At 42.3% G+C, this 225,104-nt stretch overlaps 1 protein-coding gene and 1 long non-coding RNA gene across 2 annotated transcripts; one reads left to right on the top strand and one right to left on the bottom strand.

Annotated features, from left to right (window-relative positions):
* Nucleotides 1–4,542: 4,542 nt before the first annotated feature.
* plpp4 (phospholipid phosphatase 4) lies at nucleotides 4,543–104,320 on the top strand. Its single transcript, XM_034101445.2, is given in 9 exon segments — nucleotides 4,543–4,999; nucleotides 69,073–69,115; nucleotides 69,117–69,140; nucleotides 69,142–69,183; nucleotides 79,676–79,766; nucleotides 85,480–85,543; nucleotides 85,689–85,813; nucleotides 98,700–98,870; nucleotides 101,163–104,320. Coding segments are annotated over 9 exon segments (858 nt in total). The 5' UTR covers nucleotides 4,543–4,910; the 3' UTR covers nucleotides 101,372–104,320.
* A 26,186-nt stretch (nucleotides 104,321–130,506) lies between these two features.
* LOC139435223 (uncharacterized) lies at nucleotides 130,507–131,460 on the bottom strand. Its single transcript, XR_011644503.1, has 3 exons — nucleotides 131,211–131,460; nucleotides 131,000–131,114; nucleotides 130,507–130,805 (listed from the first exon to the last, which is right to left on the bottom strand). It is a non-coding gene; the product is annotated as an uncharacterized lncRNA (long non-coding RNA).
* Nucleotides 131,461–225,104: the final 93,644 nt, after the last annotated feature.

A 225,104-nucleotide genomic window follows, 5' to 3' on the forward strand; every position in this document is an offset into this window, starting at 1 on the left:
TTTTATGATGAGGCAAAGGGGGAGTTTGTTGAAGATGTGTTGGGCCTGACGAACCTCAGTGGACACACAAGGGGCAAGACATTTATAAAGCAATAATGGGAATGCTGAATGAAAAAGAGTGCAGCTGCCTTTATTCATAACTGTGCAGCTCTTACACTGCGACTCTGAGGGATCAAGCACAGACACAATAACAATGAAAACTTCTGCATACAGATTATTTTTGTTTTTGCAACCTCGTGTTAAGAATCTTGTTGCAATTGTTTAAACGTTTGAATGGCCGTAATAAATGGACCTTTGTCTTATTGAAACATTTATTTTGGACCTTTAAGATTTGTATTTGAATACCCCTGGTTTAGACTGAGTAGCTTTGTTCAACAGGAATGACACAAAAAAAGAAGTGTTGATAGTTTGTCACCTCAAAATGTAATAAAATGTCTTTTAATATTAGTGTCACCTATTTATGTCTACAGTTTGAAAAGAAAAGTTACATACTGTATAGAAGAAGTCCTGAAGATGCAGAAATTGAAGACGTGATCCAGACAATTGGTAAATAGTACAGAAGTTCAAACATCCCTGAGAGGATATCCGGAAAACACCTCGCTGATTCACTCCCTGATTCATTTTTTTTCCTGACAGCTGAAAGCCAACAAAAATTGGTCCATCGTGAACTGAGTAGGAACCAATCAGGGCCAAGATGACTTAAATGTCAAGACCTCTCCTGGCTTTGTTGTCTTATTCCTGCCAATCATTCAGCTTGAGTGTTGGATCCAGAGAAAAATCTTTCCACTGATTTTTTCACAATTGATAAGAACTCCATTTAAAATTTGACAGCTGACATTTTAATCTCAACACGATCAGTCCGCTGTTCTATTCCTCATCATGAATGAAACCACCTTGTCTTAATACAGGCTATCAAGGTTGTGGTGAGACTAAAGGAAGAATGATTATATTTTAGCAGAACAGGCATCTTTCATTCTTTCTTTTTATAGATGTTGTTAGAGTCTAACCTTTTCTGTGTGTTGACGTTTATGACCAACCCTGAGTCTGTTATCTGTCTTTAGGAATGGGAGGCTTCAGCTATTGTTGATATTACCAGTTTTATGACCGGGCAACTATCGGTCACAGAGGGTTCTATGACTGTGAGAACGCTGGCTTCTAAGCACCACAGACAGGTGATTCAGTGTCTCCAGATGTTGGGGCTATCTCCAGTGCCCCAATATGTTGATTAACTCTCTGTTTACTGGTGTTTACAAGGTCTATCGAGAGAGAGACTGGGCAGAATTGATGTGGCAACCCACCCGTGCAGTCAGAACCTCTGGCTGCTTTGACTTGTGATGTGAAATTCTCCGGCCGATACATGTAATAAAACACCAGTGTTTGACATCAAAGCTCCAACTCTCCTCGTGTCTCTCCGAGTCCTGACTCTACATTGCTGCAGAAGTTTCCCTTACAGATGTGACATGAAAGTTTGGAGATATAAGTGTCAAAATATGTTACTGCATCAGCATTTGTAAGCAAGCTCAAAACCTGTTGAGAGCCACAGTACCTGTGTGCGCTATAGATCAGTTTGAAAAAAGTGCAGGGATTCTGAGGTAATTATTCAGCCAAAAATAACAATTCTGCCCAGAATTATTTTTAATACCAATGGTCATCAGGAAGTTAACCTAGGTCTAAAGCAGTGCAATTCCAGTGAAATGGTCTATTGATTTCTCATTACTCTTTTCTTTGGGTGCAGGAATTTTACTCACAGACAATGTTTATAATAGAGATTATGCCAAACTAAATGGTATTGAACACTGGCTGTTGTGCAGCTCAATATGAGCCTACTTTAAAGCTTCAGTGGCTCACAGCATTATTCTTTTAGCTGTGATTCCCAACCTTTTAAATTGTAATGACTGAATGTAAAGCAATGTAGATGTAATGTTTCTGAAAGCCTCTAGGGATAAAACCATACACTGTTTAAAACAAGTGAGAAATATATTTCATAAAAAATACGTTTTAACCCTACTTTGTGACTTTGTTATTTATTTTACCTATCATTTTAGGTGGGTGATAAAAATGTAGTTGAGTGGTAAGCATTGTACCATATAGTCATTTAGCTGCCTGCAGAAGCAAATGCTTAGCAAAAGCTATGCTTATGTCTTTTTTGCAGACATTAAAACAAGAATAACAATGTTAAAGGTGCAGCTGTTTGGAAAGAATTACATTTAAAATTCACAATTAATCAAATCAAACTTTATTTATATATCCCAATAACACAAAACATGTCTGACTCAGTGGGCTTTACAAATTCACAAACATGAATCACAGTGCTAAAATATCAATACATTTATAGGAAAAGAATGAAAAGACAATAGTGTAAAATACAAATAGAAATAAGATGTTCTTGCACTAATCTGTGATATTGGGCTATATAAATAAACATTGATTGATTGATTGATTGATTGATTGATTGATTGATTGATTGATAATCTGCAGCTCCAAAAAAACACAAAAAAGCAAGTTCAAGAAGGTTACAGAATAACAAATGTGACAAAAAGCAGGATGACTAATTCTATTCCTGGTGGAATGCCAGATTGTCATTGATACAGGATGCCAACTTTTGTGAGAGGAAAAATATGCCCCAGTCCACTTTGGGGAGAAGCTGGAGCGACTCACACAGTTGGCAATTCTAGACTTTTTAGAGACTAATTATAGAAGTCCAAGAATAACACATTCAATTGGTTGCTTTACCCCACATGCCACTCAAATGTACTACAATACCTTTTTTACACATTCCAGCAGATCATTTTTTTCAGATACACGTCTTAGCAACAGATACTGTACAGCAAAGGAGTTATGTTTTCACATAGCATTACACAACAGCATCACACTTTACACCCCCTGCAGGATGTAGAAATGCTGCCCACATACTGATATAACTGTACATAAACCATGACTGAGGGATGTGTTCCAATAAAACCTAACCTAAACTGTAATAAGGAGAGATGCCCAGTGATGCCTAGAACTCAGGGAGAAATGAACCAATCCCATACATAGCATGATGAGTCACTCTGTCACAAAGAATATTCTCAACAGTAGACAATGCAAGCACCCATACCCATAAGGTGATTAAGAGCACTATATTATGAAGCAGTGAACTTTGATTTATGAGAGCACGATCTATTTTAGAGTTCACCAGTATGTCCTAACCTTACAGTAACTACAACCTCTGGAAATGTGACTCACAGTCTACACTGTGAAGTAGAAAACAACTCAAGGAGTAGTTCAAGGAAATAGAATATTAAAATTATACAAAAAACTAAATATAAGAGATGAAAAGGTAAAGCAGCACTTTCAACAACAAAGAACATATCAGCATGACATTAGCCGGAGAGAGCTAAGTCATATTTTTGATGTCCTATAATTGAGTGTTTATGTGGACTCTGGTGCAGGTAAAGCCTCTCTGACCAAAGTGAATCATCTGAATCACGAGTGCTCTGATGCTGCGAGCGAGGTAAAGCATGTTGATAGCTTGTAATAAACACGCCACACTCTCTAAAAGGTCTGATGGCTGCCAGAAAGCTTTGATGTAAGATCTCACCTCCTAACCACCATTTCACATCTCCTGTTGTTTTGTTTTGTTCTTATTAGGGAGCCGGCAAACACTTCAGGCGCATCACCCACAACAACTCTGCCGTAATAAACACAATACATCAAAAACCTCTGTGTACGTGCATGCCATGTATACATTCATTTATCTTTGTCATAGGTGTGGGATGCCTTGTTAACCAGAAAGACTGCACACCTTCTAAATTGCATCTGCAGAGTGAGCTTCTAGCTTGTCAAGCATGTGACCTATAAAGGCGGCAAACAAGAGGTTCTCTCTCACGTTCATACATACTTACATACACATAGTTGCACATATTGGACAGGCAGGTAGAGCACGAGGGCCAGTTTTAGAAAGCATCAAATATTCATGTGGGTCTGTGAAGTGCCTGCCAGGTTTCTTGGCCCCTCAGGTATGCTCCTGCCTGTACTCCTTTATCACTGTCTGACTGCATAGAGTCATAGACCCTGGATTCTTCATGATTGGGCCGTATGGTGGTGCCAAAGGTTTGAAGCCCCCCCCCTTGAACTGGCGATCTTTCAGCACAGCAATGTAATATTATATGACAGTTTGGCGTAATGCCTCCCACCTGCCATTGGCACGGCGAACCGGACTGACGAGTGTTTCTCTGCTTTGTGTATGTCACATTTACTATGGGTGCTTCATTCATTATTTATGAGATGTTTATTCAGGAGGTCTCTTGGCCTTAAACCAGAGAAGAAGAAATTCAGTTCATCACAATTTATTGCATAACTAGACAGGAACTCATTCATTCCTGTGTCCTCCTGTGAGGTCCTGAGTGGTGTTCAATAGACTTCTAGTGTATTATGAATCTGATGCTCCAAAGATCAACGGGAGGAGTGAGAGAGAAAAAGAGAAAGAGAGAGAGAGACTCGACACACACTCAGACTCTCTCCTCATCACTTTCCACCCTACACTGCTGCTAACCCACACCTCCGATCTTCTCCCGCATCAACTTCAAACTCTAACCCAGTTTAAGTAATTGATGGAGTGGAGGAAGGAGACTTTCACTCGGTAGAGGAGCAGCTGTCAGCCACAGAGTTGCAATAAAGACAACCGCCCGAGGGGATAGAAGCAGACGGAGAGCAGCAGGAGACAGGCGAAGCCGAAAAATAAAAGGAGAAGACTGCTTGAGGTGACCAAGTGGCGATGGAAGCGCTCGGCATGCGTGATTATCAGCATTAGGGAGCACCGCTTCTGGAAAGCGCTCGCTTTGTGAAGGTGGATTTACAAAGTGACCAGAAACTGACCGCCCTTTTCTAGCTGTTTTGTTTTAATTTGACGGATTATCACCAGAACCATGAACGTGTCGCCACCAGACCGGAGGAAAAACGTGCGAGAGCTGGTTTTGGAGATTGGCATCCGGGTGCTGCTTTTCGGAGTTTTTGTGTAAGTAAAATCTTCGAACAGCTGATTTAACAAAAAAGCTAATGCCATTATGGACCCTGAGGCTGATATCCAGTTTCATGACTGATGTTATCCATGTGCATACATGCTTGAACTGCTGTATTTAGCGTTTATTTGTCGCGGTGTGTGGTGCTGCATGGTCACTGTAAGGCGCAGTTAATGGTCACATCAGTGCTAAAAGACTAGACAGATGCTGCGTTAGGTTGCAAAAAACAAGTTGTATACTGTACAGCAGCATTTAACTTCAAGTCATGTTGTCACCATTCTTTGATTGCACTTATATTAAGTAGCATTTCATAGTGGACATTTTGTCTGATTTGAGATGGTAAAAGAGACACCGTTTATTTCCCACTACAAGAAACAGACAGTGATCCAAAGGGAAGGCAGTGATGAATGTGCTCAATACTTTCTTTGCAGCATGACTCCAAACTAACCCTAAATATGAATTATGAAATGTTTGTCTAGCCTGGAGGCATTAATCTTTGTTTGCATCATGGTTGTGTCTCTGCTTTCCTATGATCTGATAAAAGCTCCAGGTCTTATCTGAAATGACTCACCTTTCTGCTGCTTTCATTCTATCTGTGGGGGGAAAACTCAAAATTGTTTGGCTGCATAGACTGCATAGCCAGTGTTCATTATGTTAACATGTCCTGTGGCTAAGGTGTCCAGCTGTGCATGTGCTGTCACCCTACAATTATCATACAGCCTGATGATGCATGCTCACAGTGTGTGCCATGCGGGAAACTCAACAGGAGGCATAAGACTAAAGCATGAAACATGTCAGGAGTGGATGAAATTGACTGTTGCAGTGAAGCCCTTTGTGTGAGTCTGCTGGATTCACATTAGTGGCTGATTTCTTATTGCATCAGTACTCAAGGCCATATAAAAAGCAATTTCACACAATATCATCATCATCATCATCAACTAATTGCTGCATGCTGTCACAGAAGCCCCCGTCGATCACAAAGTCCTTGATCGCCGTAATGTTTTGAGTTTTACTCCCCAAATTCCCTCTACGATCACAGAAAGCAAGTTAAGAGCCAGTAAACCGTGCTTGTAATGGGGCCCCCCCATTAGTAAACTGCTCACATGTCGACTTTTTCAGTTCCCATAATAATACTTGGGCTTTGGATATTTGTAGAGCTGTTCCTACCTTACTGTGTTGGAGGATCATTGTTTTATGTGTATGGCAAAATCAGGCTTGAGTAAAACATTGCTTTACTAACTTTTTTTTAAAGAGAACTGAACAAATACAGGCATAGAAATACATAAAATACAAAAAGATGTAACACACACATTAACTTGCATAAAAGTGATGTTGTTTCGTCCAGCTTTGGCAGTGTGGTTATATTTGATTGCATAGGGAATCACAGAGCTGCTACAGCCTAATTCCATTCTTTTATTAATTATATTTTATCTGGATTAAAGTTGTAAAGAAAAGAAACACATTAATACACCTTTTGGCTTTATCCTTTAGATTAAGAGTCTTAATATTTCATAGGAAAATAACAATCATGACAGGAAGCATTTCATCTGATTTGGTCTTTTCTTTGGGACTCACAGTAAGTGTTGCATTGCATTTCTTAGCAGATCTGAGAGAGCTGCTCTCTGGCTCTGTGGGGCAGCAGTGCCCTGTTCTTGTCACACCTCCAAGCCTGAGGTAAGAGAAGAATAATTGGGGTCACCTAAAATCTGTTGTTATCTTGAGTTAAGGTGTAAAGGACATTGTGTAAGCCTTTGTGTCTGCTGTTCAGAATAGATGTAATGTGCTGTAGTTTTATCTTAGAAAGAAATGGCATTCTTATCTGTGTATGTCTACCAATTTGCTTTAGCAATCATCCTTTCTTCTAAAATGCTGCTGCTCTTAATATATTTTCATTTTATTGCAATCTGCCTCTGCAGCTCACAATTACATTTTGATAAGAAGAAAGTCCCTTTTTTCAATGTGTTGTTTATACTCCTTCATAATTGTGACTATACAGTACCAAGGGATGCTGAAATTGAATCCATTAATCCTTTAGTTTGGGCTCATAGGCAGATATGAATGCATCTGAGAGGCGTCTTTAATCAGAGATCACACATTTGAGTTCTGTCATTGTTTTTGTCTTTGATTCTGATTAAATAATTCTCACTTTGACTGTTCACCCAAACAAACTGTTGTTTGTCTCAACCACACATTAAAACATGTCTCTGAGGACTGATTTAGTTTGGGAGGACATTTTAAATCAAAGTGCCCCAATCCCTTCGTTATGCCCTCAAATTTGACTTGAACATTACTTTTAATTTGCCTTTTCTTGCCAAGCTGCCTGTCTGATCCATTCCTCAAGAGATGCATCGACCCAGCCAAGTCACGGGCCAAGTTTGTGCCATAAGGTCAACCCTGGGCTATCAAACAGCTAATTCTATTCAGTCATCATAGCTTGGTGAGCACAGCAAAAAGTTCAATCTAAATGGAAATAGATCTTTGACATTTATAAAAATGGGGAAAAAACTAAAGCGGAGAGCTTCATCAGAAAACAATACTGTTATTTTTCTTCCGTGGCTAGCTACTCAACACATAAAGGAAGGATAATGACATGGGCGCTATTTCACTTTACTTGTAATCCGGTGCGAAACAAGAAGAGCTTAGACGAATACCCAGGAAGTCATTTCTTCCTTGAGTGGTGGTGCAGCACAGCTTTTTTCCTCAACCGACACACAAGCTCAGCGTTGACGTTTCTACGTGTTTGTTCATAGTTACACACTTCAATAAGATTCAAATAAATATAAAATGACTGTCTCAAGAGAGAACAGGGGACAAAGCAAGGACGAAAGAGACACAGACGTGGAAGATAAGAAGGAGGCCATGGAGTTATAAGGATCTAGATTGTTTTGAGATTTTACAGATTAAATCCTAAAGCACAGTGGAATAAAAATATCCTTTTTTTTATCAATGCAATCTAAAAGTTGTGCGATGGAGCCATTGGCTAGAGAAGAGGGCAGATGTTTTTTGGTCTGATGTACAAAACAAAAAAGAATAGATCTGTTTATGCCGGGGCTAATAATTTGGATTTAAACTGAATTGACTCTTTTATTGCAGAGTGACTGAGTCAGAGTCTTGATTGTTACTTTGAAAAATGACAGAATATCCAATACAAGACAAGCTTAATACCATTGACACAGTTTTGGAATTGTAGGGATCACAACGTAGTTATCGTCATCTGAGGTCAACAGCTTGCACTCTAAAATATCACTAGAGTTGGGCTCACTGCATATCATCCTCTCCACTTATAGGAGGGCTTAGAAGCAGTGCTGGGATTCAGCCCAGAGCCTTGGCAAGAGTCAGTAAGCTTTGTGAGATGTTAGGAAAGGGCAGAATGTCAGGCTCTCGACTGTTTAAGAATAAGCGGATTGTTTAGCTTGTATGATGAGAATGTAGGCTCTTGGGCTCTCGTTGTAAAGGATCGGTTACCGTGTCATCAGGACACATTGTCTCTGTAGTATGAACCAAAAAAGAGCATTTCTAATCTCTGAGAATGTTACGGCTATTTATGTTATGGTAATTGGATTAATCATAAAATCCTTAAGATTTAAGTCTCGGCTGATTTTCCAAGACCCCTGGCTATCGTTAAAACAGCAAATGTTGTTTTATAATGCAATAAACATTCTGACTAATTTTCACAGAAAAACAACAGAGGAGCAACTGGTGTATGCGTTCACAGTCTAGTCAAATCATATATTTTTTTTTATGAATATGCCAAAAAGGATCTGATTGTGATTTCATGCTTCACATGTTACAAATAGGTTTCCACACAACAGGGCATGGTGGAGTTATTCATCTAACAGTTCTAATCCAGTTTAGACTGAAGAATCTTTGGCATTTAGACCCCTCATTGTAATGGGGGTTGTGATGCCATGAGTAGCACAGGCACAGTCCCCCTGATAGAGTCCTAGAACTATGGGCTTAGATATGTCTCATAATTATTTGTGTGAACATAACAATTATTTGTGTGTAAATGTAAAACACTATCCACAAATGCTTTTAAAAGATTTGCAAACTCACAAATACATTTGCAAATGTAAAACGGATCTGCAAATGCGCTAAATATATTTACAAATAAAAAAAAAGATCTTTGAATATCTCTTTAACATTTACAACTTTCGATCAGGCATTTGTGAATCCATTTTGTATTTGTCGACCAAATTCGCTTGTGGATCTCACATTTCTGCTTGTGGACCGTCTTTTTACACAAACAGAGTTTTGAGACAAACGTTCCGCCGGTCTCGGCTAAAATCTATTCGTGTCACTCGGTTATTTTCGGAAACCACGTGATAGCCGGCTGATGACGACATTTCCGCATGATTTCAAAGTAAGAGCATGATGGTTTGTTTAATGCTCTGTTGTTGTATTATAATGAACAGCGGAACGTTAGATGCATTCTTTATCGTCGTCGTCGTCGTCGTCGTCGTCGTCATCGTCGTCAGTTTGTGTTAGTTTATTGGTTCAATACAGCATATATCAAGCACATTCGTATGCATTGATGTTGAAGTACAGGCTATACGACACTTTCAGGTACCGGGGGGAGCAGCTGGCAGCGAATCAGCCCAGAGATAACTCTTTCTTGTTAAAGAGATATTCGAAGATATTTTTTGTACTTGTAAAAATATTTTGCGTATTTGCAGATCCGTTTTACATTTGCAAATGTATTTGTGAGTTTGCAAATCTATTAAATGCATTTGTGGATGGTGTTTTACATTTAAAAATCACATATTACACACAAATAATTGTTATGTTCACACAAATAATTATGAGACCTATCTAAGCCCATCTAGAATGTATGGTGATGGTGAAGATTTGGATGGACAGGATGTGGAAACGGGTTGAATGGGGTGTAGGGAGTTCCATCGATTTTCCACTAAGAAGACAACTGATAGAGGCAGTGATGCAGTATGATTGGCTCAGGGAGATTGCGGCAAATAGCCTCTCAGATTACATTTCAGCGAAAGGGTTTTGCCTCTTTTCTCTCCATTCCATACCTGCGTTCAACCAAAGCCTGCTCAATCATACACGGACTACAAACCAGAATCTTTGCAATACCAAACTCTTGTCTACAGTTTCATTTGCATCTGTCTTAAGAGAGCTGAGTTCTGCATTTAAATGGCAATACCAATACGAACCTTAAATTATCAAACATGCATTACAGAATGTTAAAAAATTACTTCCACAAGAATATTCTTATACATTCTTCCAAAACTCTACTGAGAAATTAGAATGAGTACCACTTTGAAGATGTTTCAATATTAATTCCCCTTAATCCCCTAAAAATCGGTGCTCCTCCATTCAGCCCTGAAGCTTTAAGCTTTTTATTTTATCTCACGGGTTTAGTCCCAACTGCGTTTCCCATGGGCAAAATCTCCATGCAAACAAGCTCACTCAAGCTGATTTCATGATAGCTGTGCAGTGAGCAGTGACAAAGGGCAAAAGGAATAGAGTTGAACATTTAGCATTTAGAAAAATACGTTTTTCTCAGAAACTGCTTAGCCAAAAAAGGCATGTAAATAATGGAATTATATTCATTAGGTAATGAGAAAGAGGATTCTGATGACTGTGTTGCTCTAATTCTGACATGCAGTAATCAAACACTCTTGTTAAATTGACCTTGTTTTTGTGTATCGGGTTTAGAAATGACTTTTCCACTCACTAGCTATGGTAATCGGCTGTTTGTTTACTTTTCACTGCCTGCCTTATTGGTACAGTTTATTCTCTTGCTGTGTTTTTATATTTTGGCAGCCAACATCTGAAGCACTAAATCACTGGTTATTCTCTCATTACCTTGAAGATGAAGGAAAGGTTCACGACAACAGCAGGGTGGACTTACGTGGAAACACTTAGCGACTGGATGCCTTTGACACAAATTGACCAGAGGCCGAGGGAAAACGAGAACTGAAAGCAGTATGACCCCCAGGAATGTTCAATCATTGACCTTTGAAACGCTGCAGAAAGAGAGAGAGAACACCCACTGTTACTTGATTATGTAAAATATACCTCCTGGTTAATTACGGACTTAGTTCTTTAAGGAGCAGCTTTTGAGAAGTCACAGTCTATTCAGGGACATCCAATTAAACCAAACAAAAGAAAGGTCATTCGACAAGTAAAGGTGAAAGCACTAGCAGAACATACAAAAGATGGGGAAATAAACCAGAAGACCAACGTTTTAAAAGGACTTGAATTAGTGAACAACGCAAATTCAGAATCTGAGACGTCTGTGATAAAAGAATAATGGAGGATAGATGGATGCAACAGAAAAGGCCAAGGTATTGTGAAAGAGAATTGATGAACGGAATGGAGCTGTTTGGGTTAAGCAGAAGGATAATGTGGATCAGCAAACTCTGCAGGTGTTTCGGCAGAACTAACCATTATTCCAATGAAAGGCAGCTGACTGTCACAGCAAGACCAGCCATTCCCCAGCAGCCGGTCTGTCACTGCTCTGAACTACTGTGGCATTTCATTCTCCACTATCGTTTGATCAGCTCATTATGTCTCACTGTCCGCGTTGTAATTTATCCAACCCCATCTCCTTATCCGTCCGTGGGCATCACATCACTCAGTTTCTCTCCATGTGTCCTTTTTCTCCTTAAAGGAAAACGGATTATCAAAAATCGCCGCCTCGGGTTAAATTATCCATTAGATGATTAACATTTGCTGGAGGCAGACAAACGATGGGAGAGAAGTGTGTTATCTTTTAACGTTTCATCTTTACTACTTATTGCTAATGAGCATTTGTTATCATGCTAAACTAAGATCACTTAGTTTACGCAACCTTCCGATCATCAGCCATCCATCCATTAGACCACCAAAAAAAAAAACAATGTATGGGAAACACTGGTAGGTAAATACAGTATCTTTTAGGTCATTACTTATCTCTAAATGAGCTAGCAAAATGGTGATTTAGGCCACATTTACACGGAGAGGAAACGGGTTATATCCGCTACAGTTCTCTATCGTATGGACGGTTCGCCGTAATGGAACCGCGGAAACGGAGCCCTCAAACGATAAAGGCTCCCAAGGTGGATAGATCTGCGGACGAAACGCTCTGGGGGGCAAAACGGCTCCGTGTGTACGTTCTATACGATAATTTCCTGATAACGATGACGCCTCTCCCCACCACTGCTGCTCACCCCCGCGTCACCCGCGTCATTGCTGATGTGTTTTGCCAACAATAACAACAATGGCGGATCACAGGGTTGCTTTCGTGCTCCAGACGCTACTGACCATGCTACAGATGTTAGTGCAAAATCTACAGCTCCTCTACCACAACCATCAGCAACAAGTGGACATGGAGAACTACATGAACTACATGTTGCTAAACCCACCGCGGAGAATAAACCGGCAACCAGGCAACCATGCTCGGGGGGTCTTCTTCGCTGCTTTCGGTGTATTTTGTGGCGGAAGTACAGTCACTTACAGGCCCGCTATATGTACTACAGTGTCTCCAGCGGGTCGAGCGGTCTCATGTGGACGGACACGTTTCTTGAGCCGATTCCGTGTGGACGGAAGACTTTTTTGATATCGACATCGGTTAGTTTTTGTTTTCGTCTCCGTGTAAACGTGGCCTTCGGCTGTGGTCAAGTAATGAATGCCTCCCATTTGCAAAACTGACGCTTTGGTTTGGAAAGTTGCAAAAGAAATATAGCTACAATAATAGTTTGTAGCCAAAAATGCCACCAAATAAAGACAAACAGATTTCTTCAAAATACCTTTGAATTCCCTAATGTCCCAATGCAGAATCATTTATTAAATCATGAGTAAATAACATCACTTACTGTATATGTTGCAGTTGGTGCATAACACATTTATATATTGCTTATTTAGAACTCGGGTGATAACTACAAGTTGTTTTTTTATTTGAAAATGCAAAATCACTTGTTACTATGTCTATTAAATACATTTTATGAAGTAAAAAGTACAACTTATCCTTCAGAAATGTACTGTAGTGCAGTAGAAGAATAGCGAGGCATGAAACAGAAAAAAAAAACTACTATCACCATGGCATGCCTTGCTGCAACTACACTTAGTTGATAGTACATAACCATATTATTGGTACAGCTGATGTAGACCGCATTTGTTTGGGTGTATCTGGGTGTAACAAAGTGTATATTCTCAGAGAAAACAACACGTTTGGTCAATAGACAGATTCAGGTCAAGATGAAATAAATCAAAGCAGACACTATAGCTCAGAGCATGGGTGGACTGGCCATTGGGAATACCGGGAGTTTCCCCGGGCCGGTGCTGTGTGTGCCTTGCCTAAATCCTACCGGCCCACATTTGTAAGTGTTCCGGCCACTCCCTTTTTTTTTTTTGCTTACCTAAATCCTACCGGCCCACATTTGTAAGTGTTCCAGCCCATCACAACGGCCAAGCCCAGCTCAGCCCAGCCCAGTGGGCCACACCCCACTGGGCTGGGCTGGGCTGGGCCGTTGTGATGGGCTACCTTTGTTCTATCTATCAGTTTCAATGGGTTGGCAGGGAAACGGGGTTCAGGGGGAGTGGCTGTACCCGTAGGATAGAAAAAGGGGAAGTGACGTCTGACTCAGAGAAGAACGTGTTGCCCACATTCTGTTACTGAGTTTAGGCTAGTTAGCTAGCAGGTTTATTGTTTTGGGTGCAGTCACTTTTGCCTCTACTTGCTGTTCAAATATATGTAATATATATATATATATATATAAGTAAATCTGTTTACAGTTCTGTTTTATATGGGTGTTGAAGAAGAAGAAGACTTTTTTTTTTTTTTACTTCGCTTTACATCGCTTTTGCCTCTTCCCCTTTCTTATTTTCAACCCTGTTTTTCCAACTTAAATAAATGGCCATTTTTGCTTCGCCAGAGAGGTAATTCAGGAGCTGCCACTTTTCCTTGTTTGTCTTTTTATATGGAGCCCCCATGATAAAAACACTCTCGGTAAAAGCTATACTAAAAAGACTAAAAAACACTGTTAAAAGAGAGAAGAAACCCGTGAGTCTCTTGCACTCTGTAAAAACATGGAAAACAGTCTCTCTAAAACCACAAAACAGCAGGATTAATAATGGAGATAAAAGAATTACAGGCGATGGCACCGTGTAAAGGTCGGCAGTACGTTTTTTTTAAGGGAGGTTTGTATAAAATCCTCCACTGTGGGCCTGGTCCGCTTCCTGCACCCAGTCTGGTGCTCCACACAGTGGAGGCCCTGTCCTTCAGTGCATTTTTGTTGGTCGTCTTTACAATGTTCATGTATATTGTTTTTTTGTCAACTGTGTGGATGGTCATTTGTCCTTGGTTTGCGACCTTGAGCAGGGGGCCGGTCAGTTCTCCGAGCCCTGGGCTCAGGTAGATCTCCGGGAAAGGGTCTGCTGGGTCCGGCTTGGCTCTTCCCTGTCCATAGCTCCTTAAAAGTCTTTTGTCATCAGGGAAGAGGATCTGGCTCCATAGTTGCAGGATCCTCTCGGCCACCCGGACAGAGTGCAGACCCAGCAGAGAGCCCAAGGCCCGGGCATCGCTCAGCTCCGGCCCCACTGCATCCACCAGCTGCTGAAGGCACAGGGTCTTGGATCGGCACAGCGCCACCGTCAGGCCGTGTGTTTCGCTTCTGCTGACGTCCAACCTGGCTTTGTGAATGAGAGGCTCCCTCAACAACCAGTACCGAGAGTCAGTCTTTGGACACCTTTTATGGTTAAAAAGGGCCCAAGATTTAAACACACCCTGATAAAAAGGAGGTAGCCCACTTAACTTTAAAATGTTTAAATCAGTTAAAAACAGAGCAGCATCCAGCCCCAGGTTACTCACGCGTCGGAGAATGCAGCTGCTCACATCTCTCCACACCAAATCAGCCGGGCCGGTCAGATACCTCTGTAAAAACTGTATCCTAAAAGTGGCTGTTCGGCTTGCCAGGTGGATAAGGCCCTGTCCCCCCTCCTCTCTAGATAAAAACAGCACCCCCTGTGGCACCCAGTGTAGACCCTCCCAAAAGAAATCCACCAACTTCTTTTGTATTTGGGCTAGTAAGCCAGAGGGAGGGTCCACACAGGTAAGACGGTGCCACAGTTGGGATGCCACAAGGTTGTTTAAAACCAACACTCTACCTTTAAAAGACATCTGAGGGAGCAGCCACTTCCACTTGGACAGCTTTCCCTCTATCTTTCCTATGACGTCCTCCCAGTTCCTCAGGACTATGCTTTTATTACCCAGGAACACACCCAGGTACTTTAGCCCATCTTTCTTCCATATCATGTTCTGGGGAAGAACTGGGAGACCGCCACTCCACTCACCGACAGCGAGGGCCTCACTTTTCCTCCAATTCACCCTCGCTGTCGATGCTGAACTAAAATCCCTCACGATGTTAACTAAAATGTCTGTATCTTTTTGGTCTCTAATAAAAACAATGATATCATCCGCATATGCTGATAAAACCATGCCTCCACTAAAACCAGGTAAAAACAGCCCTTGCAGTTTGGAGCGTATTTTGTTGAGAAGGGGTTCTAGGGAGAGTGCATAGAGCATGCCAGACAGAGCACAGCCCTGTCGGACCCCTCTACACACTCTAAACGGAGCACACAGCGCACCGTTGAACTTCAGCACACTCTCAATCTCATTGTACAACACCTTGATCTTGGCTATGAAACCAGCGCTGAACCCAAACTTCTCCATTACTTTCCAGAGGAAGTTGTGCTCAACGCGGTCGAAAGCCTTTTCCTGATCTAGAGAAATCAGACCAGTATCAATGCCCAATGAGCTGGAGACCTCCAAAACATCTCAAATTAGGTGGACATTGTCCACCATGGACCTGCCGGGCACACAGTAGGTCTGGTCCCGGTGGATGACCTGCTCCACAGCCCTCCCCAGCCTGGTGGCCAAAGCCTTGGACAGAAGTTTGCAATCCACACACAGCAGAGACACAGGGCGCCCGTTTTTGATGTCCTGCAGGTTTCCTTTTTTTGGTAGCAGCGTGATCACCGCTCTCCTGCAGGACATCGGCATAGAGCCAGAGGCCAGACTTTCATTAAAAACGTCTAAAATGTCATGTGACGAGACGTCCCAGTAGGCTTTATAAAACTCTACGGAGAGGCCATCGATACCAGGAGCCCGCCGTCCCTGCATGCCTTGCAGGGCGGTCTGCAGCTCCTGGATCGTTAACGGCCCTTCGAGCTGTGAGTTGGTCTCCTCGGAGACCTGAGGTAGTTCTTTGCAGAACCCCTCGGACAGAGTTTCCCCCTCCTCATACTCGCTTGTGTAGAGGGTGGAATAAAAGCCCACAGCTCGCCTCCTGATCTGGCTTGGCTCTGTTATTTCCTGCCCTGCGTCTGACAGCAGTGAGTGGATCACTCGCCTCTGCCCATTCTTTTTCTCCAGGCCGAAGAAGAAGCTAGTGGGAGCATCCATCTCATTGGTGTTGAGGAACCGGGACCTGACTAGTGCACCCTGAACTTTAACGTCCAGCAGGTTGGCTAAAGCCATTTTTTTCTCTTTGAGGATTTCAATATATCCTCGATCTCCTGTGGTTTCACTTATTGTTTCTAGTTCCACGATATCACTCTCCAGGTCTTTCATAGATCTAATGATGTCTTGTGTGACATTGAGGGTGTGCTGTTGGCAGAGCAATCTTATCTCAGTCTTACCATGGTCCCACCACTGCCTAAGACTGCTAAAATCTCCCTTTCTCTGCCTAAAAACACTCCAGAAATAAATAAGGGCCTCTTTAAAATGTTTATCAAATGTTAAAATGCCAATATGCACTTCTGGGTAAAACATTTCTAATAAAAACATTACATAAAAGCAAAGAGTGATCCGTAAAACCAGCAGGTGATATGCTGCACATTTTAAAAATATTAAAATGATGCTTAAAACAATAAAAACGATCTAGTCTAGCTGATGAGATTCTATTCTCTCTGATGTGGGACCAGGTGTACTGCCTGTTGTCTGCGTGCATCCTTCTCCATACATCCACCAGCTGCCTCAGAGCATGCTGGGATGCTGGATGCAGCTCTGCATGGTTGCGATCCAAAGATGCATTTTCTGTACAATTAAAATCCCCACCCAAGAATAAAAAATCCTCCGTGGCACAACCGTTTAAAACATCATTAACTTTGAGTAAAAACAGCTTCCTCTCTGTACCGTTTGTTGGAGCATACACATTTACAAAAACAGCTGTAAAAAGGTCAAACCGTGCTTTTATTAAAAGCAACCTCCCATTGATAAAATGCTCGACCTCCAGAGAGACAGGATTAAAAGACTTGAGAGGCTTCTCAATACTCAAATTTCCCCTCCTCGACTCCTCGACTCCTCGGTCCTCCGGTAGTGACCCGGAAATGAATTTCAGCGCGCCATTTTGAAGGACGTCTCATTTCTCTAAATGCACACCGAGGACCGAGGATCGAGCATCGAGGAGGCTCTCTGGAGGAGCTATAACCGAGGATACACTGATGGTTCCTCCACGGCTCCTCCGCGGATGCATTTCCGGGAACGGTGGAGGCGTGACGCACGGCCGGACTTATCTCAGCCAATGACAGCTCTGCATGCATCCCCTGGATATTATTTGAGAACCTGCTCTCATCGCAACGCGATGTTTACAGTGAGAACAGCTGTGAGGTCCTGCAGAAAGCAGAGCAGTGTGTAAAATATATATCACTCAGTATAACAGGCCTACTCTCTTTATTTGCTTTAGTTTAGTAGATATCTACAAAGAGTCCATATTTTTCTAAAACCATTTAGTGCTTCACATAATAAAATACACAACGGCTGTAGCCTGATTATGCTTTAGCAGCTGTAGGTGTGTGTGGTACAGTATGTAGGTGTGTGTTGTACAGTGTGCAGGTGTGTGTTGTACAGTGTGTAGGTGCGTGTGTTGTACAGTGTGTTGTACAGTGTGTAGGTGCGTGTGTTGTACAGTGTGTAGGTGCGTGTGTTGTACAGTGTGTAGGTGTGTGTGTTGTACAGTGTGTAGGTGTGTGTTGTACAGTGCGCAGATGCCGCGGACAGACGGGTCTCAGTTGGTTTGATGTCCTTACTTTTAATACTTGCAAATACAACTTTTGGCCCGTAATTTCAATTCCCCATTTCAGCGACCAGAGAGAGAGGGGGGGGGGGGGGGTATATCCAGTCTCTGACTGTGTTACGTTATTATGAGAGTGCTCTCATACTTTAAATTGTATATATTTATATAAATATATTTGTGTGTGTGTGTCCGCATCTGTAGCCTGTTATTGTCTCATTATACCGCACTCTCAATGAATTCAAATAAAATATGTGGGGGAACAATGTTCAGCTGATCTAACAGAGATTATAAAATATGACAAAACACTCGACAGCTGATGCAGCTGTTGCCACGTCATAATGAACGGACGTCGCTTTAATATGACCGCTCAGAGGAGAGGAGTTCTCATTTCTTTAAACGTCTGCTGCTTCCCCTCCTCTCTCCTCGGTTCCCCTCCTCGGTCCTCCGCTCGCATCTCCTGTGGGCGGGTCTAAGTCTCGAGGAGGGGAGTCGAGGAGGGGAGTCGAGGAGGGGAAATTTGAGTATTGAGAAGCCTCTCCGGAGAGGAGGAAGCCCACCTCCCCACTAATAGAGGTGTTGTGGCTTAAAATGACTTCCCCCTCCCACTCCCTTTTCCAGTCTGTCTCATTAAAAACGTCGCTGTGCGTCTCTTGTAAAAGGAGGACATCGATATGTTTTATTTTTGCAGTCTGAAATATTAAAGCCCTCTTTCTTTCCTCTCTGGCTCCATTACATTTAAACTTCCCACTCTAAAAGTATCCATTTCGAGTGAGATGTTAAAAGCAAAAATAAAAACAAATAAATTAAACACAGACATCGAGGTTTTTAAAATCAACGCTGCCCATTTGCTTCCTCACTTTTGTAACAATTCTTTTTAGTCTGTATATTTCCAGCTCATCCAGGACAGACTGCTCTTTCAGGCTTATGTGGAGTCTTGCTGAGGCACAGAAAATGGACAAATCTGCGAAATATTCTTCTATGATTACATTATGTTGTTTTTTTTGTCTGCACCAGGTAATTTTTTTATCATTTCAGCCGAGTACATTTTTTTTTGTTGGCTACTGCTCAAAAAACCTGGCACATCACTGCTGTCAGACACACAATCATCCCAACTCTCATCTGCCTGTTCTTGCTCTCTTTCTTCCTTTCCCTCACTCACTACTTTACTGCTTTTTGCAACGGTTGGTACATCCTTTTTATTTCTCCTGCGTTTAGTAGCAGTCTTTTTTTTATTTATCTTTTCTGTTGCGACCTCCTCTTCCTCCATTTCAGCAACCTCCACCTGCTCACCCCATGTTTTCTTCTCCTCTCTTGTTTTGTCCAAATGTGTTTCCCTATCTATATCTTCCTCCTGTGCTTTACTGACTTCACCTGTCCCTACATTTTCTTTTGCCAAATCACCTTGTGGTTCATTGATTATTCCAGTTTTTTTTTCACCATTTGTATTTGTTTTTTTATCTTTTTTTCTCCCACCCCCCTTTTCCTCTGCTCAAAAATCACATAGTCATAATCATCTACTTTAACGTAAAAATGGAGGTTAAGCTCCGCATTCCGATTGTTCAGTATCATATACACTTGTCTGCGGTGAGACACTACGTGTTTCAGTAACTGAGACTTACATCCAGACAGCATCTTTTTTACGGGAGAAACAAGTTTCCCGTGTCTGGACAGTTCTCTACTGAGGAACTCATCAGTTATGAAGGGAGGGACATTAGACAGTATAACTTTGGTTGCGGGAAGCATCAGCGGCTGTACTTGTACAAACATTTCTCTCACCACGATGCCCGTCTCGATGACGCGGTTCGCCTTCTCCACCTGTTCCAGAAAGATCATCACCGCGCTGTTCATCCGCGCCAGGGACTTAATGCTGCTGTGCCCGACCTTCTCGCCCACAGCCAGCCCGATCTCCTCCACAGTGCATGGGAAGCTGGCTGAGATTTTAATGCCGTGCTTCCTCGTGAGTTTGGCAAACTCTCCATTTACCATGGCGTCAGACGCCGGCCGGCGAGACACGGCAGGAGAAGCCCACAAAACACCCCAAAAACACCACCAAAAAGCACGAAAAGTAAAGAAAATCAAAACCACCACCGATAAACTATATTAAATGAACACCCATTACACACAAATAAACGGAAAATATAACGAAAAAGTCTCGCTATTCTCTTTCCAAAAACTCCCAGCATGCACCAGAAGAAGAAGAAGGAATGAAACCCTCTTTAATGGTCTCACATGCAGAGCACACAGCACACACAGTGAAATGTGTTCTCTGTTTTTAACCCATCCTAGTACCAGGAGTCTAGTACTAGGAGCAGTGGGCAGCTATTGTACAGCGCCCGGGGAGCAATGGGAGTGAGGGGGGAAGGGGGATGTCCGGTGCCTTGCTCAAGGGCACCAAGGCAGGGCAGGAGGTGAACTGGGACCTCTCCGAGTAGAAGTCCACACTCCAAATGTAGGACTGGTTGGGGACTTGAACCGGCGACCCTACGGCTCACAGTCCAAGCCCCTACTGACTGCCATAGATTTAGTCCCTAATTTTGCTCTCAAAGTGCACCAGATTGATGCATTTAACTTCAACATTTAAAAACAAATCTTCCCGGGGGAGCTTGCCCCCGGACCCCCCTAGAGGAGGTGAGGTCCACCACCTGCCCACACCCCCTGTTAAATTGTCTCACCCACATTGAGGATGCTTCCTACGCCCATGTTTTATTCCATGTGTCAAGTCAGACAAATTGGGTCAAAATGTTAGTGCATCAATGATCTGTTAACATTAAAATCACTAAATATATGCTGTAACTCAGGGATGGGCAAATGGCGGCGCGCGGGCCGCATGTGGCCCCCACCTCCTCTTTTTGCGGCCCTCAGATAAATTTATAAACAACGTAATTAATAAAAAAAAATTAAAAGATTTTTTTTACTTGTAGTACTGATACCATCCACTAGACTCCTAGTTACGTCGCGAGCTGCGTAGATGATTTCAAATACCGCGAAATAATCTGACGCATTTGTGTGTATTGTGTTTGTTTCCTGGAGAAACCCTCACAAGAAACTCCAGCTGTTGTTATGCCTGCTGTGATGTTAAGTTGCCTCTTGTAATTATGCCTTTACAAGCTTAAAAGTTGTTTTTATCATCTGAATTTGGCAAAACAAGTTTAATATTCTTAAAACCAAGACTTTGTTTATTTGAAATCAGATGAAAACAAACTGTCACGGACCCTGCCGTGTTATCTATGATTACTACGCTTTTCATTCATAATTTCAGCGGGAGGGAGGGGGAGTGGTGCTGAGGAACAGCAGAGTGCGGGCTGACGGGTGTCTGTGTTGACATTCCCCTTATTGTGGAATAAGGGGAATGCAGAGACTGGCTACAAGTGTTTTAGGTTCAAGTTAGACAACTAATGTCTAGGTTAGTGTTCATGACTTCATGTGTATGTCATCTAATGGTTAATCTCAATACACACACATTTTCCGTGCTTTCCAATAGTTTAAAATAGTTTTATTCCACTGTTTAATAACCTGTTCAATACAAACATGCCACTTGTAAAAATGAAATAACATTTCTGTGAACTGATATTTGTTTAGTGAGCTTATTAGAGGATGTTCGCATTTTTTGGGGATGTTCCCTTTGATTGTAAAATGTCAATGAAGATGTCAGACTTAGTATATTTGTTAATAATTACATACAACACATGGAATTTGTGTGTGTGTGTGTGTGTGTTCCAAGTGAATCTGCGGTCCCCTGGTGGCCAGTACATCAATGATGTGGCCCCCACCACCATCAAAGTTGCCCATCCCTGCTGTAACTATTTTGCTCTAGGCAACTCAAGGGCTCAGGTAATGTGATTACTATATGAATTGTCCAAAATAACACTAAATGCATAGGGTTTTTTGTAAAGTAACATACTTTCGTCGGCGGCCGGCCGATACATGCTGCGCATTAAGTGGGCCTGTCTGTCAATTAATCCCCGGGCCACTTTTTCCTCCCAGTCTGCCCCTGGCTCAGAGTTTATAATATTCTATCTGAACATTTTAGTGTCTCATCCAGTATGCTCTCAGTTTTAACAGTAATCACAGCTCGTTTTCTCAACTTAATGGTGTAGTCATTAGTGACACAAAGGATGAATAGTTTCTCACATTTTGTTGCAGCCTCCATCCCCAATCTGACTGAATTCTCAGCTCTCATTACAAAGTGAAATCAAGAAAAAAAAGAAGCTACCGTGTTTACAGGGGGGCATTTAATGAAGGAAATCCAGTCATTAAGACCACAGTCACAGTGAGGATTCTGCTTATGCTGGTAGGCATTTCCTAATTGACATTTTTAGCTGCAACATTATATGCTGGAATTGAACTGCTAGTTATATTTTACACTGCTGATCCTTTAGAAGAATGTCTTACTGCTGTGCGGTGTTCTGTTAAATGCCACTTTAATAACCCTTGGCAAGTGCAAATTCTTGATGTTAAAAATGAAAATCTTGTCAGAAACGATTAAGACGATGTAGATAACACTTAACCAACTCCAAGACAATGTTGAAAATCTCCCTATTAGTATTGTAGATGATGAAATATTTGAACCCCGGCTGGTGCTCAGCAGGTGGAGGCTGCGCTGAGGGAGCCTGTCAACCTCAGAGGTGTGGACGGAGTGTTGGAAGTGACACTTCCTTTCAGGGGTGAGAGAAAGATCCCCGTACTCTTCTAACACTTCTTCCCATTGTGATATTTCTATTCATATCCCTTCTCCATCTCACTCACCTTCTCTCTTTGTCACTTCCTCCCTCTGTTTCTCCTTTGCTCAGGTATTTTCTTAGATCTGCTCCATTACTGTTATTTTCAGATTCATTTTCTTATGTGTACAAAGACAGAAGAGGGGCTGAGGAGATGAAAGAGTCTTTCTCCAACACACTCATACATGCAGCGGTCCCTAGGCCTAAGTCTCATAGCAAAAAGCCCCTCTTCTATATATGTGTGTGTGTGAGTGTATGTGTGTTTTTGTCCCTCTTAGGCCCCTGGGTTTTGCTGTCAGATCAGTCTCTTTCCTTGATGTGTACTCTGTGGTTTCCTTCAGACGATGCGCTGCAGAGTGACAGGTTCTTTTTAGCCACAGCAAGGTGAATCGCACACAGCCCATGTGGGTCATAGCCCACTGTAGGAGAGAAGTTGAGACATGTCTCGTAAACTTTTATAACTTTAAAGGTCTCCTATTATACTATTGTTAGGCATATATTATAGCTCTCAGATATATAAAAAATATATTTATGAAGTGTTTTGCTCAAAATACCAAACACATCACCGATTCTAGCCATGCCTCATACCCATCTATTTCAGCCCTGTTAGAGAAGTGCTGATTCTGGGTCCGTAGCTTTAAAAAAAAAAAAAAAAAGGAGGAGGGGGAGCTCACGCAGGATAATTCTACCGAGAGATTCTCAGCTAAATGCTGCTGTGATTAAACGCCATATTATGTTCAAATCCACATCAAGGATTATTTCTGAAACGGTATGGAGCTCAAATGCTTTTTTACACATACTCTCCAGTGCAGCGTTATTTCTGTGTTAGCGATGCTTGCTAATGTAAACAAAGACCATATTATGTCCAAAACACGTCGTGCATTGTTTCTGATAGCAACGTTTCTGATAGGGCCGTGTGTGTAAAGCCAAATCACATTTCTGATATTACGTCATATCAGACACAAATCTGGATCAGCTCCGTTGTAGCCCCGTTTTTAGAGATTTGGGTACGGAGGAAAAGAGAGAGGGTTCTATTTGCCGACGCTGCGTGGGTTCCCTGACACTACAGGGACACATATTTATGTATAAAAGACATCAAAAGGTGCATTTAGCATGATGGGAGACCTTTAAGGTAAACAGCCGCTGTGTTTTGTGTCCATCTCATTTATATCCACTTTAAAAGTCTTTTTAAAGCTCCGAACAGACATACAGTGTTATTGACTAGTTTAAAGACGAGACCCTCCACATGCATCAGCTCATTATATTTACACCCACACAGAGTTTTGGTCTTGACAGCAGGAGGAATAACATAGCTGAAACCAAACTAAATAACAGCTCTGATATAAGTTGGCAAACCCCAAATTCTTATAATGACTCCATCCCTTTCATATTGAGGCAGTGTATCAAATACAATATGATGAGCAAGGAGCCATTTACAGTCGATTTATTTAATTTATTTTGTATTGACATTTGGCAGCAAACAATTACACATTGTTTTTTCAAGACACAATAATTGTACATTTTAAGTTTGTCTGTCCGAAATGCCTTTTTCTTTTTTTACACAAAGATAAAATAAAGACAGTAAAAAGTACGAACAATAGTGTTACGGCCTATATAATCTTGGACCCCAAAGCAAAAGACTGGAGAGAGATGGTAAAAAAACAAAAAGCTTTATTCAAGCAGAAAACAGAAAAAAGACGGCAGTGGAGTCAGGAAGTTGGCTGGTACTGAGTCGTCAGGGACAGGAGGCAAAAATCCAAACAAAGAATCCAAAAGACGAGGAGAGCAGCGAGACACACCGGAGGGTCGAAACACAGAGGAATTATCTGGCAGGGAAGTGGCATGAGGACCGGGCTTTTATATCTACAGGTGAAGAGGTGAGTGGAAACAGGTGTGCCTCGTCTGCTCCTGGGAGGAGCCAGCCAACTCCCTGTCACACACCAGCCCTGCAGAGGAACACAGAGAAGGGAGAGGTGAGACAGGAGAGGCTTCTCAATACTCAAATTTCCCCTCCTCAACTCCTCGACTCCTCGGTCCTCCGGTAGTGACCCGGAAATGAATTTCAGCGCGCCATTTTGAAGGACGTCTCATTTCTCTAAATGCACACCGAGGACCGAGGATCGAGCGTCGAGGAGGCTCTCTGGAGGAGCTCTAACCGAGGATACACTGATGGTTCCTCCACGGATGCATTTCCGGGAACGGTGGAGGCGTGACGCACGGCCGGATTTATCTCAGCCAATGACAGCTCTGCATGCATCCCCTGGATATTATTTTAGAAACGGCTCTCATCGCAACGCGATGTTTACAGTGAGAACAGCTGTGAGGCCTGTGCAGAAAGCAAAGCAGTGTGTAAAATATATATCACTCAGCAGTGGCGGCTGGTGGAAAATATTTTTGGTGGGGCTATTGATGGAGTGAGTACAATTTTTTATTTATTTTTATTTTTTTTTTTTTTGGGACAAATGACCCCTTAAATTAGTACTTCTGGTGATGTAATGGCGCGTTTCCAGTGCAGCGTGGAGCTCGCTTTAATGCTGCGTTCAGACCGGACGCGATGCGAATATTCGCTTCGCTCTAAACGCTCCTATCGCATCGCTCTAGTCGCTCGAGTTTCACCGCAGCTGTCAGCTGTGTTTACTCGCATCATTCAAACAAGACGCGCTGGCTCGGGAGCTACAACAACATGAACATATTTTACCGTGATTAAATTGTAATACACGTTTCTAAATGATGCCGACGTAACAACATACTGATACCGGTTAGTAAAAACCATGAATTAATGCTTTGACAAGTCTGCAGACAGACGGCAGGCGAAAAACCTTTTAGAATGCTTGTTCCCTGAATGGAGCTTGGCTAAGCTAACGCTATATATGCTCCGACCGTACACACTCAAAACAACGGCCTACAGACATAAATAAACCAGCGACTGTATTCTCCATGACACAGACAGTCTGTGGTTTGTACTTGTTTAACTTTTGTCTAGTTTCTGAACAGATCGTATCTGTCCCCGGCTGTTTGAAGAGCAAGCATGTGAAACAAAAGATAGCATTTACCTGTTTGCATCCAGCTAGCCATGTGAGAAGCCTTGTTGATACGTTGTATTTTTCACGAGCCTGCTGTGATATATACAAATCGGGTTGGTCTGGTCCAAGGTCTTTAAGTATCAATTTATCTCCCAAACTTCTCCTTTCAAAAGGATTGGAGAGTAGCTCTTGGGCGGACCGAGGCTCCGGCGACTCCACCTGCACACCATTCTCATCCAAATACTGCGTCACCTTGGTTACTCACGAGTCTAAAAAACAAATCACGTCAACGCACGTAAGCAACATGGGCGCCAACGTGAGCGCCCATGTGACCAACATATTTGACGGCGCTGATTGGCTGAAATTATGTTTCGGCGGCACAGTTTACTATTGAGACTTTTGCAACCTGCTGGTTGCTGCTGTTTCGCTCGGGGGCTCTGCCCCATAATGATAAACTAATGCCATGGGCAAGGCCAGGCAGGAAACAGGTGACTTATCAGTAACTTTAGACATCGTAACACCATTTTAAACGAGATTGTATTGTAGATTATATATTTTTGTGATACTAATTGTATGATATTTACCTTGTTCATTAAAAATTAAAATATAAAATACACATATACACACATGCATTTCCAAACATTTGGACTACCTATGTTGCAAATGTATTATCTTTTCAATTTACACACGGCATCTATTGCACGTCTGTCCGTCCTGGGAGAGGGATCCCTCCTCTGTTGCTCTCCCTGAGGTTTCTCCCATTTTTCCCTTTAAACTGGGTTTTCTTCGGAAGTTTTTCCTTGTACGATGTGAGGGTCTAAGGACAGAGGGTGTCGTATTGTCATACTGATATTCTGTACACACTGTGAAGACCACTGAGACAAATGTAACATTTGTGATATTGGGCTATATAAATAAACATTGATTGATTGATTGATAAAATATATATATTTTTTAAATATATATTTTTTTTATTTAATATTTATTTTTATTTTGTATCTGGCAAGAGGTGGGGCGGCGCCCCTAGCGCCCCTATGGGCCGGCCGCCACTGTCACTCAGTATAACAGACCTACTCTCTTTATTTGCTTTAGTTTAGTAGATATCTACAAAGAGTCGATATTTTTCTAAGACCATTTAGTGCTTCACATAATAAAATACACAACGGCTGTAGCCTGATTATGCGTTAGGAGCTGTAGGTGTGTGTGGTACAGTGTGCAGGTGCGTGTTGTACAGTGTGTAGGTGTGTGTTGTACAGTGCGCAGATGCGGCGGACAGACAGGTCTCAGTTGGTTTGGTGTCCTCTGCTTACTTTTAATACTTGCAAATACAACTTTTGGCCCGTAATTTCAATTCCCCATTTCAGCGACCAGAGAGAGGGGGGGGATATATCCAGTCTCTGATTGTGTTACGTTATTATGAGAGTGCTCTCATACTTTAAATTGCATATATTTATATAAATATATTTGTGTGTGTGTGTCCGCATCTGTAGCCTGTTATTGTCTCATTATACCGCACTCTCAATGAATTCAAAGTAAATATGTGGGGGAACAATGTTCAGCTGATCTATCAGAGATTATAAAATATGAGAAAACACTCAACAGCTGATGCAGCTGTTGCCACGAACGGACGTCGCTTTAATATGACCGCTCAGAGGAGAGGAGTTCTCATTTCTTTAAACGTCTGCTGCTTCCCCTCCTCTTTCCTCGGTTCCCCTCCTCGGTCCTCCGCTCGCATCTCCTGTGGGCGGGACTAAGTCTCGAGGAGGGGAGTCGAGGAGGGGACATTTAAGAATTGAGAAGCCTCTAGAGAAAAGCACACAAAAGCACACAACAAAAACAAAACTAAACAGAATCATAACAATTAGGGAGTGATCAGGGGGGTATACTACGAAGCAGGATTTTCGCTTAGCCGGCTAAATTCAGGGAAAACTCCGGCTTTCCGGTCCTACGAAGCTGGTTCTCTTTTTAGCAGGCTAGATCTCCATGGTAACTTATGCTTAGCGGCTAACCTGGTCGGGACCAGGTTAGGTTGCAGGCTAAGAGCTCAACTCAGTGAAAGCACCGCCTGCTGACCAATCAGAGCTCAGTGTGCGGAGTTTAAAGCGATCAAGTCATATTACAGGAGAAAGGAAATACAGAAAAGCTGCCGTTGCAGGAAAGACGGCCGGCAGAAATCACCGACTGTGTGAACGTGAACATTAATAGAATATCACCTCCCATCTTCAGAGCAATCTGACTATTATAACATTAGCGTTAAGAAAGCACTTAAATAGCTGCCACAACATAAGTACACTGAGTGCAGACGTCGATGTGTCCCATTATCATTCATATCACATCATATCACATCATAATGTATCATATCTCCTTATCTGAGTCAGCTTCTTGAGCCGTATCTGGCCGTGCAACACTCACAGTGTCACATAGGGCCTACTGTATGCAGAAGTATTATTTTAAGCAACACATTAAGTTGACGAAACACTCGAGACAAATGTAATTAAAGTCAGATCGTGTTTTAGACGGGGCAGTGATATCATAAACCTGTTATTATACACACATACACACATGCATTTCCAAAAATTTGGACTACCTATGTTGCAAATGTATTATCTTTTCAATTTACACACGGCATCTATTGCACGTCTGTCCGTCCTGGGAGAGGGATCCCTCCTCTGTTGCTCTCCCTGAGGTTTCTCCCATTTTTCCCTTTAAACTGGGTTTTCTTCGGAAGTTTTTCCTTGTACGATGTGAGAGTCTAAGGACAGAGGGTGTCGTATTGTCATACTGATATTCTGTACACACTGTGAAGACCACTGAGACAAATGTAACATTTGTGATATTGGGCTATATAAATAAACATTGATTGATTGATTGATTGATTGTTAATGTACGCATTCAAACACTTTTTCTTTTGCCAGCTGTATTCACCTTGCAGGTGCAGCTATGTGGCTTTTATCCTGGATAAAGTGTTTAAGTCATGGATGTTTAAAGTTTAACTTCTTCATATTTGACTTGTATTAAAGTTCACTTTTCATTCAGGAAGTATGACGCTGCGCTGTCAGTGCGCTTCTCCATGTTTGTGATTGGTCGAATGCTCCAAATACCACCCCTTTCATGTGAACGCGCACCTAACTAGATAGGACACGGCTGGCTTGAGCGATCCACTTGATAACCCGCGTCGTAGTACAGTTTAGCGACAGCGCGTATGCTTTGGATTAGGCCAACCAGCTAACTCAAACATATCCAGGTTAGGTTGAACCAGCTTCGTAGTATAGGCCCCAGGACTTCACAGTAAAATCATACGTTTGTAAAAATAAAATCTGGCCTATGAGGTTTTACGAAATCAGTCCACTGTCTCCATCGTGACACAAATAGTTCCAGTTTGTGATTGACAGATGATGTTATCCTCTCCATTTTGTAAATGTCCATGTAATATCCATCCACGTGTTTAAAGTTGGGCTATCAGGTGATAACCACTTCTTTGTAAGAGCTTTTTTACTCGCCACCAGCAACAGATTTAATAAATATTTGTGTTTTTTAGTACATTCTTGAGGTATTAGTCCAAAGAACAAAGTCTTGCTCTCCATGGGCACATGACATTTGAAAATATATTGTAAGGCTTTATGTATCTCTCTCCAAAAGACCTCAATAACAGGGCACTCCCAGAAAATGTGATAATGATTGCATTTGAATTTCAACATTTTCCCCAGCAGTCTGGGGAGTTACCACCATAGTGAGACTTCTGAGAGGGTGTTGTAAAATATCTTATCAGGCTTTTCCAACCAAACTCCCTCTAGTTATGTGAACTGGTACATTTCCACTGATATTTCCATATTGTTGTCCATTCCTCCTCAGATATGATAACCCCTCCTTCCTTCTCCCACTTGAATTTCACATATATGGTTGAGTGTATTTTAAGATTCAACCGCCCTTTATACATACATGAAATAACTTTGCTATCTGTTTTTGATTTGTATGCTTTTTTCAATAGTTCTATCACACCTGTACTTGACTCTGTTATAGTTTTAACCTTTGTGTTAACATAATGCCGCATCTGTAAGTTTCGATATAAGTCTTGTTTTTTTATATTGGAATTTCTCTTTAAGCATTTCAAAACTAAACAGCGTTTCCTCTTTAATTATGTTGCAAAGAGCAGTTATTCCTTTGGCTGTCCAATCCTTAAATCTAGTGTCTACCCAGCTAGAAATATTTGGTTCTAAAAACATTCTGAGAATGTTAGTCATTGTTCTAGGAAGGTTTTCAGCGGGAAGTTTTTGTTTGGTTCCCAGAACGTTCTTCTGAAAGGTAGGATAACGTTCTCTAAAAACATTCTTAAAATGTTTGGTGATAATAGTGTTAGAACATTATGCCCTCCTATTCTTAAAACGTTTTCAGCTGGAAGTTTTTGTTTGGTTCCCAGAACGTTCTTCTGAAAGGTAGGATAACGTTCTCTAAAAACATTCTTAAAATGTTTGGTGATAACCTTCTTCAAATGTTTTTGATAACATTGTTAGAACATTATGCCCTTCTATAATTAAAACGTTTTCAGCGGGAGGTTTTCTTTTGGTTCCCAGAATGTTCTTCTGAAAGGTAGGACAACGTTTTCTAAAAACATTCTTAAAATGTTTTTGCTAACATTGTTAGAACATTATGCCCTACTGTTCTTAAAACATTTTCAGCTGCAAGTTAGATTTTTTATGTTGCCAGAATGTTATTATTTTAGAGAAGGATAATATGGTTTATGTTAAAAAAAAGTATGCAAATGTTCTGTGGTAACAATTTACTAAAATATGTTTACATTATTAGAACATAAAGATATCATATTCCTGTAATTGTTCAACTAAAAATTCCTGGGTAAGTGGACTGACCACTGTGGTCATTAGGATGATTTTGATAGTTTACTTAACTATTGGAATTTGACTATTAACACATGTAAAAGGATGACTCGGAATCAGCTGGTGAAAGTAACATTTGTTTATTAGAAAAGGGGAGCTGGGAGTGGAGGTTGGTTATGGCGGCAGTGGGAAACAGTTGTTCCAGGGTGGAGATGCATGTCTGGTCTTGGGAGTGTGGAAGGCCTTGGATTCCTCCTGGGAGAGCCACACAAATGAGTTTGAGGCAAAAGCAGGCAAAGTTGTCAAAGAATATGCTGGTAAAAAGCTAGAGCGGCACGCAACAAACCGTTCACGGCAACAATCCGGCAGGGAATGAGTGCAGGCTGCAGGTTTTCATAGTGTGGCTGATGAGTAGGTTGCAGGTGTGGTTGATTGGAGATTGCACCCAGCCGTGTAGAGCAGACCAGCAGGCAGGTGGGGGGGGGGGGTCTAACCCACTAACAGGGGTTTCTGGGACGGGCAGTGATAGTCGGTCCATTCTTCTATATGTCTGTCTTTGGTTTTCTAAGTGTTATTCGATCCATTTGACTATAGAGATATGTGCATAAACAACAAAAACACTTGGGGTATAATGTTCGAACAATGTTATCACCAAACATTTTAAGAATGTTTTTAGGGAACGTTATCCTACCTTTCAGAAGTACATTCAAGGAACCAAAATAAAACTTCTCGATGAAACCATTCCTAGAACAATGAATGGTAACATTCTCAGAATGTTTTTAGAGCCAACAATGTCTAGCTGGGAACTCAGACATGCCTACGCAAACGTGCAATATCATGAATTACGTGCTTGTTTTTTTCTAAAAACGAAAATGTGGTGACATCAGATTTCTTTCAAACATCCTTTTCAAACAAATGCAGCAAGCTTTTTTTTACTTGTAGTACTGATACCATCCACTAGACTCAGTTACGTCGCGAGCTGCGTAGATGATTTCAAATACCGCGAAATAATCTGTGACGCATTTGTGTGTATTGTGTTTGTTTCCCGGGGAAACCCTCACAAGAAACACCGGCTGTTGTTATGCCTGCTGTGACGTTAAGTTGCCTCTTGTAATTATGCCTTTACAAGCTTAAAAGTTGTTTTTATCATCTGAATTTGGCGAAACAAGTTTAATATTCTTAAAACCAAGACTTTGTTTATTTGAAATCAGATGAAAACAAGCTGTCATGGATCCTGCCGTGTTATCTATGATTACTACGCTTTTCATTCATAATTTCACATTCCCCTTATTGTGGAATAAGGGGAATGCAGAGACTGGCTACAAGTGTTTTAGGTTCAAGTTAGACAACTAATGTCTGGGTTAGTGTTCATGACTTCATGTGTATGTCATCTAATGGTTAATCTCAATACACACATTTTCCGTGCTTTACAATAGTTTAAAATAGTTGTATTCCACTGTTTAATAACGTGTTCAATACAAACATGCCACTTGTAAAAATGAAATAACATTTCTGTGAATCAATCAATCAATGTTTATTTATATAGCCCAATATCACAAATGTTACATTTGTGTCAGTGGTCTTCACAGTGTGTACAGAATATCAGTATGACAATACGACACCCTCTGTCCTTAGACCCTCACATCGTACAAGGAAAAACTTCCGGAGAAAACCCAGTTTAAAGGGAACATGGGAGAAACCTCAGGGAGAGCAACAGAGGAGGGATCCCTCTCCCAGGACGGACAGACGTGCAATAGATGCCGTGTGTAAATTGAAAAGATAATGCATTTGCAACATAGGTAGTCCAAATGTTTGGAAATGCATGTGTGTGTATAATAGGAAGATGAATGCACGAGGATATCCATCCATGACCGATGATCCAGGACCACAGCCACGACTCGCGATCCAGGGCTCACGATCCAGGACACAGGACCGCAGGATCATCCATGACTCCGGATCCCGGCGTATATAGACACCAAAAAGAACGAAATTTGGGGAAGCTGAGTTAATCGGAACATGAGAGTACACGGGTATAGACAGAGAGAAGGAAGAAGTAAGATGTCCCCCAACAAACTAAGCCTATAGATTGTGAACTGATATTTGTTTAGTGAGCTTATTAGAGGATGTTCCCATTTTTTGGGGATGTTCCCTTTGATTGTAAAATGTCAATGAAGATGTCAGACTTAGTATATTTGTTAATAATTACATACAACACATGGAATTTGTGTGTGTGTGTGTTCCAAGTGAATCTGCAGCCCCCTGGTGGCCAGTACATCAATGATGTGGCCCCCACCACCATCAAAGTTGCCCATCCCTGCGTCTAATTTATACTCAGTTATGACTGTGTTCCATATTTTAAGAGTCAGTTTTACCCATGGATTTGCAATGTTATTTATGTAGCCCTGTAGGTCCCTGTCAGCTATGATTGCTTGTATGGGAATGGATTATATTTTCTCTTCCATGGTTTTCCATTGGGCATCATACGATGGCACCAGCATACCATGGGCCTCAACTGTGCTGCCCGGTAATACTCTTTAAGGGAAGGTAGAGCCCACCCCCCCTTTTCTTTTGCTAATTGTAACGTTTTAAAACAAATTCTAGGTCTTTTAGCCTGCCATATATACCTTGATATTATTCTGTCCCACTCGTTAAATTGTTTTTGGTTCATCTCTATTGGTAAGGTCTGGAACAAATAAAGTAGTCTTGGCAGGTATGCTCATTTTGATGGATTCAATTCTTGAGCTGAGACTAAAGAAAGGAATTAGGTTCCATCTAGCTATGTCCTCCTTAATCTTTTTATTTAAAGCTGAGTAACGCCTACATATTTGAAATGCTCTGTGTGCCATGCCAAAGGGTATCTATTTCTAATTTCACCTGGTGGGCTATAGTTGTAAGTAAGCAATTGTGTTTTAGCAATATTGACCTTGTATCCTGACAATCGACCATATTGTTCAAGTGATTGCATCAATTTAGGGAGAGAGTTTGTTGGTTGAGCCAAAAAACCAAAATGTCGTCCGCGTAGCAAGCCAGCTTGTGTTCTGATTTACCGAGTCAAAAGCCTTTTCAGCATCCACGCTTATCACCATTGCCTCAATTTTACTTATTTGAATGTGGTGTATGACATGTAGTGTCCTTTGTATGTTGTCTTGTGTTAGACGTTGTCAAATAAAACCTGTCTGGTCATTGTGTATCAATTTAGGCAGGAATTGTTCTAAACGTCTGGCCATGATGGAAGTAAAACGCCTGTAATCCACATTTAGAACAGATATTGGTCGAATGATCCACACTGCATTTTATCCTTTCCTTCTTTTGGTGTTGCAGATATCAGGGCTCAATATTAAAGTTCCCATGTCATGCTTTTCCGGTTATTACCCGTCCCCTTGTGTTATGAAGGTTTTTATGCATGTAAACGGTGTGCAGAGTCAAAACCCTCAAAGTACACCCTGTTGCGAGTAAAACTCTAACACAGAAAATACCTCCCCAAAACGCCTCGTTGGAGATACGTCATTGTCCATTTGATTCTTCCGGGTACGTATGATGTCATCCGTACCCGGAACTTAATGGACCAATCCGTGGAGCCGTTACGTTAAGCCCCCGCTGATTGGTCCAAATTGACCAATCCACGGACTTCCTCACACACTCAGTGCAGGCAGCTCTGCTGATTTCTCCTCCCTGGCTGCAGGCTGATAACAGACAGTTGGGATTGTGGCGAAATTCTCTCTGCAGACCCATTCTCACAGCGTTTATCAACCTTTTTCTTACTCAATATGAAGCCACACTTATTGTTTTTACTTCGGCTGTGACTTTGTGTGTGCTCAGGATGAGTTTGGCTGTGTATCGTTAAACAAGGAAATCACACCTCCACGGAGCTCAGCACGATTCACAACGTCCCGACTGGTCCCGACCAATCGGAGCACACTGGGCTCACAGGGCGGGGGGGGGCAAGAGCTGCAACGAGCCGTTTAGTGGAGAGAGTGAATACTGCTGAATACACATACTTTACAGAGATGCTGTATGCAAAACCAATGTGAGTTTGGAAAATTGCACAGTATAAATCTATTCTAGTAGACCTCAACAATGGAATTATGATCAGTGGAAATGGCCATGACATGGGACCTTTAAGGACTGCCCGATGGCCCGGGCCATCTGGTATTTAGCTCGGGCAATGAAGCCTCACCTGCTGGTTGCCAATCTATTATGCCAGTATCATGCAGCTCGCGGATCCAGTAATGAGTGACCCGACAGTAAAACTAAACATATCTATAACTATTTTAGGTAGTTTGAGAGGTAATTAAAATAGCTACGTGTGATATTCTAACCCAGGGGTGCCCAACCTTTTTTGAACCGAGAGCTACTTTTAAAGTTGCCAGTCTGCCGAGATCTACCAGTCCAAATAGAGAGCCATTACTGACAGCCTACTACCAGGTAAATACACATTTCTACTTGTATAAAACTGACCTTTGTACGATTAATACTTCATAAAATACTGTAGATCCTTTATCTTACCTCTTTCTAATCTACACAGATACAAGTATTTAACTGAAGTTACACAACAGTGTTGTTGATACAGAGTTGGAGTTTATTCACACGTCACACGACAGTGGGTAATGTTTTCAAGAAACATTGAACAGTGCTGCCACATATGACACAGGAAAAAAAGAAAATACTCTGAACCCTTTCTTTGCCATTATATAAAAATAGTGTTTCTACAAAAGTATAAATTAGGCTTACTAATAAGACAACTCAGATCTGAAGCTACACAGGAATCTGCTGCCAAAGTGCAATAAAAAAGACCAAATTAATAGATTCAAACCCTTTTTTTGTGGCATTTTAGTAGATTATAAAAAGAAATGCCTTTAAAATATGATGCAAGCAACACTAGTTTCTTAACCTGAATTGATAATAGACTATAATCAATTTAAGTTAGCATTCTTATACCATTTTGTACACTAATTATAATGAATAAGTTCAAACAAACTCAAACTTACAGCTGATTAATAACGGAATCTAACTTGAGTTTTTATCATATCAAAAACCTGTTGAAATGCTACTGTTATTTTTATTACGCATCGACAGCCTCCAGGAATGCTTCTTTCACAACTTCACCGTCTTTGAAAGACTTCATGTGTTTCGCAAGAACGTGACTGACACGATAAGATGCTATGGTAGCAGCCTTGCTCTTGTTGTTGGGCCTGGTGAAAATGGACTGCTGTGCATTTAGCGGTCCTTTCAGGCCCCTCCCCTTTTGGGAGCGTAGGGCAGAATTAGGAGGGAATTCCGTCTCGTAGCGTTTGTGCACTGTTTTGAAATGCTGCTCCTAAATTACCCTTCTTCGATAAAGCCACGCTCGCATTGCAGATGAGACAGATGGACTTTGAATTGGAATAGATACAAAAATAATCATCCTCCCACTCGGAGTGAAAATTATATATGTTTTGCTTCTGCCATAATTGCGGTCTTGTGTGTGTGCGGACTGTCACTCCTGTTGACACGGACAACGTTGGCGAACTAGTGCACTGCCCACCAGCCACGCCCCGACACATGGGGTCACGCCGGCCAATCACAAAGCTTTGATGCGTTCAAGTGCATTATTCTGGCACAGGAAGATTATGTTACAGGACATTAACGATAAAACAGAATATTGTTGTTCTATTTTTAGACACATCTCACGATCGACTGGGAATCTCCCCGCGATCGACCGGTCGATCGCAATCGACTGGTTGGGCACCCCTGTTCTAACCTGAAGTGTGTGTTTTGTCCACTCACCGCTGCAGGTGATTATGCAGAGCTGGGGGGTATACTACGAAGCAGGATTTTCGCTTAGCCGGCTAAATTCAGGGAAAACTCCGGCTTTCCGGTCCTACGAAGCTGGTTCTCTTTTTAGCAGGCTAGATCTCCATGGTAACTTATGCTTAGCGGCTAACCTGGTCGGGACCAGGTTAGGTTGCAGGCTAAGAGCTCAACTCAGTGAAAGCACTGCCTGCTGACCAATCAGAGCTCAGTGTGCGGAGTTTAAAGCGATCAAGTCATATTACAGGAGAAAGGAAATACAGAAAAGCTGCCTTTGCAGGAAAGACGGCCGGCAAAAATCACCAACTGTGTGAACGTGAACATTAATAGACAACCCAGTCTCACGGCATTTCGTGTACACCAACACGATTTTTAATCTATTGATTCGTGTTCACCAACACGATTTGCCCCTTTTTTTCGTGTTGCACAGCACGATTTTAAAAGCAATGTATTTCTACTGCCTGCAGCACGTCTTTTTCTCCGGTCGGGTCGAGGAAGACCGGAAGCAGTGTGGTTCATAAAAACATGTTCTTACTCAATATCAAGCCACAGTTATTGCTTTTATTTGAAATCGTATAATTTCGGACTTTTGTTGCCGTCTGTGAGGAAAATAAATGGGGCTCAGAGCCTCAGGATACTGAAATCTGTATTTTTTAAATCTTTTTTTCCTTCTAATTTGTTATTCTTTTCAAAATAACACACTGTTATTTACTCACCAATAACACTCAATTATCCTTGCTTTTATTTATTGGTTTAATTCCATAATCTCGGGCTTTTTTGGCGTCCGTCAGGAACTGAATTTCAAAATAAAAATAACCGGAAACAGACGTAGGCATTTCGAGCGATTACCCAAGATCCTCAGCTATGGTTTTAAGCTCGTTTATTGCATGTTTTAGCCGCAATGCATGCTGGGATTTGGTGTTTATATGATATGAAATCCGGAAAACATTTTTAAAAGAATAAAATACTTAATTCCGAGTGTTCTTGCTTTTCTCTTTGAAAGTCATCACATAACGGCATTGTAATACACGGTTCAGCTGCATTGTATATTACAGATCTGTCGTAGTTCTTTATTTATAGAGCCCTGTTGAGAAGACCTTTGGAAAAACTGAGAAAATGCCGCCGAAACTGAATACTTGACGTGGATCATAAATATATTCAACAATTAAACAACATCTTCAATTTCTCTTCACACAATACGTCTCCTTGCAGTATCAACACTAATTCGGCTGACTTTTACATTTGATCTAATTCACAGATAGGTTATATTTACACCATAACGGTGATATAAAAGGACTGTAGTTTTTAAAGATATTACTGATTTTCTTTGAATGTAAGAATGTAAATACTGAGTCTGAAATAGTATAGCAATATGCTGTAAAATTATGTGAAAGCATGAATAAAACGTGTCCTACACTAATAATACAAAGTTATTATGGCTGTGTGTACCTTGTGTGCACCGCCTAGTGGTTAAAGCACGTGATTTAATTATTGTTTTTATGTGTTATAATTAGTGCTGTCAAAATTATCGCGTTAACGGCGGTAATTAATTGCGTTAAAATATTTAACGCATTTAACGCATGTGCAGAATGGCCCGCCCCATACGTGCCACCACCAGTGGCAGCGCCAGGATATGGCTGGCGTAGGTTACACCCATACCAAGAAATGGCTTAGCCCCACCATGAAAAATGATGTTAAAGTAAGCAAAATAAAGTCTGCCAACTCGGAGTAAATTGCACAGACAGCAGTTAGTAAGATTGATTTCAGTATACACGGTTTTGAAAGCTTTTGTCACGTAGTGATCGTCTTCTCAATAGAACATCTTTGATAACGGCGTGGTGTTGTTGCAGGAAGTCCCGACGGAGAATACTTTTGCTGTAGTACAGGGCAGAGCCATATAATAGTAATAATAGGGCTCTGGTACAGGGGTGCACATAACTGGTACGCAGGTTATGGCGTAATCTGAAATGCGTACCGTCACTTGTGTCACAAAGCGCATTTGCGTACCGACGTACTTGTGAAGCTTTTCCAGAAGGCGGTTAGATCACCGGACGACAGAGTCGGTCTCGGTGTGCACAGACAGGGCTGCTGTTAACGTCGGTCTGTACAACGGAACTGTGCCAAAACTACGCCAACCGGCTGCGGAGGGAGACTCCCCCCTTCACTGGAGAACTGCGCTAAAACAGCTGATCACAACGTTCACACTCTGTGGTCACGAAGTACTCCACTAGCCGCCCCCCCCCCGTCGACTTTCCTGAAGTACTCCCCCATTGATAGAAATCAACACGTAATGAATTAAGACCCCACGGTTTGATGATTGATAGGTGTGTGGGTTGTCTTTCATTTTGACATGCAGAAAAATGTTATAATAAACATAGATACTGTATGTTAAATGGATATATCCGCCTTCTTTCATTTATCTTTCCATTCCCACAACAATATACATAAATAAATGGCATATTTTGGACATAGTTCGAATGGTGATTAATCATGATTAATTATTTTTTAAGCTGTGATTAATCTGATTAAAAATGTTAATCGTTTGACAGCCCTAGTTATAATATAACACATAAAAACAATAATGTAGCCTACTCTTAATATTTTTTTCATCAAATATTATTTGAATACAAATATGAAGAGTACATACTTTCATAGGGGGAAAGTAGAAGGTCTGTGATAGAAATATAGAATATAAAAAAATCAAGAAGATACTATAAGTGATCTCTACAATAAAACAGTTTAGTGCAGGATGTACAAAGATAGGAGGAGGTGCAAAACAGAAAAACGAATTAACCTTTATTTAAACATTAAATAACAGATTAAGGTCTTCTTTTAAATAAGAAAAACACTTTGGGGGTATCTATCTACAGATAAATATTAAGCCTGACAAAGTACTTAACGTCTAAAATATTGCTTTCCTGCAATGTTAACTATGTTGAAGCACTTATTTTAACTGATATTATGCACATTAATTATACTCTTATGTATGTAGATAGAATAAGAAATGTGCAGAATATGACAGTTTAATGGTGGAGGTACACACATATTGATAGATGTCTTGTAATGCACTGTTGAGGAACCTGTGACCCAAGTGTTTCATTCATTTCATTTCAAACCTTTATTTATTCAGATTGGTCCCATTGAGATCATAGATCTCTTTTTCAAGGGAGACCTGCAGCATATAGATTCCACATGAAACATAAAACAATAAAGGACATTATACATTATATTTACAGGATACATAGTTATAGACATTTACAAGTGCCCATAGTATCAGCAAGCATTTCATTTTGCCTAGCTTTAAAAACATGCAGAGGAATGAGATTGCTCAGTTTCAATTCTTGCTGAAGATTGTTCCAAGCAAGTGGAGCTGCGCACATAAAAGCTGTCTTACCGAAGACAGTCCTTGCTCTTGGCACATCTAACAAGACTACATCATGTGACCTCAGACAATAGCCGCTTGCAACTCTCTGTGTGATCAGAGAGCAGATATAATACGGGAGTTTACCCAACAAAGCTTTATAGATAAACGTGTACCAATGACTGAGCCTCCGTACAGAGAGTGATGGTAAACCTGCCTTGGTATACAGTGTACAGTGATGTGTAAGCGCTTTACAGTTTGTGACAAATCTCAGAGCACTGTGATACGCAGCATCCAATTTGCTCAGGTAATTGGCAGGTGCATTCATATACAACAAATCCCCATAGTCCAGCACAGGTAAAAAGGTCACAGTGACTAGCCTTTTCCTGGCCTCAAGCGAGAAACAGGACTTGTTTCTGAAAAAGAAACCTAGCCTAACCCTCAGTTTTTTAAGCAGGTTATTGACATGAAGTTTAAAAGAGAGACAATCATCAAGCCAGATACCAAGGTATTTGTAACAGGCAACAACTTCAAGTTTTGTTCCTTGCGTAGTTACAATATCTAAAACAGGCTCTGGTGTCTTTTTAGCTTTTGAAAAGAGCATTACCTTGGTTTTATCCACATTTAAAAGAAGCTTTAGTTCAGAGAGCTGAGTCTGAATAGTGTTAAAAACAGCCTGTAATTTAACACCAGCCTCCTGAATGGAGGGACCTGCACAGTACATCACAGTATCATCCGCATAAAAATGTAAAGTAGCTTCATCCACATTATCACCTACACTGTTAATATATATGGAGAATAAAAGTGGTCCTAAAACAGAACCTTGTGGTACACCATTAGAAATGTTTAACCATTCAGAAGACAGTCCATCAAAATGAACACATTGGGACCTTTCAGAGAGGCAGTTCACAAACCACCCCACTGCAAGGCTGGATAGGCCAATACTGAGTAGCCTCTGCTTTAAAATGCGATGATCAACGGTGTCAAACGCTTTGGAAAGGTCAATAAACAGAGCTGCACAACTCTGCTTATTATCTAAAATAGTAGTAATGTCATTTACCACTTTCATCGTGGCAGTGATGGTGCTGTGTTTCTTTCTGAATCCTGACTGATGTTTAGACAGGATATCATTTATACATAAAAACTCCTTTACTTGTTCACTCACTAAGCGTTCAAGAACCTTAGCCAGAACTGACAACTTAGAGATTGGCCTATAGTTATTTAAAATAGTTGCCTCCCCTCCTTTCAGTAAAGGCAAGACATAAGCAGACTTCCATACTTTTGGAATTGTATTCGTGCTGAGGGAGAGGTTAAAAAGAGAAGTAAGAGGTGGAGCAATAAAATCTGCAGCTATCTTTAAAAAGAAAGGTTCTACGTTGTCCGGGCCAGCCGGTTTCCTAGGATCTAACTTGGATAATGCTTCATGAACAATACCAACAGTTAAAGGAGTAAAACTGAAAGGGTTTTCCAGACCACATTGTTCAGAGTCAAGGATTGGAGCGTTCACAGGAGCCACAGAGCCAAACGGAGAGCCACAAGACACAAAATGCTCATTAAAGCAATTTAGCATAGTGGCCCTGTCTGATATAGTGCCAGATGCTGTGGTAAGGCACGGAGGTAGCTCATTTGGGATATCACCAGTGGAAATCGATTTTATGGCTTTCCAAAATTTCCTAGGATTATTCAGGTTTTCTGTGGTAACCGACAAATAGTACTTTGATTTAGCACTTTTTATTTGAGATGTGAAGCTATTTCTTAGCTGCCTAAAACGTAGCCATTCTACCTCTGAGCCTGATTTCCTAGCCTTAGCCCAAGTATTATTTCTCTCATGAAGGAGACTGGACAGCTCAGCAGAAAACCAGGGATTGTTTCGTCCCTTCACTCTAAATTTACGCAGAGGTGCATGTCTATCTATAATTTTCATAAAACCAAGATAAAAATAAGACCATGCAGTTTCTACATCAGCACACAAATTGATTCTACCCCAATCAAAATCAAACAGATCATGTAAAAAACCCTGCTCCACAAAGTGTTTTTTGTCTCTCTTTGTGATGATACGTGGTTTAACCTTTTGGACCTTAGTGTCCCTAATTGTGGCCACAACACAGTGGTCACTCACATCATTAGCAAATACTCCCACAGATGAGTATTTATGTGGAACATTTGTTAAAATTAGATCAATTAAGGAGGATTTATTTGGGGACTTAATATTTGGGCGAGTAGGACTGTCTATAATCTGGGTAAAATTCAAAGAGGTACACAGGTTTTTAAAATCCTCTGACACAGAAGTTAACCAGTCCCAATTAAAATCACCAAGCAGCACTATTTCCTTGTAGGAAAGTTGCGATAACAGTTTTGCCAAAGACGATAAAGAGTCCTTGACAGCCGAAGGGGCCCTGTAGCAGCCCACCACCATGAGCTGTTGACCCTTTGTTACCTCAATATTCACGGCTAAAAATTCTAGCTGTTTACTAACAGATTTGGAAACCATATTAGTTACACAAAACTTATTTTTCACATAAATGGCAACGCCACCACCTTTTTTAGGCCGGTCAGTACGATATACACTGTAACCATTTATGTAAATGTCAGAGGCCAAAATGGATTTATCTAGCCACGTTTCTGATAAGACAATGACATCAGCATCAGTCGAACTCGCCCAAATACGGACAAAATCTAATTTAGGTAACAGACTACGCACATTTAAATGAATTAAACCTAGCCCAGATCTAGATATAAAATCAGCAGGAGTAGCTATTTGACTAATACTGCTCGGTGGACCTGGATTTGGCTGTACATTTCCTGATAGTAACAACAATAAAAATACCAAGCACCTTTTCCTCTTAATCAACACACATACATTGTCAGCTGTTCTAGAGTCACCAGCAAACTTCGCGAAAGTGAGATTAGAGTTTAAAAAACAATTCTGAAGGACCATCGTGGCAGGCATGTGAGAAAGACAAACATTTTCCGAAATGAATGTCCGCGACAGTGCAATCAGCAATTGTTTGTGCAACACCTCCGAAACTGTACAGGGGATGTCCACAGCGGGCGGCAGAACATACCCGAATCCAGTAGATTGTTCAGGACGACTAGCGATCTTCTCCTTGTCCAGCACAGCCAAGAAAAGGCACAGCAGAAACACGACACCCGCCATTCTCCCAGTCCAGCACAACAGTATCCACGCTGTTCCCGGAGCAAGGTGGAACCAGGCCTCAGCTACAGCAGCACAGCAGAGTAGAGCAGGTGGAACCAGGCCTCAGCTACAGCAGCACAGCAGAGCAGGTGGAACCAGGCCTCAGCTATAGCAGCACAGCAGAGCAGAGCAGGTGGAACCAGGCCTCAGCTATAGCAGCACAGCAGAGTAGAGAAGGTAATCCCACCGCGTTACACCGGCTATTTAATCCACTTTACATCTCCGCCGGTAGCACAGGCACGGAGAGGAGCAGCGATACGCGGTGTGAGGAGCGGCAAGAGGAGCGGCGATACGCGGTGTGAGGAGCGGCGAGAAGGGCGGCGACTCTTTATCTCTGCAAGAGTTGCTCCCTCTCGTGCTAAATCCACTCGGCGGGCAAAAGTAGGATCCCAGAAGTGATTCGCCCAGTGTGCATAACTACACCGTAGTTGTGTATATGATATGTCAATAAACCTTTGAAAATCTTGAAAGGGATGTGCAAAATAGCCATAGCATCCGGCCCATCCCCAAAATAAACTAATTTTGCAGACCCTATCCCTCCGTGGTCTTTCAAGTAGGAGGAGAAATGCCAGCGTTCTCCTCCGGTTTACAGGTACTGTGTAAATTATATATATATATAGAATAATTATGCCTTTTTTTACCTCTAAAATGCAGCAACACATCTTTGATTCATGTCGTTTATAACTAGGATATTACAATTATTATTAACTTTATCTGTACAAAGTAGCCTGTCCAGGAAATATGCCCAAATCAACAAAAACTGCGAGCCGGTAGGGTATGATGCCGGAGGAGGCCGGACCAAAACCGCGGCGCAGCCGTGACGCGACGCAGATGGACCCGGTGGAATCGAGGGGTTAGGCTGACATTCAGGGCGATGACGTCACCGGAACCTTATAGTTGATTTTAATGTTTTATTTTACTGTAATGCAGCTTTTAGACCAAGTAAGACAGCAGTGACATACTGTTACTGCCATGCAGACCCAAGTTAAGCCTCACACTTCTATTTATTATGTTTGATTCAAGCACTCCTTAACACTGTTTGTGTACAGGGAGGTGTGATTGACAGCTCCCTCTCTGTTGGTTGGCTTGTTGTTTATCGTCCTTATTAGTGCTTGAAGTTCAGTGACCTAATATCACTTCTGGGTAGTTCTGCCCCTGCAACCTGAGCCGAGGTCTACTCAGAAAGAATATCTGAATAACCTATGTGGCTGTACATGGCCTTTAAGATATACACTAGACGGTATACTATAGAAAAAGTTGAACTAAAAAGTTCCAGATTGAAGAGTTACACAGATTTGCATAGCCCTTGGTTATTTGATACTTGTGAAAAAGTTAAACTGATGGTGATTCTCAAGCAGGTTCTGGGTTAGTGAGGACCGTCTTTTTCTGATTTCCAACTGCAGTTTATTTGAGCTGATAATAATATTGCTTACAGGTCTTAACTCTCTAATCTTTTTATCAAAACATCCTTGTCCGTGCTTGTGCACAAACATTTGGGTATGCCCCTCCCAATTGAGTATTTCAAGACATGGCTTAAGTATTATCTTTGCAACATTTTGCCACTTTTTTCATGCCACTTTGGTCTTTTTCATCGGGGGCTGACAGGTGCTGTAACACAGTGTTCCAGACAAAGGGTGAATGTAGGTGTGTTCAGACAGGCAGCATCAGCATGAGATAAATTAAGTGTTATTTGAAAAATAAAGCATGTCATGTTCATGCAGTTGGATGCCCAGAAGGCGGGTTCGACTCCGGCTCGCTGAACTATCAGCCCCCCCCCCCCCTTTCAATCCTGCGTCTCTCAATAAAGGCACTCCCAGGACGCACAAATATCAAAAAGAAAATAACAATTAAAGCCAACATATGGGCATGATATTTCCCCCTTTAAAATATGTGTTTAATGTATGTTAAGATTTGAGGGACTAAGGACTCTGAGAAGGAGTTTCGATAAAGTGTTGGTTCAAATTGGGGCAATCAGGCGCTAAGGATTACCTCACCTGCCTCTGTGTGCGGTGTGCGGCAATCACTGCTGACTTTAGCGAGTGAATTAGCGAGCTAAGGTACGATAACTTAATTGTAATTGTTTCTAGAAAACTAGCATGCTGTGTCTTTGACCACACGCATCTTTATCTAATTTCCTCTCTCTGCATCCATTCTGCAACCCCCTCGCAATTTCAAAACCCCTAAACTGATTTCCAACAGATCGTTGAAAGCCAAGGATATAAGGTCAATCCTTTTTTCTATTTAGCCATCAATCATTTCCAGCACATGTTTTTCCACTAGGAGACAATATTCTGCGTCATGTGATTGACATAAGAGGCAATTAAAAGGGGGCTACAAACCCCACAGGGCTTCACCCAGCCAGAGTAAAAGTAAACACCTGCAGTGTTAAAGGCTTTAACTGGGATGTATCCCTACATCCTTGTATGTTATTGTCATGTGCAATGGGAGTATTTGTATTTGGTCATGTGGTTTAAAGAAAAACAAAAAAAGGAAGTCATTACATTTTCTTGCAGGTGAAACCAACACATCCCTTAAGGTTTCTAAATAATATCAGTCTTCTCAAAACAACAAATCAAGTTGACAAAGTGTCATTTCTTGCCAAATACTATTCACTCATCCCAGATAAAAATGATCGACAACACACAACAAAAATAACAAGGAATACATAATAATGAAACGTAAATGTTGTAGTCGTAGCAATGATACTTTTCTAAGTGGCAAAAAATGTGACTCATGAAGAGATGTGTCAACATATGTTTTTTAAGTGAATATAGATCCATACAAGCATTACATCACTATCTGTTTGTGTTTTTTGTTCATGTTTGTTAGTAAAAGAAGAGTATGATGCTTAAATGGTTGTGTGTTGGTTTTTGTGTCTGTGGGTATCTATTAGTGCACTCTGGCTCCTGATGCTGCTAAAGACCAGCTTCAGCACTCTGCAGATGCTGTTGACGAAAGCATATACGTTAACCCTGGTTTCAAAGAAAAATAAAAGCACAAGGCTGAAACCTCTCCCCCGCTTCTGTCAACTTTGACATTTGTTCGGATAAAAAACAAGCATGTCAACTGTGATAAATGTCAGGCTTGTGTCCCGGTCGCATATCTGTTTCCGACATCACTGCCAGCGTGAGTGATCAGGCTGTCTGTGTGTTATTCTTCGTCCCTTCCTCTGTCTTTATATCTGATACTCCAAACACAGTTACCCTCATGCCTAACTTAATAAACCCGTTGCAAAAGCACCAACCCACTCTCGCCCCAAGTGCTGGGATTTGAAACACGAGGTGCTTGCTCTTGAGACATATTCCTTAACCTTTGAGGCAACAACAGAGACAGTCAGTTATTCAGTTTTCCAGCGCGCTTGCCCGTTTTATGTTTTGATCATCAATGTCAAAGCAAGGGAATGCAGTGAAACTCAGATTTGACCTGTAGTTTTAAGCATTTTGTGGTAAACTGATAAATACATAACTTCCATGTGTATTCACCCTTCAGAAAGTGTGGATTATATAAAGATTGCAGCAGAGCCCTGAGGTTAGTATAGCTGAAATAAACAAAATAATCTTCTCTTTAATAGAAGGAATACAAAAGTTTTTTTTAAGGAATAATCAATAATATAACATCAATTTGGAAGGGTCATGTAAGGTGGTTTTATGTATACAGTATGATGGGTGGGCATCACTCTGCTCTGCCCGAGTGTCGAAATAAACATCAATGAGAGAAATCAAGAATTGCTGCCTGTTTGTCAAACTTAGCCTTCGTTCTAGAGGAGTCCCTTTTCAATCACTCCAATAGAATGGTGTTACGTCCCCACTAAGGTCTAGGGGACCTGGAGACAATAACGTACAACCAATAATTATGAGAGAGTCAGAGTAAAGGTTGACAAAAGGTTTATTCCTTGTAACCTATCATAACATACAATTAAACAGAAACACTCTGTTGGTGGTGGTGAGGAGGAGGAGGAGGAGGAGGAGGAGGAGGAGGAGGAGGAGGAGGAGGAGGAGGAGGAGGAGGAGGAGGAGGAGGAGGAGGAGGAGGGAGGAGGAGGAGTCAAAGGATTGTGCCAAACAAAAGAAACAAGCATAACAAAACCAGGCCTATCTCTACAACTATCCTTTGAAACCAAACTCAAACAAAGACCCTCACTAACTAACTAACTACAAAGAATTTGACAAAACAATATACAGGGGTGGCAACAATCCGCTTACCTAGTGTGTCTAAACAATAGTTAGCTAGGTGGTGAGAAATGTACAGGGTACCCCAGACTTACCTAACTCCTCCACCTCTCAACACACACACATTAACAAAGGTCAGAGTATTCAAAGATCTTTAGTTGCTAAACACAGCCGTGTTCCTTCCTCAGCAACAGGCCCAGAGTGAGAGAGAGAAGACTTCCTGGGTGCCTCCTTTATGGTCGGCCCTGGTTGCTGATAGGCCAGCTGAGGGTGAGAGGATCCAATCAGCCATCAGACTCAGGTGCACAGGCAGATACCGATCAGCTGCTGATCAGCTGTGCAGAAGACAGGGAGAAGAGAGAAACACAGGAGGGAAGGAAAACCACACATGTACAGCCTGCCTGGCACGTAACACCCCCACACATATAAATCCAAACAGTATGTTTGGCCCTTACAATGAACATTATATTTACAAGAACATTATCGGACCCCTTTTTGTGGCTTATGTCAAGGTTGTAGTTCTGGACAATCAACGACCAACGCATAAGGCGTTGATTGTGGTTGTACATCCTTGAAAGAAAAACCAGCGGATTGTGATCAGTGTATACCTTAATAGGTTTTACACTGGAGCCAAGATACACCTCAAAGTGCTGCAAGGCAAACAATAGAGCTAAAGCTTCTTTCTCAATAGTTGAGTACTTCAACTGATGTTTGTTGAACTTTCGGGAGAAGTAGCTCACGGGGTGATCGATAGCCTGTGCATCTTCTTGTAGAAGAACAGCCCCTGTCCCAACTCCACTGGCATCGACCTCGAGCTTGAATGGCTTCGAAAAGTCTGGTGCAGAAAGAACAGGAGTACAACACAGAATACCTTTTAGGCTCTCAAATGACTGCTGACACTCACCGGACCAAACGAAAGACTTTGAGGGACTGGTCAACGTAGTTGACCAGTGGGGCCGCCACCGATGAGAAGTGTCTGCAGAAACGGCGATAGTACCCTGCCATTCCTAGGAAGCGGCGAAGTTCCCTCCTGGTGGATGGCACTGGGAGGGAGGCATTTGCCCTGATCTTTGCATCAGCAGGGCACACCTTCCCCCGACCAACCTGCTGACCAAGGTAGAGAACGGTACCTTTTCCAAACTCACATTTGGCAAGGTTAAGCGTTAGGGATGCGGCCGACAAGCACTTAAAAACTTCTCTTAAGGTAGACATGTGGCTAGACCAGTCCTTAGAATAGACAACAATGTCGTCCAGATATGCCTTACAGTCTGGAACATGTCCTAATACAAGATTTACAAGCCTCTGAAAGGTGGCAGGTGCGTTACACATACCGAAAGGCATCACAGTATACTGAAGGAAACTGTCGGGTGTCACAAAGGCCGAGATGTCAGAAGCACGCTGTGTTAAAGGAACTTGCCAGTATCCCTTTAACATGTCCAGTTTACTGACAAATTGTGCAGGACCAATTTCATCGATGCAGTCATCAATGAGCGGTAATGGGTGTGCATCGGGGACAGTGACAGCATTAACCTTACGAAAGTCAGTGCAGAATCTGGGACTGCCATCTGACTTTGTGTCTAGCACACAAGGGGAACTCCAGGGACTGGAACTAGGCCTTGCAAATCCGTTTTTAAGTAGATACTCAACTTCCCTTTTCATAACCTCTCTCTTAACTGGGTTAACTCTGTACGCCCGCTGTTTGATGGGCGAGGGGTTGTTCAAAACCACATCATGAGCTAGGACAGAAGTTTGTGAGGGAGTGTCATTAAAAAGACATGCAAAGTCAAATATCAGTTTCTGTATATCACTTCCTTGGATATCAGGAAGATGAGACAAGTAATTGGGCAAATCAGCCAATACCTCAGTATTGCTTAGTCTTGCCCCCTGTGGTGTTGCACTGCGCATCACCAACTCATCCTCATCCTCATTTGAGCTCACCTTTGAAACTGAAGCCATAGGAGAGACGGTTGTCTCCACCTGGTGAGCTTTAGAAGACTCACTTTGGTCTTCCCTGGTGCAGTACTTCTTTAGCATGTTGATATGACACACTCTGGTAGGACGTCTGCAGTCAGGTGTTTGAATGACGTAGTTTGTTTCACCGAGCTTCTTATCTACAACATAAGGACCAGCAAATGTAGTAGACAGAGCAGAACCAGGTACAGGCAATAGAACCAACACCTTGTCACCTGGCTGAAACAAGCGCGCTACCGCCTTCTGGTCGTAGCGTTTCTTCATGTTCCCCTGGGTAGAGGTCAAAGCTTCCCTAGCCAAGGAGCAAGCACGATGTAGACGATCCTTAAGTTTGGCGACATACTCCGGGATACTGCAAACTGTTTTCGTGGGCATGATCAAATGCTCTGCCTGGCACGTAACAAATGGGAATCCAATTTCCCAATAATTGGTAGCTTCGATAGAAACGTTCCCAAAACCAGAGGTGGGGACTCGAGTCACATGACTTGACGCGAGTCAAACTCGAGTTGCATATTTTTTGAGTTGAGACTTGCTTGACTAACAATGATAAAAGACTTGACTTGACTTTGACTTGGTATTCATGACTTGAGACTTGACTTAAGCTTGAGATAGATAACTTGAAAGGACTTGACTGTTTAAAATTAAATATTGGGGTTTTTTTTTGTAGTGAGATATTACGTTTAGTTTTTTTCGAAAAACGTGATTATAGCGCCATGCCCGCAAACCTGGCAACCCACTAGAAGGCAGGAGTCTCAGTTAACATGGCAGCGGCTAGCTTTACTCCAAAAATAGTGAAGTTTGGATTCAAGGATTATGTTGTCGATGACGGTAATAAGAAGAGAACAGCGGTATGCAGGGTCTGCAGCATAAAGATCAGTGACACGACCATCACAACATCCAACTTCATTCGTCACTACAAAAAAAACCACAGAGAAAGGTGCGTGCATGTGTTGTGTTAGCTAGAATGCTAACGTTAAGTTTAAGCTACGTTAGACTTGGTGTAATTCCCTCGAAGCACAGGCAGACACAAGTGGCTTTCTCATTACGGGTTTATTCCTCCGAATCCACCGTGAAAACTACACAAACAAACAGTATAAATGACAAACATAGTTTCGTGTTAGACACACAATAAGATGCACAGCATGTGAGATAACTAGCAAGGTAATAAACATAAAAGTGATACATGCACAACAACATACCTCGTTGGGCTGCATGCTCTGTAAACAGAGGGAAGTATTCTTCAGTTCTCTTCACAATTTATATGTATAAGAATACAAAACTAACGGAGCTGTAAGTATCAGTGCATCTTACTCTGAGGGTGCTTCTTATGTTCTCGCTCTCTAACTCACGCGAGAACAGCATAACGAGACGTGAGCTTGGACTTCAAAATAAAAGATGAAATATTGCACGCATGAAACATTACAACAATAATAATTAGTACACTTAGAAAATACACATTACAGTTAAATTATGAACATGTAAAGGCTGCACTTACACTTGGTTTCAAATCGATTAGGCATTGCAAAGAGAAGACAACGGTAAATGAACACTAGAACCTCCAAGGGATTCATTTTTACTAACCCTGATAGTGACGGACTGTCAGGAGAGGGAGAGAGAGGAAAAGAGATGCCTCGTTTATTTCCCCTGTGTTATTATCAGAAGTTACTGTCAACTTTTGAATAATGTAGTTCATCTACTTTTAGTAGTTTGTTTAAATGTTTTAATTATGTTGTTTTTGTTTGTAGAAGTGCATCATTCCTTGATTTATTGTAAAATGAATCTGAACTTTTTGATCTGTTATGATCATCCACACTCTGCAGCTTTGGGGACAGAGCCTTTTCAGTGGCAGCTCGTAGGCTCTGGAATTCCCTCCCCCCAAGATCTTCGTGACTCTGAGTCCCTCACAGTCTTTCAGTCCCGCCTCAAAACACATCTTTTCAACTCTGTCTACCCATAAGCCCCCCCCCCCCTCTCAATCAACTTCCTCTTGACTGCCTTTTTATTTATTTTTTATTTATTTTACTATACTTGTTTGCCTGTCCTTGTTTGTCTACCCTCCCTCATACTGTAAAGCGTCTTTGAGTTGTGAAAAGCGATATATAAATAAAATGCATTATTATTATTATTATTATTATTATTATTATTATGATGATAAACTGAAGCAATTTCTAAATTAACACAATTAAGTGAGTTTTAAATATCGTCCTACTTAGTTTATAAGGAAATTATGAAGAGGAACAAATTAAATGATTTGAAAATGATATATATGTAGGTGCTGACGCTGTTGGCGGTTCTAGTGTTAACAGAAATTTAAATTAAATATGTGTAATGGCAAATGCCATATATGATTTTCTTACCTGGAACGGCCCCTACACACGGCGGCGTGCGTTGCCGCTTCAACGCTTCTGCCCATTCACTTTGAATTGTAGGAGCAAAGCGTAGCTTCTCTCGAGGTGCTCGCTGCAAAAGTAGAGCAATGTTCTACTTTTGCCGCCTCGACGGAGGCGTCAGCCAATCAAATCCCTCGTATGTAAATCTGACAGTACAAGCACTAGCCAATCAAACCGGGTGTATGTTGGGAGAGCCAGACCGCAGTTATTTCCCATATGTCAACAAAAGGAGGAGAAAATGATCGTGGCGGTAGGGAATCACCCGGTACTCTATGACCAGTCCCTCTTTACATACAGGGATACAAACCGGTTGGGGAGTTTATATCCAGTGTATTTCGTTTGAATGGACAGCTAGCAAGCATAGACAGTATATTTAGCCAGCACGGATGCAGCATGAATGCTTTGCTTTGTATGTCCGGGGCGGGACATTCATGTGGTTGGTTGTTGGTCGGGCTGCTCGCGTTGACTCCCCAAGCTCAAGACACGCCCACCGCCAAGCGGCAACGCACGCCGCCGTGTGTAGGGGCCGGGATTCTGCCTTTTTGAACAGACTTTTTGAGTCCTAGCTATATTGTCTGCAGTTCTAGGGTTAATATGAATCTAATATGATTGTCATCGGTCTAAATTAGATTGTAAATGATTAACTGTGTATGTAATGAAGATCATAGTGTGGGTTAAATCCATTTTCAAAACCACTGTCTTTTAACTGATTTAAATGCAGAAACTGAGCTTATTCATCAGAATTTCGTATGACTTGACTTGACTTGCTTGACCTGAGCAATGACTTGACTTGACTTGCTTGACTCTCATCACAGTGACTTGGGACTTGCTTGATACTTGTAGGTCAAGAGTTGAGACTTGCTCATGACTTGCACATGTAGGACTTACTCTCACCTCTGCCCAAAACACAAGGCATATGCTGTGGAAACCACGTTCCTACTGACACTTCAATTAATAGTAGAAGGAGTTTTATTTGAAATTGATTGAAAACTAAATAATTGTGCATACTTCCAAATGTTTTATGTAAACAGTGAAAATCTGTAAACAGCATTTGTTTCTAATGACGCCACAGACACCCAGTTTGTAAAATTGCAAATATAAAAAATATTGCAATACTTTAACTGGGCCATAGGTTCAATGAATAGTGTGTTACTTAAATTAGATCCTTGATATTTCAACTCTAAGGCAATAGTTCCTCATTTTGGAAATAGATTTTCTTCTCTTTTTTGTCAGAAAGTTAAATGATGAACATTGATCATATTAATGGATTTCATCAGTCATAGTGTAAAAAAATGGGAAACGAATGGTTCAAGTTCATGTAGATGCGAACGGAGAGTCCATTACACCAGAACATTTAACTACAACACTTGCAAGGCAAGTTTATTTATATAGCACCTTTCAGCACCAGGCAATTCAAGGTGCTTTACAAAAATGAAAGACATTCAGACAAAGGCATTTAAAAACAGTAAAAGATAATAAAAGAAACATTAAAAGAAAAACAAAAAATTAAAGACATTAAGAAAATGGCATTTAAAATCAGTCATTAAAAAGAAAAGCTAATAAAATAAACATTAAAAGATAAAAGTTACAGTGCAGTCTAAGATATGAATAGTTCAATTATTTCGGTTCTTGATTTTTAATTTATTCACAGAACCTCCCTTTGGAAATCCGAACATTTCCGTCCCGATTGTTAATTTAGACTGATTGTTTTCACCATGTTATGCTCTCATGACATCCACAATCGGAGCCTCAGGAGGGTGTACTAGCCCCCTACTCCCCTAAATTAGAGAATAACTCCTGCGCACTACAGTACTACATAGGAACATCAGAGGGTGACAGTTCATTTTACAAAAGAGATACAGAAAGCTCTCCCAAATCTGATGAGCCGGCTCCAATGGGCCGATAAAGTCATGCATTAACTCAGCAAAGTCCATGAATATAAGCCTTTGGACCTGTGGAGCATTTGCGAAGGCTACTGGCAAATCATCTCGGTGTGGTGGATCGGCTGCTTTCTCCCCCTGCTGTGGGGTAGAGACTTATCTCTCCGCCACCACCATGCTTCCCTGATTCCCCAATCCCCCTGTGTCCCTGTGGCCATGTTCTGCCAGCTTCACACCGCTGCATTTCCTAATACCTGTCTCCAAATCGTGCTCCTGAGTCCTGACCAGTGTGTCCTGGGCTCGGATCGAGTCAGCCGTCGTTTGCTTTCTCATTATATTTGTGCCTCTTTAACAAACCGTCTTGAATCATCCAGTGTGCATGGGTCATTAAAATTAAAATGACCCTACGTTTCTTTGGCCAGGAGCATATTTTTTGCTTGACAAGTGGAGGATGGTGTTTTCTTTAGTCAACTGGAGAAGTGATAACTCCAGGGAAACTGGAGCTATCTGAGTGTCACTCAGCATCTCCCCTCTCCCCTACATGTGACAGCACTGTGACTGTGCATTCCTGACACGTTCGACAGAGGCCCTGACTGTAAACACTAACACAAACAGAAAGGAGAGAGTTGACATTTACTGCACTCACAGAATTCTGACTTGCCGAGCAGAGTGAAGCATAAGAAACCTCCAGGAAATATTGTGTTTTCTAGATGAACACGTCCCAGTAATTATGCTAATCGAATATGGTTATCTAGGCAGTTTGTTGTGTGGGGAATTCAGATGAGGATATTAAATGATGAGGGTAGTTGTTTGACTTGTTTCAATAGCTAACAATTTAATTTACTCATCTGTTTCTTTTTTTGTTATAGGCTGTAAAAAAAAAGTGATATGCTTCTTCTTAGAGGAACAATACTGCAGCAGCCCCAAAAGATCTCACTTCTGTCTCCAAATGTCAGTCTTTACACCTATTGCCATACCCAGCCAAAAAACCTCACCTCCAGGCTTAATGACTTCTGTTTCTACATATTCCACTGAAGGGTGGCAACCTTCAAACCAAAAGAAGCTGCCTCTAATGTCCTGTTTTTGTGGAATTAATGTGAATCTAACATATTGTTGCTAGCATGATTAGCACTATAGATTCTACACATAAGCACACATTTGTTGTCAAAGTAGCAGCAGTGGCGTCTACGCGTCAAATAATGAATAGAATAAAGCGTCATCATTAAATTAAGGATGTAACCTCGGTCTTTCAGTGGGCTCCCCTCTATCTCCACTGCGACCCACCTCTAATCGAATTGCAACCGCAGCAGCGTTTTATTAAATCACTGACACCTGGTTGTATTTATCTTAAGCCAGACGTGCCGGAGGAGTTTAATTTTGATTGAATAGCAAATGCAGGATTAAAAAATATATTTTGTGTAGTAAGAAACTGAAGGTTTAATGAAAACCTGTGCTCTACTTTTCCCTCCCAGCAGCGTTCAAAGTGTAAGCCGTGGATATGTCATAAACCACTGCTCACATACTGGGACACTAATCATTAAGATTATCTCTTTTGCTGTTTACAACATTGTGGCAGCATATTTTCTTGGATGCACAAATCTGAAAAAGATGAAGGGCATTGTGAAAAGGTATCCATTTATATATGCCTAATATACTTGGTCAAGATTTATTTGTCACACATCAGGTACATTCATAATGTAGCTATTCATTTTCTGTTACTGAAATTTCCAAAATGCACATGGGAGAAACTGTATTTAAAGGAATACCGGATTATTTGGGATCATGGATTATGTTTATATGCTTTCTTGTTAGTTAAGAAGATCAATACCACGCCACTGTATTTAAAATGTTCGTTAGTGAGCTTTATTGTTGCCTTTGGATCAAAGTGTCTGGTTCCCCCTGTGCCTTTTTTAAACTAGCTAGCCTTAAATTGAACAAACACATTTGAGATTAGCTCTCAGGAAGAACCAGAACAAAAAATGTACCTAAATCTCAGAAAACACCTTTTACTAATTACGTTATTTTTCTCAGTTTTTCTCCTAATGGCAATCCTGGTTCTCTGGTTCTTCTTCAAAGGTCACTTTTCTTGAAAAAGCTAAAAGCCTTTAATCAGATGGCTAGAACCCACGCCTATAGCACAAACAGCCATTCTGTTTGTTTGTGTCGCCATGTGTGGGTTGTTACCCATCTTTATCTTAACATGCACAAGCATTGTCAGTGTTTTGAGGAATTCACAATGAAATATCCTTCTGGTAATGCCTTTTAAGTCTTTGACAGTAGTGTGCCTTGGTCCTTTCTTCTTTTTTGAGCTTTTATGTTCCCTAAAGACCAAAGACCTTAATTAAACTTTTAAATGTATATCAGGTCATGATCAGATTTATATAGCACATCTGACACCAGATATTTGTATTTTTCCCTGATTCAAAAATAGATGATGAAAATAAATCTCAGCTAAACTGACTACAAACATACTCTTTGAAAAAGCACATCAATTACTGAACAACTTGAAAGCAAAAACCAAACGCCTCTGCTAGGATGTGTTGTGTCGTCGTCCAGTATGGGGCTTATTTGTCCAAAGAGACAGGCTGTTACCCACCACCGGGAAAACACTAAGCCAGGAATCAGAGAGCCAGAAAACAGTCTGCTCCATCATTCTCTCTCTTTACTATTTCTAATTGAAACCCTCCTCACATTTAAACCAATACTCCTTTCTTTTCTTTTTTTTATATAGACTTTAGCATTTCAACGCCCTACCTCTCAAACATTCACCACTGTCCATTTAGCTTTAATAGCTGGCTTAATTATCCAGTTGGATCGGGTAACGTGTAAGTGAAGAAATGGAAATGTACTAGTGGTAAATCAACCAGAGGATGCACAGAACAGATAGATTGTAAATCTCATTGGTCACTTTTTTTCTTTTAGCTCCATGCCATATGATTAAATGACTAGAGTAATGTGGGCCCAATCAGATTGAGAAAGGTAGTGATGATAGCTCAGCTCTGATGTGGAGGGGGAAGTCATTTCATATTATGTCCCAGATTTGGCAGATGGTCAGCTCGAATTCCTTTCTCTCCTCAGCACCTTCACAAAACACCTACCTCCTAGATTTCAAAGTTTGCAGCTCAGAGTGCAATTGCAATCAAATGTGAATGGAAACATGGATCCCGGGGTGCAAAACGCAGTTTTTGACCGGTCTGCTTCTGCAACTGGCACCTGGTTATACCCACTGGCTAAATCCATAGTGGAAAACCAGCGGGCACCGGTCAGCGCATCAAGGGACTCTTTATTCACCAAGGGATCCTACTCTCTTTATTTGCTTTAGTTTAGTAGATAACTACAAACAAAGAGTCAATATTTTTCTAAGACCATCTAGTGCTTCACATAATAAAATACACAACGGCTGTAGCCTGAGTATGCTTTAGGAGCTGTGTGTGTGTGTGTGTGTGTGTGTGTGGTGTGTGTGTGTGTGTGTGTGTGTGTGTGTGTGTGTGTGTGTGTGTGTGTGTGTGTGTGTGTGTGTGTGGTGTGTGTGTGTGTGTGTGTGTGTGTGTGTGGTGTGTGTGTGTGTGTGTGTGTGTTGTGTGTGTGTGTGTGTGTGGTGTGTGTGTGTGTGTGTGTGTGGTGTGTGTGTGTGTGTGTGTGTGTGTGTTGTGTGTGTGTGTGTGTGTGGTTTGGTGTCCTCTGCTTACTTTTAATACTTGTAAATACAACTTTTGGCACGTAATTTCATTTCCCCATTTCAGCGACCAGAGAGAGAGGGGGGGGGGGGGGGGGGTATATCCAGTCTCTGATTGTGTTACGTTATTATGAGAGTGCTCTCATACTTAAATTGTATATATTTATCTAAATATATGTGTATGTGTCCGCATCTTTAGCCTGTTATTTTCTCATTATACCGCACTGTCAATGAATTTAAAGTAAATATATAAGTCATCATGAACACATCTGTCCATCAGACAGAGGGCTGCTGTGCCTCCTGTCATCATTAATGGACGTCTCTTTAAAATGACCTCTCAGAGGAGAGGAGTTCTCATTTCTCGAACTGCCTGCTGCTTCCCCTCCTCTCTCCTCGGTTCCCTCCTCGGCTCCTCCGCTCGCATCTCCTGTGGGCGGGACTAAGTCTCGAGGATAGGAGTCGAGGAGGGGAAATTTAAGAATTGAGAAGCCTCTAGGGAGAACAGAATTGCAAAATAAAACCATGACAAGACAGACCAAACAAAACCGTGACCTAAAACTAAGATCGTGACAAATGGTTTAATTCACTTCGGATAAAAGCTTGGGACTAACAGATACATACAATATTATAGCGTAATAACAAACAAACATCAGAGGACCTCACCACCTAAGCTAAAGGCGGACTAATGTTTGCGGTGATGACGTTTAGCAGTGTCATTTAGCTACGTGTTAGCAACTGCATTTCTTACAGTGTAAAAGCTTAAAAATAAATGTCTTCAGCTTGTTTAAACAGCTTACTAACAATCCATTCCAACTCAAACTCATTGAACATTGACATGAAGAAGCAGGAAGTGCAATAAAAACGTTTTTGGGGTGTACGACTCTTTCCTGCAGCACTCTATTCTCTGCATGGTTCTGGCCTCCTGCACCTAGAACATTCTCTGTGTGAGTGCAGCTTAATACTAGCTCTCGCTGTTTGGTCAGCCCCGCTAGGAGATATAATGAAGTCAATATAAACAAAAAACAGCTTCTGCTGGAGTTTAGATTACTTTCAAACTTTCGATGAAAATGGGGTCATGCCTAAGGTTATTCCCACTAAGCTTTTCGACTCTTCTATGCATCGTTGATTCACAGCGTTTCTAACTAATTAAGGAGGAATTTTCGACTTGTAAATATGTCATTGTTTTGCTTTCTGTCACGGTGGCACAGCAAAGGATGTGTATTCCCAATAGTCAAAGATTTGGCTCACAGAATTAAGAGTTTTCAAATAGCTGCTCTTAGTGTTGCTTTGTGCTAAATCTCAAATGTGTTTCACAGCTATTTCGTTTTGTGTCCTTGGCCATGGCTGTGCAGAGTTGGATAGGAATTGGTGAAGATAAATTCAGTTTTAATGAAGAGAAACAGGGAAAAGACAAAGTTTCTGACTGAAGAGAAGTTTGAGTATTGTCCATACAATTGATGAGAATGCATGTGATATGGCCTACTGAGCATGAATATCACATACGATGAAATCATCTTCAAAAATAATGAAGCTTTCCAAAACTCGAAATCTTGAGTTTTGCCATTAGCGGTTATCTTGAAAACTTTCTATAATCACCCTCAGACCCACTACGTTGTATCTATAATGTGTGCCTTTGTTCAGCAATGTCTTGTTTAATCGAAGATAACAAAATGAGTTGCTCCCCAGGCAGCCGGCAGGCAGTGCTGAGTTTCAGGGCTTTTTGGTGCGCCCTGTGTTTATGGGCACTTAGAGAACTCATCCATTGAGGCCAGAGATTGTGTCAGAGGGCCTTGGGTCTCATTAGAACAATGATGAGAGTCAGCTTTTGTAGAAGAAACGTCTGCTTTTTTGTACATTTCTTTATGCCCTTTGGAAAGACTTTCAACATGGTTGGATCTCTCTACTTCTTTATTTCCCTCTTTGTCTGTTCTCTATAGCTCCTGCTCGCACGGTCATCTACAGAAAGTGTTGAAAGGCTTGTAAGCTTTGAAATAAAATGGAAAATATGTGCAAATGTAATGAGAGATTAGCCCCTAAATGACACTTACGTTGTTATGACATTTTGTCTGTCTAAATCTGCCAATTCTGAGTTTCAGCCCACCAGCACTTTCCAACCTCTCCGTCTCTCTCATTAAACCATGCTAACAATTATTTCCCGCAAGATTAATCGAGACACATGCTGTTACTGTCATTACCCCTCCAAGTGCTGACATTAGCTCCAACAATGTGACTGTAATTCTTATCATCCTTGCTCACTCAAATAAAAGGCATCCTCAGTCACCAGCCTGTAAATAAAGTGCGCAGTAAAATTCATTTTTTTAAGATCTTCAATTCAATACATGCTTCGAGGATGAAGCCTTGATTAATTCTAACTGTGTTTGACACTTACGTAGAACCTTGGGTCCTTAAAGTGCACCTAAAACATATTGGAGTCTTTCTTTTAATAAAGTTTACGGTTAGAAAAGAGAAAATGAGGCAAGACAATCTTGAGCCAAGGGAAATCCTTCGAGGGCAGTTTTGATTTGTTGGAGAAGATTGGATACTCAATTCTGTAAATGTAGGAGGAATATTATTGCATGTAGAAAAGAAATTTCAATTTTGTGCCTATGAAAGTAATCATCCCCAGCGAACACAGATATTTGAAAATAGAGTGCCTCAAGTGAAATTTGACGTGTTCCTTTGATTCTAAGAATAAAAAAAAAAAATGAAACAGTTATGAATTATAATTACAACTGCTTACAGTCTCCTCCCAGCTGGACGTACCTGGAACACCCCTGAGGGTGGTGGCCAGGTGGCATCCTTACCAGAGTTCAGAAACACATACATTGGCTCCTTTCTACGGCAAGGAGCAGCACCTCTACTCCGAGTCCCTCATGATGACTGATGTTCTCACCTGATCCCTTACCCTGGATTCCACCGGGGTCCGTCTGCACCGCGTTACGGCTGCGCCGCGGCATTCCCATGTTCACGGCGATCACGGCCACTCTAGTCAATGGGTGTTATTCCACCAGACGCGCCACGTTACGGCTCAGAAGCGTCCCAGAAGCGCCTCGGCGCGAGACGCGGGGCGTTGCATGGCGCCGGGCAGGAAGTGGAATGGTCAGAGCATCCAGTCAATCCCCAAAATAAACAAATTTGCAGACCCTATCCCTCTGTAGTCTTTCAAGTAGGAGGAATGCCAGCGTTCTCCTCCGTTTACAGGCACTGTGTTTTTACCACTAAAATACAGCAACACATCTTTGATTCATGTCATTTATAACTGGGACTATTACACTTCTTCCAGCACAAGCTCTTTCCTCCCCATAGAGTTGAAGTTCCACGTCCCACAAGCTAGTTTCTGCTGCTAGGGTCAGATCAATCGAGAGTTGAGACCCTCTACCCCTATTGCAACCCATCTGGCAGCGCACCCAACTGCATTGGTCTCTCCCTTGGGTGGTGGGCCCACAGGACCAAGAAGTAGGTGTTGTCCATGTGGCTTTTTCAGGCTGTGCTCCGGCCAGCCTCCACATAGCCCGGCCACTAGACGCTCGCTGATGGGTCCTCCTTCTGGGCCTGGCTCCAAAAGGAGAACCCAGGCTTCTTCTGGGCGGGGTAACCTTCCTTCTTCCTCTATCTTCCATGAGGTGTTTTCTCAAACCATTCTTCTGGACCATCACCTGAGACTAATTTGCCATGGGAGACCGAGGATTGAAATGTTCCTTGACACAATATACAATGACTGTTCCAGATTATATAAATAATATAACCAAGATTATATAAATAATTTCAAAATAGGGTTGGATTTCAGATTTGTAAAGTAGTCTGGGTTTCAACCTTATATAATGGCCCCTTTTTTAATATATAACTGTTCATTTTCCCACAGCAGCAAGTTGTGTGCAAGCTTTCCACGTTTTAATGAGAGAAAATATTGTGCCGAAGAATCTTATCTCTGTAGTTACCTTGGGGCAGAGTGTCTCAAACTCATTAAGACATCAGGGGTTGAATACATGATAAGCCTCGCAGAGTGACAGTTAAACTGCTGCTGTATGTAATGACTTGAGAACACTGTGTGTGTCCAGAAGAGTTGGAGGGGTGTGGGGGGCGGATGGCTAGCTGCCAAAGCCCTACTGTATCTCTACCTTTTTTTTTTTTTTTATCCCTGGGGCCCAAAATAACATTCCCTGTTGAAAAAAGGACAAGCTGGGAAAATGGGAGTAATTCAGGAAGCATATTGTGTGTCATTAGTAGGGATCGACCGATATGGCTTTTTCAAGGCCGATACCGATACCGATTATTAGTAATCAAGGAGACCGATAACCGATATTTGGAACCGATATACATTTGCAGTAAAATCAGAAAATCTTGGTGTCAAAATGTAGAATAACACAAACTCCAACACAACTTCTTTGAAATGCATTTAAGCATAGCCTATATTATGTTTAATGAACTTTTAAAACATCTTACAACTGGTTTCCTCTCTGTGCCCTTTTCTTTAGTGCAGCCATCTGCAATGAGTTAGAGAGACAAGAAGTGGGGCAGCAGGCTGACATGTTTAACTAACAATAATGCTTAATTTATTATATCAAACCAATGCCTGTCTGTCTAGCATAAAATCCCAATAAACTGCTAGCAACTGCAAAACACTATGCTAGCTAATGTTTTGCAAACTATTAAAAGTGAGGCTATTGCAGTAGACCTAACGTTAGACTAGTAGCCTCACTTCTAATATTTTGCTAAACATTTGCTAAATACATGTTGGCTAGCTAATAAGCTTCACATATCAGCCTGAAAAACTGCGAGGCTTCACTCGCAGCCCCCCCTCCGCAGTCCCCACCACAGTTCCGCTGTGAGACGCTGCACGCTGACTGACTTCCCGCGTCCCTGTGTAACTGGGTAGCGGATAGAATTGGATCAATAGATCGTGCTGTTTTTGCAACTTCAGCATAGGGGATTGGGATGTTTATTGAACTTCGGCTTTCAACTGATTTACCTTCGAAACACATGTATGGCTCTGCCGCTCAGCGCTGCTGCTTGCCTCTGTCTGTGGCTGAAGTCGAATAGTCCATTTATCTTAGGAACCTTCCTAAAGGAGTGAAATGACCCGGAAGTCCCTCAGTGGCAGCCATGATAAATGCCGTTCGAATTCTCTAGAATGATGAGAATGAAAGGAAAGGAGGTTTCAAACTTCCTTTATCACCTCCTTTAGCTTAGGGACCACTGGACCTCCCTCACCAAGAGGAGAGGAGAAAATGCTGCCCCACAATGCATTGCAGCCGCAGCATTTGCCGTCACTCAACAGCCGGCCGTTCACGGAAACAACCGATTATGACCGAGAAATTATATCATGAAAGTTACGGTGCTTATTAAGCATTTTAAAACATAGGTGGTAAGTTACAAAGTGCTTTGTTCTGAACGTTCATCAGTATTATAATAAAGAGAGAAATATGAACGTTAGTTTTTACTGAAATGATCAAATAAAGTCAACATCTCTCAGTCTTCACTGAGCTGTGTGGGGTTTGTTCAGCTTCTAAAGATGTTTGAATGGTGATATACACAGTGATAGATGTTAAGAGTCCTAACGTTTATAATAAATACATCTGGATTGATTTTAAGATCTTTAGTTCATACAATCATACGTATTGGGATCATTTGTATTAATGTGGACCGGAGGGAGAGGGTGACGAGCATAAGTTTCACTTTCCTTTTTTATTTCAATTCCAGCTTTGGTCCTGAAGAATCTGTTTCTCTGTTGTCCACGTTCACAAAGCAAAGCAACAGCATCAGAGCACGGAGCAGAGTCTCCAGATGAGTTCACAGCAGTCCCTCGTTCTTATTGAACATCCATGTTGTAGTCTGCTGTATAGAAAACTGTGGTTGCCATGGTTTCCCCACAGCAGCAGACGCACATTCAGGACGTCCGCTGGCGCATCATAAACACGTCGGATAGTGAAAGTGCATTCGATTCTCTAAAGTACCGCAGTCTCTTCTCCTAAGTCCTTTTGGATTCTCCTATCCACTATCCCTTAACCCCGTGACGTTTCACTCAGAGGTCAAGGAATAGACGATAGGGTTAGAATTTAGGAGCTGATTTTTAAACTATCCGACTGCAGCCCGGGTCTGCGTTCTTCGCACCTGCCTGTAATCTGAGAAGGTCCCGCCTCTATGGCTGGCTCCCGCCCGGAAAATCTTCAGTGTTGATTGACACTTCAGTAATAGCCTATCAGATAGCGCTGTGGGCGGGACATTGCTCGTGTACAGAGAGTGGTGACTGCAGACAGAGAAACGGCCGCATCAGAGCCAAAGTGTTATCGGCAATTTTATTAAAAAAAAGGCCGATACCGATAATCGGTCAAATGATGAATATCGGCCCCGATAATCGGCCTGGCAGATAATAGTCATTAGCACTTTAATTGTTGTGCCCCACATAGCAGAAAATGTAATAAGGCTGAAGTGAATCATGCACACGGGCTCAGCAAGGTGTAAAATGAGCAAGTACTGATTAGTTTACTGTTCTCTCGCAAAAACATAATGACACGCAGTTATCAGACCAACAAATAGACTTTCCACACTGCGTAATAAGCTGCTTGTCTTTCAGAGAGATTAAAAACGTATAATTGATTTCCTGAAGAGAGGAAGAATAAGACAATTTGCTCTACAGGAATCCGTTTTTATCTAGAAAATGGTTTGCAGAAGATGCAAGTGCCTTTTAGTCAAAGGCATCCTTCTCATTTCCACTGTTACATTCACACTGAGAAGACGCGCAGCAGCCAGCATTTCCTCACACTTCTACCGCCAGCCACTGAGCAGCTCTACTGGAGCAGATGAGAGATAAATGCCTTGCATGTCGTTTTGTAGAGAACTACTTAATCTCTATTTCCAATAAAGTGATGCAGTATATCTGACAAATGCACTGCTGGACCCAATAATTCTTCAACAAACTTAAAGGCAGAGAGAGAATGTGTGGGACAAAACCCTAATAACACACTTCAGGAAAGGGAAAACCCCAAAGCATAACACTTACTTTTAACTCTGTAACTTTTAGCTATTTCAACTCTTTATCCATTACTCTACTCCCTCTATATTAACCATATATGTATTAGATTGATCTTGCTATTTAAACTGTGCCATTACTCTTAATGAATAGAATTACTGATTCAAGCTGTACGTTTTTTCATTAATGTACCGCGTTCTGGAGGGGAAAATGGACTGCATTTACCGAGCACTTTCTCAGTCTTTGCTCAAAGCACTTTTACTTGTACAAGTCAGCATTCTCCCACACACACATTCATACAAAGGCAGAGGCAGCCATTGAAGATAACACCTGCTCAGGGAGACTCACATTCACACACATTCACACACCGTTGGCCATGACATGGAATCAATCAATCAATGTTTATTTATATAGCCCAATATCACAAATGTTACATTTGTCTCAGTGGACTTCACAGTTTGTACAGAATATCACAGTGTTTCCCACAGATCTGAAATATACTTGGGGGGGTGGTGGTAGCGGGGGGGGGGGTTGAGGTGACGTGCAACAACATTAACCTTTCTGTTGGTCGCTTGTTAGCAGACCCTTCACGCGATGGCAGAGCGAACAGGTACAGGCAGGGCCCATAATGATAGCCCTATAGTTTAAATATACTAGTACCCACACATGAACATATGGAAATGGGTTACTATTTAAAAAAATAAATGTATTTAGGAACCTATCCATGTGATTCTTAGTGGGGGTCAACTTCAAATCACAGCCCATTCATTTCTTCTTTCTTTCATGCTGTGCAAAGAAAAAGCAACCTCTTAATCCAGATATCTTACCATGACTCGCGCATGCATGCACGTGCACGGTTGTGGCATGACCACCAAAATAGAAAGATATGGACACAAGATGTGTGCCAATGTGTTTAGTTTCCTCTCCATGTGAACATGATTTAAGTTTTTTTTTTTAAATATTGAAGTTAAAAGCATCAATCTGGTGCACTTTGAGAGCAACATTAAGAGATCTATGGATACATCTCTCAACATCCATATGAAACAGAACTGTAAGCAGATTTATTTTTCTTTCTGGATATTTTACAAAATCACTCCCCTTTCAAACTGTATTCTTGTTTATTAATAACAACTTTTTTTTTTACTGTAATATAGTATTTTATACCTGTTTACTTTATTCTCTTATTTTTTTATAACTATAATGATCATATAAAGATGTGCCTTTACCTCACTGGTTGTAGAAAAAGCTTCTTATATTCGTTAGCATAGCTAGCTAACCAGATGCTAATAACAACAAAGTTTGACTGTATGATCAGTATGACAGATGAACAGATCACCACTGGCCTTACAACTAAAGACACAGCCATGTAAAAACTGCGGCAAGTGTATGGCTCCTTATGGGTACTGCATGTGTGAGGTCCCGCCCAGGAGCGCGTTCTGGTGCTCTCCTCAGAACTGCACCCCTGTCAGACGAGACATATACCACGTGATGACACGTTAGGCTCGTGTTGTGTTCAAGGACCCTAACCTTGGCCAGGAAAAACAGGCACTGGCTTATTTAATTATTTTGCGGTCTAGATTTCTTAATTGCTTGTGTTACCTCGAGGGCTGTATCAAATTGTCTCGCAGGCCGTATACGGCCCGGGGGCCGGAGGTTCCCCACCCCTGCATTAGACCAATCACTACCCTCTCAAATGGAAATACTGTATGTGTTTACATAAATGGTGACCACACCGTTTGAGACCCACTGAGAACTTAGACTAAGTTAACTATCTAAACACTCAGAGAGTCCTTTACCTCACCTGAGCTGAGGTTATCCCGAGCTTGAATGACACACAGAGACCAATCAAGGGCTTTGATTTATGATCTGTATGACAGTGGACATGTCGGCAGGCCACATCATGTGGACAGCCAGTCACCCTGTGTTAGGCAGGCCACTTAACACGCCAGAAGGAGGCGAGATCAGAGCAAGGGAGCGAGGGATCATTGTCCACAAGTTAATCGATCGCAGATGGCGTCGTGGTCACGGACGAATAAAAAAAAAGTTAGAAAAAAAAACAAAAAAAACTAAATGGGTCGCGAAATATACTTGGGCGGCCGTTAATATACCTGGGCGGCCCGCCCAAGTATAGTCTATGTGTGGGAAACCCTGTAGTATGACAATACGACACCCTCTGTCCTTAGACCCTCACATCGTACAAGGAAAAACTTCCGGAGAAAACCCACAGTTTAAAGGGAAAAATGGGAGAAACCTCAGGGAGAGCAACAGAGGAGGGATCCCTCTCCCAGGACGGACAGACATACAATAGATGCCGTGTGTACATTGAAAAGATAATACATTTACAACATAGGTAGTCCAAATGTTTGGAAATGCATGTGTGTATAATAGGAAGATGAATCCACGAGGATATCCATCCAGGACCTATGATCCAGGACCACAGCCACGACTCAAGATCCAGGGCTTGCGATGCAGGACACAGGACCGCAGGATCATCCATGGCTCCGGATCCCGGCGTATATAGAAGAAATTTGGGGAAGCTGGGTTAATCGGAACATGAGAGTACACAGGTATAGACAGAGAGAAGGAAGAACTAAGATGTCCCCCGACAAACTAAGCTTATATCAGCAAAAACTAGGGGCTGAATCTAATCAGCCCTAACTATAAGCTTTATCAAAAAGGAAGGTCTTAAGCGCACTCTTAAAAACGGATAGGGTGTCTGCCACCCGAACACAAACTGGAAGCTGATTCCACAAATGTGGAGCTTGATAAGAAAAGGCTCTGGCTCCCATTGTACTTTTAGAGATTCTAGGAACAACCAACAACCCTGCATTCTTGGAACGCAATGCCCTAGTAGGACAGTAGGGTATAATGAGTTCTTTAAGGTAAGATGGCGCCTGCCCATTAAGGGCTTTGTAGGCGAGAAGAAGAATTTTAAATGATATCCTGTGTTCTATAGGGAGCCAGTGTAAGGCAGCCAGAACAGGAGTAATGTGGTCCCTTTTCCTAACTCTGGTTAGTACACGAGCCGCAGCATTTTGAAAACAGCTGAAGCGACTTGACTGACTTCTTGGTACACCCTGATAATAAGGAGTTACAATAATCCAGCCTTGAAGTAACAAATGCATGGACTAGTTTCTCTGCATCGTTTTGTGGCAAGATATGCCTGATTTTTGTATTTTTGTTACAGTACGTAGATGGAAGTAGGCGGTCCTTGAAAATTGATTTTATGTGGGCGTTAAAGGATAATCCTGATCAAATATAACACCAAGATTCCTTACAGTCTCACTGGAGGCCAAATTAAAGGTGGGGTAGGTAATTTTGGAGAAACCAGCTCGAGTTGTGCTACAATTTGAAAATACACAGCCGGAAAAAATCTGCCACTTCCTTACAGAGCCCCTCCTCCAACCACACAAATGCGCACATGACCAATGAGGGCACGAGATAAGTTTGTGCACAGATGGAAGGCTGACAGGCAGGTAGGCCATCCAGTTATTTTAGCCGGGCCGGCTCAGATGATTGGTCGTGCTTTTTACAGTACTACTGGGGCTTCCACAGATGACATTTTTTTATGGATTTTTTGTCAAAGCACTAAAGATATTCATTGCTATCGGGATGTTAAGAGCATTCCATGGAATATAACAAAAAGTGTATCTCGAGCCGGTTTCTCAAACGTATTTACCCCACCTTAATGCCATCCATAGTTAGTATATCTTTAGATAATTTGTTTCGTAGATTCTTCGGGCCAAGTACAATAACTTCAGTTTTGGTCGTGTTTAACATAAAAAAGTTTAAGGTCATCCACGTTTTTAAGTCCTTGAGGCAGTCTTGAATTTTATTTAGATGATTAATTTCATCAGGCTTGATTGATAAATATAGTTGAGTATCATCCGCATAACAATGAAAATGTACAGAATGATTTCTTATAATATTGCCTAACGGAAGCATATATAATGTGAACAAAATAGGTCAGAGCACTGAGCCCTGTGGCACTCCATGGACTAACTTTGGTTTGCGTGGAAGATTCATCGTGACACGTACAAACTGAGAGCGCTCATGGAAGAGACTTAAGAATAGGTCTCTTGCTTAATAAGGACACATTGACATGTTGGGCACGTACAATAATAACACGTACAAACTGAGGGCGCTCATGGAAGAGACTTAAGAATAGGTCTCTTGCTTAATAAGGACACATTGACATGTTGTGCCTGGGAATCTAACAACCGACCTTTTCGATTGGTAGATAAACAATCTACCTCAGAGCCCGAGCATTATTTTAATTTAAATCCAAAAATCTATTTACGTAACAAACATACTTATTTTAAGTCTATCATGGTGCCTTTTTCTTGCCTAAACTTAAACCAATAAGTCGTTTTTGTTATGTGTTTCTTTCAATTTTCAACACATCCCCGCATGTTTAAAACTATGACAGAGAGAAAATGTATCCCCTAAATGGTAATTGAGATGAAGTTGAAACTAAATGTTTGTAGGAGACAGGGTTGGTGAGGTATATAAATCTTCATAATTCTTCTATAACCTTTGAAATACCTTCCTAATTCCCTTATTTGAATACCAAAATTCCCCAATGATGGATATATTAAAAAAAAATGTTTTTAAAGGAGACAATATCCCTACACTTTGGTTTGAATAATCCGTTTCTGCTTTGCTTATAGCCTTTCAAATATGTAGAGCTCTCTATGGCCCTATAGGAGGTACATCATCTCACAACCCAACAGCCTATTGAAGTGTTTTAGAAAAGCGGAGAGAAAAATACTTTGTTGAGATGACGGAGAACAAGGTCGTGTCTGACAGATCACCGGGTGGCTTGGGGGGGGGAAGCTGGAGCATGCTAATTTCGTATCCAAAGTGTGAGACAGAGCTCTTCAGTGGAGGTGATCTCGGGTGAAGTCCCCGTACTTTCATAGCCTCAGATATGTTTATCCTTGGGAAGAAACATTCCTCCTCTCCACATAATCAGAACGTGATATCTCAATAGGGTACATGACATGCTGCTCTGTGTAAAAGCATAAATGCCAAAAAAAACGAGATACTGATCTGGTACTTTTGTTCCCTGCTACAGATTTACAGAGTTTCTGGAGCCCTTTGAGAGAGTGATTCAACCAAGAGGAGCTTTGGCTCTACAAGAATCCCCCTCGTTGAGTCAGACCACATTCCCAAGAGGGTCATGTTCGTAAGTACCTGCTGTCCAATTTTGCATTCCTCCTGTTCCAGACTTGATTGCCAAAAAATATGAACATTTTGGTCTACATGACGTGCATCCTCTGGTTTATTCTTAGTGATCTTTGCGCTGCAAAAAATCCTTCTATTAGGATGATCAATGCTGCAAAGCCTCTTGTTTCCGCACTTCGAGTTCAGGCCTCTGAATCTCGTTTATACAGATACAAAAAGGGCTTTACTGAGCTGTGCCGATTAACACTTCCAACATATATATATATATACAATCAACTTGGACAGAAGTGGGCGAGGAAAAAGGTTCAGATGAATTTCTTCTGCTGCGCGAAATGAATTGGAATTTTTATTCTGCTGTTAATTACTGAGAAAATAACCTAAAAAAATCTCTTGGAAAACACATTCCCTTTGTCAACACAGTTCTCAGTTGCTTCATCCCTGGCTTCAATGCAGTTGACAGCTTACTGAGCATCACAGGAATCATTCCAATATTGTTGTGAGTCATACATTGTTTATAGACTTGGAAGGCGGACGCTAGATGGTCCTATTTTCAAAGAGTGATAATGGTGAAATATGACAACACATACAATGCCAAAACAAAAAGCTGTGGCTAAACCTGTGATTAATAAACAAAATGTGCCACCAACATACACCATAACTGACATGAAACGTTTGGGAGAAAATTGGTGTTCGATTTGCTTCCTTGCTGTGAATTTGATACTAAGATTCATACCACTGTCATTTCTGTAAAAAAGCATGGTGAAGTGTAGCTTAGCATGAAGATTGGAGGCGGTGGGAGCATATAGCATCTGTCGGAAGTATAACAAGAATTTCCTTAGTGGTTGCGCAAAACCTGCAACCACTTACATTACGCCTCCATGTAATCACCTCCATGGTCAAATTAGATAAACTTGAACGTTTAGAAACTATTGGCAGACTGTTTAAAGTTTGTTAAACCTGAATGTGTTTTCACATTAGCACTCAATGACAGACATTGAGTCCTGAAAATGATTGCATTCTGTTCCCTGTTTGCTCGTATAATTAAAAAAATTCCATTTCACTTATCATTTGGCTGAAAGACAGAATGTTTTGAATGCTGTGCAGTTGGACATCAGACTGTTAAATCAAACAATCAAACCTACTTACAGGCAAAGGCAGGCCTGTCCATCGCTTGTTTAGCCTCCTCTTTGCCAACTGACAGCTCTGACTGAGTAGCTCGCAATCTGTCATATGCTTGCCCACAACACATCAATCTTTTATTTGGACAGAAATAGCTGCAGAGTAAGTGTTGAGCACTACACCAGTCGTTTCAAGCTAGAAGTAATCCGCTTCTGTAAATGTAAACTTTATGGAGCAGTTCTCTCCTACATAAATAAGTAACAAAATAGGTACAATCAACTGTAGATAGTGATTTAAGGCTTAGCTTGACTCCGCTTAAAGGGGCTCTATTATGCCCTGCTTATGCTTGGGTTTTTTCCTTTGAATCTTTGTTTACTTTACCATAACATAATGACATCACTATGCAACACCCACGCTTCTATTGGCTCGCACGCCAACACATTGCACTTGATACTGTAGGTTAAGAGGCAGGGCATCTTAAAAAAGTTGACAAATCATAACAGAGCCGGCCTGCTAATCTGGTTTCAGACACAGGGTGAATGAGGCAGTATGAGAAAATTATAGAGCATTTTGAACATTAAAGCATGGAGACACAGTAGAGGCACAAAATACGAATACAAAACCTGAAAATGAGCATAATAGCTCCACTTTAATGAAGTTAAGAAGCTTGCATGCATTTAGCCAATGGTAAACATAAAATTGGTAAAACATCAATGGAGGCAGATTTGTTCATAGATAAAACACTGAGCTTTAAATTGTTCATCAACAAATCATTTGTTATAGACGCTTATAGGTGCATTGAGTGACTCCACTAATCAAGTAGAAAACAAATGAACGCCTATTAGCCTTTTATGGCGCATTTCCACTGCAACGGGGTAGCCCCGTTTAAGCGTCCCTAAGCGTCCTCGCTCAGGCCTCGGGCTGCCTCGCTGGCCGGCCGAGGCCGTGGCGCATTTCCATTACAGTTTAGGACCTGGGGTAGCAACGCAGTGTAGGCGGGGCGATCAGCTTTTGGTCGGAGCGACGCTGGGTAAAACTGCAGTGGCGTCATCTTCAATGCGACACAACTCACAAAACACACACAAACAATGGAGGATGTGGAAGCGATCGTTTACTTGTTTCTTGGTGTGTGGCTTGTTATCACAGCAAGAAGGAAAGTGATCACAGCAAGCATTGTATTGTATTCATTGTATTGAACATAAATAAATCCTTTTTTTTTTCAATATACATGTGTTTGTCAAATGTTTTAAACAAATATTATCTGAATTGAATATTTGAATTTCAAGCACCAGTAAGTACTGCCCCATAATGACATTTGAGGAAATATCAGATCATGAAAAGAAAATCTTTCTAATCAATTAAGCAAATATCAAAGCTAACTATAAACATAAATACTAAAGTGTAAAACACAGCAAAACTATATTCATAAATGCAAGTGTAAAAATAGTGTGGACAATTGTAAACATGGATGGAGACTAAAGTATCCACAACATAAAATAATATTAAATATAACCGCAATCTTTCTTCTAGACATGTTAAAAGCTTGCTTGAATGGGTTATAGGTTTATTTTGTTCTCTCGTCTTTTAAATATATAAGGAATGTGTTGTTTGAGTCTAGTAGAACGAGGGTATTACAATTGAGCAATTTCTACATGTATTATGTATTTATCATGTATTCTTAATACTATTACAAAATAAACATGTAATAATGTTTTAGAGGAGGACCTCAAGCTAGCAAACTCAATTTCTTGCTTTAAATCTCTTAAAAGTATGGGGCTTTTTCTTAACTGATGGTGTTTGTTATTGCTTTAAAAATTCATGTATGTTTATGATTTTTTTCTGTTGGGTGCCATTCATTATCAACAAGAGATAAGATAAGTCAAAGAAGTACTTTATTGATGGCAGTATACAAATACAAATGTTGTATCAAAAAGGCATGCCATTAAACAATACAAATAAAAATGTAAAACTGTATTGCAGCCAGCATAAATATACATGGAATTGTAAATATAAAATGAACATTTTAAAGAAAATAAATAAACAAGGAAGTACAAATGTTGCATTTAAAAATTAACTAGATAACAAATATATAATATGTACAATAACTATTAAGGTTTTTGAAGTATCAGGGAGGAGACGGGCCACGTCGGCTGCCCAGTCATGGTGCCGTTCCTGCTGGGCCCGATCCTCTCCTCCTCGTTTCCTCTTTCCTGGGTGACAATAAGATAATAATTAGCAATAAGGAAAACACACAGTACAGGTACAGGTCACACAAGGATATAAGAATAACATGTATAAACAGAACAACAGTAAGGTGAACTAAAGAAAGTTCTGGCCCTAGATGTTTACAATGATTGTGAAAGTGAATTACATTATGTCCAGCCTGTTGATAATGAATATAAATATATGTATATGATAGGATGTCACACACAACTGTACTAGCTGCTTACTAGCTAAGACTTTACTTGTAACAGAGCATTTCCACACAGTGATATAGCTTATTTTAATTACTGACGATGGATGATCAAAAAAAACAAAAACACAATTCCAGTCGTTTTGCCATTTCTATTTCTTACCTAGAACCACACGCTGCGGTGTCGTGATGGCACTCGGTGTTGGTGGTTGAGTCGGTGTCGATTCTTCGGCTAGGGTCCGTTCTGGATTCGATGACGATGTGGACGGAACACTGCCGGAACACTGCCGTTGTTCGGGAATGTTCCTCCTCACGAGTCCCAATGTAATCATCTAGAACAGCAAAATGACTTGTTAATTCCACAAACTACTGCAGCACAATACTAAATAGCAACAACAACTATAGAAAAGAAAAACTGAACGTAAACAATGGCACATATGGTGTTAGCAAACAATAGCTCTAGCTAAGGCTATCTGCCTAGGCTATCTGCCTTAGCTAGCTATGTAGCTCTTCGGGGCTCCATAAAAGCATGGGTTGTCGAATATTAATGTAAGGATAAAATAGACTTCTTTGTTAGAAGTGAGCGTACCTTGCAGGGACTCCAGTAAAGCCGTTCCGTTTTCCCTACATCACAGGAAAGTCCTCGAAAATCCGCGCTCGGACATCTGTGCAGAGACATCCTGGAACACTTTCACATTTCGCGTTGTTCCGTCGAGCTCCCGCTGGATTTTATCATCCCCAATGAGATGTAGGAACGTCGTCACCTTCCTCGGTCGACCACGGTGTGCTTTTCTTCGACGTTGCCATTTTTGTAGCTCCTCCGTTTACAAAATGCTGCAAGCTTGCTTCTTGATATATATGTGACGCGAGGGATGATCTCGCGCGCGATCTTGTGACGATTCTCTCTGACCAATCAGCAGTCCGAGTGTTGACGTCACAGCCCTGGCCTGGTCTGATAGAACCACGATTTTATGGGGCCGGAAAAAGAGAGAAAAAGTACCCGCTAGCCGGTACTAGGCTATATGGAAATGCCACCAAAAACTGGCCTGGCCGCTTGAGGACGGTCCAGGACGCTTAAACGGGGCTACCCGCTGCAGTGGAAATGCGCCATTAGACACCATAATGCTGAGCAGATGAACCTTGAGCTTAAACACAGGGTATCTGAACTTTTTTATTTTCTTATTTCTGTTTTTATCATGCTATATTAAAAAAAAATGACCGTTTATATTAACTTCAATGTCCATGGATCTTTTGCTAGTGACAGGCCACTACTGTAAATAGTGAAAGATACCCTCTTCTCCTCAACCCACTGACCTTTAGGGAAAATGCTCCCAGTGCTGAGACCTAAGAGGAAGAATGCCTTCTTCAATGTCACCGCGCTGACAGTAGCCCTGAAGCTGGGGGGAATTTATCTGGCCATTTAAAAATAGTCCTATGGAAGGGACTTACATTATGAAGCTACATTATGAATCACTGCATCCTTCATTAAGATATATGCTGGATTAGTTTGCATAGCCTCAAGAGTCTCTCTCATTATGTGAGGGGAAGTAATTTCTTCAGTGTTTTGGTTTATTGTAGGACCCAATGATCAGTGTAGCCGAAGTTCTGGTTTCTGTCTGTACATTATGTAAGCAGGCTGATACTAGTGTACAGACCTCAAATCAGTGGATACAATCAAACCTAATCTTTGAGGAAATCTCAAAATTCCCATTTTCTGCAGAGTTCATGAAACTCACAGGAAAACAAATACTGAGCATTTCCAGAGGAGATAATTAGAATGCAACAAAATGTGAAAATAACAGAAAATTATACTAAAAGATTTGTACTTAACGATACAGGACCTTGGGAATGTCCCTGACAGCTGCAAATGCGAGTCACCGCTCTAGGCAGTTATTCACATACCGAGATAAATCTGACCTTTAAAATCTTGTTTGACAGTAGGGCTGTACTGAATGTAATTTTTCCCATGAACACTTTGAATAAAGTGATTTCTCTGAATTAAATGAGTTAACCTTTTTTGATTAATCCAACCTATTATATTAAAAGAACTCGTCAGTGCTTGCCTTTCTTTGTGAATAGAGGGAGAGCAGTCAAAACACAAATATTGATTGAAGCTGAGTGTAATGCTGAAAGCAAGTTGTGAATTTTGGGAATGATTGCATTTATATTCTTTCAATGAGTTTACTTTTAGACTTCCTTTGGAATTGTCTTTTTTTTTATCACACCAGTCCAAAACAATCCTACGCAGCCAACACTGGAATCTAATTCTGCAAATAGTATTATACTATATTACTGTAGCATAATCTTTATCTGCAACTGTTCAAAAATACCACAATCGATAAACATGCAGGCTGCACAGCATTATAATTTTGATTTATCATTTAAATGTCAAGGTTATGAATCAAATGTCAAACCATTTGTTACAGCCCTACATTTAAAGGGGCCCAATAATGCTCATTTCCAGGTTCATAGTTAGCCTATCACGTACAATGTGTTGGAGTGCTAGCCAATAGGAACGTTTTACATAGTGATGTCACCATGTCACACAAGTAAAGAAAGGAGTCCAATGGAGGCATTTAAGGCGGGGGGCTGTCTGGGAGAGAAACTCCCTCTGTAGGGAACTGTGGAATTTGAGCCTTTGCAGACCATTTACATGCACTGAAACCTATATAACACACTAAGGAAAGTGAAAACAAAAAGGGCCTCTTTAAGTTACACTTTTTTCCGATTTATAAAAGGATTTCTATAAATGTGAAAAAAATGATGAACATTAATAAAAATGATGTGCTAAATATATCTCTTTAATAGACATGAATGTTAATTTTAAGTATATTTAAGAGACAATATAATGTAAGTTGTCAAACCTTTAAGCAACTCAAACCTTCACAAATCATCCTTTCATCATGACTCTAAACATCTTTGATCAGTGGTTTATACTCCCAGGGGTGCCAATGTTTAATGTTAGGTTATGAAGAGCTTCTGTAAATAAAGTACTGCAAGAGAGTGTAAATCTAAAAATGGCCGTTTCAGCGGGCATATTCTAAGACTTCAGTGGATTCCCTCACAGTGACAAAGTGATGGCAGCCACTGTGACTGAAATGCCACTCAGACTCAGGATGCACTTCTGGCAAACATGACGGATGCCACCAGCTGCTGAGTCACCACAGCTTAGTTGCTTCAATCCATTTACGAGTAAATATTTCCAGTATCTAAATCTGTGTGTGTCTGTCTTTTTTTAAGATGTGAACAGGGATTATGAAGCGTGACCATACAAGCTCATTCTAATCACTGTGCAGTATACATAACATAGGATTTCATAAAGTATTTTTAAAATAGTTTATACATTATTCAAATATAGGAATAGTAGATAGGATTACTTAAAATATAGTACCTTATATTTCATATTTTTTCCCTTTAGACCCTTGCGGTTTATTCTTAAAAATCCTTACCCTTACATACCCCCCATTTTCCCTCTGCTGGTCTATGCCCTTGTAGAGGGTAACGGGGTACAGAGTCGCTTAGATAAGCGGGGGAGTGCATCTGACGAAGAGATAGGTTGTTGTGCTCCCTATCTCTGTTTCTTATCCTATATCTAATAGAACTGCTCGGGTCTTGATAGATTGAGTGGGGAAGTTCATGAGATCTTTCTAGAGGGTTATCAAGAATAACTTTTATCCAATGACCTTTTCCCCCTCTGTCTGTGTCTGTGTATTCTCTTGTTCCGATTAACCCTAACATTCGGTCTATATGCTGTAAAATGTTATTATCTCTTCGATTTACACACGGCATCTATTGCACGTCTGTCCGTCCTGGGAGAGGGATCCCTCCTCTGTTGCTCTCCCTGAGGTTTCTCCCATGTTCCCCTTTAAACTGTGGGTTTTCTCTGGAAGTTTTTCCTTGTACGATGTGAGGGTCTAAGGCAGGGGTGTCAAACTCAAGGCCCGGGGGCCAAACCGGCCCGCAACTTCATTTGATGTGGCCCCGCAAGAGCTTGCAAAGAATATAATACGTTTATTATACGGGTACATGCTACTTTACAGAAGTACGTTGCCCATAAACTACATTTCCCACAATGCATCTCGTTTGTGACATGCTCACTGAAGAGACTTGCAATTATTTGCCCTGGACTTCTGCTTTCAGACGTAGTGAATTACCAAGTTATTATCCTATCCGATAATAATCCAAATCAGAGGCAATCATGTAATATAATACATTATTTTATCTATATATTAATATAGTTACAACCGGCCCTTTGAGTGCAACCTTTATACGAATGTGGCCCGCGATGAAATTGAGTTTGACACCCCTGGTCTAAGGATAGAGGGTGTCGTTTTTCTCATACTGATATTCTGAACAATCTGTGCTGTTGTATTTGCTGTAAAGTGTCTCGACTGTAGGCTATTTTTATTTTATGTACAGCACTTTGGCTCGACCAAAATCGTTTATAAATGTGCTATATAAATAAAACTTGATTTGATTTGATACAGTAAATGCCTCATTGGAGCAAGCCATTGTTAAAATAGTTTCAATCTGCAGGGGCAACCACAATGTGTCCCACTGAATATAATGTGATACTGTCTATTATAGAACACCTTGTATGGTTTTACACTCATGGTAACTCCAAGTTTTAGCACTATGTGGTCCCAACTACAGAATGTGAAGGAGGACATCAGTCAAAATCTGAAGTTACATTTTGACATACAATGACATTCAAAAGGTTGCCTGCCAATTGAATGGTGTTTTATGCTTTTAAGTTGTAGAAATTATTTCAACCAGAGGGGCAGAAAGAGATAACGATAGCTCTGAGCAAAAATTAAAAGAATAAAAGAGATCAGAAATCCTTTGTTAAAGAAACTGGAAGCATAACATCAAAATGTGTGCAGATTTAAATAGATACAGGTTTCAGTGTCAAGTGCACATCATTCCTCTAAAAGGCTTCAATTAGAAGCATTAGCAAAGCTGTGTCTCAAACTTCACAATACAAATTAAAGATAAATCTAGGGCATAGAAATAGAATAAGAGTAGATGCCTAGTTGTGTGCCTAGCCATTGCAAAGAACTGGTGCAGTTCAACAAAGTTTTGTATATGTTCAGTGTTTCCCCTAGAATGGAGTCATAGCAGCGGTGCTAAGGCACCGGCTAAGGCCCAGCAAAATGTGAGCGTGGAGCGTGTGGAATCTTTTAATGTGAGCGTGGTGCGAAGTGCGCCCCGCCAATATGTTTCTATGTGTCTGCCAGCACAAGAAAGGCTCTTGAGGCCTAGTACATATGGCAATATCTCAAGATTTAGCAAAATACCCCTTTATTGAACATACAGTCACACAAATACTACAAATCCACATAACAAACAATCAAAAAGGGTCGCCACTTATTATTATTTTAATTTAAAAACAAAAATACAAAAAATAGCGCTGCCGCTATTTGTATATAGGGGAAACACTGAGGTTAGAGTTAGCACTTTGAGAATGGATCAGGAAATAACAGCTACAGTTCTTACAATTCAGAAAAAGATCTAGGGTTCCCCAGAGCAGGGACTGCTAAAAACATAAAACAAATACCTCCTGGTATTTTGGCCATAGTGGTTGTGTAACGTGCCACCACTGTCAAAAGGCATCTATGTGTAAGTGCAAACTGTTAAAAGAGGGCTAAAGTATGTGTTGCTGTTTGATTTGATCATCTATGGAACACAAGGAATTTGAAAAGATATCTTAGCTATCTATTTTGTGATTTACCATGTAAATGTCCTTTTTGTTGGACGAATAAATTGGATTTCTGATTTCATTCCTTGTTGACCTATTCAATATAACCACTGATCAGACTGCAGAGGAGCAAAGCAAAACAGTTTTCCAATATATTTGTATCCCCAATTGCACTGTTGGAGAATAGAAAACTAAATTGAAAGGTGTGTAGGGGAATAAATAGTTACATCAATATGTGTCACTGTCATGCAACACTGTAGGGAAATCAACTAAATGAATGTTTTAATAATTCAAAGGTTCTTCTTTTTGGGGAAAATGATCTCAAATATGAGATAGAAGGGCATTCTAAGGTATTTTACAAAATGGAAAAAGATTGCGTGTATCCGCCACCTGTTTCAGATCCATTGAAAATATGTAATGGGTTTGTTGTTCGTACGTGCTACACTCTTAAGGTTCATTAAAATCAAGTTAGTCGTTTTTCTTTAATCCTTCTGAATAACAGACAAACAAACCAACAACCAGGACTGAAAACAAAATCTCCTTGTCTGAGGCATGATACATTTTGTGTCTTCATTAGATCCTACTGTTTAACATACCTCTGTATGTTAAAATAGCCATTATTGAAGTAAAGATGAAATGCATCAATATAACATGGTGGTGATTCCAATTTGTTAACAGCAGTTAAGTCTCTGCATATGTGAGAACACATCAAATAAATGTTGGCTGATTGTATTTCCACTTACAGATAGTAACGGTTATTGCACTTTGATCCAAGTGCCATTTATAGTTTGAATCTAGCCACTTCAAAGAGGATAGTGAGGAACAAAATGAGTTCAAAATTGGCAGGGACTGATGAACAGCACTCCAGGGAAATTCAGAATGCGTGTTTTAATAATGGAACAGAAACCCTGTCTTTGTTTTACTACCTCTGTTGCTTAAGGCAAAGAACATATATTGAATGTGGCCAAAATGTAATTAATCTATTCTGAGTCATGAATAATTACAGAGGTGCTGAGGAAGCCCAAATCTCTTCTCAAGTAGAGGGCGAAATTCTTCTCTGAGACCCTACTGAGCAATAAAGAGGCTTGTTTGGCCCTGCAGTTTGCCTTGTTAGAAATTAACTCTGAATAATGGATAGGTTCATGTCATTCCCGGAGGCAGAAGCCATTTTACCATTAACCTGCAAAACAGACCCCGTGGAGAGCTGCGGCACGTCTCTAATGTCACAATAACGGTACTTTTTTCCTTTTTATTTCCCCCCAGGCTATTTCATTTCTTGCCCCATTGGCGGTGATATTTGTGGTGAAGATCATTCAGAGGACGGACAGGACGGAGCTGAAAGAGGCATGCTTTGGTATGTGGAGCAAATTAGTTGAAGTGTAAAAAATGTGTTGTTGGTCTTATTTTACAGTTGCCGCATATATTGGAGTTTTTAATAACCTGTTCTACCTGGAGGGCTATAGAATAAGAGTAGTTGCCTAGTTGTGTGCCTAGCCATTGCAAAGAACTGGTGCAGTTCAACAAAGTTTTGTATAGGTTCAGTGTTTCCCCTAGGATGGAGTCATAGCAGCGAAGGCCCAGCAAAATGTGAGCGCGGGGCGTGTGGAATATTTTTTGTGTGAGCGTGTGCGAAGTGCGCCCCACCAATATGTTTCTATGTGTCTGCCAGCACAAGAAAGGCTCTTGAGGCCTAGTACATATGGCAATGTCTCAAGATTTAGCAAAATACACCTTTATTGAACATACAGTCACACAAATACTACAAATCCACATAACAAACAATCAAAAATCAAAAATGGTGAAGATCATTCAGAGGACGGACAGGACGGAGCTGAAAGAGGCATGCTTTGGTGTGGAGCAAATTAGTTGAAGTGTAAAAAGTGTTGTTGGTCTTATTTTACAGTTGCCGCATATATTGGAGTTTTTAATAACCTGTTCTACCTGGAGGGCGTGTGCTAATTGGTCACCTGAAAGTCATTTATTGTGTTCAGTGGTGCAGATATTTCAACTGTGTTACCTACTGTTACAGTCGTTATGGCAACACACAAGTTCATCTTAATTGACATTATATTTAAAACTCATACAAAGTCTTGCTGGTTTCATTCTCAGAGCATTTGGCCATTTATTTCACTCTCTTTCTCCGGTTTCCATTTCCCGCTGGGTCAACAGGCCTGCAGAGGCTTTGGCACATCAGAGAGCATTAAATAACATTACCACAAATCCAATTAAAGAGTCACGCAGAGATGCATCTGGTGGAGAAATGGTGACTATGCATCAGATTAGGGTGCCATGTAACAGCCCAATTACAGCCTGCAGAGAAGCACTTCCAAAAGGTTTTATAGGTTTAACAGAAAATGACGTCCCTCAGAAGAATTTAATTAAAGTGAGCCAGATTTTCTGAGGATTGTCTACTGAATCAAAGTTTTGAACATGTATTTTAAATATATATACTTTCGCATTGGGTGTGTCATAAAAAAAACTAGAATGTGTTTGTATCTACTGTAACTACAGATTGTATGATCTTCAGCTAAAAACCCTAAATGATGTATTCATGCAAATCTATCGTGTTCAAAGTTGCCCCTAATGGTCATCTAATCCAGAATTAACTCATCAAAATGTTAAACAGGTGTGGTTGGAGTGTGGTTTTTTAAGTTGCATGCTGCTCTAGTCCTTCCAGTGGAACTCAATGAGTGCACTCTGCTTTAACACCAAATCCTTTATTGTTCCGTTGAGTGCAAAGAACACAATGCACCCATTTGTAGAGTAGCATAATAACATTTTATGATTCCCAAACTCCTGAAGCTTTATTGTGTGATTATCCATCAGTCATGAAACAATGGGACCTTTTTTCTGAAGTTTGATTAGTCTTTCCAAAGAAAGACTCCATTCTGCTGAGAATGATGCAGAGATGATTCTGCAGTGATTATTTTTAATTTGGGTCAAACAGCATAAAGGATATTATTCATCATTTAGAAGGGAGTTTCATAGCGACACCGCATTGTTTGTATGCGTGTAGAGGGAGTTATCTCCCAGTGAGACAATAAGAATGCTTTCAATACTAGGAGATTATGTGGTGTCTGCAAATGTAGTATAATGTGTTAAAACTTCAAACACCGATTTGATTATGTTTATCAAAATCAGGACAATACTGAGAATATTTAGACCAATTATTTTACTGGCATTTGTTTTGACATACAGAGATTTTATTCCAGTCATCAACAGCAGGTCAGATTAGCTGTCAATAAAATATGAGCTAACACATTAGGGACTTTGGTAGGGTGGCAGAAACGCTGTCTTAACTCAATGTGACTCTGAGTTCCTGAGATTGTTCAGAGATGGCAAAAGTACATGTGGAGCACATTTAAAAATGATTTTGGTCGAGCCAAAGTGATGTACATGTAATTTAAACGCATAAAAAACACATTACATCACAATAAAAGACAATAAATCACAACAGATAAAGCAACACATGGAACAGTCAGGAGTCGTGACCCCACTCTAACTAGAAGGCCAGAGAGAAGTAGTGTGTCTTCAGTGTGGATTTAAAAGCCCCTAGGGTCTGGGCCGACCTCACATGGAAGGGAAGAGTGTTCCAGAGCCTGGGGCCAGCTGCTGCGAAGGCTCGGTGCCCTCGGGTTTTGAGCCTGGTCTTAGGCACTACCAGCAGCAGCAGCAGATCTTAAGGCTCTGCCTGGGGTGTAGCGCTGGAGGAGTTCAGCTATATAGGCCGGAGCCAGCCCATTTAGTGCTTTAAAAACAAATAAAAGGATTTTAAAATAAATTCTGAACCGGACTGGAAGCCAGTTTAGTGAGGCCAGAATTGGGGCGATGTGGTCACGCTTCTTGTGACCAGTCAGGAGACGTGCAGCTGCGTTTTGGACTAGCTGCAGGCGTTTAATTGAAGCCTGGTCCATACCCACATACAGAGCGTTACAATAGTCCAGTCTTGAGGTCACAAAGGCTTTACTCAAGTAGAAGTACAGATATTCGTGTTTAAAAATACTCTGGTAAAAGTAGAAGTACTGACTAAACCTCTTCACTCAATTAAAAGTAAAGAAGTATGGGCTTCGAAATGTACTTGAGTAAAAAGTACCGTTAACTTTGTGTCCTTGGGCAAGACACTTCACCCTAATGTGCTGTATTCACTGTTACATGTCTGATATGTGTAATATGTAATGTAAAGCGCTTTGAGCATTCGGAAGAGTGCTCTTTTAAATGTAATGAAACACAGATTAAAACTAAAGTAACAAACCTGTTTTGAAAATGTAAGAGGTAGAAAGTACAGGTATTCATGTTTAAAAATGTAAAAAGTACAAGTAAAGAGTTGTCAGTAAGTAGTGGAGTAAAGTACTGATACCAGCACAATTTACTTAAGTACAGTAACAAAGTATTTGTACTCCACTACTTCCCACCTCTGCCCATGGCATTCAATAATGCAAACTCTGTGGTAGGGTTAATGTGACCAAATGAGTTTCCTTATACCATTCAAAATGAGTGAGGCTTGTGAGAAAGTCATGCATTTAATCTTACTCAGAAAAAAGTGCAAACGTCTTCATAAAAGTTCCAACATTGAAGAGAACTCGTCATGTGTAAAATTGAGAATCATTCCATTAAATTGTTGGATTATTGATGTATTAATGTGTTTATCACCGCTAGTAATGGTGGAGCGTATTTTAATACCTTACCTGCAGTATACTGTATCTATAATTATAAGTCAGTGTTTCTCTTTTATTATCTATTATTCTCTACTAAATAAATATGTTGTGCTTGTTAATAACTAAATCTATAGTAGGTAAATCTGTCAGATAGATGTAGTAGAGTAACATACAATATTGCCTCCAGAATGTATTTGAGTAGAAGTATAACATATATCAATAATAAAATCATAAAATGAAAATACAAGTACCTCAGAATTGGACATGAGTAAATGTACTGTGTTCCATTCCACCAGTGCAAGGCAGAATATACTTTACACCCACAATAATACATTACTAAAATATGCCACAAGGTTAGAGGAAGTCTCCTTTATGAGCTGTGCTACTCTAGCTAACGCTCTTTTGATGTCATAAGTGTCACAACGGCATAAGTGCAGTACAAACTGAACTGCCAAAGCTGTGTTAGTGCTACTGTTGCTGTTGGCCATCCAAAATGAATGTATACTTTAATGATCATAATAAGAAAACGCTCAGAGGCTATACTTTATATGAGCTGAGTTTATTACAATAATGCCTCCTCACACCAAGAGCGATCTGGTCAAAGGGAACTCATTGCAAGTTAATGTTCTATTTTTCAACCGGTCAACTGGATCATTTTCATTTCATCTGCAGAGTTTGCCCCAATTAACAAGCTGTTAAATAATATTGAGTTTGCCCCTGCAGCTCAGCAGGATAATGGGTTTGCGCTCTTGCGACATGGGGTGCATTCAATTGAACCTCAGGCCACTGGGATTAACCTGTGAGGGCAGGTATCAGCTAATGAGCCCCAGTGGCTTGGCTCAGAGCTAATTAAATGAATGTACAGTGCAATGCCTACCTGACAACCAAAGGCAGTCCTTCCGTTTCCCATTACCACAAGTTGAGCAGAGGCAGTAATTGCTTTACAGTTAGATTGGCTCTAAGTGGGTGAAATTGTAGACTGTAGAGACACTTTTCTCATAATGAAATATCTGATTGATACTTACCAGCATGAAACCAAACAGTTTGGAGCATTTCTCATTCATTTGGGACCAAGCACTGAGTCAAATGAAACAGGAGTTAAACTGTTTTTTTTTTTTATTTACCCAAAATATGTATGACGACAATGATGCAAAATGGAACATATATAGTGGATTGGCTAAACCAAATATAAAACAAGGGGTAATAAAGATAAACACAATACAAACTGACACTGACAAAACCCAAATCCCCCCCTCTGACATTGAAGTACATGGTTTGTCCCAATTTGGCCCAATTGGCTGCTTGCACTACTTGAGTCCTCAGCCCTCAGCCATGCCTTTTGCTGAACCAGGAAGGAACCTCCCCTAACAACCATGTAACGCAAATATAGTTAGTAATACAAAAAATCCCTGTGTTAACTATGCAAAAATGTGGGCAAATATACTAAATAATGTCAGGTTTAAAATCAATAAAGGGTTTACCATTTAAATCTAATGTGTTGCTGTTAATTATTGATGTGGTTGACTTCAACTGAAATGAGGTAAAACTAGTGGAGGTTAGGGGTTCAGTGTTATTGCTTTACCATGTGTGGCTGTGGGCCATCACACCACACAATCATGTTGCCCATACTGTAGGTTAGATACTATATCATTGTCACCATGGCTTTGAATAAAATGTATTGCATGGATTGTCAAGAAGAAGAAAAAAAGGGTTAAACATGCAATTCCTTTTTTTATGCTTAGGTTAGTGATTTAATGTATACCGTATTGAAATCTGCATATAGATGCATAATCTATAGGCAATGGACGTGATTTGCTGTTTTGTTTTAAATCAGATTAGCACTAACAATTACATTCTAGCAGAGCTCCGTTGAATGACGCTGAAAAGCAAAAGAGGCAGAATACATAGGCCAACATGTGTTCTTGAACCTATGGTCTATATATTTATATAACCTCTAAAAACAGATATCTGCATATGAAATGTTATACAATGTGTTTCATTCAGATGCACAGGGATTACATTATTCTCTCAATTAAACAATCTATGGGAGAAATGTCAATGCATTAAAATAGAGATGTGTCTATTTCTATGTATGTGTAAAGGTTTAGTTGTGTTTATATTTGTTTTTTAAGCTTGCACTGTGTTAAAACATTATTTCTACTGTTGCTGCATATACATTATAAGCACATTAATCCTGACAACCATCTGTCCAGCTGCAAGAAAGAACTCCAGTCAACCTAATTGGCTGTTTAATTTGAAAATGTTGTCAGAAGAGCTGCACTGCACTGATAAAACATATCAATCATTTTACTACAGCATCACTGTTTCTATGAATGCTACCACATTGCTAATGTGTCAACCTTGTCTGTGTAATCCAAAACGCTTATTTGGCTGTCAATCTGCTTATTCCAGCTGTGTCCCTGGCCCTCGCATTGAATGGAGTCTTCACAAACACTATCAAGTTGATTGTTGGCAGGTATGCTTAACAAACAAACAAGATCTGTCACTGATGATACATTTTGCAGCATACGCTTACTAGATTTATGAGTAATACATTGTTTGACAGGAATTATCTTCATCAAAGACACGCAAACCATCTTTTGGGTTTTATTTTCTTTCAGACCCAGACCCGATTACTTCCACCGTTGTTTCCCGGATGGACAGATAAATGCAAAGATGCTTTGCACCGGTGAGCCAGATATAGTCTCCGAGGGACGCAAGAGCTTCCCCAGCAGCCATTCCTCCTGTGAGTACCAGCTCTCAGCCGAAGTAGATCCCCTGTCAGCACTCGTGAAACAAATACAAAACATATCTGACTCATTAAAACTGCACGCAACCTCAACTCCAGTCTTCACTCAGTTTAATCTCGATGCTCTGAGTATGGGGTTAGATTTGTCTCAATAATATTTGTGTGAGCATAAAAATTATTTGTGTAAATGTGTGTTTTGTAAAAGTAAAACACCTTCCACAAATGCATTCAAAAGATTTGCAAACTCAAAAAAAATGCAAATGTGAACGGATCTGCAATTACGCTAAATATTTTCACAAATAAAAGAAAGATCTGTGAATACTTTAATTATTTACAAATAAACAAAAGGAATTCGTGAATCTCTCTATAACATTGACAACTTTCAATCAGGATTTGTGAATCCATTTTGTATTTGTCAACCAAAAATGCGCTTGTGGATCTCAAATCTCTGCTTGTGGATCGAGACAAACTTCGCGCCGGTCTCTACTAAAATCTGCTTGTGTCACTCGGTTATTTTCAGAAACCACGTGATGGCCTGCTAATGACGACATTTCCGCATTTCAAGGTTTAAAGATCCACAAGCAGAGATTTGAGATCCACAAGCGCATTTTTGGTTGACAAATACAAAATGGATTCACAAATGCCTGATCGAAAGTTGTAAATGTTATAGAGAGATTCACAAATTCCTTTTCTTTATTTGTAAAATAATTACAGTATTCATAGATCTTTTTTTTATTTGTGAAAATATTTTGCTTATTTGCAGGTCCGCTTTGCATTTGCAATATTTTTTTGAGAGTTTTCAAATCTTTTGAATGCATTTGAGGAAGGTGTTTTACTTTTACAAAGCACACATTTACACACACATTTTTTTTATGTTCACACAAATATTATTGAGACAAATCTAACCCCGCATATGAAAAACATTTCGCCAAGTAGTACATGTGCTGACTGATAGTGTAGCTACAAGGTGTTCTCTTCCCATTTCAAAGTGATGATCCCTTTGCTGCCTCTCATCGAAGTTAATTACAACATGTAGAGATGAGATATCATTCAATTTATGCACCCGCAGGCAGGCAGCCTGTCGAGATGCGCGGCAGCACGGGGGTTAGCTTGATTGAGTCAAGCGCGTTCAGTCTTTTTCACCTGGCACACCTACTGTTTCCGCTTCATCTCACTTCCTGCTGCGTTTAGCTGTGCAAACCAATGTAGGACTGTGGACATCTTATTCCACTATATTGCATTCCAAGCTGTTTCCAATCTAGCAGTGTGTTGAATAATTCACATGCTTTCCTGTTGTCCAGCAGATGCATGTAAAGTAGAGCGCTGGCTGTGGGCCCTGCAGATGTGGAATCACAAAACAACTGGCATGTAAAGACTGCATTACAAAAATATAAATATTTGATGAAACACACTGATGTGACTGCATTATTTGAAGATTATTTTCCGTCTTGCTCTAGCGACGCAGAAAAATCAACAGTAAAATGCTTAGCCTGGAGTTACACTGAACCTCCTTCTATCTATTATGCAACATGTAAAAAAAGATATCATATCTTCCAGTGAACTGTGCCTGGACTGTTGCATGTTTGATATTTATGTTTGTTTTAGTTCCACTCCAGATGCATATTCACATTACAAGGTAATTATGCAGATCTTTCTAAGTACTGCAGGAATATGTAAACACACCAATGTTTGCATCCATCTGAAGTTAAAAGAAATGAAAATCCTTGAACACTTTGAGCCCTTTAATTACATATTCTAATTAAACTACATATGTTACCTGTGAGTTCAGAAATAACTGTTTCTGCCTAGAATATAACAAGGTTAGGTTTGATTGGAATCAAACATGGGATTAATTGTTCTCTTTGAGTTACAATAATGCGGCGAGATGGATACGATTTCCCTGCCGCTGTAATTTCATGGTCCAGTCTGATTTCAAATTGATGCTTTAAAGTCGCGTTCTTACGCAGGTCGGCGCAGTGGTTAGAGTGCTGATCATCAGATCAAGGGGCGTTGGTGAGCTCCAGTTCGAAACCCGCCTCGGCCGCCACTGCGTCAGGTCGTTATGTCCTTGGGCAAGACACTTGGCAAGCTCCTGTGGGTAATGTCCGCAGTAATGACTCTTACATGTCTAATATGTGTAATTGTAAAGCGCGTTGAGCACCTGTAAAAGCGCTCTAATTAAAAATGTAATGCATTATTATTATTACATCTTCTCAGACACCTGCTTTAAATAGAAATCATTTGAAGTGCTGGCTGTGTCCCATTAGAAAAAGCAGAGTGGGACATGTCGTCTCTGTGATTCACCGCACCACTGTGTATGGATTACATCCATCTGCATGGCAGCTCTAATAGCCTTATGTTGGAGCTCTGCGAGTGAGAAAGTGTTTGAGAGAGCCGTGCCATGGGGACGCAGGGAGCACCCGTGTGCCAGCGCGACTAGAAAGCAGAAGAAATCCAATTTCCTGTCTGTGTCCCCTTTCACCAGGAAAACACTTGCTGGACCACACATACGTTACAGAGCTTTTACTCAGACAAATTAGTAACCCTTATATTATATTATATATGTACTAAAGGTAAAATAAATCTATTTGTATTCCTTGTGCCTCACAAGATAATCTTCATGGTAAAATGAAACCCTAACTATTCCATCAGAATCAGCCTGGATCAAAATGTAAACACACACAAGGATTCAGAGTTTGATGAAAGCTATTTTCTCAAGCAAACAAACCATTATTGCGTTTCCAATTTTTTTTAAAGCCACTCCGGTTCTGCTTGATTTGATTTGTTTTCCTCACCGCGTAGCAAAGTGATAGAAATTGGACGAGACAAGTCCCAGAAAGAGCAAACATCAACAGATAAACACAAACTCTCCCGAAACACTGCTTGGATACACACAGCTGTAAATCAAACACAACCTGTAGCATTAGCTGTAGGTTATCTCTTTATTCATATTCATCGCACCATTTCCCCCCTGTGCAAATTAAGCCTTTAAATATGATCAATTATTACGCACTTAAGAAAAAAAGGAAATGAATCCTGAGAGACGGACCTAATCACATCTTTGAATCTCCACATGTCTTCTTTCCTTTGCAAATAAATGACGTTATTAAATGAACCAAAGCTTGGACTGTCCATCGAATTATTCAGTATCTGGAGAGAATTACACCTCTGCTCTCATGTGTTTGCTATAATTCACTCATGAACACTTCACGCTGTTAGGAGTGTCCAAAGAGCTTGTGTAGGAGTTCTACAGCAATTATGCAGGGTTAATAATGACTTCCTGTTGGGCTTCTGTATGTTAATGGGCATAAGAGAGTCAGAGCCCAAGTGGTTGGTTAATATTCATCGCTTCTGGTAAGAGGCAGAGGGATGTCCCACCGGTTCTTGAGGGGGTCAAAGGTCCAAACAGAAAGAGGGAAGGGAGATGGGAAACAGAAGCGCTGCAGTTTGACAGTTAGGCCGTTTGTGTGCAGTTCCAGGATAGCTATTTCAGCAGAAATACAGGGCAGGAAGGAAAAGAGACTGATATTACCACAATTATTAGATTTAGCTGAGGGTTTGACTGGAGCATGACTCCACTTTTTAAATCCACAGCCAAACCCGTTGCTTTGAAAGAGCACTTATCTACTTTAAAATGTCTCCTCACTTGTCAAAATCCATAACGGGTTCAAGAGAACGCCTGCAAATGTACTGCGGCATCCATAAAAACTCCTCTTCCCACTGATTTCTCTCTGCTTTTTACCTCATTGCATTTATACCTGCCTCACCTTTGACACCTGCCACCCCCACCATTCTAGAAACAATGTGAGCATGGATTTGTAAACCATGCCTCTGGTTAAGTAATCCATTGTATATTTATGACACAGAGTACATTTCATGCGACCTTACTGTGCTTTGTGGCATCTTACTCGCTCTTTGTATCACCATAATATTTCTAAAGGGAACTTTTAATGAGTCTGTGGCACTGTGGCATACATTCAAAGTGACAATTTTTATGCAGTACTATAATATTCCTGCAGGGAGTTATATCAAATCATGCAGTGAAGTGAGTTTCAAGTGTATATTAATCATACTGTCCCCAAAAAGAACATTTAGTTTTCTATGCTACATTTTAGAACGGTTTAATATATCCCGTACACCTTGAACTACTGAGTTTATTCATCAAATGTTGTACTGCAGTATATACAGTATAGCTATGATTGCAAAAATCCCCCCTAGTGATCCTAAAAAGTGCATTCAGACTTTTTTCATTTGTATCCTCTGAACAAACCTTTGAAAAAAAATCTCACTGCACTCATTAGGCATCTTTGTTTTGTCTCGCGGGAATTGCTTGTCAACGCTTTCGATTCACGAAGCGGATTCACGACCAGAACGCTTTTCCCTTGGTTGCCTTCTCATTGGCCTTTCACAATCCATTGCTGCCTCTCGAGGAGCCTCCTTCAGTGGCTGTTTAGTACCCCTAGTATTCATTGTGTCACCCTACCAATGTTCTGGCTTAGTTAATTATGTAAATCTCAAATGTAGAAATTTGTTTTTGTGCACGTTTAGATGATTGCGAGGGACAGACACTTGCTTTTCACCCTCATGTATAATGCATGGCCCAGCAAATAATTATATTATTGTATTCCTCAAGGTGATGACTCAGTGTGCAAATATGTTGTTTGTATGCAGTGTGGTTTCATGCTACAGTAAACCACCTAATGATAGCTTAACTATTTAAAATGCAATTACCACTGGTCTAATGACTATATCTATTTATATCTGTGTTACCATCGGAGAGGCCAACAGAATATTGTGCACTTTCTGATCACCTCTTATTGAGCCATGAAAACCCTATTCTAAAAAAATAAGAAGAGATGTGGGTTTAAATGGACCATCAGCCTGAAACCAGCAATGTCTAAAACACCCTTTGAGAGTTTGATGATCTGTCCGCACTGCCTTCTTCTTTAAGATTATTGGATAGGCTCCAGCCTTCATCAATCTGAATGAAATAATGATAACAAGTAATAGCGGTAAACCTGCTGGATTCCCTGTGTACTAAACTCACAAATAAATTGTATTAGGGAGATGAATTTTCTTTTTTTATTACTGTCGAATTTAATTCCATATAATTCCATTTTATTCCATTCTATTTCTATGTAAATACTGCTATATTTTACTATATTTGTTGTTATGTTTACTTTTTTTGTTATGTTATGCACCATGACATAAAGTCAAATTCCTCGTACGTGTCAACCTACCTGGTAATAAACCTGCTTCTGATTCTGATAAACCTGTTCCTGAATTTGATTAAGAATACAGAACAAGATAAAAAAAACAATAAGTAAGGTCTTATTATTCATATAAGGCAGATAATGATACCATTTATAAATAAACATCTTTAACTTTGTCATGAAATTGCAGTTTGCAGAAACTATAAGACGAGAGGAGAGGTGTTTTGGAAATGTGTGATTTTCTCATGTGAAACTGCTGCAAATATATTAACAGCTATTGGAAAGACTCCCATTCAAATTGTGTACAGACATTCATAGTCACTTGAGATTTACATTTACTGACTCCTTGACATTTTGGATTTTGAGTAAAATACATTAGCAACAATTAAATGGATTTCCTTGAGATTTGCTAGAGATATTCGAGAACCGCTAGAGGATTAATTTAAATAATGCCATAACTTTTGATATCATTTTCTAATGAATCAAAACTTTGCTTTATGACAAAACACAAAAAATGTCTTTATGAATAAAGACATTACCATCAAGCCCAGTTGCACATGGTTTTTGGGTTTAAATCTGTCTAGTGCCTCCCTTGGTTTTTTGTTGTTTCTCTTTTTGGATTTTGGACCATCGAATGACAATGTATGCAGTGTTTCTTTCAATTGGTCAGTATGCTTCAGAGCTGGACAACACATCATCTTTGGGTTCCTCTCTGAGCCTCTACAATCTAATGAAAAACAACCCAAAATACAATTCTCTCCATAGATAAGCAGAAATATTTCCGTTGTCCTCCCAGAAACATTTATGGGGCCAACAAAAGTGGCCAGAGCTTACTTTTCAACATCCCCTTGTTTGCCCATGTTGCCCTCATTACATTCTAACACGAGCTTACTTGGATATGGCTGCTGGATGGCAGCAAAAATAAAACATGTAGTATAAAACACAAACAGACCTTTCCATCCATCCATCTTCTCCCGCTTATCCGTGGTCGGGTAGCGGGGGCAGCAGTTCCAGCAGAGAGCCCCAAACTTTCTTTTCCCTGGCGACATCAACCAGCTCTGACTGGGGGATCCCAAGGCGCTCCCAGGCCAGCGAAGAGATATAATCCCTCCACCTGGTCCTAGGTCTACCCCTTGGTCTCTTCCCAGCTGGACGTGCCTGGAACACCTCCCTAGGGAGGCGCCCAGGTGGCATCCTAACTAGGTGCCCGAACCACCTCAACTGGCTTCTTTCGACGCGAAGGAGGAGCGGCTCAACTCCGAGTCCCTCCCTGATGACCGAACTTCTCACCTTATCTCTAAGGGAGACACCAGCCACCCGGCGGAGGAAACCCATCTCGGCCGCTTGTATCCGCGATCTCGTTCTTTCGGTCATGACCCATCCTTCATGACCATAGGTGAGGGTAGGAACGAAAATGGCCCGGTAGACAGAGAGCTTTGCCTTCCGGCTCAGCTCCCTTTTCGTCACAACGGTGCGGTAAAGCGACTGCAATACCGCTCCCGCTGCTCCGATTCTCCGGCCCATCTCACGCTCCATTGATCCCTCACTCGAGAACAAGACCCCGAGATACTTGAACTCCTTCACTTGGGGTAAGGACTCATTCCCTACTTGGAGTGGACAGTCCATCGGTTTCCTGCTGAGAACCATGGCCTCAGATTTGGAGGTGCTGATCCTCATCCCAGCCGCTTCACACTCGGTTGCGAACCGATCCAGTGAGTGCTGAAGGTCGCAGACCGATGAAGCCATCAGAACCACATCATCTGCAAAAAGCAGTGGTGCAATCCTTAGTCCACCGAACTGCAGACCCCCCCCCCCACGACTACGCCTCGAAATCCGATCCATGTATATTACAAACAGGATTGGTGACAAAGCGCAGCCCTGGCGGAGGCCAACCCTCACCGGAAATGGGTCCGACTTACTGCCGAGGACCCGGACACAGCTCTCGCTTTGGGAGTACAGAGATTGGATGGCCCTGAGTAGAGACCCCCTCACCCCATACTCCCGCAGCACCTCCCACAGTAACTCCCTGGGAACCCGGTCATACGCCTTCTCCAAGTCTACAAAACACATGTAGACCGGATAAGCGTACTCCCAGGCCCCCTCCAGGATCCTTGCGAGAGTAAAAAGCTGATCCGTCATTCCACGACCAGGACGGAATCCGCATTGTTCCTCCTCAATCTGAGGTTCGACAATCGGCCTGACCCTCCTTTCGAGTACCTTGGCGTAAACTTTCCCGGGGAGGCTGAGTAGTGTGATGCCTCTGTAATTGGCACACACCCTCTGATCCCCCTTTTTGAAAAGGGGGACCACCACCCCGGTCTGCCACTCCTTCGGTACCGTTTCCGACTTCCACGCAACGTTGATGAGACGTGTCAACCATGACAGTCCCTCAACACCCAGAGCCTTCAGCATTTCCGGGCGGATCTCATCCACCCCCGGGGCTTTGCCACTGTGGAGTTGTTTGACGACCTCAGTGACCTCCCCCCGGGAGATTGGCGTTGATCCCCCGTCATACTCCAGCTCTGCCTCTAACATAGAGGGCGGAGTTGTCGGGTTCAGGAGTTCCTCAAAGTGTTCCTTCCAACGTCCCAACACTCCATCAGTTGAGGTCAACAACGTCCCATCCTTACTGTACACAGCTTGGATGGTTCCCTGCTTCCCCCTCCTGAGGTGTCGGACAGTTTTCCAGAACAACTTTGGTGCCGCCCGAAAGTCCTTCTCCATGTCTTCTCCGAACTTCTCCCACACCCGCTGCTTTGCCTCGGCCACGGATGAGGCTGCTGCCCTTCGGGCCTGTCGGTACCTTGCAACTGCTTCGGGAGTCCCCCGGGATAACAAATCCCTGAAGGCCTCCTTCTTCAGTCGGACGGCTTCCCTGACCACCGGTGTCCACCAGGAGGTTCGAGGGTTACCGCCCCTTGAGGCACCTAAGACCTTGAGACCACAGCTCCCCACCGCGGCTTCGGCAATAGAGGCTTTGAACACCGACCACTCTGGTTCAATGTCCCCAACCTCCACAGGAATGCCCGAAAAGCTCCGCCGGAGGTGTGAGTTGAAGGCCTCCTGAACTTGGGCCTCCTCCAGACGTTCCCAGTTCACCCGAACTACACGTTTGGGCTTACCAGGTCTATCCAGAGGCTTCCCCCGCCACTCGACCCAACTCACCACCAGATGGTGATCAGTTGACAACTCCGCCCCTCTCTTTACCCGAGTGTCCAAAACATACGGCCTCAGGTCCGATGATACGATAACGAAATCGATCATGGACCTTCTGCCTAGGGTGCTCTGGTACCACGTACACTTATGAGCATCCTTATGTTCGAACATGGTGTTTGTTATGGCCAATCCATGACTAGCACAGAAGTCCAGTAACAAACCACCACTCCGGTTCAGATCAGGGGGGCCGTTCCTCCCAATCACGCCCCTCCAAGTGTCTCCATCATTGCCCACATGTGCGTTGAAGTCTCCCAGCAAGACTAAGGAGTCCCCTTCAGGAGCCCCATACAGGACTCTTTCCAGGGTCTCCAAGAAGGCCGAATACTCTGAACTGCTGTTGGGTGCATAAGCACACACAACAGTCAGAGTTTTCCCCCCCATAACCCGCAGGCGTAGGGAGGCGACCCTCTCGTCCACTGGGGTAAACTCCAACAACGAAGCACCTAACCGGGGACTTGTGAGTATCCCCACACCCGCCCGGCGCCTCACACCTTGAGCAACTCCGGAGAAGAATAGAGTCCAACCCCTATCCAGAAGTAAGGTTCCAGAGCCGACGCTGTGCGTAGAGGTGAGCCCAACCAGATCCAACTGGTACCGCTCCACCTCCCGCACAAGCTCCGGCTCCTTCCCCCCCAGAGAGGTGACGTTCCACGTCCCCAAAGCCAGCTTCTGCCGCCCGGGTCTGGTCCGTCGAGACCCTCCGCTTTCACTGCCACCCGTCTGGCAGCGCACCCGACCCCATCGATGTTTCCCGTAGGTGGTGGGCCCGCGGGACAGAGAAGCGGAGGTGTTGCCCACGTTGCCTTTTCGGGCTGGGCCCGGCCGGGCTCCGTGGCAAGCCCGGCCACCAGACGCTCGCCGACGAGTCCTCCTTCTGGGCCTGGCTCCAGAAGGGGACCCCGGGCTTCCTCCGGGCCGGGTATCCTCACTTCTTGTTTTTCCTTTCATGAGGTCTTTTGAACCAATCTTAGTCTGGCCCCTTGCCTGAGACCAATTTGCCATGGGAGACCCTACCAGGAACACAAGGTTCCAGACAACACAGCCCCCAGGTTCATCAGGGCACACAAACCTCTCTACCACGGTAAGGTGCTGGTTCTTCAGAGAGGACAAACAGACCTTTATGAAATCTAATCAGAATTTCCCATTAGACAGTCTTGTAAAAGCGTTCATTCAATTTAACATTTATATGCAATAACGCAAACTACATTATACCCATAATTTCCGAAATGGGTGACGCCGTATTACCACTCTTTATTAAAAACCCAATATCAGCCTATACCAGCCATCCAATATACTACCTAATGAAAAATGCTGAGTTAATGGAGCCAACTCCTGCTCCATGACAGCAGGGCGGCTACTCAGACAGCTGGACTTTCTGTCCTTTCTTCCCACCATCCTTTCTCTCTCTCTGCAGGCTGCACACATGTACTGGCGTCTTTAGTATTCTTGGCCAGTTTGTGGGCTAGGCAACAAATGGGCTGCTGATGGGTGTTGTTTGGTCTGCTGCAGCATTAAACTAATGACCCTGTCTCAGCTCCACCTTTTACGGCTCTATCACACAACTTTTTAATTCACACAATTAGACCCTTGCACTCACCTCCATCAACTAAGATGCACAGTTTATTTAGCACAGCCAGTAGCTCATTTGTTTTCCATACAGGGGTTTCGCTTTCATTGTGACCTCAGACCATTTATTAATGGGCCTCTGCAGAGGGAAGCGCCTGAACAGGAATATATTGTTGCATCAACTATGCATACATGCATTAGCTCTATACTAATCTGATGTGAGATTTGGTTCAATTTGGGACAGTCTCCCCTCTTATCTCAGTCCGGCAGTATTTGCATAGAAACCAGTCATTAAGGATCACATTTTGTACTGCATGTGTATTGGCTCAGGAAAGCACATCCATGCTGGATGTCCATGAGATCAGGCCAAGAGCTTCTCCACTAAACTGGCTGCTTAAGCGCGGACGTTCCTGTCTTGGAAGGCACCTGATTGTTCACCCTGATCTTTGCTAGCCGTTTGAAGCAAGAATCAACGTCATTGGCCTTCTTTTACATTCTGTCTAAACAATCCACCAAAGTCTTATGGTAAAACATTTAAGGTGAGAAATGGTCTATACCGAAATATGATGCTTTTTAGATTGCCAAGATTGACAGCTTGATCAAAGTTGTATCAAGTTAGATTGTATATTTGTTAACATTATGCAAATTAGGACCACCCAAGAATTGCAGCAAGTCTCCCACCATGCATTCAACAACTGCTTTTTCTGTTCTCCATAGGACATTAATAAAAAGCATTGAGACGCCCTCCGTTACTGGATCCAGTAGATGTAGCTGGATGAAGCTTTAATGCCTAAAATGACAGCTGACAGTGAGATAAAGAGCACATTTAAAATTGACATTAGCTATGAGACTATGCTTGGCTTTTGGAGATCTTGGCCAAATGTTGTTGGTTTACTTAAAGAGTGGACTCTCAATATTGCATTCTAGCCAAACAAATTCACTGCCATCTCCAAACCAACCAGCTTTACGAACCCCTTCAGTCTGGATTTCGTCCTCACCACAGTACAGAAACTGCACTCGTCAAAGTCCTCAAGACCTCCTCACCTCTGCTGACACTGGTTCCCTCAATATTCTCATCCTCCTCGACCTGAGTGCAGCCTTCGATACCGTGAGCCAAAACATCCTGCTCATCCGACTCAGGGACATTGGTATTGAAGGTATTGCACTAAGATGGCTCCAGTCCTACCTCACTGAACGATCCCACTTCATCTCCCTCCCCAACCACTCCTCTGCCACAGCTTCAGTCACCCAAGGCATTCCTCAAGGATCAGTACTTGGCCCCCTCCTCTTCATCATTTACATCCTCCCCCTCGGTCAGATACTCCGCCGCTTCAACCTGGACTTCCACTGCTCTGCTGATGACACTCAGATCTACCTCAGCACCAAATCCTTCCATAACCCACCCCTTACCCACATTGATTCCTGTCTGACAGCTATTAAAACTTGGATGCAACATAACCTCCTCTGAGGTAACTGAACAGCAACAAAACAGAACTCCTCCTAATCGGCTCCAAATCCACCCTCAGCAAGGTCACTAACATAACACTCACCATCGATGGCACCATTGTTTCCCCCTCCAATCAGGCACGCAACCTTGGTGTAATCTTTGACCCCACCCTCTCCCTCAAACCTCACATCCGCCAAACAGTCAAAACCTCATTTTTCCACCTCCGCAATATTGCAAAAATCCTACCCTCTCTCACCCGCCCCGCAGCCGAACGACTAATCCATGCCTTCATTTCCTCCCGCCTCCACTACTGCAACTCACTTCTTTACGGCATCAGAACTACATCCCTCAACAGACTCAAACGGGTTCAAAATGCAGCTGCACGTCTCCTTACGCATACCAAATCATGGCATCACATCACCCCAGTCCTCAAAGACCTCCACTGGCTTCCTGTCTCCCATCGCATCAACTACAAAATGCTGGTCCTCACGTACAAAGCACTCCACCATCTGGCCCCCCCTTATCTCACACACCTTCTCACTCCTTATCAACCCCCACGGTCCCTCAGATCCACCACAGCCGGACTCCTATCCATTCCCACATCCACACTCTGCAGCTTTGGGGACAGAGCCTTCTCAATGGCAGCTCCTAGGCTCTGGAATTCCCTCCCCCAAGATCTCCGTGACTCTGAGTCCCTCAGTCTTTCAGTCCCGTCTCAAAACACATCTTTTCAACTCTGTCTACCCATAAGCCCCCCCCCCCTCTCAATCAACTTCCTCTTGACTGCCTTTTTGTTGTTGTTTATTTTATCTTACTATATTTATTTGTTTGCCTGTCCTTGTTTTTCTACCCTCCCTCATACTGTAAAGCATCTTTGAGTTGTGAAAAGCGCTATATAAATAAAATGTATTATTATTATTATTATCAGCTGATCAGAGGCCTCTGAGTGACAAAGAATCGAGAATGAATAAACATAAAGTAAAGTAATAGTCTTCCTGACTGAAATCACACCTTAGCTTCATAAGTCTTCCTCAGTGTTTAGGTTGTGCTGATGTGTTTACCTCTGCCTGCTCTCAGGCACCTGTCACACACTGATTGACTTCAGTGCAGAGGTATTTTCTCATGAATGTTCTCCTCAGACAGGAAACCTATGAGTGGGTGGCAGTGGACAAGCTGCACATTTCTCATCCGCCTTCTTCATTACCTTCTAAAGTCTAAAATACTTGGTCTTCACACTTTAGCTGTCTGTTTCTTTTCTGATTTTATATTTGCTTTGCACTGTTACTGTTGCACACTTGTCCATTATGCATTGTTATTGACTTTGCTGGACAGGAAAGTCCCTTGAAACATGGTCAAAGTTTATGTTTTCACTGGTATACTAGTACAAATGCTGTATTTAATTTTCGATCTTGACCAACGTTTTTCTTTCTCTGCCTGCTAGTTGCGTTCTCCGGACTTGGCTTCACCTCCTTCTACCTGGCGGGGAAGCTGCAGTGTTTTACGGATAAAGGTCGAGGGCGTAGCTGGCGTCTCTGTGCTATGGTGCTGCCTCTCTACAGTGCCATGATGATTGCATTATCCCGGACCTGCGACTACAAACACCACTGGCAAGGTACGCAAAGCAGCTAAAATATGGGACACAAGAAAATGATTACGATGCTAAGATTTAAATGATTATCAAAAAAAAAGTTACGTGTTCAAATATCTGCTTGTGTCAGCCGATTGCTGTTCGGAAAACTGTTTCAATCACTCCTGGCTCAAGGCACTTTAGGAATTATTATACAGATAATGTAAAAAGCATTCTCGGGGTGATGCTGATTTTAGAAAAGCTTTACCACTGTAAAAAACACTTAAAAAAGAAGGGTAAAAGGAACAGTTTATCCGGTCAGGCAGCTTGGTTATTCACACAACTCACTGAAATATTTGTCCTATGAACCTGTTTTCTGTCGCCTATAGCATAATTTTTGATATCCTTAAAAGTGCCTCAGATTGCAGTGAAGTGGCATTTCATTCAGCAGCCTGGAATAACCTTCTAATTACACACTTCAGTTTTGCATATCTGGTCTGAAAGGAGTGGAAGGAGAGTTGGGGGGGACAGAGGGAAGGCGCTGCATATGTGTGTGATGAGTGGGTGAGAAGATATGGTAATATGATGGCAGCTCTGTCATATGGTTTTAATTAGTTTTAGAGAGCCATATGTTCCCAGAGAGTATGGCAGCTCAAACAGACAACTATTTTAACAACCAGTATTTATTCACATCAACACAAACCGCAGTTACAGTCAAGACAGGTCTTCCAATTTCTTAGCGTGACAAATAGTTTCCGTCTTCCCTCAACACTGTAAGTAGGCAGCAATGGTGCATCCCATTAAACATGAGGGGCCCACAATCTGCACTCAGTGTCAACACAAGATTGGAGCCCCCATTATCCTGGCCATGCTTGGTGGATTCCTCTATTCTCCCCATTCTTTCGCACTTTGGAGGTGGGCTTTGTCCTCCGGGGGGGGATGGGGGGGATGGGGGGGGGGAATGCTGGTCTACCAATCACTGTCTCTGTCTGAATGAGGCCACCAAACTAATACATTGAATCAAGTCACAGTCTATTAAATCCAGTTGACAGTAGTCGATTAAACATTCTCAGAGCGTGCTCATGCATTGTATAGTTTATGGATGGTGGAAATCAATGTTTCATTTCACCCAGAAGGGGAAAATAAAGGAAGTGCTGTGGGCCCCATGGAAAAGTAGAATTTTGATATAATGGAATCGTCTACTATAGCTGTCCAAGCCACCAGCTGGCTGTGTCATTATGATCTATACCTGGCAATATAGGCTTACTATTCACCATGGCAGCATGATATTATATGATGTATTATAGCTTAGAGGGGGGTTGGTATAATACGAAACTGTTCAGCGGAAATGACAAAATGACAGAGACAGCCTGTCCGGAGGCAAGTGGGCCCAGTGCTCGGTAAAACAGAGTCATCGCGTTGCCTTTCAGTTTACTTCCATCACGCTGTAAACATGCCTGTTGCACATACAGTACAGCAGGCATGAGCAGAGGATGTTAGAGGGGCATGGGGTCATATTTAGACAATTCGACGCCAGCGATTTTTGTGTCTTTTACATTCATCTTTTCCAACAACTTTTTGGATGGTTCTTAGGGATAATAAAATGTATGTATTTAAAACAAACCCATGAGAGGGGTTGGTTCAAACTCTGCTTGCTACAGGACACTTCATTAATGCTTCATGCAAATGAATAAGGTGTACAATTTTCTCAATTCAGATAATGCTTCAGTAATAAGAAGATGCTGATTTTGTACGGCTAAGATATATACTATTACTATGTGCCAATTGATTAATTTAATATAATTCACATAAATTTACACACGGCATCTATTGCACGTCTGTCCGTCCTGGGAGAGGGATCCCTCCTCTGTTGCTCTCCCTGAGGTTTCTCCCATTTTTCCCTTTAAACTGGGTTTTCTTTGGAAGTTTTTCCTTGTACGATGTGAGGGTCTAAGGACAGAGGGTGTCGTATTGTCATACTGATATTCTGTACACACTGTGAAGACCACTGAGACAAATGTAACATTTGTGATATTGGGCTATATAAATAAACATTGATTGATTGATTGATAAATGTCATAATGTCATAAATCTTTCCAAATGCAGAGTATCAGTCAATGTTGTTATCCAAGCTTTAAATCTGGGCACATATTTTGATTTCCATAATAGGAGAATATGTTTCTTTGCACACAGGAGACCATAGTTTGTTGCATTGTTCAGATGTGCCCAGTCAGTAATGGATTGTTCTCGACAAGGTGTTGTTTTTCTTCCTCCACATGGGCTAAATTTAACTATACATGCATACGTTAAAATATACGTGTTTTTGCGACTTTGCAGACGCCGTTGTTGGAGGAGTGATCGGGTTGCTGTTTGCCTATATCTGCTACCGCCAGCACTACCCACCCTTTCTGCACACGGACTGCCACCTGCCTTACGCCAGTCTGGCTGCTGCTGCCCACCTGCCCTCGCACCCCCAGGACGACCCGCAGCCCACGGACAATGCCACCAGCCTTCCCCTGGAGGGCCTGACTGAAGGCCCAGTATGACTAGTGGCCACCACCGAGACGTCCCCCAACACCCTCACTAAGCCAGCGAGCCTTTCTCCCCATTCCAAGTGACTGGCTGGCTCTTGAATACATTCCAGTGGACTTTAATACGACACACCAATCTACAGTACATACCCCCGTCTCGGTGACACCCACATGTTTATTTTTTTGGGTTGTAAAAAATCTAGATTTAGATGTGATGTATGAGAGGAGTTTATGAAAAATAGGACAACACCTCTGAGAGGGAAGAGAGAAAAACAGGCTGAAAACCCGAGGAATCACGTCCTACTAATGGCGGTGAAGGAAGAGGAAAATATCTCCAGTTGTTGCTGTATTTTTTGGCTTAATGAGAAATGTGGTTGACAGGTTGACAGGTATGTTGGAGTACATTTAATGTTTTGCTGTGAAGTATTGGGAAAGCAAGTTGGAGATACCCAGAAACATCCCATGAAATGTCACAGCAATCAGTCATTAAATCGAACCAGTTAAGAAGAGTATATGTCCCCATAAATCAAAGCTAATGGGATTTAATAGCATGAAATCTGATGACATTGTGTTTCAGTCATACTTTAAAATGCACATTGCGTTTTCCTTTAAACATCCAAGGATTTGGAACAATGATTTTTAAAATATCCAATTGTCAATTGTGACATAAAGCTAGATATAGAACCAATTTGCTTTTGCACAAAATCACTGCTCCATATCAAGGACAGTATTCAATGTTCCCCAACTTTACTATTCTACATTCACCCATTTTTGACATTATATTTCTCCCCATTGTCTTTGGGCTTGGATAGGCTTCAGCAGTCCTGCATATTGTCCCTTCCCAATTTCTTTCCTTCTCCTTGTCTCCTTGTGTTTTAAAAGCCCTGCATTTGTTCCCAGTGGTTGCACAGGGACATGAACCTAAATTGTAGCTCAATGAGTTCAATCTATAACAGGGAGGTGCCAGTGGCAGGGTGCAAGTGTGTCTGGAGTTGACAGACAAAAACTCCAATCTGATCCTGCATTAGTTCTCATTGAGAGGGGTCAGCTACGGCTGCTTGTGCGCACATTAGGACTATATGAGTTGGCCAATAGATGGCCCACGCATTTCAAATTGCTTTCAGCACATTGTAGCCCCACAAATGGATCATCTAGCATTCAGGAGATGGCAGCCCTGAACCCAGGGCAGCGATTCTGATGTTTTATTCATTTGTAAATGTTCCATTATTTATTAATATTTCCAGTCTTAATTTAGGGTAGTTATGTCGAAAGAAACACCAAAGATTTGTAGCTCTTTTCCTTTTTAGGAAGTTCTGTCAGAAAGGACGAATCATTTTGTTGCCCTGGTTACTGTGTATGTTAAGCCATTGCTGTGACATTAATGGGAAGGTGCAATCTCAGTTTACCTCGAAACCAACCAAGCTACTGAAAAGGCAATGATTATATATATTTGCACTGAAACGTTAAGGGTGAAAAACTGGAGGTAGCACATGAAAACAGTATGATACAAAATGAGCAGCTAGCCAAATGTACAGTAGACGGTTATTTTGTCTTTTTATTATCTTGTCATATCAGTCAAGACACATATTTATGTAGAAAGCAACACTTGAAATGGCCACCGTAATTTGCATCGTATAGAATAGAAAAAGTAAGCTTCTCTGTTCAAAGTAATTTTAAACGCCATTTACTGAAATCAGCCACAATTCAGCTTCTATCATTACGGAAACCCATTGGCAGCTTTTTAAATCTGTTTATGAATGTGTGTGCAGGTTTTTGGCAAAGCCTATCCTGCACAGATGCAATACAAAACCTTTTGCAAGAGAGGAGAAAAAGGTGCTCGACTACACATAAGACTCTGTGACGAGACTTGACGAGACTCTGAGAGTTGCCTGGAGAGCAACTTGTGACCTCCTTGCTGGTCTTTCAGCACGAGACTGCAGAACGGTGTAATATTTTTACATCTTGAAGCAGATTTTCTGATTAAGTGACACAAATGTATTATGTTCTATAGACCTGCATTCGCCTGACCTGGCAACTTGATGTTTGTATTTTGTCATTTTAGTATTACCTATTAGATGGTGCAGTGTATATTGGAAAAAATGTTCAGAAGTCATGTCTGTTGCAGTATTTTTGCTTTATTAGCAGAGGATTTATGTTTCTCATTCCCTGACTTTTAATCATCTTCCTTTTTGTTTTTGTGCTATAGATACTTTTGTAGCGTCACTTTTATGTTCAAATTGTCATTCTGAAATGAAAATAAATAATATTACAGTAAATATTCATTTTTTTCAAATTGGATGCACAATGATAAACAGTGCATGTTATTCTGTATATTTTTCTTTTCATTCATTTCACCTTCTCATGGACTAAAGGAATCAAAGTGAAAAAATAAGAATAAAGAGATTATAATCAATCATTATGAATAGATGTCTGAAGAAAAAAGAGTGTAAGACTTAAGAAACTTTCTTGGCATGCCAGTTTCATTTGTGAGAAAATACTTTCTATGAATACGCATGTCTGGCCTTGAGAACTCTTTGAGCTGTGTTTTACCGTTTATATATTTTGTGTTAAATAAAAGCAGCTGTGTGACATTTGTCCAAGAAAACAGATGAGCCTAATGTATCTTGTCAACTTGTTGGAGCCTACCTTTGTTGCCGTGATGGGAACTCTTCACTTGAACACATAATTCAGAAACCAATTTTGGATGTTTATATGAAAAATCTCCGTCCTGTTATCAGAACATGGTTATCACTAAGTTATAATATGCAAATGAACAATCGGACGTTATGCATCCACAGACGTTTGCTGTATCCCAAGTTCAGTTCAATGAATGTATGCTTCAACGGACCTGCTGTCGGATTGCACTGTGCTACTGAGGCAGTCGAGTGTGTGTGTGAATGTAACTCTGTGCTTAGTGTGTGTTGTGTTCTTCTGCATCAGTTGTGCTGCACTTTGAGAGTTTAAATAAACGTGTGTATGCTTAAGTCTGCCTGTTGCTTTTCATATCAGTGTTAGAGATGGGCCACTCTTGATAGCCTTCATTTGTTCCAGTTAAAAGTTTTTAGCTAGCATTTTTCTGAAATGCATTCCCATGAAACCTTTCTTTGAATAAGAAAATAATGTGTTTAGTGCTAAAAAGAAAATGTTAACAGGCTAAAACGAAACTTTAATGATGAACATGCCTTTAGCAAAAAAATCTATAACATCCTATAGAATCCTATAGAATCTTGTAGAAATCTATAGCATGTTATAGAACATAGTCGTATTTGTAAGCCATGCTAAAGAATTCTATAGAATACTATAGAAATCTCTAGATCATTCTGTAGAATACTATAAATGTGTACTTTTCTAAAAACTTATAATAATTAAAACTATAACAATCTAAAGAATTCTATAGGACAGAACCGACTCATGACATATCTGTAGAAATCTATAGAAATCTATAGAAATGTGTAGAAATCTATAGCATTCAAAGAAAACATGCATGACATTTTCTCTCTGATGCAACCTATACTAAATTCTATAGAATTATATAAAACTCGTCTTGAAAATGAATGAAAATCATAGTAATCTACATCATTTTGTGGAACTGAGCTGCTTTGCAAAAGCTGTATGGGTCCCTTTGAAATCTTTACAACTGTATACTGGATTATGTGCCCAATTAAATTATGTAACCTATACATAACCATATACAACCATACAACATATTGGAATGGAACTCTAAACTGAATGAATGTCACTGTCCTTGTATTCTGATGTAAATGCTCCAGAATTTCTGTGACTGCATCTGTATCAGGGTTTCCGTTAGCCGGTAATTACCGGTTTTTAGCTGGTAAAATTTATAAAAAACCGGTAAATTCAAAACCTGACGGTCAAGATGTCTGGTAATAATTAGGGAGGCTCCGATCGATCGGCCGCCGGTCATTATCGGCCGATATTCACTCTTAATAGTTTGATCGGTGCTCTCTATAAAGGCCGATCAGGAGAGCTGGATCTGATCGATATGGACATAAACGCGAGTGAAGTGTAACCGGACGCGAGAGAGAGATCAGATCAGCTGCTGAGTCTGACCAAGATGGCTGATGGTGTGTGTCGTGGCTCGGTAGCTCCTGATTCAAACCACTGGCCTCGATTAAAACCTACAATATACAAGACTGTTGACGGCCTAGTTATTGTAGAGGATGAGTTACTCAACTTCCTGGCGGTTAAAATTAAAACTATGACCCAGGACGAGATAGTCCTTGTAGCCTCTAACACCTTTGAATCCGAATGGATCGAGACTTCTAAAAAGACGTTGTTTGAACTCTGTCCTGAAACCAAGCAGCGGTGTGTGACCTTTAAAGGCAACCATAAGGATGTAAACAATATCAAAAGCTGTCTAAAAGTACTAAATGAATGCGGTGAAAACATCCCCCGTTTTGTCTCCCACTACCTGGATGAGCTGCCGCCGGTTACGTTTAACAACCTGGATGTGTCCAACCTGCTGAGCAAGATGGAGCGACTGCACAGCGAGGTTTGCGCATTAAGACACGTAGTGGAAGTTCAGGCAGATATCGGTCAGAACCTGCGTGCTGTGGCTGCGACCATGGACAGCAGAGTTGCTGCCGTAGAACGTCAGTTGGAGCCGAGTCATGGTGGAGGACTGGCTGTACCAAGTGACACTGAAATTACCTGTGGGAGCGCTCAGGGTGATGGCCAGGATGGTGCGGTGTCGGTGAAGGATGCGAGCCCCCCCGGCTCTTCTACTGATGTACATCCCAACTGTGTTGACCCGCTCGCTGCGTCAGGGACCGTGAGTGCCTGTGTGAGCCCTGGAGGAACTGCGGTAAATTCGCAGGTATGGAGTCAAGTTGTGAAACAGGGCCGAGGTCGGAGGAATAGGGCCGAGGGCCAGTCTGCCTTATCTAAACAGCTTGTTGGGAAACCTGAACGGAGGATGCCTAAGCCTATTGTTGGCACTGCTGCACAAGGGAATATAAAAGTGATCCGTACGAAGTTGGTGAGTGTTTTTGCTACCAAATTCTCGCCAGACCTTGACGCTGAGACACTGTCCGAATATCTAACTGAACAACTCGGCCGTGATGTTAACTGTCACCGTATTGACACTGCGAGCAGCAGATATAGCTCGTTTAAAGTGTGTGCTGAGTGCAATGAAGTTGCGGAGATGTTTAACCCAGAACTCTGGCCTGAAGGCTCAGTTGTGAGGCGATACTATGAACCACGTAAAGCGGAGGTGATAGGGGCTAGCAGAGCTAGACCTTTTGCTGGTGCGAGGGTACTGAATGGGGCTACGGCTGAGCTGCTTAGCTAAAGGTTATGCGGGTTGGATCATTTAACTGTCGCGGGCTGCGCCTGGGCAACAGCGCTGCTGATAGGATCCGACGTGTAGTGGTGGACAACTTGCTACAAAAATGTGACATTTTATGCTTGCAAGAAACTTTCTTACCTAAGCAGGACTTGGGAAAGTTGAACTCTCTTAATGACAATTTTCACGGGGCTGGTGAGTCCACTACGGACCTATCTCTGGGAATAGTGAGAGGAAGGATAGCAGGGGGCGTGGCTATCCTGTGGCACAAAAGCTGGACGCTGTCATTAATGTCATCAGGCTTGAAGTTGACTGGTGTATTGCTGTACAGATCAAAATGAATAACAAGGAGTTTAGCATTCTCAATGTATATACACCATATGAGTCACAGCATAATGAAGATGAATACCTGAACAGACTTGCTTTTATACATTCTTTTATTGTTGATAATCATTCCTCCAGTGTTTATGTAGTGGGTGATATGAATGCTGACATATCAGACAAAAGGTCCTTGTTTGCTAAGCATATGCTACAGTTTTGTGATGATAACAATCTTATATTATCAAGCCAAATACTTCTGCCTACAGATAGCTATTCATATATAAGCGAGGCCTGGCATACAACTTCATGGCTTGACCATTGCATAAGCACCGCTAATGCCCATGACATTGTAAGATCAATTGAGATTGTGTATGAGGCATCAATGTCAGATCACATTCCTTTTATAATGTCACTAGATTGTGATAGTCTCCCTGAGATGTCTCAGGAGGCTAAACATGCCTGTACCACTAAAGTGGACTGGTCCAAGCTCACAAATGAGGATAGGCTATTGTACTATGGGAGAACTGATGTCCTATTAAGTGATGTATATCTACCCAAAGTGGCAACTCTGTGTGTTGATGTGGGTTGTAATGAAAGCTCTCACCGTGAAGACCTCTGTAACATGTATGATTGTATTGTGGGAGCTGTATGGGAGGCCAGTATACCGTGCTGTACCTACTCTAGGAAGAGACACAACGTCAAGCCAGGGTGGAATACACATGTGGCTGATCAATACGCTGAAGCCAAGAATGCTTTTGGGGCCTGGGTCCAGGCAGGAAGGCCCAGAGAGGGGCCTGTCCTGGATCTCAAAAAGCGTACACATGCTAGATATAAATATGCAGTTCGTTATGTCAACAAACACACAGAAACATTGAGAGCGGACTCGATGGCTGAAAAGCTCCTTCATAATGATGTGACTGGCTTCTGGAAGGAGGTGAGAGCTCTGAACAGGGCCAGTACGTCATTACCGTGTACCATAGAGGGAGTATCTGGAGCCGATAACATAGCCGAGTTGTGGAGGCAACATTACTCTACTATACTTAATTGTGTTAAAAGTGACCCCTACAAAGTTGGTAGTGTTGTGAAAAGTGACACAGTGGGAATCACAGCTAAAGAGGTTTATCGAGCAATTGAACAGCTAGCTGATAACAAAGCATGCGGCTCTGACCGAATCACTGCAGAGCACCTTAAACTGGCAAGCCCGAAGGTTGCAGTTCTTCTTGCCATTTGTTTTACCGGCCTCATGACTCATGGTATGTTGCCAGACTCCATGTTGACGGTTACCTTGGTCCCTGTCATTAAGGACAAAGCGGGCAAGGTAGGGAGCTTGGATAACTATAGACCAATTGCTCTGGCCAGTGTGTTATCCAAAGTCCTGGAAAGAATTTTGTTGGATAGACTATGTTCTTATTTATGTACCTCAGATAACCAGTTTGGCTTCAAGGCTAAGCATGGTACTGAGCTATGCATCTATGCTTTGAAGGAAATGGTAGAAACATATAGAAGACAGAATTCCACTGTTCTGATTGGTTTCATTGATGCCTCGAAGGCTTTTGACCGAGTTAACCATCATAAACTGTTTTTAAAATTGAGACAAAGAGGTGTGCCTAACAGTATAATTAGGATCCTGGCTTATTGGTATGCCAACCAGAGCATGCGGATCAAATGGGGGAATGCAGTCTCGGCGCCATTTGGTGTTGGTAATGGAGTCCGCCAGGGGGGGCTCCTCTCACCGAGCCTTTTTAATATCTATATGAATGATCTATCAGATGATTTAAGTGTCCGTAAAACAGGGTGTGTGATTGGTAATGTGATTGTAAACCATCTTATGTATGCCGATGATCTGGCAATTGTTTCTCCTAGCAGTGCTTGTTTTCAACAGTTGCTAAATGTTTGTTCTGATTACGGAGTCAAATTTGACGTTAAATACAATGCTAAGAAGAGCGCTGTAATGATCTGTAGAGCAACAGGGGATAAGAACCTTTGTTTTCCAACATTCTATCTGTCAGGACAGGTGCTGTCTGTTTGCTGTAACACGAAGTATCTGGGACACATCATCACAGATGAAATGGCTGATGATGATGACATGTATAGACAGCGGCGTGTCTTATATATACAAGCCAACATGTTGGCTAGAAAATTCTCTTGGTGTTCAGATAAGGTTAAGGTGAACCTCTTTAGAGCGTATTGCACTCCTCTCTATACTGCCCCCTTGTGGGTCAAGTATAAGAAGGCGAGCCTCCGGAAGCTCCAGGTTGCATATAATGACTGTTTGCGTATACTGCTTAGAAAACCAAGGTGGTGCAGTGCAAGTGAAATGTTCTGTAATGCACGAGTCAACACGTTCCATGCTCTTTTGAGAGGTCTGATGTACAAATTCATCTGTCGATTGAATGTTTCTCATAACTCTGTCATTATGCTGCTTTCAAATCCGTGTCTCAGTGCTGTACGATACCAGTCACCTCTGTGGAAACATTGGTATGGCTGCCTTTTTTTAGTTTGTATTTGAGTGTTGTATGTATTTGAGTGTTGTCTGGACCAAGAGTCTCTTTAAATAAAGATGATGCTGATGATGACCGAGACACGCAGCTCTGCAGAATCACCTGAAGCCCCGCCCTCTGTTTAGCGCGCTGCAGGAGCTGTTTAAGAAACTGACTGCTGTCAGGAGAGAGGGGGAGGGAGAGGGGAAAAGAGAGGCTCCGTTTCTCCCGTGTTATTATTCAAAGTTGATGTAAACTTCTGAATAATGTACGTTATCTACTACAAGTAGTTTGTTTGAATGTAATAATTATGTTGTTTGTTGTTTGTGGAATCATTTATTGAAAAATTAATCTGAATTTTTTTCGATCTGTTACGATTATAAACTGAAGCAATATCAAAATGAGCCCCGTGAACTGAGTTTTAAACATCAGCATATCTGCTCATAGTCCGGTAATTACCTGCTAACGGAAACTCTGCTACACAACTATTATTATTATTATTGAAATATGACCGGTAAGTTTCAAATTTGTCCGGTAAAATAAAATCTGCCCGGACATTTGACCGTCGAGAAAAAATCCTAGCGGAAACCCTGATCTGTATGTATACATTGATCACTTATATTATGTAACTAATTATCTGTTACAACTGGAGATTAAAGCTAAGTGACATAACAATATCTATTGTTAGTGTGAGTCTGTTATAAACAACTCATTGGAGTCTGCAGTACTCTACTCTGTTTTGCAGTCTATTATACATTGTAAAAAAAGATCGTAATTTTACAGGAAATAACTGTAAATGTTTATAGTAATTATCATGTTTTTTTAAATAACTTGCAAAATCCTGTAAAATGGCGGATATTAAAGGTGGGGTAGGTAAGTTTCAGAAACCGGCTCGAGATACACTTTTTGTTATATTCCATGGAATGCTCTTAACATCCCGATAGCAATGAATATCTGAAGTGCTTTGACAAAAAATCCATAAAAAGATTTCATCTGTAGAAGCCGTAATACTGTAAAAAGTACAACCAATCCGTTTAGCCGGGCCGGCTGGCCTACCTGCCTGTCAGCCTTCCATCGGGGCACAAACTTATCTCGTGCCCTCATTGGTCATGTGCGCGTTCGTGTGTGTTGGAGGAGGGGCTCTATAAGGAAGTGGCAGATTTTCTCCGGTTGTGTATTTTCAAATTCTAGCGATCTCGAGCCGGTTTCTCAAACTTAATGGCCCGGGGCCATTAGTATTTAGCTCGGGCAATGAAGCCTCACCTGCTGGTTGCCCGATCGGGCAATCTTTTTTGCCAGTATCATGCAGCTCGCGGATCCAGTAATGAGTGACCCGACAGTAAAAGTAAACATATCTATAACTAGTTTAGGTAGTTTGAGAGGTAATTAAAATAGCTACGTGTGATATTCCAACCTGAAGTGTGTGTTTTGTTCTGCTCACCGCTGCATGTGCTTATGCAGAGCTGCGTGTCGAGTCTCGACTCGTCAGCAGCAGCTGATCTCTCTCCCGTCAGATTAGACTTTATGTCCATATCGATCAGATCCAGCTAGTTCTAGCTAATGATATGACTACCTGCTTATTAAAAGACAACTACACAATAAGTGTCGCTATGCAACTGGATGAGGCCACAAAGTATAGCGCAGCATTATGCATTTGTTTACATGCCCACCGGAACCCCGAGGCATTACCAACAGATCAACACACAATCAACCCATACAGGACATCTCTTTCTCCACATTAAGTGTTAGACATTAGAGTTGACTATTCTTGTCTGTCACATACTCTTCTTGTCTGTCACATAAGTGGCGCAACTGAAGCGGTATTGCTCTAAAGGGAAATTATTTTGACCGAAGATATTTAGATTTGCCGGCTAACGGGAACTCTGACGTGTGCTTCGCGGATGCGCTCGGCTCCTCTCGACTGCTGCTCGGTCAGCTTCCGGATGAGGAGGCATTCGTTCGACCAACTTACAGTAGTTAACATTACAAACATTTTTAACAGGGGCCATAATAGTGTAAATAATGTTTGTTTTGGCAGTTATAACTGAATGTAATGTTTTCTACTTTTTTCCATCTAATGAAGGCAAATGCCTTCCCAGATGGAAAAAAGTAGAAAACATTACAAAGTGTTTTGACCAACAACTTAAGTATGTCTTATAGCTATGCAGGGCATGCAAGCGAGCAAACACAAACAAGAACAAACAAACAAGTGAAATGAAGAATAAAATTGAAATTGTACAATATAATATTGTGGTGGTTCATCTTATAATTCAGTCTAGAGAATGCACCAGACAGCATCTAAGACCTGCAAAAATCAAAACTTTCTAGGCCCCCCAAACCCTTCGTGCCATTTCGTCCGCGTGCATTTTTCAGGGCAATCTCTATTGGGCTCAGGGCCATCTTTAAATTAGCTTAGATGGCCCACAGGGCCATCTCCCAAAATCCTTAATGTCATGCACTTGGACTGTAGACCACTTGCAGTAAAATCCATGTGAAAATTGCTTCTCACTGTTCTCAGGTCAAATATGTATATTTGATTAAAAATGCGATTAATTTCGATTAATTAATTACAAAGCCTCTAATTAATTAGATTAATTTTTTTAATCGAGTCCCGGCTCTAAAAAAAAACGTAAAATGTAATTAAAACCTTTTTACATAAATCATTTTCTCAATATTCGATTGAATCCACCACAAACACAAAATATCCAATGTTGAAACAAAAGTAAATAAATATGTTCTCATTAAATTCCTAACAATATCATTAAAAAAAATTAAAATTATAGAAAGTGGAGACATTTCTGCAGGGAGGACTAAGGTTTAAAACACACACTGTTATTTACTCAACAAGTCACAGTTATCCTTGTTTTATTTATGTTGCTGTTTTTTTCCTCCCATTGGTCAATATACAGTAATAAGCCTTAGTTTTACAGTATAATGTATGGTTTTCGGATTCTGGCCGACAGCCAGAGCTACGGCACTTGAAATAGAATTCAGCCAAAACACGGCAGACAAGTCAGGCATGTTTGGAATGAGTCCACAACACTCCTGATTGGTTAATATAAACGTAATCGAAGAAACCTGCCAATGAGAACTGTCCGCGCCTGTCGTTCACATTTGAAACATCCACGTCAGTTTGAGTGGGTCTCCTCCTGCGAGCTACAGCTGTCTGTATGTCTGCTGCAGGAGTTTATGGATTAATATTGGGATCGTTTTACACGTTAAATATGAGCATCGGGACGTCAACAAAGAACAGAAGACTTGAGATCTGGTGAGTCCTGCAACTGTAATGGAGTTAAATATGTATTTAGATAATCCTTAGTTTGTGAATGTTTTATTTTTTATTTAAGGTTACGTTTCTTCTTCTAGTTAGCTGAGTTTCTTTCCGTTAAGTTGGTATTCATCATTAATAGGTTGTTAAATGTTAAGAAGCCCTGAGATGCTGTTTCTTGCAAGATGTTGCGCCCGGGAAACCTGGCTTAACAGGTGGCTGCTAACGTTAGCTTACAGCTTATTGCAGTGCTGCCACGCCACCCTCTCGTCTCCAACACGGGAGAATTACACATAAACATGCAGCGGGGTGTCACAATGTTGTCGCCAAGTTTAATGTAAAGTTTCACAGCTTTCTTATAGCGGAATCTAATTTGTTAATGTTCAGTAACAGCTAGCATAGCATTAACCGCTAACGTTTGGCTAACTTGCTAGTTAGCTCTGCTCTATATATTACAAGCTAACATGACTAGCTAATGTCACACTGTGTGAACTAAAATACTTGTTGTATTACTACATCATACATGCTTGGTCCAAATCACTGCTAACATTTATTATTTTTGAAAATGTATAGTAAAGAAACACTCAAAAATAATACGGGTAATGTTTGACCCATGTTGTGCCTTAGAAGTGTAGTGATACAAACATGATTTTTATTAAAAAAGTAAGAAAGGGAAAAATACAAATTGGTGTTGATCCAAAACAGGTTAATTGAGGAATACCTGGAATCCTGAATGGTTAAAGTAATTTATTGCAAAGATATTTACAATTAACACTAATTCGGGTCACTTTTGACACATGTTGGTTGTATGTTGTGTAACAAAGGGTTAACATGACGGCTGTGATGTTCACTCTTTTGACAGAGCACCAGTGGACAGTGAGGACTATGGAAGAGAAGATGTGATGGCTTTGTGTGGAAAGCTGCTGAAGCCAGCCTGTGTCCCTCATCAGTCTCTCCAGGCAGCATCCAGCTATTCTTCCATCTTGCAGATGAAAATACTTTGATATGTGAGTAATAACTAACTTGTGTCTAACGTAGTATTGAATGTGGTTTAGTAAAGTATTTAAAAATACCCCACATTGTACATGTACAGGAAAATCAGACCTTGTTCAACAAAGATCATAAGACAATTGTTTTGTCTTTGAGGTACAGCCGCAGCAGAGAGTCTGAGTTTGAAGAAAGCACTAACATTTTATTTAGTGTTGTTTAATCAATCAATATTTACTGGTCTTGAATTTCCTCACTGGATTACAAAATGCTCGAATCTTATTGTACAGGGACATTATGCAGATTTAATCACCTGAAGATGAAAATATAGATTCATCGATATGTACCATTTTAAGGAAATAGACTGTTGGTGGTATTGACCGAAGCTCCGCAGCTGTAGCTAGGCACTGCTAATGAAGACTCAAGTGCTCAATTTGTTGGTTTTTCTTTATTATTAAGAATTGAGCAAGCATATCTTCCTCTTCGAAATCCCAGTTTTTACTTCGCTAACACGTAGTGCCTGGGAGGGTGTGTTTGATTGTTCCCACCCTTACCTCACTTATGGACTAGGTCATGTTAGACAAGCAATCCAGTGGTTAGTTTTAGGGTCACCTCCATTGTTTTATGTTTTATTTATTCACTTTAAGAGAAAGGGATTTCAGAAACAAGTATCAGAAGTTTGGCTCGAGGTAAAATTAACAAAAGCTAACTTGTTAGACTATGTTCCCCCCTTCTAAACTTATGAAATAATTAATGCCCTGATAATAACATCCATCATTATGGTTTACTAATAGTTATCACTTCACTTCCTCCTCCAGCACCTGGACACAGCAGGAACCTATGCCAGGATCCTGTTTGTGGACTTCAGCTCTGCCTTCAACACAACCCTCTGGCTGGAGGCTGCGCACCATCAGGACCAAAACCTCTCTCCATCAGGACCAGAACCTCTCTCCATCAGGACCAAAACCTCTCTCCATCAGGACCAGAACCTCTCTCCATCAGGACCAGAACCTCTCGGCACCTCAACAAGGCCCGCCCCCCCCACTGACACTTTACCTCAGCCACAACGCAGACTCTGCATGGAGATCACAGGATGGTAAATAATGCAATGTTTAAATATTGCTTACTGCCCATATTTTATATTCTATAATTTATTGCATTCTATTTCTTAATATAGTTCGCTATCTGTGTAGTTTTTACATTTTTTTATTGTATGTACGACACCTCCTCATACGTGTGAACATACCTGGCAATAAACCCGTTTCTGATTCTGATCTTTTTGTCCTCTAGGTTGCACTGCCACGTCTACAGTAGTGCAGAATGGACAGAGGAAACATGATTGGGCCTCAAGTTTTTTGCAGCCAATATACATTATCCTACAAACTTGGGATAGGAGGGTGAGTGAACAAGTTATCCATTGGTTGGAACCTACATACATCCCCATTGTTAGACGTACTAAATCCTGCACACTGCTCCTTCAAATTGACAATGTGAACATATGTCGCCATTTTGCAATTTCTGTTATTTTCAGTTGAGAATGTTTCAAAGTAATCTTACTTTTTGTTTCTACTGTTTATAAGTATGATGTTTAAATATGAAATGCTGTAATCATTAGTTGTACTATAATTCTACAAATATTTTTATATTTTAAGTTTTCAGAGTAATTGTTTCCTACAGAACATTTTGTGAACCTGTTTGATTGGAAAATGTTAGAAAGCTGTAAAATAACAGTATTCTCCCTGTAGAACTTTAGTTTCTGTATTTATTTTAGTGTTTGATCATACAAATCTAATAAAAGAAAATGTAAAAAACTGTGTTTCTCATCAGAACTTTATTTAAGGTATTTTAATGTAACATTTTAAGACAATGGATTTTGAAAAGAGAGGAAAGTTTCCTCTAAAATCTTTAAGGACAATTTCTGTATACCAATTGCTTTTGCACTTTATTTCAGTTAAAGTATTTTTACTTTAATTTTATGGTTTTTGTTTGGCAGCCTGCTGCCAGTCATTTTTTACGGGTTTTTTGCCCGTAGAAGTTTTAGTGCTGTACTTTTATTAAAGGTTAAATTCTGTAAAACCTTTAAGGACAATTCCCGTAAATTAATGTTATAAGTTCTGCAGAACAATTGTATAGAAAACAATAGCAATTTTCTATAGGATTCTATAAATTATTTGGTGGAATCTATAGTAAAATTCATAGGTGAATTATATAGAATATTTGCCTATATTCTACAGAAATTCTATACAGGGTGTCCGCGGGGTCTTAAAAAGTATTAAAAGTTGATAAATCAATTTAGCGAAAATTAAGGCTATTAAAAAGTATTAAACGGCATTTTCCAAGGTATTAAGAAGGTCCACAGCAACGACAACATGAAACACCCTTTAATTTACTGAAACAACATGTCGGCAAACCCCCTCAAGGTGGTCCCATGCATAGCGTGCCATAAAATGCTGCTTCTTATTTTAAGTTTTGTTGCCTTGCCTCTGTGGGGGGGGGGGGGGGGTTTATCTGCTGGTGGACTACCTCAGAGATATACAGCAGGAGAACACGCCGTCCACCGCGGAGAATAAACAGAAGGGCAACCATGCACCAGGGTCTTCTTCGCTGCTTTTGGTGTACTTTGTGGCGGCAGCAGCGCCACTTACAGGCCTGGCATATGTACTACAGCATTTCCAGCGGTCTAGTGTGAACGGACACGTTAATGCATCGAATGCGTGTGAACGGAAGACTTTTTTGCGTATGCGTTTTACTGTATGCGTCCTCGTGGGGTGCAATCCTTAGTCTAAGCCCAGGGCCGCCCCTTGCCAACTTGGGGCCCCAAGCGACATTGTGAGATGAGGCCCCCCACCCCAACCGACAGGAGTGAAAAAAAATGTGCAAATATAATTCCTGTTTATTATTATTATTATTATTATTATTATCAACAGTTACTTTTTTATACAGTGAGGTAAATGGTAAATGTGCATGTATGTCGTTCAGTATGCGTTTACAGGTGAATACGTCTGCATTTCCTGCCAAATACTAGCCTCAAAAAGATTAAAATATAATTAATGCAATTAAACTTCTACTAATAATAATAATCATAATCAATTCAATAATATAAATACTATATTGTTTTATTATAATATAGTCAAGACAAAACATGCTTATGACATGCTCAAAAACTGATATTTCTTCAATCTGTATTCAAATGTAGTTCCCTCTGTCAGCAATGTATCAACAACTAGACACATATTTCTATCAGTATTTCTCTGTGTTGTGGTTGACATGATGATGACTGTTAGGAGTTAAGGGGAGAGGCTGAGCATCACCATGACATGTGCAAATTGACATAAAAATGAATAAAAGGGGAAAAAAATGCTCCATGTCTTTTAGGCTGCAAACTGTAACTGTTATGTAAGCCAACTAGACAGACAGTGTATCACTCTTCCTCCTGTACATTAGCAGATAAAAGGCATCACATACTTGAATGAATGTTAAATAAAGAATGCTGGAAATAACTGCATCTCCATTAGCCTATATGCTCTGCAGAGACTGCCTTCTTCATGTCCTGAATTGCAGCTGATGTTTTAATATGGCAATTGGCAATTTGACTTATCCAACATTCGCAAGTTGTACATTTGACTCATACAATAACCCACCTTCGAGTGACGCTCTAGTTTCTTCATGTTTTGTTTTTTGCGCCGGACTGAAACTGTATTTTCACCGACATCTCTTTACCTGCACTAGTGGCCGTATCAAAGCCGTGATTGGTCAGATGTCGATACATTACAACGGTGTCGGGTTACAGACATGCTCCCCTTGTCATCTCTCACTCTTGCGGGGGGTGCGCGGAGAACTGAGCGGAGAACTGCGCACAGCAGCTGAGGCCCTCTGAGCGGGGCCCCCTGCGCAAGGCGGGGCCCCATGCAGCCTGCGTGATTGGCCTGTAGGGAGGGGCGGCCCTGTCTAAGCCAAACTATATCCGGTCACAGAGATCTGCTATTTTAAAGTAAGGTCAACACATATATATATATATATATATATATATATACAGTCTATGGTCAACACATATCAACCCTAAATATAGTCTATATTAAGAACGAGAAAAGTCTTAACATATATATCCATCCATCCATCCATCCATCTTCTCCCGCTTATCCGTGGTCGGGTCACGGGGGTAGCAGTTCCAGCAGAGAGCCCCAAACTTTCTTTTCCCTGGCGACATCAACCAGCTCTGACTGGGGGATCCCAAGGCGCTCCCAGGCCAGCGAAGAGATATAATCCCTCCACCTGGTCCTAGGTCTACCCCTTGGTCTCTTCCCAGCTGGACGTGCCTGGAACACCTCCCTAGGGAGGCGCCCAGGTGGCATCCTAACTAGGTGCCCAAACCACCTCAACTGGCTCCTTTCGACGCGAAGGAGGAGCGGCTCAACTCCGAGTCCCTCCCTGATGACCGAACTTCTCACCTTATCCCTAAGGGAGACACCAGCCACCCGGCGGAGGAAACCCATCTCGGCCGATTGTATCCGCGATCTCGTTCTTTCGGTCATGAACGAAAATGGCCCGGTAGACAGAGAGCTTTGCCTTCTGGCTCAGCTCCCTTTTCGTCACAACGGTGCGGTAAAGCGACTGCAGTACCGCTCCCGCTGCTCCGATTCTCCGGCCCATCTCACGCTCCATTGTTCCCTCATTCGAGAACAAGACCCAGAGATACTTGAACTCCTTCACTTGGGGTAAGGACTCATTCCCTACTTGGAGTGGACAGTCCATCGGTTTCCTGCTGAGAACCATGGCCTCAGATTTGGAGGTGCTGATCCTCATCCCAGCCGCTTCACACTCGGTTGCGAACCGATCCAGTGAGTGCTGAAGGTCGCAGACCGATGAAGCCATTAGAACCACATCATCTTCAAAAAGCAGTGGTGCAATCCTTAGTCCACCGAACTGCAGACCCCCTCCCCCACGACTACGCCTCGAAATCCGATCCATGTATATTACAAACAGGATTGGTGAAAAAGCGCAGCCCTGGCGGAGGCCAACCCTCACCGGAAATGGGTCCGACTTACTGCCGAGGACCCGGACACAGCTCTCGCTTTGGGAGTACAGAGATTGGATGGCCCTGAGTAGAGACCCCCTCACCCCATACTCCTTCGGTACCGTTTCCGACTTCCACGCAACGTTGATGAGACGTGTCAACCATGACAGTCCCTCAACACCCAGAGCCTTCAGCATTTCCGGGCGGATCTCATCCACCCCCGGGGCTTTGCCACTGTGGAGTTGTTTGACGACCTCAGTGACCTCCCCCCGGGAGATTGGTGTTGATCCCCCGTCATACTCCAGCTCTGCCTCTAACATAGAGGGCGGAGTTGTCGGGTTCAGGAGTTCCTCAAAGTGTTCCTTCCAACGCCCTAACACTCCATCAGTTGAGGTCAACAACGTCCCATCCTTACTGTACACAGCTTGGATGGTTCCCTGCTTCCCCCTCCTGAGGTGTCGGACAGTTTTCCAGAACAACTTTGGTGCCGCCCGAAAGTCCTTCTCCATGTCTTCTCCGAACTTCTCCCACACCCGCTGCTTTGCCTCGGCCACGGATGAGGCTGCTGCCCTTTGGGCCTGTCGGTACCTTGTAACTGCCTCGGGAGTCCCCCGGGATAACAAATCCCTGAAGGCCTCCTTCTTCAGTCGGACGGCTTCCCTGACCACCGGTGTCCACCAGGAGGTTCGAGGGTTACCGCCCCTTGAGGCACCTAGGACCTTGAGACCACAGCTCCCCGCCGCGGCTTCGGCAATAGAGGCTTTGAACACCGACCACTCTGGTTCAATGTCCCCAACCTCCACAGGAATGCCCGAAAAGCTCCGCCGGAGGTGCGAGTTGAAGGCCTCCTGAACTTGGGCCTCCTCCAGACGTTCCCAGTTCACCCGAACTACACGTTTGGGCTTACCAGATCTATCCAGAGGCTTCCCCCGCCACTCGACCCAACTCACCACCAGATGGTGATCAGTTGACAACTCCGCCCCTCTCTTTCCCGAGTGTCCAAAACATACGGCCTCAGGTCCGATGATACGATAACGAAATCGATCATGGACCTTCTGCCTAGGGTGCTCTGGTACCACGTACACTTATGAGCATCCTTATGTTCGAACATGGTATTTGTTATGGCCAATCCATGACTAGCACAGAAGTCCAGTAACAAACCACCACTCCGGTTCAGATCAGGGGGGCCGTTCCTCCCAATCACGCCCCTCCAAGTGTCTCCATCATTGCCCACATGTGCGTTGAAGTCTCCCAGCAAGATTAAAGAGTCCCCTTCAGGAGCCCCATACAGGACTCTTTCCAGGGTCTCCAAGAAGGCCGTATACTCTGAACTGCTGTTGGGTGCATAAGCACACACAACAGTCAGAGTTTTCCCCCCCATAACCCGCAGGCGTAGGGAGGCGACCCTCTCGTCCACTGGGGTAAACTCCAACAACGAAGCACCTAACCGGGGACTTGTGAGTATCCCCACACCCGCCCGGCGCCTCACACCTTGAGCAACTCCGGAGAAGAATAGAGTCCAACCCCTATCCAGAAGTAAGGTTCCAGAGCAATTTCTATAGTATGTCTGCAAAAATCCTGTAGTATTCTACAGACATTTTCTATAGAATTCGTCCATAGATTTTTCTATAGTATTCTATAGATTTGTTGCTATGGGTGTCATTACACAAACATAAGCATGTTAGCATTGTCAGTGGGAGCATGTTAGCCAACCCAGTCTCATGGCATTTCGTGTTCACCAACACGATTTTTAATCTATTGATTCGTGTTCACCAACACGATTTCCCCCTTTTTTTCGTGTTGCACAGCACGATGTAGCACGATGTATTTCTACTGGTAATGTGTTTCGTGCCTGCAGCACGTCTTTTTCTTCCGTCGGGTCGTGGAAGACCGGAAGCTGTGTGGTTCATAAAAACATGTTCTTACTCAATATCAAGCCACAATTATTGCTTTTATTTTAAATCGTATAATTTCGGACTTTTGTTGGAAAATAAATGGGGCTCAGAGCCTCAGAATACTGAAATCTGTATTTTTTTAAATCTTTTTTTCCTTCTAATTTATTATTCTTTTCAAAATAACACACTGTTATTTACTCACCAATAACACACAATTATCCTTGCTTTTATTTATTGGTTTAATTCCATAATCTCGGGCTTTTTTGGCGTCCGTCCGGAACTGAATTTAAAAAAAACAGAAACAGATGTAGGCATTTCGAGCGATTACCCAAGATCCTCAGCTATGGTTTAAGCTCGCTGATTGGATGTTTTAGCCGCAATGTATGCTGGGATTTGGTGTTTATATGATATGAAATCCGGAAAACATTTTAAAAGAATAAAAGAATACTTAATTCCGAGTGTTCTTGCTTTTATCTTTGAAAGTCATCACATAATGGCATTGTAATACACGGTTCGGCTGCATTACATATTACAGATCTGCCGTAGTTCTTTATTTATAGAGCCCTGATGAGAAGACCTTTGGAAAAACTGGAAGAAATGCCGCTGAAACTGAATACTTGACGTGAATCATAAATATATCAACAATTAAACAACATCTTCAATTTCTCTTCACACAATACGTCTCCTTGCAGTATCAACACTAATTCGGCTGACTTTCACATTTGATCTAATTCATAGATAGGTTATATAATTTACACCATAATTGTGCACAGCTGATATAAAAGGACTTGTAGTTTTTAAAGATATTACTGATTTTCTTTGAATATAAGAATGTAAATACTGAGTCTGAAATAGTATAGCAATATGCTGCAAATGTATGTGAAAGCATGAATTAAAACTACACATCTTCAGATGTTGTACATACATAAGTGTCCTACACTAATAATACAAAGTTATTATGGCTGTGTGTACCTTGTGTGCACCACCTAGTGGTTAAAGCACGTTATTGAATTATTGTTTTTATGTGTTATATTTGATTAAAAAAATATTAAGAGTACATACTTTCATAGGGGGAAAGTAGAAGGTCTGTGATAGAAATATAGAATATAAAAAATCAAGACGATAATATAAGTGATCTCTACAATAAAACAGTTTAGTGCAGGATGTACAAAGATATTAATAGGAGGAGGTGCAAAACAGAAAAACGAATTAACCTTTATTTAAACATGAAATAATACTTTAGATTAAGGTCTTCTTTTAAATAAGAAAAAAACTTTGGGGGTATCTACTGTATCTACAGATAAATATTAAGCCTGACAAAGTACTTAACGTCTAATATATTGCTTTCCTGCAATGTTAACTATATTGAAGCACTTATTTTAACTGATATTATACATATTAATTATACTCTATGTATGTAGATAGTATAAGACATGTGCAGAATATGACAGTTTAATGGTGGAGGTACACACATATTGATATATGTCTTGTAATGTGCTGTTGAGGAACCTGTGACCCAAGATTTTCATTCATTGCATACACCGTAGTTGTGTATATGATATGTCAATAAACCTTTGAAAATCTTGAAATCTTGAAAGGGATGTGCAAAATAGCCATAATATACAGTCTTTAAGTAACTATTAGTAGAGAATAACGAGTAATGAATATACTTTATTACTTGTTTCCATTCATGTCAATTGCAGATAAATGTTTAGTCTTCTCAAGCATCCATCCATCCATCTTCTCCCGCTTATCCGTGGTCGGGTCGCGGGGGTAGCAGTTCCAGCAGAGAGCGCCAAACTTTCTTTTCCCTGGCCACATCAACCAGCTTTGACTGGGGGATCCCAAGGCGCTCCCAGGCCAGCGAAGAGATATAATCTCTCCACCTGGTCCTAGGTCTACCCCTTGGTCTCTTCCCAGCTGGACGTGCCTGAAACACCTCCCTAGGGAGGCGCCCAGGTGGCATCCTAACTAGGTGCCCGAACCACCTCAACTGGCTCCTTTCGACGCGCCAACTATCAAATATCACTCCTGATTGTTGGCACTTGACAATCACCTTACCTGAATTTTACTCAGGTGTAACTAAAGTCTGATTTAAGGGTTGTTTATATTTCACATCATTAATCAGAATCTGCAAAGTAACTCAAATAAGTGTAGTGGAGTAAAAATACCAGGTTAACCTCTGAATTGTAGTGGAGTAGAATTACAAAGTAACAATGAGCTGTCATGTGGGTATATTAATGCTGCGCATTATGGACACAAGCGATTTTCACCCATTTATTAATTATATGTTTTACATTTGATAACACCAATGTGTTTAATACTGGCAACTTCTATTTGTGGGAAAAACGAAAACGTTCAGTAGAGACGTCCCATAAAACATTTTGCGAAACACAATAGCCAGCATGTGTAGTTCTGGGGGGGGCGTTCGATTCCAGTTTTGGATAGTCTGGTATGGTTTCGTTCCATTTCAAACAGCTGTTTGACGCTTGGCGTAACCTTGGCGCACTGCCACTCCAACATCCAATCCCAGAGCTAGAAGATTAATCACGGGGACTGTAGTCCTAAACGATAGCTGGGGATTATGGGTAGTGTAGTGTCTACTCTTCGGCCATCCTAAACTCCTAGAGGCCTACGTCTGTTTCCGGTTATTTTTATTTTGAAATTCAGTTCCTGACGGATGCCAAAAAAGCCCGAGATTATGGAATCAAACCAATAAATAAAAGCAAAGATAATTGTGTGCTATTGGTGAGTAAATAACAGTGTGTTATTTTGAAAAGAATAACAAATTAGAAGGAAAAAAAGATTTAAAAAATACAGATTTCAGTATTCTGAGGCTCTGAGCCCCATTTATTTTCCTCACAGACGGCAACAAAAGTCCAAAATTATACGATTTAAAATAAAAGCAATGATTGTGGCTTGATATTGAGTAAGAACATGTTTTTATGAACCACACAGCTTCCGGTCTTCCACGACCCGACCGGAGAAAAAGACGTGCTGCAGGCACGAAACACATTACCAGTAGAAATACATTGCTTTTAAAATCGTGCTGTGCAACATGAAAAAAGGGGGAAATCGTGTTGGTGAACACGAATCAATAGATTAAAAATCGTGTTGGTGAACACGAAATGCCATGAGACTGGGTTGTGTTAGCATGCCAACGTTAGCATTTAGCTCAAGGCACCACTGTGTCTACTAAGTACAGCATCACAGAGCTCCCAACATGATTGTAGACTCAAGTCTTGTTAGTTAGAATTATCAGTGTCAAGAATCTTTTTTAATTAATAACTAATCAAGAGAACTTTTGTTGGTAATAGAGTGGTGCAGTGATGATTTGTGTAGGCCGACCCTGAAGTTAGCATCGCAAAGGCGTCCCTCGAAAAAATAAGTTGGATTTTTCCATAGGATTTTTGTAAACTGCTGAAAATAAGGTCTGTGGCAAACACACATTTATAGTGTTGGGTACCGAGAACCGGTTTCGGTTCGGAACCGGTTCCAACATTTCGATTCCAACGGCATCATTTAGAAATGTGAATTTCGGTTCCGCTTTTCGATGCGTGAGGAAATGTTTCTCGCCGCTCTCCGTAGCCTACTGTATGACTGCGGCGGGGCGGGAAATGTAGCGTTGTACCTACACTTCCTACAGCGTAACCTGAGACCAGGGCCCTTTCTCATTTCTCTAACTCCCCTCCTCGACTCCTATCCTCGATACTTAGTCCCGCCCACAGGAGATGCGAGCGGAGGAGCCGAGGAGGGGAACCGAGGAGAGAGGAGGGGAAGCAGCAGGCGGTTAGAGAAATGAGAACTCCTCTCCTCTGAGCGGTCATTTTAAAGAGATATCCATTAATGATGACATGAGGCACAGCAGCACTCTGTCTGATGGACAGATGTGTTCATGACCACTTATATATTTACTTTGATTCATTCACAGTGCGGTATAATGAGACAATAACAGGCTACAGATGCGGACACACACACACACACACACACACACACACACACACACACACACACACACACACACACACACACACACACATTACATTGCATTTAGCTGACGCTTTTATCCAAAGCGACTTACAATAAGTGCGTTCGACCAACAAAATACAAACTTGAAGAAAACAGAATCATATAAGTACATCAGGTTTCATAGAGCAAAAAAATGTCAAGTGCTACTCAACTGGCTTTAGGTAAGCCAGTCCTTTATTAGTATATAAGTGCTTTGTTAATAGTTATATTGCTCGAAGTGGAGTCGAAAGAGATGAGTTTTCAGTCTGCGCCGGAAGGTGTGTAAGCTATCTGCTGTCCAGATGTCAATGGGGAGCTCATTCCACCATTTTGGAGCCAGGATAGCAAACCCATGTGTTTTTGCTGATGGGAACTTGGGTCCCCTTCACAGCAAGAGTGCAGCGAGCCGTTTGGTTGATGCAGAGCGGAGTGCACGTGCTGGGGTGTACGGTTTAACCATGTCCTGGATGTAGGAAGGGCCAGATCCATTCGCAGCATGGTACGCAAGTACCATTGTCTTGAAGTGGATTCTAGCAGTTACCGGAAGCCAGTGGAGGGAGCGGAGGAGCGGCGTGGTGTGGGAGAATTTAGGAAGGTTGGAGACCAGACGAGCCGCTGCATTCTGGATGAGCTGCAGAGGTCGGATGGCAGATGCAGGTAGACCAGCCAGGAGGGAGTTGCAGTAGTCTAGGCGTGAGATGACGAGAGCCTGGACCAGAACCTGCGTCGCTTTCTGGGTCAGCTGGGGACTTATCCTCCTGATGTTGTAAAGCGTGTATCTGCAGCAGCGGGTTGTAGTAGCTATGTTTGCAGTGAAGGACAGGTTGTTATCTAGGATCACACCCAGATTCCTTGCAGTCTGAGTCGGGGAAACAACAGAGGTGCCGATGTTGATTGTTAGGTCAAGAGTGGAACAATCTTTTCCTGGAAGGAAAAGCAGTACAGTCTTGTCAAGGTTGAGCTTGAGGTGATGAGCAGACATCCACTGAGAGATGTCAGCTAGACAAGCAGAGATGGGTGCGACGACCTGGGTCTCTGAGCGGGGAAAGGACAGGATTAATTGGGTGTCGTCAGCGTAGCAGTGGTATGAAAAACCATGCGGGCTAATGACAGATCCGAGCAAGTTTGTGTACAAGGAGAAGAGGAGGGGACCAAGAACAGAGCTCTGAGGGACCCCTGTAGTTAATTGACAAGGGTCGGACTCCGACCCTCTCCAAGTAACCCTGTAGGTGCGGTCTTTGAGGTATGAGGTGATGAGGGAAAGTGCAGAGCCTGAAACTCAAAGTTCTTGGAGAGTGCGAAGGAGGATCTGATGATTCACTGTGTCGAATGCAGCAGACAGGTCCAAAAGGGTGATGACAGAGCAGAGGGAGGCTGCTTTAGCAGTGTGCAGTTCCTCAGTGACAGCAAGGAGGGCAGTTTCTGTGGAGTGACCTGCCTTGAAACCAGACTGGTGCGGATCCAGAAGGTTGTTCTGATGGAGATAACAGAAGAGTTGTTTAAAGACAGCGCGTTCAAGTGTTTTAGACAGGAACGGGAGGAGAGAGACAGGCCTGTAGTTTATAACATCAGACGGGTTGAGAGTGGGTTTCTTTAGGAGAGGGTTTACTCTCGCCTCCTTGAGACTGTTTGGAAAGTGACCAGAAGTTAGAGAAGTGTTGATGAAATGGGTGAGAAACGGTAGAATATCAGGAGCGATAGTCTGAAGGAGGTTTGAAGGGATAGGGTCCAGAGGACAGGTGGTAGGGCGGGCAGAGGTAATGAGGGTAAGAACCTCACTTGGAGAGAGAGGGGAAAAGGAGGTCAGTGTGTGTGTGAAAGTAGGGTCTGGTGACCCAGTGGTGAGTAAAGGTGAGTCAGAAAAAGTAGAACAAATATCATCAACCTTTTTTTCAAAGTGGTTAACAAAGTCGCTTGACAGAAGGGAGGAGGGGGAAGGGGCTTTGGGAGGGTCCAAGAGGGTGGAGAAGATGGAAAATAGTTTTTTGGGATTGAATAGGAAGATTGGATCTTATCTTGAAAGAAAGTGCTTTTTGCCTGAGAGATCGAAGCAGAGAAAGAGGAGAGGAGAGCCTGATAGGTTAGGAGGTCGTCATGGTGTTTGGATTTCCACCGTTTCCGCTCTGCTGCCCGAAAGACGGTTCTATTAGCACGCAGTGCGTCATTTAGCCAGGGAGCAGGAGGGGACTGACGAGACTGACGAGCCTGCCGAGATGTGAGAGGACAGAGAGAGTCCAGAGAGGATGAGAGAGTAGAGAGGAGAGTTTCTGCAGCAGAGTTTGGAGGTAGGAGTTGGAACGAGTCAGAGGAAGGGAGGGCTGAGAGCTCCGATGAGGCAAAGGTAGAGGGGGAGAGGGAACGAAGGTTACGGCGGACAGGTGCAGGATGAGAAGAGATTAGTTTGTTATGTTTGGAAAGGGGTAGAGAAAATGAAATGAAGAAATTATCGGATGTGTGGAGCGGGTTTACAGAGAGGTTAGAAGTAGCGCAGTTCCTTGAGAATATGAGATCAAGGACATTGCCAGCTTTATGAGTTGGTGGGGATGGAGACAGTGAGAAAGCAAAGGCGGTTAACAGAGATGTTAGTTCGTCCATCTTCCCTGTCTGGAGGTTGAAGTCTCCGAGAAGTACAGCGGGAGGACCAGTTTCAGGGATGTGTGAGAGGAGATTATCTAATTCCTCCAAGAAGTCCCCCAAGGCGCCTGGTGGACGGTAGAGAACAACAATGGTTAATTGTATAGGATGGGTTACTGTGACAGCATGGAATTCAAAGGTGGAAGGAGTGAAGTTAGGTAGCTTGAAGAGAGAAAAGCTCCATTTGGGAGAGAGCAGGAGACCAGTGCCACCTCCTCTGCCAGTGGGTCTGGGTGTATGGGAGAAGGAATATGCTGTGGAGAGAGCTGCTGGGGTGGATGTTTTGAATGGAGTAATCCACGTCTCAGTGAGAGCAAGGAAATCCAGAGACTGCAGGGAAGCGTAGCCAGAGATGAAGTCAGCCTTAGGAACAGCTGACTGGCAGTTCCACAGGCCGCCTGAAACTAGATGTTGGATGTCAGTGGAGCATGTGGGATAGACGAGAGCAGGCCGGTTATATCGATTACGAGATACACGGGGCCAGTGATAATTGCGAGAAGACACATAAACAGGAATGGAGAAAATACACATGATTATAGCATGAGGGGCTAAACAACCAAATCAAATAAAACGATAGTTACGGCTATAACTACGGTTCTATGAGTCCCGGATGACCGCCAGAGGCGGTGCTTTAAGCACTGGATATGTCCATCGCGCGCATGCGCAGCTCGAGTACCAATAACAACAAAGTCACCTGTGACCCACGTGACACCGGCTAAATCAGCCGGTGTCGTCAGAGGATCTGTTCCCAGAATCTTCTCGCGAGCACACAAGAATTCTGAGTGACAGGGAACTCTGGCGGTCATCCGGGACTCATATCGTTCTATTTCGTCCCTACTGACCACCAGAGGCGGTGCTTTAAAGAGCTTACGAAATGAAGGACAATACTGTTCTTATTACGATAATATATATACTATTATTAATGGGAAATCATGTCATTCATGACAATATGCCCGCAGTATTTATAAATCGTGGTTTATTACAACTTTCCATGCTCACTTCCGATGTTACACGACCGCTCCGATCAAAACAGCTTTCGCCGGTTAGTGACGTCACGCACGTCACGAGTAGAACACCTGTTGAATAATACACTACCTCTGTGGCTGATGTCGGACTCTGGAGACAGAATCGAGTGACAGACAAGACTCATTTGGCGGAGATCCGATGCGGCAACAGAACACAGACTGGTATACATTTGACTTTAATTCATAGAGATTCTCAATAAATAGTAAATCAATAATAATACATCGTAATGTAGCAGGCAAACTTGGCTCAGGCAACAGAACAGAGACTGGTATATACATTTGACTAAAATTCATAGAGATTCTCAAAAAATAGTAAATAAATAATAATGACTCTGCTGAAATAACCAGTTTAGATACATATAGCTGGTCAGGCTGTTGTAAATTGACCAGCCAGTATATATTAGGCTGGAATGGTTGGCTGGAGAGGGGTTTTGGACACTTCAGCTGGCCAGGAGGGCTGGTTTATCCATCTATCACCAGCTTATGTTTAATAATAGTATTGAATATACCCTGCTGGGAGCTTACCAGGATTCCAGGTGACCAGCATACATTAAATACTGGTATGATTATTTAAACAAGAGAACATAAATATATTACAAAGATTCATTGTGTCATGTATTCTGGTATCTACAAAATAAAGACATTGTATAGTGTTCACAATAGTATTTTAATTTAATAAATAGCTAGTTAATATAATAAAATACACAGTAACAATACAATAATTATACAAATAACAACCAACCTGCAAATCAACCTACACATCAAAATAAATATATTATCTAAAACCGGTGCATTTGATTTAAAATAAAAGTAATACATAGAATTCAATATTTAAATGGTAACAAAAACCATAACACTATGTATGATAAGAACAAGGCAACAAAGAAAGTGTTTGTTGTTTTTCCTTGTTCATGTCTATAATGTTTCCCGTTGTGTAGCGTCCAGCCTTTCCCAATCTGGCCTGCACTTCTATCTGTTGAAGCCACTTCTTGAAGCAAACTGAAAAGAAATGTACAGATATAAGTACACTGTAAAAAGAAAACTTAATATTTACATAGAGTCTAGACGTTACAGTCAACAATTGCTTATGGTGAATTACAATGGCAAAAACAAATAGAGCTAGTGTACACGGTGCAGCTGTATTATCTGGGAAATAGAAGAATCGGATCAGGATTCGGTATTGGCAGACAATCAATATCAAATGAATCGGATCATTATTAGCATCTGATCACCTTTGTCGACTTTCAGCCTAAATACAAAGATAACTCCACTCCTCTCCTACCACTCTTACCTCTAATAAGCCTTGGTAGAACTAGTGTCCGAGTCATAGGGTCCAGAGGCCTGTACTACGAAGCCGGTTCAACCTAACCTGGATATGTTTGAGTTAGCCGGTTGGCCTAATCCAAAACATACGTGCTCTCGCTAAACGGTCCTACGACGCGGGTTATCAAGTGGATCGCTCAAGCCAGCCGTGTCCTATCTAGTTATGTGCGCGTTCACATGAAAGGGGTGGTATCTGGAGTATTCGACCAATCACAAACATGGAGAAGCGTACTGACAGTGCAGCGTCATACTTCCTGAATGAAAAGTGCACTTTAATACTAGTCAAATATGAAGAAGTTAAACATCCATGACTTAAACACTGTATCCAGGATCAAAGCCTCAGAGCTGCATCTGCAAGGTGAATACAGCGGGCAAAAGAAAAAGTGTTTGAATGCGTACATCAACAGGTTCATGATATCACTGCCCCGTCTAACACACCATCTGACTTTCATTACATTTGACTCGAGTGTTTCCTCAACTTAATGTGTTGCTTAAAATAATACTTCTGCATACAGTATGTGACACTGTGAGTGTTGCACGGCCAGATACGGCTCAGCTGACTCAGATCAGGAGATATGTGATACATTATGAAGTGATGTGCCGCGGACTGTACTTAATGTACTCTGATCCGGTTACTTATGTTGTGGCAGATATTTAAGTAAGCTTTCTTAACGCTAATGTTATAATAGTCAGATTGCTCTGAAGATGGAGGTGATATTCTATTCATGTTCACGTTCACACAGTCAGTGATTTTTGCCGGCCGTCTTTCCTGCAACGGCAGCTTTTCTGTGTTTCCTTTCTCCTGTGACTTGATCGCTTTAAACTCCGCACACTGAGCTCTGATTGGTCAGCAGGCAGTGCTTTCACTGAGTTGAGCTCTTGGCCTGCAACCTAACCTGCTCCGGGGCAGTTTAGCCGTTCAGCATAAGTTACCATGGAGATCTAGCCCGCTAAAAAGAGAACCAGCTTCGTAGGACCGGAAAGCCGGAGTTTTCCCTGAAGTTAGCCGCGAAGAGAACATCCTGCTTCGTAGTACAGGCCTCAGGACTGACTGAAGACATGTGGAACAGAGGACAGGCATGGTTCCATGTACAGGAAACTGGAACTTTGAACAGGTGTTTTCATCTTTTCTGCCTGAAGATTCACAAGTTCTTGATCAGGTGTTTGATGTGGGCTGGCATGATCCTTTCTGCAGCGATAAATAAAGAAAACAAAGAACAAAACAATATCAACAATAAAAAAACAAATTATTACAGGAATGTTGAGACAAATAAATGTTTTTTCAGTCTTTACAATGCGGAAATGTCGGAATGTCGGAAATGACCTTCCAAAGGCTAAATTCAAACTCAATACCATAAATAACTGGGTACCAAAGTGCTTTACCTGATAGAACACGCTCCACACGGAGCAGCAACCATCCGGCTCGGCCTTTTGCTGCATATCATCTCCTCCCTCTATCTCTCTCTCTCTCTCTCTGGTGTTAGGTTCCAGTAGATCTCTACTATCCAATAAAACAGAAATTCCCCAAAAAATCATATTAAAAAAGTTAAAAACAAGGACTGGCTGTTGGCATTGAAATGGATTAGAATCTCACCTTTTTCCTGGATGTCAGGAAGGCCATGGAGTCGTTCCCTTCAAGTCCGCAACCAGTCATAGGAGTTCAAATGCAAAGCCTGAATGATGACAAGAGCGAGAGACATACATTTTACAATTATATTTTTAATTCATACCAGAGCAGTGTGTACAGGCCCTGTACGACATGCAAAGAACAGATCAAATCCCCTGACAGACTCACACACTTTGGTGATGTCCTCATCTGATAATGTTTCATTTTTTAGCAGCAAAGTAACATTACTCAAAGTATATCTCAGACCCAACTCATTTACAGTATGTTTTGCATCTCCTCAACAATGGTCTGTATAGTTGAGTAGAAAAAAACTGTCCCTACAATTTCAGGTAGATTAACACACATTTGTAAGAAAAGTTTACAATGAAGCACAAAATCCCTCTTTGTATTAAGCGAGCTGCCACAGAAAGTGCAGCTTAACATGCTAACCTTTGGTGAGCTACAGTAAAGCTAACTTCATGCTCAACACAAAACCTTTAACGTGCATTACATTGACGATTTTAAACACAACTTAACTTTCTCTACTTGTAAGATAACGTTTAGTTAACTTACCCTTAAATAACTACATCACGTTTTTCAGTGGAAACACAAACTGCAGAAAACGTTAGCTGCTAACTGTTGTTAGCTAAGACAGCTAGCTCTTAAGGGAAGTAACATAGCCTCATGGCAAACGTAAGGTTGAGTTAACGTAACGTTGTAAGAAAGCAAAACGAACCTTCGAGAAAGCGTTTACTCTCTCTCCTTAGCGGGTATTGTTGATTGTTCGAAACACGATCTCTTGATGTGCTGCCCCACACATCGTCGGTTTCATCGACCCCGGGTTACCTGGTCTAGCAAACATCCGCCTCATACGACGCACTTGTTTTGTCCATATACGCACCATTTGATCATTTTTTGGCCACAAAAACATCCCATAACCAGATGTTGAGATGGCCCCACATCCCCATACAACATATCGCTTGCCAATTATTCTTGGCGTCTTATTGCTGTGCATCCTTTGTCGTAATATTTGGCCCTTCAATGCATTCAAACGGGACTGAGCTCAGCTGTGTTCCACTCATGACGTCACCGCCGGAAATGGCCGAAGTTGATGTTTCCGGCGCAACGAACGATTGTTACTAACTGACAACTTTTGTATGCTGTTATAATCGTGATTTATTAAAAATAGATCAATAATAAAAAAATCATATGGCACATTCCACAATACAAATGCAACCTCTATCATATACTAAGCCCACTAACCGGTGCTAAAAGCATTTCGTAAGCTCTTTAAGCACTGGATGACTTATACCAACAATGTCATGAAGAATCATGATGGCGGTGGTGGCGAAGTCGATAGGGACTTGGCTTGGGAACTGGAAGGTCACCAGTTCAAGTCCCCGAAAGACCAAGTGCTACCGAGGTGTCCCTGAGCAAGGCACTGTTCCCCACATTGCTCCCCGGGCGCCGTTCAAAATGGCAGCACACTGCTCCTAACACTAGGATGGGTCAAATGCAGAGAAATAATTTCCCCATGAGGGATTAATAAAAATTCATCTTAATCTTAATCCAAGCCCTTGCTCACCACTGGAAGCAGCGGAGCTCGGCAAAAGGACCACGCCCAAAGAATGGGGAGTGGCGACATTGACCTGATGACAACTGGAGAATGTGCCAGAAGACGCCAGAAGACGCCCACGACGCCGCGGCGCAGATGGTCTCCAGGGGCACCCCTCTCAGGGCAGCCCAATATGTTGAGATGCTCCTTGTAGAGTGGCATCTCAGCCTGATGACAGGGGGGCGGCCACTGGCCCCGTAAGCCTGTGAGATGGTATCGACAACCCAGTGGGGCAGCCACTGGTTAGAGGGCATAACCTCCTTTAGTGCCGCCAGGGCAAAATCAGAGTTGCTCCTACTGCCGTATACAGGCCGTAGCCTTGATATACGCCCTTTGGGCACCCCCAGGGCACAGCAACTTCGACGTGCCGTACTCCTGAATGTCAAAGCGTGCCAGCTGGGCAGGCTGATTGAAGTGGGTTTGTGGAAGGACCCCGGGCGGGAATGCCACATTTGTCCAAAGGGCAACGCCTGAGAGTCTCACCTCGGGCATGTATTGTTTATGGAGAGGACATGCAACTCCCCGACTCGCTTCCCTGAGGCTATGGCCTCCCAGATCAGCTGAGATCTGCCCCTTCCACCGAGGTCTTCAAAACCGGCCTTAAGACCCTCTTCTTTCGGCAGGCCTTCCAATAAACTTTGAGCATGGTACACCTGGAGTACTGCCATTTTTATCGCTATCTCCGACTTTTATTTTTGTACTCTATTTTATATTTTATTTTTTGATTTATTATTATTATTATTACTACAATTGTTTGTTTAATCTCTCAAAGTGTATCAGTATCCCTTGTTGTGAAGCACTTCGAGATTTGTCTTGGCAGATGAGAAGCGCTATATAAATTAAATATATTATTATTATGGCAAGCAGAAATGCTGCCTTCGTAGGCAGCCACCTAAGCCCCACCTGGGCCAGGGGCTCGAAGGGAGGAGATGATAGGGCATCCGGCAGCAGGGGCAGGTCCCAAGCCGGAGCCCTCAGGGTGCTAGGGGGACACTGCCGTAAAGTCCCTCTCATAAAGAGGGACACCGACCTGTGGCACCCCGCCGTGGCGCCGTCGACCCGAACATGTCGGGCAGAAATCGCAGCCACATAAATTCAGAGTGGAGTGAGAACGTCCACTATCTAGAAGGGACTGTTGTCTAAGCAACGACGTACATGCTGTTCCCAAGAAACACACACATTCTTGCCCCCCAGTTGGGGTAGAAAGTGCGTGAGTGCAAGCTGCACAGCCCAAAGCTCTAGCACGTTGACCTGGCGCGCACTCTCCTGGGCAGACCGCTGACCCTGAACGGTCCTGCCCTGCCGCACTGCACCCCACCCTGAGAGACATGCACCTATAGTGATGGTCTCCTGGCGGGATGAGATGGCGCCCATGGGCACGCCTACCAGGAGATAGGCCCTGCCCCTCCAGCGTGACAGAGAGTGGAGGCAATGCTGCGACACCCTGACTTCCCTGTGCCTGTGCCACTTGGCGTCCAAGTGAAGGCTGTTCAGCCACATCTGCATGGGGCGCAACGACAGCGGGCCTAAGGGCCCAGCGGCCGAGGCAGCTGCCAGTCTGCCCAAGGGCCGGAGGAACTGAATATAAGGCACCCTCTTGCCCGGCCCACGTGGAAGTAGGCATCCCTCAAGTCCACGGTTGAGAACCACTCCACCTGTGTATATGCAATGGTCAGCATATAGAATGGCAGCACCTTCAGGAATCTGTTGATTCCTCTGAGGTCCAAGATCGGGCGAAATCCGTCGACTTTTTTGCTCACGAGAAAGTACGCCGAGTAGAACCCCCTGGGCTAAGCAGAGGGTCTTACTGGCTTGATTGCATCCTTGGACAGAAGGACAGACAACTCTTGGCCCAGAGCTAGGGCCCCTGCCGGATCGCCGACAACTGTCAATTAGACCCAGCCGAAGGCTAGGGGCCGGAGCTGCGGTCCGTACCCCTGGGTTAAGGTGAAAACCACCCAAGGGACGGAAGTACAGACCACCCAGTAACTGAGCTGCTGCTGGGAAAGCAGCCGACAACCCCCCCCGGGATTTCAGGGCCCAGCCCCCCGGACCCTGGAGCCTCTTGGGGGGCTCCGGTAAGGCTCTGGGCCGCCTGGAAGGTCATTGGGAGGCGGTTGAGTGGGCCGCTAAGACCTCTGCAGAACACCCCTGTAATCCGGCGGCTGAGTGCGGCTGCTAGAGCGGCCCCTGGGCCTGCTGGGAGTGGACACAGGTCTGCAAAGACCCGAGTGCTGCTGCCTGGTCTGCCTAGCTTGGGCGGCACGCTCCAGTGCCTCCAGGGCAGCTGACCTAAACAGCTCGACTGGTACGCTACGGAGGACTCTCCTACATGCCTCAGTTAGTGGTGACTGGGCCAGCGAAACCTGGCAACGAGTCTGTACCAGCGACGAGGCGTCCTCATACAGAGGTGCGTCAACCGAAGGAGGTGCGTCAACCGAAGGAGGGGCGCCAACCGAAGGAGGGGGGGGGGGACGGGGGCGGACAGGCGGCCCGCTAGCAGCCCCTATACCGGGCCCAGGCTGAAGGGCCAAGAGGCGACTTCATCATGCCCCTATCGGCAGCTAGCCGATCCACTTTAGAGGACAGCCTGTTTCTAGTCCTTCTATTGGGGGGAGCACACATAGCCATCGCTCCCTCAAGTCGCCGGGAACGACCGAATTGATCTGGAGGAGGACGTGACAAGGAGAGGTGTCTGTTGGCTGCTGCCAGACGTTCCACCTCAGTGATTCTAGCCACTCTGAGCGCCCGAGGCATGCAGCTACAGCTCATGCAGGCGTTTACCGTGAGAACCTCCCTCAGATGCTCGAATTTCGTCCCCACTGACCGCCAGAGGCGGCCGAGTCAGGAGGGGCAGCGGTCATGGCCATCCTCGGGCTCAAGAGAAGCCATACAGGCGCTACATGAATGAACCATTCTTTAGGTAGCCAGATGCAGCGTAGCCGGGAGCGGGTGCGGGAACACAGCCTTCACCAGCTACCTGCTTAATGGAAAGAGTAGAGCGTTGCTGCTACTCGCCGAACAGAAAGAGGGATGTAATTACACCCACGTTACCGGCAGAGGGAGCGGGAGCGAGAGCACTGCCTTCACCTGGCTGGATTAATAAACACGGCAGTTCAGCGTCTACCAGGAGCGGGGGCGAGAACACTGCCGACTGAGTTAGAGACGAATGCCAGATGCAGCATAACCGGGAGCGGGTGCGGGAACACAGCCTGCACCAGCTACCTGCTTAACGGAAAAACAGGGCAGTTCCGCGTCTACCAGGAGCGGGGGCGAGAACACTACCTTCACTGGTTGAGTTAGAGACGAATGCCAGATGCAGCAGGTGCGGGAACACAGCCTTCACCAGCTACCCGCTTAACGGAAAAACGAGGTCGTTTAGCGTCTACCAGGAGTGGGGGCCAGAACTGCCTTCACTGGTTGAGTTAGAGACGAACGCCAGATGCAGCGTAACCGGGAGCAGGTGTGGGAACACAGCCTTCACCGGCTACCTGCTTGACGGAAAAACGAGGCAGTTCAGCGTCTACCAGGAGCGGGGGCGAGAACACTGCCTTCACTGGTTGAGTTAGAGACGAATGCCAGATGCAGCGTAACCGGGAGCGGGTGCGGGAACACAGCCTTCACCAGCTACCTGCTGAACGGGAAGAGTAGAGCGGTGCTACTACTCGCCGAACAGAAAAAGGGATGTAGCTACATCCGCAATACCGGTAGAGGGAGCGGGAGCGAGAGCACTGCCTTCACCTCGATGGGTAAAATAAAGAAGCTTAACAGTATACGCAAGACGTTAGCCGAGCGGCTGCTGCTAACGATCAAGCGAGATCAAGTCAAATAACACACATGTTTAAGACCAGATAACTAGCTTCTAAAGAAGAGAACAGCACAGAGCCGTAGTTAGAGCAGTAACCATGGCCAGGGCTCACACGGCATATAACCGTAGTTACAGTAGTAACTATGGCCAGTACTTACACGGCTGAGAACCGTAGTTACAGTCGTAACTATGGCCAGTACTTACACAGCATAGAGCCGTAGTTACAGTAGTAACTCTGGCCAGTACTTGCACTGCTTGGACCGTAGTTACAGTAGTAACTATGGCCAGTACTTACATGGCTTAGAACCGTAGTTACAGTAGTAACTATGGCCAGTACTTACACAGCATAGAGCCGTAGTTACGGTATTGACTATGGCCAGTACTTGCACGGCTTGGAACCGTAGTTACAGTAGTAACTATGGCCAGTACTTACAGCTTAAACCCGTAGTTACAGTAGTAACTACGGCCAGTACTTACACAGCCTAGAGCCGTAGTTACGGTATTGACTATGGCCAGTACTTACACTGCTTGGAACCGTAGTTACAGTAGTAATTATGGCCAGTACTTACGGCTTAGAACCTTAGTTACAGTAGTAACTGTGGCCGGTGCCTAAAAGTGTCAGCCAAACGGCTGCCCACTAGACAATATAATATTGGGAGGATAAAATCCTACTTAATGGCCATACATGCAGACCACACAGCACACACAGTGAAGATTGTTCTCTGCATATCGTCCTAGTGCTAGGAGTCTAGTACTAGGAGCAGTAAATACAACGATATAGCGCTACTGCAACCATACCATGCGTTTACCGGGAGTGGGAGCGAGTTAAATAATGAAACTTAACAGTATATGCAAGGTGTTGCAAGTATATGCAAGGCTGCTGCTAACAATCAAGCAACCAAGTCAGAACACAATGTTAAGACCAGATAATTAGCTTCTAAGAAAGAGAACAGCCCGCATAGAACCGTAGGCCATGGTTACAGTAGTAACCGCACATGCAGAGCACACAGCACCCGCAGTGAAGATGTTCTCTGCATATCATCCTAGTGCTAGGAGTCTAGTACTAGGAGCAGTAATACAACGATCTAGCGCTACTGCAATCAAACCCTACGTTACCGGGAGCGGGAGCACTGCCCTGAGTTAATAGTTAAGCTCAACAGCAAGGTGTTAGCCAAGCGGCTGCTGCTAACAATCAAGCAACCAAGTCAGAACACAAATGTTAAGACCAGATAATAGCTTCTAAGAAATAGAAAGGACTTACCTTACTCTCTGCATCTAAACGAAAAACGGGTTTAAAGTATGACACTAGTAAATTGAATGAGGGACACAGCCAAAGCTGGGACTCAAATGCCAATGATAGCTCGGGCACAACGCCACAAGCAGAACTTTCAAAAGAGCATAAGGGCAACTTTATGGGAGAGGAAGCGGGAACACTGTCGTCACCAGAAAGTCTAAGCCAAACAAAAAATAAGACAGCAATCAGGACAACTTGGCTGGGAGAGGGTGCGGGAACACAGCCATCACCAGCAACACGCGGACACAAACCTGTCTGTCGAGGCTCTGCACAGCGCACAGCCGGCCACAGCTCCTGGAGGACGCGTTTACGACCCGTAGCTCCGACTGTCAGTCGCGAAGCTGCACGCGGCCAGCTGCTTGCAGAGAAATCCCTCAGATCAAACGTTCAAACCTGAACGCTGTAGGCTACAAAAATGTAGCCACGGTACCCTCGCGCAGCGAGAAGATGAAAGGAACGGATCCTCTGACGACACCGGCTGATATAGCCGGTGTCACGTGGGTCACAGGTGACTTTGTTGTTATTGGTACTCGAGCTGCGCATGCGCGCGATGGACATATCCAGTGCTTAAAGCACTGCCTCTGGCGGTCAGTAATAGAACACCAGCGATACTTAGCTCACAGTGCCTCCTCTTTGCCACCCTCGTGACTCCAGCAGGACTCTATTGTCTTTGTCAGTCTTCGTCTGTCTGACGCTCCAGGAAAGTGCTACCTAAAATGGACACCTGATTGCTGAGTTCTCACAGCTGTGGGGCCATGTCCCTTTAATTAGTTAACTCTCTGCAGCTGGTGGCCCTCAAAAGGAAATCTGAACTGGCTCCCTCCTGAGTTGTTATTGTGTCTTTTCAGTGGCCCAATGGTTTTACAATTACATTAAACCCTAAGTTATAAAGATATGAGTTGAACCCTTAATACAGTTACACCTACTCAATAAAGCTCTTAGTATTCTACAAATGTTTAAATCAAAGTTAACCCTAGCAGTCAGTTAGTTCAGTTTTAAGGTTTCAGTCAAATTACTTGTCCCAAGTTTCTGCCTGACAGATACTGTAGCGGTTTTGAGATTTAAAATCACAATTTCAGTCAGATCAACTACAGAGCATTTATACAGAGTACACACACTGAAACAGAGAAGTCTAAAAACAGAATGTTACTCACACAATTCTAGAAGTCACCAGTTGTTATCCTGTCAAAATCGAGGTGCCACTGTATATTTATATATATATATTTATATACATATATACAATTTCAGAATCAAATAGAGCACTCTCATAATAACGTAACACTATCGGAGACTGGATATATCCCCCCCCCCTCTCTCTGGTCGCTACAATGAGGAAAATAAATTACGAGCCAAAAGTTTTATTTACTATTAGCTATTAAAAGTAAGCAGAGGACACCAAACCAACTGAGACCTGTCTGTCCGCTGCATCTACGCACTGTATACACACACACCTATACACTGTACCACACACCTACACCACACACACACACACACACACACACACACACACACACACACACACACACACACACACACACACACACACGCACATACAGTTCCTAAACAGGCTACAGCCGTTGTGTATTTTATTATGTGAAGCACTAAATGGTTTTAGAAATTTTAAAAATATCGACTCTTTGTAGATATCTACTAAAGCAAATAAAAAGAGTATAGGCCTGTTATACTGAGTGATATATATTATACACACTGCTCTGCTTTCTGCACGGACCTCACAGCTGTACTCACTGTAAACATCGCGTCGCTATGAAAGCAGTTAATACAATAATATCCAGGGGATGCATGCAGAGCTGTCATTGGCTGAGATAAGTCCGGCCGTGCGTCACATCTCTGTTGCCAGAAATGCATCCACGAAGGAGCCGTGGAGGACCCATCAGTGTATCCTCAGTTATAGCTCCTTCAGAGAGCCTCCTCGACGCTCGATCCTCGGTCCTCGAAGTGCATTTAGAGAAATGAGGGTTGCGTTCCGATAATCCAAAAATTAGCTCCTAAGTTCTAACCCTATCTCCTATTCCTTGACCTCTGAGTGAAACGTCACGGGGTTAAGGGATAGTGGATAGGAGAATTCAAAAGGACTTAGGAGAAGAGACTGCGGTACTTTAGATAATCCAAATGCACTTTCACTATCCGACGTGTTTATGATGCGCCAGCGGACCATTGTGTGTGTCTGCTGCTGTGGGGAAACTATGGAAACTACAGTTTTCTATACAGCGGACTACAACATGGATGGATACACATTTCCAGATTTCAACATGATTTCTGTTTTCTCAACAACAGGAATTCAGAAAATTGCTAGCATTTCCCCTGTGTGTGCTTCCTTAATGTCCCTTATGCGGCCTGTGTTGAATTGTCACTGCACAGCTGCTTTTAACCCATCAGATGACTATGTGCTATCAGTAAGAGGTTTTTGCAACAGCTCAGATCAGTTGGAATGTGAGCAGTTTCTATTTTTAGGACCCCAGGGGTGCGCATTGCCCCTGAGGCTCACAACCACACAGCAGGCTCTTTATGCTGCAGACACGATCCCTCACCTCACACTAGCGGTCACTTTAGGAAGTGAACCTGAGGAAGTGGGGGCCATGACAGCCCACTGCCATGCTCTGCTGGAAGCTGCAAAAGCTTCTCTCCCTCACACACATCATCTAATTAACCTCGGAGAAGAACATTACATGCTGCATCTCTCTGAGCAACTTTCTCTCCCTCAAAGCACATTTCTTCATTTACAGCCACCTGCACTCACACAATATGGACCCCCATCAGATTTTTCTGAGGTTCCGGCCACATTATGGGCTAAACACAAGAATCATGTGGGGTTTGTTTGCTCAGCCCCTCCACACAGTGTCACACTTAAGGCCAATGCCAGATTGCCAGCTATCAGACAGTACAATTTACCCCATAGAGCCATTTTGGGAATTGAAGGAGTCATCCAATCTCTGCTCGATCAGGGCGTATTAATCTACACGACCAGCCCGTGTAATACCCCAATTCTGCCCATACCAAAACACAATCGCCCTGATGAGTGGCGTTTTGTCCAAGATTTGCAAGCTATTAACGCTATTGTCATTCCGACCGCTCCTATAGTGCCTGACACTAATTCGATTCTTGCATCATTGCCGCCAGATTCAAAATATTATACAGTTATTGATTTGTGTTCAGCATTTTTCTCTGTTCCTCTGCATCCAGACAGCCAGTATCTGTTTGCATTTACTTTTAAAGGTAAACAAATCACATACACGCGCCTCCCACAGGGGTATGTTGAATCGCCTACTGTGTACGCAGCAGCGGTTAAGAGAGATCTGGACACTTTGGTCCTTACAGGAGGTAGTACCTTGCTTCAGTACGCAGATGACCTGTTGTTAGCTTCTCCCAACATGGACGCATGTCGCATCGACTCCATTCTGCTCATGAAAAGACTTTCTGAATGTGGACACAGAGCATCCCTGGCTAAGTTGCAGTACTGCCAGACTGAGGTCACATACCTGGGTCACATTCTAAGGGATGGACACCGACTCCTCTCGCCAGCAAGGATTTGTCTTTTGAACAAAGTGGCACCACCCCGCACAAAGAAAGACATGCTGTCTTTTTTGGGCATGGCAAATTATTGCAGACATTGGATATACGAGTACGCTGCTATGGACTCTGTCCTGCGTGCTGCCACTCTGCAGGCTGCTCCTAACATTGTTCAATGGTCTGAGGACATGCACACAGCTTTTCAGGACTTAAAGCGAGCCCTGACATCAGCTCCTGCCCTGGGGCTCCCTGATTACCATCAGCCGTTTCACCTGCACGTCCATGAAAAGGGGGGCTTTGCAACGGGCATCTTGGTACAGAAGCATGGCTCTAATTTCCAGCCTGTTGCATACTACTCATCTCGACTCTCCCCTGTGGTGCTCGGTATGCCTTCTTGCCTGCGGGCAGTGGCCGCAGTTGCAATTGTTATCAAACAATCCTCTCCTATTGTACTGGCCAGTGACTGTGTAGTACATGTCCCACATGCAGTTTTGCATATTCTGAACACCTCTGCTACTCAGCATATGACAGCAGCAAGGCGATCTGGTTATGAAGCAGGTTCTGGTCCAGGCTCTCGTCACCTCACGCCTAGACTACTGCAACTCCCTCCTGGCTGGTCTGCCTGCATGTGCCATCCGACCTCTGCAGCTCATTCAGAATGCAGCGGCTCGTCTGGTCTTCAACCTTCCTAAATATTCCCACACCACTCCGCTCCTCCGCTCCCTTCACTGGCTTCCGGTAACTGCTAGAATTCAATTCAAGACACTGGTACTTGCGTACCATGCTGCGAATGGATCTGGCCCTTCCTCCATCCAGGACATGGTTAAACCGTACACCCCAGCGAGTGCACTTCGCTCTGCATCAGCCAAACGACTCGCTGCACCCTCGCTGCGAGGGGGACCCAAGTTCCCATCAGCAAAAACACGTGGGTTTGCTATCCTGGCTCCAAAATGGTGGAATGAGCTCCCCATTGAAATCAGGACAGCAGAAAGCTTACACAGTACACCTTCCAACGCAGACTGAAAACTCATCTCTTTCGACTCCACTTCGAGCGATAGAATGACTAACAAAGAACTGATAACAGAGCACTTATATACTAATAAAGGTGGCTTATCTAAAGCCAGTTGAGCAGCACTTGAAATGATTGGCTCTATGAAACCTGATGTACTTATATGATTCTGTTTTCCTCAAGGTTGTGTCTTCCTGGTCGAATGTACTTATTGTAAGTCGCTTTGGATAAAAGCGTCAGCTAAATGCAATGTAATGTAATGTAATGAAGCAATAATTCTTTCAATCCCACACATCACACTTAAACGCTCCCCCCCTCTAAACCCAGCTACGCTGGTGCCAATTCCAGATTTTGAAATAACACATGACTGCGTCACAACGATTGACATGTCTTCTTCCCCCAGAACTGATATGTTGCAAACTCCTATCCCTAATTCAGATATGATTCTATACACAGACGGGTCTGCAAGCAGGCCGTCTGACACATTACACTTAGCAGGCTATGCTGTTGTGAACGACTGGGAGGTTTTAGAAAGCCGGGCCTTGCCAAATGCCATGTCGGCTCAGGCCGCAGAGTTGTATGCTCTGCTGAGGGCGTGTATTCTGGCTAAAGATAGAGTTGCAACCATTTTCACAGACTCCAGGTATGCATTTGGTGTGTGCCATGATTTTGGTGTCTTGTGGAAAATGCGCGGTTTCTTAACATCGGCCGGTAAGCCTATTCAACATCATGCGTTAGTAGCTCAGCTATTAGACGCTATCATGCTCCCTACACAGCTAGCAGTAGTTAAGTGTGCTGCTCACACAAATTCTGATGATCCTATTTCGCGTGGAAATGCGTTAGCCGACACCGCGGCTAAACAAGCAGCAGTTTCCTGCTCTTCTATGGTGCTCCAATGCCCCTCGACACAATCCGCAGAACCCATTTGTTTGCCTTCCTTTAATGATGTCGCGGACATGCAAGCCCGCGCTGATGTTAGGGAGAAAGATTTATGGCTAAGACGAGGTTGTACACTTGACGCTGAGTCCAGCTTGTGGCTCCACCCAGACGGACGGATGGTCTGTCCACGTTCGTTCCTCCATGTTTTGGCACATGTTGCACATGGCAAATCACATGTAGGAAAAGGAGGGATGAATGGGATTATAAAGTCACAATGATTTTCTCCAAGCATTACACTAGCTACACAGACCCTGGTAGATAGATGCATGATATGCCAGCAGACAAGAAGAAGAAGTGGTCAAGTTCAGCATAAACACTTACCGCCCCCCTCGGGGCCCTTTGCAAATATGCAAATTGACTTTTCACATATGCCACCATGCCAAGGATTGAAATATCTTTTGGTAATAGTGTGCCAGTTCTCCAAATGGGTAGAGGCCTACCCTACCAGAAAAGAAGACGCTAGAACAGTTGTAAAGTGTCTTCTCAAAGATGTTATTCCTAGATTTGGTGTGCCCACAGGAATTAACAGTGACAGAGGTCCAGCATTCATTTCTAAGATAACCCAGAGTCTAGCTACAGTGTTAGGGTTCAAATGGCAATTACATGTTCCCTATCACCCACAGAGCTCAGGCCAGGTTGAGAGAATGAACTTGACTATAAAGGAGAAACTCACTAAAACAATGTTGACCACAGGACTAAAATGGGTAGACGCACTGCCGCTAGTTCTGTGCTCCATTAGAAGTTCACCAAATGCAACGACAGGGCTTAGCCCACACGAAGTTTTGATGGGAAGGGTAATGTTCGCAGGATCTAGCCCCCCAGTAACACCCCACAAACTCACTCTTTTGTGGACAGATGATTACATGACTAACTATGTCAAATATCTAACTGACATGTTGAGAAAGTTTCACAGGCAAGTGGCTGACAGGCTCCCCCAGCCTGGAGAGGAGCCCACCCACGCCTTTCAGATTGGTGATAATGTACTAATTGTTAGAACAGGGTACAAAAATACTGGACTCAAATGCGACGGCTCAGATTTTAATGAAAAAATAAAACAAAGTTTTAACAAAAAAATCACTCAAGCGAGGACAAAACAAAACTTCTCGATTTTAAACAAAACTCTTCTCTCTGGTTTTAACGCTGGGTCTCGGGACATGGAAGCACACTGAAACAAGACGAACTGGCACAAGACAAAGGGAGACAAGGACTATTTATACATGAGGGAATAGGGACCAGGTGGGAACAATCAGGGGCGGGGCAGACACTGACGAGGACGGAAAATCACCCAAAGTGAGGAATTAAAAGGACCTGAAAGGAAAGACAAGAGGTAAGTACAAAATAAAACAGGAAATGGGAAAACGAGACCTGACATGAAATAGACAGACAAGACATGAAGTAACAAGAAAACGTGACTCTACATAGAAACCTTACTAGACTTGGAATTACATACCTGACTAAACATGAAGTGACAGACATAAAACAAACACGACTAACACAATTGACGAGACACCACACTAATCAAATCTCTTGAAAAAGATGCTCTGTCTCCCAGGTGGAAAGGTCCTTTCCAGGTGTTAATAGTGACCAGAACAGCCCTGAGAGTACAAGGGAGACCAGATGTCATCTCTCTCCTCTACCGGATGCTGGCGTGTGAAGGCAGTCATCATCATCGTCATTCTGGGTCTTCTGTACCTGGCCAAGGACGCCCTGCTAGATGAAGCTGTGGAAATCCCAACGACAGGTGGCGAGGGATCTCGCCCGTCTGAGGAAGAAAATAAGGTGCTCTTATCTAAGAGCGCAGACGACTTGACCACTCAGGGCCCAGACCCTGAGGGCAAAACGACACCAACGGGCAAATCAGTGCCTAGCGACAAGGACAGGTTGTATCCAATCACCACACAGACATTCAGTATGGTGCAAGAGACACAAAGAGAGAGAAAAGGAGGAAGAATCAGGAGGATTGTCTCCCTCCCTGATCATAAATCAGAGACTGTTTCTTTTAACTGTCCAGCTTCAATATGTGATCCATCTAACTGTATTATTGTATTTCCTGTGTCCTTAGTTTACTCAACGTGGGAGATATATCCAAGGGACCAGTACCATGGGGACGGGGTCGCATCAGAGGGGGTAAGAATAGCTCTCAACACCATTGAAGAAATGCCCCCAGAACTGTGGTGTAGCACTGTAGAACAGTTTAAGACACTGATAAGGGATAAGGCAACATGTAGAATGAGGAAACCAGATTACCAGGTTCCCAATCCAGGTGCTACTGCATGCAAAATGTCTGGACCAGATAGAAAAACAAATGTTCTATCCACTCCACTTAAATACTCAACAGGTGATGTAGATTTTTCAAAAAAGGCCTTAATCACTCCTTTTAAACGAACTAAAACTAATTCTGCAGTAAGTTTAATGTTAGACTACGCGCATGAACGCAATATTAGCAACTGTTGGCTGTGCCAAAATATGCCAGAATCTATGCATTCTCCTATGTTTAGCCCAACTCCTTTCACGAAAGCTGACTATGATTTAGTGAGCTGGAATGACATAGATTCCAGAATTAGCGATGAGGCTGAGGACTGCTACACTCCTTCCTACCCAATAGACTCTGATAAACCGTTACAGTACGAGGGTCTAGTCTCTCTCATTGTTGATACAGTAAATACAAATTATCTGCCTGACGGTTTCAAACGATTGATGTTTTTAAAACTAATATATGTGAAGAAATACATTAACCTAGCTTTTGAATACAGATTCCAGTTAGCTCTGGTCCAAACTAATTGTTCGGTTAATTCCACAAGTCCAACATGCACAAAACAACCACACATGGCATCTTTGCTGGTTGAAGCTTTAGTGACAGTGGTGCCCTGGTTTGGCTCCAGAACAGTGGACTCCGTTGAGGTTAAAATACATGACTGTACGCAACCAATACCCCTAGGCAATCCCCGTACACGTGACTGTTCAATATATGTTCCCCCAATTGTAGTACATAAATGGAAGAATGTGTCCATCTGTTTCCAGAATGAAGCAGGATCTCACACCTCTCCAGATGTGGGACACAGCGACTGTAATACCATAGTGAGGGTAAAATTAGCCAGAATTCCCCTCCCACAGAGAGTTTACTTAGTTTGTGGGAACCGAGCCTATGGCTGTGTGCCCTTTGACATTTTTTATGGCACCTGTTATCTAGCCTACCTAATTCCTTTAATCCGTAAAGTAGAGGCAAATGAGATTGCAGCGATACTTCCCTCTCTACACAGGAACAGCAGGTCCATTACAAAAGGACAACAGATAGCGAGCCTATTTTTGCCTTGGTACGGCATTTATGTTAGTCAGCAGGAAATCATGGCGTTATCCAAAGTAGTGGAAAATCATCTAAATGTATCTAACACAGCGATGTTAGCTGAACACAAAGAATTGCAGGAAGTTAGGACAGTAGCACTACAGAATCACATGGCGCTGGACCTCCTCTTAGCTGCCCAGGGGGGCACATGTAAAGTGATTGGAACTGAGTGCTGTTCTTTTGTCTCTGATGCGACGCCTGAAGTTATGGATATGGTTCATGATACTGCAAAGGGGATAAAAGAATTGCATGAAACTCATGGGTTTACATTTGGGGATTTAAGTGGAACCCTTGGATCCTGGGGAGCGGGTTTGGTTACATTTGTTGTTACTGTTTCAGTGTTTATCTTGGTTGTGCTAATCCTAGCGATTTGTTTGATCACTGTAGTTAAATTAGCCATACGCAGGGTTGCCAAGACTGCCCTCCAAGCCCCACAGAGGCTAGTGGGGTATTCAACTGTAGATGACACAATGTTGATGTACGACGCCGAGCTTCCAGACCCATGGGTCTCCATCGCAGTTTCTGCACCATAGGTACCCCCATTCAGTGACTGATACATTGATTGAAGTTGACACTCAGAATAAAGAATAGATGTTTTGATTTTTCCTTGAATAAAGAATAGATATTTTTGATTTTTCCTTCCTCAGGTTGTTACAATAAAATGTCTGATTTTTCCTTTTCAGATTTTGAACAAATGTATTTGAATAAAATGTATGCAGTAAAAGTGCCTTACTCTTGAATAAGCGTACTGAAGTAAATGTAATGTAATGTTAAAGATTGAGGACACTGTAGCTTTACAGATTACAGATTGATCGATTCATCACTGTGAATTTATACCTTAACTGGGAATCTTAACTGGATCTCTTATGATTCTGATTTTATACCTCAATTGGATTTCTTATAATCCTAAATTCTAATTGTTTTTTAATAAGTAATTGCCTTGAAGTAAATCTTTGAGATGTAAGCTGATTTTGAATTTGTGTTTGATGAATGATAAATGATCTTGTTTTTGAAACATATATTTTACTATTATATTTTTGTATTGCATGTGTGTTATTATTGTGCTTTTTGACAAAAGAAGTCAAACACTGAAGAGAGATGGTTTTTCTATTGTGGTTGTCTGTATCAACCATTGTGGTTGAATGTTTCAATCTTATTCTGATGTTGATTTAATTAATGTAATAGGAACCCACACAACTCTGAGGACGTTTTATTTGATTTAACTAGTGACTGAAATATTCTTAGACTAATGTTAATTGGTTATCAATAAATTGATAAAAGAAAGGATCTGTTAAGGAATATTTTAATGTGATCTGTTCATTTGAAGACTTTTAGTATTTTCTCTCTCTTGTGTCCTGTTTGTAATTTGAACAGGGCAAAGGTCAAGAGGCGCTGCCTTTCCTGTGGGGGAAGTGTGGACCATGCACGTTGGCTTTAACAGACCGGTTCTTTGTCTTCAGCATGTCTGGTACTAATTAGGGAAAGCGAGCGATTACCAGCTCCTCCATTTTAACATATAGAGGTGCTTGCTGCCATTTTCTCCTCAGTGTTGTCAGGGTAATTCAATGATTGAGATACCTTGTGAATGCTCCGGCCGTTTGACTCTCAATAAACTTCAGTGGTTGATTAAGCAGATTCCAGCTTCCATTCTTTCACTGCATTGCTGAACAGAAGTTTCTTCACATCTGTCTCTCTGTCTTTTTGTGTGTGGAAAATTACGATATATATATTGTGAAACTGACAATTGAGCGGCCCAGACCAAGCAAGGAGGCAGAGGCAGCACGTCCCAAATATAACCCGGTGTGGGCATTTATTACAGCATGAACCCAATACACACAGCCTCAATCCTGCTGCTGCTGTTCACGTGGGCACAGCCTGCAGCCACCAGGATCTCACACACACTACCAGCCTCAAAACAGACAGGGCAACAGACCCTAAATACACACCCTAATCAGCAATTCGACACAGGTGGGGGGGGAGGAGACAACACAGGGCACCAGGTGCACACAATCAACAGCCACAGACATGGGGGAAGGGGAACACTTTTAACATGAAACAGAGACAGACAAACTAGTTACATAAATTACATATATTCCCATGCTTCCTGTGCAATGTTTTTAATGCTATATTACCCGTAACGAAGGCCGAGATCTATGGGCCCAGAGATCACCTCCGTTACATATATATATATATATAGCCTCCACTTTCCTGTGTGTGTGTGTGTGTGTGTGTGTGTGCGTGTGTGCGTGCGTGCGTGCGTGCATTTCTGACCCCTTTTAGCCTCCACTTTCACTGCTGGGTCAGATTTGACCCTGAATGTAACAGGAGGGTTAAGTCCCTCTCCCTTTGCCATCAATCCAAAATCAGCTGAGCTGCAACATTATACAGACAGGTAATAATCAACATAATCACAAGGACACAATATGGCTCTGCTAAAAACACTCACTCTTACACGCACCAAAGTTATATTTATCTAATATTTAACTCCCTCCACCCCCGCATACAATCCCGTTTAGAAGCCCCTCTTCTCTAATTCAACAACATTGGACAAAATGACATTAAGAGAACGGAATTTACAATTAAAAGGCTGTTCAACGTGTGTTGCTAACTTGATTCGGTATGCTAGCTTAATCTGTTATCTGTAAACGTTCCCTAAATCTACTAATTTAGGGATAATCCACTGATATCCTTTAATACACATGTTAATTTGAATCAGATGTACTGATAATATCCGTAATATAAATCTTTAAACTTCTTCTTACCTTTAAAAGTCCGGCACGAACGGTCTATTATGCTGCAACTCTACAGCTCTGCCAGCCTTGGGGCTAACTTCCGGGGAACGTTTGAGAGGTTCCACGATCCGCCATTGCTGTAAAAAAGTGGTCCATTGGAGTGAACGGAGATGACGTAACTCTCAGTCTATATGGCGCTGGCAAGGATGAAAGACATTGCTGTTGTATTAACAATGTGGTTATTTCATTTTGTTTTCTCATAATGCCCAGTATGTTGTTTTGATCTTCACTTGTGTTCAAGCTATCTCCATAATTCATTTGTGTTTTCAAAGTGGATTTTTTATGGGATACTGGCTCTGAGGAAAGGAACCAAGGTGAAATGTTCTTATTAGGCCGTGTTGTTGGATTCAAGTAGTCATTGCTAGCATCCCTTTGGTTTAGCAACATTTCTGGAGTATTTATATTGTCCTTGGCAGTGTAGGGGACTTGTGGTTTAAGGTTTCTTTGTTCAAAGTAAGAGTTCATTCCATCCGAATGCCTTGTTTTTGAACTTTTCCCACTTAGGATGCTCCCTGTTTGCAACACATCTAATTTAGCAATGTGTGCTGCAAAAACCTCCTCCATCTGAAGTTGCTCCTTTCTCCTCCTTATTTGCTCCTCCTCTTCCTCCAGTTCATGTTTGTCCTTTAATAGTTTATTTCTTGCCATTAAAGCTGCCAAGTCAGCCTCTGTTTTAAGGCATGCAGACGAAGCAGTAGAAGTTGCAGACTTTTTCCCCAAAGCAGAATTTTGTGATTGGGTTGCTCTTCTTCCGATTTCCACGTTTGACACACTGTCACTTGGTTGTACATCCTCTAGCATGTCATCTGTTGTTGGAATATCCAGCACAGCAGCAGTTACTGTGGTAAAATCCTCTTGTGGCTCCTTTAACCACTGTTCAATCAGGAGAGACGTGATGTATGGAATACATACTTATTATCGGTCACATTATATAAATGAAACATAATGATGACAGTTTATAACAAGTGAATGAAATGGTGTTTTGGCGATTAGGCCCAGGTTTTGTAGGATATCAATCGGGAAGGGAAGAACCGTTTCCGATTAACCCCCCTGGGTCTAGACACTGGTGGTGGTGATAAGTGGTTAGGTCCGGTTGGAAGGGAGAAGGTTAAGCTTGGCCCTGAGTTCAATCAATCGATCAATCAATGTTTATTCATATAGCCCAATATCACAAATGTTACATTTGTCTCAGTGGTCTTCACAGTGTGTACAGAATATCAGTATGACAATACGACACCCTCTGTCCTTAGACCCTCACATCGTACAAGGAAAAACTTCCGAAGAAAACCCAGTTTAAGGGGAAAATGGGAGAAACCTCAGGGAGAGCAACAGAGGAGGGATCCCTCTCCCAGGACGGACAGACGTGCAATAGATGCCGTGTGTAAATTGAAAAGATAATACATTTGCAACATAGGTAGTCCAAATGTTTGGAAATACATGTGTGTGCATGCATGGAGTTGAAAGCAGGAGGCGAAGGGGTGGAGGAGGGTTGCGCGTTGACACCTGGAAGACAGCTGATAGGAAAGGGGAGAGCATATATAGAGGGATTAACAGGTGCGATCATTAGGCTTGTAAATGGATGGGCGTGATAGGTTAGCTGAGGAGTGGCGCTCCCTGTCATTTAGATGCAGGGAGCAAGTATTGCCATGACGAGCAATACGGAGTGTTAGGTCTTCCTGTCTGAACTTGCGCTAAGCTTCATTTTAATGTCCCTCTGAAAGCTTTCACTGTATTCCAAGATACTAGCAAACCATTCCTTTTGTTTCTTCAGTTCATCCTCTGGGAGTAAAGGAATCAACATTGCATGTGAAATAATGGCTTTTTCACCCAGTTGAATTAATTTATCTAAATGAGTTTGCACACGTGAGGCATTTCCCCTGTCCTTTTATTTCTGCTTTTATTTTGTTCACACTGGTTTTACGTTCCCGTTGAAGTTTTTCGATGTTATTTACCAATGCCTTCGCAGTAAGTGTGCGTTCTCTTTTCTCATAGTCCATTTCAACAACTACAACGTCAACATTTATTTCACTCATTTTCTTCGTCAGATTATTCAAGCTTCCTCAGTGCATTGGTTTTATTGCAACACACTCAAAGATCGGAAGACAATTCCTTCAAAGCATCACATTTCCACATGGCCACATCAACAGAGCAGCGCGACTTCCATGCGACAGAGCGGAGTTATACGGAGATACACAGCGGTGAATATGTGCACATTCAGCGGTAAGGCTTACCTGGCTGTGATCCGCGTTGAATGCGGCTTCCAAACTGCAGTCTCTATTAACAGCCAGTGCTTACCTCAGTGAATTATTTCCATATCTCCATTCTCATCCAATAGATCCTTAATCCATGCGCTGTTTGATGATGATCGCCTTAGGCCTTTTGTGCTTGTTGTTTTTTTTGTTGACAAATGTAGCGACAGCAGGAAACAAACTAAGTCGCTGAGAGGCTGAGGTCGGGCCTGTTTGCTGTTGTATGACACGCTAAAAAAGTACTCGCTGAGATCTGAAGCTCTGTTTCGTAGTATGGAAGTTTAATGAAAAAACTCGGTTCTCAGACATATACACTGTTATAATCAAAGCAATTGTAATCTTGCGGTCAACAAAAAAGTACAACGGCCCCGTGTCACCCTCTCTTCCACACACCCACACCTCACACAGGTGAACAGGATTATAATGAGTGCCACCCATACCCATGTGACCCAAGCCAACCAATCAATATTGATCATGGCTCCTACACACAGTTTGGTCAGCAGGATAATCTCCACATATTAACATGTCGGTGTGATAACCATAGCATACATGCCAACCTTTCCAAATCCAAAAGAGGTAGGTTTGTGCGCGGCAAATGGGCACGCCCAAATGAGGTAATCAGAAGAAATGGAACCCCAGTAATTACATTTATAAAACATGTATTTAACATATATTGCATAATTGTATGCATTTTTCAGAAAAAGTGGTAGTTTGGTAAACAGTGACATCAACGACATGTCTGGTCTGTAAAATGCCCGAAAAGTAAAAGAATGGGAGATAAATATCCCAACGTCTCCACATTTTATTATATTTTTAATGTGTTTCTGGTCCTCTTTCGGTTGAGACAGTGTAGATGAAGGATGTGTCAAGATGTAGAACTCTTGTGTGAACATTGGATAAAGCCAGGTTCATATTCTTGTTTCATGTTGTTGACATATTAGAGTCAAAGGTTTGCACAGAGCGAAATATCTTTGTGTTGCGCCATAAATCAGAAAATACTGCATTAAAAAGTCATTTGCTGCATGTTTCTACTGATAAAGTGTGATATAAATAATGTACAGGCTTTCAGATTGCTGTAGTTCACTAAACAGAGACATTAACGACATGTGTGTTGTTGAAAATGTCAGGAAAAGTGAAAGAATGGGAGATACATATCTCAAAATTGTATTATATTTTGTGTGTGTTTGTGGTCTTCTTTCAGTTGAGACACTGTAGGATGCTTCAGGAAAAGACCAAACACTGGATGTCTTTCAGTCGCCAACATGTGTTTTCGAGACACAGATATTAACGGGGAAACCCTGCAGGACTCAAATGCCTCTGTTCCTTTAAGGCCCTGACACACCAGGCCGATTTCGGCCGTTTTCGTTAGTCGGAAGACGAAGCGTGTCCTGTCGCCCAAACTCAATTTGGTGTGTCCCGCACCGTCGGCCGTGACACGCCTTATTTGGACTGTCAGGCAGTCGGACCAAGCAATCACTCTGATTGGCTGTTCAGCTAGCGAATCAGTGCATGAGAAGCTAAACGGAAGTGAGGGACGTAAACAAACGATTTAAGAAGACACACACAGACTGCTATTCATTTTCATCTCATCATGGCGATCTGGAATGACGGAAACGAAGACCTGTTCATCACCTTGATCCAGGAGAGGCCAGCTCTGTACGACATCACAGAGAAAAGGTACTCGAACCGAGTAGTGAAAACCGGACTCTGGCGAGAGATTGAAACGCAACTTGGTTTCTCGGGTAAGATTATCTTTTTCATCAATTGAGCTCTTTAGCAGATACTGTTGGCTTTTTATTGTTTGCCAGCGTACAGTGACGTTAACGTGAAATGTAATTTGTTATTTCAACCTTGTGTTTTGTTGTTATCTTGTTGCTAGCTGTTGCTAGCTGTGCAGTTTGTGCATATAGACATAGGTGGCGCGTGAGGCTCAGGTTTGGGACCCCAGTGAGATGATAGTGAACTGTTCATGAACTTGTCATGAAAAGTTCATGGAATATCAGTGAAGCATATTCATGAACAGCTCATAAACAGCTCATAAACAGCTCATAACAAAGTTGATGAACTGTTCATGAAATTGTCATGAACATTAAATGGCACTAGGGCAGTTCATGAACTACTAATGAAACTCCTGTGCTGGAATGGTTCATTAACAATTCATGAAATGGAGTTTTCAGTGAGTATGTAGGGATATTCAGTTTTCAACCAAGAACATATCAAGAACTGTTCATAACAACTTCATGAACAGTTCATACCCAGTCACTGAATATAATTCAATGGCTGGCTATGAACTGTTCATGAACTGTTCATGAACTGTTCATGTACATCAGTGACCACCAACTGGCGGCCCGCGGGCCACATCCGGCCCGCCAGATATTCTCATCCGGCCCGCACGACGGGGGTCACTATGGCGTTAGTTGAGTGGTTACTGCGTTCGCCTCCCACCCATTTTTTTTTTACAACGTTGTGAGTAAGGTGCAGTACCGGAGTCCAACAGAGAGGCAGCAGCTGCGGGACAGTAGACTGCGTACTGCGAAACCTTCCCTGCCTTCAAGAAGAAGTGACCCTTCGTTGTGAAGAGTCTGCTTTGTGCGCTCCGCAGTAGTAGCCCCGCTGCGACAGAGTCCAACAGAGAGGCAGGAGCTGCGGGACAGTAGCCTAGAAGCAGGGTTGGGTTGTAACTAGTGCTGCGTACCGGTACGCCGAACCGGTACTGGACTTGTAAAAAGTTTCGGTTCAAGTCCGGTTAAAACCGGAACGTCAGGAACCGGTACTTGGACTCGCAAAAAAACTAGCACTTACGTATATTCTGGTGTCTGTGGTTATTTAAACATTCCCTGATAAACGTTATTCAGCGTCAATAAATGAGTGCTAATCCCAGTGTGCTCAGTGTACAACATCACATGTCATTTCACCTTCGATTTACGGTTTGAAAACGTAGAATTTCGCCACATGCTAATGCTAACCGGAAGTGAAGAATTTTCAGAATAAAAGTTTTAAGTTAATAGTGTGAACTTTCAGTTTTTTCAGAATAAAAGTGATTTAAATTAGTGTTTTTAATTCAAAATTACGCCATATCAACATTGATTTTAATTTCTAACAGTATGTATTGTAGAGTTGTAGAAAATACATGGTGCACAGACAGTACAGTACACTCTGACTGTACAGTCACTAGAGTGTAGCCTATACTGTATATTAGGTGTGTAACAGTGTAATGCGTATAGTCTACTCTACACTCTACCTTTCAGCAACGTTTTAGGGATTTAGGCTCAGTCAGCTCAGGGACTGTTCGGTTACTTTAGTTTGGTAAATGAAATAAATGTTTGAACTTTGTAGTAGTTCACTGTAGTTGCTGTCATAAGTCATTTGTAGACTAAGTGGCACATTTGTACTTTGTAGAGAAATGTAGACACAAGTTGGAAGGGAGCACAATAAACCTGATGAGTTTGAATTTGAGTTGATTATGAGTTAATTTTCAATTGATAATTAGCTCACAATAAGTTCACTTTAGTTACTCACACAACTTGACACAAGCCATGGGTTCAGGTCCGGACTTATAAGTCCGGACCTGAACCTGAACCTCTGGACTTGAGTCCGGACCTGAACCTGAATGTGAGTCCAGGTACGCAGCACTAGTTGTAACCATAGACTGGTTGTAACGGAATACATGTAACGGCGTTACGCAGAATATAAAAAACAAGTAGGCTAACTGTATTCAGCTGGCGTTACGAGTAATCTGATTACAGTTACTTTCATAAACCTGAAGTGAATACATTTTGGAATACTTATTGGAATTATTGGTGGAAAAGTTTCCTCACAAAATGTAATATTCATTACCGGCAGAACTGTGTGCACACTGCACAGCGCTGCAGCATGTCTGTGAGCGAGAGAGAGGTGCAGCGTGTCTGTGAGGCCCCGCCCCCGCACTCATTGAGAGAGAGAGATCTCTTTTAAAATATATTGAAAGTTAGAAACGGAGATGGTTGGATAAAATGTGCAAGATAACGTTTATGTAGCATTTCTTTATTGTCGAAATTATGACATTTCATAACGATCAAATCAAAGTGAATGGCCTGCTGAATGCATGGGGCAAGTGACTGGAACAAGTTTTAAAAGTTATTACATCGTTTCAGATAATAAATTAAAGGTCCGCAGTACCTGAGCGTGCTCCACTAGCATTGTGGACTATATAAAAATCACTGCCCCGCGATTGTGTCTATTGGATACATTTTGGCCCTTGGACAAATGTAGTTGGTGATCCCTGATGTACATGAACTGTTCATGAACCATTGACTGTGGGTCAATTGGCAACCATAGAAAACAACAATTATGTCAATCACAATGGAACTTTACTCAAATTAACATACAAACATACATGTATACAGGTGGAGCACTACAATTGTGACCCGCTCTATCGAAATCAGTCGGAAGTCGCAACGGCTCATTTCAGAATAAACGTGGATTTACGTAAAAAACTATTTTTTCAGGGTTCGGGTGTTTTGTTTGATTTTAAACAAACCAAGTCTTGGCTTTCAGAATATTAAACTTTTATTTCCAAAATCACACGATAAGTACATTTTTGAAGCTTGTGAAGGGACGAAGACATGCACCTCTCACTCGCACTCTGCTCTTCCAGCAGCGCCGCCCCCCTCCCTCCGGCTGACATTATGAACGTAAGAGTATAGTAATCATAGATAACACGGCAGAGTCCGATACAGTTTGTTTTCATCTGATTTAAATTAAACAGAGTCTTGGCTTTCAGAATATTAAACTTGTTTCGGCAAATTCAGATGATAAATATAACTTTGAAGCTTGTAACGGCATAATTACAAGCGGGGAACGGAGTCATTTAACGCCACAGCAGGCACAACAACAGCCGGTGTTTCTCGTGAGGATTTTCCCCGGGAAACAAACACAATACACACATTACATGTTTACATTACATGTTACTTGTTAGACGCTTTTATCCAAAGCGACTTACATACTCAATACTGTGGGCAATCCCCACAGGAGCAATTTGGGGTAAAGTGTCTTGCCCAGGGACACAACGACATGCTGACTGCAGTGGGGTTTGAACCTGTGACCCCCTGATCCGAACACCAAGGCTCTATCCACTGCGCCACACGCCTCCTCACACAAAAGCAAAAATACACAAACACACACACTCGCGAGCTTCCCCTCCAAACGAAAATATCTTCCCTCTGTAGTATTTTGATCATTTGCTCCACTAATAATCAATCAGATCGATGGATTCCAGAGAAGAGAAAACTTTGAAGGCCTTTTTCTCAAAATAAGGACTCGGTGACAGTCATTATATAATGTGACATATTTCGCTTAATATTTGGAGTACAAAATCAATCCTGATATCATTAGAAAGCTATGATTCTCCTCTTTCCAACAGTGTATACAACTCAAAATGTGTCTTCGGGTCAATGCGACTGATTTCGATGGAGCCGGTCACAATTAATCCTATCACTATTTGAAGCACAGTTCTTGATACTCAACTGCACAAAAAAATGTGTTACGGGTCCCAAAAGCTTGGGTACCACAGCAACAATAAATGATTTCTGTAGAAAACAGAAAAGTGCAGCAGCAATAATTATACACAGGATTCGGTTGATCGTCTGGATTGCTTCTTATTAAAAATTCAAAGTAGTAGATTTCTATCAACGGGGGGTACTTCAGGAAAGTCGACAGAGGGGGGGGGGGTTGCGGCTAGTGGAGTACTTCGTGGCCACAGTGTGAACGTTGTGATCAGCTGTTTTAGCGCAGTTCTCCAGTGAAGGGGGGAGTCTCCCTCCGCAGCCGGTTGGCGTAGTTTTGGCACACGTCCGTTGTACAGACCGACGTTAAGCTCCCTGTCTGTTCACTCCATGTGCACAGAGTCGGTGCACTCCGTGTGCACCGACTCTGTCGTCCGGTGATCTAACCGCCTTCTGGAAAAGCTTCACAAGTACGTCGGTACGCAAATGCGCTGTGACGGTACGCATTTACGATTACGCACATAATCTGTGTACCAGTTATGTGCACCCCTGTACTACAGCAACATTATTCTCCGTCGGGACTTCCTGCAACAACACCACGCCGTTATCAAAGATGTTCTATTGAGAAGATGATCACTACGTGACAAAAGTCTTCAAAACCGTGGCTACTGAAATCAATCTTACTAACTGCTGTCTGTGCAATTTACTCCGCGAGTTGGCAGACTTTATTTTGCTTACTTTACCATCATTTTTCATGGTGGGGCTAAGCCATTTATTGGTATGGGTGTAGCCTACCCCAGCCATACCCTGGCGCTGCCACTGGTGGCATGTATGGGGCGGGCCATTCTGCACATGCGTTAAATGCGTTAAATATTTTAACGCAATTAATTAAAAAAATTAATTACCGCCGTTAACGCGATAATTTTGACAGCACTAATATATATATATATATATATATCTGCATTATTTTATCCCACTTTATGCTTTGCTCTTGCTGCTTGTTTTACACTGATTTTATATCTTATTTCTTACTGATGTAAAGCACTTTGAACTGCAATCCCCTGTATGAAAGGTGCTATACAAATAAAGTTATTATTATTCAGATGGATGTTTCTGCCCCTCTGTTCATTCTCCCATTATCCTCCTCAATCTGCCTAGAAGTATTTTAATGTTGTAGTACTATAACCAATACTAATGCTAGGGCTGCAACTGACAGTTATGTAGGCACATTGTTATTGTTTCTTATTGCTGTGTGATTAAAAGAATAAACACAAATAGCAGGATAGGCAATGCAAAACTTTATTTCGTACCTTCATACACACATAACACAACATTATAATGAGCTTTTATCAACGCCTACATGATGATAACCTGTCAACATGACATTAATACAGAGCGGGCAGAACCCAAATCTAGCTCCAGTGCCGCACGAAACATGTTTTCGATGGATGAGAGTGAAAATGGAACGCACACGCTATTTGTTGTTTGTTTATATCACGGTCTGTTCTTCTTCTCTGTCTTCCGGTTGTTGCCTCTTTTAAATGACGAATACACACTACCGCCGCCTGCTGGTAAGGAGAGTTATTGCCACTCACGCACTGAAGTCTTTGCGGTGTGTTCCCGTGCGACACATGGCCAAGACGCAGGAGAACACGGCGACGCAACAGCCGGCGTCTCTGGTGACTGCTTGGTGTGTCAAGGCCTTTAAACTCATTTTGGAGTGATTACCCATCAGCCCCGGGGGTAACGCAGAGGGAAGGCAGCGTTACCCCCGGTCTGCATGTTGTTTCTCTTTCAGAAACATAGAGGACTGTTTGTATGATGCGATGTCATGTCACAGACACACTGCAAACGGTGTCCGCCAAAAGTCGAGTCCAGTGTCTATGTAGTGTCTTTTTTATTTGTTATAGTTTGGGAATATTGAAAATCGGTAGGGAAAGTCAGCTAAGTCGGTAGGCGGTAGAAACACGTCAAAAGCGGTAGACTACCGCCCAAATCGGTAGGGTTGGCAGATATGCCATAGTCTAATTTAGTCACTTAGTTGTTAGAAACCGCTGTTTTAATAGGCTAACACAGAGGTTTTAGATATTCACCTACAAAAACGAGTTTGAGACGAGGGAACTGGAAGTAGCCTAGTTGTATTTGGATTTGTTTCTGCACCACCAAATTGACCATGCTTCCAATGCCATCTGTGTGAAAACTGTAGATGAATGAATTAAGTAATTCAGTTATCGTGAGGGGCTGAAAATTGAATTCCTGAATGTTTCGATGCATGCTACTAACCCTTTAGTCTTGCTGCTCATGAAAATCATTCCTGCTGAACAGCAAGACAAAGACATTACAAATCAATACATTGATACCCTCGGACATCTGCCCTCTGCGGCTGATATAAACTGTGTCATGTGTGATGTAACCATCTACAGTATTCAATCAGACCCAGGCTGCTGCAGCAGACACTTCTGTAACAAGTAGAGAAAGCTGCCCTGCTGGGAGTGCCTTGTGCAAACTAAATATCCTGACTAATACTTGAAACTAAATGGCTCTAAGTAGGCTATGTGGTTTATTAGGGGATATTAAGCTCGACATAATGATCACATTTTTGACTGCACTTATTTTCTTTAAATCTCGTCTGTGTTATCAAATTATTATTCCAAAATCTTTCAGTTACTGTAGTTGTACCTGACATAACATTTCCTAAGAATTTGTGCTCCTGCTAGGCTATGTGTTATAGTTTCAAGGATCATTGAGCACTCAAACAATAAAACACCCACATGGCAGCTATTACACGGACAGGTATTGTTGCATCTCACCACTTAAACCTTACAAGAACCCACATGTTGTGAGATGATGTGCTCTACTGCGATAAATTATGCAGAGACTAAAGTCCTTGTTCAGCATTGCAGAAGGCTAACTCAATACAGTGACATATGGGAGGCCTGTCAGTTAAAAATGTGTTTGCCTTGGAAATAGAGGAGATGGTTGCCTTTCAGGGTGTGAAGGATTTAAATTCCTAATGAAAGCCATGTGTCATCCGAACATCCACATTGTTTACCTGTCAAGGCCAGCTTCCCGCCTCGAAATGAGCGGCAGTCAAATCAACCTGGATCTAATGCCAACAGCTGGCATCTAATATCACTTAACATTGCAATACCCTTCAAGATGCTGAACATATTAATCCATCTCACATTCAGTGTTTTAAAATTTAAATTGTGATTTCATCAATCTTTGGTCACATTAGTTCACAGCATTAGAAAATGGTTACACAGTTATTACTAAAGAGACAGAGTGTACAGTATTACATCTTTGAGCAAATGTTTATTTGGCAAATACCTTTTTTTAGAGTTGGTTGTCTGTGCTTGAACCTTATGCTGGTAAATGTTTTGTGGAGATAAACTGGCACTCCATCATTTATATTGCACTTTCATTAAGTGCTGGGACTCACAAGACATGAGTTTCTGAAAGTGACACTGACTGCTGGAGTACACTCATTAGAGTCTATTGTATAGATAGTAGTGAATATGTAAATTAGGCCTTTTTCAACTTTCTTCACAAATAGTGCTTTAAATTACTATTAACCTGATCTTAAATGGGGTCTATTATGCTTTTTGGGGTTTTCCCTTTCCAGTAGTGAGTTGTATAGGTTTTTGTGCACGTATACTCCATAGGACTCCTTTGTTTACATCTATAACATAGGTACATCACTTTGTAAAACGTGTGCTTCTATTTGGTAGCGTTCATAGGTAGCGCTCCAACACATTGTACGTGATAGCCTAAGGGCGGGACATCTCTACGTGATTTACCAATCACAACACAGCCGGTCGGTTAACTTGTGTGTTTTACCGGGTTTGTCAAAGATCAACCCTCTAATAATTTAGAGACAGAGGAAATGATTTTCTTACAAGTGACAATGTAGCCACTACACTTTCCTTATAACAAAAGCTTTAGATTTTTTTTTTACATTTCTGAATAATGAATGGATTTGGAACCTGAATATGTGGCAAATAAAGAAGTCATCACTATGGCTCATAATTCATGGATCAGCCAAGGAATGTGAGATTCATCTGTAAGAAGTTTCTTCTGTGGAGTTGTAACTGATATAGGAAAAACTTTTTGGGGCATTCCAGGAGTTATATTTTTTTGACATAAATTAAACATTTCTTGTAAAGAGGATATGTCATTTACATAATTTGATTATGCAATGCACAAAAGTGACTCTTTCTGAATAGTCGTTTTGGGCAAAGATTGTTTTTGTGTTCATGACTTTGTCTTATTTCTTAACAGGTCTCCTATAAAAAAAATAGATAACTTCTTGAAACATGGTGTCGATACAGTTTTGCCTTAGAAAGTTCTACAGGTCTATGAAAAAAATGATTTTTTTTTTTATTGTACTATAAAAAACGGTATATGAGTTTGTATGCACAATAGTCCTGCACCTCAGCACGAATCACAGCCAGAGTAGAAGCTAGCATTCATAATAGATCAATAGCAATGAACAGACAGCTGTGGAAGTACCTTTCATGCTCCTGTAAATTCCTCGGGGTACTGTGCTATATTGCAGAACTCAGTGTTTTCTGTCATGTCTGCCTCATTAATACAAAAAACACAATTCTGTCAAAGTGCAAGATTCAGTATAAACCCTTGAGGAAGGGTCTGGGGATGTGTCTGCATAGTGAGTGTCAGGCTTGCTCTCCTCGTTTAAATGCTAAGCACTGACTGCACCCAGAGAGAGAAGGTGTTTGTCCATTCAGATATACAACATATATGCAAAATGTAGCAAACATACTTGAATATAAGAATGGAGTTTTGTATAAAAAGGAACCCTGTTGTTTAATTATGAGAAAATATTTGAGAAACCTTTTGAATGGTAGTCTTTTTTTCTTGCTTCTGCTGCACAGTAAACTTAAACCCACATAATGCAAAACTGGAAAGGAAATCTCCTGTCATGCTCGTCTATCTATAGATGTATTCTTTGACAGAATGCTCCCCCTAAAAAATGACAACATTCCCCTCCTTGCATCATTCCTATGAAGATAGTTTTTTGAATACAGTATCACCCCGTTTTACCTGAATTCTTGAAGAAAACCTGAAAATACAGAAACAGAAAAAGAAGATCTTGATAAATTGAAGTTAATATGGGCCACATAATACAGCAGAAAAAACTTCCATGAGAGTATTTAATAAGTAACGCTTTGCGCATGTTTATGTGGAAATGTTTGAGATACAAGATTTACTTGAAAATGCATGTTTAGGAAGTAGTGAGCACGCAAGTGGATACATGAGACTTGGATTACACTACATAAGATGTAAACAGATGTTTTAAATATGGTTTTGTTGTTAACCGCGGGTCTTCTCCTTTTTGGGTTTTTCTTTTACTGTGGCATGTTAGAAAAACAAAGGTTTCTTCAACTGTAGGTTACACAGGATGAGTATTGAAACATAAATGGTGATTTTGGGGTAAAGTAAAGTAAAGTATTTCTCTAATGTAAGCTTGATGTTTTGATTGGATGATACATCATCTGAGAAATAACACCTCCAATCATGTAAATGTCAGTCACCATCAAATGTTATGCTTTAAAGGTCAAGGTTTGGTTGTCTTGCTTCATTCTACAGGCCGATCAGTGAGCTGATTGCATATGCATTAAAAAAAAAAAAAGGTAATTGGCATTAGAACACTGAAAATGCTGATTCTTTACAACAATTATCTATAAGGGTATACGTCTATATATATATATATATATATATTCTATAAGGAAATGTTTTTGCATTCTTGTAAGTGGTCATGATTTATGTTTACAATATAAAGTAAAGACCTAAAATAAAGCTTGTATAACTCCTACTTAAAATCACAATCCTTGCCTCTCTGGCTTCCCCTTTGACATTTCTTTTTGTTGCCTAATCCGCTTAAATTATTATAAGAAGCACACTTATATTGTTCTGATTATGTTGCATGCTCCATGTCTCTTGACTTCCCACTGCTTTCTGTTGTTGACCTGACTCCCACACATTTGCTTCATAAAGAAGGCATACTGTATGTGTGCGTCAAATACTGTAGCTATTCATATCAAATAAATAACTCTAAGCTATGAGGGGTATATTATGTTTTACTGTAAAATAAGATGTGCCATGTTTGAAATCATTAAATCATTGCTCAGAAATGTCAGAGCTGATAATCCTGTTGACTCGGCAGGCTGAGGCTCAGTCTGGATGACTTTATATCCTCTTCTTTCCTGTCGCTGTCTCATCTGCATTGATGATCGCAGAGATGCGAAAACAGCCCAAGAGAACATCCAGGGGCCTGTACTACGAAGCTGGTTCAACCTAACCTGGATATGTTTGAGTTAGCCGGTTGGCCTAATCCAAAACATACGCGCTCTCGCTAAACGGTACTACGACGCGGGTTATCAAGTGGATCGCTCAAGCCAGCCGTGTCCTATCTAGTTAGGTGCGCGTTCACATGAAAGGGATGGTATTTGGAGCATTCGACCAATCACAAACATGGAGAAGCGCACTGACAGCGCAGCGTCATACTTCCTGAATGAAAAGTCAACTATAATATTAGACATATGAAGAAGTTAAACTTTAAACATCCATGACTTAAACACTTTATCCAGGATCAAAGCCACAGAGCTGCACCTGCAAGGTGAATACAGCTGGCAAAAGAAAAAGTGTTTGAATGCGTACATTAACAGGTTTATGATATCACTGCCCCGTCTAAAACACGATCTGACTTTCATTACATTTGACTCCAGTGTTTCGTCAACTTAATGTGTTGCTGTTACGTTCCCTTTTGGGGCTAGGGGAACCAAAGGGAAGAAACAACCAGATTGGTATTGGTACAATTATAAGTGTATTTCTTACAAGCGGGTGAAACAAAATGGCAGGCAGGCAGCCTGAAACAAACAAATTGCCACAAACACCGGTTTACATAATAAACAATAGAGGCCACAAGGGCGCAAGTTTAAATGGGCAACCAAATTAAAGAAGGTCTCTCAAAAGTGAGCCTGTTTACACACCTGAAATCACTGAACACTAATGAAAGGAAAACAACCAAAAGAGCCAAAAGGACACAGGTTGACAACCAAACAAAAGGAGGGCTCAAAAGGAGTCTAAAGGCATATGGGGAAAATAAATACTAATATACTAAATAAAGTACGGAACAAAACCTCACTTTAACAGTGGTACAACTAACCAAAGGAGTCAACACAAAACACAGCTAAACTACAGGCAACAGTCACAAAATACTAATCACTCTAAACTATCTAAACACAGACCACACAAGTTAACCATAGAACAACGAGCAAGTAGCGAGAGGCGTCTGTTCCTCAACAGAGCCTCCAGAGTGGTGATAGTCCGCGGCCTTTGTACTCCTCCCCAGCAGGTGTGCGCCGGCTGTGGGCTGCGATTGGACGTCGTCAATCCAATCACCGTCTTCAGAGTCAGACCAGGGGATGTGCAGCCAATGGTGTTGGAGCAACCACACAGCTAATTTACATAATCACCCACACAGCTGAAAACACTCACATGCAGACTAATGAGCAGACAAACAGCAACCGTAACACCCCCCCCCCCCCCCCCCTTAAGACACAAACCCACAGTTTTGTGAACCAGACACACTAACAATATCTACCTAATAACACACACTAACATTGCATAGTAACCTGGTCAACACATCAGCCAACGCGTTCTCTGAGCTCCGTTTAAGAGGGATGTCCTGTTTTGTAGTCCCGCACGATCAGAGCCCAGCGCATGAGAAGCTGATCATGCTTATGTACGCTAAGACAGGCTACGTAGGGATCATAACAGAGAAACACGACTATGATTGGCCACAGACTGAGTCCTACCCAGATCTCAACGTGCTGTAGAACTAGCACCAAAACTAAGATGAGTATCCGATAAATCAGCAGATACTCTCGGATTACTGAGAGAGTCGGAAAGTCGAAAGGCTTGTCTGAGCCGACGGGTTGCCCCGTGCTCGCGGCATCCTCATGAGGAGGGGAAGCCACAATTACTGGCTTTCCCTGGGGCACAACCTTGTCTGGGAGCACCGGCCCAAGCGTAGGATCAGGCAAGAAAGCATCTGAGTCATCCCTGAGTGCAGGGGTCACCTTGCTACCCGCAATGTCATTTCCCATTAAAAACCCTATCCCTTTTAACGGTAACGTTGGACACACAGCGACTGGGTAGAAACCGGTTACTAGGTCTGACTGTACATGTACCTTGTGTACGGGCCGTGGGATATAACCCATCTCAATGCCGCATAATGTGGAACCATAACCACAGGCTGACTGTTCGGAAAATGGCAGTGCGGAGGCAACAATCACAGACTGGGAGCCTCCAGTGTCTCGTAATATGCGCATAGGTCTCTGATCGGCAGACTCCCCAGTTAAGGATATTAACCCCTCTGACACAAAAGGCTTAAAACAGGGATCTATCTCATCATCGTCACAGTCAGATGCCGGGATAAGGGATGGAACACCTTTAATCAGGCCAATGCCTTTTGGGGGGGACATGTTTTGTGGCTGCTCCTTATGCGTCGGGGCTGCACAGTTGGCGATGACATGTCCAGGTTGGTGACCATAAAGGCTCTCTCTCTCCTCTGTAACTACATCATGCACATTCAACCGCCCGGTAAATGGGGCGTCGGACACCCGGCGGGACCTCTCGGTATACACAGGAGAAAACACAGATTTATGGGTGAGTACATATTCATCAGCCAACACGGCGGCAGCAGAGAGAGAGGTTACCTTCTGTTCATTAAAGTATACCACAATGCGATCAGGCAAATATCTCTTGAACTCCTCCAACATGATCAATTCCCTCAGAGCAGCATAATCCGCCGCTTTACATGAAGCAACCCACTTAGTGAACATCATTCCCTTCTCCCTGGCGAACTCGACATGTGTCTGATTAAGACCCTTCCTGTGGTTCCTACATTTCTGTTGGTACGCTTCGGGAACTAATTCATACACCCTAAGATGGCACCCTTCACTAAGTCGTAATTTAGACCGTCCTCTAGCGAAAGAGCAGCAACCGCTTCCTGAGCTCTTCCATAAAGTTTGCACTGGGCTAAAAGAGCCCAGGCTTCCGCCGGCCACCGTAGGGCCACTGCAATGCGCTCAAAAGCACCAAAGTACGCATCCACCTGAGTCTCACGGAAAAGTGGCACTAACGAAATATTTTTGACTACGTTGAATGCAGGGGGATGAGAAGGAGGTGGAAGGCTTCCTCCGACATGGCCAAAAGCACCGGAGGCGCGCAGCTCGGAGTCTAGCTCCAGCTGACGTATCCGGACTTCCTTGTCCATTTACAACTTTCGTAATTCCAACTGTAACTGCCTGTCTTGCTCCCTGTCTTTAACTTCCCACTGAAGCTGCCTGTCTTTAGCTTCCAACTGAAGCCGGGCGAGGCGGACCTCAGGATCACTCTTCCTCAGAGTCCGAACTGCCAGGAGGCGGTGGGTTTTAAGCAGTGGTGGGCCGTCAGGGCCAGCAAGGCCTTCTCTGCTGGCCTAAACATCATCAGAATATAAATTTAATTTTGATATATTTTTTCCACAAATATGTATTAAATTATTCCCCATAGTCTATTCTTTTCATTTCATAGCTTTCCTCTTGGTTGCGCTGCTTCCAGCCTCAGAACAAGATTTGGAGGGCTGGCCTTTATGTTAGAGCTTTTATCCAATCATATTTCAGCCATAATGTGTTGCCAGGGTCCAAGAAATCTGCCCTTAGGCCTTCAGAATCAACAGAGCGGGCGCCTGTAGCTTAAAGTGAACGGAAACAAAACTGTGGCGTTAACCAATCAGATTTTGAGTTGGCGACAACGGGCCAGCTAGCAGGCGTACGATGACGTCAGCACGTGCACGTCTTTTGATTGGATACGCACTATTGAGAGGCAGAGCTATGTAGAGCTAGCAAACGGAACTTCAATTTGAACGAGCTAATTTGTGTAGATTTCTACAAGCTGTTTTTTTTCAACCCACAATGGCTGAAGGAGGAGAAAAGATCGATTTGGTCGCAGATATAATTACAACGCCATTTTCAAGACGAACTTTTCAAGAAAAGCTAGACATTGTGAGAAGAGAACGGCCAACCCCGACGCTAGCGAGCCTATCACAGCGGGGAAAAGGGTTTGTCCGCCACTTTCAAATCACTAACTACGAGCGGTACCCCTGGCTCACAGCCTCCGAGAGGCACTGCAAATTGTACTGCTGGGAATGCCTGCTATTTGCAAATGATCGATTTGGTGTTTGGAGCCACACTGGATTTGCAAACTTGAGTTGTCTAACAACTCAGTTCAGTTGCAGCAACGAGACACCAACGCACGGCTGGGCACTTACAAGCAATGGTGCCAGAAATTCTACTGGACAGACTCGGCTTTCATCATTAGCCTTCATGTCTATAGAAAATGACTTATTGGTGGAACTGAAACGCACAGATAAACTGTACAACAGAGTCATTGAAGTCTTCTTGAGGAAAGAAAGGAGGATGGATTTTGTGTTCAAATAATCAGTTGTTTTGGTGAGTACAAAGCATTTTATTTTTTATTTATTTTAATATATTTTTGTCATTTTATGTCGTTAATATTAAATCAATATTAACGAATTAATATATATGTAATTAAAATGACAAATATGTAAAAAATAAATGTTTGATGCTTCTGCAAGAGATATCGAGATGTGTGTGGCGCACTGGCTCAGCTGTGCAGTAAAAGTACTCAAGGAAACTTGTTGAATTGTTTTGGTTTAACCTTTATCAAAGTGGACATTCAGGGCTAGGAATACACTTTCACCACTGTCGCAAATATATCCTCATGAACAAATGCAAATTGTTTGTTTTCTTTTATTTTCAGTGAATAGTTTGTGTCTTTATCGTCACGTTTCTTAAATGAAACTGCTTTGGGTGCGACAATGCGCTGTTTAGTGAACAAACTTGTTAAAGCTCACATACTTTTGGTGGACTTAATAAAACTTTGTAGACTAATGCCTTAAAAGCCCCTTTTATTTTTAAGTTTTGACAGTATCCAAGCGATCTTAAAGCTGGTAGTTTAACACTCTTAATTGTAAATGCGGATATATTGATTATAAATGCTTCGGAAATATTAATATAACTCTGTTGTACTTGACTATGTTAAGGTGATGCAACGCCCGGTTATACTGCGTTTCTGTCTAAATGTATAGTTTCTAGAGCCATGGCATCATAATGATGCTATTAAGAGGTGGAATAATTCAGGTAGGACTGTGTCGGACATCACTGAAGGCCTATGTGTGAAATGCACGGCCCGCCACTGGTTGTAAGGAATCGACGTGAACGGTGCTTTAAACTGCCCACCGCCTTCACTGTCACCACCTTCCCCTTTAGCAAACGGAAACTCTGCCTCCTGTCTCTGATTTAAGATCTCTTCTGATAGAGCATCAGACACAGGGAGCTCAACTGGTGCAGCCAGTATAAGTAACCCCCTTTTTACCATCTCATCCACCACCAATTCCTTTAACTCTTTCTTCAACGATTGTTTACTTACCGCGAGACTGAAGTGTTGCGCTAGCTCATATAAGTCATCTCTATGACACTGAACTAACTGCTCATGAGAGGGACAGACCAAAAACGACTCCAAATCAAAAGTTGCCATCCTCAGCTAAAACTGCACACAACCTTACCAACCTGTTTTTTGCTGTATAAACCCACTTATAACTAGGGTTGGGTATCGTTTGAATTTCCACGATTCTGATTCCGATTCCGATTCTACTTTTCGATTCCGGTTCTTAACGGTTCTCAATTCCGATTATTTGAGGGGCAGGGTAAAAAAATTATAAATTGCTTCTTCCACCAAAAAAATTACATTTATTCGAGAAACTTTTACACAGGTTAGTTTACAGTAATATTCACATTAATAAGTCTGTTTATATTCACTGCTATGTAACTGTAACCTGAGAACCACTGAAGCTACAACAGTGCAATAGTTCAACTTGTAAAGGAAACCCCCCCCCATTTAAAAACAGTTCTTGTTGAGAAAAACAAGCATATCTGCCTTCTCAGGCATACCGGGAAGAAATGTTTGAACATTTTAAGGTAAAATGCTTAAATCTGGTGCACTTTAAGCAGAATTACTAGAGACTAGATCACTAGTACAACTCTAAACACCCATATGAAAAAGATCGGTTTACATTTTAATAATTAAATAAGTATGTGAACATAACCAATAACCTACCATAGCCAATAACAAATACATGTAACGTATTTTATTTTTGTTGTTCATTCATATCTTATTTTACTATTTTATTTATGCATATTTTTGTATCTCTCCAGTTTAAAATGATATGTCTGGTTTAGCCTACTGTCCTATAGTATACATTGGAATGATTTCAAACCTGTTTTATCCCAATAATTATAAAGGAGTGCCTTGGAAATATGTGTTTACATAAATTGTGATCAAAACGTTTGAGACCCACTGAGATAACTTAGACTAAAGTGAACTATCTAAACACTCAGAGAGAGTCCTTTACCTCACTGAGCTGTAGTTATCAGCCTCTCAGTCTGACTAGAGAGGACTCTCCCTCCACATTATTGTAGAAACATCTTCTTCTAATATCCTTTAGAGCAGCTAGCACTAGATGCTAATAACAACAGCGCTGGTACCGGTGCACCCTCCCTTTCTCCCTCGCTCGCTCCCACGCTCACTCGCACTGTGGCTGTGACCTGCGGGTGCCAGATAAGCCAACATCCCCCATTTTCATCACTTACAGCGCCCATCGTACAGGGCAAATGAAAAGTGTAACCGGGATGAAAAGGGTGTTAATTATGAATGTTGTTACATCAAGGCGAAAATTACAGCCTGTCCTCCTACAAAAAACGACCATATAGGTCGATTGTTCAGCAGCTAAATACGACCCAGAGACACGTTTTAAAGTGTAGCCCCTCTAGTGGTCGTGTAAGAAACAACATGCTCCTGTCGATTGCAAACGCTCCGGAGGGTCGTTTATTCACAAATAACCCTCTCTGGAAAATCCTAAATTGTGGAATAGTTTGGCCATTAAAATGCTTTTTTATTAGATTTCTAGCGAGAAGTGTATATTGTACTTTTATAATCCACGTCCAGTGGATGTGTAGGATCTACAGTTTGATAGATATACGAAGATGATTTGAGGTCTCGCCAGGAGAACGTGTACTGTATATGGGGCAACTTCCATGTAAAGTTAGCGTGGGTGAAAACAGTATTTCCGGTCTCGAAGTTTTCATAATAAAACCGGAAGTATTCCCCACACTGTCAAATGATTACGCAGTGATATCTCATTACTCATCCACTAAAAAACATCAGTTTATCCTTGTTAATTACACAATATTGATTGGTTTAAATTGTGTACAATGCTTTTGTGTTTTTAACCTTCGATTAGGAGAAACAAATAGTTTTTTCGGAGTTTAGACACTACAGAGTTTCCGAAGACACTACACTACCCAGAATCCCCAGCTATCGTTTGGGACTACAACATCCGCCTTGCTTTACAAACCCCGTGATTAGCCCTCAAGCTCTGTGATTGGATATTGGAGTGGCAGTGCGACAAGGTTACGCTGAGCGTCAAAGCTCTTTGAAATGGAATGGAACCACGCCAGACTATCCAAAACTGGACTTGGACGGGTCCAGCCCGGCCCTCCCCCCCAGAATTACACTTGCTGGCTATTGTGTGTTTCGCAACATGTTCTATGGCACGTCTCTACTGGGAAATGTAGTTTTAAAAGACGTTTTCGTATTTCCCACAATTAGAAGTTGCCAGTATTAAACTGTATACATCCCTGGAGGTTTAGGGGACACGAAACACATTGGTGTTATGAAATTTAAAACATATAATTAATACATGGGTGAAAATTGCTTGTGTCCATAATGGGCAGCATTAATACCACATGACAGCTGGTCTTATGTCTGTGACCCCTCCTGTTGTTAATTGATAAGCCTGAAACATGCACTTGTCAAGGTTCAGATGCACATTTAGCAAATATGGCAGTAGCCATCGATCATCTTAAGATAAGATACTTTATTGATCCCAAGTTGGGAAATGTTTTTGTTACAGCAGCATGTACTACTTTGTTCTACTCCACTACAATTCAGAGGTTAACCTGGTATTTGTACTCTACTACATTTATTTTTGTTACTTTGCAGATTCTGATTAATGATGTGAAATATAAACAACCCTTAAATCAGACTTTAGTTACACCTGAGTAAAATTCAGCCTTATCGGTTTGTCTGTTTTGCACATCCTCCTGTTAATATCTTTGGACGTCCTGCACTAAACTGTTTTATTGTAGAGATCACTACAGTATCTTCTAGATATTTTCCATTCTATATTTCTATCATTGACCCCTATTTTGTATGTAGGCTACTCTTAATATTTAAATGTTTTCATCAATAACTAAATAAATATAACTTATTCAACAACTACATTCAATAACGTGCTTTAACCACTAGGAGGTGCGGTTTAGACCAGTGGTCTAGTTAATAAAACATAATAATATCGTACATAATATGACTATTCACTTTATTGTGAGTTTAAAACAGAACGGTAAAGGAAAATACAGTTTCAGTCTCTCGATGTGAAGCTTATGCATTGTACCATGAACTTGTATAGACCTGTAACAGTCAACTGCATGAGGAGTTGGAAAGGTAGTTCAGAAAATCAGTAATATCTTTAAAAACTACAAAAAAGTCCCTTTCTATCAGCTGTGCACCGTTATGGTGTAAATACAGACTATCTACTAATTGGATCAAATATAAAAGTCAGCCGAATTAGTGTTGATACTGCAAGGAGACGTATTGTGTGAAAATAAATGGAAGATGTTGTTTAATTGTTGATATATTTATGGTCCACGTCACGTATTCAGTTTTGGCGGCATCTCTTCCAGTTTGTCAAAAGGTCTTCTGATCAGGGCTCTATAAATACATATCTAGGGCAGATATGTAATATTTAATGCAGCCGAACCGTGTATTACAATGCCGTTATGTGATGACTTTCAAAGAGAAAAGCAAGAACACTCGGAATAAAGTATTATTATTATTTTTTTTAATGTTTTCCGATTTCATATCACATAAACACCATATCCCGACATGCATTGCGGCGTGATTTTAGCCTATTAAAACCTCTGAAAAAAGAAATGTGTCTCAGAATCGAAAGAGAAAAACCTATGGGAAAAACACAAAAGCATTGTACACAATTTAAACCAATTAATATCGTATAATTAACTAGGATAAACTGATGTTTTTTTAGTGGATGAGTAGTGCAGATATCACTGTTAAATCATTTGATCATTGGTTTTATTATGAAAACGGCGAGACCGGAAATACTGTTTTCAACCCGTAACTTTACATGGAAGCTTGCCGCATATACACGTTGTCCTGACGAAACCTCAAATCATCTTCGTAATATCTATCAAACTATAGATCCTACATATCGACCGGACGTGGATTCTAAAAGTACAATACAATTTCTCGCTAGAAATCTAATCATAAAGCGTTTTAATGGCCAAACTATCCTACAATTTAGGATTTTACAGAGAGGGTTATTTGTGGATAAACAACCCTCTGTAACGTTTGCATTCCACGGGAGCACTCGAGGCCGACAATTTTCAAACGTAATTATAGGTCGTATTAAGCGCTTGAACAAACGACATATTTGGTCGTAATAAGGGCTTAAACAATCGACCCATTTGGTCGTATGAGTTGGAGGACTTGTTGGAAAATTAGGATGAGCACCAACGGTCAAAACTTTTTTTTTTCCTCCCAGAGCTGTCAGCGCAGCGCCTCCACAGATCTGGCGCCCTAGGCGAACATCTATAATGCCAGTGCGTGTCAGGTTACGCTGTAGGAAGTGTAGTCACAACGCTAAATTTCCCGCCCCGCCGCAGCATACAGTAGGCTACGGAGAGCGGCGAGAAACATTTCCTCAGGCATCGAAAAGCAGAACCGAAATTCACATTTCGAAATGATGCCGTTGGAATCGAAATGTTGGAACCGGTTCCGGTTCGGAACCGGTTCTCGGTACCCAACCCTACTTATAACCCCAAGAAGGTAGTTAATATCCCGGACGAGCCACCACATGTTATGTTCCCTTTTGGGGCTAGGGGAACCAAAGGGAAGAAACACAACCTCTTTTACTTTCTGATGCAGCCTTTTGTGAGTGTATTTCGGAATCAATTGCATTCCTCTGTGAGACCAACCAAAATGAAGAGACCTCTGCGTCCCTACTCTGGGAAACCCTTAAAGCTTTTCTTAGGGGTAAGATAATCTCGTATACATCTCATGTTAATAAACTTCGTAGAGCACACCAAAGAGAACTGGAAGAATCTATCATTAATCTAGACAACCAACTATTTTCCACTCAATCACCTGATCTATTTAAAGAACGGATGGGGCTCCAAACAGAACTTGACCTTCTCCTAACAAGAGGGGCTGAACGACTCCTTCTACACTCACAAGGGTCTATATATCAACATGGTGATAAAGCTGGCCGTCTCCTGGCCCACCAACTAAAGGCTAGGGTGGCCTCGAACCAAATCACCCAGATTCGGGACGGGTTGGGCTCTCTCACTTCTGAGCCGGGAGAGATTAATAACATCTTTAAAACCTACTACTCTCGTCTCTACACGTCTGAATCCCCTGATAACGAAGATCAGCTACATACATTTTTGGATACACACACACACACACACACACACACACACACACACACACACACACACACACACACACACACACACACACACACACACACACACACACATATATATATATATATATATATATATATATACCAAGCTATTTAAAAGATTTAACAGTTGTACAATTTAAAAAACCGTGTTTTACTTTGCTTTTGTTAAGAATATTATTCAATCTGATCTAATAAATAGTTCTTCATGTAACATACAGTGTATTAGGCCTAAACTAAAAAAATGTTTAAAGTTACTTCCTCAGGATATTGACAGTTTGTATCTATCTTCTCCAATAGAATCTGATCCTCTTCCAGTTACCTGTGTGGACTCTGAAACCTGCTCTCCCACGATGATTTAGCGTTGTTTCATATGCTACATTTTTGTAGCATTGACTCTGAAAAAACTATTAGGTCACATTAATTCTATGCACAGTCGCAGCCCTGACTTTCGTGTGGTATGTGGCATTGATGGTTGTGCCAGTGAGTACCGGGTGTTTAACTCTTATTACTATCACATAAAGAGAACTCACGCACATCTTCTTCAAGACGAATGGGCAGAGGAAGGATTGACTCTCCAAGGCCAACCGGAAACACGTGAAATGATGGGCACAAACTGCGAATATCTCTGCAGCTGAGATGGTCTGTGCGACACAGGAACATTCTTCAGTGATCCAAGAGGGTTCAACCATCATCCCTCAAATGGTATGTCATAGTTCGGTGTGTTCAGGCCATGTCTATATGTATAGAAATCATATTATTTAAACCGATCTTTCGTCCCCCATTAAAACATTTTCATGATGACCTGCAGAAAGTTAGAAAATGAAATTATTGTTCCCTCAGAAGTCTTGTTTCACAGCTAATGAAAAAGAGTGAATGAGTGTTAGCTATGTAAATATTCCACATGTTGTAATAGAGATGTTTAATACATATTAAGATAAATAGAGATATGTATCTGTTTCAGGTTGGGTTTCAAGAAGGTCGAGAGGATCATGTGAACATGGACCTTTTCAAACAAGCAACTGCATTTCTTCTTCAAGCTAGAGAAACCCATCGACTAACACAGGTAATTTAAACAGTTTTTCTCACAATGAATGATATGTCAATGCCAGCAACAAGTGTAACTGAAGTAAGCTTAAAAGGCACTCAATGCAGGATTTTCCACCAAAAAAAATGCATATACAAATACCAAATAATCCTTCTCAATCATTCTTTATCACCCAATAGAAAGTGTGTGGCTGCCAACAAACTACACATCCTGCATAGCATGCCTTTTAAAATATAAAGAATTACCTAAAGTATGTGGAAGCAGCTGGAAATAATGGGCTGAATGGAATGTTATACTACAGTGTTTGGTTGACGTTTCAAAATCTAAACCAGAGATGGAACAATTTATGATTTACAACCATAGGTTGATTTTGGTAAATTTCCATATTGATAATTATAAAGAGGTTTAACATTCCATTCTACCCCAAATCTAACTGTTGCATGTTCCGCACATTACCTAAAATGCATGTCCATTCCATTTTCTTGAGATTTGTTTTTCCACTCCACAGAGAGCTGTCAACCACGTGGTGAATGGAGTACAGCAATATCAGGCGTCATTATTGGAGCACCTAAAACATCTAATAAGTAATGTGATTGAGAGACATCCGGGAGATCTGGATCAACTGAGGAGTGACGCAATGGGTATATTTGACCAGTTTGTTGACCCTTTCAATCAAGTTGCTACAACACATTTTCAGAATAAGACAATCAAAGAACTGCTTAAACCAGTTGAACCAGAGATTATCACCACAAAACATTCGGTATGTTATGTGAAAAGTGGAGACTCCAGAGTACTTGCCATTAAAAACCAGGGCTTTTATTATATTTCGTTGGTAAAAAGTTTAGAGCAGTTGCTGATGCATCCAAGAATTCTTGCAATGATTGAAGAGGGCTCAAAGCCATGCAAGAATGGTTTTGTTCATGACTTAATTGATGGGGACATTTTTAAGTCACATCCACTATTTTTGAAATGTCCAACAGCATTGCAGTTAATTTTATATACAGATGAAATTGAATTGTGCAACCCACTTGGATCTCGGGCGACCAAAAACAAGTTGTTAATGATTTATTACACCTTAGGTAATATACACCCTAAATATAGATCAAGACTTTCTGCCATTCGCCTGCTTGCTATGGTTAAAACCAAGGACCTTTCAGGTTGTGGTATAGATAAGATATTTGAGAGAATTCATCAAGACCTTATTGAGCTGTATAATGGTGTTGAGGTTGTCACTGCAAATGGTCCGATGACAGTTTATGGGGCGCTTATGGCTGTGTATGGCGACACTCCAGCTCAACACGAAGTGGCTGGATTTAAAGAAGGCGTGGGGTTTGCCTACAGTAAATGCAGGCACTGTGAATGCAACTTTGAAGACATGCAGGGACAATTTAATGAAGAGCTGTTTGTTAAAAGGACCATGGCAAGTCATATCAGGCAATGTGCTGACATTGAAAAGGCAAGCACTGACTTTCTCAAAGGAAATCTTAAAACAACATATGGTATAAACAGGAGAAGCAAAGTTACAGAATCTCCTCATTTTGATTTAATCAATCAAATGCCACAAGACATTATGCATGTCATTCTCGAAGGTGTTGCTCCATATGAAATCAAATGTGCTTTAAAGCATCTTGTACTTTCAGGTCTTATGGATTTAGACACATTTAATAGTGCAATAATTGGTTTCCCTTATTCTCCTGTGGATGCAAGGGATAAGCCATGCCCCATATCTGTAAATACGCTGTCATCAAATGACAATAAACGGAAACAGTCTGCTGGGCAGATGCTGATCTTGTTAAAGATCCTGCCATTTCTCATTGACACAGTTGGAGAAAATGAATACACAAAAATGCTGCTTGAGTTATTAGAGATTGTCAAAATTCTGTTTTCACCTATTATTGCTCTTTCAACTCTCTCAAGGCTAAAGCTTCTAATAGAGAAACACCTAAAACATTTCAAACAACTTTTTCCAGATGTAAATATCATACCTAAGCAGCATTACCTTCTGCATCTTCCCTCCCTACAGTGAGGCATATGTGTATGTGCTTTGAGTCAAAGCATTGTTTTTTCAAGCAGTGGGCTTTGAAAAGTAGTTTTAAGAATATTTGTAAATCCCTTGTGAAGCACAACCAACTATACGAATGTAGCCTGAATGTTCATGAGAAACATCCAATTATTTCAGGTGAATTTGAAATGGGCCCAGTCTCTGAGGTGAAAAATGTTAACTATGTTGAAGGAACAATTAAAGACTTCTTTGGAATAGAGCAAGTTGAATGTATTGATTCAGTACCGTGGATTATGCAATATGGAAATAATTATACATGTGGAAAGACTTTGGGTATTTCTAATGTCAACAATAACATTCCAGAGTTTGGACTTGTGAAAAACATTTATATTGTAAATGTACGTCAATGTACTGTTTTGAATGCCAGCCTCTCTCTACAGTTGAATGGAATGATCATTATTTAGCTTATGAGGTGGAAGTTCCCTCCCTAGCTCAAGCCAATTTTTTGGTAGATTCTGAACAACTTATTGATTATACAGCATATTACTATTTGACCTACAACAACACCAAGTACATTCCAATTAAATATGATCTGACAGATATCATTGCGCATCACTCCCTTCATACATTGTGAGTTTGTGAAGATTGCCAATAAATGACACTGTTCCACATTTTATTAGTCCTGTATTCTGATGTGACTGATGCACTGTTTTCTGATGTGAGTTTTTCCAATAAAAATTGGAGTGACAGGCACCACGCCCACACAGACAGGGAAAGGGAAAACACACACACCAGGAAGGTGGCTGGAGAATGCAACCACCACACTTATGACTCCCAATATTAATTGAAATGCTTTTATGGATTTAGAAAATGATTTTATTGATTTAAAAAATAGTTGTATTGATTTAAATTGACATGCATCCGCTAAGAAAAATAGTCCGTTGTTACCGAACTAACGTAGAAACGGCAGGAACTGCTTCGATAGCGTTTTTGAGTAGCTTTTTGATTACATATTTGAAAACATCGCTGCTTGCTTTAAAAGTAGCACAATTCATTATGTCAAACCTTGCCAAAGGAACTGCACACTGAATATGTGTCGCCGTTTGATGTCTATGTCTGGACCGCTGCGTAAAAAGGAGGGTTTCTGCCCGTTACTTCTCCGCTGTTTTCTTGTCCCTCTTGTCTTTTTCTTTTCTTCACTGGGGACTCATCAGCCACTAACCATTCCTCCAAATTACTGTGCTCTCCAAATATATTAAAATGAATGTTAAAATCCTCCATGTTGCTATCACACGACAGCGGAAAACTAAAGACAATCAGACAGTTTGCTTGCTTTTCAAACTGTTACATTTGAAAAACAGTTAGAGCGTCTCTTGTCTTGTCAGTTTGAAAAGCCAACGGTAGGAACTGCTTGCGTTTTTGAGGAGCTTTTTGATTACAGATTTGAAAACATCGCTCCTTGCTTTAAAAGTAGCACAATTCATGATTTCAAACCTTGGAAAGTATCTAGATATCCCTGCCCTAATGCCAAAGTAACTGGCAACTGAATATGTGTCGCCGTTTGATGTCTATGTCTGGACCGCTGCGTAAAAAGGAGGGTTTCTGCCCCGTTACTTCTCCGCTGTTTTTCATGTCCCAGTTCGAAAAGCAGTTTGCTTTTCGGCCCAACTGTATACAGTTAAATCGACCAGACTTCTTTCTGAAGATGTGAGCGTCCTTAACAACGGTCAATAACTCCTTGACAGCGGTCTGTCTGTTCGGTATTAACAACGTGTCACATGTTCTGAATTGACCAGAATCGAGTATTCAACTAAGCCATGTAATAACATGCTATAATAGATTGAATGAGCAATAATACAAGGATGGTCCGGATCTGGGGGTGGGAGGGTTTATTTTCCCATAGTTTTGTCCTCTTGTCTGATTGTTGTTATTGTTTGTTTTTTCTGTATTTTTTGTAATTTGTGTTGTATTGGTTGTGATTGTACATTGTATTCAGGATCTAGAGTCAGTGTGTAGTTTATTAATTAATCAATGCTCTCTACATTAGGAACACACATACCAGTGTACCAGAGGGAGTCACACACAGCTGTGCCTAGATAACCAAACAAATTGACAAGATAACCAAAATCCTTGAATCCAGGGGCGCCGTAAGGGGGTGAAAAGTTAGGACGATTCTAAGGGCCCGTGACTGACAGGGGCCCCAAACATTTTTAGAACATTAAGAAAAAATGTTTAAGTAACCTTTCATCAATCATCAATAATTAACATTAATATAACGTGATATTGATAATGTACTCACTAACCTTACGATTCATTTAACTTGTTTTCATCCAAAAGTGAATTATTCAATGCATCGAACACCCCCCTCTATTTACATGTAATGGTTTGGTCCTACCTCCAAACGCTGTGCGGGGCCCTTTCTAGCAGAAAGTGAGAGCATGTGAGGAGGGATGCTAGTACTTACGTGTGTAGATGTCTCAACGACTAACAAAGTCAGGCTTTCAAGAAAGAAAAGAAAGGAGAGAAAGACAAGAGAGTGGGACTAAAGGGCGACAGTATGTCACCCAATTTTTCAAAAGAAAAGGTGGGTGTGGTCCATGAGTGGTGGAAATTAGTCTGTTAGCTAAGCGTAGTCCATTGTAAATAATAATTGTAATGTTTTGACATTAAAGGTGGGCTAGGTAAGTTTGAGAAACCGGCTTGAGATACACTTTTTGTTATATTCCATGGAATGCTCTTAACATCCCGATAGCAATGAATATCTGAAGTGCTTCGACAAAAAATCCATAAAAAAAGTCATCTGTGCAAGCCGTAGTACTGTAAAAAGCACGACCAATCATCTGAGCCGGCCCGACTAAAATAACTGGATGGCCTACCTGCCTGTCAGCCTTCCATCTGTGCACAAATGTATCTCGTGCCCTCATTGGTCATGTGCGCGTTCCTGTGTGTTGGAGGAGGGGCTCTATAAGGAAGTGGCAGATTTTTTCCGGCTGTGTATTTTCAAATTCTAGCACACTCGAGCTGGTTTCTCCAAACTTACCTACCCCACCTTTAAGTACTGTTAATATCTTAACAGAAAATTCAGAGGTTTTTCATTTCACTCCTCTTTTAGCTGACATTTAATAAATGCAGGTACATTTTTAGCAGCTATTCATACTAAATCAGTTGTCCCTCCCCTGGTGCCAGGACCAACAGATCCATCTTTAGGCTCCGCAGCCCTGTCCCCCCATAAGGCTTTGCAGTCTTGCCATGCTGTCCATTGAAAGCGAGTTGGCTAGAAAGCTGGACTTCAAGGACTTGATCAGTGACTTTGCCTGTAAGAAGGCTAGGCGCTGGGCTCTTGGTGAGTAAGGCTGAGCAAGGGATCGTAATAACTGTTAAAGGGCGAGGCTATGGTAACGATATTGGATCACTACACAGAAGATGCATGATGAGAAAAAGACTGAGAACACGTAATAGGCTCTGATTTAGCACCACCATCAGGCCTTTTCACTTCAATTTCCGTTTTGTTGTCCGTTTACACTTTAATACCCCTCTTATTTTGTAGTTGGTATGTATATTTAATAAACAAATCTGCTGCTTATGTTATTTTTTTTGTTATAGCATTTTATAAATGATAATATTGGTGTTAATGTGCACTTTATTTTTATTTAAGAGGTCATGTATATTTAAGTTATATTTATTTAGATGTATGAATGTTCCATTCAAAAATGTTATTAAAAAGGCATGTACACCATAAAAGATGACTATTGAGATCTATTGTCAGGAATGTTAGTGTTATATCAAATAGTGAATTATACTGCAGTAGAATGTTGCACGTCTGCACACTGTTATATTTTCACAGCTCAGTGTCAGTAAATATTGTGCAGTTAGTATTGGACTACAAGATAGATGCATATCCTATACAGGTAGTTATTTAAAGCATAAATGAGAGGGTTGGGTTCTGGAGCTGTAGTGACAGCATTGTGCTTGGTTGGCGTGGCCTGGGCCTGGTGGTGGGGCCCAATGTGATATATTTTCATGGGGCCCAAAATCCCTGGTGGCGCCCATGCTTGAATCTACACACAGCAAATAAACTCAAATGACACAACGAGATGTAAAAGGAGATCACACATACTGTATAGTCGATATAAAACTGGCCGCTTCAATCTGAAGAGCAACTAAAACAAAACACGGGAGTGTACCTTGTTCTTGTGAACACTAATGTTATCCACAGCATACACAGAGACCACGAAGTTCTTAAGGAGAAAACGAGTTACTAAAACAAAATACGTTATGGCGCATTTCCACTGCAGCGGGGTAGCCCCGTTTAAGCGTCCCTAAGCGTCCTCGCTCAGGCCTCGGGCTGCCTCGCTGGCCGGCCGAGGCCGTGGCGCATTTCCATTACAGTTTAGGACCTGGGGTAGCAACGCAGTGTAGGCGGGGCGATCAGCTTTTTGGTCGGAGCGACGCTGGGTAAAACTGCAGTGGCGTCATCTTCAATGCGACACAACTCACAAAACACACACAACAATGGAGGATGTGGAAGCGATCGTTTACTTGTGTGACTACCCGATCCGTCACCCTGCCCGATCGGTTCTGCGCATGTGCGAGAGGGTCCGCCATGTTGGACAACTCCGGACGGCAACACCAGATGGACACTTGACACAGTGGCTTTTAGCAAAGCTCAAAAAGAAAACTCGAGAGAGATGAGTTATTGTTATTACAACGTGACTTCACTATTATTTAACAACTCTTTTTATTGGGTTCTTTTATTTGGGGTTAAGTACATTTTCAGAATAAGTGAGGAATTAATTTAACTTCTGTTAGACAGCCATATCTCGGTTTTTCTTTTTGAGCTTTGCTAAAAGCCACTGTGTCAGGTGTCCATCTTGGGTTGCCGTCCGGACTTCCGGACCATCTCGCACATGCGCAGAACCGATCGGGTAGGGTGACGGATCGGGTAGTGACAACTTGTTTCTTGGTGTGTGGCTTGTTATCACAGCAAGAAGGAAAGTGATCACAGCAAGCATTGTATTGTATTCATTGTATTGAACATAAATAAATCCTTTTTTTTTCATATACATGTGTTTGTCAAATGTTTTAAACAAATATTATCTGAATTGAATATTTGAAATTCAAGCACCAGTAAGTACTGCCCCATAATAACATTTGAGGAAATATCAGATCATGAAAATAAAATCTTTCTAATCAATTAAGCAAATATCAAAGCTAACTATAAACATAAGTACTAAAGTGTAAAACACGACAACACTATATCTAAATCAAGATTATGTGAATCTGATTTTTTTCTGTTGGGTGCCATTCATTATCAACAAGAGATAAGATAAGTCAAAGAAGTACTTTATTGATGGCAGTATAAAAATACAAAAAAAAATGTTGTATCAAAAAGGCATGCCATTAAACAATACAAATAAAAAATGTAAAACTGTATTGCAGCCAGCATAAATATACATGGATTTGTAAATATAAAATGAACATTTTAAAGAAAATAAATAAACAAGGAAGTACAAATGTTGCATTTAAAAATTAACTAGATAAAATATATAATATGTACAATAACTATTACGGTTTTTTTAAGTATCACGGAGGAGACGGGCCAGTCGGCTGCCCAGTCATGGTGCCGTTCCTGCTGGGCCCGATCCTCTCCTCCTCGTTTCCTCTTTCCTGGGTGACAATAAGATAATAATTAGCAATAAGGAAAAAACACAGGACAGGTACAGGTCACACAAGGATATAAGAATAACATGTATAAACAGAACAACAGTAAGGTGAACTAAAGAAAGTTCTGGCCCTAGATGTTTACAATGATTGTGAAAGTGAATTACATTATGTCCAGCCTGTTGATAATGAATATAAATATATGTATATGATAGGATGTCACACACAACTGTACTAACTGCTTACTAGCTAAGACTTTACTTGTAACAGAGCATTTCCACACAGTGGTATAGCTTATTTTAATTACTGACGATGGATGATCCAAGGTTTAAAAAAACAAAACACAATTCCAGTCGTTTTGCCATTTCTATTTCTTACCTAGAACTAGTGTTAATTTCGTTGACTAAAACTATGACGAAATATGTTCGTCAACGACCTTTTTTTCCATGACGAAAACGAGACGATGACGAGACGGCACCGACGGCAGTAAACAATAACTGTAACGAAATCATCATGCAATATCGTTGACGAAAAGTGACGAGACGAAAATGTAGTTTACTAAATAAAAACTATGACAAAATCTCTCTTTACTTTCGTTGACGAAAAATGAGGAGACGAAATATTATCAAAGATAACGTTACATCTCTGATAGTCAGTTTTTCTCCCAGCAGTTCCATTTCCGGTGCTGCGGCAGAGTAGCAGCTGTTTCTGTGCTGCGCGCGGCGGTACATTTGAATTACACCGGGCAGCGGCACAATATGAACTGTCAGGAAGACTCGGGTCTAACGTCTATGGGTCTAACTAACCTTATTTAACAGAAAATAAAATGGCAACAACAGGGCTTAGGAGCAGTGGTCGCGTTAACCGAATACCCCCCCCCGTCAGCGCGAGTGAGTGATACATTGTGCACTCGACGGATAATAATGGATTATGACGGAAATGTTACAATCCTGTCCGTCAAAATGACTGACAACGAAAAAGTCTAAAGCCACCACTGCTTGGGAGAAAGAAACGATGTGATATTTGGGCCCATTTTCGCTACAATGAGGCGGAGAAAAAAAGCGAATGCATTGTTTTATCAGAAGGGAAGCAATGTGGCAAAACAGCTGGTAAAAACACCACAAACCTGACCAGATACTCTCTGCAAAGCTGCTTTCTTAATCATTCAACCTGTGTTTTTCATCAAATAAGGACAAGATAATCTGATTTATTTATATATACTATGGCTAGACTAGTTTGACTCAAATGTTCTATATAATCTGATGACTAAATAAGACTCAACAGTTTTCTTTGACTAAAATAAGACTAAAATGCTCAGACTTTTAGTCGACTAAATCTTGACTGAAATGTTTACTATTTTAGTCGACTAAAATAGGACTAAAATGCTCAGACTTTTAGTCGACTAAAACTTGACTAAATAAAAACAAGATGAAGGTGACTAAATATGATTAAAACTAAAAAGGAAATTTAACACATGACTAAGACTAAAACTAAATAAAAAAATAGCTGACGAAATTAACACTACCTAGAACCACACGCTGCGGTGTCGTGATGGCACTCGGTGTTGGTGGTTGAGTTGGTGTCGATTCTTCGGCTGGGGTCCGTTCTGGATTCAATGACGATGTGGACGGAACACTGCCATCACCCGTTGTTCGGGAATGTTCCTCCTCACGAGTCCCAATGTAATCATCTAGAACAGCGAAATGACTTGTTAATTCCACAAACTACTGCAGCACAATACTAAATAGCAACAACAACTATAGAAAAGAAAAACTGAACGTAAACAATGGCACATATGGTGTTAGCAAACAATAGCTCTAGCTAAGGCTATCTGCCTTAGCTAGCTATGTAGCTCTTCGGGGCTCCATAAAAGCATGGGTTGTCGAACATTAATGTAAGGATAAAATAGACTTCTTTGTTAGAAGTGAGCGTACCTTGCAGGGACTCCAGTAAAGCCGTTGGATTTTATCATCCCCAATGAGATTAAGGAACGTCGTCACCTCCTCGGTCGACCACGGTGTGCTTTTCTTCGACGTTGCCTTTTTTGTAGCTCCTCCGTTTACAAAATGCTGCAAGCTTGCTTCTAGATCTATATGCGACGCTAGGGATGATCTCGCGCGCGATCTTGTGACGATTCTCTCTGACCAATCAGCAGTCGAGTGTTGACGTCACAGCCCTGGCCTGGTCTGATAGAACCACGATTTTATGGGGCCGGAAAAAGAGGGAAAAAGTACCCGCTAGCCGGTACTAGGCTATATGGAAATGCCACCAAAAACTGGCCTGGCCGCTTGAGGACGGTTAAGGACGCTTAAACGGCGCTACCCGCTGCAGTGGAAATGCGCCATTAGTGTACCTTGTTAGCTAATGTTAGCTAGCTGACATTAACGTTACACATTGCACTCATATTACTCACCGAAACCTTGTAAAGCTGGTCCCGCATGCTGGCTCTTACATAACCGACTAACTCCCCTTTCGTGTATGTACAGCTCTCAACATGCCCAGACTTGTAGTGATGTTCACCTCGTATTATACTTTTCGCCTCATTCTGAAAGAAACAGGTGAAATGTGCTAACGTGACGGCCGTCTTTGTGATGGTGACGCGTATTGTGTGTCGACCAGAGACCTGTAGTTCACTGAGCGGTTTCACACAAAAAAATGTGTAACTTCACAGTTTTTACGACACATTTTTTTTTTTTTTACTTGCAAAATGTTCTTTTAAATTGACAAACATCATATGTGTCATTCGTGGCACAATTCAAACGGGATCAAAAGATAACTTTTCTCTCTCCATTGACTTCAATGTATAATTTTACGCTTCCGGGGTCCCATGGAGGCTCCCGGAAAGGGAGGGACTTCGCCTCTCTATAGATGCCGGAGGCGGGCAGCGTCAGGTAAAAAAAAGTTATTTAGCCTTCCCAAACCTGAGCCTCACGCGCCGCCTATGACCCCAGTTCCTAAACTGTAATGGAAGCGCAGCATTCCGGGCCTAATAAGGCCTAACCAAACCGAGCGAGGCCTGCAGTGGAAACGCACCATTAGAGGTTTTTAGAAGAAAGTTGAAAACTGTTAATGGCTTTGTTTTTAGTTTTTTTCATATTTGTATTTTGTGCCTCCACTGTGACATGTCTCCATGCTTTAATGTTGAAAAAGCTATTTATTTTTCTCATACTGCCTGTGCTGCAGCAACTCTTTTCACACTCTGTCTGAAACCAGAGCCAAGTCAGCTCTGATTGGTTAGCTGGCCGACTCTGTAATGATTGGTTAACCACTTTGAGATTTCCCGCCCCTTAGCCTTTCACGTACAATGTGTTGGAGCGCTGATGTGTTTTGAACCAGTGGTTGAGTACAACAGTGGGCATTCATCTGTTTACCTGTTGATAATACATTCACTACATTACATGAGTTTGTTTATTTGCAATATTGTCTACCAGAAATGACGTTTATATTATATTTCATTTATGTTTATATTTGAACTTGCACCAGTCTAGTTTCTAATTTTGCTCTTACTTGCTTAACTTTATTTGTAGGCTATTTATACATATTTAATTAACATTGTTGGGGAGAGGTCTAGTAACTCCTCGCAAATGACTGTTTTCTGTAATTGTTATGCATATGATAAAAAATAACTTGAATCTTCAGTGGTAAAAACTGAAATAACCTCCACAATACACATATTTCTGCAGTCTTTTCTGCACAAACATTCATTGTATGTTGAGTTATATAGTTTTTCCAGTTCTTCCTATAGAATGTAAAACAACATTTTTGCTGGGAAACTGATCTCCAGTTTGTGGTTACTGCTCTCTTTGCCAACATTTATAACTAAGCTGCTGCATTTCAAAATGACGTATCTGCCAATCTGATACAAACTTACCTGACAAAATTATAAATCATGAGTCTAGGGGGAGAAAATGATAGGAGGTAATGTCTATCTGCTTTTGACACGTTTGGCAACATTGCAGGCTGATACTGAGTGATTGACATCAGTTAACTTATTTTCATAATGTATCACTAAGTAAGATGAGTCATTTTATGGACATGAACTCTAACGGTTCTTTTTGGTCAATCTAAGTTGAGGGTAAAAGTTTAATGTATTCCACTGAAATATGGATGTATCTGCTATCTGCACACTTGAGGGATGAAGGTGCCCCGGAGTGGAGGAGGGGTTTATCTCAGCTCCATCAACCTCTCCATCTGGAAACTGGGACTCATGACCCCTATGTATGACTCTCTGTTTATGTAGTGTGTCTATGTCTTGGGCTTTTACTGTAAACACAACACTTTATAGTAGATTTTGACAATGATGAAATGTGGCAGGTATTTTAAGACCTCCAACGTGTGATTTTAGATCTGTGTGCATCAGAGAATAAAAAGAGCTTGAGTGAGAAGGAATGAAGCCCGGTGTGGAATAAATACATATTTCATGATGACCAAGTGCTGTGGATCAACATGAAGCAGGCTGGTAGACCTGATTGGTAATGCTAAAGTAGAATCTGAGAATCCAATCGTCAACACCTGGCAGATTTGGATTTCAGATGTATCTCTTTTGCTTTTAAAGTTTGTATACACCAGATGGGAAAACACCTGCAGTCATCCATATTTGCTAAATGCACCCTAGGGAAATTGGAACGAAGATAACCTTTCCAATATCAGCTCAAAATGACAGAATTTTATTTTGTATATGATCCACAAGTTAATGCTTTTTGGGGTCGGTGTAAAAGAGGACATGTTATGCTCATTTTCAGGTTCATATTTGCCTTGTGTGCCGCTACTACTGTGACATGTTTCCATGTTTTAATTATCAAAAAGCTCTTTATTTTTCTCATACTGCCTGTGCTGCAGCACCTCTTTTCACCCTCTGTCTGATACCAGAGCCCAGTCAGCTCTGATTGGTTAGCTGGCCTGCTCTGTTGTGATTGGTCAACCGCTTTGAGATGCCCCGCCTCTAAGCCATCACATACAATGTGTTTGAGCGCTAGCCAAATAGAAGCGCAAGTGTTACCTACTGATGTCACTATGTTACAGAAGAAAACAAAGGAGTTCAATCGAGGCATTTCAGGCAGTAAAGGGGGGTGTGTGTGAGATAAACTCTCTCTGGAGCAAACTTTTGGGTTTTACCTTTCCAGACTATACTTACATGTACAAAAACCTAGATAACACACCACAGGAAAGGGAAAACCCTGAAAGCAAAAATAGAAAGCCTCTTTAATAAAGGCCTCTTTTGATGGCAGACAGTGTTTCTCAGCATTCTAAAACATGGAGATTTCTCACTTTCTTTGTTTAAATTGAATGTCTTTTGGGACTGACAAAATGTGACTTTGGACTTTTAGTAACTGTGATGGACATTATTCAAACATTTTTGACATCTTATAGACCACACACTAATTGAGTAATCTAAAAAATGACCAGAAGATTATATAAAGTCTTTCTTATTAGCAATCCTACCCACATTACATTTTTTCATGGAAAGCTGTAATGGGTTTCTGTGTAAATTCTATTTGCTCATACCTGCTGTATTAAGCTCCCTTTATTTGTGATTCCAAGTTAGTGATGAAGGACCAAATCCACAGTCCTATGGTGTATTAGTAATTGTCAGAAATCAAATTATTTATTCATGGAGCATTTTCAAACCACCTGAGGTTTTTATTTAGTTATCTATGGTAATCATAGTAAAATAACAAATCCCCCAAAACATGCAGGTGTCTGTCTGTAATAAGCTTTATGCAAAAAGCTTATAAACACCGTCTGTTCCAAGTGAATGACTCAAGGAATATTAGACACCACAGGATTACCTGTCAACCGATTAACAGACACACTGACTATTGGGATTAAAGCATTCATGTCTGTGGATGCTCATGCATAGGATGCATATATTTGGCTGTATGTGTGTGTCTTTTCGTCCACCTACCAGTCTGCCAGTGGATAGCAGAGGCCTAAAAGGAATGAGAAATCATATCCGTGAAGGACTACTAGTTTGTCACGAGTAGCACCACCTGCCTCTTAAAAGCGGAGAAACATCAATAATTCAACAGGTACAATCGCTCAACGTGGATTAGAAACCTGTCCCAGGCTATATCTCTGTTTTACAACATCCTGTCTGTCTTCCACTATCATATTGAGCTTGCAATCCAAACCTGTCTCCAGTAAAACAAGGTACTTTTAGAATTTCTTGTGAATATATTTCCCCTGCATTAAAACCCTAATCACAGTTTACTGAATGTGATGGATGCTATTGCCATCTGTATGTATTTATATGTTTCTACATATATAACTACAAAATGTACATTTTCTACAAAAAAAACAATGAAAAGTGTATATCTTGATTGTGTTGATAGTGCACCAACACTAGTGAGATCTGCCAACACAGAGCGCTAACGTTGGCCAAACGTTGTAAAAACCTAAAGCTAATGTCCACTAACATTTGAAAAAGCCCAGGGTAATTTATATTTATAATGTATATTATTTCTAAATATACACTTCATGTCTCTTTTTGCAAAACTGAGCCAAATATCTCCTGGCTGTAGCTTTATATTTAGCAAACACTTGCCGGTTAGCTTAGCATAAAGACTGCGGGAGCAAGGGGGAAACATTAAGCTAACGTTTTAGCACCGTGAGGTTGCCAGGAAAAACATCTACTGGCTGTAGCTTTACGTTTAAGGCAACCAATCACCTCATCTTACTCTCAGCAAGAAAGTCATCAAGTGTAATTCCCAAAATGTCAAATAAATGGTCCTGAATATGTGGAGGTTTCCTTTTTCACTTTCTCATTATGTCACATTCTGGCTCTGTGACCACCTGCTTATAATACTGTTAACCCTGGAAACCTGGACTGAGTTGTGGTCTTTTTCTATTTTCAGTTATTTTCCATTTGAGTTCCTGTGTTGCCTTTGTCCCTTGCCCATCTAAACCTCCTCTACTTCACACTTGTTAATTTTTCCCAGCTCCCAAATGTCTGCTATCTACAGTCCTTCTCTGAAACAGCCTCATTAGTTTTCCCAGCCAATCAGATCGTTTCCTGTTCAGAGTGTTTCTGCCATATAGCAAATCCTTGCCTTTTATCCTTTTTAATCACCTCATTCCCCTTACCTGAGCTTCTCCAACAACTTCACTTCAACCCCTTATCAGAAACCTTTTTATTTTAAGTCCTTCCTTTTCTGTTCAGTCTTTGTTGGATCTTTTTTGCCTTGCTTGCACAAAACTTTAAATAAAAGTTGTTTCCTCGTAACATTCCTGTTGCCTGCAGTCTCCTGAATTCCCGTCCAGCTCCTCCACTCTTCATGCCACATAAAGTATGTGCAGTGAAATGCATGGTTGTCAAACACTTGGTGTGATTTAAAACACTGCACTTAGCCTTCTCTTGATGGAGACGCATTCTTATAAGAAAGTGCAGTGAAAGATGAAGAATCTCCTTCTCAGACTCAATCAGTGCGTTGATAATGGGTTTGAGACGAGACTTTGTTTCTGTAGAAAGGCTTTAAAATGTAATTGAATGCTACAGTATACATCAAGCACTGATTTGTACCACCCTGTTTTGAGAGGTACAATGTATGTGTCTAATGCTGCTGAACTCTCACGGCAAGTAAACAAATGCATCTCTATTCAAAAAGCTGACTTTTGCATGCCCATAGCAACATTTGACGTCTATCACATCCTCAAAATCATGATGACTAATGCAACTTCTTACACCACAGACACTCAGATTTAGACACCTGGAGCTCATTCAGCATTCTTGCATTCCCAAGTAACTGTCAGAATTTCCTGCAAGATAAAAGCTGTGAGAGAAGGCATAAATATAAATAAATGAATAAATTCAGTCAACCTCAGAAACGGTTGAGCCAAGAGGTTACAAAATAACACCATGATAGACAATCTACAGAGCAGGGCAATACTTCCACTCACGATGCATGACTTCAAAAAGCCTAAAAAGCTACTTCTCTTGATTTGTGCTGTATTTTAATGAACCATAAACTTCAAAAGCGCATCTTGCACATAGATATTGTCACACAGTATCTGTCCAACAATAATGCCTCATTTCAGCCTGGCAGCTCCACCGCCCCAAGGCTGCCTGAAGCATTTTGTCTCTCAGGCCCTTTCAGGAAACATCATACCTCACAGGTAAATATCACACTTGGTATGGATGGATAAGAAGTATTTTAATTATAGATGAACAGTGTTTGTTGCTGTTGCTGTTGCTGGTGAATCTAAAGCGGCAGAAGAGAGAAATATAGAATATATTTTGTGATCAACACCGGAACGGAAGCATCAGTTCTAAACATAAATGAAAGTAAAGGGACTGAGCAGACACGATCAATATTTAAACTGTCTTCTTTCTCTCTTTATTTATTAATTTCATCCATTTAATTGTCTTTCAGTCCCTTTGTATTCCAGTTGATGAATCCCAGGCTGTTTTATTCCCTCTGAAGAGCTTGTGAAAGTTTGTCAGAATTAACAAAATGTTCTACCTCAAAGGAGACCAAGTTTTCCTCCAAATCTTTGAAGGTGTTTTCAAAAACATTTTGTAATTTTGTGAGCAACTGTAATAAGTTGTGCTTTCCTTTTTCAGATAACTGTTCGTGCTTAACAATTTAAACTGTGGGACAGAATTGGGAGAAGTGTGTGGAATACAATTTTGTATGTAACTAACAATCTGTAAATTCACAGATTATAATGCCTTCTTGCCTCAAAAAATACAAGTTGTTTGTGTTGTGTCTTTTTGAAACAAATGATATTCATGAAATCTGAATTGCCTCGGTTAGTTAATGTTTTTCCCACAGACAGATACTCTCACACACATGTCTTCCATCATCCGGCCAGCCCTCTGAAGTGCAGATGATGTGTGAATCTAGGGCATGAACTGACTGATGTTTAGTGCTGATGGGCATTGCCACTGCAACTCCACCAAACCCATGAGGGACTGGGAGAGCAGAGGGGCTACAGCTGGCCTGGATAAGATTCTCCATCAAATCTGACAGCAACCTGGCTCCAGTGGGAGAGGGACAACAGGGGCCATGCAGGGACACTTGGAAGAGCTAATGCTGCTTTGAAATAGTCTGTGAAGAATGATTCAATGCACCAAATTGTATTGACTTTCACAAATTACACATTTGTCTCAGGTGGCTTTACAGTTTGTACAGCATACAATACCCTCTGTTATTGGACCCAAATTACAAAAAAAATACAATAAAAAAGTTGAAACAAAAGAGGATATTTTGAGACTACAGATAGATAAAACAAATGGTCAGAAAGAAATATCTGGCTATTGCTTGGAGGTTTGTAGATTCATACTCAATGTGCCCAGTCAATTTGCAGAAAACTGAGCCAATCTGATACTGAGATGAACTCAACTGAGAACAACCGACGTGAAGCGAGGGGAGTGCAGATACATGCCAAGAATGGAAACAATCAAGCCAATGAGAGATGAGTTCACAGTGAGGTGAATCTGTCTCAGTGTATTGTACAGAACCAGCAGGATTTATTCTACAATAAGTCACTTCGCTTACTCATACATGGCTGAAAGACAGTTTTGTGAGTGGTTGTTGTGCTTGATGTCATAATTGTTCAGTCAATTATAATTTTAACTGCCCTGTCATCTTCAGCAGCATTACAGATGTTACACGTCGGAAGGGTATTCTTCCTCTTCTACTCCACTTTTTGTACTGCCTGGTTCCTCTCTCTTAAGGCGATATGCTGGCCACAGTTTCCTCTTTTCTCTTCCTTTCAGTGTTGTCATTCCTGTCCTGTTCCTTGTTAATGTACTGTCAAAAGCCCTTGTTGTTGTCTGCCTGGACCTTCCCCTGGAGGGTAAAAGAAAAGCTCCATAAAAAAGGTTGCCCCTTTAACTAACTAGTGTTTTTAGGTAAACGTAAGCTACTGAAATGGCAAATGTCAGCAGCATGCCATTTTTCAGTATTAACCTGCACTGATTCATGGGTCCATTTTGGGGTAGCACTAAATAATACATAGACTGTAAATCATCACCTTTTGTGTAATATGCTAAATGAGTAGTATAGCAAACAGTTAATTTATATACAGGAGAAAAGGCGACATATCATTTTGTTCACTCTCATTTTAGCTCATGTGTTGGCCACAACAATGAGATAAAAGACAGTGGCATACTCCATAAAGCTGATATTAACTGTTAGGTAGGGGTGTAACGGTATCCGTATTCGTCCCGTACCGTCACGGTTCGGACGTCACGGTTCGGCACATGCAGTCACACGGCGAATGCGCCTGTTTTTTTTACGAGTGGGAACAAAGTCTGTCCTTCAGGGCAGCATCCACTACACTATTTATAAAAGCTGTTTGCCAGCCGCCCTTAAACAACAAATGAAGAACAAGAAGAAACACAACAACAATACGAACTAAATACAAGAAGAAGAAAAGTTAGTATGGCGATTTCAGATAACACACAGGAGCTAGAACCCATCTGCTTCTTTTAAATCAGCTGTGTGGGAACATTTCGGGTTCCCTGTGGACTACAATAACGATGAAGTGTGCGAGTGGTGGATCCGACGAGGACGGTGTGTCGGCGTTGTTCGATAGCGGTGCGGTATGCTAATGACAACACACGCCAAACATGCTAAATCATATCAGAAGGGATCACCCAGATTTTCCAATCACCGGAGCCCGGCAAAAAAGACAACAGCAGTTCAACAGCTGATCCCCGCTGTTTTTAAGAAGCCAATAGACATGAAAGCCGTGAAACCAAAATAAATAACGGAAGATTTTGGCATATGTTTTTCAACGACTTTGCGCTCTTGAAACACTTTCTTATTATTTATGATGTAAGACATTCTTTTTAGTTTTACAGCTTGATGAAACCTTTTAGTTTGACATCAGCCATTAGATAATATGGCCATCTGAGTGTGTGTGGTACTGTTTATGGTTTGTTTTTAACTGTTTAATACAGTTAATTATTCAAAATGTCAGAGTTCCTTATTTTGAGACTGAAACTTGCACTACTGTTCAAAAATAAATAACAACAAACCTGGAATTATGCATTTGGGACTTTTTTTTGCTTTTTCTTGTTGTACCGAACCGTACCGAACCGTGACCCCCAAACCGAAGTACGAACCGAACCGTGACTTCTGTGAACCGTTACACCCCTACTGTTAGGTAATACTTATTTGTGGGTTCATACATGGGACATCTTCCACATACAAGCAGTGATGTCATGCACTCTTAATATGTAAATGATTGATTATAGCTGCAGTGAGCTTATCTCCTTACCTGTGAAAATGACCATAGCGCTCTTACCCAAAGGAATACATAGAAAGCCTGTGACCCTGTGTGCATTTAGAAGATGGAAGCATGACTCCCCTCATTTATCAGTGTCATTAAGGTTGGGACATGCTGCGCAGATTTCAGGTATGAGGTATGAAACTGAGAAAGTGACTTTGCTGCACTCCTTGAGCAACGTTAGAAAATACTCTTTTCATCCAGTGGAATGACTTGACCCCCTCGCTATGTCCCCAGGGCAATAAAACACATTGCCTTTGATTGAAAATGTAGAGAACTTCATTTGATTCAATCATACAGTAAGTCAAAATAAAGACTCTTGACAAGCTTCGCCTCCCAAGGCCATGCGAGGTCAATTGGCTTGAAAGCCTTGGCTCATAGCTATACTTGCTCAGAGACTGGACCCAAGCAGTGGAGTTTTTTACATTAAAGGTATGTTATTATGCTATTTAAATGCATATATTATGGGTCTCAGATATATAAAAATATATAAAAAAACATGTCTATGATGTGTTTTGCTCAAAATACCAAACAGATCATGCATTTTAGACAGCCCTCATATCCCTCTGTTTCAGCCCTGTGTTAGAGAACTGCTGATTCTGGGTCAGTAGCTTCTGGCCCCGCCCCCTTTAGAGCACGCAGGCACACTGTGAGGTCCAGAGAGATGAGTGGCTGCTCCGCTCAGATACAGCTTAATGCTGCCGTGATTAAATGCCATATCATGTTCCAAACCACATCAAGGTTTATTTCTGAAACAGTATGGAGCTCAAATGCTTTTTCTCTTGCGGGTTTACCACAAGGTGAGTTTCTACTTTTTTTCTCATACACTCTCCAGTACAGCATTAGCTCAGAGTGTTAGCGATGCTTGCTAATGTAAACAAAGACCATATTACGTCCAAAACACGTTGTGCATTGTTTCTGATAGCAACGTTTCTGATAGGGCGGTGGGCGTAAAGCCAGCCCACATTTCCGATATTATGTCATATTGGACGCAAATCTGGATCAGCTCCATTGTAGGCTACCCCCGTTTTTAGAGATTTGGGTACGGAGGAAAAGAGAGAGGGTTTTATTTTCTGATACTTTGGGAGTTCCCTTACACACCGGGGACACATATTTATGTATAAAATTAAAATACATCAAAAAGTACATGATAGGAGACCTTTAAAGTTTATACACACTCAGCACTCTAACTCTGAAAAGTGTTATTATTCGTGATTAATTGTGCTCTAATTTTGTGGGAACATGTCTTCTTGTTGCCCAGGTTACTTCTGCATCAGCGGTAATGAGATCCACTCCTGCAGCCTCCCTGTTGTTGCCCTGCTACAATGGATAATAGTGTTCAGAAGAAAAAGCCCATTTCCACCGCACTTAACCTTTAAGAAGGTTGACTGTAGAGTAATAGGCTACGAGACATCAAACCTGCTCGGAATGAATGTGTCTTAATTTACCTGCCTCCGTCCATTCCTAATAGAGAGGGCTTTGTTAGCTGTAGAATATTCCTTCCTTTTGCTTAGCAAACAGGACCAAATAGGTTTGTTTACCCGGTCTATTCCATTTAGGCCGGCATGCCACTCATCCATCTTAAAGGCTTTGTGAAGAACGAGTGAATGATGATACCTTCAGGCTGGTCGATGGGATGCTGGCTGAATGTTCATTATCAAATAAAGAACAAGACGTACCTGAAGTCTTCATTAAATATGCATACATCATAACAGTGATTTAAAGATGATGACCTGTCTATGAATCTTTGAACCATGTTATCTGGCAAGTGGTACAACTCCTCTTTTAATCTAAATGAAAAACATGTTCCTTATAACGTCTTAAACATGCATGCATCCTCAAAGGTCCTAAGATAATTTTGCTAGCTTGCTTATCAAATTAAGGTTTGCCTCATCTTGTTTTGTCTGTCATCGTTGTATGAATACTCCATATGCATGTATTGTCTAATTAAAGATCCACTAAAGGTGTTCCAACTCCAGTTTTATTACCACTAATTGAAGCCAATCACATTCCTGACTGTCTGGCTGCATAGATATGAACACCTTCAAGCACCAGTAAACTTAAAATACAGCAACTGGCATTTTTCTGAAGCACAAGTATATTATTCATTCTCGTGTTTCAAATACACCTTAAAGGTGGGGTAGGTAATTTTGGAGAAACCAGCTCGAGTGCGCTAGAATTTGAAAATACACAGCCGGGACAAATCTGCCACTTCCTCACAGAGCCCCTCCTCCAACACACACGAACGCGCACATGACCAATGAGGGCACGAGATAAGTTTGTGCACAGATGGAAGGCTGACAGGCAGGTAGGCCATCCAGTTATTTTAGCCGGGCCGGCTCAGATGATTGGTCGAGCTTTTTACAGTACCACGGCTTCCACAGATGACATTTTTTTATGGATTTGTTGTCAAAGCCCTTAAGATATTCATTGCTATCGGGATGTGAGCATTCCATGGAATACAACAAAAAGTGTATCTCGAGCCGGTTTCTCAAACTTACCTACCCCACCTTTAATGACACGCTGAAAAATCTCAAGGTGAACAAGGAAGAATTATCTCCGGCTGACACAATTCCACCCAGCAATGTTAAATCCCTGATCTGGATTCCAGTGCACAGCCAGTTCAAAGTCAGCACAGAAATCTCAGCAATATTCCTCCTGTGTTCACATTCAACGGTGTGTGTTGCTAATCTTCTTATTCCACTGCCAGTCGGAATACCTGAATACTGATATGTTGAATAAACCTCTGTGTGTTTCCCTCCTCGTTCTCCCCTCGAGCTCTCTTTACCTTGTGAGTGTGTCCAGGCGGAAGATGAAGCCAGTAATCATTTAGCTGCAGCTGGTATACACAGCAGCATATCCAGGAGTTCCATTTTATATGACATGAATAGTACCTGAAGACACTCACATTCTGTCTTTTCTGCTGAAGAAGCTTTGTTTACCCAACTATTCAGTGAAACATTCCTGCAAACACTGATTATGCAAAAACAAATTAACACGGTTGGATAATCTACAATCATTCACTGTTATGTTTGTTCTTTAAATTAAGTATGCACACATAATTTGGAGTAGGATATTTCTGCTTACTTTAACCTTGTAGTGTTAATTATCGCAAAGCCTTGTAGAGTGCTTCAAACATTTCTCCCCACTGCTCTGAAATGCCTGTCTGATTGGAGTGCACATGTTGTAAGTAGCTGATTGGAAGGCTCAGAGTGTTGTACATTGGCAAAGAAACAACCCTTCATCAGTATCCCCATTCACCTGTGCATGCATCCTCCACTAGCCTTGTTCTTTCAGCTCCCTCTGTGCCCAATATCAGCCCTGAAGATCCATTTAACCTGGCAATGGCAGCAAGCAAAATGTTTTCTGTTAATTTTCTGTGTTCTGCTCTAGTTGGTGCAATGGCCAAATTGCTGCTCATTAGAAGAGATGCAGCCACACAGTATTCTAGGTCCACCTTGTTCCCCTATGTATGGAAACAGACGTCGCTATTATGAGGAAACGCATTAAGGGGGGCCATTAGTGGGCTTCCAGTGGAGATACATCAAAATCAGAATAGCATCACTCGTTCTGGCAGAGAGAGACAGAGAGTTTCAGTGTTACATTATTCTCTCCAGCGTCAACATAGCAGGATTGTGGCTTTATGGCAAAAACACAAAGTTCTGGCATTATTGCTCAAAAGTAATGACTTCGCCATATGCATATGCTAATGCTTTTCCAAGTTATGAAATAAACACATGAGTTTATTTTTAGCAGCAATGCAGAGCAACATTTGAAATAGAAATGTCATTCAATTTGAGCTGCTTGTTATCGGATGCCTCATATTGCATTTTTATTTAATTTACTTTTTACACCCAATAAAAACACAAGTATATATTGGGCTACTAACTGTAACATGATGATGTTACACACTTAACATATGTGTTTACAATGTTGGTTTAGTAAGCCGTCATTTGCATTTTGGCAATAAACACAAAGCAAAACCAAGGCAAATGTCTGCAGTAACTAAACAACTTGACATTCAGAACTGGTGATAGAGTGAGACATAGTCTAAGTCAGAGGATCACCACAGTGTTTACAATGCATCCTGTTAAAGGCATTTTAACAACACAACTTATCCAATAGCTTTTAAGACGTTTCACACAAAAACATACATTTTAATCTCATGGTGTCAAAAGTCAAAAGTACGTGTATGTTTCCTCTGGGAACATTGAATGTCTCTAAATACTGTATACATATGTGTTCTATCAATGTGTCTGGCATATGTTGAGATACTGTACTTCTTGGGGTAGGTGAAAAAAATACTGGTGGCACTAGAGGACGAGTCAAGGGAACACAACAAAATATGTGCAATAAATCCTCTGGGGAACATGAATGTCTGTACAACACTTCATAGCATCAAATCGGATGAGGTATTTGGGACAACATGTTGGACCAACGGACAACATTTCAATCGCTCGCTCTGCTGCCAGCATGTGTCAAACCTTTATATATTTGTTCACCATGCTTCAGCCAATAATATTTTGTCTTTTTTACCAGCTGAAGTGAAGAGAGCTCCATGTCTTTTCTAAATTAACAACTTCTACCCCACCCACTGGTTTGCTAAAAGGTCAGAGCTTCTTCTCCCATCGACATCAGTTAGACGTCGACTCAGTTGAGCTCCCTGTGAAACCAAGCTGCTGTGAGATGTTTAAGTTCCAAAAGTTAACTTTAATAAGCACTCTGAGATGCAAGACAAACACATATTTGCTGATGTATACAGTTCGGGCAGCATGGGGAAAAATGTTTTATTTTCTTCGGCTTATAAGCCTTGGTGAGCATGCACATTTTACCAGCACTATTCACGTCTGGCTAAATGTTTAATGAATTAATCTCACCGTGACAGCTATTTAATATTGCAAACTTTCTTGAATGATGGCATATGAACAATAAAATATTCATATAAAAACGCTTTTTTGGCATATTTTAAGGCATAGTATTGGGTGCAAAACAGCATTCAGGGGAAATCCTACTTGTTTAGTTAAATCCTACTGACAGTTTCAGCCCACACCTTGTCTCAGTGTGTTTTCATTGAATCACCGTTCTTTAAAAGGTTATGCACGATACATTTTTAATACCCCACCTACAGTTTAAGACTATACACATTCAGTTTAAAAAAAAATCCATGTACTAGGGCCAGGGGCGTTGCCTGGACCTGAAAACATTCGGAGCTTAGCCCAAAGTGGCTACAGTGGAATGTTCTACTGCAACACTCCCCACACGCACACACAGAACACCCGCGACTGTTACAATGAAGGCTCGATAATCAGCTCACGGCATATAGGCAGGGGTAAGGTGCTATTTTTTATGAGTGGGGGCGGACCTCACCTCCTCCTCCGGGAAGATTTTTTTTTAAATATTGAAAATAAAAGCATCAATCTGGTGCACTTTGAGAGCAACATGAAGAGATCTATGGATACATCTCTCAACACATTACATTACATTTCATTTTAGCTGAGGCTTTTATCCAAAGCGACTTACAATTACCAATTACAGGGACATTCTCCCTGGAGTAACTAAGGGCTAAGTGCCTTATTCAAGGGCACACTAGTGGTGGTGTTCCAGGCGGGAACATCCATATGAAACAGAACTGTAAACAGATTTTCTTTTTCTTTATGGATATTTTACAAATTACTCCCCTTTTAAACTCTATTCTTGTTTTACTGCCATATAGTAGATTTCATAACTGTTTTTCCTTTATTCTCTTATTGTTTTTATAACTATAATGATCATATGAAGGAGTGCCGCGGAGATAATCTTTTGAAGAATTTGTGACCAAACCGTTTGAGACCCACTAAGATAACTTAGACTAAAGTTAACTATCTAAACACTCAGAGAGTCCTTTGTTTAGCTCACCTGAGCCTCTCAGTCTGAGAGGAGAGGACTCTCCTCCAGCTTGTTGTGGAAACAGCTACTTATGTCCGTTAGTGCAGCTAGCTAACCAGATGCTAACAACACGGTCCCTGCTGCTGGCCTCTCTCTCTCTCTCTCTCTCTCTCTCTCTCTCTCTCTCTCTCTCTCTCTCTCTCTCTCTCTCTCTCTCTCTCTCTCTCTCTCTCTCTCTCTCTCCATTTCCACTGCAGCGGGGTAGCCCCGTTTAAGCGTCCCTAAGCGTCCTCGCTCAGGCCTCGGGCTGCCTCGCTGGCCGTCCGAGGCCGTGGCGCATTTCCATTACAGTTTAGGACCTGGGGTAGCAACGCAGTGTAGGCGGGGCGATCGGCTTCACATTTCGAGTTGTTCCGTCGAGCTCCCGCTGGATTTTATCATCCCCAATGAGATGTAGGAACGTCATCACCTCCTCCGTCGACCACGGTGTGCTTTTCTTTGACGTTACCATTTTTGTAGCTCCTCCGTTTACTAAAATGCTGTGTATAAAATGCTACAAGCTTGCTTCTAGATATATATGCGACGCTAGGGATGATCTCGCGCGCGATCTTGTGACGATTCTCTCTGACCAATCAGCAGTCGAGAGTGTTGACGTCACTAGTTCAGCCCTGGCCCTGGCCTGATAGAACCACGATTTTATGGGGCCGGAAAAAGAGGGAAAAAGTACCCGCTAGCCGGGGCTAGGCTATATGGAAAGGCCAACAAAAACTAGCCTGGCCGCTTGAGGACGATTAAGGACGCTTAAACGGGGCTACCCGCTGCAGTGGAAATGCGCCATAAATGTACTATCACCACACACACACACACACACACACACACACACACACACACACACACACACACACACACACACACACACACACACACACACACACACACACACACACACACACACACACACACACACACACACACACACACACACACACACACACACACACACACACACACACAGCCAAGCTTGAATGACACAAGCACACGTTTATTTCCATGCAACTCTCTGATTGGTCTGGTGTCTTGCCTCTGTTGCATTCACTGAACACGGGAAATTACAGTTCTACCGTCCTCTCTTGTGTCATGATGAGGTTCACGTAAAGCACGGTTAAAGCCCCGAATGCCCAGGCCAGGCGACGCCACTGACTAGGGCTGATATAGGTTGTGATGTTGTCTCTATATTCAAGTTCTGACCGATGGCGGTGCCCACCAGATCAATGTGTCCCAGTACTATACAGCAAGCAGTATAGAAAATACATCAGCATCGCAGCTGATGTTTTATTCAAAACTCCTGCAAATAAAAGACCATGGAATAAAAACATGTTGGTCGGGGGAATAGACAGGCAGGGGAAGCAGGAGGAGGAGTCAGGAGAAATGTGTCACTTTTTGACAGCAGTTCAAGCTAGCCGCTCACTCTGTACTCCTTTGTTGTCCAATATCTTTTTTAAGGGAGTCAATATGGGTTAAAGTGACAGTTATTTTCCTTTTCTACGAGAATGTTGCTCTTTGTCACAAAATCATATTTGACTTTGACCCCTTTCACAGCAGTATCTCATTGATAATTGTCAACACAAATACTTCATTGGGAAGATAACTCGTTATTTTCGACCATGGAAATCAAACATGTTCATAGTTCAAACCGGCACAGATTATAAATGAGGTACTAATTTGTAGATGTATTTGTCACGATCTGTCTGTGTTTTGTCTTGTCTTTTTCCATCTTTGGTTTCATGTTTTATTTTGAAGAGTGTTCACCCCCTGTCTTGCCTGTTGCTGTCTGTCTGTTTTCCCTCCTACCTGATTACCCGATAGTGTTCACCTAGTGCCCCTGTGTTTTCTCCTCCCTCCTCACCTGTATCTTGTTTGTGTGATTAGTCTTGTGTGCATTTGAGTTTTGGTTTTTCTGTCTGTCATTGTTGGTTCATTGTTTATCGTTGACTGTGTTCACGAGGTAGTGTTCTGTTTGTTCCTTAAACCTTGAAATAAAGGTATTTTTTCTGTTTATTCTGCATTTGGGTCCTGCCTGCTTCACTCACCTTAACAGAATGAACCAACCAGAAATGGACCCAGCAGATGATCCATTTGAGGTGGAATCAGGTGTAATTTTACCTTTTTTTTTGGCTTGCTGCTTTGATTGGTGGAAGGGAGCGCCCAGTGTTCGGCAGAAGAGGGCCGCTCTGGTAAAGGTGCACCGGTTGGCAACAGAGAAACCATGTTTGGTGAAGTTTTTACCTGGCTGGATTATGGACTTCCTCCAGACATGTGATTCCCGGCCTGCTAGCCCCAGGCATCCCACATGGAAGAAATATATATTAACCTATATATTTTTAATATATGTCACGTATATGTTAAACATATATGTGACATATCTGAAATTGGAACCCTACATATATGCACATATAGGTTTCACATATATGCACATATAGGTTGCACATATATGCACAAATATGTGAAACATATATGTGCATATAAGTTTAGCCTATATGTGCATATATGTTTATTTACACCTATGTTCAAGGTTTATACATAGCCTACCTACATAAAAAAATACAACACACAAAATGTATAAGTCATTAACATACATTTATTGTCAATAAATGTCAATTATTTTGTCTGCTTTTGGCGAGCCCTGAGCTCTGTCAACTTGTTGTTGATGGCTGTACCCAGCTGGCCCTTCGTTGTGTGTGGCCACTTCTTCATTGTTGCCTCTACAGAGAAAAGAAAAGGACATAATGAGATGACAGTGTAAAAATGCTCCAAGTCTTCTACAGACTCCAAGCATTTCACTCCAAAGTTTTGCCAAACCACCTGGTGTAGTGTACACAAGCTCCCCTGTGAGTTTATTGGCAGATAAAGCCCAAAGCCTTTATTCAAACAGATGATCTATTTTATTAGTGATTTGTTTCATATATCATTACTATTATTTTTGAATTATCTGAAAAGTCAGTGCATTTACCAAATTTGTCTAAGAAGCTGCTAAGTTTACAATTATTAGTTAGAATTAGGTAAAGTTTGGCTTTTCAAAATACTGTTTAAAAAAAAAAATGACATCACATGAACTTCACTTGTATACAAACAACAGAAATCATCAGCACAGGTTGTTTACCAGAAGAGCATTAAGATATGCATTGCAATCAAGAAAATTAATTAAAGACATGATATGGCACAAACACAGTACAAAGGGCATGGTCATTGATTAAGGGTGAAGATGCTGGTTATTTAACACTGCAGAGGAGAACAATTAGTGTCATGGGGTTATTAACGACTACATATTCTATAACACAGAGGACCACCACAGTGGAAGCACACTAGCCCAGAAAATGGGTTCTATTAGAAGAGAGCTGTGATCAAGAAGTGAGCAATTGAAAATGTAGTGATCACCCTACAGTAGGTGCTAATCTGTGCAGATACCATTAATGGGTGTCCTCACTTACCTGATGCTGATCCTGATACTACCATTGATAGCTAATAAATAGTGAAACAGGGATGGTTAAAGTAGTCAACTTGAGGCATCTCTATTAACTTTTATTTTCCTATCTAAATTCATTCGTTTTTACTCACCGATTATGGCCGCCTTTTTTCCTGGGTCCAGGGCTTCCAGCGGCTCCCCATCACCTCGCTTTGGCTTGCCACCTAAAGTAATATTTCATAATTATTATTTTGCAAATGAAAAGTGGGTAATCCTGCTGATCTGCAGCAGCTAATGTTTACATACTAATGGCCCACACTTTAGGCTAGAGTGGTTGTCCAGGGACAAATGACACTCAAGGTTCCTTGGGGGTGTTCCAAATAGACCCATACACATTTGGTTTCCAATCATACACTCTGAGTTATGGGGGTCCTTGAAATGATAAAGTTTGAGAACCACTGGGCTAGAGTGTGGGACAATTGTAAAAAAAACATTACTCGTAACAAATTGCAGCAGCGAAAACAGAGAGTAAGAAAATAGTTCCGTTTTTCCATTCTTAGGTGAATCAGTTTAGAAAGAACAACACAAGTGTAAACTGCCTTTCTTTATTAATGACAGGATTGATTTAAAGAGATTTTGGACAGTAGCTTTTTTTTTTACCGTTGAGGTTGCTCTGAAGCAGGGTTTCAAGGGGAAATGTGCCGAGGAGGAGAGTTCGCACCATTGCTGTGCCAGAGGTGGTATGGATGGATGCCTTCCACGCATCTCTTTTGCAAAAGACTCCTGACCCCTTCACAATTTCAATCTGAAAAATACATCACATATAAATGTATTAGTAGGCCTACAACTTTCACAAATATATTTTATAAAATATCACAATTGATTATTAATTAACATTATACAAACTAACATAGTTTGTATAGATCAGTAGTAAATAGTTGTCAACTGCACAAGAATGATAAAGGCACTAAAGTAACAAATCACTGTCCTAAACTTGATCTAACATGAGCACGCACGGTAATACATCAGTTTTGCAGTTACCCATCAAAAAAATAACCACTGTCCAGATAAGATTTTCATGTAACCTATACCTTAAGAATATGCATCTACTTACTGTCTCTGGGGCTTCGGTTTTCTCTGGAGCTTCGGTTCTCTCTCCATGGATCTGGAAATTAAACAGTGAAATGACAAAATGTATACGGTTAACTTTTACAGTGGTAATAACTGGGAAATATGGACACAAATAACCCTATATACGTTGTTTTATGTCAAATAGCAAAAATATCCAATCTATATGTTTTCCCGTCTCCCGCCTTGAGAGCTTATACATGTAGATACATTTTTGACTTGTTACTTACTTTGTTGTTATTTCCACCATCACTACCACCATCATCATCGTCATCACCAGGCTGCTTCTTCTGAGGCTCTGCAGCTGCCACAGTATTTTGGGGCTTTTTACAAGAGAAGCAAGATGAATTAAAGGGGGATGAAATTATTTTGTAGTTAGCTTTCTATGACATATGACTAATTTGTCCAAGGTTTTTGTCCATTGATTTGATTTCCATTATGATATAATACACATGTGAAAGCGGAGGTTCTTGGCCTGTTGGCAATGAACAATTTGGCACTGATGAGATTAGCCCTGGACAAACACACATTTGTAGACTATTGCCTCCTACAGAGTCACACCATAAAATATGCATCCTTAGAACAAGAAAAATGTTACTCACCTGCAATTGTTTTGAGGTTGCTGCACACTTGTTAGAGAAGGAAGACAGTATGTTATAATTTTTGAACAATTAAAAATACAAACAGCAGGTGAATTGCCCTAATCAGCCTAACATCATAAAAATCTCCTCCTCTGATTAAGTAACAAGTAAAATAAAGTGATACAAATAAGAGGAACTTACTCTTCCATCAAGCGAGGCAATGTCCTCCTTCATTTGAGGAATATCTAGTGTGGGGTTTTACAGAATCGAACAAATAAAATCACACCAATTACAATCATCAGATCACCATAGCTGCAAGCAACTTGGATGCTATTTGCATGTAAGTTGTAACACGGTCCATTGACAGCACATTTACAAAACAGAAAAGTCCTATCCGATTGTATTAAACCAATATTGCAATACAATAATACTTACCCTTTATTATGAGGTCTTTCAAATGATCATGTTCATTTTTCAGGGCCAAGTGTGTATCCCTCAACTAGTGCTGTCAAAGTCTATGAAGCTGTCTAAGAAATCTATGAAAATGTTTAATTTACAACACAATTTTATACAATATGTAGTGGGTGTCCCCGCTTCTTCTCTCTCTCAGCCAAGGGGTCCTTGGTCTGAAAACGTTGCCTGGTTTACAGGCTTTTGTTCATTTAATTAATTACTAAAGCTAAATAAATATGGATAGCGTGTACATACTTGCAACCTTGATGATCCTGGCTTGATACACCGGCCACTGTCTATTAGCTCCCTTGCGTCCATGGCGCCATTCCACCAAAAACTCCTCAGGAGTTTTTTCATCGCCATTCAAGTAATTCTCTTCATGAAAATCTCGAACACAGTCAATCGGCCCTTGTCACTACCTTCTGTCCACTCCACCAGGGCAAACGTGCACATGGTGACATTAATGTAATTTGTATGTTTGTTCTGTTTTCCTGTATCCGCGAGCGGTTGGAATAAACAGGGGATGACGTCATGAATGCGCGCTCGTTGTGACGTCACATTCTGCAGCGAATGTCTCTATTATTCTCTAATAATATAAAAAAACGTAAACAATTAAAGGTAACATTTAGTGAAAACTTGTGGTTCAGATAATGTGTTTTATAGGGCTGTCAGTCGATTAAAATATTTAATCGCGATTAATCGCATGATTGTCTATAGTTAATCGCGATTAATCGCAAATTAATCGCACATTTTTGATCTGTTCTAAATGTACCTTAGAGGAATATTTTTCAAGTTTTTAATACTCTTATCAACATATGAGTGGACAAATATGCTTCATGCTAATGTTTATTATCATTTGAACAATGACAAATATTCTCATGAATATTAAACACAACAACCTCTGAACATTACAAATATTCGCCTCAATTCAACCTGGAACCTCTCTCATACAATACAAATGGTGTGTGTGTGTGTGTGTGTGTGTGTGTGTGTGTGTGTGTGTGTGTGTGTGTGTGTGTGTGTGTGTGTGTGTGTGTGTGTGTGTGTGTGTGTGTGTGTGTGTGTGTGTGTGTGTGTGTGTGTGTGTGTGTGTGTGTGTGTGTGTGTGTGTGTGTGTGTGTGTGTGTGTGTGTGTGTGTGTGTGTGTGTGTGTGTGTGTGTGCGATCGTGGAGCTATGTGCAACTCAAGGCATATGCTCGAACGGGAGCTGCCTGGACGCTGCAATCATGTTACGCGCACTATCCGTGCTGAGTGTGCTGACTTTAACGTAATTTTTAGGAGACAGGGTTGCCTCTCGAGTCTCCTCTCGTGTTCCCTCTCAGGTCCCCTCTCAAGTCTCTTCTCGAGTCCCCTCTCAAGCTCTTCTGCCGGGAGTCCTGCCAACACCATATCCTGTCCTGTTGGGGGTCCCGCCGACACCTGCTCCGCCGGGTTTCCTGCCAACACCGTGTCCTGTCCTGTTTTGGGTCCCATCGACACCAGCCCTTGCTCCGTCGTGGGTCTCACTGACACCAGCCCAGGTTCCGTCCAGGGTCTCGTCTAGGTCTGACCCGCCAGGGATTCCACCAGCTCCTGCCCGTCCTTGTGCCCGGTCCCCTGAGTCCCCGGTCCCCTGAGTCCCCCAGCTGCGGTCTTCGCCCTCGAGCCCGGCCCCCTGAGTGCCGCGGTCTTCGCCCTCGAGCCCGGCCCCCTGACTTTCCCGGCCGCGGTCTTCGCCCTGGAGCCCGGCCCCCTGACTTTCTCGGCCGCGGTCCTCGTCCTCGGGCTCGGCCCCCTGACACTTCCAGCCGCTGCCTTCGCCCTCATGCCCGGCCGCCTGAGTCCCCCAGCTGCGGTCTTCGCCCTCGAGCCCGGCCCCCTGAGTGCCGCGGTCTTCGCCCTCGAGCCCGCCCCCCTGACTTTCGCGGCCGCGGTCTTCGCCCTCAAGCCCGGCCCCCTGACTTTCTCGGCCGCGGTCCTCGCCCTCGGGCTCGGCCCCCTGACACTTCCAGCCGCTGCCTTCGCCCTCATACCCGGCCCCCTGAGTTAGCCCGCTGTGGCCTTCGCCACTTTGTGAACTCTGCCTTGCCCCCTGGTCGTCCGCCTGAGACCCCCACCGCGAACTCTGCCTTGCCCCCGGGCTGTCCGCCCGAGATCCCTTCCGGGTCCTCCGCTTTGCTCCTGGGCTGTGATAACTGTGTTCGTTATTCTCGCGTCCAGGCATAGGCGGCGCGTGAGGCTCAGGTTTGGGAAGGCTAAATAACATGTTTTACCTGACGCTGCCGGCCTCCGGCTTCTATAGAAAAGAGATCAACTCAGTGTGCGCAGTTTAAATCTCTCAAGTCATATTACAGGATAAAGGAAATACAGTTTAAACTGCCGTATGTAGAGAAGACGCCGACGTGTCGCAGTTATCATTCATATTACATCATCAATCAGATCATCGATCATATAATATCATAATATATCATATATTTCCTTATCTGAGTCAGCTTCTCCAGCCGTATCTGGCTGTGCAACACTCACAGTGTCACATACTGTATGCAGAAGTATTATTTTAAGCAACACATTATGTTGACGAAACACTTGAGTCAAATGTAATTAAAGTCAGATCCACTCGTGTCTTAGATGGGGCAGTGATATCATAAAACTATACGCTTTCAAACACTCGGTAGGCCCAGGGGCGGACTGGGGGGGAAAAGTGGCCCGGGGATTAATTGACAGACAGGCCCACTTAATGCGTGGCATGTATCGGCCGGCCGGCGACGAAAGTATGTTACTTAACAAAAAACCCTATGCATTTAATGTTATTTTGGACCATTATTCATATAGTAATCACATTACCTGAGCCCTTGAGTTGCCGAGAGCAAAATAGTTACGGCATATATTTAGTGATTTTAATGTTAACAGATCATTGATGCAATAACATTTTGACCCAATTTGCCTGACTTGACACATGGAATAAAACATGGGCATAGGAAGCATCCTCAATGTGGGTGAGACAATTTAGCAGGGGGTGTGGGCAGATTTTTTTTTAAATGTTGAAGTTAAATGCACCAATCTGGTCCATTTTGAGAGCAAAATTAGGGACTAAATCTATGGCAGTCAGTAGGGGCTTGGACTGTGAGCCGTAGGGTCGCCGGTTCAAGTCCCCGACCAGACCTATTTGGAGTGTGGACTTCTACTTGGAGAGGTCCCATTTCACCTCCTGCCCTTGAGCAAGGCAACGGACATGCAGCTTGGGATGTGAGGACATGGCTTAGAAAGGGCGTGTCGCCTTCTGTCCTGCCAGTGTTGGCAGGACATGAATTAAAATGTCGAACTCGGACTTCATTTTATTGGACATTTCGGCCAGGGGTGTAGAGCTATATTTGTTTAAGCACCGGATTGGCAAAACAGGAGAGTGTGTGCACCAGTCTGCCTTGATCTATGAATTCATGTCTGTGACTCTCACAGTATCTGCTGCCCACAGCTGTTTTATAGAAGGAAAACCTCCTTCACTTCATGAAATCTCTGCAGCACCAGGAGGCAGCGGGAGGGTTAACTCAGCCTCTGAGAAGAGGAGCGCGGAGTGCCTTTCACGCACCGCCTTTCACGCACCGCCTTTCACGCACCGCCTTTCACTGTGTTTACCTTCAGAATCATTAGAAAGGCTAAAGAGCGGTGTGGCTGATGTGTTTTAACCACACACACACCTCTACACACACACACACACACACACACTTTAAACGCAGACTTTTGTTCCTCCATGTTACGTTGTTATTGTTTCACTGAGCGGACCCGCAACATTTTTTCAAACGCTCCCCTTTTTGGTCCATCTGCGCGGTGTTGTGCGCTGTGATGATTCGGCTACCTTTAGTAATGAATATTAAATCCAATAAGTAATCCAAAATGTATTCACTTCAGGTTTACGAAAGTAACTGTAATCAGATTACTAGTTTTTCAAATGTAACGCGAGCTGAATACAGTTACTTGATTTTTGTATTTGATTACGTAACGCCGTTACATGTATTCCGTTACAACCCAACCCTGGCCACACCCCACTGGGCTGGGCTGGGCCGGAACACTTACAAATGTGGGCCGGTAGGATTTAGGTAAGCAAAAAAAAAAAAGGGAGTGGTCGGAACACTTACAAATGTGGGCCGGTAGGATTTAGGCAACAAAAAAAGAATTCTTTTTTTTTTTTATAAAGTTTATTTTTATTTTTTATTTTTTGGGCCCTCCGGCCCACACACAGCACCGGCCCACCAGGGAAACTCCCGGTATTCCCAATGGCCAGTCCGCCCCTGGGTAGGCCTAGTTATTTTTTAACCAGTTGTTCTGTATTCACCTTGCAGGTGCAACTCTGTGGCTTGTATCCTGGATTATATGTTTAAGTCATGGATGTTTAAAGCTCATATTTGTCTAATATTAGTTTACTTTTCATTAATGAAGTATGACGCTGCGCTGTCGGTACACTTGTCCCTGTTTGTGATTGGTCAAATGTAGCTAACCCCGCCCCTTTCACGTGAACGCGCTCTCAGCTGGTGGGAGAAACCCTGGCTTGATTTACCGAGTTGATAACCAGCGTCGTAGGACCGCTTAGCGAGATCTCGGCCCAATCCCAAACCACTCCCTCGACCCTACCCCTCTGTGACGGAGTGAACTGCGTCTGTAGCCACACTCGTAGCTCAACGAGGCTCCCTCCTGTCAGATGGAGGGAGTAAACACAGCAGCAAGCTTTGGGACGGCCTCCCCTCTCTCAGGCAGAAACAGGAAATGTCGTAACTGTATGTAACAACGGTTTCAAATCAGCATCTCTTATACAAAAAGTTTAAATGAATAACTCAAATAAAACTCCAAACATCTTTCATTGTGTTTCAAAGCTCTTTTAGTTTTAAACCTGATGTTTATAAGCTTCTTAGGTTTTGCAACGGTCTGTAAATATACACAACTTTATAATAAAATGCACACATTTACCTTTTTCTAGACAAAACACAGGTATGATCCTAATTTAAAAACATATGAGGTCATCATGAGGTTGTTAACATTGTAGTTTATCAGTGGATGTTTGCTGGAACTACTTTTTAACAGCTTGTTTCCGCGTGACTCCGGTCAGGTAGAGACCGGTCTCAAATCAGCATTGCTGCAGACTCGCTGTTTCAGGGCTTGATAGTCCACTCCCCCTCCACACCGCTCCACACTCGTTGCTTTGGAACAGCCCTTAATATGGCGGACCCTCCGCGTGAACGCGCAAACAGAGGGTAGGGTGTAGGGTAGGGTGTAGGGGGCGGTTTGGGAATGTTCGTTTGTTTGTTACTCAAACATATCCGGTATGTTGAACTGGCTTCGTAGTACAGGGCACAGGTGGCTAGCAGCGCTAATGTCAAAGTCACAGAAATTATACATTATATTTGTATTTTACCAGGATGCAGTGACACAAATATTTGGGAAGGCTTACGGACCGTCCACTAGGGCTGTGCATCTTCACTGGTCTCACGATTCGATTCGATTACGATTATCCTGTCAACGATTCGATTCGGTTCGATATCCCGGTGCATCACGGTGCATCACGATTCATACCAATGCGTTGCATCCTCAATTTTCTATATTACTGCACATGGCTTATTTTTCATCAATGCATACATGCAGTAAATACATAAGAACTCTCTTTTTATTATTTAGAAAGTGCTTCAGAAATCAATAACATAAATGTCTTGACATTAATTTATAAACCAAAATAAATGAATTGTATAGGTCTAGCCTCCGTGTGTGAAGTTGTTCCATCCTCAAAAACAAAAAGCTAATGCTTCTGCAGTCTCGCTGCAGCTTCTAGCAACAGCCTTCTGTTAAAGAAAGGACACTGAATGTCTTGAATGAGGCATCACATACATGACTTGAGTCTGAACACAGCAGACAACAGGAGTATTTACAACAGCATATACAAACAAAAATAGTGCATGTGGGTGCACACTTACATTCTCTGTCTTACTGTTACATAAATCCCATGAATGTTTGAGATTAAATTAGCTGCATTATATCTCAGTGATTAAGTGAATAATAAAGTTTCTATCGGGTCACTATCAGCCTGTCACTCATTATTTTTCAGGGAGGGGGCGGGGCTTGGAGGAACGGAGGGGAGACGGTGATCGCGGAAGCTTTTTTCCTCCTGCCTTCACAAACTTTACACACGTATATATCGTCTGAAAACTGGTAGAGGACATTCATACTTTGCAATCCAAGACTTAATTAAATCCACCAAAAATCTGACATGATTGTAACGCGATTATTTTTGAAAAACATAAATCCCTGTCACACACTCCGTGTTGCTGCGGCTCAGAGACACAGGGACCCTGTGTCTCTGACACGGAGTGATTGAGAGCGGGTCCTTCTGCTGTCGGTTCTGGACTGGTGTTCTTGTGTTGGTGGATAAAGCAGACTGCTCCGTGTTGCTGTGCCGCTGTCACGTCTGTTCCCTGATCTCTGCGTCACCGACCGATTTGATATTAAAGTGACAGAAAAAATGTTATAGTAAAGCCGCGGCCGGAAAATCAGGAAGCAACGTTACTACTCTATAACCGATTATCTTCCGTCACTGCATCGAGACCGAATCGTCCACGTCCGCATCGCAATGCATCGTAGAAACGATTATTTTCAACACCCCTACCGTCCACACAGCGGCGTGCGTTGACGCTTGGCGGTGGGCGTGTCTGAAGCTTGGGGAGTCAACGTGACCAACAACCAATCACATGAATCTCCCGCCCCCGACATAGCAAAAAAGGAAAAGCCCGGTTCTTCTCCACTATTGCCAAAATGGATGCCGGTTTTGTAGCAAGGGTAGCACGGGCAAGTGTAGTAGCAAAGGTGGCTTTAGTGTATGCAATGTCTCGAGTACTACATGGCCTCCTGCGAGAGGACATGTAGTGTGCGTCGCTGTTGGGTACATCCAGTGGTGTAGTGGGGATTTTTTTACTGGGGGGACGCTATTTTAAATTAGGTCATCCCAAACAATGCCAAACAAGTGCGCACGCGCGCAGTGCACTCACAAAACGGGCAGACAGGTCCACAGAAACTACCGGTATGCTTAGTCCTACTTTACTTACTGTACTGCAAAAAGCAGACGGCGCTGTGCTCAACAGACACACACAGACTCAAAACCATGGACACACTGGCACATACGTTACATAAACAATGTATAGGCCTAAATTGCATAAACTATAGTATTGCAACTAAGCAGACAGCGCTGCTTTTCTCTCTCTCTATCTCCACTTTCAAAATATATTTAAAACTCATAACAAACTAACAAAATTCCCAAAGCTGTCCTGAAATTAACTTATAAATAAACAAAACGAAAAATATATATAGCCTACTAATGCAAACATTGAATCTGGACTGGAAATTATTCTGATTAGGCCTAGCCTACATTGCAAATAAGCAGACAGCGCTGCTTTTTTCACACACACACACACACACACACACACACACACACACACACACACACACACACACACACACACACACCTTGCGTTTTGAAGACTGATGCATCAGATATGGATGAACAAACTTTGCAGCCCAGTTTCCCAGCTTTGCAGTCTATCCACGGGTATGTCTCTTGTTTCCTCCGCCACATCTCCTCCGTCCATACCTCTGGGAACGGTGAGCTTGAGCTAGCCAGGGGAACGTTGCTAGCGCAGCTAACGTGCACGTTAGCTAGCATTATCCACGTCTTTAGGCGGCTCTTCTGATGATGTACTGTAGTACTAGTAGCAGCTTCACTTGTAGCTTCGGTGCTGCTAGACTCTTTCTTCTTGTGAATTATATTCTTTTTAGAAAAGAAGTCAAGTAAAAAATGTTTGCCTGCCATTATAGAGCTTTTTCGTTAGTGTTCTTGAGGGAAAGAGCTGCCGCAAAATCGGCGGGCGGTAAGCTGGCCGTGGGTGTGTCACTAACACACCCCCAGCTCGCCGCGGGGTCACGAGCGTGATGACTAATCATAATTCTTTAAGGAAATCGTTTTTATTTTTTATTATAATTACTGTGAAATGTATTATGTTTTTGTCATTATTACAACAAATACACACTTGCAACTGATAAGACTGGCAATGATTTTATATTTATTAGACTATTACAAAAAAGATCATGCTCCAAATAAGTGGGGGTACGGCGTACCCCCGCGTCCAACGGCCACTACACCACTGGGTACATCCGATACTCAGAAAACGTCTGCAACGGGGGGAATACCACGTTCTGGTCCAAGAGCTCCCCCTGGATGATGTACTGTTTCAGCAGTACTTCAGGATGAGCAAAGACGTGTTCGACGAGTTGCTTGGAAAAGTCGGTCCACTGATTGAAAGGCAGACACCCATATCCGTTTGTCAATCGGACCCGCCGAGCGACTCGCCATCTGCCTACGGTACGTGTTGTGTATTTCTACTTCTGTAACCTGACTCTGTATATAAAGAGAGAGAATGCATGCCATGGATGAATGAAGTCTGTGATTTAGTTCTGTGTGTGTGTGTGTGTGTGTGTGTGTGTGTGTGTGTGTGTGTGTGTGTGTGTGTGTGTGTGTGTGTGTGTGTGTGTGTGTGTGTGTGTGTGTGTGTGTGTGTGTGTGTGTGTGTGTGTGTGTGTGTGTGTGTGTGTGTGTGTGTGTGTGTGTGTGTGTGTGTGTGTGTCTCTGTGGTCTGTGTGTGTTGGGGGTGGTCTGGGGGTGTGTGTGTGTGTGTGTGTGTGTGTGTGTGTGTGTGTGTGTGTGTGTGTGTGTGTGTGTGTGTGTGTGTGTGTGTGTGTGTGTGTGTGTGTGGTCTGTGTGTGTGTCTGTGTGTGTGTCTGTGGTCTGTGTGTGTTGGGGGGTGGTCTGGGGGGGTCTGTGTGTGTGGGGGGGTGTCTCTGTGGTCTGTGTGTGGGGGGTATGTGTGTCTGTGGTCTGTGTGTGTGCGTGTGTGTGTGTGTGTGTGTGCGTGCGTGCGTGCGTGTGGGGGGGGGGGGGTCTGTGGGCTGTGTGTGTGGGGACATATACTTTTTTTTAATGTATATTATTGACAGTGACTCATACAGGACCATAGCATTCAGCTATCGGGTCGGGCATGTAACCGTGGCTGTCATTGTCAGGGAGGTTGCGGGTGCCATCTGGACCGCCCTGGTTGAGGAAACCATGCCGGTACCACAGACCGAGAACTGGAGAGCCATCGCTGCTGGGTTCCAGGAGCGTTGGAACTTTCTGAATTGCGTTGGTGCCATTGATGGGAAGCACGTGGTGATCCAGGCTCCGGCAAATTCTGGGTCCCTCTACTTCAACTACAAGTCCAGCCACTCCTTGGTACTGCTGGCTGTTGTGGATGCCCAGTACCTCTTCAGGGTAGTGGATGTCGGAGGCTTTGGAAGGAGGAGCGACGGTGGGAGCCTGCGGAATTCTGCATTTGGAGAGAGCCTCAGAGATGGCAGTCTGCAGCTACCGCCTGACACCGTCATCCCAGGAGCAGAGCGGCTCGGCCTTCTTCCCCATGTGTTTGTTGGAGATGAGGCTTTTCCGCTGATGGACAACCTGCTGCGTCCGTTCCCTGGACGTCAGCTCACCCGCGAAAAGAGGATGTTCAACTACCGCCTCAGCCGGGCCAGGTTGGTGGTTGAATGTGCGTTTGGCATCCTCTCATCCCAGTGGAGAATGTTCCGGCGTGTCATCACCACCAGCCCGGAGGTAGCAGAGTTGTGTGTGAAGGCCACCTGTGTATTGCACAACTTCCTCCGCAGGAAGACGATAGGAAGGACAACACGCACACCTATCGCATAGTCCACAGATGAAGCTCCAGCTACTCCAACCCTGCGTGATGCACCGAGGATGGGCTCCAACAATGCCACACGCAGATCCATCCAACTGCGGGACACCTTCTGCAGCTATTTCAATGAGGAGGGTGCAGTGCCATGGCAGCATAACGTGGTGTAGGGTCACCATGGCTCTTTTAAGAGCCTCCAAACCAAAAGCTCTTTTAAGAGCTACCCATATTTTCTTTAAAAAGCAAATATTCCATATGAGCCATTTTAAAAACAAACATTCCTAATAAACATGTTTCTTAAATTGATATTATGCATTGCTAACAACCTTTTTCCTTCAGCCCTGTTTTTACTGATAAACCACTCGTGATTTCAACAGGTTTTCACATGAACAATTACACAGAAGACAGCACATTATACATCGACATACATGAAGCTTCTGTATCTTCCGTATGTTGTAACTGACAAACGACATGAACAAGTGAAGACACAGTATAGCCATAACATACTTTAAATAACTTTTATTTATAATAATGTATATGTAATATTGTGAGTGAAGTGTGTGCAGTGATGAGTGCAGTGATGAGTGTAAAACATGTAGTGTGGATCAGTATGGCTGTAAATAACAAAAAAAAAGTGATTAATCAGTCTTCCTCCTGCTCTGCTTCAAAAAATGCCTTATGAATGGCAAATTTCAGCCTTATCTTCTTTGCCATGGACATCCTTCGCAATGAAGGCAAGAGGCCCCGGAGAAACAACTCATCCTCGTCCTCCTCCACCACTGGACGAGGTTGAGGTAGTGGCATGGAGAGAACAGGAGCGATGGCTGACAGCATCCCTTTCTCAAAGGCGGACATCTCCCTTCCCCTTCTCCTTTTTCCCCGGCCCTCAACATTATCCTCCTCCTCTCCAGTCTGCCCTGCCTCAGCTTGCTGGCTGGCTGAGTCTCACCAAGGCTTTCATCTAGCTGGCTTTGGCTCTCATCCTCTGGCACCTGGCTGGGGTCAGGAGTAGTACAGGGGGGTGGAGGCAGGGTTTGCCGGGGGATATTGCTGGACGTCTCACGGTCAATGAGAAATGGGGTTAAAAAACCCATCACTGCCGTGAAACGCCAGGGCTTATATCTGTGGTGGTTGCACTCTCCAGCCACCTTCCTTGTGTGTGTGTTTTCCCTTTCCCTGTCTGTGTGGGCGTGGTGCCTGTCACTCCTGGCTCCCGGCTCAAATCTCCACCAGCTGCAAACAGTTGAGCACTCTCCTCTGCGACACACCTGATTCCCATCAGCCATTACGGATGGTATATCAGCGGAGGCTCCACAACCTGTCAGCGCCAGATCGTTGTTAAACCCCACTGGTAAAACTCTTAGCCTTCTCAGCCTTCTTAAAGTATAGTGACTATTTTCGCTACACCTGAATATATTCTTACCTGTTCTTCTTGTGCTCCAGGATTATGCTTCAGTGGATTACGTTCCAGTGGATTAAAACTCCGGAGGATACTCTTCAGTGGATTACGCTCCAGTGGATACTCTCCACTGCCGTGTCCTGCGTTTGGGTTCTCTCAGATAACCGTAACAGAACGATCTGGCCAGTATGGACCCAGCGGACACCGGCTACCAGGCCAAAACTACGGACGAACTCTGCCAAGCCCTGGCCAGTCAAGGCCCTCTCGTGGGGCATCATGTTACAGTTCTCCGTGAGGCATTGGAGACTCTCCGGAACCTCTCCGTTAATGTGCAAATAATCGGCACGCAGGTAGAACTGCTCACTTCACAGGCTTTTCCTCCGCAGCACGCTGCACAGCCGACAGCCCCTCCCCCACCTCCAGCCGCACTCCTCCATCAGCTACGAGAGGCTGTCATTCCCACACCTGAACGATACGTTGGAGATTTGGGTAATTGTAGAGCCTTTTCGTTACAGTGTACGTTAGTTTTTGAGCAGCAGCCTAGTACTTATCACACAGATGGGGCTAGGGTAGCATATGTAATGAGCCTGTTGAGGGGGAGGGCTTTAGATTGGGCTACAGCTGTTAGGGAGAGCCGGCCACACATTTGCTGGTCATATGATACTTTCATTTCCGAAATGAAAAATGTTTTTGATCACCCGGTACGGGGGAGGGATGCTGCTAGGCGCCTTCTTTCTCTCCGGCAGGGCTCCCGTAGTGTAGCCGAATTTTCAGTGGAGTTTAGAACAGTGGCTTCCGACTCACGCTGGAATAACAAGTCACTCCAGGATGCTTTTCTTCAGGGGCTGAACGAAGCAATTAAAGACGAGCTAGCGGCTAGGGATGATCCAGGTAGCTTGGATAATTTAATTGCCACAGCCATTAAGATTGATAATCGCCTCAGAGAGAGACGTAGGGATAGGACTAGCCGTCACTCCAATCCCAGCGACTTCTCACTTGATCCCCAAATTGGAACTGCCACTACCTATTCCCCGATCTTTCCCGACTCCTTACTCAGCCTCATCCCATGGAGATGAGCCCATGCAAGTGGGAAGGGCCCGCCTCTCACCATCTGAGCGTGCTAGAAGGATCCATGCTGGGGAATGTGTTTATTGCAGCCAAACCAGTCATCTCGTTTCCTCCTGTCCTAGTCTGCCAAAAGGTCAGGCTCGTCAGTAGCTGTGGGGATTCTGGCGAGCCCTTCCTCCTCTCTCAACCCCCGACCCAGAACACAGCTAGAAGCCATGCTTTGCTGCAACCAACAGTCCCTACCCCTGCTCGCCTTAGTGGACTCGGGGGCGGATGAGAATTTTTTGGACATTGACATTGCAGCTCAGGCAGGAATTTCCTGCGAAGTGTTAGATTCACCTCTTAGTGCTAATGCTCTAAATGGAAAATTCCTGGCCCAAGTCACTCAACGCACCAAGCCAGTAAACCTCATTCTGTCTGGAAACCATCGTGAGTTTATTCAGTTTCCACCTAATTTCCTCACCTCAGGCCCCCATAGTGTTGGGCCATCCCTGGTTAAGAACTCACAACCCCCAGATTGATTGGGTAACTGGCAAGATCATTAGTTGGAGTTCTTTTTGCTTATCCTCATGCCTGCAGTCTGCCCTACCACCAGCAGAGGCCGCCTCTCCACCACTCAAGATCGAGCCGCCTGACCTGTCATCTGTTCCCACTGAATATCATAACCTAGGAGAGGTGTTCAGTAAACAGCGAGCTCTTTCTCTTCCTCCTCTTCGACCCTACGACTGTCCCATTGACCTCCTTCCCGGGGCCCCTCTGCCTTCCTCACGTCTGTTCAACCTATCTCGCCCTGAGAGAAAATCCATGGAAAATTACATCCATGACTCCCTGGCTGCTGGTGTCCTTCGGCCATCCTCCTCCCCGGTCGGTTCTGGGTTTTTCTTCGTCTCCAAGAAGGACCGCTCACTGCGGCCCCTGCATTGATTACAGGGGTCTCAATGCCATTACTGTAAAAAAACAAATACCCACTACCCCTCATTAACTCCGCCTTTGAACCCCTCCAGGAAGCCACATTTTTTTCCAAACTGGACCTCCGCAATGCCTACCACCTCGTCAGAATCCGAGAAGGGGACGAGTGGAAGACGGCCTTTAACACACCACTCCGTCACTTCGAGTATCTGGTGATGCCTTTTGGACTGACGAATGCCCCTGCAGTCTTTCAGTCAATGGTGAACGATGTGCTCCGTGACCTCCTCAACCGGTCAGTCTTTGTCTACCTGGATGACATCCTCATATTCTCTCGTAACAAGGAGGAGCACATTATCCATGTCAGGCAGGTGCTGCAGAGACTCTGGGAGAACAGACTCTTTGTAAAGGCGGAGAAATGCGAATTCCATGTCAACAGTCTCATTCCTGGGCTACATCGTTGAGGAAGGAAGCTTAGGTCCGACCCTGAGAAGATCCAAGCGGTGATGGGGTGGCCCAAACCAACCTCAGTCAAACTGCTCCAACAGTTTCTTGGTTTCGCCAATTTCTATCGGCGCTTCATCAGGGACTACAGCAGAGTGGCGGATCCTTTTAACCAGACTCACTTCCCCCACAACTGGCTTTTCCTGGACCCCAGAGTGCGATGCAGCCTTTTCAGAGCTAAAGAGACTCTTCACCACTACCCCTGTGCTCATCCACCCTGATGATTCCTCTCGCCAGTTCGTTGTGGAGGTCGATGCCTCCAACACCGGGGGTAGGAGCAGTTCTTTCCCAGCGCTCGGAACGAGACCAAAAATTGCATCCTTGTGCATTTTTCTCTCGCCGCCTCACCCCAGCTGAGAAGAACTATGACGTGGGTAACAGAGAGCTGCTGGCTGTCAAACTTGCCCTAGAGGAGTGGAGGCACTGGCTGGGGGAGCTGAACTCCCTTTTATTGTATGGACGGACCACAAGTACCTGGCGTACATCCAATCTGCCAAGCGCCTTAACTCCCGTCAGGCTCGATGGGCCCTGTATTTCGGCCGCTTCTCATTCACCCTCCCGTCCAGGGTCACGGAACCTCAAGCCTGACGCCCTCTCTCGCCAGTTCGCTTCCGATGGACCAGCTGCCAGTCCAGACACTATCCTGCCTGCTCCTGCGTGGTGGGGGCTGTTACCTTGGAGATTGAAGTCATTGGTCAGGGAGGCCCAGTAAACGCAGCCTAGCCCAGGTAACTGCCCAGCTAATTGTCTTTTTGTGCCTACCCCTGTTCGCTCCAAGGTCCTGCAGTGGGCACACACTTCTCGTTCTCATGTCATCCTGGTGTCCATCGCACACTGTTCATTCTCAACAACGCTTCTGGTGGCCTTCCATGGCTCAAGACACCAGGGCCTTTGTTGCTGCCTGTACAGTGTGTGCCCACGCCAAGTCCTCCCACCAGCCTCCCGCTGGCCTGCTTCGCCCACTGCCAGTACCTAATCGCCCTTGGTCGCATGTGGCATTGGATTTGTTACTGGACTTCCACTTTCACAAGGAAATACCATCATCCTAACTATTGTGGACAGATTCTCAAAGATGGTACACTTTGTGGCTCTTTCCAAACTTCCCACTGCCCGAGGAGACTGCAGATCTTCTGGTCAACCATGTAGTTCGACTTCATGGATCCCCACCGACATCGTCTCTGACCGGGACCCCCAGTTCATTTCCCACGTTTGGAAGGCCTTCTGTCAGGCTCTGGGAGCATCGGTGAGCCTGTCATCTGGCTATCATCCTCAGACGAACGGGCAAACAGAACGGGCCAACCAGGATCTGGGGTCGGCCCTTCGTTGTGTGGCTTTCAAGAACCCTTCGTCATGGGTCCCACATCTGCCATGGATCGAGTATGCCCACAACTCCCTGCCAAGTGCAGCCACAGGTATTTCACCTTTTCATTGTGCCATGGGTTTCCAACCACCTCTGTTTCCAGCCCAGGAAGAGGAAGTTGCTGTTCCCTCCGTTCAGGCCCACCTTCGTCGCTGTCGTAAGGTGTGGAGGGACACCCGAGCAGCCCTGCTCCTCTCCGCTGCCCGCAACCGCCTCATCGCAGACCGCCACAGGACTCAGGCCCCCAACTACTTACCAGGTCAGAGTGTTTGGCTTTCGTCCAAAGATCTCCCACTCAAGACAGAGTCAAGGAAACTTACCCCACGGTATGTCGGGCCCCTTCATCATCGACTCCATTATTAATCCATCTGCAGTCAAACTCAAACTTCCCTCACACATGAAGGTTTCATCCAACATTCATGTATCTCTGTTGAAACCTGTTGCCAGCAGTCCTTTGTCTCCTCCAGTGAGTGTTCCCCCACCCCCCCGCATCATCAATAATCATCCAACCTACACCGTCAGGCGATTGTTGGACGTTCGTCGCCGTGGAAGGGGATTCCAATATTGGTGGATTGGGAGGGCTATGGTATAGAGGAGAGGTGTTGGGTTCCCCGGCGAGACATCGTGGGCGCATCTCTGATACGGGACTTCCACCGGGATAACCCTGGAGGACCTGGTAGACCGCCTGGAGGCGTCCCTTAAGGGGGGGTACTGTGGTGGTTGCACTCTCCAGCCACCTTCCTTGTGTGTGTGTTTCCCTTTCCCTGTCTGTGTGGGCGTGGTGCCTGTCACTCCTGGCTCCCGGCTCAAATCTCCACCAGCTGCAAACAGTTGAGCACTCTCCTCTGCAACACACCTGATTCCCATCAGCCATTACGGATGGATATCAGCGGAGGCTCCACAACCTGTCAGCGCCAGATCGTTGTTAAACCCCACTGGTAAAACTCTTAGCCTTCTCAGCCTCTTAAAGTATAGTGACTATTTTCGCTACACCTGAATATATTCTTACCTGTTCTTCTTGTGCTCCAGGATTACGCTTCAGTGGATTACGTTCCAGTGGATTAAAACTCCGGAGGATACTCTTCAATGGATTACGCTCCAGTGGATACTCTCCAGCCGGATTATCTCCTCCAAATAAAACCTTTGTAACACACTGCCGTGTCCTGCGTTTGGGTTCTCTCAGATAACCGTAACAATATCCCCCTGACGACCCTGCCCCGCTTCTTTTTGCCTCCTTCTCCCTAGCTTTCTCCTTCCAGAACCTGTCCTCAGAGACTTCCACCTTGTCCTGCACAATTCCTCTAATGAAATGAAATAATAAAGTTAATTTGAAGAATTGACTAAATTATTCCTACATTAATGAAAAGCAAATCCCTTTATCACTGTTATTTGCATAAAAGGTTTTACATTCACACTTTATATGATGAACATTTATGACATTAATGTCTATGGTGCTATTTTATGCTACATTCCATGCTGGCTAAATATACTGTCTATGCCTGCAAGCTGTCCATTCAATATTAAGGAATGGTATGCTCATGACACTCATTTTTAAATAATTATCATCCGATAAAACAGACCAGTCTCTGCCAGTCTTTTTTTTTTTTTTTTAATCCGACGACATTATCAGTGATTTTAAACTGATTATATACCGAAATAACATCAACACTGTGGGCGCCGCCATTTTCCGGACGTGACGTAAACCATGCGTTTGGTTTTGAAGACGCGTTGATCTCCATGTTATTTACTGTAGTTTCTCTATTCAAATATGCCTCACTGTATCGCGAAATATTGCCACAATTCTGATAGGAACAATCCACGGAATGCTCGGTTCCATCTGTTGCCAAAAGGTAAGCGTAAGAAGTACATTCAGAGGCAGTGGCTAGCGAAATGTGGCCGGCCCGAACCGAGAGATTTACAGGCTCATGTATGCAGCGAACATTTCAAATATCCGGACGACTACTCTGAGAGTATGATCAAACATAACATGGGATTTATGGAACAACAATTACTTAATGGAGATGCAGTACCATCGGTCTTTCTGGTGTCATCACCGACCAGGACACCAGTTCTGCCGGTTGAGAAATCGCACTCTGCAAGTGTGAAGCGACGGAGGAGCAGAAGTAGTGCTCGGAGTAAGAATAAGGTATGTTATAGCGCATTTCCATTGCAGCAGCTAGCCCCGTTTTAACGTCCTTTAGCGTCCAGGCCAGGACAGTTTTTGGTGGCCTTTCCATATAGCGTAGTACCGGCTAGTGTGTATTTTCCCCCAGTTTTTTCCGGCCCCATAAAATCGTGATTCTATGGCCAGGGACAACGAAGCTGAGTATGCTAAACTAGAGAGGGAATCGCTAGCAAGGGTGGTACTACATGCATACATATAGTATCTTATATCATCTTCCTATTATACACACATGCATTTCCAAACATCTGGACTACCTATGTTGCAAATGTATTATCTTTTCAATTTACACACGGCATCTATTGCACGTCTGTCCGTCCTGGGAGAGGGATCCCTCCTCTGCTGCTCTCCCTGAGGTTTCTCCCATGTTCCCTTTAAACTGTGGTTTTCTTCGGAAGTTTTTCCTTGTACGATGTGAGGGTCTAAGGACAGAGGGTGTCGTATTGTCATACTGATATGTATGGCTGAATTCCCCCATCCAATCTCTTCACATTGGTCAAAACTTCTTCCTCTGCTGACGAGTCCGAACTCAAATACTCCGCCATGTTTCCGTGTGTTGACAAAGTGAACGCATGGATGACGTCACGACCATCACGTGACTACTGAAAATGGCAACAATGGCGGCGGCCAGACGGAATATACAGGTTTTGATAAAAAAGAGCTATAAAATCATTATTTACCGGGGAATATCGCTGATTTCTTCAGGGTATGGTTTAAACATAATGTTTCACTAAATACTGAAGTTTTGATTAATTATCTAATGAGTGGACCATTCCTTTAAAATTAAGTACACTGGATATATCAAATCAAGTTTTATTTATATAGCACATTTATAAACGATTTTGGTCGAGCCAAAGTGCTGTACATATAATAAAACTAGCCTACAGTAGAGACAGCTAATACAACAGCACAATTTGTTCAGAATATCATATATAATATAAACTCCCCAAACTGGCGAAAACCTACCAGTTCCACCCACTGTCTCTGCCACCTCCCTCCATGCCTGGCTCCTCAGGTTTGTATCCCGGTAAATGAACAGAGACTGATCATATAACACCGGGTGATTCACTACCGCTATAATTAATTTCTCCTCCATTTTTGGAATATGAGGAAAAGACCTGCGTAGTCCTCTCCAGTCTCTCCCACATACACGCGGTTTGATTGGCTAGCGCTTTACTGGCAGATTTGCATAAACGGGATTTCATTGGCTGACGCCTCCGTCGAGGCGTCAAAAGTTGAACATTGCTCAACTTTTGACGCCAGCTCCGCCAGCAACGCTCCACGTTGCTTCCCAAAATGCAGTTCGGCTAAAAGTGACGTCACCCCATTCAAAGTGAATGGGCAGAAGCGTTGGAAGCTTCAACGCACGCCGCTGTGTGGACGGGCCGTTAGCCTTCCCTAGCCTACAGCACCCGCCGCCCCTGCGTCCAGGAGAGAAGCTTTACAAAAGGAGACTAAATGGAGTCTCTGAGAAGGTTCCAAATGGGTACTTTAATTAAAAAAGGCGCGGGTATGTTACAAGCAGAGTATTTTCAGGTGAGGAGAGAAAGGCTGCAGCTTCCTCTCGCAGTGGTCGGCCGAGTCTAAGAGAGCCCATAAGCATTCGTCCTTCCCGCTTGCTGGCTCCTCCTCTCTGGGGGCTGTGGTGACGTAGCAGACTTCCATCTCGTTCTTCTGTGTCCGATATTGCGTTAAACGGAGGATTTCGACATTTTACATTCATTGCTTACTTCCACATGCCTTTTCTCCTCCTTATCTCTTTCATAACTGTATATGTAACACATGTTAATGGCGTCAATCGCCACTTTAATGATACTAATGGACGGTATTCCCGGATGTCGTCATGAAGGATTTTCAGAATAAAAGCTTGGTATTGAGAACTTCCGTTTCTTTCCAGAATAAAATAGCATTTAAACTGACGGTATGTTTAAGGTACATTATGCTATCAAAACATTGATTTTAATTTCTAACAGCTGTCAGTCCAGACCCTCTCCACCCCTGGTGGCCCTAGTTTTGTGTTAAGTTCTGTTTTTCTATCTGTCATTGTTGGTTCATTGTTTGTCGTTGACTTTGTTCACGAGGTAGCGTTCTGTTTGTTCCTTAAACCTTGAAATAAAGGTATTTTTTCTGTTTATTCTGCATTTGGGTCCTGCCTGCTTCACACTCACCTTAACAGTATTGCACATGGGCAGACTTCACAAAAACACCAAGCCTTTACACAGGGCTCATTCGAATTTTTCAAGGCAATCTCGATGAAAGAGTTTGTCTGCTTGTAGATACAAACACTTTCTAGGAGCTTTGATCCTTCTGCAATAGCATCCCTAACAGTCTGCCCTACTAACACTGCTGTTAGCTCAGATGACACATTCATGAAGACTTTGTGTTGTGTCTATCAGTATAATGTCGCTATGTGTATGTCCACATGTTGCTGTATGGTGTTAATAAGTGTGTTTCTATGTAGGCAAATTAATTGACATCCAAACGCTTTCTTACAATGAATTCATTCCCTATTTACAAGTGGTTTTTACTCCCACCTGATTGCAAA

Source organism: Pseudochaenichthys georgianus, chromosome 15 (genome assembly GCF_902827115.2).
Source record: "Pseudochaenichthys georgianus chromosome 15, fPseGeo1.2, whole genome shotgun sequence".
NCBI lineage: Eukaryota > Metazoa > Chordata > Actinopteri > Perciformes > Channichthyidae > Pseudochaenichthys > Pseudochaenichthys georgianus.